General features: G+C 38.7%; 6 protein-coding genes across 16 annotated transcripts; 2 read left to right on the top strand and 4 right to left on the bottom strand.

The window, feature by feature from the left end:
* The first annotated feature begins 9,098 nt into the window (after positions 1–9,098).
* On the top strand, positions 9,099–118,607 carry tmem131 (transmembrane protein 131). Of its 4 annotated transcripts, none has more exons than XM_031895745.1 (41): positions 9,099–9,750; positions 29,953–30,014; positions 33,019–33,059; positions 49,493–49,561; positions 61,836–61,959; positions 68,095–68,211; positions 71,331–71,453; positions 72,223–72,303; positions 75,403–75,553; positions 75,641–75,697; positions 76,371–76,432; positions 77,863–77,971; positions 78,777–78,885; positions 79,839–79,992; positions 80,091–80,261; positions 81,804–81,914; positions 82,249–82,383; positions 86,240–86,344; positions 87,000–87,086; positions 88,602–88,754; positions 89,917–89,992; positions 91,987–92,101; positions 94,828–94,966; positions 95,110–95,219; positions 96,094–96,160; positions 96,927–97,078; positions 98,450–98,592; positions 99,357–99,543; positions 104,574–104,759; positions 105,536–105,694; positions 106,769–107,352; positions 108,582–108,757; positions 108,947–109,074; positions 109,272–109,414; positions 109,536–109,691; positions 111,114–111,273; positions 112,100–112,218; positions 112,568–112,667; positions 113,338–113,441; positions 114,341–114,501; positions 117,549–118,607. In XM_031895745.1, exons 1-41 carry the CDS (start codon positions 9,582–9,584, stop codon positions 117,846–117,848), a joined length of 5,655 nt encoding a protein of 1,884 aa, XP_031751605.1. In that variant the 5' UTR covers positions 9,099–9,581; the 3' UTR covers positions 117,849–118,607.
* A 2,191-nt stretch (positions 118,608–120,798) lies between these two features.
* On the bottom strand, positions 120,799–128,757 carry LOC734042 (novel protein containing an Inosine-uridine preferring nucleoside hydrolase domain). The gene is given in 6 exon segments (NM_001045726.1): positions 120,799–121,391; positions 122,415–122,551; positions 122,977–123,088; positions 123,507–123,686; positions 124,202–124,388; positions 128,619–128,757. Coding segments are annotated over 5 exon segments (960 nt in total). The 5' UTR covers positions 124,385–124,388; positions 128,619–128,757; the 3' UTR covers positions 120,799–121,043.
* A 2,592-nt stretch (positions 128,758–131,349) lies between these two features.
* inpp4a (inositol polyphosphate-4-phosphatase type I A) lies at positions 131,350–209,681 on the bottom strand. 6 transcript variants are annotated; one of them, XM_012957307.3, is made up of 26 exons: positions 209,458–209,681; positions 179,999–180,040; positions 178,607–178,747; positions 176,444–176,488; positions 173,931–174,049; positions 165,880–165,996; positions 164,979–165,058; positions 163,428–163,539; positions 162,242–162,332; positions 161,335–161,482; positions 160,654–160,784; positions 159,485–159,589; positions 158,643–158,751; positions 157,400–157,417; positions 154,740–154,923; positions 154,409–154,627; positions 153,816–154,068; positions 150,085–150,117; positions 147,895–148,067; positions 146,580–146,703; positions 146,297–146,423; positions 145,903–146,043; positions 145,141–145,238; positions 144,508–144,620; positions 143,754–143,908; positions 131,350–135,130 (listed from the first exon to the last, which is right to left on the bottom strand). In XM_012957307.3, exons 3-26 carry the CDS (start codon positions 178,695–178,697, stop codon positions 134,998–135,000), a joined length of 2,919 nt encoding a protein of 972 aa, XP_012812761.2. In that variant the 5' UTR covers positions 178,698–178,747; positions 179,999–180,040; positions 209,458–209,681; the 3' UTR covers positions 131,350–134,997.
* On the bottom strand, positions 166,540–169,095 carry LOC116408870 (filaggrin-2-like). Its single transcript, XM_031897018.1, has 2 exons — positions 167,154–169,095; positions 166,540–167,102 (listed from the first exon to the last, which is right to left on the bottom strand). Exons 1-2 carry the CDS (start codon positions 169,091–169,093, stop codon positions 166,898–166,900), a joined length of 2,145 nt encoding a protein of 714 aa, XP_031752878.1. The 5' UTR covers positions 169,094–169,095; the 3' UTR covers positions 166,540–166,897.
* A 4,629-nt stretch (positions 209,682–214,310) lies between the features above and the next one.
* On the bottom strand, positions 214,311–218,398 carry coa5 (cytochrome c oxidase assembly factor 5). The gene is given in 3 exon segments (NM_001045633.1): positions 214,311–214,739; positions 217,063–217,146; positions 218,286–218,398. Coding segments are annotated over 3 exon segments (228 nt in total). The 5' UTR covers positions 218,388–218,398; the 3' UTR covers positions 214,311–214,697.
* Positions 218,399–218,564: 166 nt separating this feature from the next.
* Positions 218,565–229,006, top strand: unc50 (unc-50 homolog). Of its 3 annotated transcripts, XM_012956580.3 has the most exons (7): positions 218,565–218,689; positions 219,105–219,210; positions 221,624–221,909; positions 224,341–224,461; positions 225,975–226,114; positions 226,196–226,297; positions 228,757–229,003. In XM_012956580.3, the coding sequence occupies exons 3-7, from the start codon at positions 221,630–221,632 to the stop codon at positions 228,891–228,893; spliced, it is 780 nt and encodes a 259-aa protein (XP_012812034.1). In that variant the 5' UTR covers positions 218,565–218,689; positions 219,105–219,210; positions 221,624–221,629; the 3' UTR covers positions 228,894–229,003.
* Positions 229,007–232,233: the final 3,227 nt, after the last annotated feature.

Below are 232,233 nucleotides of genomic sequence, written 5' to 3'. Positions count from 1 at the left end.
GTAATAAAACCTTCTTTAAAAAAGTGGATTCTAATAATTATATAATCCCTAGTAGTAATAACCATCCACAATGGATAAATAATGGTCAGATGTGCAGGGTAAAAAAGAACTGTACAGAACAAAATTGAACAGCTTGATTTTATTAAAAAATGTTTAAAAAAAAACGATATAAGGAACCAATATTGAAGGTTGCAGTTGAGAAAGTCCATAATATAGAAAGAGAAAATTTATTAAAGAAAAAAGTAAGAAGAGAAAATAAGAATGATGAAATAGTATTCTCTGTATAAGTATGGTTTTCAATGTAAACTTGAATTGGTCTCGATATTACACAGCAGCATGAAAAACTGTTTCTATGTCACCATGGTAACGATTCCCGCATAAAGAGTTCAACATGCATGTATGCTAAGGTACATATGTTACCAAGGCAAAAATGTATTTACAAAAAATAATTTACAATTAGTTAATCTATAATAATTTATCTATAGTTAAAGCAAATTTATCTACAATAATGAATGCAAACATATACACGCCAGAAAAAAACGCATGCGAAATAATGAACGCCAAAGGTACATACGCCAATATTTTGTGCATTGGTTATTAGTATAGAAAGAAAAAAACACATGCACAAGAATTCCAGGAAGGTAAACATGTTAACCATGGTGAAATTTAGTTTACGCATGCACATATACAATAATATGTTACCATGGAGACTATTCGCGTATAAGAAAAGACGCATACACACAAATGCCAGGGAAGCCTCTGAGTAAGTCGCAAGACGAAGCGCGTCAGGCTGCGCCTCGTGACCATGCAGTTTAGAACGCTTGGAACATCCTAACCAGTGGAACAGATGCGGACACCTTTGGAGAGACTGTTTTAAAGCACTATAATGGCTTTTAAATTGTCAGTGTGGCAATTTTTTAATCTATATAAAAATAAAAAGGTTTTATGCCTAAAGCACTCCTGTTTTATAAAATTCTAAGTCTTCTGTCTGAAGAAAGAAAAGGGGATTTATTTAAGGCAAGAAAGTTTTTGAAGTCTGTGACTACTCACTTCTACCATATAGAGTGTTTACAGGGTAACCCTTTTGAAATAAAAAATAACAGAAGTGGTATAAAGGTGATACCTTTATTGGCTAACTAAGATAACCATAGCAAGCTTTCAGAACATTCTAGTTCCTTTTTCAAGCTTGAAAAAGCAACTAGAATGTTCTGAAAGCTTGCTATGGTTATCTTAGTTAGCCAATAAAGGTATCACCTTTATACCACTTTTTTATTTCAAAAGGGTTACCCTGTAAAAATTTTTTGACTGGCTAACACGGTACATCACCTTTCCCTGCATCTACCATATAGAGTTAAAGATCAGTTACACCACTTTCTATCTGCATATTAAAAAGGTTGTAGGAACACATTCTTTCCTGTATCCATAGTGACACAGAAAGGTGGAACAGCCCTATAAAGAATACTGCACCATATTGTGATTTTTGTTTTTTCTTTTTTTCTGTGCTTTTAGTGCTGGCTTTATATACCTATAACCTGTTCACTACTAAATCCAGAGGAGATGCAGAGTGGAGCCGGCAAGGATACAATAAAGACCTGGGACATTTAAAGAGAAAGATATTTTTTCTTTTTTGTAAGAGGAAAAAAAAATGTTTTTTTCTTTTCTCTAAAAAATACAGTTTTTTTATGTCTGAATAAACAGGTCCGCTTTTTTAACTTTACTCTTCATTATTTTCCAAAAATTATCACCACAAGCTTTGTCACAAGCACATATATATCAAAGAAATACACTATAAATATTGTTACAGTCATATTTTGAGAAGCTGTGCTGTAGAATTAGGGTAAAGGGGAACAGATGAGGGAGGAGAGAAAGATGAGAAAAATAGCGTAAACTGAAAATAAAAAAAAAATAACAACATGTCATCACCATGTTGTTATTGTCTACAAGTGAGTATCGTTTAACTGACCAAAAATATTGCATTATGAGGCACCATCAGAGCTCCAGGCTTGTCTGTTTATCCATGGGCTCCAGATTTGATTGTATTTGTCTTCCAGCATTAGGGTTGCCATCTGTCCGGTTTTGACCTGGACAGCCTGGTTTTTCAACGGGCTGTTCAGGTCAAAATCTTCTGCTCGGTTTTCAACATTATGAAAATCAGGAAGACGCCCTCGAAATTGCGTCCGACAGATGCAATAACCCCATCCCTGTAGTCATCATGCGATGCACAATGTCATCACATGATGTCGTGTGATGACGTCAGTGGTTTGTGTAATGAAGTCAGGGGTCGCGCGCGCCCCTTTGTCTGGGTTTAAGACCTGGCAAAGGTGACAAGCCAATTCAGCATATAAGTCATTTTCTAATTGCCCACAATCCACCAGATATTCTGTTCCACCATCTGTTGGTGGGAGCCAGATACTTTCCATGAAGAAGAGACAAGGGATATCTTGTGGCAGAGCAAATCTGGGTTGCAAGCTGGGTCTGTAAGGCGTCTGCCCAGGAATGCAGTCCCGAAAGCATGTTACCTGGAAGTCAGTGGCATATTTACCATATAGGCACTTTAGGGCCTGTGTCTAGGCGGCAGCTTTAGGGGGTGACCCTCGGATACAAAATCCAATTGTCTACCAATTTAGCATCCCTGATCTGTAGAAAACTCACCAGAGTAAAAAGGATAATCCAGGTGCTCCAACCCAAATCCTCAGCTCTAGGGAACGAACAAGCCATTAACACAGGAACAAAAAAAGAAAATAGGGGGGCACTCTGGAAATCCAAAAGTTAAACTTTAGACGAAAAAAAATCCTTTCCTTGCTGCCAGATACTTTCCTATCATATCTAGCAGCAGACATGTATGGTCGAGGTTTTCTTAAGCCACAAGCGAGCTGAAGCAACGTCACGTGCAGACACTCTGTGCCATGGGCGCTCACAGGTCCGGTGCTTAGGGCTGGTAGTTAGAATCCCATTTCTGTATTTGTGCCGGCAATGTGTAGAACATTTTGATTGACCATCATTGATGGTATGTGCCATGTCCCCAAATAATTTGGGCCATTGTTCCGCCATGAGAGTTTCTTCTATATGTGTTTCCCATTTTTGTTGGTAGCTTGGTCTATCAAGGGTTTTGGTAATGTAAAAATAAACAGTACATTTCAGAGGCCAATACTTTCCAGAATTATATTTTGTAATAGATCCAGGGCCGCTCCTGCCATGAGTTAAAGTAAGAACCTTGCCCCAGGCGAAAGGGAGCGACCAGTTACCAGAGCCAACAAAAAGTCACCTCTGGTAACTTTAAGAGCCAAAATTTTAAAATGGAAATTCTGCAGGAACCTCGATGCTGGAATGGCAGTTGATGTCATCTACTTGGACTTTGCTAAAGCGTTTGATACAGTACCTCACAGAAGGTTAATGATCAAATTAAGGAATATTGGCCTAGAACATAATATTTGTAATTGGATAGAGAACTGGCTGAAGGATAGAGTACAAAGAGTGGTGGTAAATGGAACATTTTCTAATTGGACCAGTGTGGTTAGTGGAGTATCGCAGGGGTCAGTCCTTGGTCCTTTGCTTTTTAGCTTGTTTATTAATGACCTGGAGGAGGGCATAGAGAGTACTGTTTCTATTTTTGCTGATGACACAAAATTGTGCAAAACTATGGGGCAGATTTATGAAAACACGAGTTCGAATCCCGAATGGGAAAAATTCGGATTGGAAACGAAAATTTCTGAAAGTCGCAAATATCACAAAAATGATTACGAAAAAATTGTATTAGTCAGGATAATATCGTATTGGCGATCCGAAAGTCACAAAATTTTGGTACCAAACCATTGTAAACAGCGGCAGAGCCTTTCTGAATTTTTCACGCGGCCATGCGAAAAAATTGTGCGCCCGCGCGAAAAAGTCGCACAAGCACGAAAAGAACTGCAGGAATACGCTCCCAGCGTTCGTGTCTTGGTAAATCTCCCCCTATAAGTTCCATGCAGGATGCTGCCGCTTTGCAGAGCGATTTGACAAAATTAGAAAACTGGGCAGCAGACTGGAAAATTAGGTTCAATGTTGATAAGTGCAAAGTTATGCATTTTGGTAGGAATAATATAAACGCGAACTATCTACTGAATGGTAGTGTGTTGGGGGTATCCTTAATGGAGAAGGATCTAGGGGTTTTTGTTGATAACAAGTTGTCTAATTCCAGGCAGTGTCATTCTGTGGCTACTAAAGCAAATAAAGTGCTGTCTTGTATAAAAAAGGGCATTGACTCAAGGGATGAGAACATAATTTTGCCCCTTTATAGGTCCCTGGTAAGGCCTCATCTTGAGTATGCAGTGCAGTTTTGGGCTCCAGTCCTTAAGAAGGATATTAATGAGCTGGAGAGAGTGCAGAGACGTGCAACTAAACTGGTTAAGGGGATGGAAGATTTAAACTATGAGGTGAGACTGTCGAGGTTGTTTTCTCTGGAAAAGAGGAGCTTGCGAGGGGACATGATTACTCTGTACAAGTACATTAGAGGGGATTATAGGCAGATGGGGGATGTTCTTTTTTCCCATAAAAACAATCAACGCACCAGAGGTCACCCCTTTAGATTAGAGGAACGGAGCTTCCATTTGAAGCAGCGTAGGTGGTTTTTCACGGTGAGGGCATTGAGGTTGTGGAATGCCCTTCCTAGAGATGTGGTAATGGCAGATTCTGTTAATGCCTTTAAGAGGGGCCTAGATGAGTTCTTGAACAATCAGAATATCCAAGGCTATTGTGATACTAATATCTACAGTTAGTACTAGTGGTTGTATTTATAGTTTATGTATGTGAGTGTATAGATTGGTAGGTGTGGGTTAGGTGTGCTGGGTTTACTTGGATGGGTTGAACTTGATGGACACTGGTCTTTTTTCAACCCTATGTAACTATGTAACACTAGATTTTTTTAAGTAAAAAAGCTATTCTATCCTGCACCAATAACTGCCCTATCCTGCAAACCACTTAGTATTTTAAATGCTTTAATAGAAAATACCTGCTAAAACTTGGCTTCCTGTCAATGAACTACAGCGATACATCGAAGGAAGGAGCAGCATCCACTATGCGACGATCGATTGATCGAGCCTAGCCTGACTCCTTCCTATACAAAAAAAAGGCTAGGCTCGATCAATCGATCATTGCATAGTGGTTGCTGCTCCTTCCTTCGCCGTATCGCCGTAGTTCAATTGACAGGAAGCCAAGTTTTAGCAGGTATTTTCTATTAAAGCATTTAAAATACTAAGTGGTTTGCAGGATAGGGCAGTTATTGGTGCAGGATAGAATAGCTTTTTTACTTAAAAAAATCTAGTGTTACATAGTTACATAGGGTTGAAAAAAGACCAGTGCCCATCAAGTTCAACCCATCCAAGTAAACCCAGCACACCTAACCCACACCTACCAATCTATACACTCACATACTTTTCCTTTAAGCCATATCAATCAACAATAAACAGTCACTGACTACTACCAGTATACAAACTATCTATACTTTTCTCTGCCACCCCTTAAAGTAGGACTAAACTGCAAAAAAAGAATATGGCTAGAAATTCCATATTTTATATGCTAAACTTGCTGCACTGGCCTAAACATTCAGCATTTCTATAACTGTAATGATCCAGACCTTCAAAGCTGTGCACAGGAGCTCACCATCTTTGATTTTGTTAGAAACATGACATTCACATGCTCATTGTGCCCTGGGCAGCTTTTGAAAAGCTAAGCTTTATTGTTGCAAATCAAAAATGTGGTTTCTCTGTAATAGAAGCTGATCATTAAGGGCTGATAATTGAATTCTGATGCAAATTGCACTGATTTCTGAATTGCCATGTGACGTGACCCTATATTAATAACTAATCAGCCTGGTATGGTGACTTTTGCATTCTATGTTTACTGTATATTGTGAGTCAGCCCCTAAGCTCAGGGAACTGACAACAGCACAGAGCATGTGCAGTGAATCAGCAGAAGAGAATATGGAATGCTACTAGTGGCGTAATAAGACACACTGATTTTCACTGTGACCATCTTGGGCTGGTACAGAAGCCCAAAACATAATGTGTAGTATATCTAGCCTTATTCTTTGTTAAGGTTTAGTTCTCCTTTAAGTCTTATTACTACAGATAGTAATGTAATTTTCACAATTTTACTTATTGTAGAAAGTATTTAAATATGTAGATATGATAATGTCTCTCTGGGAAAATAAATAAATACATTTGTTAGAGACAATTCCCATTGACTTCTCTTGAACATCACCAGCTTTAAGTTGCTGGGTTTTTTCTGCTGAATTTTCTGGATTTTTATTTTAACAGACTATTCAATGTGCCAATGAATATCCTTGTGTTTTTTCTGCCACAAATTTTCTTCAATTGTGATGTAAACTTTAATTTTGATAAATAGGCCCCATTGAGTCAAACATGCAAAATCACACTTTTTTTTACTCCGATAAGAATCCCATAAAGACAATGGCATGTTATTGTCATATGATTCTTAAAAACACACAATTTCCCATTTGCAGGTAACAATTTTGTGACAATGGCCTAGGCTGGTGTTTTGCAAAAAAATTTCTGAAATTTCATGTCATTTCAATGTCATACAGTGACATTTTGAAACTGTGTGTGTTATTTTTTCAAAGCTTTGAAAAAGCAATAAGTGCAATTACAAAACATCAGCAAGAGCAAGCAAGCTTCTAGAGAGCAGTAAGTATAGTTACCCATATATTTCCCCATGGGCTATATTGAATTGATCTGATCATTTGGCCCTGGGCAGTGACGATTCTAGTCCACATGCCGCCTAAGGCAGCTTTCCCAATGCCACCCCCACCTCAGCCTCAATATGCTTACCTTTACAGCGCCAGAGGGGCTGCCCACAGTTGCACTCTCTGCACTAGAAGAGCCACATTTCTAGTTTAAAAACTGTAAATTTGACTCTTAAAGTTACCAAGAAAGCCTTTTTGCCATCTGAGGCGAGTTTCTCATCTCTCCTCTTAGCAGCATTGCCCCTGGCCCTGGGGGTCAAATGATTGGATTATAACGACAGGCATACAGGCCATCAGGATGAGGACTGCATCAGTGAGCCGATGTGGTCCTCGATCCTTGCCTTCTAAGATAGACTGTATGGACTGCTGTATTACTATATGCCAACCAGTACTAGTATACTCCTACCCCATGCACTGCCATAGTGGACCTATGATATTGTTTGCCGACACTGGACACTTTACATAAATCTTTACTTAACACTATTATGCCCCTTTAACTGTTTTGCAGAATTGCTGTTTTCTCCTGGTAAACTGCATTTTTTTTCTTCTCAGATTTTATGATTTCCTGGAATTTGCATCATTTTGATTACTGTTGCAAAACTATTGTAGCAAGCTTATACCCATTATTTATCTATTTAAATCTCATATATCCATTTGTAATAAAAAATACTATTTTTATCTTCCGCTAATTTTACTTACAGTTTAGTGAATGGCCAAATACATTAACCCTAAAATACTATATTTATTGATTACTCATACCTTCAAGTTAGATCACGTTTTCCTACCAGTGCTTCCGACATCAAAGTGTGATCACTGTGACTACCTCCAGTGAGTCACTATTACTTTAAGCTTGTGTTAGAATAATTATGCATTAATTATGTGAACCACGTTATTAAGAATGTCAAGTAAACATGTACGAAATGCCCACACACCCATTTGTTATGCAGGCAAGTTCTCTTTATATTCTATATAGGTATACACAGGATGCACAGCTGTTTTAGATTTTTGTATAATAATACAATGTTATTTACTATTAGCGCAATAAGAATAGGCTTATGTAAGCACTGCTTCACATCAAGAATTTCAGTAGATTGTTAGATCTATTAAGCTCCTGTAACTTAACAAGTGACTGGGCAGTTTCTGGCCTGTGTCAGCTGAACAAAAGCCAAACCTACTCTAGACTGGGACGCGTTTGGCCCCATTGCTAGTGCAAAAAGCTTACTTGCACTTTCTTAACAAAGAAAGGCAAATTCCAGTTTAAAAAACTGAAATTCAACTTTTAAAATTACCAGAGATAGCTATTTTCCACCTCAGATAAAGTGGTGCCTTAATTCTTATCTTGCCACACTGCAGGAGAGGTATGGCATGTTGTGCTTTTGTAAATGTACATAGTAATTCTGCCAACGTCTACTATTAATGTATTTTAAAAACATACAGGGCTTCATTACTTCATTCAAATATTTATTATTATTATTTTATTTTAAATATGTGCCATTATTATTTTTTCAGCTATCTTGTAACCCTGTCAGTAAGTTTGCCATCTGGCAGGTAGAAAGAATACTTGATTAGAAGAAAGACCACAGAGATTGGATGGATGGTGTTATTTTATTTTTAGCAAAGTGTCAAATCTACTACTATAATAAATTAATGTGATCAATTTAAAAGCCAGGAAGGCTTTTACAAATTCAGTCAGCATGACAATGATTGTAAACTGTGTTTAAATGTTCTTTTGATCTTCAACATTACCATTTAGATTGAAGACAGTTACTTGTTGTGGCTACTAAAATAGACCATGCTGATCATTTACTGGTTATTTTCTCTACGTGTGTTTTATTAGACACAATTCTCAGTATTGTCTATGGCAGGGTATATTCTGGAGTTTAGTAGCCATGAAAAAGTAGCTGCTACTAGTAGCTCAGTGAGTCTTCACCCTCAAGCAGGTACACCTACAAGATGCTGTTCTTCCCACATACTGTTTTTTTTTTATATCTCTATTAATAACTTTGTATATATTTTTATGTTTATTTAGCACCACTGTATACAGCATGGTACATTAAAATAATGCATTAATAAGACAGGGATCAATATTATACCAGTATAAATACAAAAACACAAACATTCAAAATGCGCCAAAAGCCATATATTTAAACTTAACGCATACATATGGGGTCCAATGTAGCACTTAATATATTAATCTGTATTATTCCCCATCATTCCCCCATACAGCATTTTGTCCTCCAAATGTATTTTTTATCGCCTACGTGTACGATAATCATGAAATTATGGGGCAGCATCAATACTTAAGCCTTTAAATAGAACATTCTATCTGGTTACAAACTGGAAACAAGCAATAGCACCTAAGTGTCGCTGTAGCTGTTGTACAATGAGTGTAGGCGGAACACACTGTGTCACCGGAAGCCGGACGTGTGTATGGTAAGGGAAATAGAGAAGTGAGTTAGGCGCTCTAGCTGGGAAGTCTCTACTGTTCTGGTGGACTACTGTGTAGGTGAGAGCAACTATAATATAGAGCGGTAGCTGGGTTGAGTGACAGCGCGGAAAGACCCCAAAGCGAAGAACGGTAAAGTAACCCAGTTAGTCAGGGCGTATCGAGGAACGATCCGAAAACCAGTCAGAGGGCAGCGAGGAGGCAGCCCGACCAGCTGGCACCAAATCTGGAAGCAGCCACATAGTTGGTGTCAGAGTGACTGCATGAGCGCGGGGTTGACTGAGACTGAGACACCCTTTGCACCCAGATTGAAGGAGAGCAGAGACAGTCGGGGAGTCGCACTGCCTCCCTTCCTATGCTGTATTCCTGAGTTCCTACCCTGCTGCTCCACACAGCATGGCCCGTATCCGGCCCTTCAGCCTCCTGTGCTGCTCCTGCTGCTCCTCGCACGGACACAACAACAACAACAACTCCCAGGAGAGCAGCAGCCGCATTTCTTGCAATGGCATCTACAGCGTGCTCATCGCCCTGCTCACCCTGCACACCGCCCGCACCCACACCGAGGGTAAGCACGGCTCTCTTGCCGCTCCCTATCTGCTCTCATAGAAAGTCATGCACACTGAACACTTTCTGTCTCCTGCCTAGTTTTGACAGTATGAAAATCGGATACCACTGTCTTGATCCAGGTTTTGAAAGGGGAACTTCAGGGACATGCTTAATAAATGTAATAAGCATCATTCTAGTTTATAGCAATCAGACCCAGTTTTTATGTGTCCCTGTAGAGACTGGTACCAAGGGTACAACAAACTTCAATACCATCTAGTATTCAACATTGCGTTACATTTGATGGCGATGTATGAATGGATTTGTCTCATTTATATATATTTGAAAGATATCCTTTTGAATAAGCCATTGGGAGGGCTGTTGACACATCAAATACACATAATGAAAATAGGGGGGGGGGGGGGGTACAAATTTAGCAACAATTTAAAAAAAAAAAAACAACATTCACATCCCCAAAACAATTGTTGGATATAAATAGGAATAACAGCCCCTCAAACAGAACACTTTGATGACAACAACCAGAAACACTACATGTTTTACTAAAACCAAAAAAAATGATTTACTGTGCATTTTACAATTGTAGTCCCTTAATTATTAGATGAAGTTTTAAGTGGCCCCTCCACAAAAGATTCATCCAAACATGGCACTGAGATGAAGACATAATTTGTGTATTCAAATTTAAGTGCAGTCAACACAACTGCATCACCATGGCCTTCTTTTTAGATGAATGATAAGGATCTGCCAAGCAGGTCTCTTGTTGCTAAGATTCAGTTTACCCTAACAATTATGCAGTGGTTTGAATAAGAGACTGGAAAATTTATAGAAGAAGATATGAATAGAAAGATAATTAATACATAAGTCAAAAGGGGTAATTTACAAATGCAAGTGCAAAGAGCAAAATTGCACACATTAAACACAACTGACGAACATACTTGTGCCAGTGCAACTCTTTAGCCTGCTTTGATGAATTGCTTGCAAGGAGCAAAGTATAGGACTCACTGGTGCATAGAAACCCCTGGAATTGGTACTTGCTTGCGGATGTGTTTTCTTTCAGGGTTCATTTAGCCTGTTGTGCCCCCATGCAACTTTACTTGCACCAACTGAATCACTTACAGCAGAATTGATTCCATTCACACCTGTACTGATACTTTAAAAAATAGCAATGAAATTTGTGTGGAAGTGTCTAAAATATGGTGATTTGTGTGTGTTTTGTGCCAATCACAATTTTTGATTTTGCTAGTAAATGCCATACTGAATTTTGCCACTAATCTCCCTGAAAAGCCTTTCCACTGGCAATAAAGGGAATCGCTGGTGGAAAGGCCTTTGCATCACTTTGGCTTTATGAAGTCACACAAAGTTTCCTCCTGCAGGCAACCTCATGGGACTTTGGAAAGCCTAAGCATTGTGTAGGCCCTTCCACCGCGATTCCCTTTATTGCTGGTGAAAAGTTTCTTTGGTGAGATTAGTAACCCGCGGTAGCAGAGCGACTTATCTCCCCATTGGGACACTAGCCTAAAGCTGGCCATACATGTTACAATTAAAATCTTTCCAGCGACCATTGGTTGTTACAATTACGATCTTTCCTGTGACCAAGGCTTTTACCGATATCGGGTGTCTCGTCGATCCACCATACATGCACTGAATATAGTAATATCGGTGTGTATATGGCCAGCTTTTAGTGTTATGGTCCTTCTTCCTAGGTACCTGAGAAATGTTTTATAGCCCATATTTGATAAAGTGAGATAAGAGAATTCTTCACAAATGATGTTTCAAAAGAGTTCCTTGACAAAGGTCTTTGAAGCATTCTACGAAGAATATCTTATCTATTTATGATAAATATACTATCTTTTCATATAATTTGTAATTCATTTACTTACATACAAGGTTATGATATTCGGAAGACCTTGGAGCATTTTTTAGATGGATACAAATTTTTTCAGTACTTTTCAACTCATTATTTTATTGGGAAAGCATGTAATACACAAGTTTTCAGGTCAGATTAAAAAAGGGTCTGCTGACCCAAAATGTTTGATTTGTTTTCTATTTATCACTTACTAACAGTTCCAGGAGCTTTAAATGTTGTATTACATTGCATAGTGTCTGTAACAGCTTATGATCTGTTCTCGAGGGCAAGGGTGCTTATATGTGTGAGAGAGACAGCATTTAAAAGTAATCCCAAATTAAAGCTAATAAAGTGTTATTGTAATGAGTATTTGTCTTACTGTTTCTCTGGAGTCTATGAACAATGGGTTATTGGTTTCTCTGAGGAAGGCCAACTGTATGTATGTATAAATGAACTCGTAAAGTATTTTCTCTGTCTGTCTGTTTTCATGTGTTTCACTTTTATGCATTTCATGCGGCAAGATCTTTGTAGCAGTGTTTCTTTATAAGGCCAGCTTTGTAGTTGGTGCATTTTGTGAAATTTAAATTTTATTTATCCTGACATATTTTTGCAGACATAAATATCATATTAAATTCTACAAAGTAGCGTCCGTTATCCTTAGCTCTCAGAGTACTGAAAAGATAAATGGTATTCCTGATATAAACCGTATTCAAGGCCCTATGGTGTAACAACACATTACAGTACATTTTGCGCCATATTCTGCTATGTGTGCCTGCACATGGGCTGACGCAATGGCTTCGGGTGAAGGTACAACCAAAAGCTTTTTTTTTATTGTAGTGGCAGATTATTGGCCTACATTTATCCACAGGCCGAGAATCCACCCTGTGTGTCATTGGCCTTAGTGTTGCCGCTTTAGGGCTCTGGCACACGGGGAGATTAGTCGCCCGCGACAAATCTCCCTGTTCGCGGGCGACTAATCTCCCCGAGTTGCCATCATTTGCCATCCCACCAGCGAAAATGTAAGTTGCCGGTGGGATGGCACACGCGACAGCGCGATTTCGGCAAATCGCCGAAAATGCCTCGCGAGGCAACTTCGGCGATTTGCCGAAATTGCCTGCGCAGTGTGTACCATCCCACCGGCGACTTACATGTTCGCCGGTGGGATGGTAGTTCAGGGAGATTAGTCACCCGTGACAAGGGAGATTTGTCGCGGGCGACTAATCTCCCTTGTCATAGGCAACTAATCTCCCCGGATTGCCATCTCATCGGAGAAAATGTAAGTCGCTGGTGGGTGGCACACGCTGTGCAAGCGATTTCGGCAAATCGGCGAAGTTGCCTCGCGAGGCATTTTCGACGATTTGCCGAAAACGCCTGCGCAGCGTGTGCCATCCCTCCTGCGACTTACATCAGCTTCCTGCTGATTGGCTCAGATCCACATTCCTAAGGTGGGGGAGTTAGTTCTTAGCATTCTTGAGGGAGGGGGGAGCAGGAGGAGAGGAGAGAGCTGAAAGCTGCGTGTCTGTGGCACAGGAATTACAGACACAACTAATCTTTTTACAGAGAACTCAGTGCAGCGTTTCTGTGAGTGCTTATGGCTGTATTGACCTTTCTGATAAAGCTTACTGAGTTTTTACCTTTCCTTCTCCTTTAAGGAGTCATAATTCCAACTTTCCAAAAAACATTAAATAAAAATTTTGAAAAGTGCTATAGACAGCAGTACCTTTTTTTCTGTGCACTGCTGTTCTGACTCAGAGCTCACTTACAGACCTGATAGAGAAATTTATGGTCAGAGTCAGAACAATGAGTGAGCACAGATAACAGAATAAGATAAACAAATACTGTGTTCAGTTACAACTACAATTGCAAAAACTTGCCACTGCCTGTAGTGTAATTTCTTGAAATACAACTAAGGGCTCTGGCACATGAGGAGATTTGTCGCCTGCGTTTTTTCGCCACGACAATACCCACGAAGAGATTTCATGCGAGTTGAGCTCCAGGCTATCTGCTACCCATGGTACACTCAACAGTTACCCCTCCCACATGTTTACTCAAGTCACTCAGAAAAGGGTCTGTGTGCGATTTGAAACAGCAGGCGATTTGAAGTAGCCTCGTATGTTTTGACGCTGGCGATTTCCATTGATTTAGCATTGGCGTCTTGTCGCCAAATCGCTCTTTTAAAAATCGCCGGCGACAAATCTCCTCGTGTCAGAGCCCTAAACGTTTTGTTCTCTTATCTGGGAGGAGGTCAGTGACTACTTTCTGTTGATAAAGTACATAGAAAAAGTACACCTATAAAGTACACCTATATCTGCCCTCTGCTCTCTTATTAATCCATAAGTTACCACCAAATTTAAGAAAAACATTAAAGGAGAATGCAAGTCAAAATTTAAAAAGCATACTGCCCAATAGTCCTCCTATTTAGTAAAAACGCCACACTTTTGGCTCACCTAATCAAATATTTACTCAGTCACGCTTACATCACATTTTCTAGAACAGGCAGCCATCTCTAAAAAGGTATTCTCCCTGCCTTTCCCTCCTTGCTTCATACTGCACATGTGTTTCATTCACTCCCCCCACTCCCTCTGCCAGATCCGCTTCTGATTGGTTGGTGGGCATGTGTAGCTCAGAACAGGAGACGGGATCAAGTTACACACATGCTCATAGAATAGGAAGGCTGCCGCTGGCACCTACAGGAAGGACAGAGAGATTTCAGTGATGTCACTGTAGTCTTAACACTGCTGTAGGCTGCCAGCACCATATCTCAGAGAAGCAAGCAGGGATCTGGGAATTTAGATATGCAGTAAGTACTTAAAAAGAATGCCTTTAGACTTACTTTTAATTTATATTAACCTTTCATTGTCCTTTAAATGGACTCATCCAGGCCAGAATTGGTAACCTGTATTGGTATTGGTAACCATCTTATTGCATGTCCTCTTCCTAATCCATTTATCCTGCTCAGTTTTTGACTAAAGGTGGCCATACACGGGCCGATAGTAGCTGCCGATATCGGTCCCTTGGACCGATTCGGCAGCTAATCGGCCCGTGTATGGGCACTCCCGATGGGCCTGCCCGACCGAGATCTGGACTGAAATCAGCCAGATCTCGATCGGGCAGGTTAGAAAATCTGCTCGTTGATGCGGTCCCCGAACCTACTTTGCCATTGCCCGTCGTTGTAATTTGGTCGTTTGGCCCCAGGGCCAAACGGTCAGATTACCCTGGATTCTCCTGATATCGCCCACTCGTAGGTGGGGGATATCAGGAGAAGATAAACTCGCTTGGCGACATCGCCAAGCGAGCGGATTTTATCGTGTATGGGGGACCTTAAGATGCCAAATACAATCTCTATTTACTGTGCTGGGCTTGGATCCTCCTTATAAAGGATGTGTATAATTACCATTTTTACTACTATTTTTTTTTTTACTGTATTATTCCACAGTATTGGAAGGACAAAACACATACATAGGGTTTTTAGGTACTCTGTTTTAATATGTGATCTTTGTACCCGTGAAATCATAGATTTGCCTGTCTGACCAGTAACCTTAATATCAGTTATAACGATTACTTTGTGGCAGACTTTAGACAAAACTTTGGGACACAAAACCCATGGGTCAGGTGGGTTCAGCCCGTCCAGTTACCACTAGAAGCAGGTCACAGGCAAGTTTGGGGCCATTTTCTCCACCAGACCCTCTCTGCTCTCTCTACCCTGTTCTAGCACCCTTACTGATGCCACAAATGAGTTGGGGTGCTTATTTATATAATCACATTCAACCAAGCCCCGGTGGTAATATCCTAGATGGGTGGTCACAGGTATATAAATCAGTGAGGTTGGCCGGATCTGTCTCGGGTTGGGTTGGGGCGGATTAGGATTGGTGCAAGGTTGAAAAGCGTTTACCCAATTATGATTATCTAGGATCTTGATCAGAGTTGAAGCTAGAGGTGTATGGGAGCAAACGTAATTGCCAAAATGGCTGCCAAGGGATTTCCAGAACAGCTGTAGTGCCACAGAATATATAGTTGTCTGTCTTGGAGACTTGCAATTCTGGTGATGAGTCATTGCTTCCTGTACATTGTAGTAGCCACTTCTGCTTATAGTTATTTCATTGCTAGCCCCCTTGTTTGTTAAATTGCCTGTGACAAGATATTTAAAAAACATTTTTGGCAAGTACAGGTATCTGACCCATTATACAGAAAGGTCCGAATTATGGAAAGGCCATCTTCCATAGACTCCATTATAAGCAAATAATTCCAATTTTTAAAAATGATTCCCTTTTTCTCTGTATTAAGAAAAAGTAACCCTAACTTTTTGTTTTTGGTTTGAGCTGAGTCAGAGGGTAGGACTGGTTGATGGAAGGTAGCTGTGTTCCCGTGAGTCTTTGTCTACCAAATGTTTTGCCAAGCCACTTGTTCAGATGATGGATCTGAAACAGCCATATATGGAATTTTGATCTTGCTGACTTAAACCACTAGTCTTGAGCCACTAGTGTTCTTTTACCCTGTCCCACAATATGTGTATCAGAAAATAGAGTGTGTTCTTAAAGGGGCTGTTCACATTCAAGTTAACTTTTAGTAAGATGTAGAGAGTAATTTTCTGAGATAATGTGCAATTGGTTTTCATTTTTTATTATTTGTAATTTTTTAATTATTTCAGTTTTTGTGTGAGTGAGTGTGGTTTGAATGAAAGACTGATATATGAATAGGAGAGTACTTGAAAGAGTTAGAAGGCAAATAATTCAAAAACATAATAAAGACCAATTGAAAGGTTGCTTAGGATTGGCCATTCTATTACATAGTAAAAGTTAATTTAAAGGTGAACCACCCCTTTTTGCCTATTACTTTAATAACTAATAATGTATTATTTTTGTTATTAACTGAGCTAAACAAGACCAACAGGGGCATATAATTTACTCCATGTTTTGTCTTTGTGAGGTATATCTTTAGATTACCATTATCCAGGGCTCAAGGACTATGCATAATGTAGCTTAGCAAACAATATGCTTGAGACAAGCCCTATTCATTGAGCTCCTAGTGACTACTGTGTTTTTTTTTATTAAAGGTTAACTACCACTTTAATTTGCAATCCATATATTAGGTATTTGAATGAAAAGCATATGAATTTATACCTGTTATACCTGCACTGAAGCCCCTTTTCCCTCATCAGTATCTAGTGTCTCAGGTTACAGATAAGGAGGAGTTCATTATACAGGGAATTTTTATTTTCCTCCCCACTTCACTCTGAAGAACTGAATAGTTGTAAATCAGAGTTGTTTTAAAGGGAAACTATATCCCCAGAATGAATACTTAACCAGCAGATAGTTTATATTATGTTAAGTGACCTATTAAAGAATCTTGCCAAACTGGAATATATATATCTGTAAATATTGCCATTTTACACCCTTTCCCTTCATCCACCATTTAGTGATGAGCTGTGTGCTCCCTCAGAGATCACATGACCAAAAATAATGCCGGTCTAACTGTAACAGGAAGTAGTGTGGAAGCAAAAGGCAGAACTCTGTCCATTAATTGGCTTATGTGGCCTAGCATGTATGTGTGCCTTGGCTTGTTTGTGTGCACTGTGAATCCTATGATCCCAGGAGGTTTCTTAAAATGGCAAATTTCTATTTAGGAGTACCTAATATCACATACAAACTTGTTTATACAATATATTTTTAAAGAGACCTACATTGTTTGGAGATATAGTTTTCCTTTAAGGGCAAAGATGCAGAATGATTAGTGGCTACACATAATAAGTCACTGCAACTTGTATAGTAAGCTATGACAGCTAAATCACAGTGACTGGTCACTGCTACCAATTTTTTAAAAAGTCACGCAGATTAATCACCCTGTTTGGAGCAAGAAATAAAAACATTTCTTTAATTATGTTCTGCACAATCTGTAGCACAGTAACTGAATAGTGATTGATAAAGCCTTCATGATACAGATCCATGTTGTTTTTTTAAATAAATTATTTTATTATTTTATGAAGTCCTTTTAGTGTTCTTTGTGCTTTGGCTGAGCTCCCAGTGAGATAGAATCGTGTTGCAGTATTTGTAATTTAATACCAGCTACTTTTCTTCTAGTGGCCCATGATTAGGCTTTTTTCTGATCACAATATGGTGTTCTATGACAGTTCTTTAAATTTCTGTTTTTTTATGGTGCTATATTCATGCTACAATTATCTGTTCCTTTAATTAACTATTTTTTATTTATATATTTAAACATTTTTCCTAGCTAGATCTGCTGCTCAAGCCACTTATTCACTGATGAAATGTTCATTCTTGCATAACCCTCTTTACATCATGGCAGATCCCGAATGCATTCACTTGTCAGGTATCAAAGCACCTTGAAAGCCAAATCTGCATCAACACTTTTGTAAATATCTAATTTTTTTGACTTGCCTACAAATATATTGAATTTAATCTGAAGCTACTCTGCAGTTGCATGAATGGAGGGAGTCCTCTGTTGTCATGATAAAGTGGGGATTCTCAACTTGATAGTCACATTTACAGTAAGTTTATCTGGAGCCTAGTTTTGCTACAGTACTTTATAAAGTGCACGAGTGAAAAACATAAAGGCGAATAGGATTAAAGGATTGGTTAAAGCTGTGCTTGCCACATTGCTGGTATATTGCTAGACCAGCTAGTTAAAATGGTACTTCATGGAAATTGTTATATATTTGGAAGAAAGGTAATGTAGATAGAAAATCTGTTTTTTATCAAAATGGGTGGCAGCACTAATTGCAATAAATCAGATGTTTTGGTTTTCCTTTTAACTGCTGACAGGTAAATTCTACAATCTAATTGGTTGCTATTGGATACTAGACCTGGGCAAATTATGTACTTTTTATTTTATGTTTATTTGTAACTTTTCAGGACATTCATAATTTAAGACAATGCCCTGCAAAATTAAAGTCCCTTTGAAAGAAAATAGCTTTCTAGTAACGACACAAGATTCCTTAAAGTACCTGTTTTGGCGGTTGAAGCAATCCATGACCAGTATATATAATGAGGAAAGTCCTATGCTGCTTGTAATAAGATTATATTTTACAGTTGAGAAGTCCTTTGTTACTTCTAATAAGATTATATTTTACAGTAGAGAATAGAAATAAATTGTGTGTTTACTCTTTTACTCTGGCATATTTTGCTGAGTGGCTTCCTGCACTTTGGTAATTTGTCTGCCTGATTTTGCAATTTTCATCTGGATTTGTTAAACTGTTCCAGGAAAATACAATAGCTTTTTTAATATAACTGGGTTGCATTTATTGGCATAATGTGAAATAGTAAAATTAGAATTAAGTTGAATGCCATTATCAGTTACAGTTGTAGCAGGATTTTTTTTAAATGTAGGTGTCCATAAGGCCAATGACTTTTGTTGCATATCTACAGAAGAAAGGTTTGTTGCTCCATTCTCATATGTACCATTTGTTTGACATACATATGCATTAAAGTAATTTATAGGACACCTGTCACGCTGTCAAGCACAGCCTCATCAGAGTTATTAGGCTAATGCCACACGAAGCGTATGGTGCATATTTTCGGCAAGCTGAAAAATGCTTTCCGAAAATACACTCCATGTGCTTAAAACTCCCCCTACCTATGCCTCCACCCGAATGAATTGAATACTCGTGAATACGGGTGAAGGGACATGTAACCGTCATCTGCCTTCAAACGCGAGCCTTTGCATTTTTTCGCATTTTTATGCGGATATCTGCTTACATGTGCCTGCACCTGAGCGTATTCAATTCATTCAGGTGCAGGCACAGGTAGGGGGAGTTTCAAGCATATGGAGCGTATTCTCGGCAAGCGTCTTTCTGCTTGCTGAAAATATGCGCCATACGCTTCGTGTGGCATTAGCCTTAGCAACAGGCAAGCCTACTTGGAGGTCTTTTAGCAACACAGAACACATTTGTTAATAAGGGCTAAAGGTTTTTATCTGTTGCTAAAAATGTATGTTGGCACATAAAAATGAGCTCCCCTTTCCCAAGACAATCCAGTGCACTAAGAATATTAGCTCCTGTTGTGATGCCAAGATAGTGGCATGAATTAATAGTAGTCTGTTTATGCTCATGAAAACATAACCACATTTGTATGACTACAACATGAAAGCAGTCCCATAGAGTTTGAGTTCCTAAAAACCCTAGAAACACATTGATCAACTAACCTTGTTTTTCACTTTGGGGAATAATACTTGACTGACCAAATTGCTGACTAGGAACCTACCCAATGATAGTTTTACTGTTTTGTAAAAAAGTTTTCTTCGGGAGTTACCCAATTTTGACACCCTTTCTCCGATCTGCTGCCCTCCTGCATCATTCTCCCAATATTTAAGCATTATCCCAATTTTTTTTTTCTAGAAAAAGTTCCCTTTAAATGTGGGACATGTCATGCAGCGCATTTGCTCATGTGCATGAAGACATCACTTCCAGTGGCACACAGCTGTGTGTGATGTCACTTCCGGCATCTTGCCCCCTTTAAGATGGCTGACAGCTCTGGTAAAGCCATGACATAAAGAGCAAGGGCACAAACATTACTGAAGTTTTTATCTTTTTTCTCTTTATTTTGTGTGTGGGCAGGCTTTCATTTTTCCAACAAAAAAACGGTATAATGTATATTGTAGGATACCATTCTGTAATTAGAACAGATTGTATGTTTTTATTTGTAAATAATAGGGGGTGCACCAAATCTGTGTTTGTTGGAAATACAAATCAGTGAAATCTTTGGGGGGCAAAAAAAAAGCATACTTCCCTTTTTATGTGGTCTAAGATCATGCGATTTTAAGGGTATGCATTCAGTTCAGCTAGGCAGAAGATTTTTCTAAATCTGTATCCTGACAAAAAAATGCTTACATTTGGTGTGTCCCTAGTAAGTAAAGGTCAGCTTTGTGTGTGTGCTAGTTTTACTTGGAAGGGTTAAACTTGATGGACTCGGGTCTTTTTTAAACCCTGTGTAACTATCCCTTATCCAGAAACCCCCAGGTCCTGTGAAGTCACAGCAGGAAAAGTTAATCTAAACTGCAACTCAGGGCTTTGGGGAAAATATCTATTTTTTGCAGGAATTCAGATACTCGTATATTAAGTATTTATATTTTTCTGTGGCTATATTTTCCTGCAAATTCATCTTTTTTCCCAACACACATCTTTAGGAGTGTTTGTAGGTATAGCAGTTAGAAAGGTGATATAGGTACTTGTCAAGTACATGTGGTTTTTCATGTGTGTACGTGGCAGGTGTAACCACGCACAGTAAGTTGCACTTCACATACTTAATCATCTTGTAAGGCCTTCCCTCTGGCTAGTATTACTGGCACTCTTTCAAGACTCCAGTACACAGATTTTTTTTGATCTGGAAGTCATTTTCTCTTAAAATAGTTTTTCCCTGACGGATAGTTAAAGCAATAGAAGGAAAATTGTGATAGAGTTTGGGCTAATTCTTGATGTGAAAAACCTAGCATTATATTTAGAAGAATATGGTTATGTACGAAAAAGGGCTAATTTACTGACCCAAGTGCATAAATGGTTGTAGATTTCCACGACTTTACCCATAATACAGTGTTAGCCAGAATTCAGTGTAATTGCAGGCCTTTACATAAGAAGTGTTCAAATTATATTAGGGTTTTGCTGACACCATAGTGTGTGCAAATTGTTTAAAAGGGAGCGCATTTTTTGATAGCTTAATGCACAAAATGTCTACATGTCTTTACCATATTGATTATAGGTGAGCGCAGAGGACATCTAGTCTTTGTATATATGTTTGGACTATATATGAATTTTGATCATACACCCCGCTTCTAACTGGGTGAAATAACTAAGAGTTGAAGGTGCTTAAAGACTCTCTCTCTCTTTTAAATGTGCACTTCGTGTTGCAAAAGGATTAAGTGCAGTCACTTTGGAACTGAATGTTTGCAATAAGTTTTTTTTTTTTTTATGTTTTGAAACCTAATTGTTAAATTGCTCTGGGTGATGATTCTCCCTTCCTCAACCCCTAAACAGGGATTATCTTGTTTGTGGGGAGAAATGAAAGTAGACTTTATGGCAGTGATCCCAAACCAGAGGCTCATGAGCCATGTTGCTCACCAACCTGTTGGATGTTGCTCCCAGTGGCCTCAAAGCAGGTGCTTATATTTTAATTTCTGCCATGAAATCATGCTTCAGTTGCATAAAAACTATGTGGACTGCCAAACAGAGCCTCCTGTAGGCTGCCAGTCAACATAAGGAATTCCAATACCAATCACAACCCATATTTGGCACCCCCCAGGAATTTTTTGCATGCTTGTGTTGCTCTCCAACTTTTTTTTTTTTGACATTTGAATGTGGCCCATGGGTGGAAAAGGTTAAGGACCCCTGCTTTATGGGAATCAATTTTTTATATAAAGAAGGACTTTCCGACCTGTGCTGAATTACATATACCTGCAACCCCTGACAAACATTGTTCATTGGCGGGTGCTGGAAATTATACGCCAACAGCAGCTGAGTTGCACTTGGTGTTTTTTGATACCATGTATGTCAGCACATACACAAGATAGGACACACAGGAATAATATATGCCAGCAGATAAAACAGTAAGTGTGACACTGGCCTTATGCTCTAATTCCTTTACACTCTGCAAAAGGTCTGTCACTGTAATGCTTAACTTGTGTCTTTTGGTCAATGTGTAGAAAAGAACATAGCTTCCTGAACATTAATGTATTTATCTTCACACTATGTGGTTATGTTTTCAGCAATTTCCTGTTAAATTGGTCAAAAGTGCTTTATATTCAAAAGGCTTGTGTTCTGTTAATGTAAAAACACTTTTGTCCTTTCATGAATCTTTGTATATAGTTCCACAGTTTCCTTTAAATACTGTTTATCTGATCTGACTTTTAAAAAAAAAAAACCCAACAAAAGCTCCTTGCACCTAAATAAGGCTTGAATGCATTAGCTTTTTCTGAATTAAAGTAATAAACCCTTCATCATTTCTCACTTAGCTAAAATTGCACCAATTTAAATATTGTTTTACCTTCATCTCACCTTGCTTTTTGCAGTCTATGGGCTAAACTACACGGGAGATCAAATTTTATCTGACACCCAAAATCAGCAACACAAGATTATGTAGGATCCAAATCTGATTCCCATAGCTGTAATGCCAGTCAGATCAGATAATGTCAGATGGTGTGTTTTGTTCCTGCATCTACATAGTTTTGCTGCCAATATGAATTCATGCACCTTAGTTGGGACCAAGTACAAGAGACTGTTGTATTATTACAGAGAAAAAGAAAATAATTTTTAAAATTGAAAATTATTTGCTTAAAATGGAGATGACCTTCCTGTAATTCAGAGCTTTGTGGGTAATGGATTTCCGGATAAGGGATTCCATGCCTGTACCAGCAATCTGCCATAGCAAATCTTGTCATGTCTGCATTTTCCTTACTTTTTGTCGTAACTATAAGGAAAATCAGCAAAGTTTTGCACAGGTTTTTGTCACACTTACCAGCTTGAAAGGATGCCTACCTTTTTGCATAGTAGCAGTATATATAAATTAATTTTACCAAAATGGTTAGTAACAAAAACGTCTCCTTTCTAGAATATTAGTAATCGAAGTATGCCTACCTTCTATTCCACAATGCAGAGAAAAGCAGCAGGAAATAAATATTGCACACAGAGCAATGCGACTTCTAGGGGCACATTTACTAATCCACGAATCCGAATCACGAATGGGAAAAAATCGGATTGGAAACGAAAATTTCTGAAGATCGCAAATATCACGAAAATGCTTACGAAAAAATCGTATTAGTCACGAAAATATCGCATTGGTGATCCGAAAGTCACAAAATTTTCGTACCGAACAATTGTAAACAGTGGTAAAACCTTTTTTCCGATTTTTTCGTGCAAACGTCCGAAAAAGTCGTCCGGACGCCGAAAAAATCGGCGAAAATACGCTCGGAGCGTTCGCATGAACCCTCGAGCATTCGTGCCTTTGTAAATGTGCCCCTTGGTGTTACAACACTCTTCCTTGCTCATTTGCGTACCATAGCATACTATGGTTGCGTACCAAAGCATGTGCCAAGAAGGGTAAGAACATACTTTAATTTTTAATAGCCCATACAAAAATACTTATATGCTAAAGCAAATATTATTTTTTGCTACCTCATCACCAGGTTTCCAGGACTGGGTCACTGGATAGTGGTTACTTGGTACAGCAGTTAAATGGCAAGTTCTGCAAAATATTCTGAAATACTGAGGCTTGAAGCTTTCTTCTGATTTTTCTTCATTTCAGCTAAGCTGGAAATGTAATTTAATAAACTGGAAATGAATAGTGCCTCTGTAAACAACACTTAAATCTCTGCACTACTGATATACATCTGCTTTGTATCTTCGTTCTTGGGTTTATACAAACAAAGCTGGAATGTCATTGTAAAAACAGTAAACTCCCTCTGGTATTCTTTATGATTACTTGATTTCTATCCCCCTGTGGATAAGAAAATCCACAACTATCAGTAATAAAAAAAACTTTTCTTTTTGCCACCCCCATCAAGACTTCTCCCTATACCATCAGTATCTGATGGAAATTGTGTTGCAGAGAGAGAGAGAGATCTCAAGTTATGTTAAATACTGCACATACACATACATACACTGAATAAAAGTGTATTTCTTTATACGTAGAAATCATTAAAGAGTAACCTTTGTCTAGTTAAAAGATATGAGAGCATGGGAAATTTTGTTTGTTTTTATACATATGCATACAGCAACCACTGTGGAATTAATTTCTGCTCCAGAGAATTCCCAGGACATTGTTTTATAAATGCTTAACATTTACTTGTATGAACTACAAATAACTGACTGCAATTTCATTTGGATACACCGCGCATGCAGGAAGTCTCTTCAATTACTGCTATGAAAACTCTTTTGCAAGATTGTAGTAGTGAAAGCATATTTAATTCAAGTACTACCTAAGTGGGTGAAATAACCATCAGTACAGTATCTATTCAGTTATGTAACTTCTAGTGGACTGAATTTTATTTAGCACTGTAACTTTCGTGGGATGTTTTAGCAAAAAGTGTTTACTACAGAAAAATGTTGTTCTTTAGTTTGAAAGTAATGGCTGTAAGGTACATGTTTTTACCAATAATTAAGTAACTGAAGGAATTTAATGGATCTATTCCACCCATCTTGTAAATGTACATTCTTCAAGATATAAAATGAATACATCCAGCTTAAAAGGGTTGGAAATAAGGTTGTATTGGCTGCAAATACAATTTCAAAGAACATATATAGGCGAAGTTACCTTTAATGTATGATATATGGTGCCAATACTTGCAGCAGTTGTATAATTTTTTTGTATGACTACACTTGCGGCTGCAATTGTAAAATTCTTATGTGATTATATATAATATTCTTATGTGAGTGTAACTGCTATTAGAAATTGCAGTGAGAGTGGTAATACAAATTCACATCTGCTGATGAGCATCAAAGTTTCTACATTTATACATGTATCTCGGCCTTCCACAGGTGATGAAGTGCTAGATGCTACACCCATCTTATTGCATGTCCTCTTCCTAATCCATTTATCCTGCTCAGTTTTTGACTAAAGGTGGCCATACACGGGCCGATTGTAGCTGCCGATATCGGTCCCTTGGACCAATTCGGCAGCTTATCGCCCCGTGTAGGGGCAACAACGACGGACCTGCCGACCGAAAAATATAATTTTTTAAAATTAGAATTATTTGATTATAATGGAGTCTATGGGAGATGCCCTTTCTGTAATTCGGTACTTTTCTTGATAACGGTTTTCCGGCTATGGGATCCCCTGCCTGTACCAGCACCAAGCTACCTTTTGTTGTCTGCTTTCATGTGTACATCTACGGGGGGGTTTCGATGATCCATATTTACTTTATTTATTATTATTTATTGTGTGGTACAATTGCTATAATACATACCAATCTACTAAAGAGAGACTTGTGTTGGAAACCATCACTGCCACACCCCATTCAAATTGAAAGCTCATGACTGGGCTTGTTCCAAATCCATATCAGACCAAAATGCACAATATTTTCTAGTCTAACGAAAGGGAGCTGGACAGTGTTTGTCTAGCTACTGGGCGGAAAGACCCCTTATCCGGAATACCCTTGGTATCCAAATGGTGTCCGCACTCCAAGGCTCAATATTCTGCGGGGTGCTAGCCAAAATTATGTCTGTATAGAAAATAATCATCTGTGGCCAGCACACCCTTCAATGTTTTATCAAAATTTTTTTATTGTAGATATATTGTTAAAACCAACGTTTCGGTCCTTATTAGGACCTTTCTCAAGGATAAAGAAAGGTCCTAATAAGGACCGAAACGTTGGTTTTAACAATATATCTACAATAAAAAAATTTGATAAAACATTGAAGGGTGTGCTGGCCACAGATGATTATTTTATATATATATATATATATATATATATACATATACATACATAGCTGCAGCAGAAAGCACTCACGGCTCCAATTTGTGCAAAAGTATCAAAAGTTTTATTGCTCCACGCTCACATCAACGCGTTTCCACCAGGGACCGTCGTCAGGATATATATATATAAAAAACCAAGGAATGGTGCACTCGAACTATGGAGGATGATATGGGTGCATAAAAGGCTCCAAGCACAAAGAGTCCAATTGTGTATCAATATATATCTTCCAACTGAGCCGCACTCCAAAAGTAAAACATAGCTTTTATTAAAGCATTTGTTAAAATTAGTTACAACGAGTGTTCAAAAATAGTACAAAGTTCATACTTATCAGTATAGCATGCCACCTAACGCGACGTTTCGGGGGCATTCCTCCCCCTTTCTCAAGCGTACCTCGTGGCAGTCGCAAACAATGAGTCATACATTTGTTATTTCCTATACTGTTATGCTATACTGATAAGTATGAACTTTGTACTATTTTTGAACACTCGTTGTAACTAATTTTAACAAATGCTTTAATAAAAGCTATGTTTTACTTTTGGAGTGCGGCTCAGTTGGAAGATATATATATATATAATTTAACTTGTAGACAGGCACTCACGTCATAGAAACAATAGCGATGCCTGGGCGCAGTCCCAATGAATATAAGAATAATAGCAAGTAGAGATGTCCCGCACTCACAGGTCTTAAGTGAAAGTAAAAGGTGTTTATTCAAAGTACATCTAATGTTTCGGCTGTCTCCGCAGCCTTTCTCAAAGACAAAGTGAGTGAAAAACAGTGCACTGAAAAAAACACAGTTTGGCGCCAAAACCACGACGTCACAAGATGTGTGATACATCTAATTATCGCATATGCTAATGAGATGTATCACACATCTTGTGACGTCATATATATATATGTCTATATAGCAAAAAAAGACCAGCAACACCGGATCTATTGTGAATAGTAGATTATATTAAAAAATGCATGAACAGCATTTTCATATGTCTATATATATATATATAGTATAAAAAAAGACCAGCAACTCCGGGATTTCTTGTGAAAAATGAAAACATATATTCAAAGTAGCATAAACAGCCTGTTTAGGCTGTTTATGCTACTTTGAATATATGTTTTCATTTTTCACAAGAAATCCCGGAGTTGCTGGTCTTTTTTATACTATTGGAACCCTTTACCGAGCACCCGAGGTATGTTATGTAGCGGTGTGCCATCCTTTGTTTATATATATATAATACTTTTATTTGTCTGTTTTCTTTAGATTTATCTCACAATCTGTCTCTCTGTCATCTATGTAATATATAATATGAAGATTTTTTACTAGATACTGCTTCAAGTATGGTTGTCAGCTTTGCAACTTTTCTGCATTTTTCCCATCAAAATAAGAGTGCCAGTCACTGGATTATTTTAATTGGGCAATATTTGAAGTCATGATGACAGTAATCCGAATGCATTTTGAGGATAGCATGTAAAAGTCTTGTTTAATTGCTTTACCCTTGGGTATTACCACTGTCACAGTGCAAAAATTAAAATGTTTACAGTGTGATAGCTACAATATAGGAAATCTATATATTACAAATAGATTGTATTCTACTGGCAATATATCTTACAAGGAGTTGTTTATGCATTTAAGTTTAATTGATTCTATTAATGTAAATTAAATGTGTATTTATTAAGTCCCTTGGAGTCAGTGAACTGAGCTGGCATGCTACCCACTAGTAGAGAGGATGATTAACAACATTTGCATACAAATTAGATAGAAGTATTTCTGCATGTCTCCATGGAAACACTTTGGATAACATTTACATACTGTCACCTTACACCCTCGTCTGTAGTAAAACCTGCAAATTGTTTAACCTCTTATGTGGATTGACAATGCCTAATAATGTTACCCTTTTACCTTACTGAATCATAGTAGTGGGATGAGATGCCCTTCCTTTGTTTTCTGTCTAAATTGTAAAACTAATTTCATATTGGTCAGTGAAAATCATAGCATTACTTCCCCCTATAATGCAAGTATGGAATCCCTTATCCAGAAACCTTCAAATTAAAGGAGAAGGAAAGACTAAGTCACTTGGGGGTGCCAAAATGTTAGGCACCCCCAAGTGACTTAAATCGCTTGCCTTGTGCTGTTTTCTCCTAACAGGGGCACCAGCCCGGGGTAAAAGGTAAGTGATTAAAGTCACTTGTGGGTGCCTAACATTTTGGCACCCCCAAGTGACTTAGTCTTTCCTTCTCCTTTAAGGAAAGATAATCTCTCATAGAGTCCATTTTTAAAAATGTTCTTCTCTTTCTCTGTAATAATACAATAATAATAACCTTGTACTTGATCCTAACTAAGCTGCATGAATCCATATAGGTGGAAAAACAATTCTATTGGGTTTATTTAATGTTTACATTATTTTAAGGTTAATTCAGAGATCTAAATTACAGAAAGACCTTATATAACACGAAAACTCTAGGTCCCACGCATTATGGATAAGAAATTCTATACCTGTACCTGTTTTCCATGAGAGGGTACTTTTGCTTTTCTGTTTTTTTTCCCCTTACTTATCCCATTGTCCAGTGCTTAAGAAATGCCATATTTTGCATTATATGCTTCTCCTGGCATACATATCCTGGCTCATGTTTTTTGGTAAATGACACATTCTCAAACTGCTATCCATAATATGGCCTCAAATTTCAAGTACACCGGGGCCCAAAGAGACCCCACAAGCCTAATAAGTGCCAGCAACATTCTGGCATTTGGCAAAATATCCAGATTGCAAGTTGGGGCCTGGTTAAAGTTGGGATTGCCATGCATTAAGGGGTATATTTAACATCCTGTGTAAAAAGTGGAGTAAAACATCACCGGGAGGTTGCACATAGCAGCCAATCAGATGCTTTGCTTTGATTTTCTGACTGTTGAAATCGAAATGCTGATTGGTTGCCCTGGGCAACAACACTGGTAATGCGTCACTCCACTTTTTACACAGCATGATAAATATATAAGTGTCTCTGTGGTCAGTTACATAACCACCTTAAATTATTAGTCTCTTTGGATCACATAATAGTGGACGAAATTCTTTATAAATTTGGTCAGATTTATTATTTATAGGCCAGTGTTTTTCCATAAGAAGTTTTTGCAGTGTCTGTGTGGACTAAAATAGACTTCCCCCTAGTGCTGTGCTCAATTTAAAAGTCTGAATCAGCTTGGGCTGCTTTAACCCACTTCCTTTCCATATATGAAGTAGCCATAATATAGTACATAAGTTCACAGCCAATCTATTTTCTGGTTGCCAGGGACTATGATCCAGACACATTTTTAGTTGCAGGCAAAAGAGGAAGAATCATAATAAAAAAAAAACTGTAAAACCAACTGAAAAGTTGCTTAGAATGGCTTCATATGTAACATATAAAAAGTTAATTTAAAAATGAAATAATATATTACAAAAGTACAAAATAGAAAATCATAGGAAAACAATCTTTTTGTGGTGTACTATTTGAAATTAAGACATGAAGGAGAACTGCCACTTTATTTTTATTTTACTGTAGTTATCTGATGTGATAAGACCAGTATGGCAACATTATAGAAACAAATAAGTGTGTTTTTTGGGTTTTTTTTTCTTCTGGTATGTCAATTTTCCTTTTTAAGGCTAATGTCAGACATGAAGCCCTCTGCAGTTCCACATTCTCTTTTAGGGTACTTCCACACGGAGCATTTTCTCAGCTAAGGGGCCGCTGAGAAACCCCCTTTCCTTGGCTCCAGTCTGCTTCTTTTATTAAATACAACCCATGGGAGGAGTTTATGGGCACTTCTAAGTGCATGAAATGTGCCAGATTGAAAAGCTCTCATGTGACTAGTGTGTTTTTCAAGAAGAATTTAAATAAATTGCTTAAATGTGATATTTGTGAAATATATATGAATACATTTTCTTGTTTAAAAAAAAGTTTGTTTTCCTTCCTCCACAGCGTTCATCCAATCCGAAAACGTAATTGAAGTGCTTCGCTTTGATGATGGAGGCCTTTTAGAGGTAAACTTTTTTTTTTTTTCTTATTGTCACCATTGCATATTCTATATAAATAATATTCTGCTGTAAGCTGTGCATAATGGGAATTCTGCAGATAGTTACTTTTCACAGATTGTGCCACAAAATGTCTAAAAGAATAAAACCTTTGTTTTGATAGGAAAATATGTACACTAAATTAAAGTAAATCAGATGCTGGCAAGCACAGTATTTACATGACTTTTATTATCAGATGCTTTAAAATGTACCCATACTTTTACTGTTCTATGATGTTTATCCTTGGATCACCTATAAACTATTGAGCTATTTGTAATCATTAGTATGTATGATCCAATTATCATGAGTTTACAACTTAACTTATTCTTAATTTTTTTCTTTCTGCGTAAAAGGCAACTTGTGGAACAATAAGGCATCTCTCTGTTTAGTGGCATTTAAATGGGCAGTTCACTTTTAACCCTTTACCTGCCAAGCATGTAGTACCTACCTGCTTTGCATTAAAGGCCAGCAAAACCCGCCAGTACAGAGAGTCTGAATCGCCCCCTAACCTCCTCGGCAACGAGCCAAGGGGGCTGTGAAGCTGGTTCTACGACGCAATTGTCTCAGGACCTGATTTCTAACAGCAGACATGATCACCCACATGTCTGCTGTTCGTGTTTCCTCCTGCAGCCCACCACCAGTGTCCACCCACGCACTTCCTGCTGCAAAGATTCTGCAATCCTGCAACCCTCATCACTGCCAAGGATATTGTAAGTGGCTTTTTTTTTTTTACATATATGCATTTACACACAAGCACACACATAATACACCTTTTACTAATGGTAGCGCTTTTTTATTTTTGCCTTTCTGACTGTTTTACATATTTACACACTCACATACCCAAAAACATATACTTTTTTTTTTCTTAGAATGGCGTCTTTACCCATGTTGTATATGTCAGAATGTGTACTTTCCAAAAATATATGGTTTTCTGGGGAGTCTCTGTACAGTTAGGGGTCAAGATATACTACACAGTCATGGGGCTCTTTTTGTAAAAACTGATTTAGGAGGAGAGAAAAATCTGTATGTGCTATTTTCTTTTGGGGGTCTGTACATACTGTGTACTTTGGTATATCTATGCATATTGGGCATCAAACTGTTTAGTAGAATTCTGGTATTCATATTTAGGATGAATTACCTTTTATGTAAGAAATGTGCAAGATAAATGAGGCAAATGACAACATTTTAGGTGCTTTTTAGAAATGCCATCGAAATCGCTAATTTTAGGAAAGCTTTGGTGTTTAGTAGTTTGGGGGGAGAAATAAATTGGGCATTGGGCCTCAGTTTGGTGGACCCCTGGCATTCACATTTAGGATGTTTTATCTTTGTACTTAATGATATGTTCCAATCTGCAAAGTAGAAACTTTGAGATGATTTTTATCAAAATCACAAATTTTAGGAAAGCTTTGTGGCTTGGTTCGTTAAGATGTGTACCAATTTTGGATTTGGGGGAATGTGTACTTTTAAAAAATATATGGTTTTCTGGGGTGAACTTACTTTTTTGTAGCTTTACCCAACATAAAATGATGTAAACATGTTGATTTTGTAGGAGCTAAAATGACAGAAATGATAGATCATGTGGGGGTATTTTTATTTTGGGGCCCCTGCATGCCACATACTTAGGTAAACCTATGCACATTGGGCACTAAACTGTTTAGTGGACCCCTGGCATTCATATTTAGGATGTTTTATCTGGTTGTGTTAGGGCCTGTAGGAGATAACAACATGCTGTAGACTGGAAGCTTTGAAAAATGTCACAAATTTTTATAAAAAAAACCAATAAAATAGTTTTATCTATTCTAGATTTTTATACAAAAATGTATAGCTTTCTTGGGTAAACCTACTGTTAATGGAATTTTTGACCTTGAAATCTAAAGTATGCAGCTTTCTGGAGCACTGCTTTGAAAACTTGGTAGTGTACTGCTGGGAGTTTTTGACAAGTGAGAAATCTCCATGAAACTATATGATATTGGCGCATTTAGGAGACATGGAACTTTTCAATTTGGTTGTATTTTCGTGCATAAAATAATTTTATGTTTCTGATACATGTGTTTATATTAAGGAAATATTTTTTTTTCTTATTTAGACATTTAGAAGCCTATATCTTGTTACAGAAGTGGAATTACACAAAAAATTGTGTTCCTGGGTAAAATAAAAGTTCCCCCAAGGAAAGGCCCCTAAAGTGTGAGAGCGTAAAATGTTCAAAAATGTTTGGCAATAAAAGTTCCAGTAGAGCCAAATTGGCTGGCAGTGAAAGGGTTAAATGAACTTTTAGTACAATGAAAACATTGATAAAATAAGTCTTAATTTTTCACTTTTTGTAGTTTTTCAGCTTCTTGTTCTCTGCTTTGAGTTTTCCACAATCTAAGGCATCAGTAGAATCCATGTCAAAGTATGCAGCTTTCATTCAGCCATCATTCACTGAAGGTTCAAAGTCGGAAAGGTTTTTGCGCCGTTTACGATAGTTCGGATACGAAAATTTTTTAACTTTTGGATCGTACCACAATATTTTCATACAAAAACGATGCAACTTTTCGCAACTTTAACGCATATCAGAAATTTTTATATTTAATGTGAATTGTCGCAAATCGTACTCGTAATTCACACTTTAATGAATCTGCCCCTAAGTTTACTAAAAACCATTTAACATTAATTCAATAGGATTTTTTGCCTCCAGTAAGGATTTATTATATCTTAATTTGGATTGTGTACAAGGTGCTGTTTTATTATTACAGAGAAAAAGGAGAGCATTTTTAAAAAAAAAAAATTATGGTTAAAATGGAGTTTGTGGCAGATGGCCTTCCTGTGATTCAGAATAACCGGTTTCAAGAGTCAGATTCCATACCTGTAGAAGAGTGAGGAAATATTTGCCCTAAAACAAAGGAGGCAGATGGAACAATTTTTGCTTAACCACTGTCTCACAGTAGTCAGAAGATATTTATTGGAAGATTAATCTTGATTTTTATGTTTACAGGCTGAAACAACAATTGGCCTGCGCTCCTATCAGCAGAAAAGGTGAGATGCTTAATCTGTTATTCGCTTCATTGGAATTGTTCTGCATGTTAAAGTAAATGCATAGTAAAAGCCATAAACAGTGGAGAGTGCCTCATTTGTCAGGATCATTGACTTTATATTGGCAGTACCTACTGCATAGACTTGTGGTAGTCAACTCTCTCTCTACTATATTTTGGAGGTTTTTCTTCTCCAAAGTTAATATTGTGACTCCATCATATCTGGATTTCACACGAGTTTGCATCTGCAAGAATACTGTGAATCGTTAACATTCTAATGCTGGCCTATACACAATTTTTTTCTCCCTTATGTTCCGCGTGATCTGTCAAATTATCATAAGGTTAGTAGGCACCGACGGTCGCACATCTAGTGATTTTTCATCCGGCGTCAGTCAGAAAATCAGTTGGGCAAGTTTGAAAATTTTGCCCATTGTCCAGTTGTTTGCAGTACTAAGCAGGCAGTTTTCCTAGCTTCAGCTAGATGATATCGCTAGAAATGATAGTTATTCTTGATGGGCAAATCATACTTTTAAACAGTCATTTCAGGATAAGCTTGGTCCTACGTTAACTAAAAGATCTTTATGTGATTTTATTGTGTATGGTCAGCCTAAGGGACATGTAAATCCCACTCACAAAAATTTAATCAGTGAACAGCCTCTTTTGAGGTTAATAGTAAGGCTGCATCATCCCCTTAATCACTTAGATGTCCCTTCTCCTCCTGTAACCCACTCCGGCCCCCTCCCTCGGGAAATTGTTTTGACTTCTGGCTTGTGGGCATACTCAGTTGTTCTCAGCTCAGATTGCTAAACACGCCCACCAGTCTAGCAGCCAGTGAAGAGATGGCATTGCTGGTTCCCATAGAAACTCAGCTAGCTTTCTGCTTCAATTTTTTTCTCATTTCATTCAGCCATTTTCAGCTTACTTTGTGAAAAAATACGCTTAAAAAACTTCTTTCACTTTTTATTCTGTGGTTATTATTACGGATTCCTTTAATTTTTGGAGCAACATCGCATCCTTTAAAGTTGGGTAACTTGCAGCCCTACAGCTAAAGCTTCACAGAGGGTGCTAAGTTTTAAAGCTTCATCTGGGGAAAAGTGCAGTAGGTAAAGCCCACCCTGACTTATATAATCATTTGAGGGCCATTTCTTTGTTAATAATAATGTTTTAAGAAGGCAAGAATGTTTTATTTATTGCATAACAGTTATGGACATACAAAGAATGAAACAATGAAATCTGACAAAACCTGGTGGAAGCTGTATGAGTGCCACCAAATGTTTTTGCTAAAAAAGGCAGCAAATGGAAGGAAGCTATGACCGCACATTTCTGTAGGAGTGTCACTGGGTAATAAGCTTTCTGTGTGGTTTACTCTTATGCTGCTGCTGGATTGCTCAGTGATGATGCAAGCCCGTAATGCACTTAAGCAATTTGTGGCGTTCAGGTTTAAGGGAAATGCAAGTTGCTTCTGTGTAATTTCTGTTTCTGAAAATGTTCTTTTGAGACTCGCCATACATTTTTTTTTTTTTTATATCTGATACATACTTTAATTGGCAGTCTATGTAAAATCACTCTGTAATGTTAGTCTAAACATAACTTCATAACAGTAATGTCACTGCTTACAGATACAGGGTTGTGTCCGAAATAAGGAGTGCTATTTATAGCATGCGTTAAAAATCTTATCACTTCTTATTTTTCGCTCGATTCACTAAAAGGACACTTGACATTTATCTTGCGACGACATATTTTCAAGCAATATATTACACAGCACACAACATATTACGCAGCACGTTGCTTGAAAATATGTCATCGCAAGATAAATAACGCCAAGAACATCGCTTCTTAACTATGACAAGTGTTCTTTTAGTGAATCGAACGAAAAATAAGAAGTGATAAGATTTTTAACGCATGCTATAAATAGCACTCCTTATTTCGGACGTTAGTGAATCGGGCCCATTGTGTTATAACTTCTGTGTAGTAGATTTATCCATCAAAGAGCTGAAAACTTTTTTGATAAAATGGAAAGAATCAATAGCCCACTGTACTCCGTTAATTATTTTAAGCTGTTATAAAGAAAAAAGGGACTGTGTGTGTGTATGCGTGTATGTATTCCTTTGTTGTAAAATATGAGGATATTAGACGTCACCACGTCCATGACCTGTATAAATGCACCAATCATAGGGATGCAATTTACAAGATATTCTTGGCTCTTGTGTGTTATATAGTGAACAACATACCCCCTGTTGTGATATATTAGGATATTATAAGTCACCAAGCAGTTTTATGACCATATAAAGGCACAAGACCAAAGGCTAAATGCATTTATACATGTTATGGAACCCCACGTCTTATATCCTCATATATTTCAAAGGAGGTAAATTGTTTATTAAATTACAGAAATGAGAATTTAATCAAACAAATTCAAATACTAAGCACTAATTATAATGATGACATCACCAAGCACTGTTTATAAGGATATAAACACACACACAAAATATTCCACAAAAGTGTTCACAGGACTATAGTTTTTTAATTGGGTGCATGGGAGCACTCAGGATGTTGCTTTGTAGCTCCTCTACTTCATTTACCCAGTGTAACAGTTTTGTAAATGATATACTTAATAATGCACCCCTGTTTTATAATATATGGATATTATAAGTTACTGAGGAGTTCCATGGCCATACCAGGCCAAGTGCTTTTCAACAGGCCTTTTAAATGTAATATGTTTTTTTTTAATATTAGCTTGCATTTATAGATATGAGGTATTTAAAGGAGTAGGAAAGGCCAGTAAAGGGTTAATCTCAAGCTGCAGGCATACCTTCAGTTGTCTCAATAGTGCCCTTAAGGTCTCCCCATATTTCGCCTGTTCAGAAGATCTGAAGCCAAACAGGAAGAAAAAGCGCTGAGCTGTGTAAAGAAAGTTCCCATAATGCCTCACTCCAGCACAGACACCCAGACCAAGTGAACATGCTCAGTTAGTAAGACTATGAGTCAGCTTCCTGCTGATTGGCTCAGATCCAGCACAGGAATTACAGACACAACTAATCTTTTTTCAGAGAAGTCAGTGCAGCATTTCTGTGAGTGCTTATGGCTGTATTTACATAGACCTTTCTGATAAAGCTTACTGAGTTTTTACCTTTCTTTCTCCTTTAAAAGCTGCCTAGTGTTTTTTTTGGTAAGGTGCAGTGTAAACTGTGATGCTGACAGACACAAAGTTCTACCACTCTCAAAGCTATATATTGCAGCTCTAAATGGAAACAAAGAAAAAAAAATGGAAAGAAAGATCTTGATTCTTAAATTATTCGTATATTCGTATATCGTAAACCTGTCAGGCAGCATTTTTTGGGATGAAAGTCATTAACATGAGAATGCTGGGGAATACAACAGTAATTTAAGTATAGTTTGAAAAAGGCATGAACCACCTTTTGAGTTGCTCATTCAAACTGTCTCCGTTCTCTCCAGAAAGCTTCTATGCTGTGTTTTACATAGCATAATTAAGTCTGTGAAGGTAAAATTATGCACCGACCCAAAGTATTATTTAAGTGATTAAAAAAATTGGGTGCATAATATTTGGCACCCCTAAGTGATTGAAGATTTCCCTCTCCGTTAAAAAATGGTTACATTTTACAGTTATGCACATGCCATCAGTTTATATCACTTTATTAGTAGCATCATATGTCTTAGGGCTGAAGCACAAAGCCAACAGTGCCAAGCCTCATAATATTTGACTACTTTTTAGGACACTGGGAAGATACATGGAAAGATGTCAGTTTGAAAAGGGAAGCTCACGTTAAAAGTATCAGCATTTCACTAATACTAGATGGGCCAACAATGGGGGGGAGAGGGCACAATTGTGTCGGGCCCCATAAAGTTTTCTTTCCTAAGGACCCGGTTACACCAAAATATACCCCAACTTCAGCAAAAATCGCTTAGAAAACAACACAATTTTTATTCATTTTAACTATTTATATGAACTGCTTATTATAGACTAACATCCACTGCTTATACTGAGGTCTATTTACTGAATTATATTTTTATATACATCTTCTACATGAACTTTGCAGTAGTTGGAATAACTGGTTATTGGGCCCCACAGCAACATCATTGGGACCCTACGCTTATGCAATTTACACAACTTATGCAAAAACGTACATTATTTTTAAAGAAACATACGTAAACTACTTATAGAATCCATTGATCCACCAATTAACTGACTTATTAGCACATTAATTATGTTTAATATTTTTTATAAACTAATACTGACTAGTTATTGGCCCTCACAGACTTTGTATCTTCGGCGGATATCAGCTACATGTGCCTGTACCCGAGCGTATTTCATTCATTCGGGTGCAGGCACAGGTAGGAGGCGGATGGCGCTATTTTCGGCAAACAATTTTCAGCTTGCCGAAAATATACGCCAGACGCCTTGTCTGACATTAGCCTAACATCAGCTGTTTATATTGCCCACACAAGGGGCATGGACAAATTTTTTGTACTCCACGCTTGTGTTCATGGGCGGGCCCATATAAATAACTTGTGCGGGGCCCCAAGTTTTTGATGGCAGCCCTGGATAATGGCAATTAAGTAGCATTATAAAATACAGTTTAAAACTAATTTTAAATATTAATTTTAAAGAACTAAATCATGCCCAAATAAGATGGTGAGCTGTGCTGTTTTGAATTCAGTGGGATATATACCTGTACAAAATATAGGTTAAAGGAATAGTATTTTTTGAGATCTACTACAGGTATGGGATCCCTTATCCGGAAAGCTCTGAATTACAGAAAGCCCGTCTTCCACATACTCTATTTTAATCAAATAATATAGAATTTGAAAAACTGATTTCCTTTTTCTCTGTAATAATAAAACAGTACCTTGTGATTGATCCCAACTAAGATATAAATAATCCTTATTGGATGCAAAACAATCCTATGGGATTCAGGGCTGTGGAGTCGGTAGATAAATTCTCCAACTCCGACTCCTCAGTTTCTGATACTCCCGACTCCGACTCCGACTCCACGACTCCGACTCCTCTGTTTTTAATATGCTAATGCAGTGCTGTCCAACTGGCGGCCCACTTTAAATGGTATCAGTACTGAGATTAACTGCATGGTTCTCACCTCAGATTCAGGCTGTAATCCCTCTGTATTATTTAAACATCTAATCCCCTGTACTGTTCACACTTTTTAATCTATGCATTGTTCACCCCCTGCATTGTTCACACCTCCTGCTCAGGCTGTAATCACCCACATTGTTCGTCTGTTCACACCTCAGACATTGTAAGTACTGCCTGGCCTATGCTGCCTGTGTATAGGCAGCATAGGGAAGGCAGAGTATGGCACATAGGCAGCATAGGGCAGGGAGGGTATGGCACAAATAGGCAGCATAGGGCAGGGAGGGTATTGAACACACAGGCAGCATAGGGCAGGGAGAGTATATGGCACACACAGGCAGCATATGGCAGGCAGAGTATGGCACACACAGGCAGGGTAGGCAGAGTATGGCACACACAGGCAGCATATGGCAGGCAGAGTATGGCACACACAGGCAGCATATGGCAGGCAGAGTATGGCACACACAGGCAGCATATGGCAGGGAGAGTATGGCACACACAGGCAGGGTAGGGCAGAGTATGGCACACACAGGCAGGGTAGGGCAGAGTATGGCACACACAGGCAGCATATGGCAGGGAGAGTATGGCACACACAGGCAGGGTAGGGCAGAGTATGGCACACACAGGCAGCATATGACAGGCAGAGTATGGCACACACAGGCAGGGTAGGGCAGAGTATGGCACACACAGGCAGGGTAGGGCAGAGTATGGCACACACAGGCAGCATATGACAGGCAGAGTATGGCACACACAGGCAGGGTAGGGCAGAGTATGGCACACACAGGCAGCATATGACAGGCAGAGTATGGCACCCACAGGCAGGGTAGGGCAGAGTATGGCACACACAGGCAGAGTATGGCACACAGGCAGAATATGGCAGGGAGAGTATGGCACACACAGGCAGGGTAGGGCAGAGTATGGCACACACAGGCAGCATATGGCAGGCAGAGTATGGCACACACAGGAAGGGCAGGCAGAGTATGGCACACACAGGCAGCATATGGCAGGCAGAGTATGGCAGACACAGGCAGGGCAGGCAGGGTATGGCACACACAGGCAGAATATGGCAGGGAGAGTATGGCAAAGGCACACACAGGCAGCGTATGGCAGGGAGAGTATGGCAAAGGCGCACACAGGCAGCGTATGGCAGGGAGAGTATGGCACACACAGGCAGGGTAGAGCAGAGTATGGCACACACAGGCAGCATAGGGCAGGCAGAGTATGGCACACACAGGTAGCGTAGGGCAGGCAGAGTGCTGCCTGTGTGTGCCATATACTCTTTCTACCCTATGGTGCCTGTGGGAGGTGAACCTGGCAGGGGTTTGTTCTGGGAGTTTGTTAGCAGTTGGAAATAGCCATTAAATGGTCCCTAAGGTGTGTAATTATATGCTGGGGGTTGCTGTGCTATCCACAGGGGAGGAGGAGTCATATGGATTTTAGGGTGTGTCTTAATATGACATAATATAATTTTTTCACATATGAATGATGGTTGGATATCCCTGCAGTGAGGACCAAGCCTTTGGGTTTTTGCTGCACTACCACCATTGTGATAAAATGGGTGTGGTTTGAAGTGGGTGTGGTTTAAAAAGGGGGGAGTGGTCAAAACTGGCTTTCATTAGCGGCCCTCCACCATGTATGCGCGAGAAATTCCGGCCCTCGGCACCGCAGAAGTTGGACAGCACTGTGCTAATGTATTTTATACATCCAGGAAGGGGCAGGGGGGAAGGGGCACTTAAAACACGACTGAACTGATAATAAACTGATAGACAATTTTATCTATACTCCTACTTCTAATGATTTCCCTAGAATCCCATAGTCATGTTTAAAGTTTTAGCTAACATTACAGCTGAATTACAGCAGTTTTTCAAATGTTTTAAAGCTTCAGTCTTAAACTATGGACTATCCATTCCCTTCACGTATACAGGTATTTCTAGTTATCAGTGAGAGTTAGGCTGGGTTCCCAGAGGAACCCGACGCAGTGGAGCTGCCGCACCATAACTGTGCGTTACGTCCCATTTAGTGAAGCATACAGCCAATGAAAAGCTTCATGGTCGCTCAACATGTTCGTTTATGCACTGCGTGCATTGGGCTTTATTCTTATAGCAGAGAAGTAATTAATTATGACTGTTTGTGAATTGGGACATTTAAACTTGCTTTATTTATTTTTCTATTCCCATTTAAATTTAGTAGGAGTCGGAGTCGGTTCATTTTTTGCCGACTCCAGGTACCCAAAATTGCCTCCGACTCCTCGACTCCGACTCCACAGCCCTGATGGGATTTAATTAATGTTGTATTGGTTTTTCAGAAGACTTAAGGTTTGCGGATCCAAATTACGTAAAGTTCCCTTATCTGGAATACCCTTGGTCCCGAGCATTCTGAATAATGAGTGCTATACCTGTATATGTTTTGGATGTGCAATCTAAAATATGTTTATTTCTGGTATGGAGCTTTCAGCATTTGCTGTTAGGAATGTACATTATATGACATATTATTTGTTATAGAATATAAGAATATATTTACATTTCTCTGTTATGAAAAATATGTATTTTTTGGTTCATTTTGTAATTTTTGTAAGATGATGGACCATACTTGTATTTTCAAAACAAAAAATACATGCAAATTTGTGTATATTTAGAAAACTTATGTTTTTGAAAAAATAAAATAAAAATGTAGATAGATATACAGTGTTGAAAAGCAGCACAGCAAGTTAAAAAACAAAAAAAAATCCTGGCAGTAAAAGGGTTAATGCAAGAATTTTAATAGTGAACAAAGAAATGCTCTCCCACATGTCTTAAAAACACCTGCAGTCTGCCAGTACAGTTAAACATGGTTTCCTGTAAGCAGTTCAATCCCACCCCCCATTTGTCGACATTGGTTAACATTTTTTAAGCAATATCTTTTTGTAAATATACAATTGGATCCTTCCTTTTGGACACAATAGACAAAGATGTCTTTAGACTTAAGGGCAAAATCACCCAGGGCAGATCTGGTTCTGCCTCTATGCTTAAAAATACTTCTAGTTGTGCCTGCACCTGGAAGAATTGACTCCGCCCAGGTGCTGGACACGCTGCCAGTTTCCTCCAACAAACAAAATACTTGGTGCTTGTTAGTGGATATTGGCTGTGTGTGCCTGCACCCTGACGGATTCAGTGCTTCCGGGTACAGGCACAACTAGAAGTAGTTTTGTGTGTAGTGGTGAATTGTCAATCTGCACTTATCTGAGGGATGGCAATCCACCACGTTCCACTAAGTACAAGTGTACCAAAACTCCAAATATGTTCTTTTTTTTTTCTCTTAAGTCTTCTGTGTGAGAAATTCCAAAACAGTTTCTCATGGTTTTTCTTTAGTGTTTATAGCTCTCTTTTCTTGTATAAAGCAGATACATCACTTAATATAAACTTAAATAAAAACATATAGTAATTAGTAACAGTTTAATTGCAAATTTTGCATTTAGCTCTGAACTGTCTAAAAAGTTCCAGTGACAACTTTACTCCCCCACCTCTAGAAGATGTTTTACTGCTTCCTGATCCATTATTCAGAGTACTTTCAACAATTGGAAACCATGGGGGTTATTTACAAAGGTGGAATTAACTAAAGTGAATTATAGTATTAGTATAGCAATTAATATAATTGGAAAATTATAGAAGAATATAATACATGTAAATTGAATATGTTGCAATTTATAACACTGGACAAAGTGTTTGTCTTCATTAAAGAGAAGTAAACCCCCCTTTTGACTTTACTCCAGCTATTTTTGTCTGTACAGTAATTATTCTGATCCTTTTATATGTTGTAGTGCTTTACGGAGTTCACATCAGTCCCTGCTAGGGTTGCCACTTGGGTAGTATTTGACAAAAAAAAAAAATCAGATAAGAGGCAAGAGAGTTGGTGGCAGTCATAATTGCCCACATTATTTCTGGTTTGTGGAGCTAATTGTTGAGCAGCAGCATTTGTTGGGGGAAGCTGATCTGATCTTGGCTTCAGCTGCGCATGCTCGTGATTGTGAGGCCAGAGCACTTAGATTGCTTATTTTGCATTTCAGGAGAGGGCAGGCGACTGTACAGAGGCATTATTAGTTAAAATAGTATTTGTTTTTGTTTGGGGATAGTTCTCTTTTTCCTTAAAGGAACAGTAACACCAAAAAATGAAAGTGTATAAAAATAATTAATATATTATTTACTATTGCCCTGCACTGGTAAAAGTTGTGTGTTTGCTTCATAAACACTACTACAGTTTATATAAATACCCTGCTGTGTAGCCATGGGGGCAGCCATTTAAATTGAAAAAAGGAGAAAAGGCACAGGTTACTAAGCAGATAACAGATAAGTAGCATGGATTCCCGTTGTATTCTACACAGTTTATCTGTTATCTTCTTATGTAACCTGTGCCTTTTCTCCTTTTTTCAATGTAAATGGCTGCCCCCATGGCTACACAACAGGTATTTCTATTAACTACAGTAGTCTTTCTGAAGCAAACACACAACTTTTACCAGTGCAGGGCAACAGTACATTATATTTTAATTATTTTAAAATATTTTTATTTTTTAGTGTTACTTTTATCACATGCTTTGTAGACAAATCGATCAATAAAGTAAGGGTAGAGTATTTTGGCACAGAGATCTTTGCATCTTACGCATAGGTTATTTGTGTGCCAATCAAACCTTGTGCTCTTCTATCAAGCCAAGATAACAGAGATGCTGATTCGGACTTTACAGCTTGGCCTTTGATTACGCTGCTGCAGTAGTTCTGTTGCAGGCAGCGTTTATTGGAAATAGGGAAAGCCGTGCCAATACACAGCTAAAAATAACTGCACATCTATTTTATTCAAAGTCCTTTTTGGAAAAGATAAAACTTTGATTTTATTTGATAATACAGGTACTGGCAGGGCCAACTTGTTACAAAAATGGTTAATCAAAGAAATATGTTGAAGTTATCAACACCTTTTATTGCTCCCTTTCCCCATACACTTATTCTTTATTACCGTATTTGTTTTCATCCGTCATCCCATGCCCATTTGCTAGAGGCAGATCATTTCTGGAAGTTACTTTGTCACTTTCAATACTAATTCTGACCACAGAGGTTGATGGGCAGTAAATTCTGTAATGATGCAAAAAGGAGAATGAACCTCTTGATCACTGGGGAGCGCCAAATGTTTGGCAGGAAGTGCAGTTTTCTGCTAACAGGAGCACCGACCCAAAGTATTATTTAAGTGATTAAAAAAATTGGGTGCATAACATTTGGCACCCCTAAGTGATTGAAGATTTCCCTCTACGTTAAAAAATGGTTACATTTTACAGTTATACACATGCCATCAGTTTATATCACTTTATTAGTAGCATCATATGTCTTAGCCAACAGTGCCAAGCCTCATAATATTTGACTACTTTTTAGGACACTGGGAAGTTACATGGAAAGATGTCAGTTTGAAAAGGGAAGCTCACGTTAAAAGTATCAGCATTTTACTAATACTAGAAGGGCCAACAATGGGGGGGAGAGGGCACAATTGTGTCGGGCCCCATAAAGTTTTCTTTCCTAAGGGCCCGGTTACACCAAAATATACCCCAACTTCAGCAAAAATCGCTTAGAAAACAACACAATTTTTAATCATTTTAACTATTTATATGAACTGCTTATTATAGACTAACATCCACTGCTTATACTGGGGTCTATTTACTGAATTATATTTTTATATACATCTTCTACATGAACTTTGCAGTAGTGGGAATAACTGGTTATTGGGCCCCACAGCAACATCATTGGGACCCTACGCTTATGCAATTTACACAGCTTATGCAAAAACGTACATTATTTTTAAAGAAACATACGTAAACTACTTATAGAATCCATTGATCCACCAATTAACTGACTTATTAGCACATTAATTATGTTTAATATTTTTTATAAACTAATACTGACTAGTTATTGGCCCTCACAGACTTTGTATCTTCGGCGGATATCAGCTACATGTGCCTGTACACGAGCGTATTTCATTCATTTGGGTGCAGGCACAGGTAGGAGGCGGATGTCGCTATTTTCGGCAAACAATTTTCAGCTTGCCGAAAATATATGCCAGACGCCTTGTCTGACATTAGCCTAACAGCATATAGCTGTTTTTGTACTCCACGCTTGTGTTCATGGGCGGGCCCATATAAATAACTTGTGCGGGGCCCCAAGTTTAAAACTAATTTTAAATATATTAATTTTAAAGAACTAATCATGCCCATTCTCAGCCTCCACCCCCCCCCCCCCCATCATTATGCGCCCTCCCTGTAGGACCTGTTATGTCCAGAATTCTCCTTGTGTGCTAACCTGCTATAAACATACAGAGTTTGCACTGAGTTTAACATGCAATATTCGGTCCATTTTCTGATTCTCTTCTCTCAATTGTATGCTGGAGCATGCGCAGTTGAAGCTGTTTCAGGATGTGGATTCAACTGTGCGAGCTCCTTCAAGATCCATGTCTGCACTCTAACAGAAGAGAATCAAAAGACAGGGAAAAATGGCCCCTTTGAACTTTACTGTGTAAGTCTGCAAATTTTTGGCAGGTCAGGACACAGTAAGACTTCTGAAAAGAACAGATACTCAGGGGAGGAAGCTTGAAGGGGGGACATGGAGGGGGGGCGTGCTAGGGTTAATTTCTCCTTTACAAATTGATCAAATTACTTTTGTAATGTAATAAACCAAAATATTTATTTACTATATTATATTAAGGGGAACTTGAGCTTAAAATGAGTTGTGTCTTTTTATTTGTTGTTTACTTATTATATATGTCTAATCTCTTTATGACCGATAGAATGATGGCACAGATACCTGGATTGCCACATAATCATCATATGACTATACTTTATTTAATTTTGAAATGTTATCTTATTTGCACATTTCTGAGCGCTGAGCAAGCACACTTTTTATTTTCAGCTAAGGCCAATTTCCAAGAATTTTACTTTATTAAATTTAGGGTGTTTACAAAGAAGTTAGTTGAACTGTATAGGGTAGTGCTGTCCAGCTGGTAGTCCGTGGCCCCCCACCTGTCTGGCTGCTGTGACTGCTTACCTGTCTGTAAGATTTAAATGGTATCAGTACTGAGGCCCCTTGCATGGTTCACACCTAAGATTGTTTACCCTTGTATTGTTTAAACATGTAATCCCCTGTGCTGTTCACACCTTTTAATCCCTGCGTTGTTCACCCCCTGCATTGTCCACACCTCATGCTCAGACTTGTAAGCGCCAGCATTTGTTCAGATGTTTACACCTCAGACAGACTGTAGGTGCAGTGCCAGCATTGTGTCACTGTATACTGCCTGTGTGTGTCATACTCTGATGTTAAAATGATTTTGGCAAATATAAGGTATGATGATCCAAATTACTGAATGATCCCTTATATAGAAATCCCAGGTGCCAATCATTCTGGGTAATACATGATACACCTGTATCTTGCACAGAAAAATGTTATGTGCTTCAGGAGCTGGTAACTTCAATGTAGGTGGGATTCTGCCATTAAGTTTTAGTTGGGCTGTAGGGTCCACATATGAACAAATACAATAAGCTATTCACTTAAGTGGGTTTAAACAGGTTCAAATGCAGTTTAGGGCTTTAGCATATAACATGATAGCTTTACTCATATGTTACATGCAAGAAATATTTTGTCCTAGATTTGTCCAGCAGACATAAATAAACACCCCTGGACTTATATACGGAAGAAGGGGGTGGAATGGTGAAGTTTTTTTTGTCCAGTACAGAAGTGCACTCAGGGCCAGATTTTAAATACGTGTGCCCCTCCCCCCAGGCCTATGTGGCCTGCACACAAATACGGCTCTGATTGCACTGAGAAACTTCAGGGTTTATCTACAACTTAAGTCTGCAATTGTTTCTGAAATTGCACTTTTCATCTTCAGGAATAATGATAATGATAAACCTCAAATTGTTACTCAAAGATCCAGCACTGCACAATAGAATTGTTTTCAGATAAGCCATTGTTTCTTCTAATTAAAGTTATTTCCCAAGTCATAGACTTCAAATGTTCTGCTGTTTCTACTTCTATTGGGTGCAGTTCTAAAATCTACCACTAGGTTGATGTGGGAGCATTTTTTTTGCAATGCAATTGATTTATGAATTAGTTTTGATCTGTACAATGTTGAAACCATCTCTAGGCTTCAGGTTTCCTGCTTTTTGATATGGTAATGGGGTTTTTGGTGTGAGGGACTTCACACTGTATTTAATGTTTTGGGGCTAAAGTACCAAGTCCCTCTCCCTGTATTTGTATGTATATCTTTATTTATAAAGCTACTTTTGTAGCAATACTGTATAGTAGAAAAATACATTAATGCAACAGGGGCTTATTAGAAAAAAAGATACATTCAAAGTATGATAAATTCAAATAAATTCAAATGTACAGTTGCAATAAGTTAAGAATCAAATAGAAGGGGATGGAGGTTGATGCCCATAGAGCTTACAATTTAAAATGTAAATGCATCTGCAGTATTTGTAAATTTAATGTATTTATGGTGCCGCTGCCCTCTGCATCTCACTATATAATGTATTTAGGATCACTGTTCTTGGTGGTCACTGTACCGTTATTTACAAGGCTACATCTATATATCCTTTACTTTACAAACTAATTTAGGCTGGTGGCTCATAGCGAGTATTTCCAAAGTGCTTTTTAGCTGGCAGAGAAATGCCCGAAGCCACCCATGCTACTTCCTATTTATATATAGATTCCCACTGACAGCAGTCCAAAGGTGAGTTCCAGATAATAACATAAGAAATGTTTTCTTGTTACCTGCCCATTGTTCTGTTGATAGGCTGCTGTGGTGGAGGGAAGGGAGGGGGGAATTACATCACTTCTGCTAATTCGGCAGCTTATTTTCCCTTGTATGGGGCCCTCTGAAAGGCTTGCCTGACCAATATCAACTTATTGATGTACTTCTTTCTTCATTGACTTTGATTCCTGTCACAGTCATCTGAATGTTGGCCTGATTATGGCCAGCTTAACTTGCAATGCAGCAGTAAAGAGTGACTGAAGTTTATACAAGCACAAATTTAAAGTTTGGGGCATTTGGGAAAGTAAGAAAATGGCTAGCCCCATGTCAATTCAGGATTCTGCTGGAGGAGAAATATTAACTGATTTTGCATTACAGAATCCCTTTAAAGGGGCTGTTCACCTTAAAATTAACCTTTAGAATGATGTAGAGACTGATATTTGCAACTGTTTTTTAGTTAATTAGCTTTTTGTTTATCTGCTTTTCAATTTCAGCAGCTATCTGGTTGCTAGGGCCTTGTTAACCTTAGCAACCAGGCAGTGGTTTAAACGAGAGACTGGAATATTAATAGGAGAGAGAATAAATAGACAGATAAGTAATAAAAAGTAACAATAAAATTGTAGCCTCACAGAGAAATAGTTTTTGGCTGCTGGGGTCCGTGACCCCTATTTGAAAGCTGGAAAGATGTATGCAGGATCTATGTCATACTAAGACATAATTTAAAGGTAAACAACCCCTTTAAGCATGGCTTCTTCTGCAAAGCCCTGACCCACAGACACACGGAGCTACTAGTAGCAGCTACTTATCACAGCTGCAAAATAAAAGAAAAATGCTGATCATTTACTGATAATTGCCTCTGCGTGTGTTTTGGCAATACTCAGTATTGTCAATGGCAGGGTATTTTCTGGCGTGACAAGTAGCTGCTACTAAGTAGCTCAGAGCTCATGTGTCCTACTAGGTTTCCTTCTTCTACTTTTAGGACTTGTTTGAAAATGAAATTTTTTTTTTAGGTCACATTCATATAAAAATATATATAAACTATCAAGCACCACTGATCTAACAAGAACTGTTTGGATAATTTTTTATATATGATTTGCTGCAATTATGTTTGTACAGCAAGCCTTGTTTTTTTCTGGGAAAAGAACTGGGTTAGAGTGAAAAGAAATAGCTTTGTCTCAGGAACAACTAGCCTCTGGCATGGTGTTTTTCTCCAAATACATCCATGGGATCTTTGAATAGATTAATTATGTTACTGAATTGGCCTTTTATGACTTTTAAGATGCATATAGGTTTACCTGTGAGTGTGGGAGGGGTTGAAATACAGCTTTTCTAAACACACCATTCCTTTAGCACCTCCTTGCCACATTTCCTCAATTAAATTGCTGCCTTGTTTTGTCAGGTAGCAAGAGGTCCCCAGATTGTGCCTATTCCTGACAGTAAATATATTTGACATCAGCCTCTGCTCTCTGTTTTTTTCATGATATTGTTGCTACAAACATACAGTACACTCTCCAAATCAGCCCACCAGTTTCAGCACTAGTCAGAGGAGCACAGTGATGTATTCTAGATTGTATGATGCCTTTAATATTAAGATTTTGTAGAAGAAGAAGATCAGTATGCATGTACAGCTGCCCTCTCATTTGGCTCAACAATGACTTAGGCTAAGGCCAAACCCAGTGCTTATTGTACTACATCATGGGCATTACAAAGATTATGTGGAGTAAGCAGCATTGATTGGAATTATCTGCAGATTTTCATAAAGGGGAAAAAATTGCTTGTTCGTTGTTTGTTCAGTGTTTTAAGGTGTTCATTTATTGTTGCAGAAAACCAATATAAGCCATTTGAGAAAGGACTATCCTAGACGCAACATAGATTCTTGTACTTAATTTTATACAGAGCATCTCATACAATGTGTATTTTTAGTGCAAATGACAAACCTTTGCAAGTGTTTTCCTTGTTAATGTATGGGCTTAGAACAGAGGTGGTTGTAATGCTGGAAGCCAGTAAAATTTTGATCATCAGAGTGTGTTTCTGCAACTAAGTACCACAAGCTGAAGATGGCTACCTTTGTATCAATAACTGAGATAACATTTTGGAAAATGTACTATTGAGACGCCATGTCTGAAAGCATATATATTTTTTTTACTTTAACCTTTTCTGTTACACAGAATGCCATTATTATAAATACTTTGCAAGTAAGTAGGATTTTCTGCCCTGTAGTGCTGCCGCTGATTTTATTTTTTATTCACTGACCTTAGTACAGACTTATGGAGCCTATATTTGTGTATTGTGTGTGTATTTAGTAATGGCTAAAGGATATAACAAATGATTATGCACAATGAGTATGGTTTCTAAAAACAGCGTTACCAAGTGGTTAGCTTCAATAGCTTCAGCATTTCAGAATCATTTACTTGTTAAACAAGTTTGTCAAGTTCTTGTTCAGTACTGTAACCAGTGCCGTCCTCTGGGTATTGCTTTGTTAGACACACATTCGCTCACACCTCTTCTGAATTGACTGTAAAGAAGATGGGCTCTATGTCACTCTTTGTATTAAAAATGGTTCTTTATTTCCACAGTATGTCATTACACAGAGGAAATTGTAGACCTATAAGGTTTGAGCCACCCATGCTGGACTTCCATGAGCAGTAAGTAAATGCCTTTTTTTTTATTCAGCTGTTCAGCTCATTTGTCATGCTCAGAATGTATTTGTTTCTAAAGCCCAAGACAGGAACATTGTGAAAAAAATGTGTTGTCTTGAATACCACTACCATCCTTCTGGTTGTAAGCCAACTATTGGAAAACAGGAGAAGCAGTGATTTCTGATTAGACTATGTACACATTATGCTCTCCTTGCAAAAAGAATAAAATATATGTCTCAGTTGTTGAACAAAGTTCTGACTTTATTTGTAATTCCTTTATTTTATTTATTGAGTGAGCAATGTGCCAGAAATGCATGTTTTTAACACTTACAGACACACTTTTGCACATACAAACCCTGGCACAAACACTCCTGTGGACATTCACACTAACAATTCCCTCCATGGAATAATAAACAGTACTTTCACACCTTGTAAACACAGAATTTGGTTTTACTTCCAGCCTGATTTGAACTTTTCACTTTGTAATGACATCTTATATAGAATTTTGTAACAATATTTGCTTATTATACAAATGTCATTATAAAGGCAGAGCCACAATTCAGCAGGATAAAATACAGGCATGGCATCCCTTATTCGGAAACCCATTATCCAGAAAGCTCCAAATTATGGAAAGCCCGTCTCCCATAGACTGCGTTTTAATGAAATTATTCAGAATTTTAAAACTAATTTCCTTTTCCTCTGTAGTAATAAAACAGTACTGTGTAATTGATCCCATCTAAGATATAAATAATCATTATTGGGTACAAAACAATCCTCTTGGGTTTAATTAACGTTTTATTGATTTTTTTAGTAGACTTAAGGTATGGAGATCCAAATTATGGAAAGACCCCTTATCCAGAATACCCTTGGTCCCGAGCATTCTGGATAATGGGTCCTATAACAATACCTGCATAATTGAAGTTGTTATTCCACATCACTGGCTTACTGGTAGGGATAGCTAAAACTTTTTTTTACTTCTGAGTAAAGCTGAAATTAGGAGCAAGGCTCTGGAGCTTGTTTGCTAGTTTAAAATGCTGGCAATTTAAATAGATTTTTTGTGTCTAAATCTAGACAGCTTTCTTTATAGATCCATAGCCCTGGAATAGAAGTTTCTTAATCAGCCTGAAGCTGCAGGAAAGCATGACTCTGGGGCAAGATCTTGCCTAATAGATCCAGTTTTGAGCTCTTAAACGAGCAAGCATAGAAAATCTGTTTACTATCCTGAGCACTTATCTTGTTACAGAGCCTAAAATTAGTCATAAATTAGTACGGTTATGGTTTTAATGTTGCAGTTGTAAAATTGTGTCTTAATTTGGAAATAGAACTTCGTAAGGATATTCCAGTATGAATTCTATTATGTACAAAAGCCCATACACACAAACAAATTCATATTTGCACTTTTACACACAAATGCATCCATACATTACAGACACGAGGAGCTGATATTCATTTACAGGGTAAAGATTTATTTCAGTTAGAGAAGGGGTGGTGTATACAGATTGGTAAGATTTGCTCCATTTGTATGCTATGTATATATTTTAGGTAATGTAACTTTAAAAACCTCGTCCTGTTTTGTAGGCATGACTTTTGCTTGCAACCTTAATGCTAAAAGCTCTCTGTAAATATGTATTCTCAGTGGATGGAAGGTCTTGTAGGATTGGTTTAGCTGCCAGGTGTGTCTTCCACAGACTCGTGATAATGTTGATAATTCTCTTATTATATGCATGAATTTAGAACTTGGGGCTACTGCCTTGGCACAGAGAATTTATTATGTGAAGCAGCAGATTTTTTTAAAGTAAATAATAAGAACAGTCAACACCTCTTAAAAGCTTTTATTGTTTCTAGCTGTCTTAAAGCTAGATTTTAGCAAGGTACAGAAAACTTTGAAAGTTTAAATTAGTATGTATCTGATTTTAATCACTTTCTGCTAAATCCTAAAGGTGGCCATAAACATATATTTTTACAGGGATATTTATTATTATTCTAATACTGAGTCAATTCTTAACATATGAAACCCAAGTTTTGCCATTTCTTAACATATGAAACCCCAAATTTTGCCACATAATAATTTTATAGCTTGATAGACTCGTATTAATACACTTACAAGAAAACATTGTCTGAAATTGTATAAACAGTAGTGAAATGTGCATGCAGTGTTTCACAATGACAGTTACATATTTATTTATTTTTTTAATACAGGTGTCAGGTAGCTGCTATCTTGCCACTTTCCCATTGTTTTGCTGATAGGCTGCTGGGGGGAAATGGGAGGGGGTGATATTACTCCAACTTGCAGCGCAGCAGTAAAGTATGACTGAAGTTTATCAGAGCATAAGTCACATGGCTGTAGCACCCATGGAAATGAAGATGGCTAGCCCCATGTGAAATTTCAAAATGAAACATAAATAAATCAGTATATGCTTTTAAAACTTAAAAAAAAGTTTTCCCGTGATAGTTTATCTTTAAGGGTGAAGACACACAGAGCTACTTAGTAGCAGGTACTTGTTACAGCTACTAAACACTAGAAAATACCCTGCCATAGACAATACTGAGAATTGCCTCTACTAAAACACGCGTAGATTAATTAAAAATACAATTAAAAGTAGACAACCAGCATTGTCTATTTTAGTAGCCATGACAAGTAGCTGCTACTAGTAGCTCTGTGTGTCTTCACCCTAAGAAAAGGTAATTCTGTTAACAAGTACAAGAATTTATTACTATCATTAGCATCTTTTAATAATATGTATTGCCAACATGTTCATACACACACCACAAACATTGTTTGTCATTCACATTTTCCCTGCCCCATTAGAGCATTTTAAGGCCACATTCACACAACACACAAGGGCCAGTTACCTGCCTGTATGTTTTTAGTGTGTAGGAGGAAATGGGAGTACTCAGAGCAAACGCACACTGACACTGTGAGAAGACAGATCTGTGAAGAAAATATATATTAAATGGACAAGCAGCTAGACCGAAATGGGAACAAGAGGAAAGCTGTCTCTACAGCTGGTAATAAATGCAGGACTTTGTACACATTGATAGAAGTAAAATAGAGTATATTGACCTCCAGAATCTTGCATTTCTGTTTTGTTTTGATTATAGTTGGCAGCAGATTTTTACAGAGGCTGATTGTAATAAAATTTGAGAAGTAATGAAGAGCAGGAGACTTATGAATGGAGTAGGTTGTGTGTATGGAGGAGTTTCTAGCAATTTATATGGGGGCACAGGTGAAGAAATAAAAAGTTTAGCTGTTAAGCAGAGGGTTTTTGAAACTCATATACTGTGCTGCTGACACGCACATTATCAGGGCACACTATAGTAATGTAGTTGCCCAGGCAGTGATAATCACATTTCTGTGAGTAAGTGTATACATAAAACAGTGATGACACAGGGCCTGCTTTTCCAGTGTTACGACTGAAGCTGTAGCTTATAAAATACTTGCTTGGGGGGTAAAAGATGTAGACAAAAGATATCGTGATTTAATTCACTAAGGGGATCCTAACAATTTTGCCTTTTAATACCTAGAATTTGATTGCAGTACTAATGTGGTAGGTGCAATTTTAACCTGGCAATTAAGTGACAAGTTTAGCAATACCATAGTTGGTTTTTCTCTTCAGAGTAAAAAGTAACAATTTCTGTTCTCACCTCTAACTGACTATGCAGAGCAGCACTGTACCTCATCAGAAACAAATAATGGCCTTTTTTTTTTTTTTTTTTTTAAGCATAATGCTCATGCAAATGCTGGCCTATGCTAGTTGCTCCACATTGAAGCAGACTAGAGCTTACAACCATTAGAATATTCCATTAGTACCCCTGAGCCAGATAACGGAACCAGGCATCAGTCATAGACAAAATGCTAGTTTGTTTTGTTGACTTATTGTATTCATGGTATTATATTGCACCATCTAGTCTTTTCTCTAGTGAGGAGCCATATGTGAGGTCTCTAAATTTTGAATGTTGTCCTACCACCAACATATAAAATGCAGTCAGGTAGCAATTGTCAGTATAGACCTTCCAGTACAGGTGTGGGACCTGTAATCCAGAATGGTCAGGACCAGGGTTTTTTCAAATAAGTGATCTTTCAGTAAATTAGATCTTTGTACCTTAAGTCCACTAAAAAATAATTTAAATGTTAAACAAACCCAGAAGAATTGTTTTGCCACCAATAAAGATCAATTATGTCTTAGTTTGGATTATTACAGAGAGAAAATAGTTTTTACATTTTTTTTACTAGGTTGAAATGGACTCTTTGTGAGATGGCCTTCCTGTAATTCAGAACTTTCTAGGTAAAGAGTTTCCAGATGACTGATCCCATACCTGTACAGAATGCTCGGGACCTTGGGCCTTTCAGATGAGGGATTTTTCCGTAGTTTGGGTCTCCATGCTTTACGTTTACTAAAAAATTAAAACATTAAATAAACCCAATAGGATTGTTGCCATCCAATAAGGATTAGTTATATCTTAGTTGGGATGAAGAACAAGGTACTGTTTTATTATTACAGAGAAAAAGGAAATCATTTGTTTAAAATTGAGTCTATGGGAGATGGCCTTTGCGTAATTCGGAAGTTTCTGGATAACTGGTTTCCGGATAACAGATCCTATACCTGTATTTAGTTAATTCAACTGTCATCTTGTAAAATCTCTAAACTTTTTATGAAAGGAGGAGAACCAAATTTTGTCTGCTGAAGGCCAGACTGGCACATTTCTCCAAAAAAATAATTGAAAATGCTCTGCTAAACTATAAACTTGTTTATGCTTTTTCTATGATTGCTTTCTTTGTAAGATACAATTCTTTATTAAGCTATGGAACCATGTTTTTAATGCTTCACATAATGATGTGTCATACAAGAATAGAAAGTTCTCTGACAGTGATCTGAGAAAACTGAAACAACAGTGCTCAGAAAAGCCAAATTAATTAAAACAAAAACTGTGCTGTAAAAATGTATTATGCTACATTTACTATTATTTGTAAAGCCAGCACTTGAATTTATGTGTATCAGTCACAAGAAAAAAGAAAAAAAAAAAGTAGCTGGACAACATTTTTCTGATATATACATTATGTCAAGCATTTGTTCAAAACTTGTATGCAGCCTTTAACCTTATGTTTGTCTGTGCTATTGGCTTGCACAGCCTAATGCCGTGTTTCTTAACCTTAGGTCCCAGATGTTACTTGACGGCAATTACCACAATTCTTTCAACATGTATTGCATGCTGGGAGTTGTCGTCCAGCAACATCTTGTAACAGGGCCTTAATGGAAAAGCTCAGTCAGTTATACATAATGGCAGAACATTTATTTGAAATACCTATTAATAGTCAGTTTTAAAGCGGTTGGAAACCCATCTTGAAAGTATAAGTGATACAGTCATGGAAAACATGTCTTTTTCAAAACTCATCACTTAACAGAGCTTCTCTAGCAGAATCCTGCATTGAAATCCATTTTTCAAAAACGCAAACAGATTTTGGAATTTCACATAGGGTGCTACTGCTGTTGTGACCTGTGCTCTGAGAAAATTCAGTCACACTTTACTGCTGCACTGAAAGTTGTTATTTCGTCCTCCTCCCTTTCCCCACCAGCAGCCAGTCAGCAGAACAACAGCAGCTCCCTGTAGATATAAGAATAGCACTCAATAATAAAAAATCCAAGTCTGACTCATGACTCCTCCAGTTACATGGGAATAGTAGAAACACTAGGTTACCTGAAAGCATTTCTAATGTGTAGCGCTGGCTCTTTCTGACAGCTCAATGCACAATGCACTGAGAATGGCGCCTACACACCAATATTACAACAACAAAAAAATACATTTGTTGGTTCAAGAATACGATTTTAAATGGTAGAGTGAATTATTTGCTATATAAACAGTGTAATTTAGTAATAAAATGTACACCATAAAAGTCATGACAGAATTCCTTTAAAGTTGCCAGAAGCCAATTCAATCCTTGAGTGTCCCTGGGACTTTTTTCCTTTTTAGTAAGGCAGTAAAAACTATGATATAGTAGCTAAAAGACAACCCTGAGAACCAGTGTGTCCGGAAAGATATGGTGAGTCATTTAGTCTGGTGGAAGGGTAACCTCGGTAGCAGTGAATATAGCAGAGGAGGTATAATAAAACCAGCTTAGCAAGATAGGTTATGAAGATCTTTAGGGTGATGGCACACATGGAGATCAGTCGCCCATAAAGAACCTTCAGCCTACTTTGGAAAACTGAAATGCCATATATGTTTTCCCACCAGCAATTTATATTATTGCCTCTGGGAAATAATTTTCAGGAGATTAGCCACCCGTGGTAGAGTAGATTTATTACAAATCTCCGTGTGTGTCATAGCCCTTTGTTTTACTGAGGTGTCCCACATTGCTAGGTAAATGGGTAATATACCCCCTTAACATTAATCCAACATTAATTCAGTGTTTTAATTAGGAAATATGTATGGTTTAGGTGATTTCTTTTACTAAACAGGGCATAATCTTAAATTGAATACAATTCTACCTACCAGCACAATCAAACAAGTCATAAGCATATTTATATAACAAACTGCTCTTTATCTAAAAGCCTAACTGGCTACAGCTGGGGCAAAGTTTTTTTTCTATATAGAGGGCCTCTAAGTAGACTGGTTAGTTTTTTTAATTGTGCTTATATGAACAAGAAGATAGAATGTGCCTTTACTTTCAGTTTCAGATTTACCTGTTTAATTAAGAAACAAAAAACCATACATACTGTATTTCCTAATTAACATAACAGTCCAATAGTATGTTCAGTGCAAGTCCTATCATTGCATACTGAGGAAAAGTCATGATTTTTTTTGTAAGTCCCAAGTTGTTCTTTTCTTGATGTAAAAGAAAGTTACTTTTACCTTTTATTTCCATTGTTAGATGTGTTACTTAATGCTTTGTGTATTTTCAGATTTTAGCCATATCTTGACGTTTGAGTTGCTGTTTTTCCACTAAAAAATACTGATGGATTATCTTTATCATTGATATAAACCAGTAACTTTGCATCATTGATGTAAATTAGTGTTTTTATGTCTTATTAGGTCATTGTTGTGACCTTTGCATTCTAGAGAATTTCTTATTAATTGGGTGATATAGGTGGGTTTTTTATGAGAGATAGGTGGGACTGTTGTTTATAGAGTGTTGGAGTGCTAAAGTACAGGGCAGTGTTCGTTTTTTCCCTTCTCTCTTTGTTTAGTGCCCCTTTAAAACTGTGGGATAAACACCTGTTGTAAAACACAAAGCACAAGTGTACATTCAGTGGATCTTAATTCTGTAACTTCTTTGTATTGTACATCTGCTGATCCCTCTGGGGATTTGTGGGTAAATGTCGTTATTTTTACATAAACAAACATGTTTGCTGTTAATACATGCATATCACATTTATTAGTGGAGTCTTGTGTTCCTTTGCAATTTCTGTGCAAAAATCTTGAAACATTTCATTTAAATTTACCAGCCTGTGGTTTCTTTTAACGGTAAAAGCCATGTTATACAGTATTTCAAAACTTTGCTTAAAGACAAATTAGTGTCCTGAAAACTGTCTAATCTGTAATCTTAGACTTGTATTGTCATTGTGCAGTTTTTCCAATATAGTTAGGTTCATGACTTTTTAAGTTTTTATGTAATGCTACTTAAATACAGAGAAGTATATAAAACTATTTAGGCCCTTTAAGAGTTTTCAGTCTGTGTGTCAGTTCTATGGCTTCTCTGATTTGACATAGAAATGACATAGAAAAAAAAGGAGTAGGGAATGCTCACACACACACCCATGGTTAGCAAGGTGTGTACAATAGTAACTGGTGCAAAGTTTGCTTTGGTTCTATTGACCTATTGCAGCCAGTCAGCAGGTAGCACATGCAGGTTTCTTACAGTTACAAAGATGGCAAACTGATATATTTTCTAAGGCCCTTGCTTGCTGGCCTTTCCCTAAATGTGATTGTGATTTTTTTTTTAGAGCATTCTTCAAGAAGCGTGCAAACTATAACTCTAAAAACTAAAACTAAAAACACTAAAACTATAAAAAAATGTTTGGAAGGTAAAGAATAATATTGCTATAAATAATTAGTACTTACAGTCTACCTTTTTGTTTAATAACACATTTTTTTTGTTTTATACTTTAAAAACCTTTTGAGGTTCACCAGGATTCCTTATGGGCCATCTTTTCCATGCTGGAATAATTTCCAGCTTTGCTCATAACAACTAGAATCTTCTTACCATGATGTTATGGAAGATGATTCTTAGGGCATATATATAAAGCATAAAGCCAGTTTATGTCCAGGCAAATGATTGCAGAAATTGCGAGTGAGTTTCTAAGTTCAGGAACTCACTGACCCAAAACAGGCAAAGCTTCATAAATATGCCCCTTAGCAGCAAAATGCAGACATCCTGTAAATTATATACTTATAAATGTAGTTTAGTTATGTCATCATTTGAGGGATGTGTGTTCATTATAAAGAATGGTATAGGCATAAACCAACAAGACATTAAAGACTATGGGTACTAAGTTTAGCCAGGAGCAGTTACTCATAGCAACCAGTAAGGTGCTTGCTTTTAAACAGGTGACCAGATTGCACCTGCTGATTGGTTGCTATGGTTACTGCTCCTGGGCAAACTTAGTGCCTTTTATTACATAACCCCTATTATCTAAGAGGGCCCTGCCCACAAGAACGTGTTTTGGGGAGATCAGCTGGTCATAATCCATTCACACATAGATGGCAAAACTACATAAATTTGATAAATACCCCTACTTATGTTGAGGTTGGTCACTGTCCTCTTCAATTTTCTGTTATAGATGAGATTGCTTCAAAATTTGATTCCCCCAGGAAGTTTTTTGTCTTTAGCTGAAAATTATATACTGCTGTTTCTGTTCTCTATATGGTAATTCTGTGAAGTGCTCTGTGTTGGAGGGGTGCTTAACTGTAGCACAGTTCCAGTCAGTCAGGTGGTTGTTCAGTCTAAAGGAATTTGCAATAGTCACTTAAAAATTGTAACTTTAAAGTGTTCAGTAGACTGACTGGTGTGGAGTAAGTTCCATGGCAAATATTGCTCTCTGGATACAAACACAGCAGTGCTACAGGTACCCAGTTAATTCACTAATATGTGGCTAAATAAAATGGTTTCCGGGTTTCTTTGCGGAATTGCTACTGACTGGCCCTATAAATACAGATGGTTTACAGAACACTACTATGCGCCATGGCTTGTGCTAAGCCATTACAAGGGTAAGTCCATCAGAGAAACACTTGGTTATTCTTAAAAACAGCTGAGCACCAGGTGCAGAGCTGTAAACCATCTGTATTCAGGAATCAATTATGTATGCCAGTTGTGGAGAAGTGTTACAAGTCAGTAAATATGTATTCTGCTCTGGTGTTGTTATATACAGTGGCTTGCAAAAGTATTTGGCCCCCTTGAACTTTTCCAGATTTTGTCACATTACAGCCACAAACATGAATCAATTTTATTGGAATTCCACGTGAAAGACCAATACAAAGTGGTGTACACGTGAGAAGTGGAACGAAAATCATACATGATTCCAAACATTTTTTACAAATAAATAACTGCAAAGTGGGGTGTGCGTAATTATTCAGCCCCCTTTGGTCTGAGTGCAGTCAGTTGCCCATAGACATTGCCTGATGAGTGCTAATAACTAAATAGAGTGCACCTGTGTGTAATCTAATGTCAGTACAAATACAGCTGCTCTGTGACGGCCTCAGAGGTTGTCTACCGTAAAAGAATATTGGGAGCAACAACACCATGAAGTCCAAAGAACACACCAGACAGGTCAGGAATAACGTTATTGAGAAATTTAAAGCAGGCTTAGGCTACAAAAAGATTTCCAAAGCCTTGAACATCCCACGGAGCACTGTTCAAGCGAACATTCAGAAATGGAAGGAGTATGGCACAACTGTAAACCTACCAAGACAAGGCCGTCCACCAAAACTCACAGGCAGAACAAGGAGAGCGCTGATCAGAAATGCAGCCAAGAGGCCCATGGTGACTCTGGACGAGCTGCAGAGAGATCTACAGCTCAGGTGGGGGAATCTGTCCATAGGACAACTATTAGTCGTGCACTGCACAAAGTTGGCCTTTATGGAAGAGTGGCAAGAAGAAAGCCATTTTTAACAGAAAACCATAATAAGTCCCGTTTGCAGTTTGCCACAAGCCATGTGGGGGACACAGCAAACATGTGGAAGAAGGTGCTCTGGTCAGATGAGACCAAAATGGAACTTTTTGGCCAAAATGCAAAACGCTATGTGTGGCGGAAAACTAACACTGCACATCACTCTGAACACACCATCCCCACTGTCAAATATGGTGGTGGCACCATCATGCTCTGGGGGTGCTTCTCTTCAGCAGGGACAGGGAAGCTGGTCAGAGTGGATGGGAAGATGGATGGAGCCAAATACAGGTTCACCTTCCAGCAGGACAACGACCCTAAACATAAAGCCAGGGCAACAATGGAATGGTTTAAAACAAAACATATCCATGTGTTAGAATGGCCCAGTCAAAGTTCAGATCTAAATCCAATCGAGAATCTGTGGCAAGATCTGAAAACTGCTGTTCACAAACGCTGTCCATCTAATCTGACTGAGCTGGAGCTGTTTTGCAAAGAAGAATGGGCAAGGATTTCAGTCTCTAGATGTGCAAAGCTGGTAGAGACATACCCTAAAAGACTGGCAGCTGTAATTGCAGCAAAAGGTGGTTCTACAAAGTATTGACTCAGGGGGCTGAATAATTACGCACACCCCACTTTGCAGTTATTTATTTGTAAAAAATGTTTGGAATCATGTATGATTTTTCGTTCCACTTCTCACGTGTACACCACTTTGTATTGGTCTTTCACGTGGAATTCCAATAAAATTGATTCATGTTTGTGGCTTTAATGTGACAAAATGTGGAAAAGTTCAAGGGGGTCGAATGCTTTTGCAAGCCACTGTACATTGAGTGCACTTCGGGGCTCATTTATCAACCCTGGGAACATTTGCACCTGGGCAGTTACCAATAAAATTTTGCTTTTATTGCTGTGCATATGGCTGGTAATAGGTTTGTATGTGTTAATGCCCATGTACAAATTTGTCCAGTTTTGGTAAAGTGATTCTGTACCAGACAAATGTGTTGTATGTACCCTTTTACATAAGGGCTTATTTACAAACATGCCACGGTGTAAAATGCAAACATTTCAGAGCAGCAGCGGCGGCTCTGAAAGGACAGGGCTGGGCTCTATGCATGCTCTTTTGTACTTCTTCCCCAGATCTTTGTAATGCCCCCTATAGTGTATCCAATTAAATGTGCTACCATTGCTTGACATATACTTGCATGCTGCTACACCTCATGCACTGTAGCAAAAAAAACCCCAAAGAAACGTGTGTTCCATGCTGCTGCTTCAGCGGTTGTGGTTGGATTTCCCAGCACTGTTGGGGCCATTTTCACTGACTGGTGCCAGTGCAGGAGCCTAGGTGGCCTTGGGTATGATCACTATGTTAAGCTATTTGTTCTTATTTCTTTCATATTCTTAACATGATTTGCACACTTTATAGATTTTTACAAGTGGGTACACCACAAAAATGTTTTTTTTGCCTTTTGTAACCTACATTTTAGACACCTGTTTGTGGGGAAGTTAAACTTCACTGGTTTTCTATTGCTTTGCGGTTTCAGTTGTTTCTGCATTGTCAGTTGTGTCTGCATTGTATATTTTTAAAAAACACTTTGAAAACTTACAAGTTTTGGAATTTTAATAAAAATACCAGAGGATTCTCCAAATTCTGGAGAATTCCATAGTTAAACCATGTAATCCCCATTTATTTGCAATTATTAGATGTAAATAGGTCCTCTGCGCTCAGCCTTCCAGACCTTATTTATCTACCCCCAAAACGATAGAGCCGCACTCTCTGCTGACGTCGATCCAAAAAAGCAAGTAGGGGGAGCAGAAAAAAATGCAGTAATACTGCAAAAAGTACTTTATTGCTATGCCATACACAACATGTTTTGAGTACCTTCCCTGCCCTTTATCAAATGATAAACTTGATAAAAGGCACAAAGGGGCCTGAAACATGTTCTGTATGGCGTAGTAGTAGCAGAGGTAGTAACCTTTTTAAAGAAATCACTATTATCCTTTACGGTGTGCTGCATATGCATAATATGTTTTGGTTTTGGTAGATTGCCTAGGCTACTAGTACATTAATTGGACAGTAGGTGCTGTGTCAGGTTATTAATGTTCTCTTGCTAATTATATATTAACTTTCCTGTAAATCTTTGATCTATTAATACATCATGTCCTTTTTTTTTTTTTCCTTTCAGGCCAGTGGGAATGCCAAAAATGGAAAAAGTTTACTTGCACAATCCTAGTTCAGAAGAAACTATTACATTAATATCTATATCAGCAACAACATCGCATTTTCATGCGTCGTTTTTTCAAAATAGGGTAAGTAGGAGCTTCTCCATATTTTAGCCATTTTTTATGCTTTTTGCAGTATTTAAATGTATTTTAAAGGGGTGGTTCACCCTAATATTTGTACAATCCATTATCTAAAATCAACCATTGCAGAAAAAATTGACACGCAAAATCCAACTCAACAGCATAAAAATCTCTACAGGCTGGCTCAGTCAGTAGGGATCAGCGACACTGCTCCACAGTTCTCCCCCTTCCTCTTCAGTGATGATTACTCAAAATGAGGGTACAGTCAGCTTCAAGCCCTAAGTGTGCATGTTCCAGTGAATTCAGCGCAACTAACAGAAGGGCAACAGATACAGGGAGGGTGTAAAGCTTAGGAAAGGAGTTTCTGAACAAGTCCACAATTTTGCCACAGGGAAAGGAAAGAGGGTGAGTAGACTATATATAAGGTATTAGACGATTATCTAAAAAAAAAAAAAAAAAAGGTCAATAGTGAGTTAAGGACACTTTTATTACACTTAGGGGGAGATTTACTAATCCACGAACAGTCCGAATGCGTTTTTTTTGTGACTTTTTCGTCGCCGTCGCGAATTTGTTGTATATTTTCCGTGACTTTTTCGTCGCTGCTGCGAAAAAATCGTATTGTCGCATCGAGTGCAAAAGTTTCGGAAAGGTTTTTCCGATCGTTCAATGCGAAAAAGTCGCGACGGCGACGAAATAGTTGCACAAAATACGAAAAAGTCGCAAAATTTTCGTTTCCAATCCAATTTTTTCCCCATTTGGGATTCGGATTTGTGGATTAGTAAATGTGCCCCTAAATATCATGATAGCATAAATTTAGTATCGAGGTGAACTACCCCTTTACGACTTTGGATAAATAGGGGTTTGTTCTCATTACTCTCTATTCACTGATACGCTTCCCAGTTTTCTAAGAGAAACAATCTTGGTAAGTGGCTGCATTGGAGACTATCTCTTTCCAGTCATATACTGTCATTTTCCTGCTACATAACCCATCCATCCCTTTCTTGGTGGGCTGGGGGGCAGTGCTTGACTGTGAAAGACAAAACCCATTACATAATTTACAGCGCCCTGTAATAGTGAGTGCTCAAAAGCAAGGGATTGCTTTACTTTACTATGTTATAAAATGTCTTATTCCTAGCAACTTTGCAGTTTTAATAATAGTAGTTAATATTTATTTTGCATAGTTTTTGAAAAAAATTTTGTCTTCCTCTGCTGCCTCCAATGGGCACCACTGACCCCTGCAGCCAAAACATCATTGCTCTGTTAGGGTACAATTTTTTTATTTTGTATTACTTATCTTGCTGTTCGGGCCATCTCCTATTCATTTTTACACCACTGCTTGGTGTAAATGCTTGGCATTGTAGCCTTTTTGCATATTTAGAGCCTTGTCCGACCCTGACAATAGTGCAAAGCTGGTACATACCTATCCAAAAGAATGAAAGCTGTTTTTGCTGCAAAAGATGGCTGTACAATATATTGTATATAAATTTAATAAATTTTTTTTTTTTTAACTTTGTTTTTATTGGTTGTTTTACAGCAAGGTAAAGTACATATACAATATATAGAACAAAAGGAAAGAAATAAGAAGAAGGGGGGTTAGATAGGGGGTTGAGGGTATGGGGTAGGGAGGGGGGTTGGGCTCTCGCTTAGCCGTTTTATTTGGGTAGTCCTTTCTTGTAATTTGGGCTTTAGGTTGGCTTCTGGGGTTTTTCCTTGATTTTATCTGTGTTTAAGTTTAGTTCGATGATTGGTTGTTTTGGTTATTGGTCCATGTGATCCAGGGTGCCCAAATTTTTTCGTATGTGTCTATTTTGTGGTGGATGAGTGCAGTCAGTTTTTCCATTGTAGATGTCCACCAGATTTTTGTTATAATTTCAGAGAATGGTGGTGGTGTTGACTTCCATTGTTTTGCTATTCCGCATCTGGTTGCTAGGCATATTTGGGAGCATAGTTTAAATTCGGTCCTGGTCAGATGGTGTGGTTTGTTAAGTAGAAGGGCTAGTTGGGGGTCCGGTTGGATTTCTTTCTGTAGTAGTTGGCTTATGAAGCTGAAGACTTCTTTCCAGAGTGTTGTAATTTGAGGGCATGTCCACCAGATGTGTAGCTCATCTCCTATTTCACCGCATCCTCTGTAGCAGGTGGGGTTTGACTTGTATATTTTATGCAACTTCTGTGGCGTGAGGTACCAGTCATATAGTATTTTGTAGGCGTTTTCTTTGATTATGGTGTTGATGGAGGCTTTTTTGATATTCTCTAGGATTGACTGCCATTGGTCGTCGTCTATGGTCACATTAAGTCGCTGTTCCCATCGTATCATGTGTTTTGTTCGGTGTTTTATGGGTGTTGAGTTCGTTGTAGAGCCATGTTATTTGTTGTTTGTGGTGTGGGTGGTAACTTAGCCGTTCAAAGGTTGTTTTTTGTCTGTTCGACCGCCCCAGTTTTGATTGGATGAAATGTTTGATTTGTGCGTATCGGAAAAATTCTCTGTTGGGGATTGCTTTTTTTTTTGTTTTAGGTCATCCCATGTCAGAAGATTGCCTAGTGGGGTGAGGCTGCCAATATCTGTGTATTGGTTTGTTGTCCACCATTGGAATGCTTGGGAATCTGTACCTGGAGGGAATTCAGGGTTGTTTACAATTGGGGTAAAGGGAGAGGGGTCTGAGCTGATCCAAGGTTTGTGCTTTACTAATAGTTTATCCCAGAGTCTCATTGTGTGTCTGAGTATTGGATTGGTTAAGGTAATTTGTCGTCTATGGTTTCGTGTGATCCAGAGTATGGATCTTGGTGATTGGGGGGCTAGTAATTGCGTTTCTAGGGCGACCCATCTGACAGCTGTGGGTGAACAATGCATTTTAACCATTTGGGCTAATTGTGCTGCTTTCCAATAATTAAGTAGATTTGGGAAATTCAGTCCCCCTTGTAGTGTTGATCTCATAATAACTCTTTTGTTTATTCTATGGGGTTTGTTGTTCCAGAGAAAGGTAAGCATCCTTTTCTGTAATTTTTCTAGATCTGTTGCATTAATTGGGATGGGGAGGGTGCGGAAAAGGTACAGTATTTTGGGGACAATCATCATTTTCAGGGTGTGCAATCTTCCTAGCCAGGAGATGTGTTGTTTTTCCCATGAGTTTATTAATGAGATCAATTTTTGGATCATTGGGGGGTAATTTTTGTTGTACAGCTCTTTATGCTTTGGGGTTAAGTTGATTCCTAAGTATTTCATAGTATCTTTCCTCCATTTAAATTCAAAGTTCATCTCCAAGAGTTTTTGGTGATGATGTTGGAGAGATATTGCTATGGCTTCTGATTTTGAGTTGTTAACTCTGAGTCCGGATAGTTTGGCGTAGTTAGTTATTTCATTAAATAAGTTTGGTAGGGATGTCTGCAGGTGTGTGAGGGTGAGGAGAGTGTCGTCTGCAAATAGTGCTATTTTGAATGTGTCTTTCCCAATGTTTATGCCTGTGATGTCTGGGTTCAGTCTGACTCTTTGTGCTAGGGGTTCGATACACAATGCAAACAGCAGGGGAGACATGGGGCATCCCTGTCTTGTCCCATTATAGATGCAGAATGGGTCTGAATAGTAGCCTGATGAGTGTTGGGTTGTTGTAAAGGGCCATGATTGCATTGCTAAAGTTAAGGTGGCATCCTGTATTTTCTAGTACGGCTTTTAGGAATTGCCAATCCACCATGTCGAAGGCCTTTTCAGCGTCTAATGATAGAAATATGCTAGGTATGGAGAGGTCTTCGACATGGTGGAGCAAATGTGTAATTCGTCTAATGTTGTCGGTAGCGTCTCTGCCTATGATAAATCCTACTTGATCTGGGTGTATGAGTTGTGGCATAATTTTGGCTAGTCTATCTGCTAAAATTTTGGCATAAATCTTGACATCGTTATTGATTAGTGATATAGGGCGGTAATTTTGGCAGTACAAGGGGTCTTTTGGTGGTTTAGGGATAACTGTTATGTTCGCTCGCAGCATATCTGGGGGTATCTTACATTTGTTTTGGAGGAGGTTGTTGAATAAGGATTGCATATGTGGGAGTAGTTCTTTAATGAATTTCTTATAATATAGCATGGAGAATCCGTCTGGACCCGGGGCCTTTTTTGGTTTTAAGTTTTTAATGACTGCTGTTATTTCGTCTCCTGTGATTTCTGTTTGTAGTTTTTGGGAGTCGGCTGGTGAGATTTTAGGTAAATTGCAGCTTTCTAGAAATTCTTTCAGTTTTGGTGGTGTTGTTAGGGTTGGGGATGTTCTGTTTCTGCTGTATAAGTTCGCGTAGTATTGTGCGAATTGGTTTAATATATTTTTAGGTTTGTATGTTGTAGTGCCTGTGGGCTTGGATCATTTGGGGACGGTTTTTGTTTGTCAATAGTTTAGCTAGTAAGGTGTCTGCCTTGTTACCTTTTTCATAAAAGAGTCTATTGCTATTTCGTAGGGATTTTTCTGCTTTTTCTATTAAAATTTGTTTTAATTCTCCCTTTTACATGCAAAAAAATTTTTAACCTTAAGATTCACATTAAAATCTAAATTTAACTATCCGAATAAAATCTTTGGCAAAATATCAGTGATTCGGAAAATGGGTCTGTGGTGAAAGTACCTTGGGAAAGCACTGTATTCTGCCTAAACATTATATACTTTTGAATATCCATTAATAAAATGTATCAAAAATCATTTATGAAACTGGAATTGTTGAATTTGTAGAAAAGCCTCAATAAATGTTTCCAATGTTCAGAAATGATTTTAGAGTTCCCCGAATACCTATTAATAGCACTGCCATGTACATGTAATAGTGCTGTGCAGCTGATAGCAAACAGAGGTCAGCTTGCATTTTTATTGCCCTATTATTTTTGGAACGCTTGTAAAACTCTAGCTGTGAATTCATAATCATCTGTACCCTACTTAAGTAGTTGACAGAAACACACATGCAGATTCTTTGCCACCTCCTCAGTGTGGCACTAAAACCATTTATATGCCAGTATGTAAGTCATGCTTTGGTCATAAAAAAAATCAGCATTATTATTATTCCTTATATAGTGCTGACATCTTCTGCACCTCTTCACTAAGGTTATACATCATCTCTCTCATCATTATCACTCATTGCCCCAGTGGAGCTTACAGTCTAAAGTCCTTGTGTCATTCACCCAATGGTAATTTTCATCAGGAAACAATTAACCTGCCTGTATTTTTTTTTGAAAAAAGAACATACAAACACCTAGCATGCAGAGTGTGTGTATAATTATATACTCGAGTGGTATTCTGCAAAAATCTTATTCACTGTAGAAAACCTAGAGTGTTAATGGGGGAACAAGAACATTAATTTTGCAAGAAGCGAAGTTTTGCTGTAAGAAATCTGAAAGTCTTCAAAGGGAAACCACCGTGAAAGCGAAAATGTTATACTTGCAAAAAGGAACTTACTAAATATAACCAATAAAGTTTTTTTGTACCATTTCATAAATAATCAAGTTAATCATTAGCATTCCCCTCTTAACAATCTACATTTCTTTATGCAGGAGTCAACGTCAGAATTTGATTGATATTTGTGTGTGCTCCCTTTGCCAAGACAGCATATTAGAGCCAACCAACTTTAACACAAGCCTGTGTAAAGAGAGACAGTTGCTGAGAGGGAAATAGGGAAGAAAAACCTGAATATATTAGAATTTGATGTTACAGCATTCTTAGCAAATTTTTTACAGTGTTAGAATAATTTGCCTTCCTTTTCTGACTTTTTGCAGTTTAAATTGGTATCTGGTTGTTGCTCAAACACTCCAGCACCCAAAAAAACCAAAACTTGAGCTTTGTCAGGCTACAAGTTTATAGTTATTATTATTTTGTTATTACTTTTACCTTTCAATTAAGGCCATCTCCTATTTATCTTCCAGTCTGTCATTCAACCCACTGCCTGGTTGCTTAGGTGAACAGGGCTCTGACAAACAGATAGCAGGTGAAAGTCAACACTGGAGGGGTGGTGAACAAAAAGACAGCATAGCATTTTTTTGAAAAGAGCAACTGTAAATTGTTGCAGATAGTTGCTGCCAGCATCTGAAAAATAAAAGTTAATTTAAAGATTAATATAATTTAATATAATCTGTGGAAAATAAGATTTTTTTTTTAATTGTAATGTTTGCTTTGCTTTATTCTCCAGAAAATTCTCCCAGGTGGGAATACGTCATTTGACGTGGTGTTTCTTGCAAGAGTAGTGGGAAACGTAGAAAATACTTTATTTATCAACACCTCAAATCATGGGGTTTTTACTTATCAGGTAAGGCCTTTAATCACTAATATAAAAATACTAATGTATGGAAAATATGGCAAAGGACAGACAATGGATGTAATATGCTAAGTACAATCACTATACAAATTCAAATTGTCAAATCAATACAGATATTGCTTTGTGAAATGATTAGTCCTATATTCAGTTTTACCAGACTTTGTGTGCATATAGTATATCTGTATTAAAAAGTGCTACATGTCGTTCATAGAAAGTATTATCAGCATTGATATATATATCACTCTATATCTAGAGTGATTAATAGGTCATTTATTATATCAATTTACTCTTGGTTAAGTGTTCATTCTGAAAGTATATATTTCCTTAAGGAAGTCTTTCTACCTTCTTTTGTACCTGGCTTATATGCTAGAGGTCTGGTAATGGAAGTCAGCATTGACCACTCCCATTTTTAAAAACCACACCCACTATTGAGACTATGTCCACTTTAATGGTGTTAGAAACTAACCTTCCAGCATTAAATGGCACAGTGATGTCAAGCATCAAATGGTATTGACCCTGCTTCAGCATGATATGGGTCAGAAATGTCAGCAGTAAATGGCTCTGTGCCATGGCACAATAATCACCAATATCAAATGGCAGCATCAACTTCATAATAATACCCAGCATTAATGACCCCTCGAAAAGAAAAGCAGAGCATTCTCCAGAATGTAATGCAACACCATCTCACCCCTCTATGCATTCGAAAGGTAGCAGCCAGACTAATAAAGTAATAAGATTTTTCTACTGATTGTCACGGGCCACACAAAGTAGTTTCACGGGCCGGATGCAGCCCACAGGCCACCAGTTGGACAGCACTGCTTTAAGGTGTGGTGATCCAAATTACAGAAAGATAAACCAGATAAACCCTTATCTGGAAAACTCCAGATCCCAATTAAGATCTAAACCCATTGTACTGAAAACAACTTATTTGTTACCTTACTGTTTAAATGTGTGCCTTCTCACCATATCTGGCTGCCCCATGGCTATACAGCAGCTGATTTATATAAACAAAAGTAGTGTTTCTAAAGCAAACACATCATTTTTACCAGAGCAGGGTACCTGTGTATTTAATACATATGTGGGGAAAAAAAACCCATGAAAATGTATTTTTTTGTTCTTCTGTATATTTAACCGTGATACAGGTATTAAAGAAAAATATTAGCAGTGATACTCTAGTATAGCAGGTACTGCAAAGAGGAGACTATATGCAGAAAATTCAGAGACCCATTTGAGGATAGTAAAGTAGTAATAGTAGTACAGGTATAGGACCCATTATCCAGAATGCTCGGGACCAAGGGTATTCCGGATAAGGGGTCTTTCCGTAATTTGGATCTCAATACCTTAAGTCTACTAAAAAATCAATAAAATATTAATCAAAATCAATAGGATTGTTTTGCATCCAATAAGGATTAATTATATCTTAGTTGGAATCAATTACAAGGTTCTGTTTTATTTCTACATAGAAAAAGGAAATCAGTTTTAAAATTCTGAATTATTTGATTAAAATTGAGTCTATGGGAGACAGGCATTCCGTAATTCGGAGCTTTCTGGATAACGGGTTTCCGGATAAGGGGTCCGATACCTGTATATGCTGATAAAGACGAAGTGTGGTTTTAAATGTGTGAAACCACTGACTAAAGGTGGCCATCAGGCTAATTACGGTAGGTTGTTTGGCCCTTGGACCAAACGATTGAATTAGAACGACGGGTGTAGGCGTCCTTGGTTCAGGGAATGCAGCCAATGCAGTCCCTGATCCGACTAAATTTTTAAACCTGCCTGATCGAGATCTGGCCAATTTCAGGCCAGATGTCGGTCGGGCAGGCCTGTCGTTAGTGCACATACATGGGCCGATAAGCTGCCGAATAGGTCTGAGGGAACGATATCGGCAGCTAGAATTGGCCTGTGTATGGCCACCTTTAGGTTGTCAGACAGAGGCAGAGACACATTGCTATATTTTACACTTACACATTTTCTGAATTTTTCGACCATTTACTGTTGAAAAATGACTGGGTGTGTAACAGATGTACTATAGTATTCTAAAGAATTACTTATGAGAAACAAAAAACAAATTGTTCAGCACTTAAAAGGAAAAAGCATACTGCATTATTTTCTGCCTAAATATAATACCAGACCAATCCAGTTAAGCTTGTTTTTTTGTGATACTTTAATTTTCTAATCTTTCATTCACTTTATGTGTAGAGAGACTACTTTGGGTTCTGTGTTTAGAAACCCTGCTGTAAAGAATGGCATGACAGTTTTAGTACTGGTCAAATTATATTTGGGAAGCTTTACAATTAAACATTTTGTAGAGCAAAGGGGTAGAAATAACAGGTGAGTTGTTAAAAGCAACATTTTCAGAAGAGGTGGATGGTGGAAGCAGATTACTGTTCACATAAAGAGTGACTCCTGCATGAAATAGCTTTTGAGTAAATATGATGGGTCAAATGTGGTATGGGAATTAAATATTTTGGTAATGGAGAACAAAACCCTTAATATGAATATGAATATGAATAAGGCTAGAAATGCCATATTTTATATACTGAACTTTGCGTTCGAGTCTATATGTTCAGCATCTTGATAACAGTGATTATCTCCCCATCCTGGACTTTGTCAGTGACACTCACATGCTCAGTGGGTTCTGAGCAGCTGTTACAAAGTTGTCGTAAATTACCAAGCAGAAAATGAGGCTGTCCTGTCATAGATCCTGATGCTACACAGCTGATGCTAATTGCACTTTTTTCTGAGTGTAAAGATAATGAGAATCTGAATTAATTACTAGTCAGCCATATATTGTGACATTTATATTCAGTATATACAGTATATTGTTTGTTGGTCCCTACGCTTAGTAACTGACAGCAGCACAGAACATGTACAGGAAAGAAGATGGGGAACTATTGGGGCATCTTTGGAACCTTGGGCTGGTACAGGAGCCTAAAACATAATGTACAACATTTCTAGCCTACTACTTTTGTCAAGCTTTAGTTCTTTTTTAAATAGATTCAGTAGTCAGTGAAAATAGATATTTAAATAGATCCAACTAAACTACAAAAAAATATGAGGTATATGTATATATATTTTTTAAATTAAAACTTTTTTTTTTGTGTGTGCAGGTTTTTGGAATTGGGATTCCCAACCCTTATCGACTACGCCCTTTCATTGGGGCAAGGGTCCCTGTAAATAGCAGTTTTTCACCTTTAATTAATATTCACAATCCACACAGTGAACCTTTACAGGTATGTACTTTAAGATCTATAACATACAATTCAGTTTTATAACTTGTGTGGGGAAAAAAGACAGTATGTCTCAAGTTTGGTATTGTCACTATATCTGGGAAAGGTCTTCCAAAGCTATTGCAAATCTGCATTGTGTAGGATGGTACCTCTGTTGTGGCTAACCTGTGTTGATCTCTGACACATCTTGGACAAGAGCAGCTCTTTAGGAGTGGGGCAATATTTTGGGGCACTGTTTACATTTGTCCTCCAGCCTATCTGAACATTGCCTCGCCCCCAAGCGTGCCATTACTCCCAAAGCTGCTTTCCTTGAAACCATGTCAGAGAGTGACATGAGTTAGTAAGGGGTGAGCTGGTGGGAGTCAGGGTGCACCTCCATTAGCGCTAAGGAGATTCCTATGTGTTGCTCATAAAAAATACCAGTACACAGTTCTTTAATAGGTGCTTATATAAAACATTATATTAGATGGACAAAAAGCACCTGAATGGAATTTATCCATATCTGACAGCTTTTATGCGTAAGATGTTTGTGAAGAACTGCTGTATGCAGTGGGGGGTGCAGGGGCCCCTGGGGTGGTATTGTATAATGCTGTATCCAACCCTGGATACAGCAATATACAATACATTATAATATAATATTGCACAAGAAAAAATTACGTCTGACTGTTTACCACATTTGCATACATTTTATCTAATATGGACATGAAATTCAATTTAATTAAATCATATGAAAAAACAATTTAAGGAATATTTGTTTTTGTTTCTTAATCAGGTTGTAGAAATGTATTCCAGTGGGGGTGACTTGCACTTGGAGCTTCCAACAGGTCAGCAGGGGGGTACCAGGAAGCTGTGGGTAAGTCTCTACTTATAAGCAATAACAATTTTTACAAATGTTCTTAAAGCCTACTTACTTTAAAGGCAAAAGAGTGGAGTATTCTTCAATGGCATGACCTCAGCCTAAAGGCCTGGCAAGGGATAAATAGAGAGGAAACCCAGCATTTGGTTCTGTCTATGGGATCTCGACTTCAGGCAGCCCTTGCTTTTCTTTTAAGCCCCTGAGAATGGAAAAACTATATATAAAAATGGCTATAACTACATTGTGGTGGCGCAGTAATATATATATAAAGAAGTGAGACTGCACTTGCAGGTTTTGTGAAAAAATAGGGTGTTTATTAAAGGATGGACTAACGTTTCAGATAGCAATCTATCCTACATAGAAAGGCTAGATTGGTAGTCGAAATGTTATTCCATCCTTTGAAAAAAACTTTTTTTCACAAGCACTGCAAGTGCGATCTCTGATATTTAGTTGAATTCATCTGACCCTCAACTTTAACGAGGGACCCAGTCCCTGAACTAGCCACACAGCCCCACATCATGATGGAACCTCCATCAAATTTGACAGGTAGCAGGTGTTTTTCATGGATTGCGGTGTTCTTCTTCCTCCATGCAAATCACTTTTTGTTATGACCAAATAACTCAATTTTTGTCTCATCAGTCCAAAGCACTTTGTTCTAAAATAATTATGGCTTGTCTAAATGAGCTTTTGCATACAACAAGCGACTGTTATGGCGTGAGCGCAGAAAGGGCTTCTTTATCATCCCCCTGCCATAGAGATGTTCTTTGTAAAAATTGCGCTGAATTGCAGAACGATGTACAGATGTACATCTGCAGCAAGATGTTCTTGCAGGTCTTTGGAGGTGATCTTTGGGTTGTCTTTAACCATTCTCACAATCCTCTGCATATGCCGCTCCTGTATGTTTTTTTGGCCTGCCAGATCTGGGTTTTACAGCAACTGTGCCTGTGGCCTTCCATTTCCTGATTACATTCCTGACAGTTGAAACAACTTGCACTTGACCACCTTAAATACCTTTTCTCGTGATTGGACATACTTGCCTATGAAGTTCAAGTCTTAACGAGCTAATCCAACCAATTTGTTGTTGCCAGTAATCAGTATTGAGCAGTTACATGCATTCAAATTAGCAAAATTACAAGGGTACCCACATTTTTGCACAGTTTTGTCAGTTTTTCACATTTGATTTCATTTCATACATTTAAATACTGCTTCACTAAAATTTTTGTTCAGAAAACACCCCAGAAATCAGATGTTGCTGTGGAAATAAAAGACATACCACTATTATCTTTTTTTGTTGAAAGTGGGGTAAATTTACAATGAAGTTTTTTTTTTTCTATAAAATAGTTTGTTTCTGCTAGGTAACTATTGTGCTGTTTTGTAATGTTAGCATTTCTTGGATTTTGACAATAGCAAGATATTTTCCCTTGCTGTTAACCAACTCAATTTAAAGGTCCCCATACACGGGCCGATTCTAGCTGCCGATATTTGTCCCTTAGACCGATTCGGCAGCTAATCGGCCCGTGTATTGGCACTACCGACGGACCTGCCTGACCGATATCTGGCCTGAAATCGGCCAGATCTCGATCGGGCAGGTTAAAAAATCTAGTCGGATCGGGGACCGCATTGGCTCATTATAATTAGCCTGGATTCTCCCGATGTCGCCCACCCGTAGGTGGGGGTATCGGGAGAAGATCCGCTCGCTTGGCAACCTCGCCAAGCGAGCAGATCTGAAGGTGTATGGGCACCTTAAGCGATCTCATGATTGCTAGTGTTTGTTACACAGTATACAACTATCTGTTTGTAACAATTAAAGTTGCATATGTCTTGATATCTTAGAATAACTGCATTGCATTTTTGCAATAACTGCATTGCATTTTTGCTATATTCATTTTGAAGTGTTTTAGATCAGTGTAAAAATAATCTAAAAACACATCAGATAATTTCTTATTGTTGTTATTCAAATATAAGTAAAGTGGAGTTCACATAAAAAAGAAAAATGAAAAGCTTGCTTGCATCTTGGTTTGCTTTCTTGTTTATCTGGAATTCATTCCATGTTACAGAGAGACAAAAATGCAAGTCATTTAAAGGGGTTCACATTCCAAATACTCTTTTTAGTTCAGGTGTTTTCAGTACACCAGAAATGAATTGTTTTTTTCAATAGCTTTTTTTTAATGTTTTTCTAGTATTACAATTTTAAATGTAATTTTTCACTTTCTCATCTCTCCCTGGATCAGCTCTGGAAGGTGTGGGTTTCCAACTCTGTAACCTACTCTAATTTGTTACATTAGTTGATACCTTTTTATCTTTTGGCCTTGCTGACCATAATCCTGGAGGCAGGCTATTATAATTGATACAATTGTTGCTGACACAGATGCTGAATGAATCAATGTAGCAAATTGATGAATGTAACAAATTTAGTTCAGATTCTGCACCTGGATTAATGAGATTTCTAGACAAAGAAAACAGAAATATTACTTTTACATTTAAGAAGTAACTTTAAAAAATGTTATTGCTGCTATAATAGCTAATAAACTACCCTTTTAAGAGTTTTGAAAATGAGTTACATAGACTTCTGCTGTGACCAAGATAATATAGGTTAATGTTGGGTGTGCTTCTTTAAGGGCTCCTACATACAAGTGCTTCTGCATGTGGTTCCTTTGGGTGGATCTTTCATGAAGAAACATAATTGCTTCTTTTCCATCAGTTTGTACTAACTCTAACACACTGTCATTTGTACTGACTCTCTTTGGCTGAGGCAGGGTACAAACTGATTAAATAAGAGTAGGCTGCGTTAACTCCTGTGGTGGAACGCATAAAGGTTTCACCACAGGAAAATGCAGGACAACTGCCCATGTATTAGAACACAGGTTGTTTAACCCTATACTTGCCAATCAACATAAAAATATATGGTGCAGACATTGTGTCAGTGCTGTAGATTCTACATTAAGGCACACCGCATGGGTCCTGGCAGCATGGCAAGAATGAAAAGATAACGCACTTTAGTTTAATCCCACTATGAGTAAAGGCCATATTAAAGATGAAAAAAATGTACTTTGTCACACTAAAGTGACCTATCTGTATTTGTGTTCTGCTTTTCAGGAAATCCCACCTTATGAGACAAAAGGTGTAATGCGTGCAAGCTTCTCTTCGCGAGAAGCAGACAATCACACTGCATTTATTAGGATTAAAACAAATGCCTCAGACAGCGCAGAGTTTATTATACTGCCCGTGGAGGTAGAAGTCACCACAGGTTTGTCTTACAGAGCCTTCTCTCTGTCCTGTTGTCCTGTACATTGCCAGCAAGGTTTTAAATTAAGGGTTTTATTTGTCATTTCAGCTCCTGGGATATATTCCTCAACAGAAATGTTAGATTTTGGTACATTACGAACACAAGGTAAAAAAAAATGTCATGAATTCATGTGTATATGTTGCATGTATGGTTGCTGTAGGTGTCATTATTAGAAGAAAATATCACAAAGAATTCTGATCTTCATGATTGACAAACCTTTATTTTTTTATTTTTTTTTATACATAAGCTGAATATTTTTCTGAATAAAAAATGTTGTTGGAATGTACATTCCATATAGTTTCCCTTACTGTCACTGGATATTAATTGTATAGGGGGATTTTATGATAAAAATGTAATTCGGTTACATTTTGGTTTGTGGACAAATTTGCTTTTCCCTTGGAATTTACAGTTCAGAACTAAATGTTCAGTATTTACAGCTCTGAAACACAGACACATCTCTGCGCTGGGACACTGGGTTTCAGTCCTAATGTGTATCTACTACCCTTTTCCCTTATACCTATGTTTTTATGCTCCTGAAACAGAGGAGCACTGGCTTGGTGCCCCCCCGCCCGGTCCTTTAGACTGATTTGGCAGCTTATCTGCCCATGTATGGGAATGAACAATAGGTCTGCCCCACTTACATCTGGCCTGAAATCACCAGATCTTGATTGAGCAGGTTTGATTTTTCTGTTGCATCCGGGACCACATTGGCTCTTTGACTGTGCCTACACCCTTCGTATGGACAACTAAATTCAGTGTGTTCTTATTCTTATTTCAGATGCACCCAAAGTTTTAAATCTCCACCTTTTAAATTCGGGAATGAAGGACGTTCCTATAACTGTAAGTAATATTTTGTTTTTAATATCAAATGATATTTTTAGGACACTACTGGATAGGTAGGGTTAAATATGAAATCTCTGTCGAGCTAGAAAATATAAATTCATTCTGAATTAAAGTGTGCATTTGAGTGCAATTGGTTAGATTCTTTGAGTTTCTTTGAGGGTATCTTCTAAATCAGGGATTCCCAACCTTTTTTACCCGCAAGCAACATTTAAATGTAAAAAAAATTTTGGAGAGCCCTTTGTTGTAGATTAAGTTTTGATTTCTATTTTCTGCATCCTGCCTGCGTTAAAAATCAGAAAATCTAGAATAGCGAGCTTGCCATCTTTCTGTTGTTTTTGTAGTGCATTAATAACTTGAACAGCCTTTTATTCTCAGGCAAAGTTGTGAAAGCTTGTGAACACACATCAAATTTCATTCACTGCTAACACTTTTTATCTCCATTTAAATGAATGAGAAATATTCTGACTGTGAAACTGCTGAAGCGTTTAGACAGGGATTGAAGGGAAAATAAACACACAGGTCAAAGAATCAGGGGTCATGATTAGGTATACAACAAATCCTAAATTCAGCTCAGTATTTGACTGAATACAAGTGTGTTTTGGTGGGATTCGTACAAATCTGAGTGCCTGAGTTTTCTTTCATAGTAGATCCCCCCCAAAATAGTGTTTGGATTTGCTTAAAGTGATACTGACACCAGAAAGTAAATCTTTTTTTACATCTATCATAACATTGTCTTTGCAAGGACTTTATAATTTTGCCATAAAAATTTTTGCCTGAGGCCCTTACATAACCTGTCTGATTAGAGGGGGCGGCCATATTTGTCTGTTAGCATTAGAAGCTATAACTGACAGGCTGAGAAGGGACAGTCAGGTTGGCAAAACAGTCAGGTTTAGGGACTTCAAGTAACAATTACTTACAAAACCAAACCTGTCAGCGAAAAACCGTCAACACGACCTATAGGTAACTTTTTATGTATATTCATATTTTGAAGTCGTTTTTTCGTGTCAGTATCACTTTAAGGATTTAGTTGACTTTTTTGTGAAGGATTTGATATTTAGCCAAAGGAGATACAGCTAGTTTTGCTTCCTGGTGAAGGAGGTGTTTCTTTAATATAAGCAAGGGGTATAGTGTAGAATAATTGACAGAAAAAAAGAGGGAGGTACTATGAGTAATTATTTTATACATGTTGTTCATGAAACTGCATTTGATAGTTTCTTTTTGCAAATGATTTGAAGTGTAATGTTTTCCTTTTGATCTGACTCTTTCTCCAAGATTTCTACTTACCATGCATTCTGTCTATTATTTTCTATTCATTTGCATGCTCTGTAACTTTACTCTGTACCTTTCCTAAAATTTTTGTTACTTTTTTAGCTAGGTTTAGCTTTATTCCTTTCTTCTGTTAAATAACCACTACTCATTTTGAACAGAGTGTTCGGTCGACACCTCAAAATGATGCAGTAACAGTTCACTTCAAGCCAATAACACTGAAAGCTTCAGAGAGCAAATACACCAAAGTAGCAAGTATCAGTTTTGATGGTACGTATTAACTGGGCTCTTGGTTCATTGTCTTAGTTCATTGTTATTGTCACTTAGGGGCACATTTACTAACCCACGAACGGGCCGAATGCGTCAGATTGCGTTTTTTTTCGTAATGATCGGTATTTTGCGATTTTTTCGGAAAATTATCGCGACTTTTTCGTTACTAATACGATTTGTGCGAAAAAACGCGAGTTTTTCGTAGCCATTCCGAAAGTTGCGCAAAATCTGGCGATTTTTCGTAGCGTTAAAACTTGCGCAAAAAGTTGCGATTTTTCCGTAGTGTTAAAACTTGCGCGAAACGTCGCACCTTTTAAGTTTTAACGCTACGAAAAAGGCGCAACTTTTCGCACAAGTTTTAACGCTACGAAAAAAATCGCCAGATTTTGCGCAACTTTCGGAATGGCTACGAAAAACTCGCGTTTTTTCGCGCAAATCGTATTGGTAACGAAAAAGTCGCGACAATTTCCGAAAAGTCGTAAAGACGCCAAAAAAAATCACAAAAAATACGAAAAAGTCGCAAAATGTTCGTTTCCAAATCGGAATTTTTCCAATTCGGTTCAGATTCGTGTCTTAGTAAATGTGCCCCTTAGTGTATTTAAGTAGAGGTGTTCCTTTTATTTTAATCATAGCAACATATTTCTGTGTTATTAATTAAAGCAAAGCTAAATTCTGCATGCTGCCTATGTTACAAGTTTATCTTTGAAAAATAAGGGAATACTATTTATTGCAGTATTCCTGTTTAAACTGTCACTGTAAAACCTGTGTATTCAAATAACTTTCCCCCCCCCCCTGATTCTTACAGCATCAAAAGCAAAGAAGCCATCACAGTTTTCTGGAAAAATCACTGTCAAAGCTAAAGAGAAAAGTTATTCCAAATTGGAAATTCCATATCAGGCAGAAGTTCTGGATGGGTTAGTAACAGTATCAGTTGTGCCAAATGACCCTTGCCCCTACCTGCGCATTAAACCTTTCAAAAAGCAAAATGCTTGTTTCTGTCCCTCCCTAGCCATGCTTTAAGGGCTATGTCACACACTGTATTTTTTGCCAGTGTAAAAATTCTGACAAAGAGAAAGATCTGCCCTGCACCTGTCTGAATGAGATCTGCCTGTTACTGTGCACATGAGACAGAATTTGGCAAGAAAATGCAAATGGTGACATGCAGATCTCATTTATTCCTGTCACTATACACATAGGATGGATCTGACTTTTCTGCCAGTGGAGAAAGGACACTAAGGGGGTTATGTAATAAAAGGCACCAAGTTTGCCCAGGTGTGGTAACCCATAGCAACCAATCGGCAGGAAGCATTTACTGGTCACCTGTTTAAAAGCAAAAATCTTATTGGCTGCTATGAGTTACTGCACCTAGGCAAATTTAATGTGTTTTATTTAGGGATGCACGGAATCCAGGATTTAGTTCGGATTTGGCCAAGATCCTGCATTTTTCAAGCAGGATTTGAATTTGGCCAAATCCATGGTCCTGGCCAAACCGTATCCTTAAAATCAAGTTTTTGTCACATAAACATGGAAGCTGAAAACTTTTTGCAGCACGCTGTGCTCACAGTAGCCCTTTGGTCGCTTAATTTGTGTATGCAAGTTAATATTTGTATTCAGTTCGGTGTTCGGCCAAATCTTTCATGAAGGATTCGGGCTTCGGCTAAATCCTAAAATAGTGGATTTGATTCATCCCTACTTTTTTTTTTTTACATTTACCTTGTGTGTCATAAGCCTTACTGCTCTGTAGGCAGCCTGGTATGTAGCTTTGTGGTGCTTTTGGTCTGCAGATAGAGCGGTTTGCTTTGTGTTCCTGTAACTCAGAATGGTTTATGTTTAATGGAATTTTTTTCTGTTTGATCCTCATAAAAAGGTATTTGGGATTTGACCATGCTGCCACACTATTCCACATAAGGGACAGCCCATCTGATCCAGTAGAAAGAGCAATATATCTAACAAACACCTTTAATTTTGCTGTCCTCATACATGATGTCTTGTTACCTGAAGATGCAAAACCTATGTTTAAAGTAAGTGATTTTTCTTTTAAAGATTAGCGGTAATTTTATATGTACTATATGTACTCCATTCAGACCTAATTTTCTGTTTCATTTTATTTTAAACATAGATCCAGAATTTCAGCTCCCATGTATTAATTCCACCAGGTGAATCTCGCTATATATTTTCACTTCTCTTCACACCGTCCACATCTTCAGTTCATATAGACAGCAATATATTACTTATTACCAATGCATCAAAGTTCCATCTTCCAGTGCGTGCTTACACTGGATTTCTAGATGTAAGTATTTTGTGCTTCCTTGATGTGTCTGTTACTTTGTTTGAATATCTGTCTAGATTAACAATAATGGGAGCTTTTTTGTTAACTGTCAATTTCCCCACATGATGGCAACATATTTGCCCTATTTTTTATATGCTAGTGCAGATTTCTGAATTGAAGATATTACAGAGTTGGTGCTCCTATTTGCCACAGAGCTACAATTCCCGTTACTTTCAGTTCTCTGTCAGTAATATTAGTGACTGGGACCATATGGCATAAATGCAAGACAGTTACTAAAAAGTTACATTACAGGAGAGAGTAGCACAAATGAACTTGAAAAAGGGCAACAAGTGTAGCAATTTCATATAGATACATCAAGCAGTTACATTGTGGAAGTAAAAGTTGTATTCTACTGCTTTAAAATTTGGGCGCCCTTTTTGTGCTTGTATGATGGGATCTATATCTTGGTAGTCACCTGACCATTTTAATTACCATTCTGTCAAGCAATAGTAGCCTGTCTGATATCTGGGCGAAAATTGGGCAGACGGTTCCTATTCTATGTATTGTAATTTGATACTTTGGCCCTAGGGCCAAGTGATTGAATTACCCCGATATCAGGGGAAACATGCTCTTGTTTGGCGACCAAATGCCAAATGAGCAAATCTTAGTGTATGCCCATTTTTGGTTGAGGCAATGTAAACAGATATTGGAGGACATATGAACAATTTCTTTACAAATGGAAAGTATGACCATAAAGAGATGCACCTCCCCTTCATATATATCTAAGACAAAGTTCCACATTAAATGTAACTTTTTCTGCATAAAAAACTGTATACATGTGTAATAATGGAAAGAAAAATAATAAAATGTACTAAAAATATCAGTCAGTGCAGGGCTGCCTGGTTAGGGGAATTAACCCCCCGAGGAGAAAAAGCTTCCCTTGAGCTGGCAAATGGGTGCCCTACTGAGCTAAGATACAAATTAATTGCTAGATTTTACATTTGTAGGACATATATGAACAATACTGCATTTGTAGACAGAGCTGCTCTAGACACCCATATCTATGCCCCCACCATGTCTTATCCATATATGTTTGTGCTTGTTAAGATCAAAGAGGGGTAAACAACACCCCCCCCCCCCCCCTCAGCTATGCTACCTTATTTCACAAGCATATGGCAGCAGGTTGAGGGGTTTTCTATGTAGGCATCCAAAAACCACCCACCCAAAGTTACCACCCTAGCACAGTCCCTCGTGTGCATAGAAAATGCAGTCCTGAACATAGAGAAGTAAGACTGAACTGCAAAGTGTCACTAGGGAAACCCAGTCAACACCTTGACCCACAGTATGCAGTGATGTCTCTCTTTGCATAATCTACAGCAATAATCTAAGCAATTTTGCTTAGTGTGTGGTCAACAAGATATTGTCTACAGTGAAAACTTCAAACATGCATATATTTTTTTTGCCTGTCATGTTTAAACTCTATAAATCTGCTGTATTTTATATGGATTTGTACATTTTATTGTACATTAACGTGTGTTTTTTTTTTTTGTTTTTTTTTTACAGTACTTTATTTTACCTCCTAAACTGGAGGAACGTTTTATAGATTTTGGCATCCTAAGTGCTTCAGAATCTAGCAGTCTTCTAATTGCCATCATGAATAGCAACCCTATAGAGGTAAGCCACCATAGCTAGTTTCCTTATTTGTAGTTCTTCCATTATTCACATTTTCCTTCCATCTACATAATTCATTTCAGTAAAAAAGGAAAGAAAAAAAGATTGATTTTAACCTTGTGACCCAAATTGTTTTCTACCTTTAGATTATAACTAGCAGGGCCTTCTTTCTCTCCTGTATCTGTCACTATTTAAATGCAATCTGCATGTTTGCTGTATACACCCTTCTTTTACTACTTTATAAATACTTGGTAATAAATATAGTAATCATAATCAAATGCCTTTAATAATGAAGTTAAGCACCCCTGAATGTTTCTGTTTTGCTTGTTTTCTTCAGTTAGCCATCAAGAGCTGGCTTGTTATTGGAGACAGTCTTTCTATAGATCTGCTCACTACAGAGAAAGGCAACAGAACCTCCATCATTGCAAGCCTTCCAGAGATTGAAAATGCCACAGTGTCAGACCGCACCTCAGTAAGTGCTTTGGGGGCATGTTTAATAAGCTTGAAAATAAATATCACTGGTGATGTCGTCCATCACAACCAGTCAGATCTTTGCTTTTGATTCATAACTTGTAGCGAATTGCTGATTGGTTGCTATGACCAGATAGTTATCTCCAGTCTTAATAAACATGCCCCTTAATGTTTGTTCTTGTTTCCCTAAATGTTTTCCATGTATAATTAGTATATGGCGTGTTGCCCTTATTGCCCTACTTCCCTGTTTCTGCCAGCATGCTTTACTATTTCATTATATGTTGAACAATTCTGGCATTTGTAGTCCAGCAACATCTTGGTCCCCAGGTATAAGAATCAGGGCCCTACTTCATGGTATATGTACAGTGGCTTGCAAAAGTATTCGGCCCCCTTGAACTTTTCCACATTTTGTCACATTACAGCCACAAACATGAATCAATTTTATTGGAATTCCACGTGAAAGACCAATACAAAGTGGTGTACACGTGAGAAGTGGAACGAAAATCATACATGATTCCAAACATTTTTACAAATAAATAACTGCAAAGTGGGGTGTGCGTAACTATTCAGCCCCCTGAGTCAATACTTTGTAGAACCATCATTTGCGGACATTACAGCTGCCAGGCTTTTAGGGTATGTCTATAGCAGCTTTGCACATCTACAGACTGAAATCCTTGCCCATTCTTCTTTGCAAAACAGCTCCAGCTCAGTCAGATTAGATGGACAGCGTTTGGGAACAGCAGTTTTCAGATCTTGCCACAGATTCTCCATTGGATTTAGATCTGGACTGTGACTGGGCCATTCTAACACATGGATATGTTTTGTTTTAAACCATTCCATTGTTGCCCTGGCTTTATGTTTAGGGTCGTTGTCCTGCTGGAAGGTGAACCTCCGCCCCAGTCTCAAGTCTTTTGCAGACTCCAAGAGGTTTTCTTCCAAGATTTCCCTGTATTTGGCTCCATCCATCTTCCCATCAACTCTGACCAGCTTCCCTGTCCCTGCTGAAGAGAAGCACCCCCAGAGCATGATGCTGCCACCACCATATTTGACAGTGGGGATGGTGTGTTCAGAGTGATGTGCAGTGTTAGTTTTCCGCCACACATAGCATTTTGCATTTTGGCCAAAAAGTTCCATTTTGGTCTCATCTGACCAGAGCACCTTCTTCCACATGTTTGCTGTGTCCCCCACATGGCTTGTGGCAAACTGCAAACGGGACTTCTTATGGTTTTCTGTTAACAATGGCTTTCTTCTTACCACTCTTCCATAAAGGCCAACTTTGTGCAGTGCACGACTAATAGTTGTCCTATGGACAGATTCCCCCACCTGAGCTGTAGATCTCTGCAGCTAGTCCAGAGTCACCATGGGCCTCTTGGCTGCATTTCTGATCAGCACTCTCCTTGTTCGGCCTGTGAGTTTAGGTGGACGGCCTTGTCTTGGTAGGTTTACAGTTGTGCCATACTCCTTCCATTTCTGAATGATCGCTTGAACAGTGCTCCGTGGGATGTTCAAGGCTTTGGAAATCTTTTTGTAGCCTAAGCCTGCTTTAAATTTCTCAATAACTTTATCCCTGACCTGTCTGGTGTGTTCTTTGGACTTTATGGTGTTGTTGCTCCCAATATTCTTTTAGACAACCTCTGAGGCCGTCACAGAGCAGCTGTACTTGTACTGACATTAGATTACACACAGGTGCACTCTATTTAGTCATTAGCACTCATCTGGCAATGTCTATGGGCAACTGACTGCACTCAGACCAAGGGGGGCTGAATAATTATGCACACCCCACTTTGCAGTTATTTATTTGTAAAAATGTTTGGAATCATGTATGATTTTCGTTCCACTTCTCACGTGTACACCACTTTGTATTGGTCTTTCACGTGGAATTCCAATAAAATTGATTCATGTTTGTAGCTGTAATATATGGTATACAAAGATAAAACACACATAAAATAACAGATAAGGAACAAATTGTCATTTGTGTTGGCATTTCGGGGAGATTAGTCGCCTGTGACAATGGAGTTTTGTCGCGGCGCAACTTAATGTATCTTCCCATGTCTCACAGCCCTAAAAATTATGAGCACAGTGAGGCAATCTTTGTGAACAGCTGGCAAATGACAAGTATTACACTGTTAATGCAATTTACTTTTCCTGTTTAGTTCATAATGTGTTTCTTGAGTTTCTGTGCCTCTCCCACTGGAGTTTTATTCTCTCTAGGTATGTTTTAAAGACCAGTACTAAGGGAACAATTTATTTATTTATTTTTTTACATTGACAATTTGACTCCTAAAACAGTGCAGCAGAAGCCAGCTGATTAACAGACTTGAGGATTAGTGGCTTCTGCTATATTATGAGTTAGAACCAGAGAACAGAAAAGGACACAAATAGTTCAGGGGTAGAAATCAGATACTCCAACTGAGCCTGTTGAATGCAGTACGTTTTTGTTGCTCTGTACACATTTTAGGACTCTGGCACACGGGGAGATTAGTCGTGTGCCAGAGCCCTTACGTGCACCCAGGCATGCTGTATTTTTGTTTAATGAGAGCTCCTCCATGCTCTGTATTTGTGTGTGTGTGTGTATATATATATATATATATATATATATATATATATATATATATATATATGTATATATATATATGTGTGTATATATATATATATATATATATATATATATATATATATATATATATATAGTAATTTATTGAGTAGACGAACTGACGTTTCGGCTGAACAGTTGAGAAAGGCAGAGGTGTTCAGCCGAAACGTCAGTTCGTCTACTCAATAAATTACTTTTTATTTTTGCACCTAAGTCCTGAGAGAGCGGCTTCTTTTTCTTCTTATCTCGTTTTCACTGTGAAGACTGCACCCAGGCGGATTTGTGATTTATACGTGAGTGCCAGTATTGCATTTTGACTTCTTATATATATATATATATATATATATGTATATATATATGTATATATATATGTATATATATATGTATATATATATATATATGTATATATATATATGTATATATGTATATATATATATATGTATATATATATATGTATATATATATATATATATATATATGTATATATATATATGTATATATATATATATATATATATGTATATATATATATGTATATATATATATATGTATATGTGTATATATATATATATGTATATGTATATATGTATATGTATATATATATATGTATATGTATATATATATATGTATATGTATATATATATATATATATATGTATATATATATATATATATATATGTATATATATATATATATATATATGTATATATATATATATATATATGTATATATATATATATATATATATGTATAATAAATATATATATATATATATATATATATATATATATATATATATATATATATATATATATATATATATATATATATATATATATATATATATATATAGCAAGACAATGAGCCGCACACGCAGGGACTTTGATAGAAAACAAAATTTTTTTTAATGAAAACGATCCAACGTTTCGAGCACCAACTGTGCTCTTCCTCAGGTTTGTCCCTGAGGAAGAGCACAGTTGGTGCTCGAAATGTTGGATCGTTTTCATTAAAAAAATGTTTGTTTTCTATCAAAGTCCCTGCGTGTGCGGCTCATTGTCTTGCTATATACATGGTTTTTACAAGCACCTGGGGCATTTGATTACTATTAGGGTGTGCTCTGTTCTTTTCTGTATGTGTATATATATATATATATATATATATATATATATATATATATATATAATATCTGTGTGTGTGTGTGTGTTTGTAAAATCTTTGACTCTTTTCTGCATGCACCTCTTCAGTAAGATTTTTATTGCTTTCAGGTTATATTAACTTCAGGTTATTATGCGGTGTTCCGTGTCTCTATTATTGCTAAAGATTTGGAAGGATCCTATGATGGAGGCATACAAATAACAACAGATTATGAGGTATGAATTTTAAGATCCAGTATAATATAATTTGCATTTAAAAAAGTATTTTCATCTCTCACTTCTGTACTGCAGTCTTTGCTGGTAGGAACTGGTGTTATTTTTTTTTTTTGGGTGTGTTGCCAGTAATTGATATCTAGTGAGCTTGCTGTTTGCTTCCACACCTCTTACCTCCCTCTTGCTCTCCTGTTGTCTAAAAATAGTTGAAAACTGAAACCATGGCGTGTTTCAGGGAATGAATGCAAGGGTGCAGTTTGCAGTGTTTTTGAACTGTATCGTGTTTGTTACAATTAACTTTATCCCATCATTCCATAAATGAAATAATTAATAACTTATTTTTAATTTTTTTTTATTTAAATGCCTGTAATATATGGGTTTTTTAAGTACATGTGCTGTTCAGCAATAAATCATTAGGAAAGAGGACAGGTACCTTTTTAAAGTAGTTCGTAATTTAAGGAAAAATCTTGATGGATCTGAGGTAAAACTATATAAAGCTCTAATTTTATTCAGTAGGGCATACTCACGCTGGACGCTCAGTACAGTTGAGTTGCTTTTTTATAGTAAAAAAAAAAAAAAAAACATGTAATTTACTGAATAGCAATAGACACTGTATGAGAACACACAGCATTTATTCAGTGCTGTTCTTTCCTTTTAGATACTAACTGTTCCTGTAAAGGCAGTGGTAGCTGTTGGCTCATTGACGTGCTCTCCAAAGCGCATAACTCTTCCACCTTCCTTCCCGGTAAGATAATTTTTTCAGCTACAAACGTTACCATTTTATAAAATTTCTTAAGATGTGGCTATTGTTTTTTTAAAATAACATTTACTATATGGCACACAAGGCGCAACCTCAGCTTCTCTCTATCTGTGCATTTTCTCTGCCTTTAGGGAAGCTGCCATTGCAATAACGAAATTGAGTAAAGGTGCCCATACACATTAAAATCTGCTCGTTTGGGGAGGTCGCAAAACAAGCAGATCTTCTCCCGATATACTCATCTAAGTTGCCACACGATCAAATTAAAATGGCAGGTACATGAGCCACCGGACCGCATCAACAAGCCAAAGGGGTTCAAACCTGCCATGCTAGCCCATTCGAAGACGTTACTTGCATTTAGAGAAACAATACTATGCTAGTATTTGAGATTGGATTTCCCACTAAATAAGACAGAATATCATTTTATAAAAAAAAATCTTTTGTGGTTCATATTGTATATGTAAGTTTAAAATATTTAAGCTAAATGGTATGTGTGGGAGTGCAATCTAATCAGAAAGAAAAGTTATTGGAGACATTAGGAAGTAAAACTAGCACACACATACCTAAAAAGTTTTGTTATGTTGACTCTATGATCCAGACCAATATCAATGTACTATACATATCAATTATCTCTTTGGTTGGGCAAGTTTGAAAATGTAATTGGCAAATCCAACATATTTGCCAGTGTACAGTGCATTGGCAGACAATGAAGTGAAGGGGAGCCAGAGCTCCTGGTTAGGTTCCATTGAGGGTCACCTTCTTAAATGTACTGTTATCATAGTTTATATCCATTTTGACTGGTTATTATCTGAAATTGCAGCTGCTTAACACAGTAATTAAATAGGCCCTAGCATTTATAAGCTTCTAAAATGCATTAATAGACTTTTGCAATAGGAGTTCCATGTCTCTAATTTCAAGTGCTCAGATACATATATGTAAGTCCTTTTCACAAATACATGTATGGGATCCCTCATTTGGAAACCTGATATTCAGAAATCCCTGAATTACGGGAAGGCCATCTCCCATAGAGTTTACAGTAGTCAAATAATTCAAATTTCTCCACTAATAAAGCAGTACCTTGTACTTCAGCACAACTAAGGTATAATTCATTTCGTACTGGAAGCAAAACAATCCTACTGGGTTTAATGTTTAAATGATTTTTTAGCAGACTTACAAATTACATAAAGACCCAGGCACCCTGGATAACAGGTTCCATACCTGTAAAACCACTCTGTGTAATATTTTGGCCATGGCACCTAGATTTCAAAGGTATGCATTCCTTAAAGAACTTGTTTGGGCAGTTCTGCACACTACGCCATGTCGAGTATATTTTTTTGTTACTGAGCTGGAAAAACAAGATGTCACACACACACACGTATGAAGAAACAGCTTATTCAGTGTCACATGCAAAACTTTAGTAAATGTAACACTTTTAACTGCATTGTATTTCAGAAAGAGACAACACAAGTCTAAATGTCATGCTATTTTTTTTTCCTACTGCAGGGAAAAGTAGTCCATCAGAGTTTAAATATAATGAGTTCCTTCTCACAGAAGGTGAAAATACAACAAATACGCTCCTTATCGGAGGATGTTAGATTTTTTTATAAGAGATTACGGAGCAATAAAGATGAATTAGAGCCTGGAAAGAAGTCAAAGGTAATCTTTAATTTTACACCTTTGTAAGTAAAACCCATAGAAACTTGTCCTTTTGATAGTCTAGTTCCATTTAATTGCTAGGGCAGAGTAAAAGGGAAGGGATCTTCCAATCATTGCCAAGTGGCCTAAATCCACGACAGCTGTAAACTGTACAAGGAGACTGCTAAGTACTTTTCTATTAACACTTCATTTGTTGGTGATTAAATTGTTTGGGTCACACTAACTGGTGAGTATCTCTAATAATTTATAGTGTAGTGGTAATCTGAACATTTCCCCAAAATGCTTTAATTTTGCACTGCTGTGCTCATTTCGCAATTTGCGAAATCAGTTTAGCTGAGGGGCTGATTCATCAAAGTACAAGTTTGAATCCAGAAATGGGTAATATTCGGATTAGATAAAATAATTTCTGATGATCACAAATATCACGAAAATGCTTATGAAAAAATCATATTAGTCACGATAATATCGTATTGGCGATCCGAAAGTCACAAAATCTTTGGATCTGAACAATCATAAATGGTGGGAAAACCTTTCTGACTTTGATCCTTCTATGCATGTTTTTGGAAGCCTCCTATAGGACTCAGTGGCACTCGGCAGCTCCAACCTGGCCAAAGTCACGATACCGAAGCTTGAATGAATCCAAAACTATTGCACTCAGCGCAACAAATACGATTTTGTCGCACAAATTGTCACGCTTTTTGTCGCAAGTTACGAAAAAGTAGAGCATATTAACGGAAAAGTCACAAAAAATACGCACAGTACGAAAACTTAAAAAAAAAAAAAAAAAGTAGTCGGAAGCAATCATACTTTGATAAATGAGCCCCTGAGTGTAAGCATAAATATTCACAATTTGAGAATGACATATTTAAATAGCTTTTATGGACATTCGCATTGCGATTACAACTTTGCAATTATGTTTGCACATTAAATGCAACAAAGAAAGTTCACCCAGCACACCCTTACCTCCTCCAACAATTCTTGCTTGGTGCACAGCCCACATTAAATGCACCAGTCTTGTCCAGTTTCTTAACTGCAGGGCAAATATGTTCACTGTGCAATTGATTCTGCGCTGTGTGAATTTTATAAATAACCCCCACTGTTTTGCAGGATCTGTTAACTATACTTGCTATGTTCAGAAATGCATTTTTTTTTGTTTTTATAGATAGCAAACATTTATTTTGATGCTGCTTTAAATTGTGGAGACCACTGCTATATTGGACTTCCTTTTTTATTTAAAAGTAAGTATTCCTTATAATTTCCGGTACATAAAAACAAGTATTTTTTGTCATCTGTTATTATAATCACTGCATAGCTTACATATGCACTGAATTGTTTGACTCCTGTTTGCTAGGCACCCCAATGTAAAATGTATAAGTCTGTCTGTACACTTGCATCCACAGTACATCCATACGCTTCTGGGCTTATCAGTTCTCGAGTTTGTAACTTTAAGTTTTTGTAATTTGAATAAACTTGCATTTCGTATGCTTGCTTAGTTATTAAGGGAAATTTGGTTGAATAAAAAACTTGAATATGTCAATGTTGGGAGTTTACAAACTCAAAAAAAATGGCTTGACTTTGTCTAGGACAGCTCCCATTGACTTCTACGTGAACTTGCAAACTTTTAGATGCCGAAGGTTTACATTAGAGTTTTCTGATTATTTCCCCTAAAGCACTGCTGTCCAACTTCTGTGGTACTTAAATCCATATGCTTCTCTTCCCCTGTGGATAGCACAGCAACCCCCAGCATATATGTCACACCTTAGGGAACATATAATGGCTATTTTCAAATGTTAACAAACTCCCAGAACAAACCCTGCCAGGTTCACCTCCCACAGGCAGCTTAGGGCAGGCAGAGTACAGCACACACAGGCAGGGTAGTGCAGCCAGAGTACGGCACACACAGGCAGGGTAGTGCAGGCAGAGTACGGCACACACAGGCAGGGTAGGGCAGGCAGAGTATGGCACACACAGGCAGGGTAGGGCAGGCAGAGTATGGCACACATAGGCAGGGTAGGGCAGGCAGAGTATGGCACACACAGGCAGGGTAGAGCAGGCAGAGTATGGCACACATAGGCAGGGTAGGGCAGGCAGAGTATGGCACACACAGGTAGAGTAGGGCAGGTAGAATATGACACACTCGGGCAGCTTAGGGCAGGCAGAGTACAGCACACACAGGCAGTACTCTGCCTGCCCTATGCTGCCTGTGTGTGCCATACTCTGCCTGCCCTACCCTGCTTGTGTGTGCCATACTCTGCTTTCCCTACCCTGCCTGTGTGTGCCATAATTTGCCTGCCCTACCCTGCCTGTGTGTGCCATACTCTGCCTGCCCTACCCTGCCTGTGTGTGCCATACTCTGCCTGCCCTATGCTGCCTGAGGTGTAAACAATGTGGGTGCTTACAGTCTGAGCCTGAAGTGTGAACAATGCAGGGACTAAAAGGTGTGAACAGTACTGGGGATTATATGTATAAACAATACAGGGGTTTACAGATTGAATCTACTAACAGGAGAGTGTGTTTGACTGTAATTTAATCCTTTGGCTGCTAGAGTGTTTGTTGATTTAGTGAAAGCTAACCCTAAGAACAGTAAGAGAAAGTGTGTGATACAGTTTGTGTATTGGGTTTCTATCGCCTGTTAATGATAGATGGTGGCAGGGAATAGTTATTTGGGGCGATGGTGTGTTTGGGGGTGCCTGATGGTAGTCCAACCTTTGTGAAAGGTGACTGAGTGGAACCCCTTGTTTCCCCATCCCGGTGTCATGTGCGTCTGAGAGTGGCGTGTTCCTGACACTGATTACTTACTGCTGTATACCAAAAGCAATTCCTTTCCTGATCTATAATGATACAATTTTTCACATGCAGGATACTTATTTACAGCTCCTGCACTTGCTTTGCAGATTTGACTTATTATAGTTTCAAATCTTCTTTACTTTAAACCTTACATTTGTATAGGAGTAAATACACATAGTAGTGTAGCTAGTTAGTATGTAAATACCCTGAAATCTATTCACTTATAATAAAGTTGATGGCTTCATGATGCACAATATGGCATACACAGTAAAACAAATCTGAAGACAATGCATAGCCTGAAAAACCCCACAAACTAAAAATGAGACAACTGTAGAGTTTTGACTGATGCTCCTTTTTGCTTAAAATACACATCCTTCTAAACATGTTTTTATTTTTTACTTGGCTCATTACATGTTAATAAAACTTACATGTTTTTACCTCCTAGGTGAATCTAAGGGACAACATTTAGCAATGCAAGAGGACTTGTGGGATTCTGACTGGGATTATTATGAGAATTTATACAAGAAGTGGTCAGAAATTCGTGAAAATTCTGATCATTTGTAAGTAAACCTTCAATTAGTTGAATGTATTTGCAGCCAGCACATTAATCATAGTAGTAGTAGTAGATGCCTCTTAAAGGATGTTAGCACTTTATTCTCAAAAAACGGAACTCAGGAATAGGTGCATAAGGCTAACAGCAGTGGTAAGGATTAATAGGTATCTTAGTGCAACAGTTCATTCGTATGACAAGTGTGCTGTTCCTGTTTATGCTGGGTGCAAAAGGACCCTGAAGCTACTGCCATGTCAGGAGGTGGCAGTAACTCCGGCATCAATTGGCACAGCAACATTCGATTTGGAACAGAGGCGCCAAGCATATCTATAGGGAAGTACAAGGAGCAGATTTTGACACAAGTACCATTAATGAAAGTGGTTTTACAGGCAACTATCTGTGGGGAAAGTTGCAGGGACCGCAGCTGCACTTGTGTACATACATGAAACCTGATGTCTATGAAGATTGTCATTCATCCAGGTCATGATATACAGTATCTAATAGAATTAAGTCTAAAACAACTGGACTTTTCTGAGTTTTTTTTCTTGAAAATGTTTCACCACTCATCCGAGTGGCTTTTTTCAGTTCAAGTGACTGGTAGGGAATTCCCCGGCATTTAAACCCTTGAGGGTAGTACAGTCCAGGGCCGGAACTAGGGGTAGGCAGAAGAGGCAGCTGCCTAGAGCGCAACGATTGGGGGGTGCCATGCAGGAGCCTCTCCTGCCTACCCCTAGTCCACGCTCATTTGTCATTGCCCCCCGTCGCTTGTTATTACGTGGCAGTGGCAATGACGAATCGCATGGGGTAAGGATGTCAAAGCGAAATTTTATGTTGTTGACAAGCGGTGTCGCAGACCCCCTCCTCTGTCAGGGATGGTTTTTCCAGGCTGGCATAAATGGCCTCTTTTACACCTCTTTCAAACCATCTGTCCTCTCGGTCCAAAATAAGCACGTCACTCTCCTCAAAAGAGTGTCCTTTTTCCTTGAGGTGTAGATAGACTGTGGAGTCTTGTCCTGAGGAGTTAGCCCTCCTTTGTTGGGCTATTCTCTTACCAGAGAATTGAGGTTGGTTTGTCTCCCCAATGTATAAGTCAGAGCACTCTTCACTACACTGGACAGCATAGACCACATTACTTTTCATGTGCTTTGGTGTAGGGTCTTTAGGGTGCACCAACTTCTGGGTTTGAAACACACAGGAATGCAATGTTTGTTGAAAATTCTCCTAAGTTTTTCTGATGTTCCAGCAACATATGGATGACTATGTTGCTTCACCTGCAATGTTCCTCCCTTCTGTGTGTTATTCTGGTCTTTTTGATTGTCTTTGATTTAGTTTTGATCAAAGCCCAGTCTGGGTACTTACATGTTTACAGATGTTTTTATTCCTTCTCTTTAACCTCTGCATTGGTGGCCACAGTTTCAGCCTGATGGTGTAGAGTCCTTATAACACACAGAAAAGGGGGTGTTCTGACCCTTTAAATAGGCGAATGCCCCACGGAAAAATGTCACCCGCAATAAATCTCTGCTACCGTGGGCGACTAATTTCTCCAAAATGCCTTTACACCAGCAACAATGTGAATCGCTGGGGGAAAGGCAAATGTGTTGCTTGGTTTTCAGAAGTCACCTGAAGTTGCCTGCAGGAGAAAAGTTTGTGTGACTTTGGAAAAACAAAGCAATACGTATGCATTTCCACCAGTGATTTACTTTTTTGCCCGGTGGCAAGGCATTTCTCTCCATGGAGCATTAGCCTTAAATAGATGAGGTTAAGAGTGTGGAGAGAAAGTAGTGGTTATTAGAGTTTTTAAAAGATTGAGAAGGAGAATATTGTGATGCATAGCTCAGTGGATTAAAAAAGGTAATCTAGTTTAGCTTTAGCTTGTTTAGGTGTGCGTCGCGTGGTTTTTGTTTGCTGCGGGAACTGATGCAGCCCACTGCCATGCCGTCCACGGCCTGGCGGTTGGGGACCCCTGATCTAAGGTACATTTAATTGAATGGGGTGGGGCATAAGGAGCAGTGCTGCCTAAAGGCCATGGCGCACAGGGTGATTTGAAACTTGCGAGGCAACTTTGGGTGACTTCAGGAAAAATAAGGTAATGCATATGTTTCCCCTTCAATGATTTACATTGTCAGGGGGAAAGCATTTTGGGTAGATTAGCCAGTGGTAGCACAGATTTATTGCGGACAACTAATCTCCCTGCGCGCCATTGCCCTTACAGTGCTAGCATTTTGGGCTTTATTACAAATTGCATAGTCTGCAAGGAGTTTGTTTTTCCTGTGTTTGCATCAGTTTCTTCGGAATACTCCGAAGAAATAAATAAAATTGTGTTTGCTTTTCCAGTAAAAATTGTTTAAGTCGACATTAAAGCCAAATTATTATATAAAAAAAAAGATAAGCAACCTGAGTACCCTCTTTGGAGGAACTGATATGATGTGGTATGGAAGGCCTTGACTTCAGTAGGTGGGAGAATCTTGTTGCGGCTACAGCAAGGACTGATATGCAGAAAAGCAGCAGAATTTAAACTTCTTAATATACTGTAAAAAGCTTAAGGAGCTGGTTTGTAAAAGGCCTTAGAGACACTCTGAGACCATCCTGTATACTCATGTGTAGTCTTTGATTAACTTTTATGCATAGTTCTTCACAGTATGTTGAATGGCATTGGGATTAATGCATTGCTCTTCATAACCATCCAAAAGATTTAGTATTTCCAGTGCTGAAAAGTATCTTTATTTATGCCTCCAGACTTGAAGCTGCGTTTGAGGTTGACACTGACCTCCAGAAAAATATCCTTTCAGATGTGAAAGCTGAACTTATGTGGCCTTCAGTTGTTAGTTCATCAAGATATATTCGCTTTCCATTGACGAATACCAACAGCTCAACAGTAAGTGTTAATGGAGCTGCTGCAGTTCACATCAGAAAGGCTTTCACAGCAAATTCCCTGTGTATCCAGAATTATATTATCTTTCAGAAAAAAATGAGTTTATTTGATGTAGAAGAAACTATATTTTTATTTTTATGCAATAGGTGGAAGAAATGTTTTTAGAAAATCCTTCTGATGCTCCAGTTTACATCCAGATCCTTCCACTGGCTCTCTATTCTAACAATTCATTCTTGTTAGAAAGAATAATAGACAGGTATGTTCACAGTACTTTCAGTTGACTACATAAGTGGCCAGATACACCGATCATTGGCCAGAACTGATGATTTTGCAGTTGCCAGAACAACCAGATCTTGCAGGTGCCTATTTGGCCACAGATAACTTTGACTGAAATTGTTAAAGTTTTTTGCCTGTGCTGTATATTTAAACACTTTTTGCCTATTTATCGTATTAGCTTGCCTTATATGGTTGCATGGTCTGAGCACTGTATCTGATGATATGATATCCCACAGCACATTTAGCAAGCCCACAGAGTCTGCTGCTTAGTAATGGCAATGCACTGTTCAGAATCAAATTGGGCTTTATACTGTGTGTAGAGTAAGAAAAACTGAAATAACTGATATGCCTAAAATATTAATGTTACCAATTAGATATTTGATTCATGTTTAGTTACTACCATGTCCATTCTGTTTACCTGCAATAGCTACCCTCTATTAATCTGTGATTATGTTGGAATTAGTTACTAAGGCGCCAACTGCAAAACTCAAAAGTTTACCCACAGCAGAAGACAGGAACTAGCTTTTGCTTAGTGTGGGACACTTTTTTTTTTTTTTACTGTTTTACTGCACCACACACAATTTTCACATTTCTTTTGAGTTTAATCTTTAAAAATGTTTAATCGCCACTGTTTATTGAATCCTGCACTCTGCCCAACATCATTTGGGATTGTGGATCACCTACACTTTGATATTTGTCTTTGTAATGCAGTACCACACTAAGATATGTATATGTATATATATATATATATATATAGACACATATTGCACATACATCATTTATCTGTCATGTCATTTCTTTAACCTCTTTATTTTGTGTTTGTAAGTAAAAACTAACTTTCTATTTTCCCCCAGATTTAACATTAGTAAGTCAGTTGATATAGACCTGAAAACCCTTGAATTCCAAGTCTTCAGAAATAATGTAAGTATTTAGGGAGTATTTAAATGAGGGTTTAATTTGCAGTGCTGTGCATTAGGGCATGTTTCTTTTGTATTTGTTTGTCCATGTCTGCCTGTTAGGGTGAGTTTTATTCATGAGTGAATTGTATAAGGAACTACCTGTGTTAAGGCATTTTTCATATTCTCCCATATAGGGTGGAGGAAGATGCATGCTTGGAGAGATGTTTGTCTGTTTTTTTTAAGATACAGGTGGAATCCATTATACAGACACCTGTTATCCAGAAAGTTCCAGTTACGGGAAAGCCATATGCTTTAATTTTTTAATTAAAAAAAAAAATTCAAAATTTGAAACTTTCCTTGTTTCTCTCTAATAATAAGACAGTGCTTTGTACTTGATCCCAACTAAGATATAATTAATCCTTAATTCAGGCAAAACAATCCTATTGGGATTAATAAATGTTTAAGTGATGTTTTAGTAGAATTAAGGTATGGTGATTCAAATTACAGAAAGACCTCTTATCCAGGAAAACCCCAAGTCCTGAGCATTCTGATAACAGGTCCCAAACGCGTACCATGATGCATTTTCTGTTAATTTAGTGGCACATGGGGCATTTTGACCAGTGATGCCTTCCAGTAGAAAACAGCTGCAGTGATGTCTGTTCCAATACTTTTCTAGAGTGTTTTTTTTCCCCCTTAGGATTAAAGTGAAACACAATGCACTTTTTATCTGTTGTATATACTTCTATACTGTAAGGTAATTGATCTGTATTTTTTTTGAACCTTGCAAGGTAAACCCTGTGCAGAGCAGTCACAGCTTTGTGGAGGGCTCCTCACGCCACTCCGTACTGAACCTTGTTTTAAAGTCTGGGGAGAAACAAAATGTGAAATTAAAATTCACTCCAGTTCAGAATCAAACGGTATCCTCTTTACTTATTGTTAGGTAAGTATACTTTCTTGTAAGGAATAATCATTAATGATTAGAACTCACTGGGACAGAAACAGAGAATGGCAGCTGATAGACATGAAAGACATGTACAGACATAAATCTTTATAGATAGACTCTTGTTTAAAAATGAAGTATATTCTTTGTGCGTGTGTATTTCCTCCACCTTAGGGGGAAGCTTTTTATCTTTTAGTTATTTTTGCCTTTTGTTTGAGCAGTGAAAAATCTCCAGAGAAAGCTGTAACTACTAGAAATCTTCACTAACACTGACCAATTTTGCACCAGTTCACTAACACAGAAATAAGTCAAATGCACTTTTTAAACCTGCAGAAAGATGATTGGTGGTTTGTTGCAATGGTTGTTATGCACTGTTCATCAATAATCTCTACACTGGGGCTCCTTTATAAACAGTGTGCTTGGGCAGATACCCATAGGAACCAATCTGTGATATTTTTTTTCAGTTATCTGCAAGTAGAACAGTGAAAGCCAAATTTGATTGTTTGCCATGGATTACTGCCCAGGTGCAGATTTGCCCAGTTGGTAAATAAGCCTCATTTAAAATTAATATCTACTTGTACAATTCTTTCTAGTCAAAAATGCCAAGCAAAATATATTTGTCTCCCTATTAAGGATCCTTCTTGCTGCAGCTATACATATGGCAAATATATAGTATTCATTGCGGCTGAAAATGCCACATTTCTGCTGGGCTGCTGCACCCCTGCTCTCATCTTGCAGGGGGATTAAGGTGGTGGCCAGAAAATGTGAAAACAGTGGCATCTTGTGCCACCTAAAGCCTCAAGTAAGAAGTATATATGTGCAATAAATGAATTTGAGTATTGGACAAAACTTTCCCCCCAAAAACAAATTCATTTTTCTGACAAGTGTTTTATATCTGATAATAAGAATCTGCCGCCAGTCACAATTCATGACTTGTGTTGTACAACTCTGATGCTAAGACATTAGTAAAAGTTACATTATACTAGAGCACAATAACTGCTCTTATCATTGTAGGCATCACTTGACCTAGAGAGAGAGATTAAATTTTCCATGTGCAGCCTAGTGAAAATATTAAGGCAACATTTATATTTGGCTATACGATTGTATGCAAACTTGCCATTTTTATTTTGAAATGTTTCTAATATACTGTAATATAAAAGAACAGCTTGGTTTTTTTTAGGATAGTTCTAGTATATAAAGCATATGAATACACTTTTTGACAATGGCACAACAGTAAGGTGATGGCATGCCCTTGTTTAGAATAATAAAAGATTTTGTAGAATCAGCAGTTTTGTACTATATTGACCATTTTTTTTCCAAAACAATTTTCTGTAAACAAACTAAACTGCAATGTTTTCTGTTATTTTCCAGAAATAATTTAACTGTAATTGATGTGATTATGGTTGAAGGGCAGGGAGCAAAGGAAAACCTTAAGGTTGCGGGAAAACCCCCAGGCCCTGGAAGCTCATTGCGCTTTAAAATCACAGAAGCTTTTCTGAAAGACTGCACAGACAGTAAGTGTTCTCTTGGATCAGATCCATTGTCCAAAAACCTGTTATCCAGAAAGCTCCAAATTACGAAAAAGGTCATCTCCCATAGATTCCATTTTGATCAATTTTTTTCAAAATGATTATCTTTTTCTCTGTAATAATAAAACAGAAGCTTGTACTTGATCACAACTAAGATATAGTTACTCCTTATTTGAGGCAGAACAATCCTATTGGTTTATTTTTGTTGGCTTTAGCTTCTACATTCTGTAACTTTGCACAATTCTAGAAGGCAAAGCTGTGTCCTGTCAGTTATGGCATGTAAAGGAAGGTGCCCCAACCAATATGGCTGACTGCCCTTACAGTAACAAATGTTAAGCCAGAGTATGTTCCCTTAATGTCTTTTATTTTTGTTCTGTATTGCAGACTGAATATAGTAACATTTGATATAGGCTAAAAAAAAGCCTTTATATATTAATGGATAGATACTTTATATGCTTATTAACAATGTGTTTGATCTGTACCCTAGCAACCTACCCCTCCTCTTACAATGTGATTTAATTCTTTAAAAAAGTGACCACCTAAATTACATTATACACATAATATAAACAGATATATCTAGTTGCAATAGCTATGAAGTGTTTAGTTAAACTATCTATTTGTCTTTTGCATGTGTCCATTTATTACAGAATGTATTTTCTGTTCATGTAGTGATGTGAGAATTTGCTTTAGCATCTATAGCCGGATAGACAAATTTAAATACATTAGACCTGTTTTTCTCCCTTGGATAGAAATTAAACACAGAGAACCAAACTTCACAATGAAAAGGACATTTAAACTTGAAAACACAGGACAGCTTGACGTGACTGTTAAATCCATGGAAATCAGTGGATATTCCTGTGAAGGATATGGATTCAAGATTTTGAATTGCAATGAATTTGCACTAGGTCCTAATGCCTCAAGGGAGGTTACCATATTGTAAGTATTCTTTGCAATCATCTGTATTTATATATATGTGCACCACGGTTTTTTTTTTAAGGTATATTTCTGTCCATACTGCGTGGATATCTAACAACATGGTTACTTAATTAATTTGAGTTGGAAAAAAGACAAAAGTTCCTCAAGTTCAACCTCTCCAAATGACCATCATTGCATATATGTACAAATATATATACAGAGCTATCTATACACATAGTAACATAGTAAGTTGGGTTGAAAAAAGTTCAACCATAATGCCTATATATAACCTGCCTAACTACTAGTTGATCCAGAGGAAGGCAAAAAACCCCATCTGAAGCCTCTCTAATTTGCCGCAGAGGGGAAAAAATTCCTTCCTGACTCCAAGATGGCAATCGGACTAGTCCCTGGATCAACTTGTACTAAGAGCTATCTCCCATAACCGTGTATTCCCTCACTTGCTAAGAATCCATCCAGCCCCTTCTTAAAGTTATATAATGTATCAGCCAGTACGACTGATTCGGGGGGGGAATTCCACAACTTCACAGCTCTCACTGTAAAAAATCCTTTCCGAATATTTAAATGGAACCTCCCTTCCTCTAAACGGAGTGGGTGCCCTCGTGTCCGTTGGAAGGACCTACTGGTAAATAAAACATTAGAAAGGTTATTATATGATCCCTTTATATATTTATACATAGTTATCATGTCACCTCTTAAGCGCCTCTTCTCCAGTGTAAACAGACCCAACTTGGCCAGTCTTTCTTCATAACTGAGACTTTCCATACCCTTTACCAGCTTAGTTGCCCTTCTCTGGACCCTCTCTAACTCAATAATGTCCCGTTTGAGCACTGGAGACCAGAACTGAACAGCATATTCTAGATGGGGCCTTACCAGCGCTCTGTAAAGGGGAAGAATAACCCCCTCCTCCCGTGAATCTATACCCCTTTTAATACAGCTCAAAACCTTGTTTGCCCTTGTAGCTGCTGCCTGGCATTGCTTGCTACAGCCAAGTTTATTATCTACAAGGACTCCAAGGTCCTTCTCCATTATGGATTTGCCTAGTGCAGTCCCATTAAGGGTATACGGGGCTTGCATATTTTTACATCCCAGGTGCATGACCTTACATTTATCCACATTAAATCTCATCTGCCACTTAGCTGCCCAGATTGCCAGTTGGTCAAGATCCTGCTGCAGGGATGTCACATCCTGGATAGAATTGACTGGTCTGCAGAGTTTTGTGTCATCTGCAAACACTGATACATTACTCATAATACCCTCCCCTAAGTCATTTATGAACAAATTAAACAAAAGTAGACCCAGTACAGAACCCTGAGGGACCCCACTGAGGACCTTATTCCAAGTAGAGAATGTGCCATTAACAACCACCCTCTGTATCCGATCCTGTAGCCAGTTTTCTATCCATGTGCAAACGACTTCACTAAGACCAATAGACCTTAGCTACACTTAGATTTAAAAAAAAAAAAAAAAAAAAAAAAATATATATATATATATATATATATATATATATATATAATCAGTCCTGATGGTGTCTGCACTCCAAGGCTTTAGTATTCTGTGGGGTGCACAGCCAAAATCTGAATATTTAGCATGAAATAATCCATGGCCGGCACACCCTTAAAGGGTGTGCCGGCCATGGATTATTTCATGCTCTATATATATATATATATATATATATATATATATATATATATATATATATATATATATATATATATATATATATATATATATATATATATCAATCCAAATGGTGTCCGCACTCCAAGGCTCAATATTCTGTGGGGTGCTTAGCCAAAATTATGTATGCATAGAAAATAATCATCTGTGGCCAGCACACCCTTCAATGTTTCATCAAAAATTTTTTTATTGCAGATATATTGTTAAAACCAACGTTTCGGTCCTTGTTAGGACCTTTCTCAAGGATAAAAAACAATAGTGCATCACATCTATATACCTGTGTACCCTAGCATGTGAAATTAGGTGCCCAATCCCCATTCTCTGACCATTATGTAATATCCCTAATCCCTAATATATATATCCTGATGATGGCCCCGTGGGGATTGAAACGTGTAGACAACATGTCTGAATAGAGAACTGAACTTTGAGATGCCTATGCTGTGAGTGCTTTCTAAAGGTGTGTGTGTGTATATATATATATATATATATAGAAAAAAAGCTAGTAAGCAGCACACCATTAGTTAAAAGTTGATACCTGGGTGCCTGTGCTCAAAAACAATATACAGGCTCGGATGACGGCACACACAGGGTTTGCATATGAAAGTCACTGGGTCAAATGAAAATTAATTGCATCAGAGGTTTATTAGTTCCAACGTTTCAGCTCCACACAGGAGCTTGACGAAAGCTCCTGTGTGGAGCTGAAACGTTGGAACTAATAAACCTCTGATGCAATTAATTTTCATTTGACCCAGTGACTTTCATATGCAAACCCTGTGTGTGCCGTCATCCGAGCCTGTATATATATATATATATATATAGCTGTAGAGAGAGTCCGCACTCACAGGTCTTAAGAAAATATAGAAGTTTTATTCAAATCAAGATGTTGATTTGAATAAAACTTCTATATTTTCTTAAGACCTGTGAGTGCGGACTCTCTCTACAGCTATTCCATCTATTATTTTGGGACTGCACCCAGGCTCCCTTGGACCTACTTATACGTGAGTGCCTGTCTTCTTGCAACATATATATATATATATGCATGCCTGCTAAGTAGCGCTTGTCCTGTGTAATTTCATTATTTGGTGCGTCCATGATTGGGCACTGCTCGTGCAAGTGACGCAATTCGCTCCAAATGATGATTGAGAGATCACATACTGTTACAGTGTTTCAAACACGCATGACTGTGTCCTTCAGGAGTTTATGTGGGCAATTCGATACTATTCTCCCTTGAGTCCTGCTGTTGTTGCTCTGTTTGTCCCTGATATGTTGTATGAAACTTATTCCCTAAACTTTAATGTTTAGATACTTCTTGCAACATTCTTTCACTTGATACATGTACACTTACACTTAACTGCAACACTTATAACACTATATATTCACCTATTTTCACTCCACTTCACTTTTTTGGCACCATTTTTGTGGAAGGGTACTTAAATTGTGTGTTTGTATTCAGTCTGTTGGTTTGTACCTGAAGAAGAGTACTGTTTGTACTCGAAACGTTGGAGTTTTTTTTCAATAAACTTTTTTTCTTTTGCACCAAGTCCCTAAGTGTGCGGTACTCTTTCTCTATATGTCTAACTAACTATAAATCTCTGTCTAGGAAATCATCCCAGCCACTCTTAAAGGCATTAACAGAATTTGCCATAACAACACTAGCAGTGTATTTCACAACCTTGCTGCCCTCACCATGAAGATACAATTTTGCTTTTTCAAGTAAAAGTTATTCCCTCAAGTATTATGCAGTGACCTCTGGGTCTTTGTTATTTTCTGTGTGAAAAAAAGATCCTCCGCTATCTGTCTATAATGTCCTCTAGTGTATTTGTAAAGAGTAATCATGTACTGTCACAAGCTCCTTTTCTCCAGGGTAGGCAACCTGAACCTTGACAGGCTTCCATCTTAGTTAGTATTGTTCCATTCTACTTACCAGTTTAGTTGCAGTCTCTGCACTCTCTCCAGCTCATTAATATTCTTCCTTGGGGCTGGGGCCCAAAACTGCACTGCATACTCAATGTGAGGCCTTACCAGCGGTCTATATAGAACCAAAATTATGTTTTCATCCTTTAAGGTTATGCCCCTTTTTTTATACAAGCCAGTATTGTATCTGCTTTAGTAGCTACTGGCTAACAATGCCTAGAGTTAGACAGCTTTATTTCCCAAAATCCCTAAAATCCTTTTCGAGGACCACAACATACTTCAGTTTGGTTTATAAATAGCATTTGTATGCCTTGCCTTTATCAACATTAAAGCTGACTTGCCCGTTTGCTGCTCAGTTTTTCAACTTTCTCAAATGTCTTTGCAAAGCAGCAACATCCTTCATGGAAAATACACAGTTTACCACAATTTAGTATTTTTAACAATAAAAGATAGTATTTACAATGCTCACCTCAACGTCATTAATAAACACATTTTTAAAAAGCAAAGGACCAAGGAGAAACCCCTGCGGTACTCCACTAACACTGGTCAAATTAAAAAATGTTCCATGTATTGCATGTAAAATCATGCTGGCATAAACTTATAGTATCGTGAAATGTATTGCAGTATCTTATCCCTTATTACCCCTCTAAAAGCTTTTGCACCACTAATGTTAAACTAATAGGCATATATTTTCAGGGTAAGAACAGAATCTCTGTTTCAATAAGGACAGATTTAATTGTGCTAAACTCTTTTAGTACCCTGGGGTGAACATCATCAAATCCTAGAACTTTTACATGTTCTAGTCTTTCTCCTGAGTCAACCAGCTTTTATTAGTTACATTCATAGAACTGGGTCTGTTCTAAAGGAAGCCTTCATTAGCAGGCTCCTCATTTGTGTCAGCCAATAGTTATCTTCTTCTGATACTGATTCTCTCACCCCCTTTTTGCATTTTTTTTTTTTTTTTTTACTATTTACATATTTAAAAAATAATTTTGGATTTATTTTGCTCCTCACTGCAATGTCCTTTTCATTCACTATTTTAGCTTGTACTGTTGCTTTTTTGCATTCTTTATTGACCTTTTTGTACCTAATTACATTTTTGGCTGACCTAGGTAACGTAAATGCCTTAAAGACATTGCATTTTACTTCTGTCTCTAAGCCTCTGAGTCTCTCCCAGTTAATATGTTGCAGAGATGCGTTTTTATTGCCAAAGTTAGTGTGTTTAAAATGTAGTGTCTTAGTAATTTCCTTGTTGTCTCTGCAACATAATCGTAAGGTAGATCATATTATATCATTATTGTCTAAATGCGCACCCACACTAGTGATGGAGATACACAACAGACTGTGTTCTTCACAGAAACATGTCTTCTTATGTGTGCTCGCATAGGTTAGCAGATCTTTATGTTCTGACACTTTTTTTTTATTCTGGTCCTTTTAAGGTTTACACCAGATTTCACCTCCTCACGAGTGATCCGTGAACTTAGAATTGTAACAGAAGGTGGTTCTGAGTTTGTTTTTATATTAAATGCGTCCCTTCCATATCACATGCTAGCTACATGCGCAGAAGCACTTCCACGACCCAACTGGGAACTGGCACTTTATGTCATCATCTCAGGGATAATGAGGCACGTATCTCTGTTTTAGCTTGTTTTTGCAAATATAAAGTGAGTATGAGCCATAAAATTGAAACTCTACATATTTTGTATGAAATATAACCTATATGTATATATTTGCATTTTGATATACATAATTTCAATTTGAGACATCATTGCTAACATTTAGAAAACTCCTTACGGCTGCTTTACCAAACATTGCCAGTTACTTTTCAGCTATTATCTTTTCCTGAAACATAAAACCCTGTTTCTCCTTCCCTAAACCTGAATCCTTATGATAAACCATTCTGCTCCTTCCATAAATCTTTAAACCCCTGCTCCTTGTTCTCAACACTTGAAGCACACTTTTCTTTGTCAATACTCTTTCCCTAAGCTTTAAACTATCTGTAAAACTTTACAAAAAAAACCTATACCTATATGCACCCTCCTTCCCTAAACCTTCTAGGAATCCCCTTGGTGAATAAACACACACCTTTTAAGGCTAATGTCAAAAAGGGAGATTAGTTGCCTGTGGTTAAATCTCTGCTACTGTGGGCAACTACTCTTCTTTAAATGCATTTTCACTGGCAATACAGTGAATTGCCAGTGGAAAGGCATACATGCCATTTTGTTTTTCACAAAGTCACACAAAGTTTTCTCCTTGCTGGCGCTAAAGCATTTTGGGGTGATCAGTCATCCGCTGTTACTTTATTATATATCGACAACAACTTTATTACCTAGTAAATTAAGTTCACTAACTCACAAAAATAAAATTGTAACTTTTTTTCCCCTTTTTTTGTCCCCTGCAGTTTGCTGTTTCTATTAGTAATTGTTACAGCTTACTTAGAAGCTCAAGGGATATGGGAACCGTTTAAAAGGCGGCTTTCCTTTGAATCCGCACACCCTTCCATTGTTTTTGGACGACCCTTTGACCTCAGAAGAATTGTGGGCATTTCATCAGAAAGCAGGCAAGTTACTTTGTTAATTGGGGATTTGCAAATAATTTATTGTTATCTATATAGTGCCAATGCATATATCAAGTACAGTCTCTGTCCAGCTTATAATCTAAGGTACTGTAGTAGAGTGAGAAAGGGAATGTAGTTGTTTTACTTTTTGTTTTTTCAAGGGGTAATTTCATTCATGCAGTTTGAAATAAGGAAAAGGTGCATGAAAAAAAAATTAAATATATCTCAAAATGTAGCAAGAAGGCATGCTCTCAGTTCTGCCACAGGAAATTAAAGGAGAACTAAAAAAGCAGAACAGAAATATTGTTGGCTTCTGTACCAGCCCAAGGCAACAACAGATGAAGATCTGCGCCTCCAAAGATGCCCCAGTACCTCCCCATCTTCTTTTCTGCTGATTCCCTGCACATGCTCTGTGCTGCTGTCAGTTACCTGAGCTTAGTGACCTACACAATATACTGTATATACAAGCGTCACAATATAAGGCTGATTAGTAAATAATACAGATTACTAGTAGGGACAGCTCTGAAACCAATGTAATTTGCCTCAGAATTGAATAATAAGACCTGTAGTATCAGCTTATATGACAGACAAACCTCATTTTCTGCTTGATTATTTGCAACAAACCCTAAGCTTAGCTTCTCAACAGCTGCCCAGAGTAAACTGAGCATGTGCAGTGTCACTGACACTTCTAACAGATTCCAAGATGGGGAGCTCCTGTGCGCAACTTTGAGGGCCTGAATCATTACAACTATAGAGATGCTGAACCTTTAGGCTGGTGCAATAAGTTCAGTATATAAAACATGTAATTTATACCCATATTCATTTTTAGGGTTTAGTTCTCCCTTAAGAATTCTTTTTGCAGTACTCATACCCCTAAGGCTGTAGACACTGAGAAGTCACAAAAAAGGAAGACTTTACAGCACTGGCAACCCTATGGCAACAAACTATACTGTTTGCCTTTGGGTAACAATAAAATGGAGTGTTCTTGGTTATGTTTGGAACTGACCAGTTTTTGCTGGAGATTAGGATTTACATTTTGTTTACATCTTCAGTAATATATTTCTTGTACTGTTTTAGCTTTAATTCCGTTGGATCAGACTCCAATCACAGTTCTAACAGAGGGCTATACACAGGGAGTACCTCCACGAGGACTGGCGCAGGTAATCAGAAGCCATGCAACCCAGTATCCAACCTGCAGAACAGTAGGAGTGCTCCTGACGCAGAACTCAGTCGGCCAAAGAACAGCTCAAATATAGCAAGCAAATTATCTTCACAAGCAGCTGTTGCACAACCAAGTAGTAAAGCCCCTTCCCCGCAAACAGACTCAAATACAGTTGTTCAAAACCAAGCTTTAACCAGGCGCACCAGGGGCACAAGACTGAGTCAGAATCAAGTGTCACAGGAACAGCTTCCATCTACACCATCACCAGCAGTGCCTCCACCCCAAGCAGAACAGCAAGCAGAAATCTCACAGCCGGTGACCAGTAATACTTCCCATCCAGAGTACTTTCGGGCTAGCAGCAGTAATGCCCGGCATAGCTCAGATGATTCTGATATAACTAATCTTATAGAAGCTATGGATAAAGACTTTGATCAGTCTGAAATCACACATTCAGATGTGTTTACAGAACAGCCCCCATCTCCAGTGCTTAAAAATAAAGGTAAATAGTATCATGAGAATTTTGTCTGTTTGTAAGACAGTGTAGATGTAAAATGTAAAGGCATAGTTTTTGCACCTATAGAACATTTCTTTACTTCATGGTTGCCTTTATGAGTGAAGTTGATTTATTGTTTGGAGAATTTTTCATTAAAAAGGATATAAAGAATATATTTTTAGACTGCTAAATGGGAAATTCATTGTTATGTATAAAGTATACCTGATGATGTACAGGCAGACAGTGCCATAGTAGTTGCTCCAGTATCTGTAGGTTTGTTAAAATATTTTTATGCTATAAGGAATCTGCATGCAAGGAAGTGTGCATCATGACTTGAGAATGGCCACATAGAGTTAAAAGAAAAGGGAGCTACAGTATTAAACTGGAAATTGTATAAAAAGAAAATACAGTAAAACCTCAATTTTACATTCACACTTTAAGTTTTCTCCATTGTACACCATTTTTTGTGGTTCCATCAATATATGCATAATGTTTTCCCCTGCAAAAAGTAAAATGAGGACTGAAATTACAAGAAATCACTAGAAAAAAATAAAATCATTGTTTCTGGATATTGGACTATTTAAATAAGGCAACAGAACACTTTTTACATTTTTCAAAGCCCCATTGGAAACCCACCTTTGGTCTATTGGTGTGCAAGTCATTCATACACAATTTCAAGAATATCTAGGATAGGACATACGTTTTCATCCCAGATCCCACCTTAATTGCCCTTTAGGCTGGGCTTTGATAAAGTATATTTGTAAGAGAAAATAGTTCTCTATCCCACATAGTACCTTAATTGACATTCAGTTTGAGACTTGCTACTGAACTGCTGAACTGCTACCAGAACTGTCTAACTTTTCTGTTCATGGATCATAAGTTGCCTTTAACTGAATTACATTGGGATGACTTTTGGATTCACTTGATTTTGGAGGCACTTCTTATTTGTTATGCCAAATAGCCTTTAGCCATATCCATTTATATCTGATCTGTGAATTAATTTCTCTTGACTTACCAAGTTGGGTAGAGTGGCAGACAGCTATAAAAAATCATTTCTGTTTTCTATTTAATTAACTCTAATAACATTTATCTAACATTAACTTTGTGAAATGCACAGTTATTGGCGCATTCATATGCTCTGGTTCATACAATTCTATTTTAAATGAAGATAGTACTTTTGTTTAAGTTTTATAATTATGGCCAAAGCACCAATTAACATACCTCCATCTCAACAGGGAAAACAAGATCTGTTATGCACAAATCCAAATTTCAAAAGAAGCAAGAAGAGAAAGACAGAAGAATAAAAGGCAAGCAGCTGGAGGATGAGCTTAAAGACTCCCTTGCTGATGACGACAGCTCCTCAACCACTACAGAAACCTCTAATCCTGATACTGAGCCCCCTGTCAAAGAGGTGCAGTGTTTATTTTTATGTGCTTCCAAAATGTGTTTTTATATGAAGTTAATGGAGGTGTAGAGGCATACATGCCAAAGGCTGGAATCAGATCTGAAATTCAAAAATCTGGAAACTAAAAATAAAACGTAATAGAATATTTTTAGGAATACCTCATGTTCTTATTCTGTTGTATTCCTCTCTGTGCAGGATGGGGAAAAGTTAAAGGGAAAACAAACCATTCCTGTTAAATCAGAAAGAGAAATTTTGAAGGTGAAGCCGAAAGGCAAGAAAGCCGCAAACAACAAAAAAGAAAGCATTCCGGAGGTTAAGCAAAGGTGAGTAGCAGAACTACTACACAATAATGTACCCTTTATACCAATATCTGCACTTTTGCCAGTCTTGTATCCACTCTTGAGTTCACTCTATCTAAATGACTTCCTGAGTATTCCTAAAAGATGAATTTATTACCTTATTTCTAGTAGAGCATGGCAAGCAATGTGTCTGCTGCTCTGCTGGCTAATCTCCTTTTCAGTCATGTATTTCACCATTTCAGCTCCTTGGAATTACCATATACCACACCTCTTGAAAACAAGCAACGCAAAAATTTCTCCAAAATTACAGTACAGAACCCATTACTGAATGGTTCAAAACCAAAGACTTTGCAGAAAGCAAGAGGTATTTTGCTCTTTTTTTCATTTGTTTTTGATGCAGGTTACTAATAAACGCTCCTATTGTTGTCTTACACTGTTTCTGCTGAGCATCTTACACTGCTTGGTGTGTTAATGTTTGTCTGCAGGTACCAGCAGTAAGTTAGTGGACAACAGGCAGTCACTGGCAAAATATCTCCCTTGTCGCACTGGTCAGGAACTGGGCAACACCAGCAGTTCAGAAGGGGAGAAAGATTCCCCACCGCCAGAGTGGGACTCTGTGCCAATTCATAAAGCAGGCAGCTGTGAGTATACCTGTTTATCACTTGGATCAATGTATTGCTTGTAGTTTTGCTCTATTTAACACAAGACTTCATTTGGTTCTTGGCAAAGCTTCTCATGTACTTAAGTTCAGAAGCTGTTATAACTCTTTCTTTTCATTTTCATTAAAGAAGACATGTAAATGCCAGTCCCCACATACTCCTTGCGCTGTAGCTTTTACTAGAACTGAGACTGCATAGTTATTTATATAGTAAAGGAAGTTGAAAAGACAGGTTCATCTTTTTTATGGCATAATATTATTAAACAATTTGAGATTGCTACTACAAAAGATTAGAGATCTGACATAACAGTGTATAAACACATATAATTATGTGGCATAGTAGAAGCATAAATCAGTCTCCACAGATAAAAGAGGTAGCTTAGGTGCTATAACATCACCTTTAGTCCATCATTAGGAGACTATTCATTTACGTAGCAAGTTTGAATACAGTGTGCTCTCTGCTTCTTCCAGAGATCATGTACATGGCTGATGGTGTTTAAATATTTGAGCCCAACATTTGGTTCAGTTCAACTAACTGACATAAACAATGAGCAATCTATTTTTAGTAAGCATGAATTTAAATGTGTAAATCTGGTCATTTTTGTCCCATACATTTTCCTGTTTGTGCAAAGGGGAAAAAAATTGTAAATCTAGTCATTCCACCCCCATACATTTCCTGTTCAAAACGACCAAACATATTGTTCTGTAAATGCCCAGCTTCAGTGGCATAACTAGGGGGGCCAGAATTGCAGGGCCTGCTGAACCATAATCCCCCTTCCCTGCCCATTTTCTTACCTTTAAAAATAGCAGCATGGTGTGTGGGTCAGGAGGGTCTGGTCGCACCAGGCCCCCTTGGAGGAGTTTTCTGCAGGGGGACGTAGAGACACCAAGCATTGCTTTGTTCTCCACCAGTATGGTATTCTAAGATACACATGGTTTGTTAAGGTCCCCATACACGGGCCGATTATAGCTGCCGATATCGGTCCTTTGGACCGATTCGGCAGCTAATCGGCCCGTGTATGGGCAGAACAGAGCGGCCTGGCCGACCAATATCTGGCCTGAAATTGTCCAGATCTCGATCGGCCAGGTTAGAAAATCCAGTCTGATCGGGGACCACATCGGCTCGTTGATTCGGTCCCCGAACCGACTGCCCCATGGCCACAAATGTACTACCCAAATGTGCTACCCGATATCGCCCACCCGTAGGTGGGGATATCGGGTGAAGATCCGCTCGCTTGGCGACATCGCCAAGCGAGCGGATCTTATGGTGTATGGGGACCTTTAGTTATTTAGTTGTCAATTATGGTTACAGTTGTAGTTGAAGGAGTAACTTTGCAACTCTGCAGCAGTGAATTTCTTGCAATTTTAGTAACCTCTCTTTCTCTCTGCCATTTTGTTTTAGCAGCAGACAGCCTTTATAAACTGTCTTTACGAACACACCATGCAGATGACTTTTTGAAACAACGACAAACCTCACCTGCTCCTACCTCTCCGTCCCCTCCCCCCTCGGCAAGCTTTGTGGCAAGAGGCAGCTACAGCAGCATTGTCAATAGCACAAATAATCTGTAAGTACTTGCCAATAAACACTAGTGGTGGGGGGCGGGAAGCTTAGTCCCAGGCATGGGTTTAGGCAGGTTAAAAATTTTGTGATGCACGTGAACCCCTCCACCTCTGATGACATCCTCATGCCAGCCCAGCTTTTTGTGACATCATCTGGGTACTTTGGGTGCAGCTTGGCAGGCAGAAGGTTAGGGTTGGGTGCAGATTAAAAACCTGTCACAAAACTACACACATTGGCAGTGCACTCTAGGTCAGCATAAAAAGCAGTTAGTATTAAAAATCGATCAACCTTTATTTGCACATCGTAAAAACACAGCTTGAGGTTTTACGCGTTTCGTGACAGCGCACTTCCTCAGAGACCTTGATCAATTTTAATACTAACTGTTGCGCTAGAAGAGTCTTGTGCTGGTAGGCAGCTCTTATTTGGGTACATGAAAGTCAGCATTCTCATGCAATGCTGCCACTAGCACAAGTGTTTGCCATGCTCTGCAGCAGATGAGGGTACCTTAATCATCCTTTATTTATGACATAAGGATTATTATATAGTTTAGCTTTTGGGAAAAAGCATTAAAATAATAGTCTCTCCTAAGAGGGCAATTGCTCTGTTTGTTTCATTCCATGATGATAGTTGTTCCAAAATATTAATGCCCTTTTTTTCTATGTAAATATATTTTGTATGTAATGACCAGAGTGACATTTCTGGGAGAAACAGAATTCTCTGAGTTCAATTCGTGTTCTTCAAACAAAATAAAAGTTAGAAGCCCACTAAAGCTGCCATTCTAGTTTAGTACATTATTTTCTGAAAAATAGGCTTTGTCTTTATTTTTATAGTGATCTAAGGAGCAACCTTACTGGTACCAAACACAAGCTAACTAAGGCAACCTCCTTACCTGGACGAAATGGCAACCCTACCTTTGCTGCTGTAGCTGCAGGATATGACAAAAACCCAGGTAATTTTGCTTTTTAATAGGGATGCAGCGAATCCAGGATTTGGTATGGGATTCAGCCTTTTTCAGCAGGATTCATCCATAAAATCATGTGACTTTTTGTCACATAAACAATGAAATTAAACATTTTTCATCATGCACGGTTGTCTTGAACCCTTATTTTTCCTAATTTGGATATGGAAACTCTGATTCAGTATTCTGACGAATCTTACTACTAAAATAGTGGATTCGGTGCTTCCCTACTTTTTAAGGTGGGCCCTGAAATCAGTTTACAGAAGAAATGGCATCTGCAGCATTTTTTTACTACTTTACTTTTTTACACAGTTTATATTATTTCTGTCATTTTTAACAGGTGGTAATGGAGTGGCAAAACCAGCCGTTACTAAATGTGATGCCCCAAGCAACATTTGTGTCTCTCATACCATTTCCCTTGACAGCGATGGCTCTGATAGGTAAGCATGACTTTCTTCCCATTTAGCCCTTACCTATTGTTTCATTTTGTATGGCTTATTCAGAAGTTTTTGTCTTACTGTCTTTATTTGGATGAGTAGCTCAGGAGATAAGTCATTTGGATCAGCTTTATTGAACCTAGGTTTAGTTGCTAATTACTTGTGGCCTTGAAAAGGGGAATATCAGAGAAGTAAGAGATATAAACACTGTCACAAGAAGCCACAGAATAGAGAACAGTCAGTAGAGGAGATATAATAGTAAGAGAAAGCAAAGCGCATATTACTGTGGTGCCAAGCTTTATGTTGGCTGGCTTATATGTAACATTCTGGTATCGGCATTGAATAATGGACCTGTGGTCACAAGGTCCAGGTTTCTGTGCACTGCTGTGCATCTATGTTAAAAACATACAACAGAAAGACAGTATACAAACTACCAGGCTACAAATGCATGCCATTATGTTTATTGCCTGATAAAGTCTGGTAGCTTGCTGCATAAAGGTAAAGTGCTAAGTGTTTACACCTGGGCTGTAACTTATGGCAACCAATCAGATGATTGCTTTCAGTGTTTACCCTGCAGCTGTCTGGAAAAATCTAACCACTGATTGGTTGCTATGGGTTACTACCCACTAAGTTTAGAAGTTGGCTAATTTTTACATTTTACTTTCCTGCTTAGCTCTGGCCTATGGAGCCCCATCAGCAGTCCCAACAGCCCAGACTTAGTTCCACTTAAATCATTCTCTGCTTTTGGACCCAGCAATTCCTTCAACTTAACAGGGGGTGAGTATATTCGGGTATAGTAATGCTTTCTGCAGAATAAATATAGCTTTCTAGCTTGCACTATTTTGACTAATTTATTGGCAGTAAAATGCCAATATGCATTTCCTTCTCCTTTTAAGGTTCTAGTTGCAATGGGCCCACTGATTTTTTGCTACTGAGAAGATCCATATGGGCCAACTGCATGATGAGCACTATAAACAGCAATCAAGGTCTTTTTTGTGTTGATCTGAGCATTGCTGAGTAGTAACCAATATTATGCCAATGTAAGGCTAATGGTATACAACCTGATCCCACATGTGTATTTTTGTGCCACAACCCTCGCCTTGTGCTCAATGATGGGAAGATGCAAATGCTGTCACTGTCTGCAGACATTGGGCAGATCTGTGCTGTATTGGAAATAATTGGCATATGACATGAGTATCCACTCATGTCATATGCCAATTATTTCCAATACAGCACTTAAAGACACTTAAAGGGGCATTTTCCTGTCCTGTATATGTTTTTGGTTGGTGCATCAGCAGAGGAACACATCTTCTCTTCACTTCAGATCTGCTTGTTAAAGCCATCAACCTGCGCAAACAAATCAGTGCTATTTGCTGAGCATCATGGCTAAATAGAATATCTGACAGTACCTATAAGTGCCAACGGAAGTATCTAGCTAAAAGGAAACCAAAGCAAGCCTAACTCCTTTCAAGCAAGAAGAATCAGAACAAGACTTTGTTTTTATGTATTGCTTATATACTTAGAGAATGTGATAGTGCTAGTGTGATAGTATCCACTTAACTCTCTTGTCTCTCTTGTTAGAAAACTGGTTTTTATATCTCATGCATGTCTAATATTTCAGTTTGTTCACACACTGGTTGGACTTCTGTTTCACACGGTTTGTCCTTTCCCTACAGAGGTGTTTAATAATTTGGCATTTCCAAGATCAGCCTATGGCCCTGATCCTCAGAAGAAATGGAGTGAGTTTGAGTCAACATCATCAATCTGGGATGCACCCAGCACTGACCCTGTTCCCACATGGCCAACCAGCACAGGATCTCCCACCCATGCATCACCTGTAAGTAGCACTGTGTTTGCAAGATGGCATCTCATCCTACTACAGTACGTTGGCAGTGGCAACCTTCACAATCAATGTGTGTTATTCATTAGTGTGTAATGGGCATACTGTGAATTATTTATGGGCATTGGGAGTTCTGCTCTATGATCTCTGCAACTCCAACAGATCATCTGTGACAGATAGGTAAACGGAAAACATAGTCTTTCATTAAATCAGCGTTTTTCAACCACTGTTCCGTGGCACACTAGTGTGCCGCGAGATGTTGACTGGTGTGCCGTAGGCAGGGCCGCAATTTTTACTTTCAAAGGGGGCCCGGCGATGCTACAGTTTTTCTTAGTAGCTCGGGCCCCCTTTAATAAAATCCGGGCCCTGTCATTGGTTGCGCCCCGTGTGTACGGGTGACGTCAGTATGCACGGGGCGCAACCTTATAAAAGGGCCTGTGTGCGGTCGCGTGTAGGCAGAAGTGCAGAGGCGTCGCGCCTGAGGGATACGAAGATGCTGCTGAAGCCACCGGAGAAGCCGCCGAAGAGCAGAAGTAAAATGCTGCTGGGCACCAATGTATTAGGGGGGGCCACGGGGCACACTGACTTATGGGGGCACTGCTGCTGGGCACCAATGTACTAGGGAGGCTGGCTCTTGGCACCAATGTACTGGGGGGCACTGCTGCTGGGCACCAACGTACTAGGGGGGCACTGCTCTTGGCACCAATGTACTAGGGGGGCACTGCTGCTGGGCACCAATGTACTAGGGGGGCACTGCTGCTGGGCACCAATGTACTAGGGGGGCACTGCTCTTGGCACCAATGTACTAGGGGGGCACTGCTCTTGGCACCAATGTACTAGGGGGGCACTGCTCTTGGCACCAATGTACTAGGGGGGCACTGCTCTGGCACCATGTACTAGGGGGGCACTGCTCTTGGCACCAATGTACTAGGGGGGCACTGCTCTTGGCACCAATGTACTAGGGGGGCACTGCTCTTGGCACCAATGTACTAGGGGGGCACTGCTCTGGGCACCAATGTACTAGGGGGCACTGCTGCTGGCACCAATGTACTAGGGGGGCACTGCTCTTGGCACCATGTACTAGGGGGGCACTGCTGCTGGGCACAGAGTTACATTTTTTAACATTTTCTAATGGTGGTGTGCCTCGTGATTTTTTTTCATGAAACAAGTGTGCCTTTGCCCAAAAAAGGTTGAAAAACACTGCATTAAATTATTAGCAAATTATTTCCTGTACTCCTCACCAATTAACACCAACAGTTTATTATTTACACAGAACATTCTATTTCTAAATATTTACAATACCAGTGTTTGAGCTGCTGTACTGCTAGCCTTAGCACATATAAGTCTGTTACAACAGTTACATCCCTTTCTCTATGTCACAGTGATAATATATTAATCCCATGGCTGCAATATGGCTGCTTTAAAGGAGACATATCATGTAAAAATTAAGAATGTACCAGTAAATTATACTCCTCTAAACATAGAAGGATTGTGCTTAAAAAAAGTTGTGTTTCGGACTGATTTATTGAAAAATTCCCCCAAAACCTCACTAGTCCCGCCCATCTGTTCCACTTCCTGCTGGCTGAATTCTGTGGATGTGCACTGTAGGATAGGAACCAATCAGCAGCTAGGCTGACCTGATAGGGAACTGAAGCCTGTCTTTGCTTGTGTGAATGCAGGGCTGTGATTGGCTCTCCCCCTCCTACTGTGCTTCTGGCAGGGACCGTTAGGGTACGCCCACCCCTCATTTGAAACACAGGGACCTGAGAGGATCTATAGGGAGGCCATTTTTGAAAACTGTATTCAATTTTAGCCCAAAGTGAAACCAGCACCTTATATTATTCATAACTGCCTACAAAATTAAGGTTTTTTCCATTTATCCAATATGTCTCCTTTAAACAGAATGTTGTTGGCATGGCCAGTATAAAGGAAAGGTTTGTACGCTGTGATGAATCATTTCATTTCCTCTCAAACAGCATAATACAACAATGAACTCTAAAACGTGTACTGACCACCAAGTCTTTCTTTGTGCTTAAATATATTTTATATAAGGCAGAAAGGCTAGTTTTTTTTTTTTTTAAATGTATTTACACTCCACTCGAATGTGTTTTATCTGTTGCCTAAATAAAGCTCCACCCAGGTTATTATGTTCCATGGTCATAATCTTTAAGATCTGTTAGTTTGGGCAGCTTGCCACCAACATACTGGGCCAAATCAGGATGATATGATCACACACTGATTACCCATTTTACATCTCAGACTATAAAAAAATGTAATGACAACTGTCAAAAAGAATATAATAGAATTTTTTCAGTAATAAAAACTTAATTTATCTGGATTATGGGTTTTCTCTTTTTTAGAGCACTGTACCTGAAATTCAAATCAGGTGTTAATATTACAAAAAAAAAAAAATACATATATATATTCTTGTTTTTCCATCGACTTGGATTTATTGTGGTTGAGGTGACATAAATGAATGTAGCGCTGTCTGCGCAATACCCTATTGGTATAATACTACAGAGTACTATATTATAGCGTCCCCTATCAATATTGTTACTGGAAATGGTATCTGTACTCTCCTTCGTGGTCAGCAGAGGGTGCTGTGAGCACATTAGAAAACAATCTTTTGAACAATGTAACATAATATATAATAACATAACAATGTAACATAATTCCCTACTTATGATGCCCCATTAAAACATGGGGAAGGGACCAAAGCATGCAAAGGAAATACCAACTATGTAAAATGCTAAAAACCGTAGTACCTCCTCTGCCACCCTTCCAATGACACATATCCCCCGGTTTAGCCCTACCCTGACTTAGGAAACACCATCTATTATGGCTGCTGTCCTAGGCCCAGGCTTCTTTGGTCCAATTTGTAAATACAGCCCTAAAAGTTAAGGTGCTTTGTTCATTGCTCCGTGCTGTTTTTTCTTTTATTATTGCTATTATTGTGTGTACAAAATAACCTTTACTATGTAACATCTACTCCCATTCTAAATTGTTAGAAAATTCTATTTGTTTTTTTTTTTGTTTTTTTACAGTCTATCCTTGGGAACACTAGCAGTCTCTGGTCTACAACCACCCCTTTCAGCAGTTCCATATGGTCAAGCAACCCTAACAACAGCCTTCCATACAGCACTCCTGCCAACACTCTTCCTGGCATTGATCTGATGGGCAGTGAAAGCGTCTGCTCTTCCTCCAACTCTGCTTCGGCAGCTGTTTCACACAACCCCGACGCCATCGGAGGCCAGACTTACAATCCTTGGAGGATTTGGAGTCCCACCATTGGGAGGAGAAGCTCTGATCCATGGCCCAACACCCATTACCCACCTGATAATTAGAGCTCTGGTGAATTTGGTCTCTTTTCGTGGAGCAGAAAAAACTGCCTGTGATTTGATTGGATGAGTGTCCGTTTGTTCTTTCAAACAGGCTTTTTATCTTAATGGTGTTTTATTTGATTTTTTTTTTTAAATTCCAACACCTGGCCTTCTTAGAATCCACCTCTTAAGTATAACTTCTACTGGTTTTAATTCTCCCTTTTGCCTTCTGTTCTGTTTACTTGATATTGCTGTTCCGTTTTAAGAAGGGCAAAAAAAATATTTGGCAAAGTCCTTGCCTTACAGAAGTTACCCACACAGACTGTTTATAGCTGTTCCGTTTCCTCCCCCTCCATGTTTATTTATTTATGTTGCCACTGAGCCCTGTAATAATTGGCCCAGAGTGAACAATATCAGCCCCGTCAGATAAGCATCACCAAGGAAAAAGAGATCTATTTTTTTTATGTGACAAGCGAGGATCTCCCCAGTATTATGTTTCTAATAAAGGCACATAGCCGCCTGTGCTACAATGCTGAGTATTTTTCATGCAAAGTTTGTTTCTGTGCCGGCTAAGTGAACAAAATGCAGCAAGATGAGAGTGCAGAAAGCGGGATGTTATGGCTGTGCAGCTCTTCCATTTGTGTTCTTGGTTATCTACCGGGATGCATTTTATAGTTAAGTTGAATTGCTCAACAAAAAAATCTTGTGATTAAAAACGAGGTTAGTGGGGCAATTCATGCAACTTTATGTTGTACCTTAAATAAATGAAGCTTTTTTCAGTAATTCCATGTCTGGAGCTCTCTTTTTTTCCATTACACACTCATCAGGCAGTAAATGGGTAAGCTGATTTACCATTCAGGCTCACTGTACCATGGTCTCAACAAACAACAGGCCTGATCTTTGGGAATGATGTACCGCAAGGGAATTATTAGCCCCCCCTCCACACAAAAACAAGCCCACATCTACACACAGCATAGCAACTTCATTCAGCCAATGTCCATCTCTTTCAAATCATATTGTTTTCCTCTCATTTCGTAACAAAAAAAGCTTAATGCAGTGTGGCTCCCAGACCAGCTGTAATTGGGATGCTGCAGTTCAATATTATTGAAAACTGGTTATTTTGCAGAGTAATGTTTATGGTAATTTCTAAGTTGTGTATGTGAATATAGATCAATCCCAGTAACCAGTATCAACCAATAGGCTGTGCTTACCAGTATTTGAAGTAAACATGTTATTGGTTGCTCTAAGTTCCTACATCTGGTGCAGAATTAAAGGAGTCGTCTGCCAAACATGTACCGTGGCAGACTGGGGTACACAAGTCAAGGGCCCACTCCCCTGCCCGCCCTACTGCTCTGCATTGCACAATTACTCATGGAGACCATCAGGCCACACCTCCAGGGAAAATTTAAAGATGGCTGTATGTTTAACAGTGGATATGAGGGGCACCGATGCCTCTCAATGCTTGTTGGTTTGTTTGGGTTCAAAGCTATATAAAATAATCACAGAGTGCATGGTTTTGTTAAGGATCAATATTTACTGCCAATATAATATCAACAACTTGTACATTTGTAGGTGAAAGTGACAAAAATGAGGATTGCGGGCAGTGACGTGGGGAATTCTGTTTCTGCAGCTTTCATCCAAAATTTGCAAACAGAATTGCAGTAACCTTGTATTTTCTCACATCTACGTGCCAGCATAACTGCTCAGCCTCATACCTCTCACTGTAAGAAACCCTTTCCTGTGTCCAATCACAAGGAGATGCTCTTTCATCCTTTAGAAGGATTTAAACATTTAGAGGCATCAGAGAGGTTATCGTATGTTCTCCTCATATAGGGCATACGCTGAACCTCTCATGCAATGGGATTATCTGTGATCTTGTAATCTACAAGCACCAAACATGAAGTAGCTTCAGATTCCCCTGTTTATCTTAAGGAAAATTACAAAAAATATTTTTTTTTCACAATTAAAAACAATCAAAAAGAATATGCAGTACAAGCCATATTCCTTGCACTCATGGTAAACAAGGGGATTTAATGGCCCTTAAAGGAGAAGGAAAGTCAAAGTCACTTGGGGGTGCCAAAATGTTAGGCACCCCCAAGTGACTTTAATCGCTTACCTTTTACCCCGGGCTGGTGCCCCTGTTCAGAGAGAACAGCACCAGCCCGGGGTAGCTGCAGCGCTTCCTCCTTCCTGTATCGCCGCGTGCGAATGCGCAGTAGAGTGAAAAGCCGAACTTTAACAGAGAAGTCAGCTTTTCACTCTACTGCGCATGCGCCAGTCCCGGGCAAACAGCAGCAGCGCGAGCAGGAAGGAGGAAGCGCTTCCTACAGGTACCCTGGGCTGGTGCTGTTTTCTCCAGCCAGGGGTACACAAGGTAAGCGATTAAAGTCACTTGGGGGTGCCTAACATTTTGGCACCCCCAAGTGACTTTGCCTTTCCTTCTCCTTTAACAAAATGAATGCAATTTAGGTAGGAAATATACACATTCTGCCTTTTATCTTCTAGTTTGTAAAAGGCTAGAACTTTGCAACGTGTCTCTGCAAAAATATGGTTAACTTGTGCAACCATGTAAAATGTGCAGATACTGGTAAACACTTCATTTGGGCAGGAATATAATGAGGGATTTACTGAACCATAATTTTTGCCTTCGGCCAAATACTTAATCCTCCCCAAAAGATTTAGCCAAATAGCAAACTAAATCCTTTTGTAGAATTGAAGCAGAATCTATTGTATTCCATAAGCTAAGTTACCTGTTCTAAATCACCTGATATCTTTACTAGCTTGGAAGCTAGCCTATGCCAACAAAGCCAACACCCTGAGTCCTCTTTAAGGCAGAGCCAAGCGCCAGTGCACCTGTCACACAGACAAAAAATATATTTTTTGTATCAAAACAGCTATACAGGTATTAAAAATCTCAGCTGCCAATCATATACTCTGCTCAGTCTCATAGTTCATATAGACAAACAAGAGTTTCTCTGCGACAGGTATAAACTAATTTACTTTAAGCCCTATTGTTATTTTGGCCTTTCAGTAAAACCACATAAAGAGCATCAAAGTAAAAACAAATTAAGAAGATTCTAAGACTGAAGTACTAACTCTACTACAGTAGTATTAATAGTAAAACAGAATGAGCAGTATTAAATTCTGGGCAATCCTAAAAGCTGCCTTTTTCCATACTGTACTACTTTTTCTATATTAGTGTTCTTAAAGGGACGTTTATTACTTTAATGCTGCCATCATCAGGCATTTCAGTTTTTCCAGGTCACATTTTGTCAAGACAAAGACTTTGTTCTTCTTCTTTAGCTTGTCTGTTGTATCCAGTACCATCATCCCACGGGTCAAGGCCCCATTTAGCTCCACACTGATGCCACAATGTATGGAACCAGTGACAAAGCTCTCATCAATAGCAGCAGCCATAGCATAGGAATCACAAGACACAAACCCTGCCGTCCAAACCTCCCCAGGATTACTATTGCATTCTTCTGTGTACTTTGCAGAATGAGCTGAGATCTTCCTCATAAACTCTGACTTCCTAGTGCCTTGCATTATCCACTCATCATGGAATGTCTAAAGCAATACATAAACACAAAAATCCATTATTTGATGGTTTTTAAAGGACAAGGAAAGTCAAAATCTATGAAGCACACTTTTAAAAAGTACTACTATTGCTGTGTAAAAACGCTATAATTCTGGGGGGGTGCGCATGCATCGCCTAAGATCTCAAGTCGCCAAGTCTGGGAAGGAGCGAGGCATTATGGGAATCTTCTCTACCCAGCTCAGCGTTTTTTCTAACTGTTTGGCTTCAGATCTTCTGAATGGGAGACTTAAGGGCACTATTGAGAGAACTGAAGGTATGCCTGCATTTTAAGATTAACTCTTTACTAGCCTTTCCTTCTCCTTTAAGTCATGTTTTTAGTACATTGTTCATTATCTGTGGAGGGTAAATGAGACAACTCTGATTAAGCCTCTGTTACAGTGTGGTTGTCATGAACAGGTGGTGCACCAAGGTGCTGCTAAGGCAGATTAATTCTTAACATTACAAGTGCAGTGAGCAAAGTTCTATTTCAAGCACAATCGCCATATTTTTTTTTACCCACAATGTAGCATTTTTCCCAGAATTCCAGCATCATTGCAATTGTAAAGGGGCAATGCTGTTGAGACAATTGTACTGCACCTAATGTAACTGCATCCATTTTCGCCAAAATTAACACACGTGCTTCTTTGCAAAGTAAGTGCAGTTGCGCTGTGTCAAGACGTCACCACCTGGTCTGGAAGTGGCAGTAGCTCCAGGGTTCCTCTGTGTCAAAAGGCACAGCAGTACTCAAAACAGAATGAAAGGCAGGAAAGAATGAGCAGCGGCAAGTGTAACTATACAGAAGTGCAAGGAGTGCATTCTGCAAGTTGTTTTGGGCACAACTCACTGCGGGGTCCGCACCTGCCTTTGCGGATGTATATGAATCCTATTGTCGTCTTTTTTTTTCTCAAGAACGTAAACTATTTTACTTGTTCTTTCTTGTGATAAATGTCAACTGTCTAGCAAACAGTATTTATTCATTTTGAAAAGGAAAACAAAACATAGCTTTTTCTTACCCAAGGAAGGTAGTTCTTGTAAGTGAATTCCCAAGTGGCAATGTAAGTAGGACAGTCAAAGGCATTCAGGACAACATAGGCTGCTTCTGGGTCACATGCAAAATTAAATTCCCCGCAAACAGTGACATTTCCTCTGGCTACAAGCAATAAGAAAAGGTTTCTGTACTTTGATTTTCACAAACACATTGTAATAATAACACCTGAAACAGTATCTTCTGAATGAAGAAGGCAATAGGTCAAGAATACCATCTGGAATGTATCTGGCTGCCTTAGAGTCTCAAACTATAGGCTAATGCCAGACAGGGATGATTCTCGGTCTGCGGATAAACTCAGGGCAAAATCAGCCCTGCCGTCTGAGAATTGCCCCTTTGTTGGCATCAGCCTTTCCTGCTGCCTGCACCCTAAACTACTGCGTAGGCCTGTCTGCAGGCACACAGAGTGGATTTTGTCACCAAAATATGTATTTTAGCACCATATATGTAATGATACAAAACCATAAAGCCATATGGAAAGCTTATTTACTATATACAAATTCATTTTGCACCACAGGCAAGACACTTACACTCCATGTTGCCTCCCATAATAAAAAGATTTTTGATCTTCTTTGGAAAGTTCGGGTCCATGTTCACAGCTAGAGCCAAATTAGTCAGGGGGCCTGTGGCAACCAGGGATACCTAGGTTAAAAAGTGAACATTAATGACCTTGCTAAATTACAAATACCACACCTCCATTAAAAATAAAGCTAACTATATCTAAAAACTAAGGTACTTCCTTAACGTGGATCACCATCCCTTAGGGCAGTGATCCCCAAACAGTGGCTCGAGGGCAACATGTTGCTCACCTAGCCTTCAGATGATTTAGAAAATAAGCACCTGGAACTTTTTATGCTTTTGTTGCTCCCCAACCCTTTTTACATTTAAATGTGGCAAATGGGTAAAAAAGTTTGGGGACCTTGCCTTAAGAGTATTATTTTTATTACATCTGAACATTGTAGCCTTGGTTTACTCATCAGAAAAAGGCAGTGTTTCCAGAATTGGTTATTAACATCCCATTAATCTCATATGGTGAAGACAAATAATAAATTGTACTCACCTGGCCAGCATGTTCACTGGCTATCCTTAGCATTGCCAAGACTGCATGCTCCTTTTGCAGCAGTTCAAGACCAGGAGCACCTGGATCGGGTACATCCCCCAGGCCATCTTTACCATGGTACGGGTCTGCATGCAAGCAGTTTCCTAGCAAAGGCTTACTTGCCCCTTTATATACAGGGATCTGCCAAATAATATGCAGGCATCAGAATATGCAAATCCAATTAGAAAATTCTCCCTGTATCTAAATGGTTAGTGTTACAGTCAGGTTTCTGCTTTGAATTGAGTTTTTATGTTTTAAACTTCAAATCACAATGAAAGTTTGTGCTGGTTGGTGCCAAAATCTCCACAGACTCCCTACAGCATGTAACATCAGAGGCACATCATTAGTCTTTCATAAATACATGGGGGGGAAGGGGAGATCCTGCTAGAGGTATATGGGTCATGGTGTGTCTCTGGCTCAAATTACTATCAAATAGTTTCCACTGCAATGAATGGAAGGCTGCTCAGGTGCCTGTGTCAGACAGGTTGTGGCATCCTAATAAAAATTTCTTATCAAGCCTAATCAGTGATAGGTTACTAATTATTCTGAGCAATTTTTAGTAATTAATAACAGTAAAACAAAAAAGTGCTAAGCCTGACTGCATTAGCCACACTCTAAACACAATATCATAGTACTGAAAAAACAAAGGTTATCACCTCCATTCTATCACAGACATGCAAGACACGCAATACATTCTGGCAGACATTTTCTATGGTTGAGTTCCCATGACAGCAGGTGATGCCAAGAATCTCCACATTAGGGGCTGCCAAGGCTACCATCAAGGCCTGTGCATCATCGACTCCACAATCCACATCAACCAGGAGCAACTTTTTTGCCATAGTTCTGTAAAAAAAAAAAAAAAGTCTCAGTTTAAAAAAAGGAATGATAACTAAATGCTAGATAGTCAGTCCTTTGCAAAGTAGTCATCTTGAGCCCCCACATTTGGAGAAATAACATTTTTTTTTCATATTATTCAGAATGGAACTGTGATTAGGGCATTGACTGAATTCTCCTAAGATCCAGAATTTGTTTTTTGCATATTTGAGCAACTAATTGGAATTGTGTAATGTGTTTTACATGTGGCAATTGAAAAAAAGTGAAAGGGTTGGTATCACCCATGGCAGAGATTTCCTGTTGGGAGATGAAGAAGTAAACAAATGTCCATGTGTGTGTTGCCATGCCCTCCTAGAGAGGGCCAAGCCCAGATTTGTGGTAAACATAAAGTAGCACGATTTCCCTGGGTGGCAGCCATCCATGCCAGATTTGCACAGGGGAAAAGAGATTGAAAGAGATGTCAGCAGCTCATGGCTGGCCAGTCCCCAGTGCAGCTCTGTAGAAGCAGTTTGTGAGCAGGGCTGAAGGGGGTTGATGCCCAGGAACATGGGGAACAGGAAAGCTCTGTGGATTCTGCACAGGGAGATACCAGTTTGAGAGCCTAGAGATCTTTCTCGAAAACAAAGAACTGCTTGCACAGCCAAACAGGTGGCTCTGCCCTCAAGGCTATGGTATTTGTAACCAAGGCTAGCTTGGGAACAGAATCCATCCAAGTCAGGGGGGTCTGTACGAGGGAATCTGCACACACAGAATGTTGTTCTCAGTTCTCCCTCTTGTTCCAAAGGAACATATTAAATATATATCATAAAGAAATATGCTGATGTCTTTAAAGGAACAGTAACACCAAAAAATTAAAGTGTTTAACATTAATTACAGCATAATGTACTATTGCCTTGCACTGGCGCAACTGTTGTGTTTGTGTCAGAAAGACAACTATAGTTTATATAAACAAAGATGCTGTGTAGCCATGCAGGCAGCCATTCAAAGGAGGAAAGGCACAGGGTATATAGCAGATAACAGATAAAGCACAATTATATTCTAGAAGCATATCTGTATCTGCTAAATAACCTCGGCCTTTTCTCCTTTTTTCTAGCTTGAATGGCTGCCCAGCAGCTTATTTATATAAACTATAGCAGGGTGTTTGTAGCAAACACACCAGTTTTACCAGTACTGGGCAGCAGTGCATTATACTTTAATTACACACTTTCATTTTTTTGGTGTTACTGTTCCTTTAAACCATGTTGCTGAATCTAAAAGATGGACTGTTCAGTGTGATTAGCATAGAAACTCTTTCATTTGCTTAACTTTCATTAAATGTATTTTTACGGCTTCTGCTATGTAATAAGTTACATTGGTGACGTTGTCCAGCAAAACTGAAAGATCTGACATAAGGCTGAAGCCCTTTCTGTTAACTCATGGAATGCCAAACAGAGCTTTAGTTAGTTAGTTTGAAATCATTTGCTTTCATGTACCATGTAGAAGGGAGTGATCCCAGGATCGTCCACATACCTTGAGAACCCATATGCTCTTTTTCCACAAACATTAAAAAAAGAGGAAAAAATAAATATTGAAGCTTATGAAAATAAAAGGGGGCAACAGAACAATTCAATTTCCAAACTTTTGTTTCCCCCAAGCAAGGGATGAAATATTAAAACAAATGCCATATGAACACAAATGCCACTCTCAAACTAATTTATCAGGTGCAACAGTTCTATTTTTATGCTGCCTGATCGAGTGGTATTATACTGGCCTAATGTAAGGCATGGATATATATCTCCATAATATCCATATATATATCCATACTATGCAAAATATGCATAGTAACAAGCATTATTCATTGGATTGGCTAATTTAGTATAGATATCACTTTTCACAAGTAAAGGTGCTGTAAATTGTGGGTGCTATTGGTGGTGCAGCTTCACTTGGTTCCTGAGAGAAATCAGAGAGAAACAAAAGCAACTAAGTAATAGAACAGTCTTTTATCTTGTTTGGGGCCTATAATTATAACCAAAGTAGATATAATGATGGTAGTCTTTACCCAATGGGGACCAACTGCATTAGCACTGGAGGTCCCTCGGACCTAGGTGGTGCAAGGAAAGTGACATTATGGGCCTGATTCACTAAAGGGCGATAAAAATTATCGCACGCTTTTTTGCGTTAAAAAACGCAAAATAATTTGCGTGCGATTCCCCATAGTATTATCGCGTGCGAAAAATTGCCATTTTCGCATGGGTTATTTCTCGCACTAGTTTTACCGCATGTGTTAATTTCTGCGCTGAAAAGAATACGATCGCATGATTCACTATAACTTTTGCGCGCCAAATATCGCATTCGGCTATGCGAAAATTAACACCTACTACAGGCAGGTGAAAAATTATACAAAAGTACAGTAAATGATTTTTTGCAATAAAATATGGACTTACAGTGTTATTTATTCAAGTATGTGTTTCCCCTAGAGTGACGCAGCCGCCAGTTTGCAGGGAAATGGTCATTTTTAATACAGTAATTTTCTGCAAGTATTGGCTTGTATGGCTAACATGGCGTGCGTTCATTTGCGCGACTATTTATATTTGGCTACAAGTGATGAAATGTTTCGCCAGGCATGGATTTGCAGCAAATTTTTGGACGTGCGTTGAATTTTTTCGCGGCGGATTTTTTCATGCGTTTCGCAATCCGCCAATGGCAAAACGCATGAAAAAATTCGCCACGCAAAAATTCACCGCACATACAAAAATTGATACAAGTGTCAAACAATAATAGTCACAGCAACAATTTTTGCCGTTTCGTGGATCTTTCGAAAGATTTGCTAATTCTTCACTAAAGATAACCAGAACACATTTGCTTATCACTAGTGGCTACTATTTATAAGCATCTACTATTTATATGATACCATTTATATGCTACCATTTATATGTGGCTAATATTTATATACACCATTTATATGCGGCGACAATTTTTATACACTATTTCTAAGCTACCATTCATATGCGGCGACTATTCGCGGGCGTAATTTAGCACATGTACCAGCAAATACCGCATTGAAATAGCCTTTCGCGAGTTAAATAACGCATGCAATATCGCGCGTAAAAAAGCGCGAGTATGCTTATAGTGAATCGTGCGAAAAATTGCCAAAATTAAGACGCGGTAAAAATTTTAGCGCACAATAAAAATAGCGCACGTTTTATCGCCCTTTAGTGAATCAGGCCCTATGTCCCCAATTATGAAATACATTAGCCTTGTTGTAGTGGGGTGCTGGAATCAGGGGCGTTGGCTGCCATGAGGCGAGTTGAGAAATGTCAAGTTACTGAGGTGGCAAAAAGCCGCTCACTGTAAAGAGCCGAAATTCTGATTTTTAAAGCAGAATCATGGCTCCTCTAGTGCAGAGAGTGATATTGTTCTATTTGCAGGGGCGGCATCAACTTGGCTGCCTCCCCTGGGCCATCGCTGGCTGGAATCCCATCAAGCTACCCTTAACCTTTCATTTCCATCTTGGTAATTAGCAAGACCTTGTGTGGTCTGTCTGACAGCTGGGGGCCTGGGACTGAGGGCTCATCTGTAACCAGAGCATGAGTTTCTGTAGCATCTGGTGAATTTGGCATGGAAAGCTAACTCAAGAAGGCAGTTTGGTCAGTTCCTTGTGTAACCCAAGTGATATACTGGGATTTATTTTCAAAGTCCATAGTTCTCACATAGAGATCGGCAGGTGGAAAGTACTTGGCTACTTGTGTGGGTCTCTCAAAGAGTATTTCCTGCCTAGAGCAGAGCTTGCCTTCCCAGTGTGCCTAGCACTAGGTCAAAAAGACATGAAGTTCAAGCTAAATGCCTATATATAACCTGCTAGCTGCTCCAGCAATAATAAGGTTATGTTTTGAGAACTCCTATCGGATAACTCTAGCTGCCAGAGAGAGGCAGGGTAGCAAAATGGGACCAGTGGAGCAATGACAATGAGAAGCAGTTCAGTATAAGTTAATGAGGGGTCCAAGTGATTTTGCTAAAGAGCCCTGTAACTTTTACTTACACTATCAGTGAGAAGACACACTAATAATTTTTAATCATTAACACCAATGGAATCTCTCTGTGTTATTGGCAAGTTAAAAATAAAGGAAAAGTAAAAATCCCCAGGGGCGACGTGTTAAATCCCGCCCCGCCGTTGCTCCGGCCCGGGGGCCTTTACTAGCGAGCGCCACCTAGGAAACAGCGAGCTTCCGGCGGAACACCAATCAGAGCCCTCTTACTCACCGCGCAAAAGTTTGCTCTTTTCTTATGAAGACTCCCGCTAACTCTTCCTAGTGCCTCTACTAACGGGTAGGGGAAGGGAGGGAGGAGGAGGCATGGGTGGGAGGAGGGAGGGATAACGTGGCGGGAAGGACAGAAATGACTTCCCCGCTGCTAGGCAACCAAGTGGTGACGCAGTCCATAGAATGGAATGCTAGCAGGTGGTATCATTTGAATGTAATTTTTCAAGGACCGTAATGCCATAAATGTATATAGCAAGTCATAAATGTCTTGTACTCCATGTTTCTCTATGTTTTATACTAAAAGCGATCAGTTTCTTTATAATGGAAACATAACTAATTTGGCCCTTAAATGACAGGCGCATACCCCCCAACTGTCCCGCTTTTCGCGGGACAGTCTCGATTTTTATGGCGCATCCCGCTGTCCCGGATAGTTCCATGAATGTCCCACATTGCGCCGGACGCCGGACGTTCCGACTTCTCCTGCAGCTTCTCTCCTTATGCGGCTTCATATACAGCGCGACAGGCCCTTTTATAAGGTTGCGCCCCTGGGTACGTGTGACGAAGGCGGAGCCCTATGGGGGCTACTGTGTATGGGGGTACTGTGTATGGGGGGTACTGTGTACTGGGGGTACTGTGTATAGGGGGCTACTGTGTGTGGGGGTACTGTGTATAGGGGGCTACTGTGTATGGGGGGCTACTGTGTATGGGGGGCTACTGTGTATGGGGGTACTGTGTATAGGGGGCTACTGTGTGTGGGGAGCTACTGTGTGTGGGGGGGTACTGTGTGTGGGGGGTACTGTGTGTGGGGGGCTACTGTGTGTGGGGGGGTACTGTGTGTGTGGGGTACTGTGTGTGGGGGGGCTACTGTGTATGGGGGCACTGTGTATAGGGGGGCAAAACTGGTACATAGTTATAACTCACTTATAACTGACAGCCTTCTCTCTATATTTGTATTTTAATGTAGGAGTTGCTATATTGTTTTCCTTAGGTCGTTCAGTATGAGGGTATAGCACATTTGTGTCTGATCCTGCCATTTCATCTATATAAAAGGAGTATTTTTTTTTAATGGGGTGTGGTAATTGGGGCGTGGCCACACAAGTGGGCATGGTAAATAAATTGCCGCGCTGCGTGCACCAAGTCTTTTTGTCCCTCTTTTCATTTTTCAAATGTTGGGAGGTATGCAGGCGTGTGGTGCGTGTGTGCATTGGCGGGAGTGCAGTCACTGGCACAGCTGGATTTCAGCCAAAAAAACTCTGGGTTGTATATTGACAGGTGGATTTGAACACATACAAAGGCCAAACCAGTGAATTATTCACCATTGGGGACACTGGTACGTCATATTGGACTAAAACTATGTATTCTTCACAGTTTTATCTATTATCTATGGTAGAAACATGGCCTATAGAACAATTTCATAGAACTAATGGTTCTATGACCACACAACCCTGTGTTTATATAAGTTTAGGGCTGAGTAAGGGTACATAATACTATAATACTATTGTTGCCGCCTCTCCCGTTTTGTACCAGAGTTTGGTCACTGACTGGTCAGAGGCAGGTGGATGATGTATAGGGGAGGGTGGGTGACGTTTGGGGTGAGTTATGACATCAGAGGCGGAAGGCAGGTGGATGATGTTTGGAGGCAGGGATTGGCTAAAATCCAGTGTCCCACAGCAGGGTTTTCCTGTAAAACCTGGGCAGGCAGGTATGAACCAGATGACCATGTAAAATTGGACAGCTGTACATGCATCAAGCAGGACGATGTCTGGGTTGATGGCAGGGGTCCTCCCTGAAGAAAATCATGACGGTGGGTACAGTTTTTTAAGAAATGGAGCAGCAGCTGAGTGTAAGCAGGAAGCCATTTGCAAATCAGCACCATCCAGTGACTAAAGCCTTCCTTTTCTTTTAATATTTGTGACCCTATTATAAGCTAAGGGAGGCATGTAAATCTTGTTCCACAAAGGGTTCTGCATTAGTTACATATTTAGGCCAATGTCAGTCATGTCAAAACAAGCAGCATGTGCCAGGGCTGGGCATTCTTACACAACCAAGTTGATTGTATCTATGGGGCATGGGGGCATTTGTTGCAGTCATAAATCTGTGCTTACAAATGGAGTGGGCTATCATATTAACAACCAACCAATCAATTGTACACAAAATTAACATATTCAATGGTCTCTTCTTTACCCTTCTTGCATTTCATTGCTTTCTGCCTCCTTCTTCAAATGCTCTCTCCTCCCCCCTTCCACCTCCATCTATGTCTTCACTCTCTTTCTGCTCTCCACATTTTGCTGCTTTCATACCCACTACTTTACTTATGTCTTTATGTAACTCTGCTGCCCACCCCTTGCTAAATGTCCCTTCTCTCCCTTGGTCACTGCTATGTAGAATACTTTTACCTGCATACTCCTTTCCCTAACACACACACACAGTCGCTCAGCTGTTGGATTAATGTTGTGCATGAAACAAGCTGCTTAGTGCACCACAGAAAGAGAGTCCACTGGCTCCCTAGCTTCCATTTTTAAGAAAAAGTAACCGCATTTCTGTTGCTCACAAGGGTGCATTACGTTGTACTGGCCTGAGACAAATGAGCAGACATTTACATCTGCTCCAGATTTATAGCTCAGCAAATGTTCCTAGGATGTTTCCAATATAAGCCAATTACTACTTGCCCTGCTCTGTTGACAAACAAGATCCAATGTACTAAAGGAAAGATGCCAATTAGCAGTCCACAATGTTGGTCAGTCCTTTATTTCATCCCAAAGACTAGCACATTTACAGCATTACATGAAACGATAAAAAACCAGAACCATATATACTATAATACTGTCCAAATTAAATAAATAAAGTGTACAGTGCTTGGCAAGTAGAAAGGTATTAAATTTTCAATAATATTAGAATATCTGTACAACTGCAAAGGCAATGAAAACCATAACTTTACTTCACATGTGGATGAACAGGTAATAGAATTAACATAATGTTACTGTAACAAAAACTTCATTAATAAAAAGACCACTGTTGTGTTTAAAGCTGGGATCTGTAACCAGTGCTTCTTCAGCTGTTGCCTAACTACAAATCCCAGGTATTGCCCAATGGCCACTGGCTGATGGAAGTTGTTTGGAAGGCCACAGCTGAATGTGCTAGATCCCTGGTTTACAGTAATAAGGCTGATATTTAATTTCTTCATCAGAACATTATCTGCAGGGTTTACTAAGAAGCAATCTGGAGTGCACACAAAATTGTATAGCTAAGGCTTATGAATGTATGTGGAAATAATACAATAAATCTGACATTACTGGCCAAAAGCCTCTAGAACTGCTTGGAAGGATTTGTGCAAAACTGTGAGTGATAAAGGATTACATGACAAATTTGGGATATTATCACAAGAATGGAAAATTACAAATTATGATCTCACATTATAGAAAATAACACAGCACTATTAAAAACTGATTATTAAATTAGGGTGATAGGTTCCTGTTCAGCTTTCTGGAAAGAATGTTACTTCATGCTTATATAAACATAACATTAATATCAATATAGGCAATATAAAGTGTTGCAAGCCTTCAAGGTTTTACTAATGAAATGCAAATTGCTACAGCATAGAGATACGTCATTTGTTTCTACATTTGTAAAAATCTATTTTTATCATTGCTTCTAAAGCATTTCTTTATATATTTCATGTCTGTATCTTTACACTGTTTCCTTAACTACAGGAGAGCAGGAATCCAATGCAAATTTCTAAGCATGTTATCGTGCACGGCATACAGACATAGATAATATTTCCTGAAAACTAACAGAAACACATATCTACCTTCTGAACAACCACCTGCATGGCACATACTCGAAATAAAAATGATGTCTGCTTGAAGTCAAATCGTAGCATCTAATCACATTAAGGCTTCTTGGGAATATCTAAGCAGCATCTTCTTCTATATAATCCTGGCAAATCATCTCCTGCCCAATCCACTCTTAATAGCTGTCAGCAGGTAAATATTGCCAGTTGGATGCTTGCAGCGCCACTGGTATCACATTATGGCGTATGTCATAGCCCAATTAGCAGCAATCTAGGAACTCCTCCTCTTATCCTATTTACAATACTTATTTGCAAAATATTATTAAAGTCTAGCACATAACCTTATCTGTCACAGATACATTTCTTTTCTCCCAACTGTTACTGAAAAGTCCCTCATTACCCTTTGATCTCCTGCACTGAAGCTAAAAAAGATACAAATGTAATCAAAAGTAGCTTTTGGCAGAGAGCCAAGAAATCTTAACGAGCGTCACCTGCACTTAGAAACATTGTTTCTCACTTTTAATTAAACAAGTGGGTTTTGGGCTGAGAGTCCAGAAAGGTAAAAAGTCCCCCCTGCACTGAGATACAATTGTAACTAATAAGCTAAACAGGTCTCTTAGGGGAACTAAGACTTGCTTAAAGGGCAATTTCACCTTTTTCAGCAAAACTGTAATAACACAGGACCCCAAGACCCTCAGAAATGTGTTCAAACTCTAAATAACCAGCCAGATTTAGTCAAATTGGAGTGGTATTTAGGGGGTGTTGTTGAAAAAATGGGCGTGGTCAAAAAATTTGCTACGCTGCGCAAGGCATTTGTTTTTGTCCCTATTTCCGTTTTAAAAATGTTGGGAGGTATGTGAAAGGAGGAATTAGAACTTGCTGTGCTATACAGCTATGCAGAGGGGTATGTAGGGTTCAGCCTTGGAGACAGTCTAGCTCCAAGGAGGCACTTACTGTGCAGACAATAAATGCTAGTCTTTGGCCACCAGAAGTAATCTTGGGTACCTGTAAGGACGGGCAATATATTGGTAGGCTGACACTACCTACAACACACACATTTTGGTACTTTTGCAGTCCTGCTAGTTTTCCCCATAATAATCGACTACTACTCACTTTTTCTTTAATAAAAATCATGACTACAGTAAATGATATGTTATTTACATATTAAATAGTGTTGTGTTATTTTCCGTGTTATCACTGTGGCACAGTTGTTTTTGAATGGGGATTCTTAATTAATTATATGGACACCTACAATAGGCAGGACCATCTATATCCCCTATAACACATTTCTTGACCTTTGTTCAAAATCCAGGTAAAAGGAAATGGTTATATTCAGATATAGGTGTCTGCAGCTTGTTACAATTGAGCTCCACATGTACACGTGCATGTGCCTGCCTCCTACCCAAAACTGCCAATCTCCAAAGCAGTGATCAGGAACCCTGGAAGCAAAACAGCTCTGGGAAAATATGATTTTAAAAAAGTGATTTTTTTTTTTTTTTTTTAAATAGGAATGAAAAAATCCTGCCAGTACTGGATAACTCGTCTTGTATTCTCTTTACATTTTGTTTTATCCACACAGCAGCTTTATCATAATTTAATGTTGTAAATATTAAACAGTGACGTTAACTGGATGCTATTAGAATAAAACACGACGTATTTGTGTCATAAGGAAGCAGATGCTAGGCACACCATTATAAGAACTATGTTCCGCCATGATTCTACACATTTAAAATAAGAAGAACAAATTTGTACACAACATGTACAGTCAGAATATCCCTTTAAAAAAAGAAAAGACAACATAGGAAGTATTTTTCATTTAAGTGTCCCTTTTTAGCATGAACATTGGGGCAGCCAAAATGAGCACTCTGCTGAGGTAAAATGTTAACATGCCAAGTCTACAGGGAAGGATGCTTTGCAATACTGGGGTGTACATAAGCTTTCTCTTTATGCATTAGTAAAATGAGTTAGAATATTTGCTGAAAAGATGCTTTATGGGATTGACGAAAATAGCTTACAAGTAAATAGACTTTGGACATTGCTCTGAAGCTTGTTTGCTGCTGGTGAATCCTTATCATTTTACTTTAGCTTTTAAATTAAATGTTTCAATTCTGACTTCCTAATGAAACAGATTTACCGTCATGTTTTTCTATTTTACCATTAAACACAGACATGAAACATATAAAAGCCTAAGAAAACTGCTGATTTGCACTTCAGCTGTAATCTCATAATCAGCATGCTGTGGATTCCTACTTACTCTACTGGAGGGTGTTGTGCAATCACACAGTCATAATGAGCTACAGCATAAGAAAACAACAGGAATACTGACAAGAAACCTCCATTAAAATGCAGGCCATCACTATTCACATTATCATGGTCACTGCTCGTTCAGGAGGGAAGTAGCCATTTTGCTTGACGTGTCGGATTCACAGTTCCCCATGAGCAGCTTATGGGCAGTACTTCTAGCAAAGGTGACATAACCAGTCCTAACACATGCTTAGTTTAATAAAATAAAAGTTGCTTTAAAAAGTAAAGTATTAAAAAAAATCTGTTTGAATATGAACAATAATGGTACAGAAGAATTCAACAGATTCTATGTTTCCACTTTGCCGTAGGTTCCTTCCGGAGGCCTGTAATGCTTGGGAAAAGCCTTTAGTTGTAGAGAATTAAATGCGTATTTGCGGCATCCTACATTCTTCATTGTGTTTTCTCGACGGCAGCCCTCGCTAAAGGAAAGAGAAAAAAAAGGTAACAAGGATAACAGTTGGATACAGAGAGTAAAATGGCAGCATTGTGCAAAGGGGCTGGTGGATAAGATAGAAAATAACAGAAAATCTAAATGTTGGTAATATTTTAAGATTTTCAGCAGCTGTGTTTCTGGTGGAAAAAAAAATAGCTCTGGATAATACTAAACAAAAAACTTGATGGGGCTGAGGCACTGTAGGTTCTCTGAAAAACAAAACGGCAGCATTCTGCTCAGACCCTATCCACCCTGATGGTGATTAAGATACCTACCTTAACAGCTTAAGCCGGTGCCTAGAACACGTTAACCAAAGGATGTAAGCAGTTTTAACACATTACAACAGGAACTGTTAACATTTACAATCTGCCACTGCCTAATCTGCCATTTTGTCACCATTTTCATTAAAGGGACACTACAACATGAAAAACTAGACACTAAAAATGCTTACTGCATGCCTGCCTGATGTGGCAGTTTTCATGGCTTCACTGGTCAAAAATACACTCACACACCCCGCTAAAATGTACAATATCATTATTGAAACCATTTTAGAAGAGAAAGATTTAAATACAGCTAAGAAAAAATGTCTATTTATATTACATATGTATATGCTAGAATTGAACACAGTGAAACCTCAATCTTACATACCCAGATTTTATGTTTTCCCTCATTTTACTATTTTTTTGTGTGTCTTTCCACCAATATATAATGCATTTCCCATATTTTTTCTAGTCCGCAAAAAAATGTAAAATGAGGATTCTGTTGTATATGAAAACATTAAACTCAGCATGGAAGCTCTGAGTTTAAAATTTCAGAAGCTATCTGGTGTCTATAGTTCAATTTACCCTAGCAACCACAAAGTGATTTGAATAAGAAACTGGAATAGAGGCCGGAACAGATAATAATACAAGGTATTTTTTTGCCTGTTGGGGTCCATGATTCTTATCTGGAAGCTGGAAAGAGGCAGAAAGTTAAGGCATATAATTCAAAAACTTTATAAAATAAAAATGCAGACCAATGTAAATGTTGCTAGGAATAGTTATAATTAATCTTACATAGCATAATGGTCAAGGAGAGCGGATTTGCTGGCGAGTGCCAATATCTTAGGCACCACCCCAGTAAATCCAATCACTACATTTTTTTCCTATGGTCAATTCTACTTTTTGGCAAAACAATACACCAGCCTGAGGAGAAATATATGATAGCACTGTCATGTTTTGTTTTTATTGTTCTCGGTCATTTCTTGACAGACTCTAATGAATATGCACAGAAGAGTAATTTATTTTTACTAGGAATGCCAATGCAAGATAAATCAATTGGAAGCACACTGCTACATTCATTTTTATCATTATTAGTATGTTAGAGAGTGTACTCTTTCTAGGGGGCTAGGGGTCATTGACCACTAGCCAAAAAAACTATTGCTCTGTGAGGCTACAGTCTTTTTTTATTGTTACTTTTTATTCCTTATCTTTCTATTTAGTCCCTCTTCTATTCATATTCCAGTCTCTCATTCACACCACTGCCTGGCTGCTAAAGTATGCAAGGCCCTAGCAACCAGATAGATGCTGAAATTCCAAACAGGAGAGCTGCTAAAATAAAAGCTAAATAACTGAAACACTACCAAAAATAAAAAATTAAAAAATAATTGCAAATTGTCTCAGAATATCAATGTCTACATCATACTAAAAGTTAATTTTAAGGTGAACAACCCCTTTAACATATTGGCATCCCCCTCCCCAGTGAATAAGGATTGCCTTGTCTTCTGAATACATTTTAGATTTTTAGAAGAGAAAATAAACATAGCTCTGCATAATCTTAGTCAGGGATGCCCTTTCTGTTGCCAGTATATCCTGCAGCCTTCAGATAGAGCACACCAGTGTTGCTGTTCAACCTCGCTACAGATTGGGCTTTCTTGTTCAAAACCACCCCAGCTGTCCTACTAGGTCTGCTCCTCTGTTACAGAACAAAAATCAAATCAGGTAATTACTCAATAGAATTCAAGAGGTCACAGATGGTTTGTTGTATAGTTTGCTTTTATATTTAATGTACAATCTGTTTTTTTTTATAATACAAGCCTGACAAACTATAAAAAGTACACCGGAATCATATGGGCAGATTACAATATGATTGTTTGGCACAAAAGCTTGCAGCTAACTAGACATGATTTGGATTTTAGGCAGTTATGTGCAAAAGGCACTTAATATCATAGGATCACCCCATTATTATATTATGCCAGCTTCATTTCCCAACAAGAATACAACTGATTCTTTGCAAGGTTTGTATAATGTTCCTAAAAACAATGCCAGCACAATGCACATGAAAACTGTCAAAAAAATGAACCTAGATCAGAACATTTGGCCCTCTAGCAGTTGTGAACAACAGGTTCCAGCAGCATCCTAACCTAGCAAAAGAACCTGGGATTTGTAGCATGCAACATTTCTGTCCTAGCTGGAAGAAATGAGGTACACCTTGGAAGCACTAATGGGCAGCAGATACAAAGTAGGGAACATTCTATAGCATTTTTTTTTTCAAAAAGCTTTCTTGTTCTTTCAAAAATATACATATAAATATTGATAAGAAAACAGCATGCATCTGTGAACAATATTCAAGCTTAGTATATTTAGCAACAGCATTCTGTTTGGACTGCACTGGAGAAAAGTGGGTACATTATATATAAAATAAACAAGAGCCATGGATATCCTGTAAATTATATCCTTATACATGGTGCTAAGTGATGTCATTGATAGATTTTTAGTGATGTAATTTCCATTACATGACTCACTGACTCACTTGTGTATTATAAGTAGTAATATACCCACTGTTGTTAATTATGAGGATATCAGACGTCACCTGAGAGTTCCATGACCCTATAGCAGCACTTGGCCTTTGGCCTTAAGCCTTTATAGGGTCCTGGGACTCCTCGGTGACTTATGAAATCCTTATAGTTTACAATGTGGGTGCTTAATTTACTATATCATGTACCTCCTGCTATCATTTCTAAGGGTTTGGGAAGTCAACATGTTCCTATATTATTTAGGTCAGGGAATCTTTAATATTTTAGACATATTCTACTTTATAATGTAAATGTCTTTATATATGTCATGCTGTATAACTCCTATACAGCCCACTTAGACAATTTAAGTTTAAATAACAATACCACCAGCAGGCTACTGCATGTCACCCTCAAAATGTGCCACAATTTAGGGCGAACACAGATGGAGCTATTTAGTAGCAGCTACTTGTTATGGCTACTAAACACCAGGAAAATACCCTGCCATAGACAATATTGAGAACACACGTAGAGACAATTATCAGTAAAAGATCAGCATTGTCTATTTTAGTAGCCACGGCAAGTAGCTGCTACTAGTAGCTCTGTGTGTCTTCACCCTTAAGAGGCAGTATACCCCCATGTTCAACGTAACTGCAATGATAAGGGCTTGTGTTGAACACACTTTTTACCCATTGTATTAATCATGAAAAATCTATGTTTTTTGTTCTTTCTTAGGGGTCTGGCACACAGGGAGATTAGTCGCCCGCGACAAATCTCCCTGTTCGCAGGCGACTAATCTCCCCAAAATGCCATTCCACCGGCGAAAATGTAAATTGCCGGTGGGATGGCATACGCGGTGGCACGATTTCAGTGAAATTGCGCAAGTTTCCTCTCGAGGCAACTTGCGCGAGCCGCGTATGCCATCCCACCGGCGATTTACATTTTCGCTGGTGGGATGGCATTTCGGGGAGATTAATCGCCCGCGAACAGGGAGATTTGTCGCGGGCAACTAATCTCCCGTGTGCCAGAGCCCTTAAACTAATCCGGGCATACAGAGAAACAGAAGCTTCTCAATGTTTGGACCATGTAAGGCAGATAATTAGATTACTAGTATTCATCCCCCTCCCTTATCTATGCACTGGGAATCTTATTATTGACCTCACAAAATCCAAACATGAAAGAGCTTTAATTTCTCTGTATGTGTGAATAACCTTACTTATAAAGTGCTACATGAATACTCACTGCTGTACAATTTTAAAGAGTAGAAAAGTACACACAGGGAGGACAAACTTAAGTAAATAACTAATAAGAATAGTAAAAAATAAGCATAAATATACAGAGACTTAGGGGCAGATTTATAAAATCATGAGTTTGAATCCCGAATGGGAAAAATTCAGATTGGAAACGAAAATTTCTGAAGATCGCAAATATCACGAAAATACTTACGAAAAAATCGTATTAGTCACGATAATATCGTATTAGCGATCCGAAAGTCACGAAATTTTCGTACCGTACAATTGTAAACAGCGGTAAAGCCTTTCCGATATTTTCATCCAAGCGTTTGTGCGCCGTACGAAAATATCGTACGGACGCCCCAGAACAAATCAGCAAAAATATGCTCAGAGCGTTCGTGATTTGGTAAATGTGCCCCATAGTGTCAAGTCCCTACCACATAGAGCTTACAATCTAAGCTCTATTGGGCAGCTCAAAAAATATCTAAAACTATATATTTTTCGCACAACTCCTATTCACTTAACTCACGCTGAACAAAAGGGGGATAGTGCGCCTTTAATAGTGAAAGATTTTAGCTGGCTACCCACAAAGTTTGCAAATGCTGTCAGTGAGCACGCCCGTGTGTTTTGGAACTAAATGCATTTCACAGGGGGCTTCATTGGAGTATGTGCACTAGCCTCACTGGCTTTGTGACATGGTGATTGAGCATGTTATTGTGTCATGTTCATTGAAAAGCTTAATAAGATACTGAATCTTTCAATTATAAATGTTTTTTTGAGACACCAGCACCCAACTTTTATAAATTCTTAACCTTTGCACAGATTTGCCTTGTGGATGATATGTGTGCATATATTTTATATATATTCACATGTATATATTCACATGCCATAATCAAAAGACACGCTCGTCCAACAATTATGGCTTAAGAATAAAGAAAGCAGTATCACACCATTAGATTATATAAAGAAATCAGATTCATGCTAAGATTTTTGCCTACAGCTACATTAAGACTACAGCATGCTGGATGGAGTGAGCATGAATTCATCGGGGAGACTAGTAGCAATCTGTGAGCTACGCAGTGCTAACTGCATGATTGGAAGCAGCATCAAGGACATTGTGAGGTAAGAAGGTATTATGAGTAAACATATGCACAAACATTATTTGCTCTTTTCTTCCACTGAGACCTTTCTACATTCTGAGAAAGTTTTATAAAACCAACTGAAATGTCAACTTGTAAGGCATGTACAGTGACATTGCTTGACCATGTCTGCGATACATTCCTTCCCCTCTCCTAAAGGGGGTGAATATTTCCAAATGTTTGTTTTTCTGCCATCTCTTCATTTGCAGCGAAATCTGGCCACCAAGTAGGCTATGCTGAGGCACAGCCAGACTATCAGTAAGTTTGGGCTCATCGCTAACAAAGGGATAGAGTAGAGAAGGCTTGGGTCTAGCCTGAAATCTCGGATCGGAACCAAGCCACATAAGTTCTTCTGCGTGACTATTTCTCTTGTTCCAATGCTGTAAAGGGGTCCAGCAAAGAAATAAATAAGAAAAACAAAAATATTGTGGAAAAATAAAATTCATAATGTAAAAAAATAAAAAATAAAAAGCAGGAAAACAGAGAAAACAAACCAACGTATAAACAGAAACCAGACGCAAAGGCCACAGAACAAAAGAGATGCACAGAAACCAAATTAAATTGATTGCAGGTTAAAGAAATAATTTAAAAAAAAAAAAAAAAGAGGAGAGAGAGAGAGAGAACAAAAAGAGAAGCATAAGAAGAAAGCACTATAGTCTAGTAGAGAATGTAGGAAAGAAAAACAGAACTGAATGGGGTTCCATGTTGGATATTGGGTTGGACAGCTCTGAGACCATGCGGCCATGCATCAGCATGCTGCAAAGCAATGGCCATCAGACAAGCGAATGCAACATGTCCCTTAGTTGGAGCATTTGACCCTTTCATCATCAGTTAACAATCATTTTGCTATAAGAACTAGAAATAACTAGAAATATTTTACTGTTAAAGGCCCACTACATCTTTATTTTCATTGTCCCCTTTGTATAGATCTAATTGATATTGTTTAATTGAGTATTATTTTCCTTTGATTGCAAGTTTGATTCATGTTCACAGCACATGTCTTCTCAAGGAGAAACACTGTAAGCAAAACAATCTTTCCTTTCTGCAGCAGCTTCCAATTTGCAAGGGAAATGTGTTGCCTGCTGCAGCTGCTCAATTTAACGCTAAGAATGTTCAATCAGGTGGCTACCTACACAATTACAGAACTTATTACATGTCAGCATGGAGAATAGCCTTCCTAAGCTTTACATAGGAATAGCAATAACCTTCTTGTTTAATTATAGCCTGTATAGAAATAAAAAATCAGATATTCCCTGCCACTAAACACAATTTATTAAGAAGAGTATGGTGGCCCCTTTAACTGAAAGTAGTTATATGATTGTGTCTGTACATAAGGAAACATTCTTGTAGTATTACCCATGGGAAATAAAGGTTTATTGAAGACTTCATTGTTGGGACTAAGAAGTTAAATATATTATGTACTCTGGGAAAAGCACAAATAGGTATGCCTCAAATTATTTTAAGTAATAAAATAAGAAACCTTAGTAGTTTACTATTCCTCTAGATAATGTGCCTTCTTCCTTGGCACTCTTTAACATAAGGTTTTGGCTTCTGTGGCATGAGGATTGGGCGTATTTAAAATAATTGTTTTGGTTAAAAGGAAAAAAAAAAAGGCCACCACCCCATTTTATATAGCAGGAATCCTTTTTATGTAATAATCAACTGAATTTTTTTTGTTTTTTTTGTTTTTTAGAAAATCTCTACAGTCTAACCTCACCAAAAAATCTTGGCATAACTATGCCTAGTGTCTGGTATATGGGTAAGTCATCACTAACAAATTTATACGCAAGGTTATGGCTACCTTCAGGCTTTAATGCTAAATATATTGGTATATTCTGCCAAAGGAAACACTGGAACTAAAATGCACAGGTTTTGCTTTTGAAACAAAAAATAAAACCTTTAGCTCTGTCAAATCTAAGTCAGGAACCCTAAATATGGGTAGCAAGAATACATTCTAGCATCTGCAAGTGAACCTTAGCTTGATAAAATGTCTGCTTTCTGCCTTAACTGTGAGGCTTTTACCATACAGGGTTCTTTGACCACTGAGGTGATCTAGTGGAGAACAGCAGTGGTCAAACTGCCCTAAATTCCTTTTACTGCGCCAGCAATGCATGGAAAATAAAAGGCCCATGCCTAGGGCAGCAGCTTTAGAGGGATGATATATGTGTGCTCCTAGCAGTTAGTCAACGTTACAGCAAGCACTGTCACATATTTTCTTTTGTGTACTACAGAAGATATACTTGCATCTAATGGAATATTCACACCTATACCTCTTACACATATTTACACGCACACATAGGTTTCAATATAAAAACACACACACATATATATGTATATAATATATATATATATATACTCGCACTCCATAAACAACACAGAAGTTGCCAAGAAAGCGGGCACCATACTGGTGTCTGAGGTGGGGCATCCACACCTGCAAAAAGATGATTGCAGCCACATATAATCCAAGTGGAGTTCCTAACACAAATGCAGAATCTTGATAATCTACCTATGCAGTAACACAAATACAATTCTGACGACATTTGCTGTGAATATCTGTTATGCCGATTCGAATACTAATGTATACATAATCCTACTTGATAGTCCCCTGAAACACCACACCTCAGTTTCAGCACATTCCCAGTCCAGTCAGTTCATGGCTACCCTGATTGGTAAAATAAGGAAAGGGTCAAACTAAGACAGAAAAGTTAAAAGAATAGAGAGATCAAAGTTGCAGAGCACGGAAATTCTGCAACTTTGATAGTCTATTTTTTTTTTGTCATAAGTGACAGGGCAAAAGGTACTACATACCCCCCAATTAGAAAATAATGGAAGATTAAAGATGAAAAATATGGGTGGAAGGAATACACACATGGTATAACTTTAGACAGGTCTCTCATCCTTCCCACCGCAAATCTGAATGAGGTGGGCAGCGCCTGACAGCACACTGGGGGTGAATTTGGTAGCAAGTTTCCCTATAGGCTTTTTAATTCCACAGTAACACTTTGCTGCTGATTGACACATAACATAGATGTGAGGATGCCAAAATAACAGTGTGATGGAGCAGGCTAATGGAATTTTGTGGCAAACATTCAGCAGGGGTTGCCTGATTTGAGGGGAAAAGAGCTTAGGGATTTCTGTAGTGTAACGCTCTAGAACCAGTTTAACCTGCAGATGTGTTCACAGTTGAAAAAAAAGATTACAGTGCTAATTCTACCTGTGAGCAGTCACTGACTGTGTATCGGAAACCTACACAGGCCATGTTACTATAATACATAACCAATCAGCCAGGTGCCAGAAGAAGTTTTTTAGAGGCACCTTAAAAAAAGCCTAAATGTCAGTTTTAAAACTGTTCTGGTAACAGTAAAATCTTCTTTCTCGATCCTAAAAGTGTATGAAAACACATCTGTAGTTCACATAGTTCCTGAACATAAGGGTAGAGGAATAAGCAGCAAGCAGTACAGTGCTTACCTTCGCATGCACTCTAGCGCTTGTGTGAAAACCTGGGGCGCCATTCCATGTTCATGCTGCAGGATAAGGCACTGCTCCAGTGTCACCGACATAGCTGTACGGTCCTTGGCACTCTTACAGCTTGTGAAGCGCACACCATTCAGCCTTCGACATATCTAGAAAGGCAATATATTAATGCAGGTGCCCTAACTGAAGAATGTCTCTTGATTCCTAATTAGGATGTTGCCATACATGTTAGGTCATTATGATTTTGGCAACTTCCACTTTAACTCTCCATTAAGAAGGTGTTGGGGGGAATTGAAGTAAGCACTTAATTAAAAGGCACACTGAAAAACATGCTTCATAATCATTGTAAAGGCTGTTTTGTTTCACTGCAATATATTTGAGGTAAGGTGCAGCAAGGCACATAATAAAATGAAAACCAAACAAAACCAGTGGGATAATGACTGTGGTCCAAACTGCCGATACATTTAACACAATATTGTACAAAATTAAATTTCATGCAATTATTGGTACATGTGTGATGCACCACTAAGCCCAACAGATAGCCATCCACCAATTAGGTGGAGAGGGTACCTGTTCATCCTATGTATGGTCGCCTTTAAACTCACAGGTCAGAAAGTAAAACTGATATGGACCAATCTTTTCAAGCATATGGATTCATGAATAGCCATCTTTAGGGCTATAATGAAATAAATGATGAATTAGGGCAGTGTACATTCCCTTTCCGTAATGTAAATAAATAGCAAAATACCTCTGCAGCTTGCCACAGGATGTCCACATTTTTGTTTTTTCGTGCATGAACATTTTGACCAAGGAATCTAAGCAGTTCAGGGAGGCAGGTTTGACTACGTGACCTAGGAAGAACTACAGAACAGAAAATTTAAGTCTGAAATTCACACACACCCATCCTTCAGTAACACAGAAATATGTACAAAAAAAACTCATTTAAACCTGAAAGTCAAATGGAGGAATTTTTTTTTGTTTTACAAAGAACAGTCAAGCAGCACTCGGATCATACTGTTTTGTGTTGTTTGTTGTGTCTAAACAATTAGCACTTGATTTTTAACTGTAATATCATATAAACAGTAGTTATGTTAGTATTGTAGTGTTTCCTGTCTGTTCCATTAATGTACTGTTGGAATATGTAGACATACTTATATTAACAGCACTTTATAAATAAAAATATACATATGGTGATAAATTTAGTTTAGAAGCCAACCCCTCCCTCCCTTTCTTACCACCTATGTTAAACATAATATATGCCTTTCATAGCCCTGATCTGTCACCTGTTTGGCTAAAAACTCCCTAAAAACAAAACAATCACAGAAAAATAAAATTTCATATATTATTTTATTTCCCAAAAATATATTTTTAAAATACTTACAATCTTCTGGTAAAACCTCTTTGAACTGCTCATAATAAGAATTTAACCGCACCAGACTCTCCATATTTATTAACTCCTGAAGGGATGTATCTCCAAACCTGTACAAACCACAAAAGCTGATTTGTCAAAGAGCGATTAAAGGAAATTGGTACTATAAAATTCAAGATTATTTTTATTCATCACATACACAGTTATACAAGAACAACATGTAGTGAAATGTACCCTGGTCATTCCAAGACTGTTCAATTTTTACATATTTTTCAATAAGTGAAACAAATTGTCTATTAAAAAACCTTTAACATAAAATAAATGTAAAGAATGAGAATGTGTATTTGCTTATAATAAGTGCTTATAATGGAAAACAATAATAGTGCATTGTGTCTAAGCAATACATATAAAAGTGTATTACCACAAACATAGCTGCCAATAACTAAAATATGCATGAATTTTGAGGGCATTGTGCTAATAATTTAAAAAAAACAAAAAAAAACAAACCATGCCGCATGTCAACGATTTCTAACATGTAAATCTAGAAATCTGACTAAAATGGTACCTTTAATAAAACAATATATAAAACTGAAAAAGCACCTGGAGACTGGACAGTTCTACACAACATAGAACTGCACAACATTCATTCTAGTAGATTTTAGTGGAACTTCAAGTAAGGCAGCACAACTCAAAATGTACCAACTTGTATATGGGGGTTGTTTCTTTCAACACGTATGAATTTGCTAACCCACAGGAGTAACATTCAATGCATACTTTTCTGCTAACGTTTGTTGTTCATTGATTCCCACGTTGAAGAGGACTGGTTGAACCCTTAGCAGCATGCCACTCTGAATCTCACGTGGAAGAGCATCAAATAAAGCACTTGGCAATGGGATTCGCACATTAAATCCATCACTTCAGATGAAAGAAACACAAAATTGTAACTTTCCAATAACTAAAATTCTAACATTTTCCAATAACTACATTATAAACATGTCTAGACAATCTTACTAATAGTCTGCACTTAGTGATACTGCATTTAATAATCATAAAGAAGAAAATATCTGCGTATTATAAGCATACATACATTATACATTTATTCACTTACTGATTTTGTAACTTAATTTTTAAAGATGCACAAAAAAGCATAGTTTCAATATGTACTTACCGGTTTCCAGTTATAACAGGCAGCATATCTGATGAGGCATTGGAAATAGCTTGAGTTACTTTAAATGTTACATTCCTCAAGTCCATGATTCCTATACTCATGTCTTCCAGCATTGGCAATTCTTCTCCTAACCAGTAAAATAAAGATTTGTAGCATTTCATCTTTAAAACATGTTAGGATTCTTTAACAACCCTCACATTTTGTGACAACCCATACTCTTTGTTCAGTTCAGCCTGGTAATATCCCATCCCAGGCATTTACAGAAGCAAAATTATGAACTTACCATATGTGCTTAGGAGACTCTCAAACTGAGCCAAAAGACCTATTGTGTAGAGCTGCCGCAGAAATCCATTATCATGAAGACAGTTTCTTAGTTTGATAATAAAGCCACATATAAGCGCTGTTAACTGGAAAGAAAGAGCAAACTGAGCAAACAAAACCCTCTACAAATTACAAATCTACAGATTACACAACTATATTCTCTAAATTTGTTGGAGAACTAACAACTATAGAGAGAAGCAGCAATGACCCCCAATTACTTGGAGAGGTACAAAGCTGATCTAAATGATCTAGGCTATAATGGATAAGGGAAATGAAAAAAGTTGCTCATGTTTTTTTTTAAGTCACAAAGAATTAGAATTGTACAACTGGAATATACTTTCAAAATATAGCTTCCCTGTGTGTGCTGCCACTCTACAAACAAATAACTGTCATACACGACCCCCCTTCTTAGCAGTCAGCCTGAAAATTCCTTAAACTAAGTGTTTATAGTACGTTCCACAGAGGTCATCTGCATGGCACTGCATGCAATACTACTTCAGTCCATGACTGTTGTTTGTGGCTTTTTCCCCCATTTAAGCACACTGTAAACTGCAGGTGTACATATTAAAATGCAACATTTGCATCTAAATAAATTGCTTACCATTATAGCTACCAACCTACTGGTTACGCATGTAAAATTAAGATTTTTATCCCTAATGTCTTAACCATTAGTAAGACTGTCCCCAGTATATCACCAAGAGGCAAGAGAGAATGTGGGGAAGGCAGCAATAACAACACACTTCACAGAGATAAATATAAGTGTAATTCCAGGTGTAACTGTGTGGATAAACAAAGTTGGGTCACACTACAGCAGTGATCCCCAACCAGTGGGTCGTGAGCAACATGTTGCTCCCCAAACCTTTGGATGTTGCTTCCAGTGGCCTCGAAGCAGGTGCTTATTTTTGAATTTCTGTTTAGGAGGCAGGTTTTGGTTGCATAAAAGCCAAGTATAATGCCAAACAGAGCCTCCTGTAGGCTGCCAGTCCATATAGGGGCTGCCAAATTGCCAATCAGATCCTTTATTTGTAACTCCAGAAACTATTTTCATGCTTGTGTTGCTCTCCAAAACTTTTTCCATTTGAATTTGGCTCACTCATATAAAAGGTTGGGGATCCCTGCACTACAGCCACTAGTAAAAGTCACAGTCAGTTTGGCTACGTAGTGCTGATAGGAAAGCAAAGCCAGAAGAAGATGCATCTGACTGCAATTACTTGTATCAGACTTCACTTAACACACCAATGTGCATCAGACCCAAAAAGAAAATGGCTGGTACATACGGTCTGGCAGAAGACCACATCTCTGCGGTACTGGAGGCTGAGATACATGGCGATAGTGGGAGCACTGTCCTGCATCAGCAGGAACACCATAGCTTTCTTTGCCTTGTCACTCATCATGGCTACGCAGTCCGTAAGTGTGCTCAGCAAGGGGTAAAGGGCTTCACTCCATTCACCTGGTGGAGAAGAATATTTTTTCCACATCACAAAACTAGAAAATATGACTTTCTAACTCAACAATTGCTATTTTTGAAATGAGTCATTCACCACAACAGGGTGTATATTTTGGATGCTGCAATTATATTTCATTCATGGGAAAGCAGCAATTTGATTTTCTGCAAGATAAAGAAAAAGGGCACTTACGTGCAAAAAAACCATTGTTGCTGAGCCAACAAATAAAACAACTGCTATAGTAGTTAACTTTTTACAACAAAAGCTACAAAAATTGTAGGAGGACTGCTTAATTTGTGAGCACCATATGGATACTTGATGGGTACACTACACAGGGAAATGTTTGTTATTTAACTGTACTAATTTACCTTGTACAATAAAATATAATAAAGTAGATATTATTTTGAGTAAAAGAGTTCTTGTAAGGATGCTGAAAAATCTGGGTGATTCTTACTGTAGGTCATTCAAAATGAATGCTTTTGATAGTTTCATTCATTCATTCAGGTCATTCTAAATGCCTTTAATTATTTTGAGGAAAAACAGTTGAAGCCAGTAATATTGAAATCACTGGGACAGACAGTGGGAAGGTGTGGGTTTCTAACGATTGATAATATACAACGGTAGTAAGATTCCTGGCCAAGACAAGAGAGCTATATTGTATGAAAAAGAAAGCTAATTAGCTGCTTGCAGTTAGGTTACAAAATATACCACTGTAATTCATGTGTTTCAGAATTAAGTGCACCCTAAATATCCATTTAACAAAAGAAGGAAGAAGAAAAAGGTAAAACCTGATGCTTTTGGGAGAGTTTAGTCTTTCTGTGGCCCTCATATTCAACACTGTTTCTTTGTGCAAACATGTCTGCCCTGGAGACATTAAGAAATTATTTACTTAAAGGAGAAAGAAAGGTAAAAACTAAGTAAGCTTTATCAGAAAGGTCTATGTAAATACAGCCATAAGCACTCACAGAAACGCTGCACTGACTTCTCTGTCAAAAGATTTGTTGTGTCTGTAATTCATGTGCTAGAGACACGCAGCTCTCTGCCCTCTCCTGCTCCCCCTTCCCTCAAGAATGCTAAGAACTCACTCCCCCCCTTAGGAATGTGGATCTGAGCCAATCAGCAGAAAGCTGACTCATAGGGGCACATTAACTAATCCACGAATCCGAATCACGAATGGGAAAAAATCAGATTGGAAACAAAAATTTATCAAGATCGCAAATATCACGAAAATGCTTACGAAAAACTCGTATCAGTCACGATAATATCGTATTGGCAAACCGAAAGTCACATAATTTTCGTACCGAACAATTGTAAACAGCGGTAAAACCTTTCCGATTTTTTCGTGCAAATGTCTGAAAAAGTCGTGTGGCGAACGAAAAAATCGGCGAAAATACGCTTGGAGTGTCGTGCTTTTGTAAATGTGCCCCATAGTCTTACAAACTGAGCATGTACACTTGGTCTCGGTCTCAGTGCACAAGCGAGGCATTATGGGAACTTTCTTTAACCAGCTCAGCGTTTTTTCTTTCTGTTTGGCTTCTGATCATCTGAACAGGTGAAATATGGGGAGACTTAAGGGCACTATTGAGAGAACTGAGGGTATGCCTGCAGCTTGAGATTAACTCTTTATTACCCTTTCCTTCTCCTTTAAGGTTACTCATTTGAGGTATTATTAAGGGGCAAATTTATCAAAATGTGAAATCAGTGCTCACCACAGAAAAACTGGTGAACTTTCATCCACTGATAAATACGCTTCTAAAAATCCCATAGGAATGAATAAAAAGTGAGTTTTTCTGTGGTGAGCTCTCTTACATTTTGATACTATCTGTCACTAGATTTATCAGCTGCAATGTAGGGCAAGAAGACCAATGGCACAAGAATATTCATTGCTCTTGTTTTACAATCTTTTAACTTCTCTAAAAAGCCTATGGCTGGACGGAAATGAATCATCAGAGCCATAACTTTTTGTACCGATATGTCCCCTAGTACTGCTGAACTAAAGCCGTGAATGGAGAAGGTACGTACCTGGGCTGGGATCTTCAGATGCCGAACTGGAATCTGCACAGAAATGGAGGTGCAACATGCAATGGTTAAGGGGCAGCAAAATAACAAGCAAAAGTATATACTGAAAAACAAAACCAAACAAAAAAACATACTTAAGCAAATTAAGGTATGCACTTAAAACGTGCAGCTGCAATTAGTACAGAGCTGGCAAAGGGAAGGAGACAGGCAGTAGCTGCAATTACCGGGGATAGGAATCTGTATTAAAAATTAGTGTAAAGGCTCATGTAAATCCAGTGACTTGCTGCATAAAGCATAACTTTGCTAAAACCTACTCTAATAGGGACAACCTGTTTAATGGATATATTATTATTAAACAATTCAGACAAATGGACGTGGTAGTTCACCTTTGTACAACATTCACAAATCTAACAGTTCACATTAATAGAATAATCTTTTCCATATACATAGTCAACAAAAATGTGCAGCTAAATTGATATTCATCCCTCTGCTGAGCCTTCACTTCTGCACTGACCCTGTGCTGGGGGGGGGGGGTCAGTTGCTTTTTAACTTCCTTATATGATGTTACGCATAGTACTAGCAGCAGACTTAACTCCTATTGGCTGTGTCTCCTGCCAGTTTCTGACAGAGTGCTGCAAATCTAACATAACAGTATCTGTGATATGCCGAGTCTGTTTGCCTATGCAAGGGAGAAATTAACCAATGACCTTTTAATTTATGCAACTGGTTAGAGTGCACAAGCAACCAATGAACTGGTCCAATTGGAAAAACATAAGGGCAAAGCCTGGATGTGATGATGTAAGCATATAGGAAGTTCACTGTGTGTCAGGTTGAAAATAGACCACTCCCATCCCTTTAGAAAACTGATCAGAGAGACAAGAGATGGAATGATTTAACATGTATAAAAAGTAGCTTTTACGGTGGCCTTTTGACTTAATTTATTGAAAATGGACTTTATAACAAGCTGAGAGCATTGTTGGTGGTTTAAAATTATTTGGACCTTGAAGGTGAACAATCCCTTTAAGTTTGGTTTGAGACACACTGATTTAGGGCAATGACACAGAATGTTTTGTCACTCGCAACTAATCTTCCTTGTTTCCGTCCCACTGGCTAATGCTAATCAGCCACCTACTGAAGCATCCTGTAGTTTCTTTGAGAGGCAACTTTGGGTTATATTGCAAAGCAACCCATGCCACGTATGTTTTTCCACTGCCAATTTGCGCTTTAGCTGGTGAGGAAGGTTAGTAGTCGCCCGTGGCAGAGGGTATGTATCAGGGGGGTTTCAGGCGATTTGGGTATAAGACCATCCTTACTAGTCAAACATCTGGTCAGCCTTACTTCCTAAGGGTAATGGCACAAGGGGAGATTTGACACCGGCGTAAACCACGGGAGACAAATCTCCCAAAAATCTCATCCCCCTTCTCTAACATTTGAATCGCCACAAGTAAATTACATTACGATTTGGCTTAACTGCAGGGAATGGGCTTCTTCTGGGCTTTAGTACATTTTTATCAAATCTTTTCATCTTGTCATTGCCCTAACAGGTTGGGTTCTGCAGCCGCTGCTTTTAGAACCAGTTAGGGAACTTCAAATATCTACTAAAACAATGTAAAAAAATATTTGATATAAATAGTCTATACAATGTGCCATAGACTTTAACAGAATTCCTGTCTTTTTTTTTTGCAGGATGGATCAGATTCAAAATTGTAGCATATACCAACTATATTTAATGTTTGCTATAGTCTGTGTAAAATGTGTGATATCAAAAGTTTGGATACCAAAAAATATCTAATATACACACACCAGCTAATGATACTTTGTTAGACTTTTATTACACAAACAACATTTTTTTTTTTTTTAGGAAGGTCAGCTGAACAAAAAAAAATTTTGAAATTTGAAATCCAGATTTATATGATTTTCTTGCAAACCCCAAAACACCCATTGTTCCGTACCACGATAAACCCAGCATAAGGCATAGTGTCTTTTTTTTATTACTTTAAAAGTCAGGTCTCGGTGCATGGGGGTGTTAACGGTGATTTTTAGCAACTTGTTGAGCTGTCAGCTGACCTCTTGGGTGCCTTCTTTATGGTCATTAGTAGACCAAAATACCATAAAAGTGTGGTTCAGTTGTCTTCACAATAAGCTTACTGTTGGTTTTCAGGAAAATAGTTTACAGCATAGAGAAACTATATTTCTATGAATTTTTTTTTTTCTTTTATTTGAATGATTTGCAACCAGAAAAAATATTGTTCCCGAACTTTTTAATCATTACCTTGTCACAAGGATAAAGAAAAATAATCATTGGAAAAAACAAAAGTGATACTATCCCTCCTTTAAAAAGCAATGAATGGTTTTGGTAGGTCAGGTACTGCTGAAACTGGCTGTCCTGACCGCATACATTTGGAACCAATTGGGCCTTAGAGTGCTAGAGCCCATCAGAGTAGGTAATAAGCATGCGCAAGGCGTAGGACAGCAAGTATCAGCAGAACCTGACCTGGTAGCATTTTACAGTGGTAAAGTAAAAGCAAAAAGAAGGGGGGATTGATTTTTTAAGGAAGAGAAGTGAAGTATGCTATGATTAGTATTCAACTTGTTTATGACATAAAAAAAAAAAACCAAAACTTATGGGTATCCCAGGATTTCCTTGTACTTTGGATATGTACTGAACCTGTAGGGCCTGTTTAGAAACTATGCTACTGTGACAACATGCTGTACTTTAAGATTTACATGAGGTCCCTGCTTTGACATAGTTTCTATATCCCGATGGAGATTGAGATATGTGCCATTGCCAACAGTTTATCTTGATAAGTGGGATTAGTTAAAAGTACAAGTTGTCTCTAGGAACACTCTGCTCAGGTAGCCTAATAGGTGTTACCTCATGATACCTAGCTTAGGCTTGGCATTAAATTACCTGAAACGTGGCCTGGACATATAAAACTTAGCTTAGACATGACAAGTAACTTGTGACAAACATACAAAATGCCAAGGAGACACGCACACAATGAAGAGAGCGGAGATTAGAAAGCTTCCAAGTAGACACAGCTTCAGAAAAGGTCAGTAAATACACAATGAGAAGTATCCACAGGATCAGAAATGTCTCTTCAATTGATCCAAAATCTCATGTTAGCTCTGCAGTACTTGTATACTAGAAGAGAAAAACATGTCCTGGCAAGTACCGAAATCCATTCAAAATATAAGGCTTCTATTTTATTAGCACTCAAACCCTTCTTTCCTAAACTCCACATATCTATTTTAAAGAATATTTAATATACAAAAATATTTTACAAACATTCCATGTTAATATGTAAGTCAGTATCACTATTTAAAAACAAAAGCTTCTGACAAATAATGGGAAGCTGCTATCCATGGACATGAATGATTTGACCCCTGGGGTTCTCTCTAAGGAAACAGCAGTGTTTTATATTAAGGATGCACCCAATCCATAATTTTTGTATTCAGCTAAATACTGAATCCTCCACAAAAGATTTGGCCAAATAAAAATCCAAATTCTAATGAGCATTTAAAATTAAAATTTGAGAAAAATGAATAAAAACTATTGCATCAGCTCTGAAGAAAAACTAGTAGTTCGGTTGGCAAGAGCTTTAAAGCTGTGTGATCTGAAGGTTTCTAATTTGGTTTGGCTGAACACTGACAGCACTGCAGTTCCTAATTACTGACAGGAGTAGACAATTCTGATATTGTGGGTCAGAAAAGAATGACTCAGTCATACGCACTTGTAAACTGGGGAGGATGGCATGCAGGAGATGATGGAGATGATGATGGAGATGATAGGGCCTCGTCATCGGAGGCTGTTGGATTTATCCAGTATGCTTGATTTCTCAGATTACCTTTCTTGCTAGAACAACTGATTTCACACTGAAAGACATCATCGCAGCTGTCGCTGTGCAAACGTTCCTTCTGTAGAAGCTTATCTACCCTCTGAATAATACATTCTAGACTTTTTTCCACATTCGACCATACTTTATCCTGTGAATTGACATAAAGGCAACAGTTGCAAAAGTCACTTCTTTTTCTTAAAGCAAATTTGTTAGGCACAATAATAACCTCATATACTGCATACATTTATAAACCCATAAACAGCATGAATTTCTGGAAGACTTGAAATTCAGGAAGAAAAAACATAAATTTGCCTGTGTGGATCTGCAAAAATAATGTTGTCAATTCCAGAAAGGCATAAAGCAGGCGGGCAACAAATTGGGGTTCAACTGTTTTACTGTAAAGATTTAATAAAATTCACCAAATATAACTATACTACAGAACTGTAAAAAGCACATTCCCATGATGACATTATATAGCTTTTACATACCCACTCCTCCTCATGCCAGTCAACTTGAAGAGAAGACCTGCTATTTCTCCCAGTCCACTTTGCCACCAAGGTGTCCTGGTCATTCCTTAGCATGACTTGATCGACTTCACCAGATGTAGGTGAGGCTTTGGATGCAATGTAGTCTGGTCGAGCAGCATTGAGTCCATGTATTGAATTTGCTAATAGTCTGCAGTCACAGACTGTGACTAGTTGTCTAGTCTGAAATAGCAAAAAATACCAGATACCATATCAGTATGTGATACCAATATCAATACAAAAACAAAACATTAAAAAAAAAAAAAAAAAAAAAAAAAAAGAAAAAATACCTCACCTTATCAGCCAAGATGGCAAGTGTTCTCTCAAGTCCATTGGCCGATCGGTCCTTGGCTGCCCTGGACAGCCTCTCTGCATAGTAACTGACTTGAGTCTTTAGCGTATTAATATGGGCAATGATCTCTTTAGCCCGAATTATATCCTGCGGTATGTACACAATAGACTGTGGGCATGACGTAGTACTGTGGTAAAGAAAAACAAACAATTTAGGGCTTCTTTTTCCAAATTCCCATCAATAAATGGAACAAAAATAATTCCAGAGTATATGCTTACATGACACATTTACGGAAAATATGATGTTAACCACGTGGATGATTTGGAGTCAGACTAAATTCATGGAGATCATGCTTTGATAAAATACTGCTTAAGTGATTTGCAATGTAAAACCCCAGACATACAAGAGCTTCAAAGTAGCCCTTAACATCCTTTAGTCAGGGTCAGCAGCCCTTAACATCAATTTGATTTTGATTTAATTATTCTGCACAAAACTAGTAAAAGCTGGTTGGCTTATAGTATTTTCCTGCAATGAAGGTACAGGTATCGGACCCCTTATCTGTAAACCCATTATCCAGAAAGTTCCGAATTACGGAAAGGCCATCTACCATAGGCTCCATTTTAATCAAATAATTCACATTTTTAAAAATGGTTTCCCTTTTCTCTCTAATAATAAAACAGTACCTTGTGCTGGATGACAACCAAGATATAATTAATCCTTATTGGAGCCAAAACAATCCTATTTGGTTTAATTACTGTTTAAATAATAATAATATTAATATAATAATATTTAATAATTTTATTAGTAGACTTAAGGTAGGAGATCCGAATTACGGAAAGACCCCTTATCCGGAAAACCCCAGGTCCCGAGCATTCTGGATAACGGGTCCCATACCTGTATTTATCTGTAGCTGTACACAGTTGTTCTTACAACTTGCACCTTCTAAATTTCTAAACCACATGAGAAGGTTTTTGCAATAAAAGGTGCAAAGTTTGCTACAGGTCTAGTCACCCACAACAACCAATCAGGAGTAACTATTAACTAGATACCTGTTTAAATGAAAACATATTACTGGTCCTTTGGTTGCTACACCAGGGCAAACTTTGTGCTTTTTATTGTAAAGGTGAGACTCTAAACTGGGAATCACACAGAAAGCAACTCCTAGCTTGCTGTATATACTCTGCCAATTTATGCGCATGAACTGCCAGTGGCTACACAGGATTCTGGTTGGAACTGGACAGTTTACACTTTGTTAGATCTGTTTAGTGCTGGTTTGCACTATGTTACATACACATTTGAGAATGTGCCTGTGTCTTTTATATGTAATGTAAGAAATTATATAATACGTAATTAAGAAATAAAAGGTCTGTTTTACTTTAGGGTATCTTCTAGACAGAAAAGTGTCCAGAAAAGTGGGTTACCTACACATATTTTGTATGATTGCATTCAGGAGAATTAACGTTTTTACAGTAACCTTCTGAAGAAAAATTACTTTTTCCTGGGAAAAACTCAAAACATCAAGAAATGTATTTATTTTTTTTCTATATTTTACATATTACACCCAAACGTTTAGTTACATCCTAAGAAGAATTCCAAAACAAAATGTATATGTTAAAGCCCACTATGTAATGTAATGATATATAATATGCCTGATGTTAAGGAGGGTTTCCTGGGAAAAACCTTAACAAATGTAACAATACAAAATTGCTTTAAAATTAATTGGCAATAGATGTTCCATTCTACACTGAAAGGGTTCATTCCGTGTTTTTCACCTCCAGTTTAATAAATATGTATAGGCATGCACACGTGCCAGTACAAATAGAGCAGGCCTTTTTGATGCATCAGTAGATATTTCTTTCCATTGGTAAATACCATTTTCTTCCCCATTAATTTAATTGTTGACCCTGAGTAACCATCTTAACCTACCTTTGGGATTTAAGATACTCTAAGATACTCTTAAATTCTACCACAATGATGCCATGAATGTTCCAATTCTATGGTGCCAGTTAATTACACCCCTGTGCATTTACTATTTGTCAATTTGTGATTCCGCATGTATTTCATTGGGAAGCAAAGATTCAGATGGGTAAAAGTGCTCAGCGCTGAGCTCTACTGCCCTTCTGAACAGTATTCTTAAATGGTATTCTATTTAATATTTTATATTTGCTTTTTCTAGGGTACATTCCAAACAGAGTGATACTATTGGGTGGAATTTTTACTGACTAAAGGAATGCAGAATTAAAGGACCAACATAAGAGGTGTCTGCCTTTAGCAATATGAAAGCACACCTAATATTCACTGCTCTGTATCTGCTTAAGCAAAACTAAAGATTTCTGTTTAAGAAACACACAGTGCCCAGGTTTGGAACAAAAGACAACAAACAAGCTGTTGTATGCAAAGGTTCCATGTGTGGCTTTGCAGATTTCTAAACATTCTTGCTGAGCTTTAGAGAACTGCAATATATTTGCACTGGTGCACCCAACAGCAATATTGCTTAAGTCTGCTTTAAGATCATTAGGGTTGAAATGCAAACCAAATGAAAGCACACAATGGAGTCATAAGCACTGGCAAACTGCAAACACAAAATGAAGAATATAGCAAAAAAGGTATGCATGACATAAAAATGATTTTAAGGGTGCTGCAAAACAGAGAAAAAAACTCACCAACTTTCCTCAAAACTGCTATAAAGGAAAACAGAACCAATACAAAAATAGATTACTGGACGCCACAAACACAACCAAATAAAAACCCACCAATTACCAAAAAAGTAAATAAATAAAGCAAACCAGTATTTTGCATTAACTTCTCCAAGCAGTGTCCAGACATGTTTATATCACATTGACTTAAGGTGTCTGCAGTAGTTTAGTAAGCACTTTAAGACACAAAGGTTCATTGTGATTCACACACAATAGCAAGTGCAAAGTGCAAAATCTGGCTCTACTTTGTGCACATTTAAACACTATTAATTAAAGTATTTGCACACTTATAAGCACAAATTTATGTCCACAGGAGAAAGTTGTTGTACTTCTATTGCCCTGGGATTCTGAGGGAAAAATGACATAAAAATATTGAGATCAGCATCTGTTATTGCAATTTGCCCATTGCAATGAGCTAATTTGCCATTAGTAAATCAGCATTACATAGTCTTAGTCACTGTGACACTAAACAGAATGGGGGCTGATATATGAACATAGGTGCACCAAATTAGATATTTGCTTTGATTTGCTAATTTGCAGTAGACAATACAAAGCTAATTGCCAATTCATTTTTAATGGCACTTGTATAATTTATATTAGTATATCAGCTCTACTGTCCATAGTTGAAAATAATGTTAGCACAGAATTCTATGCACAATGTTTCACAAAACCAGCAAGAAGAGGTTAATGCATATATAATAACATAGATACCAGCTGAACATAAATCAGCAATAAACTCATTCTAATGCACTGTTTGCATACAGATTGTGAAATGTTATATTTCAATTAATACCACTATTTCATTCTGAAAATTAAAGGTAGATAGCATTCTATATTAGAATTGTAAATAATCATTTATCACAAATCTCACCATAACTGAAATACAGGCTGCCTTTCCCTATCAATAACTTTAAATCACTCTGAGGAGAGAAAACCCAACAGTTGGGGAACATATGATTTTAGCTATGTGTCACTGGCTCTCAATGGCAAAATGCACATGCTGTATATTAGTGGAAATACATAAGGCCTTGCTTTCACCTTGCCTTCAACCTCCTCCCACACTGCTCCCCTCAGGAGTTAGCTATATTACAACTACACAGTAACCTATATAACAGAGAAACTGCTCTCTCTCTATACATATATGTGTGTTAGTTATCTCCTCTTTCATACTGATATATAACAAAGTATTGCATATAAATACATAACTTACTGCTTTTTAGCTTCTTCAAATTTGTGCAGCTGCTTCCGTAAGCCCCCAGACTTGAAGCCTTGGCAGTGAGCAGCTGGTGCCCCAATTGTTACTATATCATAATTCTGATCTAAAAAAAATAATTAAAAATTTAAAATCAAAGCTAATTTAACATAGTGTTTTTAATTTGCTCAGAACAGTTCTGATATAATGGAACAAGAATAACTTGTTTATCATGCAGGTCATATCTTTGGCCCAAGTTGTCTTTGGCATGCAGGGAAAAAGATAAGAACTGCTATACTTTTTCTAAATTGTTAAATATTTCAGCCCTGAAATAAATTTTAATATGGAAAAAATAAAATCACCATTTCAAACGCCTTGAATTTCTGATTTAAGGTGTTTTATGTAAAAACTGCAAACTTGCAACCTTGACACTGCAGATTTAGAGAATTCCCAATATAATAACCCAAATCTCCAACAACAGCTAAACAGTGAGAAAAATGGCATAGGATCTATTGATCGGAATGCTTGTGTTGTCTGGATAATAGTTCTTTCCATATTTACATTAATATACTTTGTCTGCTAAAATGATTTAAATATTAAATAAACCCAACAGGATTGTTTTGCCATCGACGTGGATTCATGCAGGCCCAGTTACCATCAAGTACAAGGTACTGTATTATTATTATAGAAGAAATTAAATAATGTAAAAACTTAAATTTATTAGCTTAAAGTTTCATTCCATGGGATATGGCCTTCCTGTAATTCAGAGCTTTCTGGATAAGGGATCCCATAACATTATCTGCAAATGCATCAGACACTGCAGCGTACAGTGGTATTTAATGCATACATTTCATAAATACCTGATGCAGATTCATCTTGAACTCGCATTCTCTGAATGTGTAAATTCGTAGGAACAAATTCTAATTTTTTGTCTGCTTTTAAGCTACTTGCTTTAAATGACACACCTATAAAAAGAAAGAAGTGTTTTTACTGCAGTTATTATGACATTTTAATAAAACACACAGCAGATGATTCATGTTTTGGTACTGCAAAATACAAGGGAGCAATAGTGAGCACAATTACCATGTTTTTTCAATGCACCAGTTTTTCCCAGAAAGCATCTGTCATTTCAGACGCAATGAGGTAATTGAACTGGATGCAACTATACTGCATCTGCCGCACTCGAGCTACGTCCGGCACAACTATGCTCAGTTTGTCAAAACGGATATCAGTGACAGTTTCCCACCATAAGCACCATGGATTACAGGGCAATGAATATTTTCAAAGTCTGTCTGGCGTAATTTCTGGTGTTTAATTGTATCAGTTCCAGTGTTCAGTGTGTGAGTTATGTCTGCGCCTGATTCTTTACACACAAGCTTCAATATTCCCTCAGTGCCCTGCACCAGTTAGGCGCAGCATCACCTGGTTCGGAACCAACGGCAGAAAGGACTGAGCGGCGACAAGTGCAAGGAGCACTTATCTTTAATGAAAGAATTTGAATTGTGTAACCACCACAAAATGCAAGAGAAGGTCATTTTCAGTGATTACATGATTCATATGTTTTACCAGTGCTAATTTTCAGGAGATTTGTTGCCACGAGAAGCACAGACTTCACCTGGCCAACAAATGTACTTGTCTGCTGTTACCCTATGGCTCATGCCACACGGGACATTGAAAAACGGCACCTGAGAATCAGCCCCTAAGTTAGTAACAGATTTCTTTGCATGAGCCCGGAACCACAGTGTTGGCTCAGGTACAAACAAATGCAACAGATATTAGCTCTAAAATGCAAACTCTCACTTTTCTTCACTGATGTTCACCCATGGCAGTTAGTTAGTAAGCAAAGGTTCACAGAGATTTTAATCTTGGAACAAGAATGTCTCTGTAGCTGAAACCTAAAAAAACAGTATGTGACATGCAAGTATAAAGAGATGAGTTTCCTTGTTCCAACCGTGCATGGCATATTGTTACGTCATAATCTGTGCTACATACATAACACTGGCACGGAGGAAAATAATATTCAGCTGACCTTTGTACTGATGGAGGTTGGTCATGTTCTCCTGGTATGTCAGTATAATGTTTTGGTACTGTGTCACAATCTGCCTGCGAAGGTTTTCCCAACATGGAGAGAGCTCCCCGAGTTCTTCCAATTCACAAACCCTGGCAGAAACAGAAAGTGGCTTATCAAATAAACATTAGAAAATAGTCATGGGCAGAATAAATAAAATGTATGAAAAGACCTCCATTAAAAACAAACCATTGCAAATGACTGAACATTACATCTTGTTCTTTCTGAGATTAAGTGTATTAAAAAAAAGGAAATATATTTGTGAACAGTCACAGTTGTAGACCTCAAAAGTAGCACATTGGGCTATGCTCAGTAATGAAGCCAAGAGGAATTCTCACTTTGTAGCATGTGATGAACCACAATGCTTTTTTTTTTTTTTATCTGCCTGACATTAGCAATTTTAAACAAAGGTTCTGTTATACAGGCATTAACGGCAGTAATCTTTAGCTTTGCCTGGTGTGAAATTTTATGCTTGCAAAATGACAGTCTGTAAGGGCTGAACAGGAAGAGCCTAACCACAGACAGTTACTATATATATGTGGGATTCGCATAAGGCTGCAACCCATTGTCAGCATTCTGCAATAACATGTATACTCTAGGAAACATCTTGTTAAGGAACAGGGTTAATTGATAATGGCTAACCTGGCAGCATCCTCTTCCAGAAGCAGCTTCACAAACTGTCTGGGAATGTGCAAAGAGAGCACACTCTCAGCCATCTGCTCCAGTATCCGCAGGTGGTTACCGTCCGTGGTAGGGAACCTATACATCCTACATATTGCCCCGCCAAACACTAGGACGTTAGAAGCACATATAATTAAACAATTAACATACTGTACAGCATTATTATCTTTCACACCAACTATAGCCCAGGCCAATTTTTAGCTAAGAGTAAAATAATACTCTGACATCCAAAATGATATGTATAGGCATTTTGACTATTTTATGGAGAATTGCCTTTTCACTCTCTGGGTTTAAATTTGCTTCAGATAAATCCTGTTAAACTGCATACAACACTGCAAAGTGTTGGGATTTAGCCAAATCCATTACCAAATCTTGGTTTGACATAGGCCTTAATGTAGCCCTCTGCTAAGTTATGGGTCATCTTCAGATCATAAAAGTCCAATAGTGGGTCGCAAAATTTTTCTGTACTCTGTTTCTGGTCTTACCTATCCTTTCCTTATTCATTTCCCCATCATTTCTTCAGCATACACCTTCTTTTCTTTCCTACTTTACTTTCACCATTAACTCCTTTTTTTTCAGCCTGTGTTTTTCTAATTTTTAACACTAGTAGTGTATCTCTTCTTCCCTTTGTGGTCTCCACTTCTGCCCATTTCTGTTAGCAGTACACCCTTTGCAGAAAACCCGTTGCAAGGTTTATGAGTTGCTTTGCAGTTACAAGTAAAAGTTATCAGTGATAGTTATCTAATATTTTATTTTAGTCTGTAAAACAAAGTGTTATTGAAATTGGAATTCTAATTCTCTAAAGGGCTTTGAAAGTTAATGCCCTTATACCACATGCACTGGCATTTGGGACACCCATTGTATTTACCTGTTTTCAGTAATGTATCTTTCCTCAGTGATGCATATTTTGACCGAATTCCTAGAGATTCTGTTAAACTTTCATCAACAGGAAGAACAGTCTAAGGGAAAAGAAAAAGTTTAAATTAAATTTTACCCATGTAAAAGAGAAAAATTTTACAAATGTTTAGCATAATTCCATTATTTAACACTGGTATCAACACGAGGAATAAAAAAAACTCAAGGCATAAGCCATGAGAACCATAAATTGGGCAAATATCTATCGGGCAGGCTTGATTTTCTTGTTGGATTAATTAAACAGTAACAATAATTTGCTGCTAGGGATGAGGTCCCTGCACTGAAGAGCTTCCAATCTATCTGGGGGATGAACTGCACTAATTGAATTTGTTATTATTATTTACACAAATGCAAATTTTGCTGACTTTAGAAGAGCAATCCTAATAAAATAGACAATAGAGTAATCCTAACAAACACTAACAAAGTAGGGCCCTATATCATGAAACAGCTATTTTTGTTTCCTATATAAAATAGTACTTATTGGAACAAGCAAATTTACAGTCCGGATTGATTTGAAACAAAACTGTTCCTAGTTCTGCAGCATCCTGATGGAGTACAAGCACTGAAAGCAGAGTAGGCTGGCTTTACATCAGGAAGAGGTTAGGGGCAGTGAGAGATTCAGTGCATGTGTGCGTCATCCTTGGATTATTTATATATCTTTAAAGGAGAACTAAAGCTGAACTAAAGACGTTGGTTAGAAATGTTGTACATTATGTTTTGTGCTTTTGTACCAGCCCAAGCCAACCCCAGCCCTTTAGCAATGAAGATCTGTGCTTCCAAAGATACCCCAGTAGTTCCCCATCTTCTTTAATCATCATTATCTTTACTTAATCATCAGCCTTTAAAACATAATTTTCTTTGCTTGATAATTTCCAACGACCCCTAAGCTTAGCTTCTCAACAGCTGCTCAGAGCGCACTGAGCATGTCAGTGTCTCCGACACTTCTAACAGACGTGTCCAGTCCATGTTCAGTATGGTCGCCCCCTGTGACAATTTTAAAGGACTAGTTTATTACTACTATAGAGATGTTGAACCTTTAGGCTAGTTCAATAAGTTTACTATATAAAATAAGGCATGTCTAGCCATATTCATTTTTATGGTTTAGTTCTCCTTTAATTTCACTGTCTGCGTTTACTTACCCTTCCATTAATGGTATCAGGTGATCTGGTCACAGCAGTCCGTTGGTCAGTCTTTTCCTCCATTTGCCAGCCTATTACTGTGATTTTACCCACAGGTTCTTGCTCGGCAGACCTGCATGGGAAAAAAATACATATATGTATATGTATTAGTGTGTTTATGCGCACATGCATGCGTTTATTTTCTGCAGATAAATGCAATGCTCCTGGTAACTGCAGGATCCAGATGCTTTTGGGGGTTTTGGAATCCATGCTTTAAGCATTAACACAAGTTTTTTGGGGTTTTTTGGGCGACAGGTTGAAAAATCAGAATTGCAGGTAATAGAAGAGCTTATGGTTCCTCTTCACTTCTTTGTGCGCTGATGTTTCATCAGCAAAGTTTCAAATCCTATAGTTCATGTGGTCCAACAAGATGGTAGGATTGTCTGATGAACTGACCCCCAATCTGGCACACATGCCCAGATAATTCAGCAGAATGCATACCTCCCAATATTTGAAAAGTGTAAAGAGAGACAAAAAGAAATGCAGTGCTTAGTGCAGTGAAATTTTTTGACCACACCCCCTAAATACTACTCCCATTTTTACAAAATTTGGTAGGTTATTTAAAATTTGAACACATTTCTGGAGGTTCTGGGGGTCTTGTTTTATGTGTTATTACAGTTTTGCTAAAAAAAAAAGGTGAAATTGCTATTTAAACTGCAAGTCTGAGATACAGTTGTAACTAATAAGCTAAGCAGGTCTCTTGGGAGAACTAAGTGCAGGTGTGGCTTGTTAACTTTCTGGGCTCTCTGCCAAAAGCTACAGTTACAGCTAAAGTTTGAGGAAACATTGTATCTTCTTTAGCGTTCAGTACTAAAGTCTAACACATAATAGATTGGGAAACATCTACCCAAAGGAGCTGAAGCTGGTCAAAAAAACAAACACACAATATATGAAAAGGCTTGATATGTTTTAAATTTAGTCATACACCTAGAGATCCAAATGCACTGATCAGACCAACTGGTGCGGGTCCCTGGAGTTCTGACCCATCATCATGGATCACATCCCACTGTGAGCAGTTCTTAGCACTACATGCTACAGCTCTTAGTTCTAAATGACATTTAATAGTTTATAGAATGTTAAACCTTGGTTCTTTTTATGTAAGTTTATTAAGGATGCGGCAAATATTTTGGGATTCAGCCGAACCACAAATCTTCATGAAAGATTTGTTGGAATACCGAACTGAATCCAAATTTGCATATGTAAATCAAGACAGCAAAGAGTGAAAACGAACCACGTGCAGCAAAAAAAAATTCAACTTCCGTGTTTATGTGACAAAGTCAAATGATTTTGAGGATTCGGATTTGGTTTGGCCAGGACCATGAATTCGTCCAAATCCTGCTGAAAAAGGCAGAATCTTGGCCGAATCCCGAACCAAATCCTGGATTCTGTGCATCCCTAAAGTTTATGTGATAACTCCTTTTGGACAGGATTTTTAACTCAAATCTCATAAATGAAATAACCAATACAAGCAAGACTTCATTATAAAACAATGATTTAATATGAAATACAAACCATAGTGGTAAGCACAGCCTGTGATTCTTCTCCCGTAGAACTTCTTTTACAGTGAACTTCCCAAAGCCCAGCAAATACATCTATGCAGGCAGAGAAAAATATTTATCATTGGTTTATGGAAAAAAGAAGTTGGAAATGCTTTTTTTCTTCTGTAACATATTGCTTTTATTTTGCTTTTGTTTTGAAAGAACCTATGTTTTTTTATAAAAATGTGGCATTAAGTACAAAAATCAGAACAGGGGTAATTTTTGACTGTTAAAATGAGAGTACGAGCTATTTTTAGAAAGATCATAGTGACCTTCTGTGGCTGCTGTGAATAATATAAATGCATATAAATATGTATGGGATCCTTTATCTGTAAACCCATTATCCAGAAAGTTCTGAATTGCTGATAATCTCTGCTACTATGGGCAACTAATCTCCCCGAAATGCCTTTCCATTGGCAATAGAGTAAATCGCTGGTGGAAAAGCATACACATCTCAAAGTCACACAAAGTTTCCTTCACAAGGATTTAATATGAAATTCCTTCACAAGGAAACTTTGGGTGACTTAGCTATACGCATGCCTTCCCATCGGAGGTTCCCATTATTGCCAGTGGGAAAGTATTTCAGGGAGATTAGTCACCCGTGGTAGCAGAGATTTAACTGCGGATGTCTAATCTCCCCATGGGACATCATCCTTAATGTATGGAAATCTAAATTACAGAAAGATCCCTGAGGAAAAACCTCAGGTCCCAAACATTCATGATAAATATATTTATATGAATGTGAATTTATTTGATAAATAAATATTTGTACTATATCTTACTTAGTGGTAAAAGAGCCTATTGCCTCTATGGGGTAAATGTTTGCTCTAGATAATATGATATATTTGAAAATAAATCACATTTCATTTACTCACCGTTCCCTGAGATCTGTCTTTAACATCATAGACTGACAACTTGATCTGGGTCATCTGATTAATTAGAGAGTCTTGGAAAAAGGCAATGCTGCTGAGAAATGTTGGATTGCTTGTCCCCTATAAAAGAAGAAAATGGAAGTTCAGTCTTAGAAACAGCAAAGTAGCATAAATTACCATCATTAATTATCTTTTCAGACTCTTCTTACCTCTTCTGAACAATTCAAAGCTTGCGTTTTCTTGTATCTTTTTTTTAATTTTATTTTTAACAAAAGATTTTGGTGCATTCTCACGAAGACAGGAAGCACTATATACATTTTATTTTTTTCCTACAATTCAGTTAGAGGTACTTCCTTGCAATCCTAAATACTAATCAGCTACTTTGATCTTGTGTGAAAGGTGACTCTAAGCACAAAAGATGGTTTATTTTACCTCATCCAATAGAGCTTAAAGTTGGATCTTTGTTCCTTAAGCGGTTGGTTATCGATATTACAATCCCATGTTCTTTAAAAACTGGGATATTAAAGAGTCATAATTGACAGGTAGGCCTGTTCCTCCCTGTGCAGAATGGTTATGGATCAGATAAGGAAATTTTGTGATACTCACCGTTAAATCCTTTTCTCTCAGGGTGTCTGTGGGACACAGGGACCATGGGGTATAGAAGGTACCAGCAGGAGGCAGGACACTAGAAGAGGAAGAAGAGAACTAACCCCTCCTCCCTGCTGCTATACCCCCCAGTACTTCCTGCCTTCACCAGTTTTGTCACAAAGAACCACAAGGTAACAGTCAACTTGAAAACTATGTACATGTAGGCAGAAGGAAGTTCAGAAGGTTTATCCGCTTCCAGGGGGGGAAGCCCTGTGTCCCACAGACACCCTGAGAGAAAAGGATTTAACGGTGAGTATCACAAAATTTCCTTTTCTCTAACAGGTGTCTGTGGGACACAGGGACCATGGGGACATACCAAAGCTGTCCCTTGCTCTCAGGGTGGGAGAAGCGGATAGTAGGTCAAATAGGAGGACTAATTTATTGCCGCCTGGAGCACTTTTCTACCGAAGTGCGCGTCAGATGCTGCGAAGATCTCGAATTGGTAGAATTTGGTGAAAGAGTGAATGGAGGACCAAGTGGCGGCCCTACAGACCTGATCGGCTGAAGCTCTGTTTCTGAAGGCCCAGGAAGATCCTATGCCCCGGGTAGAATGAGCTGTGATGTGAATGGGAGGAGATTTTCCGCGGGCGATGTATGCTCTGCGTATGGTCTCCCGGATCCAACGAGATATGGTGGTCTTGGATGCCTGGTGTCCTTTCCGATGGCCGGAATGGAGGACGAATAGAGAGGTTGTGGCTCGAAAGTCTCGGGTGCGATGTAGGTAGAATTTAAGGGCCCTCACTGGGTCGAGGGAGTGTAGCGCTACCTCCTTGGGTGATGCCGGATTAGGACAGAATGATGGAACGGTGATATCTTGGTTGATGTGGAAGGCCGAGACCACCTTAGGGACAAAGGATGGAATGGTCCGTAGTACTGCTCGATCCTCGTGGAATATCAGGTATGGAGGTTGACTGGACAGTGCGCTGATTTCTGACACCCTGCGAGCTGAGGCGATGGCCAGAAGGAATACGGTCTTCCAGGATAGCCAGGCTAGGGGAATGGTGGCTAGCGGCTCGAATGGAGGAGTTTGTAGGGCAGAAAGGACCAGATTGAGATCCCATGGGGGCAGAGGTTCCCGGAAGGGAGGGCAAATGTGTGCTACCCCTTGGATGAATGTGGAGACGTCGGGTAGGATGGCTAGACGTTGTTGGAAGAGCACAGAGAGTGCGGAGATCTGAGATTTGAGGGAGCCTAGCGACAGACCTTTGTCCAGACCTGATTGTAGGAAGGACAGGAGGCGAGGGACCGATAGGTCCTGAAAGGAGTGGCCAGTGTTTTCGCACCAGTCTCTGTAGGTCTTCCATACTCGGTGGTAGGTCTTGGAAGAGACGGGTTTTCTGGCTGCCATCATGGTGCGTATGACGTCACGGGAGAATCCTTTACGTCTGAGGACTATCGACTCAATCTCCACGCCGTCAAATTCAGGAAGGCTGGATTGGGATGAAGGATTGGTCCCTGAGCGAGTAGATCGGGGGTCTGAGGTAGCGGCCACGGTTCTGATCTGCTGAGAGCCATCAGTTCGGTGAACCATGCTCTTCTTGGCCAATGAGGAGCTATCAGGATGACTGTGCATCGCTCTGATCTGATCTTTCTGATGACCCTTGGAAGAAGAGGGAGAGGCGGGAAGGCATATGCGAGATCGAAGTCCCACGTAGTCGTTAGGGCGTCTGCTGCCAACGCTAGGGGGTCTCGGCATCTGGACATGAATTGTGTCACCTTGCGGTTGTGACGGGAGGCCATGAGGTCCACCTCTGGAAGGCCCCAGCGATCTACGATGTCTTGGAATATTCCGGGGTTCAGAGCCCATTCCCCCGGATCGATCCGTTGTCGGCTGAGGTAGTCGGCTTGCCAGTTTTCGAGGCCGGGAATGTAGATGGCAGAGAGGCGGACTTCCCTCGCTTCTGCCCACGTTAGAATGCGGCTGACCTCTTTGAGGGCCTGTCGACTCCTCGTGCCCCCTTGGTGATTGAGGTAAGCGACGGTGGTGGCGTTGTCCGATTGGACCTTGATGTCGCGCCCTGTGAGTTGGTTCTGCCAATGGTAGAGAGCTAGGCGTACCGCCCTGATTTCCAAGATATTGATCGGAAGGCGGGCTTCCGCAGCCGTCCAGGTTCCCTGTGCGGTAAGGTGTCCCAGGACTGCGCCCCAGCCTTGGAGACTGGCATCCGTGGTAAGTATGAGCCACTGGGGTTCCTGTAGGGAGCGTCCTTTTTCCAGGTGGGCTTGGTTGAGCCACCAGGTCAGGGCCACTCTCGTCTTGGGCAGAATGTTGATCGGCTGGGAAAGAGAGCTGCGGTTCCATTGATCCAGGATGTTCCATTGTAGGGCCCTTAGGTGGAATTGGGCAAAGGGAACTGCTTCTATGGAGGACACAAGTGACCCCAGCACCTGCATGGCCAGGCGGACGGAGGGTTGGGGGTTGCGTAGGAGCTGACGGACAAGGCTCTGGATCCTGGCAATCTTCTCCAGTGGGAGAAACACTCTCTGCTCCGCCGTGTCGAATACCATGCCTAGGAAAGGCATGCGTTGGGAAGGTGTTAGTCTGGACTTTGCCGTGTTGATCCTCCATCCCAGGACGGTGAGAGATTGCATGACCAGGGAGAGTTGGGATGTGGCTGCTGGTAAGGAGGGGGCTTTGAGAAGTAGGTCGTCCAAGTATGGTGTGATGGAGACCCCTCGTGACCTCAGTGAGGCTGCGGCCGCCGACATGATCTTGGTAAATATCCGGGGGGCCGAGGTGAGGCCGAAGGGGAGTGCGGTGAACTGGAAGTGTTGGTTTTTGAGTGCAAACCGCAAGAACTTCCAATGGGGAGGGAAAATTGGCACGTGTAGGTAGGCATCTTTTATGTCCAGGGCCACCAGGAACTCGTTTGGATTCATGGCTGAGATGACTGACCGGAGAGACTCCATCTTGAAGCGAGAGAAACGAATAAAGGCGTTGAGGTGCTTCAGGTCTAGGACGGGCCGAAAGGATCCGTCCTTCTTTGGAACAATAAAGAGGTTGGAGTAGAAACCTCGATATTTTTCTCCCGAAGGGACGGGAACGATCACTCTTTCGTCCAGCAGGTCCTGGATGACGGAGAGGAAGGCGTTGCGTTTGTTTGAATCCGGAGGGAGTCTTGACATGAAAAAACGGTTTGGAGGTCTGGACACAAACTCGAGCCGATAACCTGAGGAGATTATGTCGTGTACCCAGGGGTCGGCAGTGAGGCGAAGCCACTCGTCTCGGAATAGGCGAAGTCTGCCTCCCACCGGGGTGTTGTCCTGTGGGAGGTAGTCATGCTGTGGTGGACTTGTCGGAGGGCTTGCCGCGAGGCTTCTTATTTTGCCAGGAAAATTTGGGACGGCCTTGGAATCTAGGCTTGTTGGAGGACTGGGATTGGAAGTCCCTGGATGATGATGCAGATGATGGCCTGGATGGCCTTCCTCGAAAAAAGCGTCCTCGACGAAAGGAGGTACGGTTCTTTGGCTGTGGGAGTAGCGTGCTCTTTCCCCCGGTAGCCTGGCTGATGATTTTGTCCAGCTCAGGGCCGAACAGGAGCTTGCCCTTGAAGGGAATGGAAGTTAGGGACTTTTTGGAGGAGAGGTCGGCCGACCACAGTTTAAGCCATAGGGAACGACGTGCCGCTACCGAGAGAGCTGAGGTGCGGCTAATGGCTTGAGCCGCATCCAGAGATGCTTCACAGAGGTATTCGTTGGCGTCCTTGATTTGAGATGCTAGGGTCGCCAATTCCTGTCTGGGGGCGCCAGAATTGATTCCCTCGATAAGGGAGTCGGACCAGGTCTGGATGGCCCGAGATACCCATGCTGATGCCAGGACCGGTCTTAGACTTTCTCCGGCCGCTGTGAACGCGGCTCTGAGGAAGCCTTCCGTCTTTTTGTCCATGGAGTCCTTGAATGAGGAAGCATCAGGGACCGGAAGGGCAGTGTTCTTGGAAAGGCGCGAGACAGGTGCATCGACTGAAGGTGGCGTGGACCACTTGTGAAGAGATTCTTGTGGAAATGGGTAGGAGCGCTGGAACCTCCTATTGGCTTGAAAGCGCTTCTCAGGTTGATCCCATTCCAATTGAATAATGTTGTCTAGCTGTTCATGAGTAGGAAACATGGATAGTAGCTTTTTCTGGCGTTTGAAAAGTGATTGTGCTGAGGTCTGAGAGTCTGGAGTCTTGAGATCTAGACAGGAGATGACTGCCGCGATGAGAGAGTCTACGGATTCTGACGGAGATCTGGAAGGTTCTTCGGCGTCAGCAGGGTCATCGTCATCGGAAATTTCGCCCTCACTTAGTGATGGTCCGTCCCAGTCGGCTGAAGGTTGAGGTGATTCGGAGTCACTGTAGTCCTCAGTGTGTATGGGGACATGGCGTTTAAGGGGCCTTGGACGAGGGTCTGAGTCTTCCCGATCCAGCTTATCCAGGAGCTTGTCCAGACATGCGGCTAGTTTGGGGATGCCCGTGGAGAGAGAGACTGCCCAGGACGGAGGATCCTGGATAGGCGCCACAGTAGGTGTCTGTGCTGTTTGCGTCTCTGCGGGAGTAGGCTCATCCCCGGGTTCTGCAGCTTGGACAGGTGGAGTAGGGTCCTGGGCCTGGGAAGCAGGTTCAGCCGTAGTTTTGGAGCAGGAGGAGCATAATGGTTCCTTTCTGCCGGAGGGTAGGCGTTTACAGCACCTGGCGCAGGCCAGGAATTTTACCTTGGAGGAGCTGGAAGCCCCTCTGGAAAAGGGACCCCCTGAATTGCCCTCTGCCATAGTACCGGAGTTAGTGCAGGAAGGAAAAGTTAATGCAGAACAGAACAAGTAGCGTGGTACTGTGCGGTAAAATAGTACAATCGCAGTAAGAGTGCTGTGCCGAAAAAGGTGTCAGTACAAGTCAGTAATAACAACCCGTGTCTGAGTATTGCAATGCAGAGCTAATGCAGAGAGCTAGTACGGAGCTAGTACAGAGAGCTAGTACAGAGCTAGTATACAGTGCCAGTACAGGTCTAGTACATGGTGTCAGTACATGCCAGTGAAATAACCCCTTGATATTATGAGAAACATGAAGTATAAGTATCATGGGAGAGGAGTGTTCAATGCTGAGAATGCATAGCCAGCAAGACAGAGACATAAAGAATGCACACGCACACACACAGCCCCAATGACTGCCCAACCCCCTCTATGCCTTTCTCCCTCTAGCCAGCGCCTAACTCCTGCAATAGAGGAAAATAAGAGGGTAAACCGTGGTCCCTGTGATCCCCTACTGCCAGAGCCTCTGCCGAGAATTGCCCCTTTTTTCTTGCTCTGTTCAGGATGGAGAGCGAGATTGCCGTGCGGTCCGAAGAGGAGAGAGAGAGCGCAGTGCAGGAGAAGCGCGCGAAGAGTGGCGCGAAGATTATTGACGTCGCGCCGAGCAGGAAGTGGAACGCATAGGTGGAACGCATGGTGGAACGCAAGGTGGAACGCATGGTGGAACGCATGGCGGAACGCATGGCGAACGCAAGGGAATCGAAGGGACAGAGGAGCCGCATTGATGGATGGTAAGAGGAGAGCAGGGCTGGAGGCAGAGGCAGGAATAAGGCAGTACTGATTAAGGGGGATCTGGGGAGCGGTTTAAGTAAGGACTGTGCTGGGAGTATGGCTACAATGGAGAAGGCAGAGTAGTACAAAAAAAGGGGGGAGGGGGGGTTGGTCGGGCTGGGTAGCCTGCAGGGAGCAGGGCTACTGAGTTAGAGGCAGTTTTAAGCCAGGCCATGGCACTGGGAAGCGCTGGGCAGCTTCTGCACTCTGTGTTCAGAGGCAGGGTATCTGCAGGGCTAGTTTTTTGTAAAAACTTACGTGCCCCAGCGTCCGTTACTTTTCCCACGTAGGGGGAAGCCTGAAAAGAGTGTCTCCTGTTGGAGATCTCTAGGACAACCCCTGTTGCCAGATGAGTCTGGCCGAAGAAATACTTGAAGAGTGATGTGATGATCCTGTCTCCTTGTGGGACACTAGAAAAAAACTGGTGAAGGCAGGAAGTACTGGGGGGTATAGCAGCAGGGAGGAGGGGTTAGTTCTCTTCTTCCTCTTCTAGTGTCCTGCCTCCTGCTGGTACCTTCTATACCCCATGGTCCCTGTGTCCCACAGACACCTGTTAGAGAAATCTTTTTCATCCTACTAACAATTTATTTCCATAGACACTGCTGGTAAAGTCACACCAGTAAACCTTTTTTTCAGTGCTTAGCATTGTTGCCTTAAAGCAAGGCTGTCCAACCTGAGGCCAGCAGGCTGGATGGGGCCCTCAAGAGGCTTTTTATGGCCCCCAGGCTACTTAAAGGCTCCATAAACTTTACTCTATGACATCATTTTAATTTAATCCTTCTCTTGAACATGTTATAGAAGAATGAGGTACTCTGGTTTTCTAGAAACACAGTTAGTTTAACTGGTTCCTGATAATACTGACCATTATGTGTAAATATAATAATAGGGACCATAATCTTGTAATGAGCAGTGTTTTAGAAAAATTCAGTCTGAGAAACTTCCGATACTCCAAGCCTCCTGTCATTTACATGAATTAAAACTACTTGTGACAAGCAATTTTTGTCCAAAAAAACACTCAAATGAATATTTTCAGAACAAAAAACAGGTTGTTCCCATTAAAGCAATGGCACCAGGCAGGGGAGATACAAGGCAGAGAAATGCAGTACGTGATGTAGCCTCCACTGGAGCAGGGACTCATGTAAATAATATATAATCTCTGTAAAGATCTGCAAAATATGTCACCACTATATAAAGAACTGACAATAATTATATTTACTTTGCATTGTCTAAGGAAAAGTATTTATAATTACCTTTAATCAGAGTTTCCCTTCACTCCTTTAAATATACTGCTTTCAGATTCTGCCACACTTACAGAAAACAGTTTTCTTTGTCACAACCCTACTTATCGCTCCTAAAGTTGCTGTATGCTATAAATCTATACAATAAGATGGCTTGAAGGGTTACATAAATGGGGTGAGGTCTAAATGTAGGTTATATAAAGAGAGGAAATATGTAGCATATGCATTTCCTTAAAAAGCAGCTATAACCGCTACATTATACAGAAAGAACTGTTCTGCTAATACCATCTTGCAAGCCACATTATCCCATCATCACACATAATATTTCTACTGGTAAATGTTCACATCTAAGTATGGTGTTCTATCTTTGCAGATTTTGTCTTGAACACTGTCAAGAGGTTAGAAAATGTTGATTCTGGTTCAGGCATTTAAGAGAGCCTTGTGTATCCCTTGTGCCAATCTCTTTAAAAACTAGAATGGCAAGGGTTGTTATAATAAGGCTACACCCCCATACCCTATTTGTACACTGCACAAGACATCTGAGTTCAGTAAAATCACCGTAAACTTTGTAAATGTATTAATAATTTTTGCAGAAGCAATGACTCAGTTCTCACCTCTATGATCTCTGTCTGTGCATGTTTTGTCCAGAAAGCCTGAGGTGGAGTTGTAACACTAATTGCTACAAAACTATTTGGTTTTCGATCCAGTGATGGTGTAGTAAGTTCACTGCATGCTTTAAGAAAGACAAAACAAGAAAATAATATTAGCTAAACCCACTTGTCAGTATGCTTGGCTGTAATACTTACTACAATAACATATTAGCTTAAAAGGGAAGAATTCTTCCAATGTGAGTTCACTGAACAGGGAATGTGCTAAACATAGTTTACTATTTTATTAATCGTAAACAATGGATTTTGTTATGACTTGAACTAAACAGGACATAAAGGGAAAATGAAGCTACTCCGCGTTTAGTTCTTGCAAGACAGATTTAAGGCCTGACATACATGTAATTATTTTTTACACTCTAGACACAGAAGAAGACCAAATCCTCTAAAGAAATGATAATGAAAAGGCCAGTGCTCATATACAGTATACACAAACACACAAGTATTGCAACCAAAACTCTCTTCTCTAAAGCAGATTGTTATATCTGAAAAACACAAAAAACATGACTTGGATATAACTGTGTACATACAAGATATAAAGTTCATGGATGTAGATTGCTGTAGTTACACCATAAAATTGTGTAATCTGTACACGAAAAATATTACCACCTCCATAGTTCTCTAAAAACATAGATGCTATCCACATACTTCCCAGGTTTAAATTCACAACAACAGTAAGTGATCTATTTAAGGTATATCTCCACGGTGCTGTGCTCTTATTTACACACACAATCCAGGTCTTTGTTATTAATGTTGTATCCCCATTAGTTTGCCAGCAATCATTTACCCGCTCCTTTGGATTCCAGGGAATTAGAAAAGTCAAAAGTGTGATTCTATTGCGGAATAAAACATAAAAAGCTGTACACAATAGTTTTTATATATATTGTACTGGTCTGTCGCTGTTTTCTCTCGTCTTCTCTCTGCTACGTTCCTTCTAAATCTCCAGTATGCTGCAGTTCTACCCGCCCAAAATGTTTCACCTGTCAGATTTTTCAAGGGCTATTTCCGTCTCTATTCCAGTCAGTTCCTCATTCTTTCTTAAATGACAGCTATTTTTTTTTTCCATTACATTGATAATATACACTTCAACGTAACCTACTTAACTAGTGGTATAAAGATTTCAAAGATTTTAAACTGTACGGGGATGCAAATCTCCACTAGAGAAGTGAGAGTTTTGGATGCAGTATATAGCAGTTTGAAGTATATGAAAATATACAGTTATGGGATCTGTTATCCAGAAAGCTACAAATTATGAGAAGGCCATCTCTCACAGACTCCATTTTAAATAATTAACATTTTTAAAAACTATTTCCCTTTATCTGTAATAATAAAATAGTGCCTTGTATTTGTAAGGAGACACATTGCCACCTTACAATAGAAGGAAAAGCAAAGTCACTGGGATTGCCAAGTTGTTAGACACCTTCCTAGTGCTGCTACTGCACTTACCCGTTATCCAGGCCTGCTGTTCTTCCAAAAACACTGCCAGCAGGTTTTTTTGTCCCCCCCAGGTTTCCCCTGCACTAATTATAGGAGGGCACATTTTCAATCTGAAAAGCTAGGAAAACTTTCTGTACTGCACATGCGCTAACCAAGCCAGACAAGGGACCCTGAAACACTGAAGAAGGTAATGGCCTAAAAACTTGGCACCCCAAGCAATTTCACTTTTTCTTGTCTTTTTAATGCAAAACTTTAAATGGGAACCATTACTACTTCAATAATGGACGCAAATTAAAGCACCAGTCTGCTCTTGGCCACCCCACACAGGGCAGATGAGCCAACGCTCATATGTCTGTTTGGCACTGCCTGTAAAGGGGTCCCAATATAAATATAAGGCAATTTTCAGGTTCTTCATTTGAAAAGAATATGTTCAATATACTTTTATTAATTATATATATAATGTTTTTATAAGAATCCCAATCTTTTACTCTGTCAATCTGCTCCATTCTCAAAGCTTGTTATTGCCCCCGCTGGGGCATGGAAATTATAACTGCTCTGAATTCTGAAGGGCAGGGAAGCAGAGTTGGTTCTCCCCAACGTTACCCTTAGTAAGGAATAAAAACATTTAAAACCCCCATCACCCTTTCCCTGCTGTTCAGCCATGATCATTGTAATGTAGTGCTGCCAGCTGCTGTCTAAAGATTTGAGCAATGCAGCAGTCAAAGCGAGTAAAGAGAAGGGGGAATTCAACTGCAAAAGATTGGAGGTTTTTTTTTATTAAAATGGTACATATTTTTTAATAATGGTATACTCAAGATGTATTTGTTCTTAAGTGAAGAACCTAAAAATGCTTTATTTTTTGCCTTTAGAACCCTTTAAAAGCATTGTCATTCATTTCACATTACATTTTTTGTTGTTATAGAAACTGTAGAAGCAGCTGATTAAAAATATGAATTGATGCTCTCCCCTTACACGACCAACAAGTATTGAACAGGATAAGGGATATAGGCAAATAGGAATCTTACCTAAACTAAATTCTAATATTGGCTCATCAGGGTCTTGGAAGTTTCCTGTGAACATAATGCAATAAGTAAAATTAACCCTGAAGACAGATATAATTTTTTTCAAACTGAAAAATGAACATGCTAAGACCGCTATATCTTACCATAAAGTGGTTGTGTACCCCCTTGTTCAACATTACTGAAACTAATAGGGCTTGTGTTGAAAATATTTTTGTACTTTGTTTTAAATATGAAATACGCATTTTTGTTATTTCTTGCACTATGGGGAGATTAGTCGCCCACGATAAATCTCTGCTACTGTGTCTGACTAATCTCCCCAAAAAGCCTTTCCACCAGCAATAAATCGCCATTGGAAAGGCCTACACACCACGTCAGTTTTCCAAGTCGCACAAAGTTTCCTTACAGCAGGCAACTTCATGCAGCAAAATCTGAAACTGGAAATAAAGTCCCACTGTACATCCTGGTTCATACAATCACAATCTAAACAGATCATCTACTGACAAGCCCCTGTATAAATAAACCCTTCCCTTATCTAAGCTAAAGTGTTAGTCCGGTTGTGAGATAAGGGCTCTGGCACACGGGGAGATTAGTCGCCTGGGACAAAACTCCCTGTTCGCGGGCGACTAATCTCCCCGAGTTGCCTTCCCCTGCCATCCCACCAGAGAACATGTAAGTCGCCGGCGGGATGGCACACGCAGCGGCGGCGAAAAAGACTCGTTTTCGGGAAATAGCGCCGCCGCGTGTGCCATCCCGCCGGCGACTTACATGTTCGCCGGTGGGATGGCGGGTCATGGCAACTCGGGGAGATTAGTCGCCCGAGACAAGGGAGATATGTCGTGGGCGACTAATCTCCCCGTGTGCCAGAGCCCTAAGGAGGTTTTTAAGAAGACTGATGGTGTTTTTTTTACTCCACTCTTAAAAACAGAAATTGGCATTTGATTTGAGATTTTCCGTTTAGTGCACAAAATTTAGTCACAAAATTTTTGTACGGAACGATTGTAAACAGCGGGAAAACCTTTCAGATTTTTTCGCGCAAGCGTACGAAAAAGTGGCACGGGCGCAGACACGAAAAATTCGGTGAAAATCTTAGGGGCTGATTTACTTACCCACGAACGGGTCGAATGGAGTCCGATTGCGTTTTTTTCGTAATGATCGGTACTTTGCGATTTTTTCGTATGTTTTGCGATTTTTTCGGATTCTTTACGAATTTTTCGTTACCAATACGATTTTTGCGTAAAAACGCGAGTTTTCCTATCCATTACGAAAGTTGCGTAAAAAGTTGCGCATTTTGCGTAGCGTTAAAACTTACGCGAAAAGTTGCGCATTTTTCGTAGCGTTAAGTTTTAAAATCGTATTGGTAACGAAAAATTCGTACAGAATCCGAAAAAATCGCAAAACATACGAAAAAGTCGCAAAATGTTCGTTTTCAAGTCGGAACTTTTCCAATTCGGGTCGGATTCGTGGGTTAGTAAATCAGCCCCATAGTGTTCCAAAGCTAGTTTGTAGTGCATGGTAGACAAAAGGTTTCTGTATAAGGGATCTCATGCCTATATTAGTAGTACTCCTCCTGGTTGTTCTATATAATATACACACTAAATGCATTGACATGTACAATTAAAGTGTATAGTCCCTAAAGAGCAGCCTATAAAGTGCAACTGACTAATACAGGCTGTGTGAGAATCAGGTTGTCTATATGTGATGTTTCTGTCTATATGGATGCTCACTACCTGCAACCCCTTTATCCCATAATCCAGGGGTCCCCAACCTTTTTAACCCGCAAACAACATTTAAATATAAAAAGAGTTGAGGAGCAACACAAACATGAAAAATGTTCCTGGGGTTGACCAAAAAAGGCTATAATTGGTTAATTTGTAGCTCCAATGTGGATTGGCAGACTAGAGGAGGCTCTGTTTGGTGGTAGCCATGGTCTTTATGTCTCCAAAACTTGCCTCCAAGTTAGAAATGAAAAAATAAAGACCTGCTTTGAGGCCACTGGGAGCAATATCAAAGGGGGTGGTGAGCTTGCTCACAACGCACTGGTTGGGGATCACAGCCATAATCTATCATTAAACCTAAAAAACAGACCTCTACAGGCAACAAGGCACTATATGTAAATAATAAAGAGCCTAAAAACATGCTTTTTACAAAGGCCTAAAGATCACTTACCCGCCAGTGACAAGCCCATCATTTCAGAGCTGACATCGATAGTGGAGCGAGGCCTGGCACCATGGCGCGGACTGTGCTCTCTTACAGACATCTTGTCATAAGGAAGGCTAGCTTCCTTTCTGGCTTGTGAAACCTAAAGTGCTACAAAATGGAAGAAAGAAATTTCAGCAAAAGACATAAAGAAATATAATTTAACCCTGCACAGCAGGGCTCTTATAAAGCTGCAGCAGCTGTGGTTGTGGTAATACGAAAATGGACACAATCATTGTGCGTTCAGATGCAATTCATAAAAGGCACTTGCACCTAAACACACTGCTTGCATTTGCATGTCATTGCACCAAGTGCCATTGCGCCTGCCCGGTCTGTTCTGTTAAAATGGCGCATGTCAATTCTAGACTGCACTTGAAATGAGTGCCAGTTTTATGTTATCCATGTAAACAACCATCTATGAGCTAAAAACTGAAAAGGGCTAATACATTTAATATTTTAGTCTAACTCAAAAACAACTGTTCTATCTGTGCTAGAATAAGATTCTGGTTTATTTATATATGTATATGAAGTGGTATATTTACATAGAGAAATTCATATATCTGAGAAAGCAGTAGCAAAAAATACCTATATTAACAACCTTAGAGACTTAATATAAAAGTAGCATTGTAATCATAATAGCAAATAAGCATGTATGCATACTTCAAAGTACATTTCACCAGGTTATAGGAACAATCATTATTGGAGACATTAAAACATAAAGGTAAAAAAGGTTGCAATCGGAGGAGACCTATCCTCTTATGTAAACCCTGGTGTCCGGAAACCATAAGTACTATATCAATATGCAGTACTGTCGCCCAAGTCAGTCAGTCACTAACTTAAATCTATCAGTAGAGTAATACTTGCCTAATCAGACTAAAATTTAAAATGTATTGGCCCTTTTCAGTTCATAGGTGCCTGCACTGATAACATAACACTAGGGCTCATTTGTGAGGCAATTAATTTGCTGAATAAAGAATGCCATTTTAAACTGAAATCCTGAGGAGTGGTTTCTATCACAGGAAGAAAACCCACACCCTACTGTCTACTGCAAAACATACTTCACTTAAAGGTAAGGGGGAGGATGCTATACATGTAATTGTGCCTGGTTGTTATATGTGGATTTACAGCTACACAACATTCTTAAAGAAATGATAGCTTTACCCAGCATGAAAGCAGTTGGTAAAACCTAGGGGTAATTTGGGCCATGCATGTGTTCGTGGCAAGGTCAGGGGTAAAGGCCTACACTGGCAGTGGTGTTCATGTTCTCCTAATTAGGCTACTAGAAATATCATTGTATAATTAATTCAACACAAGCAAACCAGATAATTAGGAGGCGTATATGGTATTGTGCACATTACTTACTTTTTCATTTAGGGCTACATTTCGGATATATCATCATCAGTTCTAAAAGAAAAAAAAATTAGTTGTACACATAACACACCTATACATCTGGATATTTTCATTATAAACTAAACTCCTGTTACATTTATTTAAGCAAGTGCTTTCTCCCACAAGGAATAGTTCTATGTTGTCACCTCTGCTGAAAATTATTTTTGTCTCAGGAAATGTTCAAGAAACACAGGATTTCTTTTCTTTTTTGTGTACACATGTTCTTCTGTGTCAGACTTACTGCTGACTCCTTTAGGGCTAGGTAGGAATCTGCTCAGTTTGCTACTCTCTCCCCCTTCCTTTTCCTCCTCCCCCTTCCCATCTAAATTCACCCCCCCCATAATAATTTGCTCCCCTCTTCCAACTGTGTAATCTGAGCTCCCAGTAGCAGAAGCTGCAGCACAGAAGCTACTGGGACCAAGCTAAAATGGCAGCTGCTATCTTAAACAAACAGAGGGAGCTTCAATGGCTGTTTACTCAGGTATAGGAAAGCCTTCTGCACAATAAATATAGCATTTTTGCTTGCACTATGGTGACTTATCTTATGGCAGTAAAATGTGAAAATGCCTTTCCTTCTCATTTAGGGCTCTGGCACACAGGAAGATTAGTCGCCCGCAACAGGGGCGACTAATCTCCCGGAACTACCATCCCATCGGCGAAAATGTAAGTCGCCGGTGGGATGGCACACGCTGCGCAGGCAATTTCGGCAAATCGCCGAAGTTGCCAATTGGACAATGGACATTTGCCCATTGTCCAATTGTTTGCAGGACCAAGCAGGTTTTCCAAGCTTCAGCTTCTTAACATGTATGGCCAAGCTTTACTCGCTGCCACTGTTCTCCTGCTGAAGATGCTGCTGCTCAACTTTACCGCCCTTTCTCCCAACACTTCCCAGGAAACTATAGGACTATGTTCACAGAGAAAACAATGCAGTAAATTGGTGGTGTGCAAGTCCCGGGTGCTGGATTTAAGCATATGCTTAATAAGCAGTGCTGTTTGCCTTTTTGATTAAAAATGTGGGTGTGGGGGCGAGATAAATCTGAATTATTTGATTAAAATAGAGTCTATGGGAGACAGGCTTTCCATAATTTGGATCTTTCTGGATAATGAGTTTCCAGATAACTGATCCCATACCTGTACTACTGTTGCTTATACTTATGGTGGGCACCAAAGATTTTCTTGTGAATCATGTACCCCCTGCTAAAATGTATAAAGATATTGGAAGTCGCCTCTGAGTTACATAAGGCCCTCGGGCTCATACTTTTACGTGTCCTCTGTGACTTCTAATATCTTTATAAATTACAGTAGGGGGTACAATATCCACTAAATAATAAAGAGTCATGAATATACTATAAATTATATACTTAAACACGTATTGATGTTATCAGTTATAACTGGTGTTTAGTGATATACACACTAAACACCAATTACATGACACTAAATATGAATATACAAGACTCACTGAAATGTGTATTATAATAAATAATGTACCCCCTTTTGTAAAATATACAACTATAAGTCACCTCGGAGTTCCATGACCTGTATATTCCATGGCCTTCACATAGTCATGTAAATTTTCAGTGACTTATAATATTTTTATAGTTTACAATTAGGGGTAAATTTATTACTATATAATATACACAAGAGCCATGAATATCCTGTAAATGATATCCTTATAATCAGTGCTTAATAATGTCATCAAAAAGAAAAGTGTTTTATTTACAAAATTCCAATGTTTCGAGCACCAGCATACAAACACAGATACACAGGTTCTTGAGAAAAGTCACGCTATAGTGACCAAAACATTGTACTTTGCATATGATTAAATAAATATTTTTGACAAAGACACCTGAGTGCAGAGATTATTAAGCTTATTTTTTGTTTTGTGTATAGAAGATATTAACTGGCTACCCTTTAGCACGATTTTTGTCTGCAATTTTGTATCGCTGATATACGGAATCACACTACTCCCTTTCTGAGGTTAATGCACCATACAATACACTAAAAATGATGCATTTGGAAAAGATAAGAGGGCTAATTTACTACTGCCTCATGCATAAGTGCAAAAGTGCCACAAAAATACACCTTTTAGGGCATATGACTGTAGGGACCCATAGGGTTAATGTGCCCTTATGGCTTTAAACCCTATCTTTCCCTTTCTCCTTGTTACTGGGCAAAGACCATTTCCCAGTACCACCCACAATGGTGCAGAACTGTTCCATATCTATTGTACCATCTACTGAGTCTGCCTTGCTTTAACACCTCATGTGCTATGTATATGTGCTGAACCCTGCTATACCATGTTGTCTGCATAAATAATCCAGTTGTAATTAGTTCATCAAGAGCTTCTGGCGTCCTTTGCTTATTTACTGCATTTTACACTTACATGTTGCAGTGGGAGGTGTAGTTATACAACACCCTCCGTATTGTAACTTCCCCTTAGCGAGGCCCATCCTGTGGCAGAAGAGACCGATGTACCTAAATGTACCCCATGACATTTTGACTTATTAGCCAAAAGGGGGTTACATGGCCTTATCTGCTGTGATTCAGGCAAGGGTTTGTTAACACAATGTGTGTGCTATGCTTTGTTCTTATCCACATACAACCAACAATGTTGGGTATAAGTGTTTGATGGAGGTAGGACTCCCAGTCATATAAATAAACCAGAATATCCTGTGTTGATATGTTTTACAGATTGTTTATAACAAAGTAACATGATACCTTATTGTAAATAGGATATTACATTTTGCGCAATATGTGACAATGTACAAAACTGATTTATAGCCATTGCATACAACAACCAAACCAATTCATTTTTCACAACTTTTCTAAACAGTTTCATTGTGATTCAAAAATAAGGCATGGCTTCATTTACAATTCTTCCTATAAGCCACCTCTGACTGTTTTATTGGAAGCAGTAATCGCCCTACTTAATGAGTCACCTCTTGAGTAAAGAGAGTTTAAACTATTGGTGTAAATTGGTGAAGTGATTAAACGTATTCCCTCAACTGCATTTCCCCAAATCTAGAACTCTTTCACTTGTTTATGTCTAAACTGGATTACCAGAGAGGAAATTGGGTCAAATCCTGCCGCGTATACGCAACGGTTACTCTTCTGTCTGTTTTACTTGTTGTGCATTGCAGTTACATAAAAACATACAGTATGCAGTAGCTGTGCTTCAGTTGTGCTATGTGCAAATTAGGGAGTATCCCTCCAAGGGAACAGAGTTGCTAAGTATTAGACAAAAAGGACACTATTATTCAAAATGTTTAATTTGTACTTATAGGAGCTTCAGAGTGAGGACTGCATCAATGAGCCAATGCGATCCCCCATCCAACAGGAAAATCAAATTTGCCTGATCAACACCTGGTCAATTTTCAGCCAGATATCGATTGGGGGTCTAAGATTCTGAATCTGTGCAAAAATTCTAAAAAGACTGAATGCCTGTAGTATGTCTTCTGTGTCCTCCAAATTTCTGTCTCCTCCAAATTTCTGTCTCCAAAGTGCAGAATTCAGTACTGTGTTCAGACAGCAGTGCACTTTGTTAGTTTGTATTTCACTCTATATGTCTCCAAGAGTTTGGTTGCTGCCCCTGCAGCCTAATCCGTATTAAAGGAGAAGGAATGGTAAAAACTAAGTAAGCTTTATCAGAAAGGTCTATGTAAATACAGCCATAAGCACTCACAGAAACACTGCACTGAGTCCTCTATCAAAATAAACACAGGATTTTTTGTCTCCTCTTGTGTAAACATGTACTTTAGGTATCTGACTTCCTGTCTCAAAAAATCCTTCATTCCAAGGGCCAGAATCTGGCCAACTCTCTCCTCTATATATAGTTATAAGGGCTACATCTATACAGCAAGAATCTACAAAGACCAAGCTAAAATGGCAGCTGCAATCTTAAGCAAACAGAGAAAGCTTCTAGGGCTGATTACTCAGGTATGGCAAAGCTTTCTGCAGAATAAATATATTGTTCTAGGTGGCACTAATGTGGTGAATCTTTTGGCAGTAAAATGCCAAAATGACTTTCCTTCTCCTTTAAAGAGAATTGCTGATTCTGCAGCTGATAGATATGGCACAATTCAGGTTTTTACTGCCAACTACAGCCAAAAGTCTAAGGGCTCTGGTACACGGGGAGATTAGTCGCCCGCGGCTAAACTCCCTGCTCGCGGGCGACTAATCTCCCCGAGTTGCCTTCCCCCTGCCATCCCACCGGCGAACATGTAAGTCGCCGGCGGGATGGCAGACGCGGCGGCGCGATTTCGCGCAAATCGCCGAAAAAGACTCGCGAGGCTTTTTCGGCGATTTCCCGAAATCGCCCCGCCGCGTCTGCCATCCCGCCGGCGACTTACATGTTCGCCGGTGGGATGGCAGGGGGAAGGCAACTCGGGGAGATTAGTCGCCCGCGAGCAGGGAGTTTTGCCGCGGGCGACTAATCTCCCCGTGTACCAGAGCCCTTAACCTAAAAAATATGTATGTGGGAAACATGCTGCCTGCCAGTTTTAGACACAGCACAAGACACATAACCTGGGCTGCAGGTAGTAGAAATGCTGCATTTAGTTAATGCAAAACAATATTTTTGAGCACACTATTACATGAAAACACTTCTCTCCCAGCTGCACTTTCCTTTCATATATGACTCAAAAGGAAGAGTACTGATCTACAGCAACTTAAGAAAATATGACGTGGGAATATTAAAAAAAAAAACAAGAAAGCAGAAGTAATCTTGCATTGGCAAAATGAGGATGCAGCCAAAGGAGGAACCTTAGCGTTGGTCTGTGGAAGTGTACATAGCTTACAATGAGTGTAAAAGTGTGCAAATTGCAAACCAAACAGGAGTGAGCACTCACTATTCCCCTGTGCAAAAGCAAACATCCAACTCAAATGTCTGGTATTTATTAAGTGCAAAAAAAACCCAAAACAAAAATTTGCCATCTAAAAGCTTGCGAGTTTCTACAGAAGTCAGTGGGAGTTGTCCTAGGTAAAGTCAAGCCATATTTTCAAACTCAAATTTTCCTCAAAAAATTCCAGGCATTTAAGTTTTTTTATTCACTCAAGGTTCTCTTATTCAATATGCTCTTGTGTCAAAGTCTATAAAACCCTGTGCTGTCTTTGTTCTGTAGTTCTGACGCCTGACTTTGCTCAGAACCCACGTACGTACCAAATAAACTTTACCTTTACACCTCAAGTGACCTTTGGTATCTGAATCAGTAGCTACCATCACAATATAGCTGAACTGAGTAGGAAATTGGCAATTGGGAGAATTTTGATTTTAAAGTGTATCATATAGAATAATTTTTTATTATGTTTTCCTTCATACTGTCTTTAATACTGTTCTAACTGGAGTTTTGTTCAGCTGTCAGCAAACTGGAAAAGAACGGTAACTGAACGTTGAACGGCCTGCATATTCAAGTCACAGGCAACACTGAGCAGAAGCAGCTGAAAAGTGAAAAAAAGTCTTACTTCTCTAGAATAAGGTTAGAATAAAATAATTAAGTGCAAGTGAACAATAAGCGTATTTACTTGGTCAATTAAATTTATGGTCCTGATCTAGCAGATTAATAGAGTAGTTTAAAACTGATAATTAAGTATGCCTAACTATAAATTTTTTAAGACTATTTAGTCATTTGCATCAAATTTAATTGTTGTATGTTCTTACTGCACAAAAAGTCCCACAGCAAAAATGATATAAGTGATAATAAAGCAAATAACACAGGATGCAATGATCTGCATTCTATGTCAGCCTTACATAACCTAAACAGAGGTTGCAAAAATCCCTCCATCGTATTTATACAGCTTAAATAGCTTATATATTATATATGCTTGAATAGCTTCCAAGTCTGTGGTTCCCTCCCAAGACAATGTCTTTGTTAGGACAGCCAGTGCCTCAACTAGTACAATCCTACAAGCACCCAAGAGGCCCATGAAAGAGCACTACAATGAAGAATAGGAACAGACAGCAGAGCTGCTGAATGCTGCACATAGACTATACACTCAGTATAGGGTCACTATATCTTATTTACGTGCCACATGCACAGGAATGGCAAGGTACAAACATCTAAGTAAAAAAAACACAAGACAATGGCCATGTAAATTTGCAAACAAAACATTATGAATGCAAATACACAGGATATGTATACACAAGCGAGACCAACCAAGTGGGGCTAAATATAACCCACCAGGGACCCAGGGAGGATCTCTTACACACACTTTTCAAAAGAAAGATAAAAGGAAAGCATGAATCATTTCTGTAGTTTTAAAAGCCCAGCATTACTCAAATAAGCCAATAATAATGCAAGCTCAAAGGATCTTATGACATTTGAGCAGTTACTGGTATGTGCATGCATTAAATGAAACATAATTCTAAAATCAATTTTCAGAAATGACATTGATGACCAACATCTTCATGAGCAGGCTTTATTTTTAAGGGTATTAGGTTAGTGTACATAATGCATGAACTGGAACTCTGAGATACAGTAACTACTGACAGATTTACAGGTGGAAACACAACTTACAAATGATGGTTAATAAAAAAAACAAGAATTTGTCAATAGCTTAAGATTTAAATGGGAAAAAACAGTTCTTAAAATGGACTATTTCAGTGTTCTCCCCAAGCACTTTTTCGCCTATAATTTTCAAACGTTCAAACCATAGCTAACCATGGGGGGGCCATATAGGCGCATCTGCCAAAAATCCCAGCCATGGCTTGATTACGTTTTCAGCCAACTGGATTTTTCACCCTACAAATAAATACCTCTCACAATTCACAAACAAGATGATAATAATCACTGAGCCAGCAGGCTAAATCTGCCTCTGTATGACCATCTTGCGGGACCAGCCAACATTATACATTATGGTTCCAACACTTACAAATGCGAGGGTAGAAGCTCTTAGGAAAACTTCCCCTTCCCCTGGCGCACTCACCCACACAACATTAAACACACAGGGATAAAATTAGAAACAGAAAGAAAGCTCAGGACAGCTCAAGAAAAAAAAATCTATTTTTAGCAGTGATTATCTATTGAAACTACTACAATGTTTAAGGCCATGTATTTGCTCAAATGGTGTAACAGTACAGAATTACACAGCACAGAAGAGTGACAAATAATAGTACAGAGTAGTATAGTTATTCCTACTCACAATTAAGAAACTGCAATAATCACACTGAAATTTAACATTAGCACACTTTACATTTCCAAAATATTGCTTTGAGGGAAAATACACTGTCCCTGAATTACATATATTGCCTGGCTAGCTTGAGATATTTACCAGTGAAGGTCATCAGTACATTATATTTTAATTATTTTACCACACTTACATTTTCTGATGATACTGTGCCTTTAATAGGTCTCATTAAACTGACCTACTCATGGGTATATTCCAACAGGCCCTGAAACCTTGTTCACATTCATTTATCATGAATTATCAATAAACCTTGTGTACTGCAGTAGGAGCCATGCCCTTCTCTCTATACCAGGGATGTCACACTGTAGGTCCCCAGGGCAGATATGCTCTATTAGTATGATATCATAGTTTTATAAAAATATGGTCCCCAAATATACGAAATAGCATAAATTGGCACAGAAAATCTTGGACAGCACTGGTCTATATAATGAGGAACAGAAATCATTAGATACTTGCCTTATTTAGATTCCCTTGAAACAAATATATTTTAATTTTTAATTAACCCACATTCACAACCTGCAGTTTTTTACTGCTGATATACGCCGAAATTTGTAAATTTGCCTTTGCAAGGGAAGCAACCCAATGCTCATTTTTTATTTTTAAATGCTTGATCACTGCTTTACAACTCTTGCTGTAACAATTATAGGTTCTTAACAGGGCTGTGGAGTCAGTAGATAAATTCTCCAACTCCAACTCCGACTCCTCTGTTTTTAATATGCTAATGTATTTTATACATTCATTGAAGGAAAGGAAGGAGACATACATGTCATTTAACCACAGAACTACTGGCTCTGCATTGGGCTTTATTCTTATAGCAGAGAAGTAATTAATTATGACTGTTTGTGAATTGGGACATTTAAAACATTTTATTCCCATTTAAATTTAGTAGGAGTCGGAGTCGGTTAATTTTTTGCCGACTCCGACTCCAGGTACCCAAAATTGACTCAGACTCCACAGCCCTGGTTCTTAAAGGCATGACTATTTTATACAGGCATTCAATTTGTTGTATATTTGTAATACAGTCTGGGTTGCTGGAAATCACTAGGTTCTATATAACCATCTGTGACATGAATATATATATATATATATATATAAGCTGCTTGCTTCTAATCTATACTTTTTTTTTTTAATTGTACCTACCTTCCACTGGTAGGTAGGTACATTTAATCATTGTTTGGTGCAGGGAGGGCATGCTTATATTTGCAATCCTATGATTTAATTGTATATAAAAATCTCTAATGTATTATGATGAAATAAAACATATCAAATGCTACACTACTTTGGTTCAAGTTGCTTGCTTTTTTAACAGTTCTTTTAAAACTTAACATGATTTTGTAGAAACAACCAATTCTAAGCACCCAATTAAGGAATGGCTGAGACAAGATAATGAAAATATGAATTTGTGCAAAAGTTTAAATCTGAATAATTACTTTAGAACAGGAAAAATTTGAAATGTAAATGTTACATGACCTGATAGCCTACACACTAAGGGGCTGATTTACTAACCCACGAATCCGACCCGAATTGGAAAAGTTCCGACTTGAAAACAAACATTTTGCGACTTTTTCGTATTTTTTGCGTTTTTTTTTGGCGTCTTTACGAATTTTTCGTTACCAATACGATTTTTGTGTAAAAACGCGAGTTTTTCGTAGCCATTACGAAAGTTGCGTAAAGTCGCCCGATTTTTCCGTAGCGTTAAAACTTACGCGAAAAGTTGCGCCTTTTTCGTAGCGTTAAAACTTAAAAGGTGCCAAGTTTCGCATAAGTTTTAACGCTACGAAAAAAGCGCAACTTTTTGCGCAAGTTTTAACGCTACGAAAAATCGCAAGATTTTACGCAACTTTCGTAATGGCTACGAAAAACTCGCGTTTTTACACAAAAATCGTATTGGTAACGAAAAATTCGTAAAGACGCCGAAAAAATCGCAAAAAATATGAAAAAATCGCAAAATACCGATCTTTACAAAAAAAACGCAATCGGACTCATTTCGACCCGTTCGTGGGTTAGTAAATCAGCCCCTTAGGGGCACATTTACTAATCCACGAATCCGAATCACGAATGGGAAAAAATCGGATTGGAAACAAAAATTTCTGAAGATCGCAAATATCACGAAAATGCTTACGAAAAAATCGTATTAGTCACGATAATATCGTATTGGCGATCCGAAAGTCACGAAATTTGCGTACCGAACAATTGTAAACAGCGGTAAAACCTTCCAATTTTTTCGTGCAAGCGTCCGAAAAAGTTGTGCGGCGTCCAAAAAAGTCGTGCGGATGCCCGAAAAAAATCGGTGAAAATATGCTTGGAGCATTCGTGCTTTTGTAAATGTGCCCCATAATGTTTTAATACTCTGCCCCTCACCCCACATCCAGTTAAACAATGGTTGGACTGTAAGCTCTAGTGGGGAAGTGCCAGATTTAAAATACTCTGTGTAATACGTGGGCGTTATGCAACTATAGATTGACTTCAACTACCATCTAGGATACAATGTAATTTACTGTCACTTATGATCATAGTCATTTACAAATATGTCTCATCTTATATCTGTGACTTTTTAGTATACACCACACCATTAATTATGGCCTACAGACAATCTACTACAGACCTCTCAAATTATCTTTTCACATTCTAGAGCTACAGCTCTTCACTAGAATCCCCTTACACCACAAATTCTCCAATTTTTTCATTTAACAGAATTTTCTTTTGCTATGGGTATAAGAATCTGTCCAGCAATGTTGCCCCACCCACTCCCACCTTTTGTTACTGGCCTGTATCACCAGCTTTAAACAAAGATGTGCTTTGGGGAGCAGGAGGCCATATTTGTTTTTAGATTTCATGCAATTAGATATTGGTCAAAAACTCTGCAACCAGTATAGAGAAAAGGGACATATATGTAATAACATGAGTCTGTATGTATGGCTTCAACCTTGGTATTTACAGTAGGCAGTGCATTAACAAATATAATATGGTAAATATTACATTAAGATGAGAGGTAAAGCCCTACATTTATACTCAATTTCTGTGTTAGTATTATAAGGTTCAGATAAGAAGTGTTTCTCCCACAAGCAATTAGTGACATTCACTGGAGATTTCAGAAGACAGAAAATAATTAAACTGTCCATAAGAGAAATCTTCCAAATAGCATACAGCCTTTGTAAACTTTACTATGTTCCAGACCATTATACATGACATCCACTGAACCAAACTCTAGTAACAGAAACAACATATCAGTAGCAAAGGAGTATTTTTCAGAAGATAATACATGATAGTAGTATAGTATAATATAGAGAGTTATATTGTGAGACAATTTGCAATTGGTCTTCATTTTTTATTTGTCGTTTTTCAGTTATTTAGCTTATTGTGCCACAACTACTCAGATTGGAATTTCAGCAGCTTTCTGGTTGCTATGGTCTAAATTGCCCTAGTAACAAGGCGGTGGTTTGAATAAGAGACTAGAATAAGAATAGGACTGGGCCTGAATAGAAAGATAAGTAATAAAAAGTAACAATAACAAAACTCTAGCCTCACAGAGCAATTGTTTTTTGGCTGCCGGGGTCAGTGACCCCCATTTGAAAGCTGGAAAGATTTAGAAAAAGAAGGCAAATAACTCAAAAACTATATAAAATAAAAAATAAAAACCAACTGAAATGTTGCTAAGACTATTCCATACTTAAATTTAGCCTAAAGGTGATCTACTCCTTTTAAGTAAATTAAGAAGAGGTATGGGATCCGTTATCCGGAAACCCTTTAATCAGAAAGTTCCAAATTACAGGAAGGCAATCTCCCATAGACTCAATTTTAAACAAATAATTCTAATTTCTGATTCTAATTTCCTTTTCTTTGTAATACAAAAACAGTGCCTTGTACTTGATCCCAACAAAGAAATAATTCATCTTTACCGGCGGCAAAACGATCCTAGGATTGTTTAATGTTTAAATTATTTTTTGTAGATTTAGTGACTGATTCATCAAAGTACAAATTCGAATCCCGAAATGGGTAAAATTCGGATTAGATACGATCATTTCTAATGATCAGAAATGTCACGAAAATGCTTATGAAAAAAATGGAATTAGTCACAATAATATCGTATTGGCGATCCGAAAGTAACAAAATTTTCGTATCCAAACGATCGTAAATGGTGGGAAAACCTTTCTGACTTTGATCCTTCTGTGCATGATTTTGGAAGCCTCCTATAGTACTCAATGGCACTCCAACCTGGCCCAAGGAAAGTCACGATACCGAAGCTTTAATGAATCCGAAACTTTCGTGCTCGGTGAGACAAATATGATTTTTTCGCACAAATTGTCTCGCTTTTTGTCGCAAAGTACGAAAAAGTCGCAAAACATACGCACATTACAAAAACTTACAAAAAATACGATTTTTTTGTATTCGGAAGCGATCATACTTTGATAAATGGGCCCCTAAAGGTATGGAGATCCAAATTACAGATAGATCCCTTATCCGGAAAACCCTAGGTCCCAAGCATTCTGGATAACAGGTCCCATACCTGTAATGCATTTCTATGAAATGAACCTTCATAAACTCAAGTACATCCTAATGTCACTTTGATAACACAGTAACTTTAGAAAGGAACATGATTTATATTCTAGGACTGAGTGGTGATCGCAAGGCGATTCTAAAATTAGGTCAAACCAATCTAATCCTACTTATAAAATGTCTAGGGTATTTTTAAGTCATATATTTATACATACTGACACAGTGATGCTTGAAATTAAATAGGTAGGACAAGATGAATGTGCTTAACCTATATTTTTTCTAGAAATAGATAGAAAAATTTATAGAATGCATACTGGATTCCCTTCCTGTTAGTCACTACATACAGATCCTTTACCATCTGTTATGACATGATCTTAACAGACTATCTAGTACAGGGATCCCCAACCTTTTTTTTACCCGTGAGCCACAGTCAAATGTAAAATAAAATTGGAAAACAACACAAAAAAAGCAAAAATATCTTGGGGGGCAAATATGGGCTAACATTAGCAATTAGTAGCTCCTATGTAGATTGGAAGGAAGCTCTATTTGGCAGTTCATACGATTTTTATGCAACCAAAGTTTTCCTTCAAGTCAGGAATCAAACAATAAGCCCCTGCTTTGAGGCCACTGTGAGCAACAGCCAATGGGTTGGTCAGCAACATGTTGCTCATGAACCTCTGGTTGGGGATCTAGTGATGTCACAAGACTCTACAATAACTGCTAACTACTAGGCAGGTATACCTCTAACAATACATGGCTAGTGCACTCTTACCTGACTTTACTCAAACACAACAGTAAATAGAACACTAAGGGGCTGATTTACTAACCCACGAATCCGACCCGAATTGGAAAAGTTCCGACTTGAAAACGAACATTTTGCGACTTTTTCGTTAAAACTTAACGCTACGAAAAATGCGCAACTTTTCGCGTAAGTTTTAACGCTACGAAAAATGCGCAACTTCATAATGGATACGAAAACTCGCGTTTTTACGCAAAAATCGTATTGGTAACGAAAAATTCGTAAAGAATCCGAAAAAATCGCAAAACATACGAAAAAATCGCAAAATAACGATCATTACGAAAAAAACGCAATCGGACTCCATTCGACCCATTCGTGGGTAAGTAAATCAGCCCCTAAGAGAAACAAAGGTTAAACACTCCAATACTTATTTCACCATCATATAAAAAGGACATTTCACTTGCAGAGGCATCTGGATTAAAGCATACCCTATTTACATTTCTTAAAATGGTCATAAAAATGAATTCCCTGACTGCATACAACCTAGATTCAAAGCTGTTGGGTGGAATGCACAGAAGCACTGAGAAAATGATTATAGACAGACTGGGTTAACCCAGTGTAGGGATTCTGGAAGTTGTAGTTCAACGGCTGCTACAATATGACCATGACATGCACATTATGTAATAAGCATATTTACAAGAGTAGTGTTTGACGGGAATGTATGTGTGGGCAATATTAGATAAAATTGTAGCAAACAAAAAAAAATATTCACAGCTGCACTCACCATTTTGTGGTACATTGGCATAATAAATGGGGTAAGCTCCCCAGCTGAAATTTGTGTAGTCTCTATTTCTGCTTTGTTCAATATTAGATAAAAGACAGCTTACCAGCTTGTCCTTATATAAGAGAGACACCACAGCATTCTGGCATCTCAGACATGGAAGAATATAAGACAGAGGACACAGCATGTTTGTATACACAAAATCTGAGTGTGAGTGCTGAGATGCTGCTGTTGCTAAGCAATGCTGATACAGCCCTAGTTCACATAGCTATATTTAACATTGACAGCTCTTTTTCCTTCCACTAGCCCTTATAGGGTGCAGCATGAGTGCCCAAAATCTACATTCACATAAAGCAGTGTTCTTGTTTTATAAACATGGTGTGATTTTGTGGAAAGTACAAAACCTATATCATATGGCCTCCTATGGCCTATTTATATCATATATTAATCTGGTGAGAGCTTCCTACAATGGAAAGGAATTTGTATTGCAGTTTATGGAAAACAGTTAGATTTGTCACTAGGATCACTGACATTGGCCACTGGGTACCAATTAATAATCCAACTGAAATATTCTCACACTGAATTTCCCTTGTGAGCTGTACCCTAAATAGCATAAAGTCAGCAAAGAAATAAAAATCAGCGTAGCTTTATAGAGCGGATATTCTACAGCTGTTCTAAACTAAAGCTTACTGGGAACAGCTTGTTTACGGCAGGCGATATCTGTTTTTCTCCAAAAAGGACTGCTGATAATAAATTATTTGATGCCGAGAACATTTTGGGATTGTTTTGCATTAGTGTACTAAATATTTAGCATGATTACAGCCATTCATTCAGATAAGTTGGGATATTATTCAAGCTCCAGACAATATGAAATTTTATGGTATAATTAAATTAATTAGGACTTCTCTCTAAATTCATAACAACAGAATGTTCTTTGTTTCAGTTTTACACAGCTTAAATAGAATATGAACTGTCCTATTTATGTATTGCTGGTCCTGATTTCTAAATCAATGCAGCAGAACCACTTCTCTGACAGCTTTACTTGCTCTGCCACTCTGATTGCTACATCTTGCTTCTTTACAAGACTGTGAATCAGTTGGCTTTTGCAACATTGGATTAAAACATATATAAAGCTCCCATGTGTTAAACCACAGCATCATAACTCCACAATAACAAATGCTTTATAACTGCCATATTGGTAGTGATGTCCCTTATACTACTGCACACAAGATTTGTATAAGAAAACCAGAAAAAAACATAGGTGCCCACTTGCTCCACAGTCTGAGAATGCAATTACGGTATCCGTAATGTATGCTGAACATGTAACAACTGATGCGTGTCATCAGATAATGAGGCTATTAAACACGGAACATGACATCAACCCTGTTGCTATAGAGCAATACCAGGAGACACAGAATGTTCCACTGGCTCCACTGAGTGTTTTTAAAGAGGACTTTAATCACACACACACTGTGCCCAGTTTTATCAGGAACCAATCACACTGCATGTATGTTTGTGGAGTGTGGGAGGAAATTATATGGCAGGTTTTCCCTTTTAGTAGGAGCCAAGCCTACCCTGAAATTCATTCACTATTTGCCAGTGAAGGTGATGGAAGTTGTACATGCCAGTGAAAGAACTAGCAGGACAGTTGATGGCACATCTGAGCAAGATGGCGGTACAGTGAAGATGGTCAATGAAGCTGTGGGAAAGTAGAAGGTATTAAGATTGTAAGGTTGTGCAGAAGAATTTTTTTTCTCATAGCAAATATTTTAAATATTAGCACATCAGGGTTATAAAGTGAAAGTACCAACTACTATAATGTATAAGGCTATTACAAATCACAACTGTCTTCCATTATCTTTGTAAGGTTGCTTTGTGCTTTTGTATGGGCATGGAAGTCCTCAGTGCCTTAAGTTACAGTAAGATGTCTAATAGTCAAAAATAATCTAAAAAAAAAAAAGCAAACAAAGTAGAAAAGGCACAGGTTACATAGCAGCCTACAGATAATCTCTGTAGAATATAATGATATTCTACAGAACTTTTCCATTATCTACTATGTGACATGTACTTTTTCTCCTTTTCCAGACTGCGAGGCTGCCCCCATGGCTACACAGTAGCTTATTTATATAAACTACAGTAGTGTTTCTGAAACACACAAGGCTTACCATTGTAAAGCAACAATACAATTACTTTAATAGGCTTTTATTTTTGTTGTTGTTACTGTTTACTGTCTGTGCACTTTAACCAATTAACTGAGCAATGGGAGTGCTGTGTCAACTCTATGTGGCAAAACAAATATTAAATGATCTCTGCAGGACAGGTTCTATATATACAGGACTGCATATAATTGATAGTACAGTGTAAGAATAAAACATGTTATCAAAGTATAAATGATGAGGCAAGTATGGAATGTGCTCTCAGTTTTGATCATTGAGTCTAACAAGCTAAGCCACTCATTCATTTATAATCAGATTTTATTATTTTTTTCATGTGCACATGCACATGCTCATGCTCTGTGTAACTTGATGGGTGTGTGTTATTTTTCAACCTGAATTACTTTTTGTTACTATGCTATATACTGTTTGTCGGCATTATAACCTTGCAGAAGGTCAGGTGGCACAATTGTGCTGCGCTGTTTGCTATCTCTACAGGAGATTTCAAAACTAAACTAGTGGTGTGGTTATGAAGCTAATTACCAGTGAATGTGCAAATAAAGGCACTAATCCAGATCTAAGATATGGGATATGGTATTTAAAGATTTCAAAGAGTTCACTGATTACATTTTTTATGTGGGGGGGGTCGTTTACATATCCTTTAGGGCCGTGGCAGAAGGTGAGATTAGTCTCCCCGAAATGCCATCCCACCAGCGAGAATGTAAATGTTGTACATTATGTTTTGGGTTTCTGTACCAGTCTAAAGCAACCACAACCCTTTATCAGAGAAGATCTGTGCCCCCAAAAGACCTAAAGATGCCCCGTTAGCTCCCCATCTTCTTTTCTGCTGATTCCCTGCACATGCTCTGTGCTGCTGTCAGTTACTGGGCTTAGGGACCAACACGCAATATACTGTATATATAGAATATAAATGTCACAATATACTGTGTATATAGAATATAAATGTCACAGTATAAGGCCGAGTAGTTATTCATTCAGATTCACATTACATGGCAGATATGAAACAAGGTCTATTGCATCAGAATTGAATAATTAGCCACTGTAGCATCAATATATATGACAGGCAAACCTCATTTTCTGCTTGATGATTTGAAACGACCACTAAGCTTCGCTTCTCAACAGCTGCCCAGAGCACACTGAGCATGTGCACTGTCCTGGACAGTTCTAACAGAATCTACCGTGACAACTGTAAAAACCTATATCATTACTACTATAGAGATGCTGAAACTTTAAACCCGTGCAGTGCAGTCACTTTATTATATAAAATATGGCATTTCTAGCCATATTCATTTTTAGGGTTTAGTTCTCCTTAAATCACGGGATTCCTTCATCTCCTGCAACTCACTCAGCCCCCTCCCTTAGGAATTGACTTTGGCACTTGGCTTACTGAGCGTGCACAGTTCTTCTCAACTCAGGTTACCAAACATGCCCTTCAGCCTGGCAGCCATGACGGGATGGCACTGCTGGTTTCCATAGAAACTCTGCTCTAGCTGTGCACTCTGGGGGAAAATGGCCGTTGGGTGAAAGATGCTATTTGTGTTAGAAAAATGTGATGGTGCTGGCAAACTGAGGGGATATTTGCAATACAAATGGTGTGATTTGTGTGGGGGAGATGTGCCCAACTTAAATACATGGTAGGAAAATGAAGGGTCTACATGTCCTTTAAGAGACACAACTTATCTTTTAATGGTGAAGATACAGTACATTATTTATTCCTGTGAAAAAATCAGACACAAACTATGTTTTCTTCTGGGTATAAAACCATTTACAGGTCTTTTGGTTTTTTTAAAAGATACTATTCTTAGGTGCAAATTAATTTATTCCAATGAGACTACACGATTAAAAGCTGCAAAGTCAAAAATATCACCTTTCCCCTTGGAAAGATAAGAAAAGAATAGTACACACTATACAGAGGTTTTTAAAGGTAACAATCCTTTTTAAGCTAATGTCTCACAGAGCAAGTTAGTGGCCCCTGATAGATCTCTGCAACTGTTGCTTAAGGGCCGCGACAAGTATTTCCATAAAAGGTAAATACTATACATATCCTTATGTAAATAGCATTTTACTTGTATACCAGTGCTATACGCCAGGGGTCCCCAACCAACGGTGCATAATATAACATTTAATAATTACATCTACATTATATATGTAATAATTAAATTATATACTATGCACTAGTTGCGTCACCCCCGCCCCACCCCCATACTTGGAAAAATTCTTGCTTGAAACCGGTCCGTGGTGCAAAAAAGGTTGGGGACCACTGCTTTACGCTGTATGTTTATTTTGTAAAACCTACAGTCTCTTTTAGTCAATCACCATGTTCCACCATTTCCTGTCCATCTACAAACAATTGTCCCCTGGGAAATAGGGAAGTCTAGCAAGAGAGCAGCACTTCTACCAGTTGAGACAGAGTGTCGGAAAGCAAACACAGGTCATTAAGGGGCAGAAGCTGCATGCTGCAAAATCCTTAGTCAGTGAGTGAGTCTGCCCTTTTAGAAGACAGAGATCTTTTCCCATTCTTTTCCCAAGAGTCACGCAGCACAGGTGCAAAACCATAGAACAATCTGACAAGAGAAGATAAAGGAAGAGATACCAGATGTTTTGTTACCTGCCTACAGAGCTACTAAAGAGGTTCAGCCAACAAAATGTTCCGAATCACTGTCTGTGTGAATGTTGTACAAGGTATACATAGTTTATTAAACTGAAGCCTGTAGCCCTTGTTTCACCAAAAGGCAAAATAGTATGGTAAATGTCAAAACAGAAATATGTTGTACAGAAAATGTATTACAAAATCTAAAGTGAAAAAAAGTCTTCCGATAAATATTGCATTTTCCATTAAACCATCAGTTTCAGACTTCTAAACCACAAAAGGAAAGTGCATGGGCCAAGAAAAGGAAGCATCACTATGCCACAATAAAACAAGAAGTATGGTAACTGAGACATAAGCATGTATGAACTATGTACAAAATACGTCAAACTGTATTAGATAATGTGAATAACAATAGAGAGGAGAAAATGATATAATTCCAAATGCTTACATAAAATGTAATGCCCTAAAAACTGTATGATAAAAAGTCTTGTACAGCCAATCAGCAGTTAGAAAATAACATTTGCTTGTTGGGAGGGGCACCTGGACTGGTAATAATGTTACACATGATAATATAAAAGCCCTGCTACTAAATATCACTACCAGTCACCCTTCACTATAAGTAGGTCTCGAGCTGGTGAACATCAGATTACAGCAACCAAGTGTACTCTGGGTACACTTTTCATTATTTAGAATCCAGCACTCTCCAAATCCTTACAATTATGTGACAATGATTTACACTACACTACACTACCATTGTAAAATCTTTAGGAAGACAGAGGCCATAAAAATATCTTAGAGAACCACATTTACATTATCAATATTGCTAAAATAAACCATCTCACGCTTTCTCTCAAACAAAGACTAAAACACTTATCCATGCTCTCGTCCTATCCAACCAAGACAGCACAGACCTTTCTATTGTACCTTCCATTTGTGCAAAGAGCCCAATCAATCCTAACAGCAAGAAGTCAAGACGATCTGCAGCTTCTCTTCACTCCTTCATATGCGGATACACCGAGCACTGTCGGAACCGAACGATAACTGATGTTACATGTATACTGATTGGGATAAGCATTCCCCATACATGCACAGATAATCACTTTACCCCCACCTTTCCTCACTTAAGCGTATCTTTGCTGTTAAAATTCTCATGGTCTCACCTAAGAGGGGCCAGGTTCCTACACTGATGCAATCTTTATCATGGCAAAAAATTACATATGTAATCCTTCTCATGACTCAAAGCCCATCATATATGCCAACGCTACCTCTTCCGCATAATAGGAAGGGAAAATATTTATATTGCACTTTTTTTTCCCTACAACACAAAGTGTTTTACAGCAACAAAGATGGCCATTATAGAAGCATCCTACATCATGTGATAATTTAACATCTTGGACTGCTCCTCCTATAGGATAAATTGTAAGATTTGATTCAGTCTTGGCACTTATGAAGCGATGCCTTCAATTGTAGCACTTATCACGTTCCTACTTATATCTGTAAATTACCCACCTACTTAGACTGTAAGCTACAGGGGGCAGGGACCATCTTCCTCTTTAATGCAACTCTTAGCGGCTGATTCATTAAAAAACAAGTTCAAATCCCGAATGGAAAAAATTCGGATTGGATACGATAATTTCTGAAGATTGCAAATATCACGAAAATGCTTACGAAAAAATCGTGTTAGTCATGATAATATCGTATTGGCAATCCGAATGTCACAAAATTTTTGTACCAAACAATTATAAAGAGCGACAGAACCTTTCCGAATTTTTCGCGCAAGCGTGCGAAAAAGTTGCGCGGACGTACAAAAAGAAGTCACACAAGCGCGAAAAAATATGCGAAAATACACAATGAGCGTTCTTGTTTAATAAATCTCCCCCTTAGCCTTGATAGGAACAATGTAATGTATTTAAGTTCTTTTATTGTTCTTTTCATATTCTTGTAAATTTATGCACTGGTTAAACTTACACTATTGCATATACAAGTAGCACTATACATCCAGTCCTTTTAGGAATCTATTTTACCTGCCAGTACAAATATTATAATCTCTTTAAGGAGAGAATTCTACCTCGCCATTGTTCTTTCAGTAAAAATACCCATGCCATAACGGAAGATGAAACCTACATTTTCTTAATCTCAAGGGATGGCCTTGTATCCTTTGGGAAATGTTTCTGCTACAGAACTTGCTAGATGGCCTGCAACAAAAAAGCAGGGATTTTCGTGCTATTGTGTCTTTATAAATAAAATAGAGGAGACAGCACGTGCATGTATGCTATGGCTACTGCACTTTTTTCACAACACACAATATATTGCCAGTTTTGTAATACACAACAAGTAAGAATGAACATTGAAAAACAGGAGGCCAAAATACGTTGTTGCTCGGTTTTTACCTACCCAACGAGTTACATACAGTATGTATATTTTTTTCAAATTTTCAGTGGAAAGATGGTGATTTAAATGAGCATCAGACACATTTTATGCAGATGGAAATATAAAGGGTTAACTGAACTGGTTAAACATTATGCAGAGGATCTAAAAAGGCAATAACATATGTTTAACATATTTGTCATTTTAATGTATTTATCTTTACTTCAAACATCCTGCCATTGTCTTGTGATACTATTTTGTAAATTTGACAGATATTAAACACAGGATGGGAAGAAAAGCAGGTTTAATTTTAGACAGATGTTATGACCCCTAACACAAAAAGACATCAATATTTTAAATTAAATTATACCACTAGTAACATTAACATATGAAGCACATTTTTTTGCAAATCTGTCTGGTTAGATATAGTTTAATCTGAGGGAAGTGAAGTTTCTATCATGCAGGTGCAGATGAGAGGAAGTGTAGACCCTATTACTAACGTGCGACCACCCACAGGAAGTGATAGTGTACAGCCATATTTGCAGGCAGCACTTATACAACTGTGCCAAAACATTGCATTTAACATAAACTTTATGGCTGTTGCACATGGATAATAAAGTATTGCTGGGTGGATGTTCAACCTGCCAGACGTCCAGCTCTATATAAATATATCTACATATAAATATATCTTACAGCTTGCAACCTTCCAGATGCTATAAGATACAAGCATAGTACAAATGCTATTGAAGACTGTATCTCTGACATCCCTAAATGTGGCCCTACTCAGCCAATAATGACTGAAAATTAGCCAGATATCTATGGGCAGGTCAAAAAATCCTACTGGGCAAGGGAAATATTGGTGTGTTGATGTGGTCCTCTCTTCCAAGGGTCTGCATGAGCCCATATTAGAATCTGATGTGCACTGGATCCTAACCCACCCGCTCCCAACCCAGCTTCTGCACTGTATTTATAGACCCGCATCTGCCCCACAATAACATCATAAAAGGGGCGGAGTGTGGCAGCCGCGCCTATAAATTCAGAAGACGAAGGCCGGCAGTGTTAGATCGCAAATGGGAAGAGCTAAACTCAAACCCGTCCGCAACCCACAATTGATATGCCTAGGCTGGCGCAAACCCCCCTGACCAGCACATCACTACTGGCCTGGGGGCCAAAAGTTCAGATCAGATATAGCATGATCTAGAGTGAAACAACTGTGGTCCAAAGTTATTAAACAAGGCACCAAATGGACATGAGGATGGAACATGGCCTGACAGCAAGATTGTACAGCACTGCGTATCCTTGTAACGCTTTATAAATAAAGTTATACATACATACATACAGGGTAAGTATCCTCATGGCTTGTATAAGGGGATAATACAAAACAGACAAATGTCAGAATAGGTTTAAAATTGTAAAATATCTAAGGTTTTTTTATGGTTTTGAATGAAATCCACTAAGGTTTCATTTGTGTATGGAACTATATGATCCTAGAGCAGTTCCTAAACCTTGGCTCCCAAGATGTTGCTGAACGGTAGCTCTCAAAATACTCAACAAGTGTTCAAACATTTTAGATTTGTAGTCCAGCAACATATCAGGGCCAAGGGACAGAAGACATTAATTTGGAGTATTGCCCTTCGGTAATTTATAATGGGAGATTAGGATCTATTTTGAGCAGCTATCTGAGGATCATCTACTAATTAATTTAATTCCTATGCAATTAATTTCTATGGTAGAGGTTATGCACATTATGCTATGCTACGGCACATGACTAATGAAGCTGACACATACAACACACAAGCAACTTTAAGCAAGTCAACCAGTTAGACCAACTATGATATCCACCTTTATCACAAAGTAGTCATTAGGAAATCAAACAGATTTGTTTGATCAGATTTAAAGGAATACTGTCATGGCAAAAAAATTAGTTAACAGAGCTTCTCCAGCAGAATCCTACATTGAAATCAATTATTTTAAAAGTGCAATTTTTTTTTCTATTTAATTTTAAAATTTCACATGGGGCTAGCCATATTCCCAGGGTGCCCTCAGCTATGTGACTTGTGCTCTGATAAACTTAAGTCACTCTTTACTGCTGCGCTGCACACTGAAGAGATATCAACCCCTCCTTTCCCGCCCAGCAGAACAGTGGGAAGGGAGCAAGATAGCAGCTCCCAGTAGATATCAGAATAGCACTCAATAGTAAGAAATAAAAGTCAGACTCATGACTCCTCCAGTTACATGGGAATAGGAGAAACAATAAGTTACCTGAAAGCAGGTGTTTTAGTGATGTCATTTGTGTCATTACTCACTGTTGTAAAATATGAGGATATTAGAAGTCACCTTGGATTTCCATGACTGTATAAAAGCATGGAATCCTGCCTATATTTGGTCATGGAACTCCTTCCTGACTATCCTAATATTTCACAACATTCAAATAAGAGGTTTTACCACCATTAGCATCAAAAATAGTGCATTTGAGATTTCAAAACTTGAAATTTCAAGATTTGTTATGTGCAAAAAAAATAAGCATCTAAAAGTTCTTGAGCTTATAAAGAAGTAAATAGTTTTTTCAAATACACATTTTCACAACTTCTCATATGCAAAAAATGAAAACATTTGAATTAAAAAAAGTGGTCACCTAAAACCTATCAAGATGATGTATTATTTGATTATCTGTTGTTTATATAATGCCAACATATTTACGCACCTTACAGATATTATACATCATTCACAGGAGTCCCTGCTACAGCAGAGCTGTTATCTGGGGTCATTTAACCTGTCTGTATGTTTTTGGAATGTAAGAGGAAACCGGAGAGCCTAAAAGAAACCCACAAACTCCTTGCATGTAGTGCCCAAGCTACGACCCCATAGTTGTATGCCAGAATTACTGCCCATTGAGCCACCTTGCCACCATAGTTCTATGGCTTAAAATAAATTGTAAAAACAAGTAAATTGCTCCCCCGGAACAAAAATCACTGGCAAAAGAAACCTAAGTATATTTTGTTCTGCAATAGGTCTGTGCTAATAATAAATTCTGGTTTTGAAGCACAATTAACAAAATTATACCTTGGAATACTTTTAAAGTACAAGTTGCAGGCTTCCAAAATGCTATAAAAATTCTTAGTGTTATCGGATACAAATAACATACTATTATTTGTGCATGGGAATTGTTTTAACACCATTTTAACAAGAAAAAGTAGAAGTAATCAAATCAAATGTGTCATCTGCCTTAAGCAAATAAAATCATAACAACTGAATGCCTATTTGTTTTGCACTATGTTGTCACATACAGCTATGGTTATCGCACCTCTAGAAGTCATTTTCCCTAATGCTGCAACACAGTAAAGCCATTGTACAGACATTTATAGCATTACAGGAAGACACTGAGTATCTTCCTGTACTGACTTATTGCTTTTGATGATCACATTTTACTTATTTGCACAAACCAATTGTCAGAAAAATATAGCTTAAACCAACTGTGAATTAGAGGGAAGCTTTCCCCTTACAAATACTGTTTTTGCATATAAGACCAGAAACATTCAAATGAATGTACATGTTTAAGCTACTTGTAAATAAATACACAAATAAGGTCAGTATTTGTTTATCCCTTCATGATTTCTGGCTCTTGAAACAATGTACAAGAAGTAAGGTCTATCAATCAAATGGCTTCTGCTACATTGTCTTAGGATTCAGAACCAGTAGAGCACAGAATATAAACAGCCATTCAGATTATTACTGTATATACTAGAGCAGTGCTGTCCAACTGGCGGCCCGCGACCCCCCTCTGTGTGGCCCCCCACCTGTCTGGCTGCTTTGATGGCTTACCTTTGAGTAAGCATTCAATGGTATCAGTACTGAGATTAACTGGCCCCCTGCATGGTTCTCACCTCAGATTCAGGCTGTAATCCCTCTGTATTGTTTAAAAATGTAATCCCCTGTGTTTTTCACACCTTTTAATACCTGCATTGTTCAACCCCTGCAGTGTTCACACCTCAGGCTCAGACTGTAATCACTCCCATTGTTCACTTCTTCACACCTCAGACATAGGTACTGTAGGCAGAGTATGGCACATACAGCCAGCATAGGGCAGGTAGAGTATGGCACATACAGCCAGCATAGGGCAGGTAGAGTATGGCACACACAGGCAGCATAGGTCAGGGAGGGTATGGCACACACAGGAAGGGTAGGTCAGGGAGGGTATGGCACACACAGGAAGGGTAGGGCAGGCAGAGTATGGCACACACAGTCAGGGTAGGGCAGGCAGAGTATGGCACACACAGGCAGGGTAGGGCAGGCAGAGTGTGGCACACAGAGGCAGCATAGAGAAGGCAGAGTATGGCACACACAGGCAGGGTAGGACAGGCAGAGTATGGCACACACAGACAGCATAGGACAGGCAGAGTGCTGCCTGTGTGTGCCATACTCTGCTTGCCCTATGCTGCTTGTGGGAGGTGAACCTGGCAGGGGTTTGTTGTGGGAGTTTGTTAGCAGTTGGAAATAGCCATTAAATGGACCCTAAGGTGTGTAATTATGTACTGGGGGTTGCTGTGCTAGCCACAGGGGAGGAGGAGGCATATGGAATTTAAAGGTATATCTTAATATGACATAATTCTTTCACATATGAATGATGGTTGATATCCCCACAGTAAGGACCAAGCATTTGGGATTTTGCTGTGCTACCACCATTGTGATAAAATAGGTGTGGTTTGAAGTGGGTGTGGTTTCAAAAAAGGGGAGTGGTCAAAACTGGCTTCCATTAGCGGCCCTCCACCATGTATGCTAGAGAAATTCCGGCCCTCGGCACCGTAGAAGTTGGACAGCACTGTACTAGAGTATAAGCAGAGTTTTTCAGCCCCAAAAATGTGCTGAAAAAGTCACTCTCGGCTTATACTCAAGTATATGGCTTGTCTGGCACACGGGGGGTGCACGCCGATATATATTTAATACTAAATGCCTCCCAAAGCATACAAGTCTGGTGCCTCCCCAAATACCAACAATGATGCTGCCAGCAGTTACATCTAGTTCTACTACTGTGAGTATCTGTGACATAACCTCATACAGCTGCTTTGCACCTACTCCACTTTCTCTCATTGTCAGCTGGTGTCACCCTGTAACTGCCAGTTTCTCTCTGTAAACCCTTTTCAAGGATAAATCTCTGCACCTTTGAGCATCTGCATGTGAACAGTCCTCTACAGCCATGACAGTTGTCCATATAGAGGACAATACTTTTGTGCAGTATTTGACCCACTTGCCACTCTTGAGTGCCACACAAAATACTGCAATATTTTACTGGCCCCTTCTGGCTTCTTTATGGAAATCCCCTTGATAAATTGGCTTGGGCATATTGGTGGATTGTGCACTGTAGTCCCATGTGGTATAATTCAGTGTAATATTTGAGGTGATACTGTGACTTCTTTTTTTGCAGTGTCCATTAGGTGCAGGTCTCTCTCGAACTTAAGAGAGGTTTTTATTGGTCCCTCACGACACACGGGGGGGAGAAGTGCACGCCGAGCGCGCATGTAGTCATGTAAGCATTTGTGAGTGTCCTTTTATTAAATAATTTGATTATTGAAACTTAGCAGTAGCGGCTGCATTTCCCACCCTAGGCTTATACTCGAGTCAATAAGTTTTTCCAGTTTTCTTAGTTAAAATTAGGTACCTCGGCTTATATTCGGATCGGCTTATACTCGAGTATATACGGTACTTTAATCATAAATAATATTACATTTAATGTATACTAAAAGGTTTCCTAGAATTATATATGTTTTTTTATCATGCAAAAACCTGTTTATGTGTGGAACCCTCTTTAAAGTGCACCTGCCATAGTAAAATTGTTTTCCCCAATGGAGGTGCAGACTAATTGATCTTGGACTCCAGATGGGGGAAATAATACTATTTGGGCAACAAAAATCTCTTAGCGATTGTTATGCTAACTGCTGGGCATGTTTGGTCAAACCAACCCTGCTCATTGGGTTTACATGCATAATGACTGAGCAGGGACACTTCTCATTATCCGTGTGCTTAGAGTCCTGACATGGCAGCTCCCAGTGTTGGAGGAATAGTGCTCACTAGGAGAAATTTCTGGCCCAAATAGTATTGCTTCCCCCATCATGAGGGCAGTTTCTATTAGCCCACACCTCCAAAATAAAAGTATGTTTCATTTAATAAATTAGTCAAATAAAAAGTATGTAACATGTCAAGATAAGGTATCACAAAAATGTGGTGGGCTCTCTTGTCAGACAATGGTTAACAGGTGCAGACCTTGCTCTAGTCAAGTCATAGAAACTGATAAATGGGTAATAATAATTTGTGTAATAATAATAAGCTGGATTTTTTACACTACTGCACACGCCCAGCTCTTGCAACAGGGATGATCCAAGAAAGGGAAAAAGATTGTGATGTGGTGCTCCTATAGTAGTATCCTGGCCTGCTCAGCAGCACTGCATCTCAGGTAAGCAATTATATTTATGCCTTTCCTTCTCTTTTAATCTTTTTTCTCAGGGGATTCAAATTAAGCCAGGAAATCTGCTTCATGACCCAAATAACTGGTTTAAAATGAATGACACACCTTATTTTATTCCTATTACCTACTGTAGCACTTATTAGAGGGGGTCATGGTAACAGCATCAGGAACCAATTTTTGGTCTGGACCCTTAAGTTAAGAACCACTGTCCTATTGCAACTACACAATATGCTGCACTTGTAACCCAAAATTTACTACATAATTCAAGGACAAGGAAAGCCACAGGGGGGTGCCTAACAAATTGGAGCCCCCAGTGACTCTATTCTGAGTGTGACATCAATTGCTCATGCCAGTTTAGTGAAAAATGCAGCAAGGTAGTTCTCAGCAAGGCAGTACCTCAGGCATTTCATGCATTAAAGCCAGGCATTAAAAATTGGTCCATGCATAGTACAAAACATTTCTGGCCATGTCTGCAGCACTACTCCAAGAACCAACTCTCAATTTTTGCTGCAGATTTCATCCCACAGTTTTACACTATATTTTGCCTCATTTTCTATTCTATATACAACGCGGAACTGGATCTCACTACAATCAAAAGCCCAGTGGGGTTTTGTTTATATGCGTATCTGATACGTTATTCTGGTGAGCAGTTTGCACATATATAGAGCTTGGGTCACATTTAAGGTGGTGTTCAACTAAAGCTCTCACCCGATTTATTGATATTTTTTGTTTTACTCGTTTGCACTATATTTTGCTTTTATTTTACATGCGCTTCTATCAACATTCTGCATACATATTTTGAGGCTCATCTGAAGGGGAGCTTTTCATCAAGAGGAAGCAGCACAAATTCACACTTTTTCACCGCATTGGAGACTTTATAACTGACTATTACCAACAAGCGCTGAGTTTATGAGTGATATCTCACTCTTTAAGGACTACTCCAAGTATAAAGCATTGCAGGGGATACCTGGAAGGTAAAAAACACAGCACTACCCCAAACCATGCATGCATTTTTCATAGGAACTATCCTAGTACAAGAGGTTAAGCAATAAGTCATGGGGGGGGGGTCTTAGCAAACTGGGACCCCTTCCAAAAAGGCTACCTTTCCTTGTCTAATTGTGGCACTTATATTGTAGTGTCACCCACTGTGTCCTACAGCACTTATATTTGCCTATTTGTGTCTGTTAGTTACCCTCCCATATAGATTGTAAGCTCTACGGGGCAGGGACCTCCTTCCTCTTGTGTCCTCGACTCTTAACTTATTGCTGCTGTATTTATCTGTATTTATTATTATACTTTGTATTTATCTATTATCTTAACACCCTGTTTGTATTAATGTTTTCTACTGTACAGCGCTGCGTACATAAGTAGCGCTTTATAAATAAAGATATACATACATACAATTATAACAGTATGTAGCCTCTTTTTCTATTATCTATAGTAGAGAAAGTTTTCTGCATTATAGAGGATCTTGGTAACCCACAAGAAGCCTTGTAGCTATGTAGCTAACCATTTAAATGTTCTGAACCAGAAGGTAAGAATACTCATACTACAGACAGTTTCTCTGACTGGGAAGAAACTGCAGTTTGTGAAGTATGTACCTTGTATTTTCCCTATAAAAAAGGGTTTTGAACACCAGTGTGCTCTCACATTTGTAGCAACACAAACCAGACAAAGAATGGCTAATTTGCAATTGCTAGCCACTAAAATGGACACTAGCACTCCTATACTAGCACTCCTATACTAGCACTCCTATACTAGCACTCCTATACTAGCACTCCTATACTAGCACTCCTATACTAGCACTCCTATACTAGCACTCCTATACTAGCACCTTGTAGCTCCAGCTGTGCCTCCCTAGGTGAGTGAGTTTGCAGGAATTCTGGGCAAATATTATATTGTCAGAAAGAAAACATAACAAATTGCACCATTGTTTGTACTATTATAATAAATTAGCACTTATTGGGCAAAACAAACCCAAAATGATGTTGAGTGCTGCTGAGGGTCACAGGGCCCTGTGGAGTATATCAACAACAATGTAAGCAAGCAGGCAATTTACAGAGTAATTGGGTGCAGGCTAATGTAACTTAGATATTACTAAATAGAATCTGTAAGGAACCATGGCATGACATGGGAGAGGATTAGAAAGTAAAAGCCTTGGAAAATATGTGATGCTACTTATTCTGGATTGTTATTGCCAAGATGCAAGTGGAAATGACAGCTCTATCTCCTTAATGGGACAGAATTAAGGCTACTATAACACTCAGTACTTACAGATATGATTGGTGTAACAGCACAGGATAGGCAGAAATACACATACTATGAATACATCTATCATCAAGGAATAAGCAAGCTCGGGTATCTGTTACAGAACTACAACTCTCGTTACCTCCACCCATGGGAAAATGACAGCGGGAGGGATGCAATACAACATTTACATGGTATAACCCCAATCAATCCATTTTACAGCAATAAGCAGAACACACGAATTGGGGAGGCGCATATGTATTTACTGGAACCATAGCAGCATTTACCAAAGCACACAGATGCCGGAAACATTCTTGCCTCTTCACGCAACCCAACAGAAGCTGCAATTCATTGCAGGGCCCATGACAAGCTAAATAAGCATCCCCTGCACTCACCCTAACAATTCCATTGCCTCGCTTGCACTGGCATTGTAATCCCTTGCGCAGTGCCCTCAGCTGTACATGCAGGAAGCCAGGGCTTGTTGCGGCTGCTGACGGAATCCGGGCGCCTTGCAGCAGCCACTCCTTGCAGACTGATTATGCGTATCTCGGTACAGCAGCAGCTCTCTACACTGATTCAAGCTGAGGGCCTGATGTCATAGGCCCCGCCCCCGCCTCCCTGATGACAACACCGAGATGCCGCAAGTCACGTGAGTTATGATGGAATTGGAATCGCGGATTATGACAGGTGCAATTTGGCATGGCGTCAGCCCCTTCTTCTACTTACTTGTTTATTACTGTATCTGTCTGGTTAGCATGCGATATACACGTAGGTATTACCAGAGGGCAAGAGTGAAAATAAACACCTGACTAACACTTTTGTTAATAGATAGTGTACTTTGATTATTAAAGAGTAAATATAAGTGGCTAGGGTGCTAGGCTGTCACCACTAGACACCTAGGGGCTGATTTACTAATCCACGAACGGTCCGAAGGCGTCCGAATGCGTTTTTTTCGTAATGACCAGTATTTTGCGATTTTTTCGTAAATTGTCACGACTTTTTCGTAGCCATTATGACTGGTTCTTTTTCGTAGCGTTAAGACTTGCGCGAATTGTCGCGACTTATTCGTAGCCTTCGTGCCCAGTACGAAAGTTTCGGATTCATTCAAGCTTCAGTATGGTGACTTTTCTTGGGCCAGGTTGGAGCTGCAGAGTGCCATTGAGTCGTATGGGAGGCTTCCAAAATCATGCTAAGTCTGGAAGTTTTGCCCGCAGTTTACGAGCGCTCAATACGAAAAAGTCGCGACAAGATACGAGCAAATCGTAACGGCTACGAAAAAGTCGCGACAATTCGCGCAAGTCGTAATGGTTAGGAAAAAGTCGCGACAATTTACGAAAAGTCGTAACGGCGACGAAAAAATCGAAAAAAATACGAAAAAGTCGCAAAATGTTCGTTTTCCAATCGGAATTTTTCCCATTCAGATTCGGGGGTTAGTAAATCAGCCCCCTAGGGTTGTCACATGGCCGATATATTTCTGGCCTGGTCAGTAAAATTAGCTTTTTGGATGTTGTTAATAGTGAAAAAAATAAAAATAAAGACCAGATTTTTTTTTTAAACAGATGCCAATCTTATGGATTCCACGCCAGTTATCCCACATCTTTTGGAGGGTAAGGGGTTTACCAACTTTTATTTAACATCATCCCCAGAAGGGCTTTACAGGTATGAGGGGGTTTATGTATTTTGGTATTTGGCCAGGTGTTGTCACAGTTCCCTAGTATTTAAAAAGGGAAGCCATCATGTTTTCTGTCTCTTTTGTCTTTATTTGCTGGATGAGATGGTGTGCTGAAGGCCCTGGGTGGAAGTAGGCCTCTGTAGGAGAAGAAAAATATGTAATAGCTTACTCTATGGGGCACATTTACTAAAGCACGAACGCTCCAAGCGTATTTTCGCAGGATTTTTCGGGCGTCCGCGTGACTTTTTCGTACGCCGCACGACTTTTTCGGTCGCTTAAGGTGGCCATACACATAGCAATTTCTGGTCGCACGAAAGATCATTCCCACCCTCCACTGACGTTCAGGGCTGAATCGTCAGATATGGAGGTAGAAACAATAGAAAAGAATGCTTTTAGACTTACTTTTAATTTATATTAACCTTTCCTTGTCTTTTAAAAATAAAAATATTAAGACTGCAGATAAGCTACCACTAAGCTAAAGAGATAAAGTTACAAGAAAACAAATTTTACTCAAATCACCATGTTTTTTTTATACCAAAAATGCAGTGCTTACTCAGAATTCGTGAATAATTTAGGAGCGTGCTGAATTGCATCCACTGTAACTGCAGTGCAGGTTATTGCCCTGAATTCTCCTGTATTATGTATTGGAATGGAATAGTTAAGAAATTCGATGGCACTAAGCCATGTTACACTTTCATTAAACTTCCTGCAAATGACTGAGCTGTACTAACCACTGGCTGGTTTCTGTGGATTAGAGATGCAAATTAGTCCAGCGTCGGAAAATGAGTTCTGGTGAAAACTAGGAAAGGCTCTACATTCAATAGAGAAGGTGCAATAAATGAGCCACTGGACACTGTTGGATCTTACGTTTCATGTTCTACACCTATCCAACTGATTGTACTTAATTTGTTTTCATTTCCATCTATTAAATGTTGACATTATAAATTCAGCAAATTCAGGATTTATTTTGGGTTTCTTTTTTTTTTTTTTTTAATAACCGTAGAAATTATAATAGGATTCAGCCCACTGAATTTTAACCTTAAAGAAGAAGAAACCCTGGATTACAAAAACCTCCCAAAATGTTAGTAACTACCCCCTCTCCTGAAACACTGTCTTAAAAAGCTGGCCATACATCACCAAAACTTCACATCATCTTCATCTGTCCCTGGCCCAGTTGCATCGTCTATACATGTGCCCTTTATTGCATGCAAACAGTGCAGCACATGTGTAAGATCACACACAGCACCACTGAGGAAGATTTATTAACTAGACATAGGGGCTGATTTACTAATCCACGAATCCGAATGGGAAAAATTTGGATTGGAAAACGAACATTTTGCGACTTTTTCGTATTTTTTGGCGACTTTTTCATAGCCCTTATGACTTGCGCAAATTGTCGCGACTTTTTCATAGTCATTACGACTTTCGCGAATTGTCGCGACTTTTTCGTATTGAGCGCTCGAAAAAGTCGCAAAATACCGATCATTACGAAAAAAACGCATTCGGACGTTCGTGGATTAGTAAATGTGCCCCTAAGTATCACCACTGACCCCATGGTTGCAAAATCGTTGATCTAAAAGTTATGAATAAATACAAATTACAGACCTTATTCAGACAGAGTGCAGGTGCAGGGACTGCATTAGCTCATTAATGAGATCCTCCGTCCAACGGCTCCTATACCCATTGTTGAAATGTGGAAAGATTTGCTTGTTTGGCGACCTTGCCAAAGTAATAAATCTTAGCATGTATGGCCAGCTTTAGTTTCCCCACTTGTAGGTTTAAACTTCTGCAGACCCGCAGCTTCCCATGCCTCCCAACTGTTGGTTTAAATCAATAAGCAGGGAAAGTTAGAAAAGGGAACAAAAAGAAAAAAAAAAAGCTGTGGGTCTGCGCTGTCTGAATGTATGTTTGTATGAATTTGTATTTATTTATAACTTTTAGATCAACAATACTGTAAACACAGTTTAAATAGACTCTAAGGGGCTGATTTACTAACCCACGAATCCGACCCGAATTGGAAAAGTTCCGACTTGAAAACGAACATTTTGCGACTTTTTCGTATGTTTTGCGATTTTTTCGGATTCTTTACGAATTTTTCGTTACCAATACGATTTTTGCGTAAAAACGCGAGTTTTTCGTATCCATTACGAAAGTTGCGTAAAAAGTTGCGCATTTTTCGTAGCGTTAAAACTTACGCGAAAAGTTGCGCATTTTTCGCGTAAGTTTTAACGCTACGAAAAATGCGCAACTTTTTACGCAACTTTCGTAATGGATAGGAAAACTCGCGTTTTTACGCAAAAATCGTATTGGTAACGAAAAATTCGTAAAGAATCCGAAAAAATCGCAAAACATACGAAAAAATCGCAAAATACCGATCATTACGAAAAAAACGCAATCGGACTCCATTCGACCCGTTCGTGGGTAAGTAAATCGGCCCCTAAAAGTAGTAAATCTCAGCGGTGATATTCGGAAGTCATTGTTGAACAGAGAAATTTTTTTTTACTTCACTGTGCATGCCCAAGGCTTAGGAGAATCATTCTGCACATATGCAAGCCCTCAGATGCAGATTTTTATTAACAGAATGCTATATATAATAATTATTTAATCCACTTTCCAATAATATGGAACTTGATTTTGGAATAATATCACAGGGAAAATCAGTGGGAGGAAAGCTACTGCAAAGCAGATCCTGGCATACTGGACAGTACTTTAAGCTGCATTTGTATTTTACCTTTCATTGATATGTTTGAATTCTAAATATTTCTAATTCAAGAAGGCAAATTTCAGACAGTCAACAAAATGCAGTACTTCACTTGTTTGGATACAGATCAGTTATCTGGACTAACTATTGAAAGGCCATGTCCCATAGACTCCATTATAAGCAAATCCTTTTTTTGTCCTTTTCCCCTGTAATAATAAAACAGTTCCTTGTACTCAATCCCAACTAAGATATAATTAATCCTTATTGGAAGCAAAAACATTCCATTGAGTTTAATATTTAAATTATTATTTAGCAGACTTAAGGTACAAAGACCCAAATTACAGAAAGACCCTTATCCAGAAAACTCCAGGTCCCAAGCATTCTGGATAACAGGTCCCATACCTGTACGAAAATTTTATAGATTTATATTTATGTTAAGTGTGCATTTGTGGTCTGCAGACAGACCTTAAACGGTTTAGTTAGAAAAGGGTAGCCTGGGGCAGTTTGCTTATTAACTGTTTTTGTTGAAAATCTGCTTTTTTTCCCCCCACTGTCATAAACTTTGGGACTGTTATATACCTGTTTTATATTTATTTCTGCATATTCATCTGGTTTGTTTAGGCATAATGTTTTATTAAGTAGAGCTTTAACCTTGATAACGAGCATCTAATGTTATGTACAAAAGGTTTACATTTATTGTGTGAATATATATTTTGCATGACTACATGGTTAGTGTTCTATATCACTTCTTTAGGATTGATTAACATATTACTTATTCTGTATGAATGTATCTTGATAGTGTTGCTTTGTGTTGATTGCAAAAAGGAACCATTTTTTATACTTTGTTTTGTAGTAAACAATGCAGGAAATAATTATCAAGGACATATATCACGTTTTTATTCTCTGGCACACATGCTGTAACATACCATACAAACGTAGGCGCATATATTAACCTAAAAATATTACAAAAACAATGAGTATTTTAATGCAATTACTATCCAAGGAATGTATATAAAATAATATATAATATCAAATTAGTATTGCTTCAAACAGTGATTTCTCCCTTGTTACCAGCAACTACTTCAAGTTTTAGACTTTAAAAATCTGTGTTTGGCTTCATTCAAGATAGTAGTTCACAGGTCTGTAACTGAGAAGATAATGGATTTGTTTACCAACTGCTGCAAATCAAAAAACATTCCTGAATATTAAAGGCATCTTTTACATAAAACTGAGTGATACTTGGTAAAGGCAATTTTCATTCATCAGTATCCCTTTCTTCCTCTGAATCTTGCTCTGGTGTCCAGCTTAAAAAAAAAAAAAAAAAAAGGCAATATGAAAACAATAGTTTAGCTTCTAAACTATACCAGTGCATTAGCTCATGGTAGACTAACAAAAACAAAACTAATTCCTTACTGTTTGTTATAGGCACCCGCAATTTAGCATTATATTGGTAAATTAGCTCTTAAAAAGAGGCAGCTTACATTAGATTCTCATCTTTGTTGCTAAAACACCTCCTACTGTAGTGATGAATCTCATAGATGCACTTTACTTATGAGTAATATACTTTGAACAGATACAGCTTACCCTTTTGGCCAAGGCTATACATCTGCATAAATAAATATGCACATAAGTTTACACAGAAACTTGTTTTAACCCACCTGCCTTATTACATGTTGCTTAGGTAAATCAATTAGAAAACTGTGATCCAAAGGCACATTTGGCCACCATGCCAAGTAAGCAATGGATTTTATTGGCCCCCAAAGGCGGTGGGAGAATATTTTGTTTGGAAAGGCTAAATATGCCCATATACCGGCTGACCTAAAGCTTATGTAGCAAAATCTTTTTTTTTTTTTTTGAAAGATTTTCTTTATTGCTTTTCCAATTTTTAAAACATTAACAACAGAGGAAATAAAAAGAGAATAGAAAGAGAGTGAGGGTAGGGAGGAAGGGGTGTATTGGGTAAGGGGTGGGAAGGAAAGGGGGGGGAGGGGTGGTTGGGCTTCCTTGTTTCCCTAGGATTCCTAGAATGTACTCCTGTTTGTTCTGTGATCCTGTGTCATGTCCTCAATAAAAAGTCTTTAATCCATATATTGGTCCATTGCCCTTTATTTGCGTTAAGGTATTACGTGTCTCTATCTGAGGTCCCTGTTTCTGGGCCCCCTTTTTTTTTTTTTTTTTTTTTTCTTTTTTTAAATTATATCCAGTGTGCATTCTCACAGTGATTGCATGTCTTTCATCCAGTTGTCCCATATTTTGTTAAATTTATCTGGGCATCCCCTGGCCTGGTATGTCAGCTTTTGACTAGGAAGAGTGTCGTTTATTAGCTTTTTCCAGAAACCCAGAGTTGGGGGAGCCGTTGCCTTCCAGGTCATTAAGATTGCTTTTTTGGCAAAGTGCAGGATTTGGAGAAGACATAGTTCATCTGTTTTGTTCAGTGATAGTCCTTCTGTGTACCCCAGTAGGCAAAGTGATGGAGAGCGGACGTTTGGAAGGTTTAGTGTTATAGTGCTGTAGTCCAGTAACTCAGTCCAGAACTTTTGGATCTCTGTACAGTTCCAGAAGATATGCATATAGTTTCCTTGTTCCAGGTTACATTTGGGGCAGACATCCGGATATCCCGGGTATATTTGGGCCAGCCTGTGAGGTGTCAGGTATACTCTGTTCAGAAACTTAGTGTGTATGTACCTGTCTCTGGAGGAGATATTGGTGTCTGGTATTTGACTTAGAATTTCCTTCCAGTTAGTCTCATCTAATTGAGGGAAGTCCTGTTGCCACTTATATACAAAATGTTTGAGCGGATCAAAGTCATTCTGCAGAAGGATAATATATAGCCAGCTAACCTGTTTGGTGAGGTCAGGGCGCCTCAAGTACTGTTCTAGTGTCGTTATTGTGATATCTGGGGCATTACCCTGAAATTGGGAGTTTAGCGCATGTCGTAGTTGTAGAAACCTGAATAGCATGCGGTTATGTAGCCCAAATTCAGTCTGCAGTTGTGCGAACTGCTTGAAACCCCCAGTTGAGACCACATCCCCGAGGTGTTTCACTCCCGCCATTGCCCAGGTACTAACGTCTGGTATTGCCCGTAGGTGGGGGAGGGCCTCATTACCCCATAGTACTGTCCATTTGGACCATTTCGATACTTTGTTGTATTCGCTAACCACAGTTTTTTGAAATATTGTTACTACTGTTTTCATGACCGGTGTGAGAGGGTATATGGATGAGGTGCCTCTGTGTAATTGGTTTGCTAATGCCTCAAAGGAGGAAATCACCCCAGCCTCTAACACCACCGCTTGATTATTTGGGTTGGGGTTTATGTAGCAAAATCTTTGATTGTGTAAAAAATGACCATCCCCCAGCTACCTCCGGTGCCTCCTACTGGCTTCAATGGGAACCACACAGAAGTGCATTTAGTGCTTTTTTCCCAACCTTAAATGCTCAGGGAGGAAAAATGCTCACCCCAGCAAGATCGAACAGCAAGATTTTCTGTATTGCTTTATGTGAAATAAAGTTAATATATTGTGATGATTGGCTTAATATATGTTAATAATCTTTATCAATAGTGAAAGGAACTATGCTATTGAAAATATCACAGAAATACAGTATTATCTCTGTTGTAATAAGACTTACAATTGATCTTTTGCACTCAAAAAAGGTTACTTGAAGAGCTTTGCAGTATCCTTCCTTTAGACACTCCTTTGGGCTCTTTCCTTCCTAAATAAAAACATATTAATTAAAAAAAAAAAACATTCAGTTTGGAAGCTTACAAACACTAAATGAAAAATACAATTGCTTACGTTAAAAAAAAAAAGGTAAGAGTTATTTTTGGCTACATGCAAAAAAGCAATACCTTTATCTTCTAATCATCCTTCCTTACTTTATACCTACATGCTCCAGAACTGGTCTTGGTAAGTTATTACGGAGTAACAGGGCTTTATTGAAGGTAGTCTCTAATGGGACTATGGTTTATTAAGTGTTTAATACACAATCAGTTGGTTAGAGGTGAGGATAGGGAAAACCAACCCAAACCTTGCTGACAGACTTGTTTTAGATTGAGGGTATAAGAGAGAAGTAGGGCAGACTGATGGTGTGAGTAAAATACAAATGTCTTGTAGGCACTTTCTATAGAAGGGTAAAATGAAGAAATATGGTAGACTGAAGGGTGAGGTGGAATAATTCAGCTAAAGATAAGATTAAGAAAGAGAATCTATAAGTTATATCCCACCGATAGGTCCTGAACCAACATATAACCAAACAGCAAATATTTCAGTGAAATAAAACATTTATTGGCTCAAACTTAAACAAACAAATCAAAAAAAGCAAACATACTATACCAAACAATGGATAGGTGTATTCCAGTGCCTCATGGTGCCCACTCTCCTAACACGTTTCGCACCATTGGGTGCTTCATCAGAGGAGGTGTGGCATATTCATGTCCATGTCATTTCCTTTATATACCCTTAATGTTTAACTTATACATTTTTCTGGGCTACCAGAAAAAAAGGTGAGAGGTGGAATAATTAAAGCTTTAAAATAAAAACAACCCTTAGAAATTGCTTATCGTTTTACTACTGGTAGAATAATACCAGAAAAGTTTGCTTTTTATACCATCAACCTTGTTCAGCAAATGCCAATGTGTAAAACACCCACCCCGGTGCGTTTAACCCTTTCCTGCCATTTGGCCATGCCCACTGGTGATTTAGATCAAGCACTGTCTGCAGATTGTTGCCAATCCTTTAACAGGGAAAAGCTTTAAATGCAAATCACTGACACATCGCCATATGTGGCATTATTCTTAGGGTAACCAACGAGTTCTCCGATGTGTCCTTTATGTCAATAGCCTTAAGTTGTACCTGCAGCACACAGTCAGTCTGTAACAAACAGCTCTTCAAATCCTCCTTCACTCCAGCACACGGATGCTTATCCTCCTCCTTCTCCTCATAATATTTAGGCATGTTTAGTCACGCACACTAACTAATATTAAGAACTTGAACTTCACTGACACCTTCTTGTGGACGGTGACATCTTGGATACGTCCTATAACCTGCGACTATTTCCGTCGGAACAGCTGCCAATCACTTCCCCTTTTCCTTCAGGCCGGAAACCCCTGATTTTCCCGGCATGCTTAGCGGCTGCCTTTGTGCCAAACTGCTTCCCTGTGTGACGTGACGGGGCGCTACGTGTACTGGGCTGTGTTGCAGGAAGTTGGGGCTGTCAGAGCAGTGGGGCCTCAGCTGGGAATTGGGACGCAGGAACGGTAACTCGTGCTCTAGTAACTTTATATCATTTCTCACTATTTGACATAACAGCGATTTTGTCTGAAATACATGTGAACTACAACAGATAAGTATATTGTAAGGAAAATAGCTCTTTCATAGGGAGGTTCTCTGTTTCTCTGTTTATTGTGGGAGCAATATACTGGTATGAGATTTATATATTTGGATTTGTGCTTACAAGCCATGTTGTACTTAACGAGTCGTCAGCGCTTATAGACAGGCATAGTAAATTCCGTGTGTAATATACCAAGTAGCCCTGACTGATCAGGTAAGATGTATATTAAACAAAAAGCATTTCCAGGGCCAGGCTTCCCGGTGCAGAATACACAGGGCTCCCCCATAAAGTGACTAGTAACTTTATTAGTTGTTATACTTAAATTGGGATGTTTCCTCTAGGGGAGATAACAAGATCAAGCTGGAATGAACAGTGAAGCGAGTGTGTAAGAGACTGGTGGATTATTATGTTACTATAATGCAACAGGTCTAGTTACCTATAGCAACGGTAGGTAGCATTCGCTGACCAACTGGTGAAAACAAACTGGTCAATTCAATTGGTTGCTGCAGGTTACTGCACTCTGAGCCTTTTATTACATACAAAGGTTTGTGTTACAAAGTAACCCAGAATGTTTTCTCTCCGCTTGTATTACCCTTATTACTGTTGAAAGGTAAATTCTATTAAAACTTGATATATAAAAACTTGATATATAAATGGCATTTCTATCACAACTTATTTAAGGCTGTCCTATATCGAGTTCCTAATGTATGCCAGTACTAAGCATGCCACTGTAATGACATGAATGCTTTCATTGTTAATTAAAAGTATGGGACTATATATTGGACATTGGGTGATAGCCTGCATCAAATGTTTAAACTTCAATCACTGCTTTAATCAGAAGCTTCAATCCCCAAATGTTAGACACCCCCCTAGTGATAGTTTCACTTGCCTGATACCCTGGGCTGGTGCTCCTTTTAGCAAAAAACTGCATCAGCGCAAGATACTCCTGCATGAGAACCACAGAGCAATCCTCTTGTTCTATTTCTTCTTTCTTAAAAATCCCAGAGCCGCTTTTCACTGTACTGTGCATGCGCACCTGTGCAAAGAAATAAGACACACATGTACCCCAGGATGGTGCACTTTTCTGCTAACTGTAGCACTGTCCTGGGGTATCAGGTAAGTGGTTACAATCACTGGGGAGGTGCCTACCATTTGACTGAAGCTTTCCTTCTCTGTTAAAGGAAAAAGAAAGTCAAAGTCACTTGGGGGTGCCAAAATGTTAGGCATCCCCAAGTGACTTTGACCACCTACCTTTTACCCCGGGCTGGTGCCCCTGTGAGGAGGGAACAGCACCAGCCCGGGGTAGCTGCCGGCGCTTCCTTCTTCCTGATTAAACATTAAAGTCGGCTTTTCACTCTACTGCGCATGCGCCCACCGCTGGCATTCCAGCAACGGAAGCCGGAAGAAGGAAGCGATCCGCTCCAGGTACCCCGGGCTGGTGCTGTTTTCTCCTAACAGGGGCACCATCCCGGGGTACGAGGTAAGCGGTTAAAGTCACTTGGGGGTGCCTAACATTTTGGCACCCCCAAGTGATTTTGCCTTTCGTTTCCCTTTAAGCACCATTATATTTTTTATTTTCAATAACTACAGGGAGTATTCAGTAGTAGTTATCATACAAACACAAATTCATTCTTGATGGGAAGGTAGCCCTTATTTTAAAGGAGAAGGAAAGTCATTTTGGCATTTTACTGCCAATAGATTCGCCACATTAGTGCCACTTATAACGCTATATTTATTCTGCCGAAAGCTTTACCATACTTGAGTAAAAATCCCTAGAAGCTCCATCCATTTAAGATAGCAGCTGCCATTTTAGCTTGGTCTCTGTAGCTTCCTGCTGCAGTTCTAGCCCTTGGAAGCTCAGATCACACATTCCCAAGGAAGGGGGTTTTATGAATTCTTATGGGAGGGGTGAGTAGGAGCGAGGAGAAATCTGCACAGACTCTGGCCCCGGGAATGAAGGATTTTTCTGAGAGGAAGTCAGATACTGAAGAACATGTTTACAGACCTTTCTGATAAAGCTTACTTAGTTTTTACCCTTCCTTCTCCTTTACAATACATGGGCTGATAAAAGCTGCTGATTATCGGGCCATGTATGGGACCCTCAAATGGGTCCACCGTACCAAAATCTGGCTGAAATTTAGCCGGACATCAATTGGATAGGCTTAAAATTCTTTGGGGGTGGGGCACATACCAGCTCTTTCCTGTCATTGCGAGGTTAGCATTTGGCCCTTGAGCTGTTGAAATAGCTGTTTTACATTTAGCATTGCAGTTTTTATATATTTAAATGGAAACTGCCATAGCTGCAAAATGGTCACAGCCTGATTTTATTTGTTTTTTAATTTTTGGAGTCAAATGAATTCTGAAAAAACCTATAGACACAGGAATTTAAAGCAGGAGCAAAGCTTGGAGGACCTAAAGAAAAGCAGTAACTGAGCACAAGTGTTTCCCAGCAACATGGCAGCCAGCTACAAGATGCTGGAACACTGCCTTTCAAGCATGAGAAATTAGAAAACGGATCACTTCACAATAAAAATGTAGAGGTTCAGGTTTGACTTTGCAGGTCTTTGTAGCAGTAAAAAGGTTAACAAATAGGTGTAGTTTCCAGTTAAATATACTTAATAAATGGTTGCCTTATATTTTTGTTTAAGTTTGTCTGTGCATTGTCTGTAACTTTTCTTCAAAAAAGTCTAGCCAATACAAAATTATTTCACTCCCCATTCAAATCTGTGGAAACCGTACATTAGTAGAGGAAATTTTAAGAGACCAGTTGCCTGTTGGTTATAATGATAAGTGGTGAAAAGTAATTCTATTCCTCAAAAAGACAAATGATCAACAAATTTATTTATTTTTTTTTGTACAGAAGAAAATGCTACCAACCACTGCAGTTAGCCCCAGGAGCCAAGGCAATGGCATATTAAGTCCACGCGATGCAGCCAGACACACAGCAGGAGCCAAACGCTACAAATACCTCCGGAGGCTCTTTCACTTCAGGCAGATGGACTTTGAATTTGCTCTTTGGCAGATGCTTTATCTTTTTACGTCACCACAAAAAGTTTACAGAAATTTTCATTACAGAAAGCAGACAAAGGACCAGTGGGCAAGAGATGATCCAGCATTTTTGGTACTCTTGAGTATCTGGATATGTGGTAGGTTATCATGGCCAACAAATAGTCATAGGACCACTCCCCACAGTTGATGTGCTTAATATTAACATGGCGCTACTTACATATATAAATAAATAACCATATTACAAGCAAATGAAAAGCCCATACACACAAAAAATGCTGCACTGTTGTCTTTATTCAACCAGTGTTACCATATTATAGAACAGGGGCCAACCCTTCACTACAGCAATTATGGTGGGTGTTGGGCCTCTCATTTGTCCCTCACATGGCAAGTAATTATGTGCCATTAATATGAGTAAATATTGTTCATTTTATTTTCCTATGTGAAAAAGAATCATTTATTGGCAAAACTTAGCCCAGTTATATAGGTCCTTGTGAGGTAGATAATTGGTTACCAGTATACAACCCCATTCCTACACAATTTGTTGTAATAGAATTCCAATTATGCTGGGAAATTATTTGTGCACTGATAATCTAATCATCTACCTTGCAACATGGAGTAGCTTGAACTTTCCTGTTTGCCCTGTTTTGCTCAAGATATCACATAAAATAAAAAAAAAGTATGTTTAGCAAGGGGATTAGAAATGCACCGAATCTGGCCAAACCTCAAATCCTTTGTGAAAGATTCGGTAGAATACTGAACCAAATACTAATCTTAATTTGCATGTGCAAATAAAGCTAACAAAGGGTTAAAAAGAACCACATGCAGCAAAAAATTTTCAACTTACGTGTTTGTGTCACGAAAAGTCACATGATTTTAAGCATTCGGATTCGGTTCAGCCAGGACCATGAATTCGGCTGAATCTGAATCCTGCTGAAAAAGGCAAAATCTTATCCGAATCCTGCCTATTAGGGTCAAAAGTAATAGCCTCCACATTCAATATTGTTTTGGTACTTGTCAAATTTGAATTAGTAAGGTGAAAGAATGGTTCTATTGCACAATCATTGGCTTGGTTTGCCGCTTGGGTGACCAGATCAGACAAAAACCTGTCTTTGCTGTCACCTGGACCCCCTGGGTTGTGGACCCTGCTGACAGTGAGCACAAGTGGGGAAAAAAAAGAAAGCCATGCTCCACCCTAGCCTCTTATCAATTGTGCCAAAATTGCCCTTGATCCTGCCCCCTCTGCCATGGAGCCCTGCAGTAACCACTGTACCCCCTGGCAGCCCTGCTACAAGTATTGATTAAGCTTCAAGTGTTACATAGTTACATAGGGTTGAAAAAAGACCATCAAGTTCAACCCATCCGAGTAAACCCAGCACACAACCTATACTAACCAATCTATACCCTCACATACATAAACTATATATATACAACCAGTAATACTAACTGTAGATATTAGTATCACAATAGCCTTGGATATTCTGCTTGTTCAAAAACTCATCCAGGCCCCTCTTAAAGGCATTAACAGAGTCTGCCATTACCACATCACTAGGAAGGGCATTCCACAGCCTCACTGCCCTCACCGTGAAAAACCACCTACGCTGCTTCAAATGGAAGCTCTGTTCCTCTAATCTATAGGGGTGGCCTCTGGTGCGCTGATTGTTTTTATGGGAAAAAAGAACATCCCCCATCTGCCTATAATCCCCTCTAATGTACTTGTACAGAGTAATCATGTCCCCTCGCAAGCGCCTCTTTTCCAGAGAAAACAACCCCAACCTCGACAGTCTAACCTCATAGCTTAAAACTTCCATCCCCTTTACCAGTTTAGTTGCACGTCTCTGCACTCTCTCCAGCTCATTAATATCCTTCTTAAGGACTGGAGCCCAAAACTGCACCGCATACTTAAGGTGAGGCCTTACCAGGGACCTATAAAGCGGCAAAAATATGTCCTCATCCCTTGAGTCAATGCCCTTTTTTATACAAGACAGCACTTTATTTGCTGTAGTAGCCACAGAATGACACTGCCTGGAATTAGACAACTTGTGATCTACAAAAACCCCTAGATCCTTCTCCATTAAGGATGCCCCCAACACAAACTATCTACCATTCAGTAGATAGTTCGCGTTTATATTATTCCTACCAAAGTGCATAACTTTGCACTTGTCAACATTGAACATTCTTGGCCAAGTTATTTTTTATACTTTAATACTTGAGAATTATTTTAAATGTTGGCACATTTTAAAGGGATACTGTTACCATGAGCAGCTATTTTATGTATAGCTGATAAAAGACTAAAGGGAAAATATGATAAACTGTGTAGTTATACGTGTCCTACACTCTACTTAAGTCTTAAAAGATGACCCTGTCCCATTCATGTGCATGCTGTTCTGTTATAACTTTAATTATAGAATATTTAATTGTAATTATATATTATATAATTAGTCCGAAACATAATTATAATATATAGCTTATTATATAATGAGATGTCATTTATAAAATATTAAAGTGAAACATATATTGTGTAGGTATAAAAACATATTATTTCATGCTTTTTCCTATTTTCTTCCTAAGTTTCCACTGTAGGATTTGGATTTGTCCTGGACATGAGCATTTTAGAAACCTTGAAACTCCTCCTCTGGGTTGTTTTTATAGATTGTATAGGCGTTGGACTACTAATGGCAACTTTAATGTGGTATGTTCTGCTCATTGCTTTTTTTTTTTTTTGCTGCGATCCTGGTTATAAGAGTCTTTGTGGCCAGACTTGTCTTCACAATAAAAATGTGCCAATCTTATTCTGTGTTTAGTTTCCAGCACTCTTGTGCAAGTGACACATTATGGAACTCATTTATAAATGCTAGGCAGATTTGCCCATAGCAGTCAATCCATGGCTGGCTTTTTTCAGCCAGCTACAGTTAGAACAATCGGTGCAACAATTTGATTGGTTGCCATGGATTACTGCCCAGGAGCAAATTTGCCCAGTGTTGATAATAGCTTAGTTGTAAGGGGCTACCATACTGATACAAGTTAGAACCTAAGGCTGTAAATGACCCCGCGTTATTTTGAATGCTCTGCAGCCCTGTACTGGCTATAGGAGAACCATATTTGGATTCGGAAACAATTTTGGGTACCTGGAGTCAGTTGGAAAATGTACCAACTTCTAATAAATATAAATTGTAATGAAAAAACAAATACAATGTGTTACAATGTCCTATTTCACAGATAATAGTCCTGTTTTACTAGTGTGCAGTCCAGCTGAGCTTTTATAACCTTTTGGTTTTTATTTTTTTGTCTTTTGTTTAAACTTTTGGTTTAAGGAATGTTTGTAGTTTCTTTAATAAAATAAAAAGCCACAATGACGTAAGCATAGTTATAGATTTCGACCCAAACTTGAACAGTATCCTCATTCCTGTTGGCAGTGCCAGGCTTGGATGGCCAGTAGGATAGTATATCAGATTCCTAGCCAGTAGTTCTTTTGTTTTTTCCCAAAAGCATATAGCTTTAAAATTGCTGAGTTTTGGTAGCGATGGAATGCCTTGTATGTTGTGTTAAAAGCAGAGGAGTTGGAGGTACCATAAACTGAGGAGTAGGAGTTGAAGGATTTATATACCAACTCCACAGCCCCTGGTGAGCAAATCAATGTAGCCTTTCAGTAAAGGAGATGTTGTGGTTTCTACTGTAAATTTTCTAAACTGCAGAGCATGTCACTTTCATTGCCCTTTTTCCTTTTAATTTAAGAATTGTGTCACTATTGTTAATGCTTATACAATTAGTTTAGTTGTTATGGAAGTTCCAATATCAAGTTTCCATACCACTATTGCCTATTCCTAGTTTGACTTATTCACAATATTGGAAAATAATCAATTCCATCATATTGCTCTACTTTATCACAAGGCTTGCCATCATAAGCCCAATAGTTAGTAGGATTGCCTTGCGGCACTCAGATCCTGGGTCTGATTTTAGCCAGGGCACTAACTGCTAGGAGTTCGGATGTTCTCCTGTTGCTTGTGTGAGTTTCCCTGGATACTCTACTCTGTTATTGACCACAGTGTATGTTAATGTGCTAGGGTCATTAGACTGTAAGTTCCTCTGGGCAGGGGCTGTTTTGAATGATATATCATCTTTGTAATGCATTATGTTTCAGTGCTATATAAATAAAGGACAATAATAATACCCATTTGATATTAATTTTATCTTGTTTGTTCCAGGTTTGTTTCTAACAAGTATATGGTCAAGCGCCAGGGGAAAGATTATGATGTAGAGTGGGGCTACACGTTTGATGTACACTTGAATGCCTTTTATCCTCTTCTGGTCATCCTGCATTTCATTCAGCTTTTTTTTATTAACCGTGAGTAATTACCTCTGTGAAGCTTGTCAGTAAAAAGCTTTGTTTCTTCCCAGCTTTAAATGTTTTTTTTTCATTTTCCAGATGTGATCTTAAGCGGTTGGTTTATTGGTTACTTTGTTGGAAACACATTATGGCTGATTGCAATTGGCTACTACATCTATATAACATTCCTTGGATACAGCGGTAAGTATTTGGGTGTTAACAGTTTTGATAATTTGGTATATCCCTTGCATATAAGCTCGTAGAAATATGAAGCCTACATATATGTCATTTTACCGATAGATTGTTGCACATGTAGGAAACAAACACTGAAAGCAGGGATTATTTTATTATATGTTGCGCTCTATTGAATCCCTGCAGGGTATTGATTCTACTGTTCCACCAAGATCTCCTTTCAGTTGAATAAACAGAGGTTTTTGCCATTAAGTGCCTTTATTCAGTGGTACCTATCTTCCCTAATTTAACTATAAATGGTAATTAGTAAGACTGGGGTGCCAATCCATATTGGCACCAATATGGATTCCTGAAGCTTACAAGCTACTTTTTTATTAAAACTTTTACATTATTTGCTTAAAATCGAGTCTGTGAGAGATGGCCTTCTTATAATTTGGAGATTCTGGATAACAGGTTCCTGTATAAGGGATCTTTTACCTGTAGTTTGTTGTGTTATTATCTCTGCTTGTGTGTAGGGTGGCTTCTAGGGAAGCCGGTCTAAATTAAATGCACTAGATTGTTTTATATTAAACATGTCAGTCTAGCATATACACTGGATATACAAACCCCTGTAAAATGGCAGGTTTTTATTTAATTAGGAAAAAGAAACCAAGAAAAATCCTGTCAGAACTTCCACCTTTATTCCAAAATTGGCATCTATACAAAGAAGCTGAAAACAAATCAGAAGCATACAGTTTTATCTCAAATAGAGTTAGTATACACCTAACATGAATTAAAGTGGCTCTGGTTGAGCCCAGATACATTTTGCCTGTTCCTAGGTCCCCAACCTTTCTTACTCGGAAGCCACAGTCAAATGTAAAAAGACTTGGAGAGCACCATAAAAGTTCATGGAGGTGCCAAATAAGGGCTAAGATTGGCTCTTAGGCAGCCTCTATGCACACTATCAGCTTACAGGGGGCTTTATTTGGTAGTAAATCTTGTTTTTATTTTTTTTTTCAACCAATTCAGGAATTCAAAAGTAACTACCTAGTTGGGGGGCACTGGGAGCAACATCCAAGGGGTTGGGGAGCAACATGTTGCTCACTAGCCACTGGTTGGGGATCACTGCTCTAGGATTATTCATCTTGGTCTCATACTCTAAATTTCATGGTCCACCAGTCAGTACAGGTGTACAAGAAAAGTATCAAGTTATTAAACACTCCATGGAGCACAGTGAAGAAAAAATGGTGGATGGAATCATAACTCCAAGGGGGCCATTTACTAATGTCAAATTTTTCCCCTCGAATGTTTAGCGCTAAAAGTTGCACATTTTTTCGAGATTTACTTAGCAACAAAACAGCTAAAATCCAAATCTGACAATCCACCAGCTAAAACTTGCTGAGATCATGTTGATGTCAATGGCACATGTCCCTTCCCTGGAGGATCCTTATTTTGCTTTGAAACTTTATAAGTTTTCCATTTTTGACATTGATTTTTTTTTGTGCGACAATTTGAAAAAGTAGAGGTTTTGAAAAAAGGTTTTGCAATTTTTCTGTGGCTTTTTCCCCACGTGGACTTTTTTGGTTCAGACTTAAATTTCACACTATTGTGGAAATTAGTTATTTGAATTTTTAAAAATAGAAGTTGAGAGTTTTAGTAAATGTGCCCCCAAGCATCAATCTATTTTGTCACAAAACCTTCAAGCATCTGCTATTAAGCATGACAACCACCCTAAACATATATCTAAATCAACAAAGCAATGGCTTCACCAAAGGAGGGTCAGTGCCAAGTCCAGATGTGCCAAAGTGATAGACTCTTAAGGTGGCCATACACGGAGTGATTGTAGCTGCTGATATCTGTCCCTTGGACCGATTCAGCAGCTTATTGGCCCGTGTAGGGGCAGGAACGAGGGGCATGCTGACCGATATCTGGCCTGAGATTGGCCAGATATCTATCGGCCAGGTTAAAAGATTTAGTCGGATCGGGGACCACATCGGCTCATTGATGTGGTCCCTGAACCAACTGCCCCATTGCCACCATTATAATTCGATTGTTTCGCCCCAGGGCCAAACAATTGAATTAGCCTACTTGTTCCCCGATATCGCCCACCCGTAGGTGGGGATATCGGGTGAAGATCCGCTCGCTTGGCGACTTTACCAATCTAGCGGATCTTCGCGTGTATGGGCACCTTTACCCAAAGAGTGCTGTGATAAAATGAAAAGGTGCTCTAACCAAGTACTAGTTTAGGGGGTGCACACAGTAATGCAACCAGGTTTAGTATGATTTCTTTTTTTTTCACTAAACTGTTTCTAATTTGTTTTTTGCCTTCTTTGTATAGATTGCAAATCTGCAGGAGTGTGTAGACTTTTTATATCCACTGAATATGTGTGCTGGTCACTAGATTCTGATGTGCCTAAAAAAACATGTTATTCTGCCTGTTTCATCCAGAACTAAATCAATCTTGGTTTGTCTTCTGTTTCTCTCCTTAGCTCTGCCGTTCTTGAAAAACACAGTGGCCCTTCTGTACCCATTTGCAGCTTTGGCTCTTCTGTACATACTTTCCTTAGTTTTGGGCTGGAACTTCACAGAACAGCTCTGTTTATTTTATAAGTACAGAGTCAGGTAAAACTCTGTCGGGCTGCATGCTTCCTGCAGTTACTGATCTTGTACAGATTGTAAATATTTTTGTTGTAGATAAAGGTGGTGATTTAAGAAATATTAAAGTGTCTTCCTCTCTCTCGTCTGCTTATACTTGCATTTTACTGGATTGATGATAGTTTAATATCCCTGGTCCCTAGTTTTATCCTTTTATTGATTCATTTCATATTATGAATTTTTTTTTAACTTTGTATTTCAATCCTAGTAAGTCATTCCACAGAAAGCCTTAATGAACATCATACACGTCCTTTACATTTACACATTTAATAATGTGAACTTGAAACTGGAGTTTGGAAATGTAAAATCTGAATGTATTTTCCAAAGCTATCTGGGTGTTTTATATTTTCAAAGCAATCCCATTGACAAGCTGAAGGGGAAAAAAAATCTAATCTGTTCTTATGGCACTCACACAGTACCGTGTTCTAAAGGCCCGACACGCAGTGGAGCACTGTGACCCAAGAAGTGTTTGCATTGTGAATAAGATACTGAAAATATTCTGGACAGAAACTTTATTTCTATAAAAAAAAAAAAAAAAAATCTTTGTTTGGACCACTAAAAGCTCCAAGCAGCTCTAAATTCAGGCATGTATAGTTTTTTGTTTCATTACAGTACTTGTGTTTTATTATTGCTGGAATCAGCCAGGTATTGCATTTCAGCCCTGTGGTATTCCCAAAATACAGCAGCAACAAGTTAAAAAGGTACCCCCTTCAAATCTGGATCCTGTTGCAGCTGGTACTGATTTTTATTAGTGATAAATGAATGCCTAGTTGGTGGCTACAATCATTCATCTCTGTGATCTGCCAGAGCAATGTCAGAGCTTTAGGTACCTGTTACTCTGAACATACTCTCTCTTTCAGAATATAAGGAAAAAAAATGTTAAAGGTGCAGACACACAGAGCTACTTAATAGCAGCTACTTGTCATGGTTACTAAATGCCAGAAAATACCCTGCCATAGACAGTACAGGTATGGGATCTGTTATCCAGAATGCTTGGGACCTGGGGTTTTCCGGACAAGGGATCTTTCCGTAATTTGGATCTCCATCACTTAAGTCTGCTAAAAATAATTTAAATATTAAATAAACTTAATAGGCTTGTTTTGCCTCCAATAAGGATTAATTATATCTTAGTTGGGATCAAGTACAAGGTTCTGTTTTATTATTACAGAGAAAAAGTCAATCATTTTTAAAAATTCTAATTATTTGCTTATAATGGAGTCTATGGGAGATGGCCTTTCCGTAATTTGGAAATTTCTGGATAACAGGTTTCCGGATAAGGGAGAATTGCCTCTGCTAAACACACATAGAGACAATTATCAGTAAATAATCAGCATTGTTTATTTTTGTAGCTGCTACTAGTAGCTCTGTGTGTCTAGATTTCATACACCCACCTCTATTATATCACCATGCTGATACACAAGTTCCAGGCTGACTATAATCTTTGTATATTTGGTGATAGCCAACAAAGAAAGTTACAGTAAATGAGAAACATTTCTCCTCTCCAGTTCTTCTGTAGCTGGTATGTCACATCATGTAACAGTGTCATGCCCCAGGCGCTGCACACAGGCGACTCCCATCTTTCTCATTGGCTAAGGCACAGCACATGATCAATCTCCAATTCTGTCATTTGGGGAAGTGTAATGAATGCATGGAATTTTAAGGGGATAAGGTGTCAAATCTAGGTTTTAATTAAGGTTGTCAGAAAAGAAGGAAATGCAGATAATCATCGAACACTCATGGAACTACAATATGCAATGGTTTTCCCTACTCAATAACCAAATCAAAAATGCATTTTAGTGAAAAACTGTATTTTTAAAAATTTCCCATACTCAATCTGGTGGAATTTGGACTAAGAATGTTGCTGCCATTATACAGTAAATTCACCTAGTGTTTGTGACACACCTTAGGGGCCAGCTACTATCCCCAGACAGTTACTGAACTCTGAATCGTGCCCCTATCCCATAGGAGTGGAGCAGATGCCAGGAAACCCAATGACTTTTCCCAAATAGGAAGAGGGCTAGCAGAAGAACAAACCCACTCCACCTAGTATAGCACCTGGCAGCCTTTTGTTTGGAGTGTAGAGCTTGATCTTGTATGTGTAGTCTTAATTCAAATCCTGCTTCCAGCATCCAAATAATACATTTCAAATTATTTTTAGAAAAAGTAAAACTTTTTTTTTTTTTTTTCAAATGTCAAATCTTTAGATTAAATATGTCCCATAACTGGTTAAAATAAGCAAAGAAATGAACCATCACGTCCCTGCAGCAGTCAGGGGGTTTTCAACCACAGAGGTTGCTTAATAGTCAATAAAATGTGTAAAAGCTGCTTTTAGAAATTACCAGAGGTTTGATTTGAGGATATAAAAGCACAGAAAAGGAGAACTTTAGAAGAATCGTCAATAACATAACAAGAAAAGTTTTAGCTGCCTGTTAGCATACCAAACCTGCAGAGCTGGATTAAAGAAGCACAACAACTAAGGCAATAAATAATATATGTAAAGTGTATTTATAAACAATGCCAGGTGTAGGCACTTTTTAATGCGATGCAGAATATATTAACAAAGGAAGTAATAAACAAAAAGCACAAATAAATTATTTACTGACCTCCAATTGAAGATAATGTAAAATTAGCAAATTGCTTATTTTACTTAATGGTAAGCACAAAAGGTCACTTTCCTGATATTTAATCAGCAAAGGTTTTTTTTGGCATCAGTAGTGACCACTCTACTGACTTCTCATTGAGTGGTTATATCAATCACTTTGGCTCATGTTACACAAGGGAATAAAGGCAGTTTATTGGCAATCTTGAGCCAACAAGGGCATTAGAAGAAGACTTAAGGGCACATTTACTAACCCAAGAACGGGTCGAAATGAGTCCGATTGCGTTTTTTTCGTAATGATCGGTATTTTGCGATTTTTCCGTATTTTTTGCGATTTTTTTCGGCGTCTTTACGAATTTTTCGTTACCAATACGATTTTTGCGTAAAAACGCGAGTTTTTCGTAGCCATTACGAAAGTTGCGTAAAATCGCCCGATTTTTTCGTAGCGTTAAAACTTACGCGAAAAGTTGCGCCTTTTTCGTAGCGTTAAAACTTAAAAGGTGCGAAGTTTCGCGTAAGTTTTAACGCTACGAAAAAAGTGCAACTTTTTGCGCAAGTTTTAACGCTACGAAAAATCGCCAGATTTTACGCAACTTTCGTAATGGCTACGAAAAACTCGCGTTTTTACGCAAAAATCGTATTGGTAACGAAAAATTCGTAAAGACGCCGAAAAAATCGCAAAAAATACGAAAAAGTCGCAAAATGTTCGTTT

This window comes from Xenopus tropicalis, chromosome 2 (genome assembly GCF_000004195.4).
Source record: "Xenopus tropicalis strain Nigerian chromosome 2, UCB_Xtro_10.0, whole genome shotgun sequence".
Lineage (NCBI taxonomy): Eukaryota > Metazoa > Chordata > Amphibia > Anura > Pipidae > Xenopus > Xenopus tropicalis.
This window is presented reverse-complemented; position numbering and strand designations above follow the sequence as displayed.

Bases quoted from the DNA above. Each gene is read 5' to 3' on its own strand.
- inpp4a (XM_012957307.3), bottom strand. From the start codon at position 178,697: ATGTCTGTAAGAGAGCACAGTCCGCGCCATGGTGCCAGGCCTCGCTCC. The intron at 174,050-176,443 runs GTAAGATTCCTA...TCTTTCTTAAAG, and splicing joins AATATTAGAATTTAGTTTAG to CATGCAGTGAACTTACTACA. The intron at 148,068-150,084 runs GTACGTACCTTC...CTTCTCCACCAG, and splicing joins ATCTGAAGATCCCAGCCCAG to GTGAATGGAGTGAAGCCCTT.
- LOC116408870 (XM_031897018.1), bottom strand. From the start codon at position 169,093: ATGGAGGATCAACACGGCAAAGTCCAGACTAACACCTTCCCAACGCAT. The intron at 167,103-167,153 runs ATCTCGTTGGAT...CGCCCGCGGAAA, and splicing joins CAGGCATCCAAGACCACCAT to ATCTCCTCCCATTCACATCA.
- unc50 (XM_012956580.3), top strand. From the start codon at position 221,630: ATGCTACCAACCACTGCAGTTAGCCCCAGGAGCCAAGGCAATGGCATA. The intron at 224,462-225,974 runs GTATGTTCTGCT...TGTTTGTTCCAG, and splicing joins CTAATGGCAACTTTAATGTG to GTTTGTTTCTAACAAGTATA. The intron at 226,298-228,756 runs GTAAGTATTTGG...TTCTCTCCTTAG, and splicing joins AACATTCCTTGGATACAGCG to CTCTGCCGTTCTTGAAAAAC.
- tmem131 (XM_031895744.1), top strand. From the start codon at position 9,582: ATGGCCCGTATCCGGCCCTTCAGCCTCCTGTGCTGCTCCTGCTGCTCC. The intron at 75,554-75,640 runs GTTTGTCTTACA...TTGTCATTTCAG, and splicing joins GGAGGTAGAAGTCACCACAG to CTCCTGGGATATATTCCTCA. The intron at 109,415-109,535 runs GTATTTTGCTCT...GTTTGTCTGCAG, and splicing joins GACTTTGCAGAAAGCAAGAG to GTACCAGCAGTAAGTTAGTG.